This window comes from Scyliorhinus canicula, chromosome 7 (genome assembly GCF_902713615.1).
Source record: "Scyliorhinus canicula chromosome 7, sScyCan1.1, whole genome shotgun sequence".
NCBI classification, from domain to species: Eukaryota; Metazoa; Chordata; class Chondrichthyes; order Carcharhiniformes; family Scyliorhinidae; genus Scyliorhinus; species Scyliorhinus canicula.
The window spans coordinates 57,602,925-57,891,282 of record NC_052152.1 but is presented as its reverse complement, the minus strand read 5'-3'; the positions used below and the strand labels follow the sequence as shown (position 1 = coordinate 57,891,282).

Here is a 288,358-nt window from a genome sequence, read left to right as displayed (position 1 = left end):
TGCGGGAGAAGAAAGCCACGGGCCTGCCCGCCTGGTTGAGTGTAGCGGCCAGAGCTAAGTCCAACGCATCACTCTCCACTTGGAATGGGATGGACTCGTCCACAGCGTGCATCGCAGCTTTGGCAATGTGTGCTTTGATGCGATTGAAGGCTAGTCGGCCTCAGCCATCAGGGAAAAATGGTGGATTTGATCAGTGGACGGGCCTTGTCCGCGTACTTGGGGACCCACTGGGTATAGTAAGAGAAGAACCCCAGGCATCTCTTCAGGTCCTTGGGGCAGTGGGGAAGGGGGATTTCCAGGAGGGGCGCATGTGGTCAGGGTCGGGCCAAAGGACTCCGCGTTCCACGACGTAGCCCGAGGAGGGCCAGGCGGGTTGTGCGGAAGACGCATTTCTCTCTATTATAAGTTAGGTTCAGGAGTTTAGAGGTGTGGAAGGAAGCATTGGAGGTTCTTGTCATGGTCCTGCTGGTCACGGCCACAGACGGTGATGTTGTCAAGGTACGGGAACGTGGCCCACAGCCTGTACTGGTCAACCATTAGGTCCATTTCCCTTTGGAAGACAGAAACCCTGTTGGTGACGCCGAAGTGATAGAGGCGGCCATCTTCCTCGAAGGGTGTCTATTGGCGGTCCTCCGGGTGGATAGGAAGCTGGTGGTACGTAGACTTCAAGTCGACTGTAGAGAAGACTCGATACTGCGCAATCTGGTTGACCATGTCAGATATGTGGGGGAGGGGGTACGCATCGAGCTGCGTGTACTGGTTGATGATCTGGCTATAATCGATGACCATCCAGTGCTTGGCGACCACCACTTGGGCTCTCCAGGGACTGTTACTAGCCTCAAATGATCCCCTCTCGTAGGAGTCGCTGGACCTCTGACCTGATAAAGGCCCTGTCCTGAGCACTATGGCGTCTGTTTCTGGTAGCGACGGGCTTACAGTCCGGGGTGAGGTTTGCGAAGAGGGAGGGTGGGGCGACCTTAAGGGTCGCGAGGCTACAGACGGTGATGGGGGCAGGGGTCCACTGAACTTTAATGTAAGGCTCTGGAGATGGCACTGGAAGTAGATAGAGCCCCAGTAATAGGGCAGTGCAGAGATGGGGGAGGACGTAGAGCTTAAAGTTGGTGTACTTTACGCCTTGTACGCTAAGGGTTGTAACACAGTACCCCCGGATTTCTACTGCGTGGGATCCGGAAGCCAGGGAGATTTTCTGGGTGGCGGGTAGGATGGGGAGGGAGCAGTGCCTTACCGTATCTGGGTGTATGCAGCTGTCTGTGCTCTCGGAGTCGAAAAGGCAGGCCGTCTCGTGCCCTTTGACCCGTGAGGTGGTGCGGCCGGGACTGGTCGAGTGTGACGGAGGCGAGTGTCAGAAGGCAGTCGGTAGGCCGGTCGGAGGTAGCGGTGGCCAGCGTACGGTCGGGTGAGCAGGGCTCCCGGGTGGCTGCGGAGTGGTCCCAATGAGTCGCACGTGGCGGGTGAGGTGCAAGATGGCGTCCAAGATGGCGGCCCCCATGGGTCGCATGTGACGGCTGAAATTAAAGATGGCGGAGTCCACGGGTCACACATGGCGGGTGGTGCGGCAGTTGGGGGGGCCCCAACAGGCAGCAGGCAACGCTGCTGGGTCTAGAAGATTTAGGGGAAGCTCGGACCTGGCAGGCTTTTGAAAAATGGCCCTTCTTCCCACAGCCGTTACAAGTTGCGTTCCGTGCAGGGCAGCATTGCCGGGGGTGATTACTCTGGCCGCAGAAGTAGCACTTCGGGCCTCCGGCGTTGTCGGGCCACTGCGCGGTAAAGGCTTGTGTCGCACCCGGGTCGGTTGATGGCTGCGCCCACGAGGCCCACGAGGGTGCCGCGTTGTCGGAGGTGTAGGCCCCCATGTTCTGGGAGGCCACCTCCAGTGAGTCAGAGAGTTGCACTGTCTCTGGGAAGCCGAGTGCCCCCCCCCCCTTCTAATAAACGCTGACGGATATAGTTAGAATTCATGCCCGCGACATAAGCATCCCTGATCAGCAGCTCCGCGTACTGGGTAGCCGATATCACCCGACAATCGCAGTTCCGGCAGAGTTCCTGCGCATCGCAGGGCATGCAGAAATTCTGCAAGTGATTCCCCAGGGCGATGCCGACGCGTGGCGAGGAGGTGCCTGGCATATACCTGGTTAATGGATTTCATGAATTGTCCTTTTAGCAGCGTTATCGATTCCGCGTACGAGGGGGCGTCCCTGATGAGGGGGAAAACCCCTTGGGCTCACCTGTGCGTGGAGGACATGCTTCTCCTGGAGGTCTGTGAGGTCTTCATTAAAGAATGCGAGGTACGCCTCAAAGCAGCTTAGCCAGTGTTCAAAAATCTCTGTAGCGTCGGCTGCTTGTGGGTCCAGTTCCAAGTGATCATGCTTGAGTGTTAAGTTCATCTTGAGGAGTTTAGTGTATTAAATTGATACACCATCAATAACACACGACGAGTGATGAACGTGACTGAGGCTTTAATACACTAAACAGCAAACCTCCTGCCTCTTGACCCGAACTGGGTCCGGAGGCGGAGACTTGCCACTTTTATATAGAAGCCTGAGGGGAGGCTTCCTCATGCACAATACAGTACAATACATATCATGCAATAACGTGGTTTACCACACCAAGTTCAAACACCCAGGCATCTCAAGGCCACTGGTAATCTTAATTTGAATTGGAAGTTGGTCGAACAACAGTTCCAGCTCTATTTAGAAGCTAGTGATTTAAACGCTGCGTCAGATGCAAGGCGAATTGCTTTACTTCTGTCCCTAGTAGGCCAGCAAGCAATTGAAATCTTCAATTCATTTAATTTTGCTGCTGGTGAAGACAAATCGCAGTTTGATCAAGTAATCGCAAAGTTTGACAAACATTGCAAAATGCAAACTAATGAAATTTTAGAAAGATTCAAATTTCATAAAAGTTGGTGAACCTATGAATAACTTCATCACAGATCTCAAACTCTTAGCTAAAATGTGTAACTACGCAGACCTACATGATTCGTTTGTGAGAGACCAAATTATTTATGGCATACTTAATGATACTGTCAGAGAAGCTTTAATTCGACAAAATGATTTAACTATGCAAATCGCGATAGATAAATGCATCTCTGTTGAACCGACCAAAATTCAGTATTTAGAATTTTATCCTAAGGAAAAAGGCTCAAATCTCTACCACGAGGCAGAGAAAATCAAAATGGTGTCGCATGCAAAGCAGAAAACTGTGAGGAACAGTAGCTATCCTTCGCAAGCATTTTCGGGCTCAGGACATGCGCACTACGCACAGAAATGCAAGACGTCAAAGAACAGGTCTGCGCATGCGCGAACATCACTAATATATGTCATAGGTGTGGCAATGCCCACTTAAAGGGAAACTGCCCTGCTTTTGGTAAACGATGTTTGAGATGTCAGAAGTTAAATCATTATGCTTCTCAATGTCAATCATCTGCAAGTTACATTTCTCATGCACAGAAAAAAATACTACAAAGTGGGAGCTGTGGTCAACAATGAAGAAATCAACACACAAGAAGATTTCACGAAAGATGATGACATTTTGTTGTTAGAAAATACTTTCTTCATTGGTATGGTTGAATCGTCCATGAAGAATGATCTACAAACAAGCAAGAATAATCTTCAAGCAACAAAGTCAGCTAAGATCAACAAGTCAACGTTGCAGGAACTACTGCGATATTAACTACTGACTACTGTGTATATTAACGCAATTCCAATTTCTTTCAAACTTGGCACAGGTGCCTCAGCAAACCTTCTGAATTCCAAGGACTTGTTCAAGATTAAAGTGTCAAGAGATGATACCTCCAGAGTGCTCATTAAAAGATTATAATGGTAATCTAATTTTCTCACATGGTTCGTGTTACCTGAGTGTCACAAACAGGGACATTCACAAACAAATCAGATTCAAGATAGTAAATGATGCTTGTTCTTCTTTACTTGGTGCTCAAGCATGTAAAGATTTGCAGCTCACTCACAGAATTTTCTTTAATACTTGTCAGTCGACTACGCTCAAAGATGACATTCAGCAACTCTTACAGGAATATCCTGATGTATTTCAAGGTATGGGTACATTACCATTTCAGTACAAGTTCCAACTGAAAAAGGATGCCAAACCAGTAATCCATCCACCTAGACGTGTATCTGCTCCTCTCCGAGACAGATTAAAGGCTGAATTAACAAGATTGCAAGTTCAAGGTTTCATATCGAAGATTACACAATCTACTGACTGGGTTAGCTCCCTAGTTTCCGTTAAAAATCTACAGAGGGGGCAGCTCGGTGGCACAGTGGTTAGCACTGCTGCCTCACGGCGCTGAGGACCCGGGTTCGAATCCCGGCCCTGGGTCACTGTCTGTGACGAGCTTGCACATTCTCCCCGTGTCTGCGTGGGTTTCACCCCCACAACCCAAAGATGTGCAGGATAGGTAGATTCGCCATTCTAAATTGCCCCTTAATTGGAAAAAAATAATTGGGTACTCTAAATTTATAAAAAAATAAATAAATCTACAGATGAGATAAGAATCTGTATGGATCCCAAAGATTTCAATCGTAATATTAGAAGAGAACATTATCCAATACCAAAGAAGGAAGACATTACTGCAGAAATGGCAAATGCCAGGATTTTTATCAAACTTGATGCCTCACAAGGTTTTTGGTAGATGCAACTCGAGGACTCCAGCAAACTCCTCTGTACCTTTAATACGTTTGGAAGGTACTGTTTCAACAGAATACTCTTTGGAATTATATCAGCTTCGGACATTTTTCATCGTACAATGGAACAAATGACTGAGGACATTGAAGGTGTTCGTATTTATGTTGATGACATAATCGTTTGGTCAACAACACCTGAAGAGCATATGAAACATCTTCGGGAAGTGTTCAAAAGGATACACAAATATGGTCTGAAACTGAACCAGTCTAAATGCATGTTTGCGTCCTCCTCTTTGAAATTCTTAGGTGACAATATTACAGCTGATGGAATCAAGCCGGATGAAAATAAGGTGCAAGCCATCAAGACAATGCAAATTCCAAAAGGCAAGAAGGCAGTCTTATGCTTTCTAGAATTTGTCAACTTTCTTGGAAAGTTCATTTCAAATCTAGCTAACAGAACAACTGCACTGTGTCAACTTTTCAGAAAGAACACAGATTTCATCTGGACTGAAAAACATACTGAAGAATGGACAGATCTAAAACAACAATTGATACAAGCTCCGTGCTTATCGTTTTTTGATCCTACAAGGTCTACTAAAATCTCAACAGATGCTAGTCAAAATGGCATAGGTGCTATTTTACTTCAACAAGACCATTTCAATAATTGGGTTCCTCTTGCCTATAGATCTATGACTATGACTGAGTACAGGTACGCCCAAACTGAAAAGGAGTGTCTTGGGTTAGTTACTGGGGATTACCAAATTCCACAACTATGTTTATGGTCTACCCAAGTTCACAGTAGAAACTAACCATCGCCACTTGTCAACATAATTGAGAAAACATTAAATGATATGGCTCCCAGACTGCAGCGTCTGATTATGAAATTGAGAAGATATGATTTCACTCTACAGTATACTCCAGGTAAAGAGTTAGTAATTGGTGACACTTTATCTAGATCAGTCAACACTGAAATTCTTCAAGAAGAATTGATCAATGATATTGATTCTCAACTGCAATTATTCAGAGTTACTTCCAGCCTCTGATTCAAAACTGCACAAATTTGCATGGAAACACTGAAAAATGGACAGCATGTGGGCAGCGCAATAGCACAGTGGTTAGCACTGTGGTTTCACAGTGCCAGGGTCCCAGGTTCGATTCCTGGCTAGTTCACTGTCTGTGCAGGTCTGCACATTCTCCCCAAGATTGTATGGTTTCCTCCAAGTGCTCTGGTTTCCTCCCACTAGTCCCGAAAGACGTGCTGTTAGGTGATTTGGACATTCTGAATTCTCCCTCTGTGTACCCGAACAGGCACTGGAGTGCGGCGACTAAGGGCGTTTCACAGTAACTTCACTGTAATTAAGCCTACTTATGGCAATAAAGGTTATTAAAATTAGATGCCACTTTGATGAAAGTCATACATCATCTTCAACAAGGATGGCAAAAAAGGTAATTGTCTGCAATACCAAAGCATTCATCCAGAACTGACTATTATGGGTGGTATTCTGCTGAGAGAAGATCGCATTGTGATTCCACACCACATGAGGTCTGCAATGCTTTCTAGACTTCGTGAGGGTCATTTCGGCATTGTCGTGCCAGACAATCAATCTATTGACCAGGTATCAACAATGATATCTCAAACATGATATCAGCATGTTCAACATGTCAGTCACATCAAAACCATCAATGCAAAGAACCAATGCAACCACACGATATAGTTACATCACCATGGATTAAGGTTGGTGCTGATCTCTTTCACTCACTTGGCAAGGATTATCTACTCGTCATTGACTATTTTTCTAATTTTCCTGAACTAGTGAAATTGAAAGACATCACATCCAGCACTGCCATAAAAGCATGCAGAGAAATATTTGCCAGGCATGGTATCCCTCGTATCGTCATGTCTGACAATAGTCCATGTTTTTTGAGTCATGAATGGAAAGAATTCTCATTGAATTACAATTTTGAACATGTAACTTCAAGCCCTCATTTTCCACAGTCCAATGGAAAGGCAGAGAAAGGTGTCCACATTATGAAACAGCTACCTAGCAAATCAAAAGATTCACAATCTGATTTTTATCTAGCTTTACTCAGTTACAGGACATCGCTTTTAGCAACAGGATTATCTCCATCTCAGGTGTTATAAGAACAACTCTACAGTTACATATTCCTGATCCTGAACAACATCGGACTGTGAAGAAAATTCAACAACAGAAAATGAAACAAAAGCAATATTTTGATCAACATTCAAAAGAATTGTCTGCTCAATCAGAGAATGATACTGTTAGATTAAGACTTCCTGAAGGAGGTTGGTTTGACATTGCTCGCGTCATTAGGCAATTCTCTCCAAGATCTTATCTGATAAAAACATTAGATGGCAACATTCTGAGCATTCAAGGCAGTACGGTAGCATTGTGGATAGCACAATGGCTTCACAGCTCCAGGGTCCCAGGTTCGATTCCGGCTTGGGTTACTGTCTGTGCGGAGTCTCCACATCCTCCCCGTGTGTGCGTGGGTTTCATCCGGGTCCTCCGGTTTCCTCCCACAGTCCAAAGATGTGCAGGTTAGGTGGATTGGCCATGATAAATTGCCCTTAGTGTCCAAAATTGCCCTTAGTGTTGGGTGGGGTTACTGGGTTATGGGGATAGGGTGGAGGTGTTGACCTTGGGTAGGGTGCTCTTTCCAAGAGCCGGTGCAGACTCGATGGGCTGAATGGCCTCCGTCTGCACTGTAAATTCTATGAGATCAACTTCAAGTCACAGATACTATGAAGATGTTTCCAAATCTTGATTTAAATCACACAATTTTGAAACAAATTAAACACCAACTGCAGTCAAATTTGATGATCAACAAAGACATTAAAACTTCTTCATCTCCTTTGACATTAAGACGATCGGCAAGGAGAAAACCGAATCGTCTGAATTTGTGAACTTTTACATAATTCCAGTTATTGCTGTACAATATAGACACTGCATTTCACATGTAAAATTTTATTTAAATATTTGCAAGAAAATGTTAAAAAAAAGAGGGATGTAATGATCTCTGTATATCAATATACATGATCAGTGTATGTAAAACTAGTACAGTCAATTCAACACTAGATGTCTCACTATCAGGTGATATAAAATGACTTTTTCACGCTCTTTCTAGGAGAGTGAACCGACAAGATATAGAATGGCTAGAGAGAGAGAAGTTATAAGTTATTTCATTATTATATTGTATAGTTAGTTATCTTTACTGTATTTTATTTGTTTCCTAGTTGAGTATTAAGTAAAAAAAACTCACAAATATGATTTATATTACTCAATAAATGAGTTTATCTTTACAAGAAGACTACTGTTCATTTCATTAATTCTGTTGGTTCAAAAGAGTAAAATACTATATTACAGAAAGTAATATAACAATAGTCACTATCACCGAAATGCTCCTCCACTGATACCTGTCTGACTTCATTCCCTAACATTAGGTCAAGTGCCGCACCCTCTCCTGTAGGACCTTCTACGTGCTGACTCAAAAAGCTTTCCTGGATATACTTTAAGAATTCCACCCCCCAAAGCCTTTCACACTTTGCCTATCCCAATTAATATTTGGGAAGTTGAAATGCCCTACAATTATTACCCCTATTATTTTTACACTTCTCTGAGATTTGTCTATCTGCTCTTCAATCCCTCCCTGATTGAGGGCCTATAGCAGTGTTCTTCAAAATGGGGGTCGCGACCCACGAGTGGGTCACAGCAGGAAGGTGTAAAATGCACTGCCAAAAGGTCAACAAAAACGGACCCGAAGATTGCCTGACCTTGCATCTCCCACCCATAGCCATATGACTTTTACTGCGATATGTTTCCACAAATCGCAGCCAGAGGTCTCCCATATGCAAGATTTAGCAAATAATTCCTGTATATCATGTTGGGATCTCCCGCCTTTCAATTGATCCATTGTAACGAAGCTGATTCATGTTTGCCCCATTCTGAATTCGGCCCCGGGACAACGGGTATAGGTTTGGGAACTCCATCCATCCCAGTCAGGTGGGTAATGCATCTGTTCAAGTGCAGATCATAGGAAACACAGAGTCAATGATCACACAGAGACCACCGTCAGGGTTAACGTTCTGAATCGGATGCATGTTCAATGTGAATCATAGAATCTACAGTGCAGAAACAGGCCATTTCGGCCCATCGAGTCTGCATTGGCCCTTGGAAAGAGCACCCACTTAAGCCCACACGTCCACCCTATCCCTGTAACCCCACGTAAAGTTTTTGGACACTACGGGCAATTTATGATGCCAATCCACCTAACCTGGATTGTGGGAGGAAACCGGAGCACCTGGAGCAAACCCACGCACACATGGGGAACGTGAAGATTCTGCACAGACAGTGATCCAAGCTGGGAATCGAGCGTGGGACCCTGGAGCTGTGAAGCAACTGTGCTAAACACTGTGCTGCCGTGCTGCCACTGTTACCATTGTCAATTAATATTGAATTTCTGTTACTATTAACATTGTCAGTGTTAATTGAATTTCTGCTAGTTAAACTTGTTGATGTCTGTTGAATTTCTGTTACTCTTAACGTTGTCAATCAGATCTATGTTTAAAGTCATGCTGTATGTGCATAAGGAGTTTGATGTATATTTAAAATTTGGAGCTCTTCTCCACTCACTTTTTGAATTCAGTTACTCTCTCAGTGAGACTGACTTTGCGATCAATAGTGAGTCTCCTTTTCCATCAGCACAAATCCAGGCTTGTTTCCAAGAATTCCCTCATTCCCCCTTCAAACACCCAGGAGTCTGTGATCAAAGGTCTTCCACACTGATCTGCGCAGAGATTTTTATTACAAGTTATTCAGATCTCCAAATAACAACAAAAAATAGAAAATACATTTTCATTTACAATTTTTACATTTAATAATACAGAAGTGACAATAATTAGTGTGACATTTCTTGAAGTAACCATGGAGATTCTATGGTGATTGTGGCGTGGGTCATGAAAATCGGCCATTTTGTAAAAGTGGGTCGTTGGAAGAAAAGTTTGAAAAACACTGGCCAAAAGTACATTTTCAGCCATATGATTGCCTCCTCATTGTTTTAAAGTTCCACCCATTTGGCCTCGATTGAGGAGCCTGCTAAGATATCATCCCTCCCCACCGCAGTAATTGACTCCTATTGTGGCACCATCTCCTCTTTTACACTCCTCTGCCTCACCTGAAGAGTATACCCCGGAATGTTGAGCTGCCAGTCCTGCCCCTCCCTTTATTATGTTTCTCTGACAGCAATAATATCATACTCCCATGTGTTAATCAATGTCCTCAGTTCATCTGCCTTACCCGTAAGACTCCTTGCATTAACATAAATGCCAACTAGCCTTGACAAATTCCCTTGTGCATTAACATGTCTATCTTTGTTCTGCCTTCCAAACTGACTTGGTTTTTCTACTATATTTCGATGTGCGCCACTACCTGCTGTTCCTCCACTCCGTAACCCATTCCTTGCCAAATTAGTTTAAACGTCCCTCAACAGCACTAGCAAACCTCCCCGCAAGGATGTTGGTCCAGTTTCCGATTCAAGTTCAGGCCGTCCAACCAGTACAGGTTCCAGCTTGCCCAGAAACGGACCCAGTGATCCAGGAAACTAAAGCCTTCCCTCCTGCACTATCTCTTTAGCCATGCATTCATTTGCTCTATCCTTCTATTTCTATACTCACAAATCCATACCAAGGACAATTTTAGCAGAAAATGGACATTCTCTCATGCCATGTTTAGTTACACCATTAGCATCAGGAAAACGAATGTCATGGTCCAGGATGTTGGCAAGTCACTTACTGTCAATGACCAAGCATGACGATATCTTGTGGAGAAGATACTATATATGGTTTAAGGTTCTCCATCCCCTTAACAGGGGAGCTCATATTCAATTAGATTTATGGGGAGTCTGATTGCTCCCACACCATCTCATGCAGGTTATGGCATGGGTGTTTTTCTGGTTGGAAAAGTGTAACTAGTGGGGCGCCTCAGGGTTCGGTCCTCGGGCCCCAACTATTTACAATCAATGACTTGGAAGCAGGGATGGATTTGGTGGGATAGTAAGTTGCAATGAGGGAATAAGAAATTTACAAATGGATATGGATAGGCTAGGGGAGTGGGCCAAAATTTGGCAGATGATGTTTAACGTGGATGGAGAAGTGTGAGGTTATTGATTTTGGTTGGAAGAATGGAAAGGCAATTTATTATCAAAATGGAGAGAAACGTCAGAGTGCTTTGGTGCAGAGGGATCTGGGTGGCCTGACGCATGAATCGCAGAACTCTAGCATGCAGGTACAGCAGGTAATAAGGAAGGCAAATGTAATTTTGGCATTTATAGCTAAAGGAATAGAGTATAAATGTTGGGGAGTGTTGTTGCAACTGTACAAGGTATTGGTGAGACAGCACCGTGAGTATTATGTACAGTTTTGGTCCCCTTATTTGAGGAGGAGTGTAGTTGCATTGGAAGAAGTTCATAGGAGGTTCCCTAGATTGATTCCAGAGATGAGGGATTTGACTTATGAAGAGGGAATGAGCAGCTTAAACCTATACTCACTAGAGTTTAGAAAAATGAGATGAGATCTAATTGAGGTGTATAAGATGATAAAAGGTTTTGCCAAAGTAGATGTAGAGCAGATGCTTCCTCTTGTAGAGAAATCTAGAACAAGACATCATAGTTTTAGGATAAGTTTTAGCATATTTAAAGCAGAGATGAAGAGTAACTACGTCTCTCAAGGGCTCACAAATCTATGGAATTCACTACCTCAGAGTGAGGTAGATGCTGGGACATTGAGTAAATTTAAGGAGGAGATAGACAAATGTTTAATTAGTTGAAGGGTTATGGAGAAGGGGCAGGAAAATGGAGTTGAGGCCAAGGAGAGATCAACCATGCTCACATTAAATGGTGGATCGGGTTAGAGGGGCTGAATTGCCCACTTCTGCTCCCAGTTCTTATGTTCTTAAATGGCCATGTTCACATCCTTCTGTTATTCTAAAGCGATCATTAGTGAGAAAATTAATAGGTTCCCCAAAGATCTGGGGCTGGATTCTCTGATTTTGAGGTTATGTCCCCACGCCAGCGTGGCAATGGTGGCGTTTTACGACATAGAAAAATAGTGCACAACGGCCACCGATCCTCTGTTTGGCCCACGAGCCACCATGCCGGCAACGTAGAGCACCCAGCTCTAGCTGTCGATACGGCCCGGAGAATTGGCGGGTCCGTGGCTGCGCATGCGCACGGTGGCAGCCTGCAACGGCTGCGCCACGCTACATGGCGGCAGCTGCTCGCAGACCCAGCCTGTGAAATAGTCTTCCCCTTTGGCCGGCTCGCGCACCCTGGACCTCCCCCCCCCCCCCACCTCCCACAGTGCCCCCAGCCCCTGATAATGTCCCCCCTTCCCACGGATCGGCCCTCCCCCGACTGTGGCGGTGCTGGACTGAGACCGCAGGTGCCACGCTGTGTGCCCGATGGATGTGAACATACGCTTTGGGAACTCGGCCGGTGGGGGGGGGGGGGGGGGGGGGGGTGCGAAGAATCGGGGGTGGGGGGGGCCTCAGGCAATGTCCTGAGGCTGTATTTTATTGGATCCCAATAAACGATGAATATGTACATTCAAAGGCATCATCAAATTTGGCAGATTATTTATCAATAACTTGTCCTGCAATTATGTCGGCTGCTATTGGACTAATCGTATAAAGAAGCGTACTAACCTGTTCTGCCTTTGATTTTTTAATTTCAACTGTAGCCACCGAAGTTGGCCATTCCCTAAACACAAAATGGAGGAACGCAAAGCATATAGGATAAAATGGACAATGTTTGCAGCACCAGCAGGCTGCACCAAGAAGGTGTGGATTCTGTCTGCTAAGAAAGCAGACAACACCGAACGAACATTCCGCATACTAATGAGGCAATCTCCGAAATAGTTTGCATGTTAATGAAACGATTCCAGAGACAATAGACACAAATGGGGAAGTAATTGCAACATTGTAAAGGATACCAGACACCCTGGCACCAGCAGGGTTCGAAAACAAAGAGCCTAAAAGCCCGCCCAGTAGCTAAGGAACAGCCTCAGTATTGGGGGGATTCAAACATATCGAATGGGAAGAGACCCAATCGATTCCAAGCAGGTAAGGGAGTCCGCCCAAAGGGGCATGGATCCCTGGGACCTATAAAAGACAGGTCCCACACATGGTTCAGTCTTCTTGTCCAGCCCTCCTCTCTCTTTGACCAGCCCTCCTCCGTGGACCAGCACCTCGACCAGCTTTTGCCAAGAAGACCCTGAAGGAGAGAGAGAGGTTTGGACAGCAACCGCCAGCAAGTAAGTGTCTCACAACGATCGCTACCAGAGGTAGACACTCCTGACCCCTTTTAACTTATGCCAACCTGAAGTCTGCAGACCAGAGCAGAGCAAGAGGCCTTGTTCCCTGACCCGGCAGTTCCTTCGAGATAAGTATTAGTTTATTTAGCGGTAGGAATAGTTTAATCCTTTTAGCGTGTGCATGGGTAGTTATTATAATTGTATTATAATAAACTCAGTTGTTTGAACTTACTAATTGATGTATGGTTTTATTGCTTTGAACTTCACCTTGAACTTGTGGCGGTATCTTAACGATACCTGGTGACTCCAGAGCTAAGTAAAGAAACAGAGCCAAATTGAGTGTTAAGCACACTCACCCAGAACGACCAACACAACCTGTAGCAATGCTGCATCTTAAAAAATTGTTCCTCCAGAGGCTCCAATTTTATGACTGATCTGGGCCATGGGTGAATCCCAGTGAAGCCACAAGTGTAGAATTACAAACCACTTTTGATGGTTTTGAAAATGGTGGTGTAGGTTGGCTGGCTTAAATCATTCAGTGATCTCGCGTTATGAGTCAGGACTCTTGGAAAAGAAACATGGACTTGCTGTTTCATAACTGGGACGGTCGCGAAGTCCACACAGTGGACAAAATCAATTAGCATTTTTTTTCTGATGGACTTGGCAACTCCGTGTTGAGACCCGGAGTCTGTGATTGGGTTTGGTGATGGGTTACTTTCAAATGGGGCTTTGACTGAACGATTTAAAAGGGGTTTCTCGGCACGAGCTAGGCCTGAAATTTAAAATAATTATTTCACCCTTGCAGGCTGATAGTTCTGCTTGCCGAAACTGGACATCCAAGGAAGATTCAATGGAGTCTTCTGCTTAAGTAAAACCTCCAACCTTTCTGGTTTCCTTCCAGGCTCTCTGGAGCTTTTTCTTTTTGTCTGATGAGTTTTCTCAGCATTTGTAGCTTTACTAGGGAGTTAGGTTCTGTGCAGAATCCATTGATGATGTCCATTTTCCAAGGTTTTTCTGCATTTTTGTGATCAATCTTGCCTCAGACACCATGAAATAGGTTTTGTATTCCTGAGAATGTTGACAACACATCTTTATTAACAACTTATAACTATGTATATATTTACAGTAATAGGGTACAGGTATGGAGCCAACTCCAGTCTATGTCTGTCTATCTCTAGACTGTCCTTGGTTCTGGGTCATATATCTTCTTACATCGCTATGTGGGTGGTACTGTACTCAGTGCCACATTAAGCCATTATGTTCCAGACCCTATGACTATGATATCGGTGATCATACTTCATTATAATTGGGTATAAGTGTACAATTGTTAAAATTTATTCATGGGATGTGTGCATCGCTGGCTAGGCCAGCATTCATTGCACATCCCTAATTGCCCTTGAATTGAGTGGCTTGTTCGGCCATTTCAGAGGGCATTTAAGAGTTTGATCACATTGCTGTGGGTCTGGAGTCACATGTGGCATGTAAGGGCGGCAGACTTCTTTCCCGAAAGAACATTAGTGAACCAGATGGGTTTTTACTACAATTGACAATGGCTTCATGGTCATCATTGGACTTTTTAAATTCCAATGTACTCAATTAAATATACTCAATTCAATTTTGACTGTTTGCTGTGGTGGGATTCTAACGTCTGTCCCAAAGCATTACCCTGAGTCTCTGGATCACTAGTCCAGTCACAATACCAATGACGCCATTGCTTCCATATTAAGTTATATAAAATAGTCATTAAACACAGAAGGATAGATGTTAATTTTGCCCTGTTTAACAAATTGATAATACAGGATGATTGTAATCTAATTTTGAAGGGGGTTGTGATATTATATTTGCTAAATTGATCTAAAGCCATTATCCATCAATTTAAATTAGACCCAAAGCAACGTTATGGCAATAAGCTTGACCAAAGGCCACCTTCATTCATTCTATTGTGTCATTGAATTTATTTTCAAGCAAATCTGCTGGCTTATAAAGTCTTTTATAGATATGGAAGTGTTGTGCTAAATCTGTGTACATGGTAAATAGATTGGGCTTATACAGCAAATCAAAGCAATGCTGAGATAAGAGATGGAATCAACTGTGAATTACACCCTTTTTTTTAATCTTGCATGCTTCCATAGAATTGCTTCCTATAAATCTGGTTTATGCTTTGAATGTTGGGCACAGTAACATTTGCTAAGCTCTGCATATCAATCCTAAATATGTTAGTGTTCAGAACAACAGAAATGTCTAAGATGTACTGTAGTGTATGAGTCAAGCTGACATCGGTGCTTTAAGGATCTATAAATCTAAGGATGTGACTTGCACAGAGTAAGATGCAGGCTTATCTGGCTGAGTGTTCAGTCATGAATGTAACTTTATAATCAGTATGTTGCTTTTCAGGGGTAGATGCCATGACTAGTTGAACTATTTCCATTTGACTAGTTGAAGTCATTGCTTCATTAAACAGATTAAAAAAGGACTGCAAATGGAAATGGGAGTTGGCCACATCCTCTGTGAATTGTGCAAGTATGAGGGCCTCCCTGGTCCTCCGGCCTTGCCGGAACCACGCCATGCTGCCTGTCCTGCAGCCTCCGGCTGGTCCTCAGGTTCCTCCCCAGCCTGTGCTCTGGCCCCTGCTGGTCTGGCACCACCTCATCCTCCTCATCCTCGGTGGCCACATGTTCCTCATCACCAACCTTCAGCTCGTCGACCCGCTGCTGTGCGAGGTTGGTGAGGGCACAACAGACCACCACAAAGCGGGGGTTGTACTGCAGGGCACCATTGGAGGGGTTGAGGCATCGGAACCGCATCTTGAGGAGTCCGATGCACCGCTCAATGACAGCCCGGGTGGCCGCATGGGCCTCATTTTATTAGGTCTCCGCCTCAGTCTCCGGCCTCTGTATTGGTGTCATTAGCCAGATCCTCAGTGAGTACCCCTTACCACCCATCCTGAGGTGCTCCTTGAAGAGGCCAGGGAAATCCGACTGCCCCAGGATGTAGCTGTCATGGACACTCCTCGGGATGTGTGCATTATCTCCATCTGGTGGTCACACACAAGCTCTATGTTGAGGGAGTGGAAACCCTTTCTGTTAACGTAGGGCACCCCCAGATGGTCCAGTGAGTGCAGGGCAACATGCCCCCCCTCTACCTGGGGCATTCTGGCGATGGCAGAGAAACCTGCTGCCCAGGCACCTTGCTGGGCTTGGTCCATATCAAAGACGATGCAGTTTTCCGCCCGGGCATACAGGGCATCTGTGACCTGTCGGATGCACCTGTGGGCTGTGGCCTTCGAGATGCCATACAGGTCCCCACTCAAGCCTTGGAATGATCTAGAGGCGTAAAGGTTCAGGGCTGCGGTGACTGGGCGGGTGTCCGCCTCCTCCATGTGGTATCAAGTCCATGAGGATATGGCACAGGTGCCGCACCGTCTCCTTGTAGAGGCAGAGTCTTCCGCGACACTCCCTCTCCATTATCTGTTCAAATGACCAACGACGCCTGTCCATCCTGGGCCATCGCAGGACTCCCCCTCTGGATCCCTTCCTGGCCTGATGGGGAGCCAGGTCCTCAGGGTGTGGGGCGGGGTCCGGCAAATGGGCCGCCACCTAGAGCATCTGCAGACGCTGCTGCTGCCGCCGTCACCGGCTACCGCCCGGGCTTCCAGCAGCAGCACTAGGGCAAGTTCTGCCATAGCCTTCCATATCTGTAAGGAATTGGGAGGGAGTGACAGGAAACGGTGGCTCCCATCCCGGGATCCTCCAAACCCCCATTAATCCCCCCCCCCCCCCCCCCCCCCCCCGCCCCACACCCGGAACGCACTTCCTAGGCACTCCTGGCTGCAGCTGGCTCCCCTCTCCGGACCCCAGACCCTGTAAGGCGGGCACACGCTCATAACGTCACCTGGACCTGGCACTGGCCCCCTCCCCGTGGCACTCACCCACCCTCTGACCGTGAACATGTCCATCGGAGCTCGGTCCCATTCGCTTGGTATTTGGATGTTGGCTGTTGCATGTGTGGTGCTGCTTCCCGCAATGTTCAGGCACAGTGTCCAGCATCATGGTCTGATTGGAATGCAAGACAATAACTCCCACATTCCCGCCCACTCATGGGAATCCACTTGGGTTGAGTGAAGTGGCAATTCCCTATTAGAAATAGCCTTCAGCCGCATGGCCAGAGGCCTCGGCAGTCAGTCGGGGTTATGGGTGGTCGGTGTGGCAGACGGGCAAGGACAAGGGTCGTGAAATGGGTACACACGATCCAGCGGTTGGCAAGGTGGTGCCGTGAGTGGTTGCCATTTAGCGCCTCCCCTCCACTGTACCATTGCAGCCCACCCCTGCATAGGGTGCCACATCCCACCCCCCAGCCGAGGGTCCCCCACACCCTGCCGAGCACTGGGCTGGCAACTGCTCAGGCGCTTTGCCTGTGAGCAAATATGGCTCTCACCAATTTGGATCCCCACGGACGTCCTTCCGGCAGATTATATTCTTCAAAAGGAGTTTTAATCGGCGCCAGCGTGACCACTTGCTGGGGAGGCCGATCGATGGCGGGAGGCTGTTGGATACAGGGTGCCTCCCGTTAATTGTAAGAAAATAGGGCTTTCGCGGTAATAATTGGTTTCTCGCCACACTACGGTGAGATCGCGAGTTCGCCTATGGGAGCAAACTGTTCGTCGCCTGGCACAGTTCTTGTTTTTGGCCTCTCCCGCTATTCACTGGCCTTATTACGCTTGAGTGGGAGCATAACCAGGCCGGAGAATTGCACTCATAGTTTTTTTCTTGCCCAGCTTCAGGTTCATCTGGCTAGCTCTCTCTAGCGGCCTCACAATATTCTGGTCATGATTGGCAATGGCATCTTCCATTATAATTTCACGTCCTGAGACCAGCAGATCATCCGCGATCACTTCCACTCCTGAAAGATCATTGACTATCTCATGCTGTCTGTGTTGCTACTTTCCAAAGCAGTAGAAATGCCAATTCACATGTGCAACCATCTGCACCTTTCAAAAGATGTTCAGAAGATAGTCTAAAAACTTCTTCTTTCATCCAACTTCACTTGCCAGTAACCATCCTTCAATCTTAGCAATGTCAAAAAAATGTCTTGATAAGTTGCACCAAACATTATTCAATGGTTGGCTTGGGACAGTAAGATCTCCTCAATACTTCATTGAGGTCCTTTGGATCTATGCACACTCTCAACTTTCCTGGTATTTCACTGCTACCATGCTGATAATGCAACCGTAGGAGTTGTCATTTCATCAATTACTCCCATCTTTTCCAGCTCTTTTATAATAATAATCTTTATTGTCACAAGTAGGCTTACATTAACACTGCAATGATGTTACTGTGAAAAGCCCCTAGTCGCCACACTCCGGCACCTGTTCGGGTACACAGAGGGAGAATTCAGAATGTCCAATTCACCTAACAGTACGTCTTTCGGACTTGCAGGAAGAAACCGGAGCACCCGGAGGACACCCACGCAGACACTGGGAGAATGTGCAGACTCTGCACAGACAGTGACCCAAGCCGGGAATTGAACCTGGGACCCTGGCGCTGTGAAGCAATAGTGCTAACTGCTATGCTACCGTGCTGCCCACAGCTGTATTCTGTAGCTTGTCTTTTAGGCTGGACCTGAGGGCAGCTGGAACTCTCTTTGGACTATGCTGAATTGGTCTCACACTCTCATCTGCTGCAAGATGATATTCACCAGGAAGGCATCCAAGACCCGTGAAAGCATCTGTGTAATTTCTTTAGGATGTGTTCAGCAGTCAGGTATGGTGCCATGTGAAATACTGAAAATCTCTCCTGGCATATAGAGGGTTATCAGTCTAATCTTTTGAATTGTTTCAGCTAAGATGAGGAGATTTTTCTTAGTTCCTACTATGTGGAACTGCCGATCTTCTTTAGATAGATAGAGAAATACAGCACAGAACAGGCCCTTCGGCCCACGATGTTGCGCCGAACCTTTGTCCTAGGTTAATCATAGAATTTTGGACAATTTGTCATGGCCAATCCACCCAACCTGCACATCTTTGGACTGTGGGAGGAAACCGGAGTACCCGGAGGAAACCCACGCAGTCACGGGGAGGATGTGCAGACTCCACACAGACAGTGACCCAAGTCGAAATCGAACTTGGGACCCTGGAGCTGTGAAGCAATTGTGCTATCCACAATGCTACCGTGCTGCCCTTAAGAAGTTAACCTACACTCCCTTATTCTACCCTAATCCAAGTACCTATCCAATAGCCGCTTGAAGGTCCATAAATTTTCCGACTCAACTACTACCACAGGCAGTGCATTCCATGCCCCCACTACTCTCTGGGTAAAGAACCTACCTCTGACATCCCCTCTATATCTTCCACCATTTATCTTAAATTTATGTCCCCTTGTAATGGTGTGTTCCACCCGGGGAAAAAGTCTCTGACTGTCTACTCTATCTATTCCCCTGATCATCTTATAAACCTCTATCAAGTCGCCCCTCATCCTTCTCCGTTCTAATGAGAAAAGGCCTAGCACCCTCAATCTTTCCTCGTATGACCTACTCTCCATTCCAGGCAACATCCTGGTAAATCTCCTTTGCACCTTTTCCAAAGCTTCCACATCCTTCCTAAAATGAGGTGACCAGAACTGCACACAGTACTCCAAATGTGGCCTGACCAAGGTTTTGTACAGCTGCATCATCACCTCACGGCTCTTAAATTCAATCCCTCTGCTAATGAACGCTAGCACACCATAGGCCTTCTTCACAGCTCTATCCACTTGAGTGGCAACTTTCAAAGAACAATGAACATAGACCCCAAGATCTCTCTGCTCCTCCACATTGCCAAGAACCCTACCATTAACCCTGTATTCCGCATTCAGATTTGTCCTTCTAAAATGGACAACCTCACACTTGTCAGGGTTAAACTCCATCTGCCACTTCTCAGCCCAGCTCTGCATTCTATCTATGTCTCTTTGAAGCCGACAACAGCCCTCCTCACTATCCACAACTCCACCAATCTTCGTATCATCTGCAAATTTACTGACCCACCCTTCAACTCCCTCATCCAAGTCGTTAATGAAAATCACAAACAGCAGAGGACCCAGAACTGATCCCTGTGGTACGCCACTGATAACTGGGCTCCAGGCTGAATATTTGCCATCCACCACAACTCTCTGTCTTCTATCGGTTAGCCAGTTTGTTATCCAACTGGCCAAATTTCCCACTATCCCATGCCTCCTTACTTTCTGCATAAGCCTACCATGGGGAACCTTATCAAATGCCTTACTAAAATCCATGTACACTACATCCACTGCTTTACCTTCATCCACATGCTTGGTCACCTCCTCAAAGAATTCAATAAGACTTGTAAGGCAAGACCTACCCCTCACAAATCCGTGCTGACTATCCCTAATCAAGCAATGCCTTTCCAGATGCTCAGAAATCCTATCCCTCAGTACCCTTTCCATTACTTTGCCTACCACCGAAGTAAGACTAACTGGCCTGTAATTCCCAGGGTTATCCCTATTCCCTTTTTTGAACAGGGGCACGACATTCGCCACTCTCCAATCCTCTGGTACCACCCCTGTTGACAGCGAGGACGAAAAGATCATTGCCAACGGCTCTGCAATTTCATTTCTTGCTTCCCATAGAATCCTTGGATATATCCCGTCAGGCCCGGGGGACTTGTCTATCCTCAAGTTTTTCAAAACGCGCAACACATCTTCCTTCCTGACAAGTATCTCCTCAAGCTTATCAGTCTGCTTCACGCTGTCCTCTCCAACAATATGGCCCCTCTCATTTGTAAATACTGAAGAAAAATACTTGTTCAAGACCTCTCCTATCTCTTCAGACTCAATACACAATCTCCCGCTACTGTCCTTAATCGGACCTACTCTCACTCTAGTCATTCTCATATTTCTCACGTATGTGTAAAAGGCCTTGGGGTTTTCCTTGATCCTACCCGCCAAAGATTTTTCATGCCCTCTCTTAGCTCTCCTAATCCCTTTCTTCAGTTCCCTCCTGGCTATCTTGTATCCCTCCAGCGCACTGTCTGAACCTTGTTTCTTCAGCCTTACATAAGTCTCCTTCTTCCTCTTAACAAGACATTCAACCTCTCTTGTCAACCATGGTTCCCTCACTCGACCATCTCTTCCCTGCCTGACAGGGACATACATATCAAAGACACGCAGTACCTGATCCTTGAACAAGTTCCACATTTCACTTGTGTCCTTCCCTGACAGCCTATGTTCCCAACTTCTGCACTTCAATTCTTGTCTGACAGCATTGTATTTACCCTTCCCCCAATTATAAACCTTGCCCTGTTGCTCGCACCTATCCCTCTCCATTACTAAAGTGAAAGTCACAGAATTGTGGTCACTACCTCCAAAATGCTCCCCCACTAACAAATCTATCACCTGCCCTGGTTCATTACCAAGTACTAAATCCAATATGGCCTCCCCTCTGGTCGGACAATCTACATACTGTGTTAGAAAAGCTTCCTGGACACACTGCACAAACACTACCCCATCCAAACTATTTGATCTAAAGAGTTTCCACTCAATGTTTGGGAAGTTGAAGTCGCCCATGACTACTACCCTGTGACTTCTGCACCTTTCCAGAATCTGTTTCCCAATCTGTTCCTCCACATCTCTGCTGCTATTGGGGGGCCTATAGAAAACTCCCAACAAGGTGACTGCTCCTTTCCTATTTCTGACTTCAGCCCATATTACCTCAGTAGGCAGATCCCCCTCGAACTGCCTTTCTGCAGCTGTTATACTATCTCTAATTAACACTGCCACCCCCCCCCCCCCCCACCTCTTTTACCACCCTCCCTAATCTTGTTGACACATCTATAACCAGGGACCTCCAACAACCATTTCTGGCCCTCTTCTATCCAAGTTTCCGTGATGGCCACCACATCGTAGTCCCAAGTACCGATCCATGCCTTAAGTTCACCCACCTTATTCCTGATGCTTCTTGCATTAAAGTATACACACTTCAACTCATCTCCTTGCCTGCAAGTACTCTCCTTTGTCATTGTTACCTTCCCCACTGCATCACTACGTGCTTTGGCGTCCTGACTATCGTCTACCTTTGTTGCTGGACTACAGATCCGGTTCCCATTCCCCTGCCAAATTAGTTTAAACCCTCCCGAAGAGTACTAGAAAACCTCCCCCCCAGGATATTGGTGCCCCTCTGGTTCAGATGCAACCCGTCCTGCTTGTACAGGTCCCACCTTCCCCAGAATGCGCTCCAATTATCCAAATACCTGAAGCCCTCCCTCCTACACCATTCCTGCAGCCACGTGTTCAACTGCACTCTCTCCCTATTCCTAGCCTCGCTATCACGTGGCACCGGCAACAAACCAGAGATGACAACTCTGTCTGTCCTGGCCCTTAACTTCCAGCCTAACTCCCTAAACTTGTTTATTACCTCCACACCCTTTTTCCTACCTACATTCTTTCTTCCCATAGAAGCTTAGATTGTCCTCTTGATTGCGCATTGTTCTATCACATAGTCTCATCTTTACCTTCAATGGTATCATTTTCCGATTACCATCTTGAGCCACTTCATGCCGGTGTGCAAAGTTAATGATGTTACACATAACACCCATGCCCATCTGACACTTTACATTAACTTGATGCTTTCCTTTGAAAATCATCCAGTGGAATTCTCCGTCACGGGATCCTCTGGTTTGTTGGCAGCACACCCAAGCCCACGGGTTTCCCGACAGCGTAGGGTGGCCACAATGGGAAACCCCATTGGCCGGCTGTGGGAACGGAGAATCCCGCTGACTGCGGGGGTGCGCTGCGCTGGAAAACGCGGCTGGCAGACCGGAAAATACCGCTGCCTGCGGGGGTGCGCTGCGCTGGAAAACGCGGCTGGCAGACCAGAGACTCCTGCGCAGCATTCCAATAGTCACAGGCCATTTTGTACTTTGAGACAGGACCTGCTCTAGGGCGCAGTGTGATTTGTCTAAATCATCGTTCAACATCTCTCCAGCAGTCATTTTTATTGACTTGCTTCTCAACTTTCCAGCGAAACATTGACGTGCATTGTGATTCAGCTTACAGTCAGAGCACTACTTTCCCTACACTGGACAGGCTTCCTTTTCTTCTGTGTGCTGTCCTCTGTAATATTTATATCCATTGCCCTGGCCTTGATCTTTCTCCTGGTCCTTCTATAAGTAGTTCTTCCTTTTCTCCATTACTTTGTGCTTGGAAGGCGTGATGCTCTCTGTATGGAGCAAAGCTTCGCCACTTCTACTATTGATACTCTTCAGCTGACGATGAACCACTTCTAAGCATCTGCACATGTCAATAGTATTCTTGAGAGTAAGTTTCTCTTCTCCTCACAGATGTACTCTCATGGAGGGATCTATTGTTCCTAAGACCATCCTATTTCTGATGAGAGCACCCTTCAGTTGCCCAAACTCACAAGATTCACCTTGATGTCTCAGTGCATACTGATCAGCATTCTCCATTTCTTCCTGAGCTCTGGTGTTGAACATGTAGCTTTCACAAATCGCATTAGTAGAGGGTTCAAATTGGGTCTTCAAGGCTTCTGAAACTTCACAAGATTGGCTTTTCTGCTCCTCCACCGTCCCTGAAGTCACTGTTAAGCAACAGCCTTCCCTCGTCACTCACCTATACGACTAGACATCACTCTTCCCCAGCAACAGGCCTGACTCTTTCAACTGGAGAGAAGTGCAGAGCACTCATTACGCTTTCTACCTCCAAGATTACCGACTTGATGCGGACAAAGATCCAAATGGAATTTAATCCCTCAGGGTGAAGAAAATGATATCAGGCAATGAGGTTTTACTTTCTGAGACCTACTATAGAACATAGAACATAGAACAGTACAGCACAGAACAGGCCCTTCGGCCCTCAATGTTGTGCCGAGCCATGATCACCCTACTCAAACCCACGTATCCACCCTATACACATAACCCAACAACCCCCCCCTTAACCTTACTTTTATTAGGACACTACGGGCAATTTAGCATGGCCAATCCACCTAACCCGCACACTTACTAGTTGTTAGATTATTTGGGATGGTGGCAGTAGGCAGCCAATCAATCAAAGGTTGCTTCTAATCTGAACTTGGTCTACCAGTATCTTCATTGCCTTATCTGAAAGTTGATGCTCAGCTGGAACTCATCTCCATGGACACCTCACTGCAGGTCACATTGTTTCTTTCTTCCTTTGGCCACTAAATTGCATCTCCACTTTAAGTAGCTACAACACAATAAAACCAGCAGCAAAGCCGAACTTTCCACTTTTCTATTTGGCTAACAGTTATTACTTAGCAGAACTTTGCTATTTTTCAATACGCTGTCATGATTTGTGACAGATATCAAGATAAACCTCTTCCACATGCTTACCAGTTGTATTCTCAGCTAAACCCTCAAAGATTGACTGGGCAATTCAGGTGATGTTTATCTCTTGTATAGTGAGATAATGATCTCTGCTCAAACTACCCTGGCAATTCTATAGATTTTAGCAACTGAATTTCCATTTTCTTTACAAACTGCAGCATGCATTGATGCTCCATCACACTGCATTATTGCCGCACCACAAGCTCTTTCTTGTTTTAATCATTTGAAAACAGTATGGTGCTGTAAGATTCGGGGTAGGATAATTGTGGGGATTTTCAATTTAATGTTTTATTTATGGAGGGAGTGGAATACAATGATTAATAATAAAAGATGCGATGCAATTTTAATTTAGTCAGTGAGACATTATATGCATTGTTTTAGAACGATGTATTTTCATTTATGTCTCCCCAGTTATGGTTATCTAGACAATACAATACGGAAGAGGAACTGAGATACCGTCCTACCTTAATGAAACACAGCTGTTTGAGCAATTAGAGTACGGCAGGATTTCCATCAAACAGTGTAGCTCCTCTCAACACTAATTAAAGAATATCATGGGCTGAGCCAATCACAATCATGAACTTTCCACATACGACAACTACTTATCTTCTCAGGACTGCAATCTTGGCAGTTGCTCTACATATTTGAATTATGAATCCCCTAAAGGAAATACAGCTTTTCTATAATTATTCATTAGTTTTCTACGCTAAATGATTGTCTTGTACAGAGGAAGCATAACATGAATCTAGTCATTCCATCATTCTCACTAAATTACTTAAGTGGCACAATTGCCACGACCGACAAATACATTTTAAAAAAGAGTCAGTTTCCATTTCTAGCAAGCTTCATCTCAATTTTTGGTAGCACTGTATAAAAGGACCGCCTATCGCACTATGGGTGACACGGTAGCACAGTGGTTAGCATTGTTGCTTCACAGCGCCAGGGAACTGGGTTCAATTCCCGGCTTGGGTCACTGTGTGGAGTCTGCACGTTCTCCCCATGTCTGCGTGGGTTTCCTCCCGGTGCTCTGGTTTCCTCCCACAAGTCCCGAAAGACGTGCTGTTAGGTAATTTGGACATTCTGAATTCTCCCTCAGTGTACCCAAACATGCACCGGAATGTGGCAACTCGGGGATTTTCACAGTAACTTCATTGTGGTGTTAATGTAAGCCTACTTGCGACAATAATAAAGATTATCAAATGTACCATCTGTATACCATCCATGTACACCTTACAGGTGTATATGTTAATGTATCTCTCTTAAAAGTACTATGCCATCTGGGAATACCAGTCATGTAGGAACATCAGAGAGGATCCTTGCACCTCTGTGGGAGAATGTCACTCATCAGCTTGATCTAATATGCTGGGAATTCCATAGCTAAGACCATAAGACCAGAAGACCATGAGACATAGAAGCAGAATTAGGCCACTCCGCCAATCAAATCTGCTCCACCATTCAATCATGGCTGATATTGTTCTCATCTGCATTCTCCTGCCTTCTCCCCAGAACCCCTGATCCCCTTATTAATCAAGAACCTATCTATCTTCCTCCTCATCTCTGTTTTAAAGGATCGTCCCTTTAGTCTGAGATTGTGTCCTCTGCTCCTAGTGTTTCGTACAAGTGGAAACATTCTCTCCATGTACACTATCCAGGCCTCACAGTATCCTGTAAGTTTCAATAAGATCCTCCCTCATCCTTCTAAACTCCGAGTACAGAACCAGAGTCTACAACCATTCCTCATATTCCAAGCTGTTCATTCCAGGGATCATTCTTGAGAACCTCCTTTGAACGCTTTCCAAGGCCAGCATATCTTTCCTTAAATACGGGGCCCAAAACTGTTTCACCTGAGGAAGGAGCAGTGCTCCGAAAGCTAGTGTTTGAATCAAACCTGTTGGACTTTAACCTGGTGTTGTAAGACTTCTTACTGTGCCCACCCCAGTCCAAAACCGGCATCTCCACATCATGGCATCCCACTGGTGTCTTCCACCGTGAAGACTGATGCAAAGTAACTATTCGGTTTATCTGCCATTTCTTTGTTTCCTATTATCACTTCTCCAGCCACGTTTTCCAGTGGTCCAATGTCTATTATTGCCTCTCTCTTACCTTTTATATATTGAAAAACCTCTTCCTATCTTCTTTTATAGCTTGCACTCAGATTTCATCTTCTCTCCCCTTATTTCTTTTGTAGTTGTCCTCTTCTCGCTTTTAGAGGCTTCCCAATCCTCTGGCTTCTCACTATTCCTCGCCACTTTGTTTGCTTTTTCTTTTGCTTTTATGCTGTCCTTGACTTCTCTCGTTGACCATGGATGCCTTGTTCTTCCCTTAACATGTTTCCTCCTCCTTGGGATGAATTTCTGCTGTGCCTCCCGAATAACCCCCAAAACTCCTGCCATTGCTGTTCCACTGTCTTCCCTGCTAGGCTCCTTTTCCAATCAACTCTGGCCAGCTCCTCCCTCATATCTTTGTAGTTACCCTTATTTAATTGTGAAACCATTGCATCTGATTCCAGCTTCTCTCTCAAACTACAGGGTGAATTCTATCATATAAGGGTCACTTCTCCCTAATCAAGTCTGCCTCATTACACATCACCAAATCCAGAATTGCCTGTTCCCTAGTGGGCTCTGCCACAAGCTGCTGCAAAAAAACATCTCTTAAACATTCCCCAAATTCCTTTTCTTGGGATCCACTACCACTCTGATTTTCCCAGTCCACCTGCATATTGAAGTCCCCCATGATTATCGTGATATTGCCTTTTTTTTACATGCTTTCTCTACCTCCTGATTTATTTTCTGCCCCACATCCTGACTACTGCTAGGGGGCCTGTACATCACTCCCATCTGGGTCTTTTTACCTTTGTGATTCCTCAGCTCTCCCACAGAGATTCTACACCTTCTGATCGTATATCGCTCCTTGCTCTCCATTTAATTTCATTCCTTACTAAGGGGTTTGTTGTTCCTAATGATATAATGGCATTTGAAAATCTGGCATATTTTCTTAGTAGGGCCCTTATGCAGTGCAGTATAACATGTACATCAGCTTTCTACAGGCAGGCAGGAATACATACTTCATTGCTGGCATGTCTAACAGAACTTATTGGAGCACCCAGAGGCTCCTCCTTCTCATTAACTCTCACCTTCCTAGACATATGCCCAAAGTACTGTTGGTATGAGGCAGAAGGAAGAAGTGTCCGCATCCCTTGTCATCTTCCCCACCCCAAGTTAGCAATTACTATGCCAGCCATCAAACCATGTACTGTGGCTCTCTATAGTTTGTTCCCATCAGTGAGCTACCCATGAACCAATGATCTCACACATAGCTATGTGTATTTGGTTGGTGGAGGAAGTGTGTGAAGAATAAAGGATTGGATTTGTTTTATTGTCACGTGTACCGAGGTACAGTGAAAAGTATTGTTCCGCATTCAGTTCAGACAGATCATTCCATACGCAAAAACCAACATAGGACATACATAAAGACACAATGTAAATACATAGGCACAGGGTGAGCATACGGACTGCAGTACTACTCAGTAGAGAAGATGTTGAAGAGATCGGTTCAGTCCAGAAGAGGGTCATTCAGGAGCCTGGTAACAGCGGGGAAGAGGTTTTTATTGAGACTGTTTGTGCGTGTTCTCGGACTTTTGCATCTCCTGCCCAATGGAAGGAATTGTAAGAGAAAATAATCTGTGTGGGGGGGTCTTTGATTATTCTGCCCGCTTTCCCAAGGCGGTGGGAGATGTAGACAGAGTCAATGGATGGGAGGCGGGTTCACTTGATGGACTGGGCAGTGTTCACGACTCTCTGTACTTTCTTAAGGTTCTGGGCCGAGCAGTTGCCATACCAGGCTGTGATGCAGCCAGATAGGATACTTTCTATGATGCAACTGCAAAAATTGGTGAGAGTTAATGTGGACATGCTGAATTTCCTTAGTTTCCTGAGGAAGTATAGGCGCTGTTGTGCTTTTTTTGGTCATAGCATTGACGCGGGTGGACCAGGACTGATTGTTGGTGATGTGCACCAACTAGGAATTTGAAGCTGTCAACCATCTCCATCGCGGCCCCGTCGATGCAGACAGGGGTGTGTACGATACTTTGCTTCCTGAAGACAATGACCAGCTCTTTAGTTTTGCTGACATTGAGGGTGAGATTGTTGTCGTTACACCATGCCATTAGATTCTCTATCTCCCTCCTGTACTCTGACTCATCGTTGTTCGCAATCCGACCCACTGCGGTCATGCCAACAGCAAACTTGTAGATGTAGTTGGAGCCAAATTTTGCAACACGGTCGTGTGTGTATAGGGGGTATAGTAGGGGGCTACCAATGCAGCCTTGTGGGGCCCCAGTGTTGAGGACTGTCACTCTATCCATGCCCCTCACAATCTTGTAGACTTCTATCAGGTCACCCCTGAACCTCCATCGTTCCAATGAAAACAGTCCGAGTCTATTCAGCCTCTGCGCATAGCTAACACCCTCCAGACCAGACAACATCCTGGTCAACCTCCTCTGCACCCACTCCAAAGCCTCCACATCCTTCTGGTGGTGTGGTGACCAGAAATGTGCGCAATATTCCAAATGCGGCCTTACCATGGTTCTGTACAACTGTCGCATGATTTGTCAGTTTTCTTACTCGATGCCCCATCCAATGAAGGCAAGCATTCACATGCTTTCTTGACTAACTTGGCCACTTGTGTTGCCACTTTCAAAGACCTGTGGAACACCAAGCCCAGATCTCTCTGTCTTTCCATATCCCCAAGGGTTTTGCCATTTACTATATATTTCCCCTCCATGTTAGAGCAACCAAAATGCATTACCTCACATTTGTCCGGATTAAACACCATTTGCCATTTCAGTGCCCAAGTCTCCAACCTATCTATGTCATGCTGTATCCTCTGACAATCCTTAACACTATCTGCCGCTCCACCAACCTTGGTGTCATCTGCAAACTTACTAATCAGACCAGCTACATTTTCCTCCAAATCGTTTATGTATACTACAAACAACAGAGGCCCCAGCACAGATCCCTGTGGAACACCACTAGTCATGACCTTCCATTCAGAAAAACACCCTTCTACTGCTACCCTTTGCCTTCTGTGACCGAGCCAGTTCTGAATCCATCTTGCCACCTCACCTCTGATCCCATGTGACTTCATCGTTTATACCAGTCTGCCATGAGGCACTTTGTCAAAGGCTTTACTCAGAGGGTCTGACGCAGCAGAGCGGACCAACAGGCAGAGGGCGGCAGAGGGGCAATGTCCATTGCCACCAAAATGGCAGAAGAGTTGGCCCCTGAAAGCTGGAAGTCTCATCGCAAGAAGGGGAAGAAGGCCAAGTTTAAAACTGACCCATCCTGAAGTGCAATCATCAGCTTCTTGGCCTCTGCATTCTGACACTGGGAAGGGAAGCCTGAATGAGTGTTCAGTAGACATGAGCTGCAGGAGCCAATAAGATGGATGGGAGGTGCGTGTGCGTTCATGATTGAGCATGTTAACTCTAATGGAGAGACATGACACCAATGAATAATTCATCTACAAGTCAATTAAAATTCTTTCAGCCTGACAACTAAGCCAATTATGTCCATTAACTCATCACTGATGCATATGAGTGCCACTGATGATGGATCAGCTAATATCCCTATGTGCGCTGACTTCCCCATTCTTTGAGTACCACAGCCTCCCTGTACCACTCTCCAAAATGGCGAGCATATTCACTCACAAAAGCATCAAGAATGGACGCACATCTTCACAAGAGCACACCATGACCTCTATTTTGACCAGGATCAGGCTAGTTAGAACGCTAGAGCCCTGTGTTTCGCATAGCTTTCCACAAGAATAGGGGGCAATCAACTGCACTTACTTGGCTCACCAATACCCATAGCATCAAGGAGTGCAGCTTATCAACCGCAAGAGCTTCCATTCCCTAAATGTTCAGCTAGTCAGCAACCACACAAAGTGCATCCTCCTGTTGTGCACTGGATTCCTGGGGAATGTGCATGATAGCTAAATTCTTCGCCAGTTTCAGATCCTCGATGTTTATGAGGAAGCACAGTGGCTACAGGTTTGGCTCCATGGGGACAAGCAATACCCTTTGAGAGCATGTTTGATGGTGCCTGTATGGAGGCCACAGAGTACAGCTGTGACCAGGTATGACGTGGCTCTTGCTGCTACTTAAGACTTTGGTAAAGAAGATCATAAGTCTGTTGAAAATGTGGTTCCAGTGTCTGGACCGGTCTGGTGGAGCCCTGTAGTTTGGTCCACAGAGGGTGTCGCACATCATTGCTGTCTGCCACGCCCTCCATAACCTAACAGTTAAGCAGGTTGAGGAGCTGCCCGAGGAGGAGATAGAGGAACACACGTTTCCTCTGATGAAGAGGATGTTGAGACGGAGGACACAAAGGAGGTCCTGGAGGAAGAGGTGGTCAGCTAGCAGACAGTGGTGATGGCCAGAAGGGACTAACTCATTGCCAGCCAATTCATGGATTGTGATGATGAGGGTCAATGATAATGTCCCATCATCCAAAAGTCGCTTCCATGGGCACTGCTCTCCCGTCTGACTGCTGACAATGCACACCCTCACTAATAGGGCTCGTCATGGGGAGGGAGCAGTTACTCATTGTTCCAATGTTGCAGGAGGACGATGATGTCTTGCAGTAGGGACAGTGCATTGTTCCTCAAATAGCTACTGCAAATGATTGACTCCTACCTCCAAAAGGCAGTTCACGTACTCTCAGTGACCAGGGTCATATTAGAGAGATGTCGCTCGGAGGTTTCATCTCTCCTGATCTCGTCTCCTCCTTCCTTTTCTGTGCCCCTGAGGTTCTGTGTCACCAAGGAAGATGCACACTTAACATAAGGATCTAGCTGCTCGGTTACATGTGCAGAGTTCACACATTGAAAATGACTGAATTCAGTGACATTGGTCCTGAATGTGGAGATGTGCTCATGATCAAGGAGAAACTGTAAGGAGATGCCTGCAATGAGCTAGCAGCATCGCCAGAGAGCAAATGGAAGAGGCTCTGAAGTAAGAACCTAGCCCTTCTGGAGAATATGGACACAGTTGTATCAGCGCCATTACAGGAAGAAATCTTATGAGTCCATGTAGCTATAGAGAGGTTGCATTAAATTAGATTTTCTTAATTTACAGAGGTGGGTGCTTAACTTACATCGGTGGTGAGTATCTACAAGTGCTCAAGTCCAATGCCCATACGACACAACTAGACCTTTGTAACTTTTCTAGCTCTTCCGTTACATCTTAGTGCATCCCCAGGATCCACAGTGGAGGTGGAGGTACCCTGCTGTATGCTAGGCCCAGTTGTCTGTAATGACCATGGCGGACCTCCTCTGGAGGGCCTAGATCTGCAGGGCCCCAGTGTGCTTTTGGGTTGTTGCTGTGTGGTAGTGCCTCCTTGCTTGGGCAGTGAGGCTGGAACTGATTTGGTCCGAGGAAGACGGGATTCAGATGAGTGGGATACTCCCAGAGTCTCCTGGGTGGATTTCTCAGGATTATGCACCAGCTTCTCCTTCTCCCTAGAGGGGCTTGAGAGCCCCTGGCTTCCTCATTAAGATGGAGGGGTAGCTGGAGTGAACTTGAGAAGCCCCACTGTCCTCTAGCATTGGTACTCATGGATGTCTACAAGTGCCTGCACCATGGAGGGTACATTGTGCACCATGGAGGGTACTTGTGCAGCATGGAGGGTACTTGTGCACCATGGAGGGTACATTGTGCACTATGGAGGGTACATTGTGCACTATGGAGGGTACATTGTGCACCATGGAGGGTACATTGTGCACCGTGGAGGGCACATTGTGCGCCATGGAGGGCACAGTTTAGTGATAGGGACTAGGGCACATGTAGAGAAGGTAGACTCGACTCATTGCTGGGTGAAAGGCTTACCCTATGAAGAAAGAGTGATCAGGTTGGGCCTATACCCACTGGAGTTTACAAGAATGAGATGTGATCTTATTGAAACATATAAGATCCTGAGTCAGTGTTGATAGCAAGGTGTTGTTTTCACACATGCATGGAGACTAGAACTGGGACTGTTGTGTAAACTCATTTCACACTGTGGGTGCAAACCCATTTCACACTGTCTGGTGTAAAACCATCCCACACTGTCAGTGTGAACCCATCCCACACTGTTCTCACTGCTGGTGTAAACCTATTTCACACCGTCTGGTGTAAACTCATTTCACACTGTCGGTGTAAAACAATCCCACACTGTCGGTGCAAACCCATTTCACACTGTCGGTGCAAACCCATTTCACACTGTCGGTGCAAACCCATTTCACACTGTCGGTGCAAACCCATTTCACACTATCGGTGCAAACCCATTTCACACTGTCGGTGCAAACCCATTTCACACTGTCGGTGCAAACCCATTTCACACTGTCGGTGCAAATCCATTTCACACTGTCGGTGCAAACCCATTTCACACTGTTCTTGTAAACCCATTTCACACTGCCGGTGTGTAAACCCATTTCACACTGTCGGTGCAAACCCATTTCACACTGTCTGGTGTAAACCCATTTCACACTGCCGGTGTGTAAACCCATTTCACACTGCTGTTGTAAACCCATTTCACACTGACGGCGTAAACCCATTTCACACTGCCGGCGTAAACCCATTTCACACTGCAGGTGTGTAAACCCATTTCACACTTGTTGTGAACCCATTTCACACTGTCATTGTAAAACCATTTCACAGTGACCATTAAATCCATTTCACACTATCGGTGTAAATCCATTTCACACTGTCGGGGTAAACCCATTTCACACTGCCGGTGTGTAAACCCATTTCACACTTGTTGTAAACCCATTTCACACTGCCGGTGTAAATCCATTTCAAACTGTCGATGTAAAACCATTTCACAGTGACCATTAAATCCATTTCAAATTGCCGGTGTAAACCCATTTCACATTGTCGGTGTAAACCCATTTCACACTGTCGGTGTAAATCCATTTCACACTGCCCGTGTAAACCCATTTCACACTGTCGGTGTAAATCCATTTCACACTGTCGGTGTAAATCCATTTCACACTGTCGGTGTAAATCCATTTCACACTGTCGGTGTAAATCCATTTCACACTTCCGGTGTAAATCCATTTCACATATCGGTGTAAATCCATTTCACACTATCGGTGTAAATCCATTTCACACTGCCGGTGTAAACCTGTTTCACACCCATTTCACACTGCCGGTGTAAACCCATTTCAAACCCATTTCACACTGTCGATGTAAAACCATTTCACAGTGACCGTGTACACCCATTACACACTGTCCGTGTAAACCCATTTCACACCCATTTCACACTGCCCTTGTAAAACCATTTCACACTGCCCGTGTAAACCCATTTCACAGTGACCGTTAAATCCACTTCACACTGCCGGTGTAAACCCATTTCACACTATCGGTGTAAATCCATTTCACACTGTCGGTGTAAGTCCATTTCACACTTCCGGTGTAAATCTATTTCACACTGCCTGTGTAAGCCCATTTCATACCGTCGGTGTAAATCCATCTCACACTCTGGTGTAAACCCATTTCACACCCATTTCACACTGCCGGTGCAAACCCATTTCACACTGTTGGTGCAAACCCATTTCACACTGTCTGGTGTAAACCCATTTCATATTGTCGGTGTAAACCCATTTCACACTGTTGTTGTAAACCCATTTCACACTGTTGTTGTAAACCCATTTCACACTGTTGTTGTAAACCCATTTCACACTGTTGTTGTAAACCCATTTCACACCCATTTCACACTGCCGGTGCAAACCCATTTCACACTGTTGGTGCAAACCCATTTCACACTGTCTGGTGTAAACCCATTTCATATTGTCGGTGTAAACCTATTTCACACTGTCCGTGTAAACCTATTTCACACTGTCTGGTGTAAACCTATTTCACACTGTCTGGTGTAAACCTATTTCACACTGTCTGTGTAAACCCATTTCACACTGTTGTTGTAAACCCATTTCACACTGTTGTTGTAAACCCATTTCACACCCATTTCACACTGCCGGTGCAAACCCATTTCACACTGTTGGTGCAAACCCATTTCACACTGTCTGGTGTAAACCCATTTCATATTGTCGGTGTAAACCTATTTCACACTGTCTGTGTGAACCTATTTCACACTGTCTGGTGTAAACCCATTTCACACTGTCGGTGTAAACACATTTCACACTGTCCGTGTAAACCTATTTCACACAGTCGACGTAAACCTATTTCACACTGCCGGTGTGTAAACCCATTTCACACTGTTGTTGTAAACCCATTTCACACTGCAGGGGTGTAAACCCATTTCACACTGTTGTTGTAAACCCATTTCACACTGCAGGGGTGTAAACCCATTTCACACTGCAGGGGTGTAAACCCATTTCACACTTTCGATGTAAAACCATTTCACAGTGACCATTAAATCCATGTCAAACTGCCGGTGTAAACCCATTTCACACTGTCGGTGTAAATCCATTTCACACTGTCGGTGTAAATCCATTTCACACTGCCGGTGTAAATCCATTTCACACTGTCGGTGTAAATCCATTTCACACTGTCGGTGTAAATCCATTTCACACTGTCGGTGTAAATCCATTTCACACTGCCGGGGTAAACCCATTTCACACAATTGGTGTAAATCCATTTCACACTGCCGGGGTAAACCCATTTCACACTATCGGTGTAAATCCATTTCACACTGCCGGGGTAAACCCATTTCACACTGCCGGGGTAAACCCATTTCACACTGCCGGGGTAAACCCATTTCACACTGCCGGGGTAAACCCATTTCACACCCATTTCATACCGCTGGTGTAAACCCATTTCACATTGTCCCTGTAAACCCATTTCACACTGCCCGTGCAAACACATTTCACACTGTCCGTGTAAATCCATTTCACACTGTTGGCGTAAACCCATTTCACACTGTCGATGTGTAAACCAATTTCACACTGCCGGTGTGTAAACCCATTTCACACTGCCGGTGTGTAAACCCATTTCACACTGTTGTTGTAAACCCATTTCACACTGCCGGTGTGTAAACCCATTTCACACTGCCGGTGTGTAAACCCATTTCACACTGCAGGGGTGTAAACCCATTTCACACTGTTGTTGTAAACCCATTTCACACTGCCCTAGTAAACCCATTTCACACTGCCCGTGTAAACCCATTTCACACTGTCCGTGCAAAACCATTTCACACTGACCGTGCAAATCCATATCACACTATCTGGTGTAAATCCATTTCACACTGTCGGTGTAAACCCATTTCACACTTCCGGTGTAAATCTATTTCACACTGCCTGTGTAAGCCCATTTCATACCGTCGGTGTAAATCCATCTCACACTCCGGTGTAAACCCATTTCACACCCATTTCACACTGCCGATGCAAACCCATTTCACACTGTTGGTGCAAACCCATTTCACACTGTCTGGTGTAAACCCATTTCGTATGGTCGGTGTAAACCCATTTCACACTGTCGGTGTAAACACATTTCACACTGTCCGTGTAAACCTATTTCACACTGTCTGGTGTAAACCTATTTCACACTGTCGACGTAAACCCATTTCACACTGTTGTTGTAAACCCATTTCACACTGTTGTTGTAAACCCATTTCACACTGTTGTTGTAAACCCATTTCACACCCATTTCACACTGCCGGTGCAAACCCATTTCACACTGTTGGTGCAAACCCATTTCACACTGTCTGGTGTAAACCCATTTCATATTGTCGGTGTAAACCTATTTCACACTGTCCGTGTAAACCTATTTCACACTGTCTGGTGTAAACCTATTTCACACTGTCTGGTGTAAACCCATTTCACACTGTCTGTGTAAACCCATTTCACACTGTCTGTGTAAACCCATTTCACACTGTTGTTGTAAACCCATTTCACACTGTTGTTGTAAACCCATTTCACACTGTTGTTGTAAACCCATTTCACACCCATTTCACACTGCCGGTGCAAACCCATTTCACACTGTTGGTGCAAACCCATTTCACACTGTCTGGTGTAAACCCATTTCATATTGTCGGTGTAAACCTATTTCACACTGTCCGTGTAAACCTATTTCACACTGTCTGGTGTAAACCCATTTCACACTGTCCGTGTAAACCTATTTCACACAGTCGACGTAAACCCATTTCACACTGCCGGTGTGTAAACCCATTTCACACTGTTGTTGTAAACCCATTTCACACTGCAGGGGTGTAAACCCATTTCACACTTTCGATGTAAAACCATTTCACAGTGACCATTAAATCCATGTCAAACTGCCGGGGTAAATCCATTTCACACTGTCGGTGTAAATCCATTTCACATTGTCGGTGTAAATCCATTTCACACTGTCGGTGTAAATCCATTTCACACTGTCGGTGTAAACCCATTTCACACAATCGGTGTAAACCCATTTCACACTGTCGGTGTAAATCCATTTCACACTGCCGGGGTAAACCCATTTCACACAATCGGTGTAAATCCATTTCACACTGCCGGGGTAAACCCATTTCACACTATCGGTGTAAACCCATTTCACACTATCGGTGTAAATCCATTTCATACTGTCGGTGTAAATCCATTTCACATTGCCGGTGTAAACCAATTTCACACCCATTTCATACTGCTGGTGTAAACCCATTTCACACTGTCCGTGTAAATCCATTTCACACTGTTGGCGTAAACCCATTTCACACTGTCGGTGTGTAAACCAATTTCACACTGCCGGTGTGTAAACCCATTTCACACTGCCGGTGTGTAAACCCATTTCACACTGTTGTTGTAAACCCATTTCACACTGCCGGTGTGTAAACCCATTTCACACTGCCGGTGTGTAAACCCATTTCACACTGCAGGGGTGTAAACCCATTTCACACTGTTGTTGTAAACCCATTTCACACTGCCCTAGTAAACCCATTTCACACTGCCCGTGTAAACCCATTTCACACTGTCCGTGCAAAACCATTTCACACTGACCGTGCAAATCCATATCACACTATCTGGTGTAAATCCATTTCACACTGTCGGTGTAAACCCATTTCACACTGTCGGTGTAAACCCATTTCACACTGTCGGTGTAAACCCATTTCACACTGTCTGTGTAAATCCATTTCACACTGTCGGCGCAAACCCATTTCACACTGCCGGTGTCAACCCATTTCACATTGTTGGTGTATACCGACAGCAGGGTAGCATTGTGGATAGCACAATGGCTTCACAGCTCCAGGGTCCCAGGTTCAATTCCGGCTTGGGTCACTGTCTGTGCAGAGTCTGCACATCCTCCCCGTGTGTGCGTGCGTTTCCTCCGGGTGCTCCGTTTTCCTCCCACAGTCCAAAGATGTGCGGGTTAGGTGGATTGACCATGATAAATTGCCCTTAGTGTCCAAAATTGCCGTCAGTGTTGGGTGGGGCTACTGGGTTTTTGGGATAGGGTGGAGGTGTTGAACTTGGGTAGGGTGCTCTTTCCAAGAGCCGGTGCAGACTCGATGGGCCTTATGGCCTCCTTCTGCACTCTAAATATTATGATCTATGATCTATAATACCTATTTCACACTGCCGGTGTGTAAACCCATTTCACACTGCCGGTGTGTAAACCCATTTCACACTGCCGGTGTGAACCCATTTCACACTGTCGGTGTGAACCCATTTCACACTGTCGGTGTGAACCCATTTCACACTGTCGGTGTGAACCCATTTCACACTGTCGGTGTGAACCCATTTCACACTGACCGTGCAAAACCATTTCACATTGTCGGTCTAAACCCATTTCACATTGTCGATCTAAACAAAATTTCACACTGTTGGTGTAAACCCATTTGACACTGCTGGTGCAAACCCATTTCACACTGTCTGTGTAAAACCTTCCCACACTGTCTGTGTGAACCCATCCCACACTGTCTGTGTGAACCCATCCCACACTGTCTGTGTGAACCCATCCCACACTGTCTGTGTGAACCCATCCCACACTGTCTGTGTGAACCCATCCCACACTGTCTGTGTGAACCCATCCCACACTGTCTGTGTGAACCCATCCCACACTGTCTGTGTGAACCCATCCCACACTGTCTGTGTGAACCCATCCCACACTGTCTGTGTGAACCCATCCCACACTGTCTGTGTGAACCCATCCCACACTGTCTGTGTGAACCCATCCCACACTGTCTGTGTGAACCCATCCCACACTGTCTGTGTGAACCCATCCCACACTGTCTGTGTGAACCCATCCCACACTGTCTGTGTGAACCCGTCCCACACTGTCTGTGTGAACCCGTCCCACACTGTCTGTGTGAACCCATCCCACACTGTCTGTGTGAACCCATCCCACACTGTCTGTGTGAACCCATCCCACACTGTCTGTGTGAACCCATCCCACACTGTCTGTGTGAACCCATCCCACACTGTCTGTGTGAACCCATCCCACACTGTCCTCACAGCTGGTGTAAACCTATTTCACATCTTTCGGTGTAAACCCATTGCACATGTTTCGGTGTAAACCCATTGCACATGTTTCGGTGTAAACCCATTGCACACTGTCGGTGTAAACCTATTTCACACTGTCAGTGTAAACCCATTGCACATGTTTCGGTGTAAACCCATTGCACACTGTCGGTGTAAACCTATTTCACACTGTCAGTGTAAACCCATTGCACACTGTCGGTGTAAACCCATTGCACACTGTCGGTGTAAACCCATTTCACACTGTCGGTGTAAACCCATTTCACACTGTCAGTGTAAACCCATTGCACACTGTCGGTGTAAACCCATTGCACACTGTCGGTGTAAACCCATTTCACACTGTCGGTGTAAACCCATTGCACACTGTCGGTGTAAACCCATTTCACACTGTCGGTTTAAACCCATTGCACACTGTCGGTGTAAACCCATTTCACACTGTCGGTTTAAACCCATTTCACACTGTCAGTGTAAACCATTTCACACTGTCAGTGTAAACCATTTCACACTGTCTGTGTAAACCATTTCACACTGTCTGTGTAAACCATTTCACACTGTCTGTGTAAACCCATTTCACACTGTCGATGTGAACCCATTTCACATTGTTGGTGTAAACCCATTTGACACTGTTGGTGCAAACCCATTTCACATTGTCTGTGTAAAACCATCCCACACTGTCTGTGTGAAACCATCCCACACTGTCCTCACTGTCGATGTGAACCCATTTCACACTGTCCGTGTAAACCCATTTTACACTGTCGGTGCAAACCCATTTCACATTGTCGGTGTAAAACCATCCCACACTGTCTGTGTAAAACCATCCCATACTGTCCTCACTGTCGATGTGAACCAATTTCACACTGTCGGTGTAAACCCATTTCACACTGTCGGTGTAAACCCATTGCACACTGTCGGTGAAAACACATTGCACACTGTCGGTGTAAACTCATCCCACACTGTTGGTGTAAACCCATTTCACATTGTCGGTGTAAACCCATTGCACACTGCCGGTGTAAACCCATTTCACACTGTTGGTGTAAACCCATTTCACACTGTTGGTGTAAACCCATTTCACACTGCCGGTGTAAACCCATTTCACACACATTTCACACTGTTGGTGTAAACCCATTGCACAATCCCTGTGTAAACCCATTGCGCCCTGTCCGTATAAACCCATTTCACAATGTCGGTGTAAACCCATTTTACACTGCCCGTGTAAACCCATTTCACACTGTCGGTGTAAACCCATTTTACACTGCCCATGTAAACCCATCCCACACAGTTGGTGTAAACCCATTTCACACTTTCGGCATAAACCCATTTCACATTGCCGGTCTAAGCCCATTTCACACTGTCGGTGTAAATCCATTTCACATTGTCGGTGTAAATCCATTTCACACTGTCGGTGCAAACCCATTTCACACTGTCGGTGTAAACCCATTTGACACTGTTGGTGCAAACCCATTTCACACTGTCTGTGTAAACCCATCCCACACTGTTGGTGTAAACCCATTTCACACTCATTTCACACTGTCGGTGTAAACCCATTTCACACTGTCAGTGAAAACACATTTCACACTGTCGGTGTAAACCCATCCCACACTGTTGGTGTAAACCCATTTCACACTGTCGGCATAAACCCATTTCACACTGTCGGTGTGTAAACCCATTTCACACTGCCGGTGTGTAAACTCATTTCACATTGTCGGTGTAAACCCATCCCACACTGTCGGTGTAAACCCATTTCACATTGCCCATGTAACCCCATTTCACACTGTCAGTTTAAACCCATTTCACACCCATTTCACTCTGTCGGTGTAAACCCATTTCATATTGCCCATGTAAACCCATTTCACACTGCCGGTGTAACCCCATTTCACACCCATTTCACTCTGCCGGTGTAAACCCATTTCACACTGTCAGCGTGAACCCATTTCACATTGTCGGTATAAACCCATTTCACATTGTCGGTATAAACCCATTTCACACTGCCGGTGTGACCCCTTTTCACTCTGCCGGTATAAACCCATTTCACACTGCCCATGTAAACCCATTTCACACTGTCGGTGTGACCCCATTTCACACTGTTGTTGTAAACCCATTTCACACTGTCAATGTAAACCCATTTCACAGTGACCGTTAAATCTATTACAGACTGCTGGTGTAAACCCATTTCACACCGTCGGTGTAAATCCATTTCACACCCATTTCACACTGCCGGTGTAAACCCATTTCACTCTGCTGGTGTAAACCCATTTCACACCCATTTCACGCTGTCCGTGTACACCCATTACACACTTTCCAAGTAAACCCATTTCATGCTGCCCTTGTCAACCTATTTAACACCCAGTTCACACTGCCCGTGCAAACCCATTTCACACTGTCAGTTTAAACCCATTTCACACCCATTGCACACTGGCTGTGTAAATCCATTTCACACTGTCGGTGAAAACCTCTTTCACACAGTCGGTGTAAACCCATTGCACACTGTCAGTTTAAACCCATTTAACAACCCTTCCACACTGCCCGTGTAAACCCATTTCACACTGCCCGTGTAAACCCATTTCACGCTGCCCGTGTAAACTCATTTCACACTGTCCGTGCAAACCCATTTCACACTTTCTGGTGTAAATCCATTTCACACTGTCGGTGTAAACACATTTTAGACTGTCTGGTGTAAACCCATTTCACACTGTCTGGTGTAAATCCAGTTCACACTGTCGGTGTAAACCCATTTCACACTGTCGGTGTAAACCCATTTCACACTGTCGGTGCAAACCAATTTCATACTGTCTGGTGTAAACTCATTTCACACTGTCTGGTGTAAACCCATTTCACACTGTCTGGTGTAAACCCATTTCACACTGTCGGTGTGAACCCATTTCACACTGTCGGTGCAAACCCATTTCACACTGTCTTGTGTACACCCATTTCACACTGTCTGTGTAAACCCATTTCACACTGTCTGTGTACACCCATTTCACACTGTCTGTGTAAACCCATTTCACACTGTCTGTGTAAACCCATTTCACACTGTCTGTGTAAACCCATTTCACACTGTCTGTGTACACCCATTTCACACTGTCTGTGTACACCCATTTCACACTGTCTGTGTACACCCATTTCACACTGTCTGTGTACACCCATTTCACACTGTCTGTGTAAAACCCTTTCACACTGTCCATGTCCACCCATTTCACACTGTCCGTGTCCACCCATTTCACACTGTCCGTGTAAACCCATTTCACACTGTCCGTGTCCACCCATTTCACACTGTCTGTGTACACCCATTTCACACTGTCTGTGTACACCCATTTCACACTGTCCGTGTAAACCCATTTCACACTGTCCGTGTAAACCCATTTCACACTGTCCATGTCCACCCATTTCACACTGTCCGTGTAAACCCATTTCACACTGTCCGTGTAAACCCATTTCACACTGTCCATGTCCACCCATTTCAGACTGTCTGTGTAAACCCATTTCACACTGTCCGTGTCCACCCATTTCACACTGTCTGTGTAAACCCATTTCACACTGTCCGTGTAAACCCATTTCACACTGTCTGTGTAAACCCATTTCACACTGTCTGTGTACACCCATTTCACACTGTGCGTGTAAACCCATTTCACACTGTCCGTGTCCACCCATTTCACACTGTCCGTGTAAACCCATTTCACACTGTCCGTGTAAACCCATTTCACACTGTCCGTGTAAACCCATTTCACACTGTCTGTGTACACCCATTTCACACTGTCTGTGTACACCCATTTCACACTGTGCGTGTAAACCCATTTCACACTGTCCGTGTCCACCCATTTCACACTGTCCGTGTAAACCCATTTCACACTGTCCGTGTACTCCCATTTCACACTGCCGCTGTAATTTCAAGGACTTTTTAAATGACTTTTACCCATCAATATTTTCACATGGTTTTATTATCAGATCAGTAATCAACAGTATCCATTTAAGCACAAGGATGATTTGAAACACAAGAGATCTCACATGATTTTACAGTAAATATTTCTTAATTTAGTGCTAAGCCTGCTAGGACAAGTTACTTGTTACTTCTCAAAGCTACCAGCTTTCGTCATTAACATTCTGTAGATCAGTAAGAAATTTCCTATGTCTTGTCATGCTAATTAATGGTATAATGCAAAACCAAATTATTTAGTTCCACCAAGCAATTCAGACATCAGTATGAGTTTTCCACACAATTCAAGCACACTGATTTACTCATCTATCAGCACAATACAGATGTCACCAGGTTTATATTTTCTCTTACTTGTGCTACAATTGACAATATAAAAGTTTCAAATGTTACAGCTGGAAAATGTGAACACGGGACAGTCACATAGGCACTTGAGAAAAGGTAACACCACAAGAGGATAAGGCACAAAGACTAAACACACAATATCTTTGGAAAAGAGACAAAATCAGCATCACTGTAGAATGTTCAAATACACTGATTTCATCGTAGACACTGATACCCAAATTGCACTATCCATTACTGTATTTCCATATCTGTTTTAGCACTATTACACTGAACTTACAATCATGTTTACAAATATTCTTAACATTTTGGATTAGTGGTGACATGAATTTGCACTGTAATGTGACTTCTTTAATCGATTCGTTTAACAAAATAGTAACTCATCATTTTGACTTCTGCGACATCAATCTAGATCCCGATTTTTTAAAGTTACTCTATTCTTAACCTCTCAATATGCTCACTTGTCAAACTTTTAAATCATAACCATAATTAGTAAGAGGGCAAAATAAAATCTTTGCCCGAATAATGACTGATCCCGAGGGTAATCCAGATGTTTTCGATATTTAAAAGTAACTATTATGCGTTATTTTAATCAATCTTAACTATGAATCAATGCTTTAAGTATCAATTCTAAATGAGGACACAAGCAATGCCTTTTAAAATGAATTCCTCATGAAAGACACTCACGTTAGAATTTTATTAGTTCCTGTTCTCAACATCATAACCGGAACTGTGTGTCGCTCACGCTCCCACGCGATTACAATTAAAATTCTAAGAGCCAATGGCATGCACGGACAACATGTACGGTTCAGCATTGGTGCAAGCTTTTCATTGAAATCTGGCAATGCAGCAGGCACAGGTAGACTATTAAAGGACCTCTTGGTCAAACAGGGAGGCTGTACAACATGGCCACAACTTTCCTTCCTAACTACCTTGCTGGTAACATAAGGCGAGAGAGTAGAAACGGGACATGGATAGTTTTCAAAATTAAACCTCACTTGTAAATATTTCATATTATATTGGTTTCACTTCATTCATGTGTGCATCAGTGTTATTTGTTGAGACTGGTTTAATGCTAAATGTATTTGCACTCCTCATGTTATGCATATATTTATGGTTTCAGGGAATTTAAATATATTTCCTTTATGGTAGAAGAAATTGTTCACTCTTTTACTCAAATGTTCATGTTAGTGTCCGATGTTGTATTCACCACTCTGTGGGACATGGCTGAACTTACAGGCTCAGTTGACCCTCCCGTCTAAGCATTGGAAAGGACACTGTCCAAGACCACTCGCAGCAGGAATAACTGAAATGTTGGGCAGAGTTTTTCCACTCCTGTTGGCAGCAGGAGCCGAGGCAGCTAGGGGCGCCAATTTGATGTGATGGAGAAAGTCACTTTCTCACCGGTGGGAAATTAGTTTGGAATTTTGTTCTCCCGACTTTGATGGTGGGTTAAGGCAGGTCAGGGTTCCTGCTGATTGGTGCTGGGAACCACATCCTCACTCACTTGCATCTCATGAATGCTCATTAAAAGGTCAACTCTGGAATTAAGTTCCCCTGTCAAATTAAGTGCCCCGCAGATTATTAGAAAAACCTGTTTCTTGACTGTATATATGTGGTGTGCACATGGCAAGCTTTACCTTTTCAATGACATTGAGGTCCATTGATGTTGACTGTCTCCCTCTTAGGGACCATGCTTAATTCCACACATTTTGAGTGCCATTAGCACATGTTTACACCAAGGCTGGACACGAGAGGCAAGTGGAGGTTGGGGAGAGTGCCCGGGAAGGTGAGGAGTGCCCTCGGAGGGTGGGATTGGTGCAGTCCATGGTGGGGTCCTGCGGAGAGAAATCAGGGTACTGGTGATAGGAAGGAACAGTCACAGTCAGAGGGAGGGAGTGGGATGCACAGGAGTGGAAGGGTCCATGGTGAGATTCTGGTAGGGGAAGGTCTGATTGGGTGGAAAGGGACAAGGCAGGAGGTGTGGATAATGGAAGGGGGCAGGGTGTCAGCTCCAAGGGGGTGAATGGCATGTGGAGGTGGATGATGATAAGGTCCAGGATAATGGAGAGAGGTGCAAGGTTGACAGAAGGGAGAGGAATGATGGTATTTTGTGGGTCAACGTTGATGCTGTGAAATTGGACGGTGATGGGGGAGGGTGGTTTGAAAAACATCGTTTTTCCAAACTGATCTTGATCACACAGTTAAGTCAGTCATTGTGATCCCTCGAGGTGGGAGGAAGGTGTTTATGGGTGGGTGGAGTTCAGGATCAGCGGAAGTGAGCCACTAAAGGAACACCCTAATAATTGTCATGTGAGAGTACCTTTAAGAAATGGGTGTTTATCAGTGATGTCAGAGTGTGGGTGGAGCTGGGCTGTCTGTCAGCTTTTTTACTTTCGTTTTAGGCTATTTGCTGTAGTGTGTGTTTTAGTCTCATTTTCAGAGCTGGATAGCTGCAGTCACAGCCAGAAGGGGTATTAGTCTCTCTCTCTGTAATCGAAAGACTGTAAATCGATCCTTTGCGATTTAAAACTATTTACTGCTCTCAGTAGTGACTTTAACCTGACGTGCTTCTGTTAAAAAGTCTTTTTTTTAAGTCTTATGGATGTTAAAAAGACAGCTTAAGGATTACTTAGTGTTGTATTCTTTGGGGTTGTATTTGAATTAATGATTGCTAAGATGTTCACTGTTTGTTTTAAAAAGGTTAACTTGAGTTAATAGAATAAACATTGTTTTGCTTTAAAAAATACTTTTCCATTTCTGCTGTACCACACCTGTAGAGTGGAACGTGTGCTCCCCATACCACAATCTATTAAAAGTTGTGGGTCAGGTGAACTCCATGATACACTTTGGGGTTCTCTAAACCCTGGCCCATAACATAATAATGAGACAACTGGACATTAAAGATGCTCACTTGTATTCTCCTCTCTATGGTGAAGCCCGCATTGCAGCAGGATTGTTCCCGACTCATGTGTCCCATAGCATTGAGATCCCAACAAGGTGTGGAGCTGCTGTTCATTCTGTGATATTTGCCATTGGCTGCAGTCAGAGGCAGTGATGAAGGGAGGGAAGTGGTGGAGGGCAGTCAATTCAGAACTCCAAACCTCCATCGTGCCGGGTGAATGGTCATGGCTGATAAAGAATCATGAGGTTAGTCTGTCTACACTGCCAAGGCAATGGTCTATCAAGTTTTGAGGTAGGGAGACAGCAGAAAAAGTGTCCGCTTGAGGCTTCTTCCATATGGCTCTCATTATCAGGGTCAAAGAGCAATATCTCCATATGCATTCAAGTATGAATGGGAGGAACACCCATCTCTGGTCCTCTCGGATATCGTTTGGCTGGAAGGGGTGGGATGGAAATACAATGAAGGTCACGTGAAGGGCTTAGCACTGCCTCAGGCTTTGTGATAGAGGGAAACCTATAAAGGACATACTCACTAAATGTATCACTTCAATTCATCCGCACATCCACTGAGGCATCAACAATACAGGCTGCAGGCAACCCTATCTTCATAATGGTTCTCATCCAGATGAGGAGAAGGAGGGTCCATCACAGGATGGCACAGGACCAGGAAAGGAAGGTTCATTGCCTTGAACAGCAATGGGCCATGGGGCCTCAAGGTCAAGAGGCTGCGAACACGGACTATTGCAATGATGAGCACAGGTGTACTGCCAGTGATGCTGTTAACTAGAGATGAGTGAAAGGTAATGCCGGAGGCACTGTTGTATGTCCTTGAATGTGGTTGCTCACGTCTGCCTGTTTCTCCAGTATGAGTTGCGGGAGCAAGGAATCTGAAGGAGTAATGTGGGGTTCTTGGCCTGCAATGCGCAAATGTCTGTCCAGATGCCCTTTAAATATGGTACCAGGACCCATGTCTCCATGAGTTAACAGCGAGGCAACTGACTTCCTGCCCTTTCCTTCACATGATCACCGAGCTCCTCATGGATGCACAATTAATAAGCTAAAAAGCGGAAGGTTGCGCATGTTCACCTGCCACCTGGTGGGAATCACACCAACTTTGCTGTCCACCACTGCACTTAGTCTCCAGAATTGAAAATTCTGGCAGTTGTAGATGAACTCAAAGCCCTATAAGGGTTCGGTCAGCCTATAACCCGACATTACTCACACCGCCCATTCGGCCCCTAATTGTCTTACTTTGACTGACTGTTCTCATCACGTCCCTGCACCCACCACACCCAGGATGCCAGGTCCATTCCACTTCCCTCTTCTGTGCCTCTGTACCCATCCGCTGTCCTCTCCTGGATTCCTCTTTCATTCCTCCATGCCCCCAACCCCACTCTACAACCTCCCTCTCCACCCCCTCCTCCCCCACCTCACCACTGACTCACCCTTGCTGATCCTGGGCATCCACACATGCTGCCTTTCTCCTGCTCCCCTCCCTTGTGCTGCAGACAAGAAAACCACTGACCTCACGCACATCCTCACAAAACCAATTGGTGCAAGCTCTACTTTTAAACAATTGTGAACTGGGCGCCACGAGACCTTTGTGTACCATTGACTTATCGCACGGGTAGGACTTTATTAAAAACTGTTACATGCATATTACAAGTACGAACCCACCTCAGGCCAGTGCAAGGCTCGACATCCTGCAAACACACTGCTAACTTAATCTCTGCACCCCAACCTGCACCCTGCCTGATTAAGTCACCCTGCAAACCCACGTTTCTCACGCTTACGGGCTCCATAAAATTCACGGCAGTAGTGCAATCATCAGTAATGCAATCATCAAGGAAATGCTCTGTGCAGGGTATGATACATCTACCAAAAAACTGAAGTTTATCAATGTAACGTAATGAAAAATTCAACGTAAATTGTATAAAAAGATAGCAGATATATGCAAAAAGCATAGATTCCAAATACCAACAGCAAGTCCAATTCTGACTTATTATGTCCCAGTGGGTTAGAGTAAATTTCATGGAGCGTAAAAAGAAATAAAGATTCACAATGACATTTTCATTCGCAGATTTCCTCATGGGAAAGTAAATTACTGTATGAATCAGCAGAGCAGAAATATTTTTGGAGGATTAGCACAGCTGGCAGATAGTGGCTGTGAAACCGTGCACTTAGGAAGAGGTGACGGGTCTGGCTTTGAAGTATCTCCTACTTAATTCTTTCTCAGCACTCCCTTTTGATATGTAAAGAGCCCTGCAGCAGCTGCGCCGGCGAGGAATGTTGACCATCCGCAAAGTTTCAAAAATCCTGAAACTGAAGGCAAGTTTCTCTCCCAGAATGTCGTCTTGAATGGGAATGCAGGAACATCCTGAAATAAATATTTAGATCTGCATCAGGGACCTAGCCATCCGCACAGCTATTTTCAAAACACAAACACAGCCGCAACCAAATAGGAGGACGAACCTGCAGATGACTCAACACGTGAGGGACAAAGGTAGAATTATAAACGTAAGTGACAACTGGAGGTTACACGCATGAATTCCCAACATCATAGTGCAGAACATCCCAGAATTTCATCAGTCTTCATGAAAGCCAGATTGGAAAATGGGGGAGGCCAATTGTTTCAATATATTTTCAGTCTCGCTGAGAGAGCAAAATGTGTCAAACAGTCAAACTGTTATTCTTTCTGAGCAGGCTTGTCCACAGAACGGCCCAAATGCCAGATGCAGCCCACAAAGCCCCTCTCTGGAGCTCCCGGAGGCAGTTTTCACAATTGCTGTCAACCAGCTGAGGTTGGGAATTGGGAACCTGGTTGGAGCTGCTCCTCCAATCAAAGGCTGCTTCCCTCCTGCTTTTGTTACGGAAAGGCTGACAATAGAGCATACCAGCAGCAAATAGGGGATAGAAACAGTCTTTGATTGGAAGAACAGCCAACGGTGTCTTGAAGAATCGAGGGCAAGAGAAATGAAGGTAAGGCAGTACCGGTGCCCGGGGAGTCAGTAAGGCAGTACCGGTGCCCGGGGAGTCAGGTAAGGCAGTACTGGGGAGCCAGGTAAGGCAGTTCCAGAGCCCAGCGAGCCAGGTAAGGCAGTACCGGGGAGCCAGGTAAGGCAGTTCCGGAGCTCGGGGAGCCAGGTAAGGCAGTACCAGGGAGCCAGGTAAGGCAGTACCGGGGAGCCAGGTAAGGCAGTAACGGGGAGCCAGGTAAGGCAGTAACGGGGAGCCAGGTAAGGCAGTACCGGAGCCCAGGGAGCCAGGTACGGCAATACCTGGGAGCCAGGTAAGGCAGTACCGTAGCCCGGGGAGCCAGGTAAGGCAGTACCGGAGCCGGGGAGCCAGGTAGGGCAGTACCGGGGAGCCAGGTAAGGCAGACCCGGAGCCGGGGGAGCCAGGTACGACAGTACCGGAGCCCGGGGAGCCAGGTACGACAGTACCGGGGAGCCAGGTACGACAGTACTGGAGCCCGGGGAGCCAGGTACGACAGTACCGGGGAGCCAGGTACGACAGTACTGGAGCCCGGGGAGCCAGGAAAGACAGTACCAGAGCCCGGGGAGCCAGGTAAGGCAGTACCGGAGCACGGGGAGCCAGGTAAGGTAGTCCCGGGGGGCCAGGTAAGGCAGTACCAGACCCGGGGAGCCAGGTAAAGCAGTACCGGGGAGCCAGGTAAGGCAGTACCGGGGAGCCAGGTAAGGCAGTACCGGGGAGCCAGGTAAGGCAGTAACGGGGAGCCAGGTAAGGCAGTAACGGGAAGCCAGGTAAGGCAGTACCGGAGCCCAGGGAGCCAGGTACGGCAATACCTGGGAGCCAGGTAAGGCAGTACCGGAGCCCGGGGAGCCAGGTAAGGCAGTACCGGAGCCGGGGAGCCATGTAGGGCAGTACCGGGGAGCCAGGTAAGGCAGACCCGGAGCCCGGGGAGCCAGGTACGACAGTACCGGGGAACCAGGTACGACAGTACTGGAGCCCGGGGAGCCAGGAAAGACAGTACCAGAGCCCGGGGAGCCAGGTAAGGCAGTACCGGAGCACGGGGAGCCAGGAAAGACAGTACCGGGGAGCCAGGTACGACAGTACCGGAGCCCGGGGAGCCAGGTACGACAGTACCGGGGAACCAGGTACGACAGTACTGGAGCCCGGGGAGCCAGGAAAGACAGTACCGGAGCCCGGGGAGCCAGGTAAGGCAGTACCAGGGAGCCAGGTAAGGCAGTACCGGGGAGCCAGGTAAGGCAGTACCGGGGAGCCAGGTAAGGCAGTACCGGAGCCGGCGAGCCAGGTAAGGTAGTCCCGGGGGGCCAGGTAAGGCAGTACCAGACCCGGGGAGCCAGGTAAAGCAGTACCGGGGAGCCAGGTAAGGCAGTACCGGGGAGCCAGGTAAGGCAGTACCGGGGAGCCAGGTAAGGCAGTACCAGACCCGGGGAGCCAGGTAAAGCAGTACCGGGGAGCCAGGTAAGGCAGTACCGGGGAGCCAGGTAAGGCAGTACCGGAGCCCAGGGAGCCAGGTACGGCAGTACCGGGGAGCCAGGTAGGGCAGTACCGCGGAGCCAGGTAAGGCAGTACCGGAGCCCAGGGAGCCAGGTACGGCAGTACCGGGGAGCTAGGTAGGGCAGTACCGCGGAGCCAGGTAAGGCAGTACCGGAGCCCAGGGAGCCAGGTACGGCAGTACCGGGGAGCCAGGTAAGGCAGTACCGGAGCCCAGGGAGCCAGGTAAGGCAGTACCGGGGAGCCAGGTAAAGCAGTACCGGGGAGCCAGGTAAAGCAGTACCGGGGAGCCAGGTAAGGCAGTACCGGGGAGCCAGGTAAGGCAGTACCGGAGCCCAGGGAGCCAGGTAAGGCAGTACCAGACCCGGGGAGCCAGGTAAAGCAGTACCGGGGAGCCAGGTAAGGCAGTACCGGGGAGCCAGGTAAGGCAGTACTCCCGGAGCCCAGGGAGCCAGGTACGGCAGTACCGGGGAGCCAGGTAGGGCAGTACCGCGGAGCCAGGTAAGGCAGTACCGGAGCCCAGGGAGCCAGGTAAGGCAGTACCGGAGCCCAGGGAGCCAGGTAAGGCAGTACCGGAGCCCAGGGAGCCAGGTAAGGCAGTACCAGATCCGGGGCGCCAGGTAAGGCAGTTCCGGAGCCCGGGGAGCCAGGTAAGGCAGTACCGGAGCCCAGGGAGCCAGGTCAGGCAGTACCAGATCCGGGGAGCCACGTAAGGCAGTTCCGGAGCCCGGGGAGCCAGGTAAGGCAGTACCGGAGCCCAGGAAGCCAGGTCAGGCAGTACCAGACCCGGGGAGCCAGGTAAAGCAGTACCGGGGAGCCAGGTAAGGCAGTACCGGGGAGCCAGGTAAGGCAGTTCCGGAGCCCAGGGAGCCAGGTAAGGCAGTACCGGGGAGCCAGGTAAGGCAGTACTGGAGCCCGGGGAGCCAGGTACGGCAGTACCGGGGAGCCAGGTAGGGCAGTACCGAGGAGCCAGATAAGGCAGTACCGGAGCCCAGGGAGCCAGGAAAGACAGTACCGGAGCCCAGGGAGCCAGGTAAGGCAGTTCCGGAGCCCGGGGAGCCAGGTAAGGCAGTACCAGGGAGCCAGGTAAGGCAGTACCGGGGAGCCAGGTAAGGCAGTACCGGGGAGCCAGGTAAGGCAGTAACGGGGAGCCAGGTAAGGCAGTAACGGGAAGCCAGGTAAGGCAGTACCGGAGCCCAGGGAGCCAGGTACAGCAATACCTGGGAGCCAGGTAAGGCAGTACCGGAGCCCGGGGAGCCAGGTAAGGCAGTACCGGAGCCGGGGAGCCATGTAGGGCAGTACCGGGGAGCCAGGTAAGGCAGACCCGGAGCCGGGGGAGCCAGGTACGACAGTACCGGAGCCCGGGGAGCCAGGTACGACAGTACCGGGGAACCAGGTACGACAGTACTGGAGCCCGGGGAGCCAGGAAAGACAGTACCAGAGCCCGGGGAGCCAGGTAAGGCAGTACCGGAGCACGGGGAGCCAGGAAAGACAGTACCGGGGAGCCAGGTACGACAGTACCGGAGCCCGGGGAGCCAGGTACGACAGTACCGGGGAACCAGGTACGACAGTACTGGAGCCCGGGGAGCCAGGAAAGACAGTACCGGAGCCCGGGGAGCCAGGTAAGGCAGTACCGGGGAGCCAGGTAAGGCAGTACCGGGGAGCCAGGTAAGGCAGTACCGGAGCCGGCGAGCCAGGTAAGGTAGTCCCGGGGGGCCAGGTAAGGCAGTACCGGGGAGCCAGGTAAGGCAGTACCGGGGAGCCAGGTAAGGCAGTACCGGAGCCGGCGAGCCAGGTAAGGTAGTCCCGGGGGGCCAGGTAAGGCAGTACCAGACCCGGGGAGCCAGGTAAAGCAGTACCGGGGAGCCAGGTAAGGCAGTACCGGGGAGCCAGGTAAGGCAGTACCGGGGAGCCAGGTAAGGCAGTACCAGACCCGGGGAGCCAGGTAAAGCAGTACCGGGGAGCCAGGTAAGGCAGTACCGGGGAGCCAGGTAAAGCAGTACCGGAGCCCAGGGAGCCAGGTACGGCAGTACCGGGGAGCCAGGTAGGGCAGTACCGCGGAGCCAGGTAAGGCAGTACCGGAGCCCAGGGAGCCAGGTACGGCAGTACCGGGGAGCTAGGTAGGGCAGTACCGCGGAGCCAGGTAAGGCAGTACCGGAGCCCAGGGAGCCAGGTAAGGCAGTACCGGGGAGCCAGGTAAGGCAGTACCGGGGAGCTAGGTAGGGCAGTACCGCGGAGCCAGGTAAGGCAGTACCGGAGCCCAGGGAGCCAGGTAAGGCAGTACCGGGGAGCCAGGTAAGGCAGTACCGGAGCCCAGGGAGCCAGGTACGGCAGTACCGGGGAGCTAGGTAGGGCAGTACCGCGGAGCCAGGTAAGGCAGTACCGGAGCCCAGGGAGCCAGGTACGGCAGTACCGGGGAGCCAGGTAAGGCAGTACCGGAGCCCAGGGAGCCAGGTAAGGCAGTACCGGGGAGCCAGGTAAAGCAGTACCGGGGAGCCAGGTAAAGCAGTACCGGGGAGCCAGGTAAGGCAGTACCGGGGAGCCAGGTAAGGCAGTACCGGAGCCCAGGGAGCCAGGTAAGGCAGTACCAGACCCGGGGAGCCAGGTAAAGCAGTACCGGGGAGCCAGGTAAGGCAGTACCGGGGAGCCAGGTAAGGCAGTACCGGAGCCCAGGGAGCCAGGTACGGCAGTACCGGGGAGCCAGGTAGGGCAGTACCGCGGAGCCAGGTAAGGCAGTACCGGAGCCCAGGGAGCCAGGTAAGGCAGTACCGGAGCCCAGGGAGCCAGGTAAGGCAGTACCGGAGCCCAGGGAGCCAGGTAAGGCAGTACCAGATCCGGGGCGCCAGGTAAGGCAGTTCCGGAGCCCGGGGAGCCAGGTAAGGCAGTACCGGAGCCCAGGGAGCCAGGTCAGGCAGTACCAGATCCGGGGAGCCAGGTAAAGCAGTACCGGGGAGCCAGGTAAGGCAGTACCGGGGAGCCAGGTAAGGCAGTTCCGGAGCCCAGGGAGCCAGGTAAGGCAGTACCGGGGAGCCAGGTAAGGCAGTACTGGAGCCCGGGGAGCCAGGTACGGCAGTACCGGGGAGCCAGGTAGGGCAGTACCGAGGAGCCAGATAAGGCAGTACCGGAGCCCAGGGAGCCAGGAAAGACAGTACCGGAGCCCAGGGAGCCAGGTAAGGCAGTTCCGGAGCCCGGGGAGCCAGGTAAGGTAGTACCAGGGAGCCAGGTAAGGCAGTACCGGGGAGCCAGGTAAGGCAGTACCGGGGAGCCAGGTAAGGCAGTAACGGGGAGCCAGGTAAGGCAGTAACGGGAAGCCAGGTAAGGCAGTACCGGAGCCCAGGGAGCCAGGTACGGCAATACCTGGGAGCCAGGTAAGGCAGTACCGGAGCCCGGGGAGCCAGGTAAGGCAGTACCGGAGCCGGGGAGCCATGTAGGGCAGTACCGGGGAGCCAGGTAAGGCAGACCCGGAGCCGGGGGAGCCAGGTACGACAGTACCGGAGCCCGGGGAGCCAGGTACGACAGTACCGGGGAACCAGGTACGACAGTACTGGAGCCCGGGGAGCCAGGAAAGACAGTACCAGAGCCCGGGGAGCCAGGTAAGGCAGTACCGGAGCACGGGGAGCCAGGAAAGACAGTACCGGGGAGCCAGGTACGACAGTACCGGAGCCCGGGGAGCCAGGTACGACAGTACCGGGGAACCAGGTACGACAGTACTGGAGCCCGGGGAGCCAGGAAAGACAGTACCGGAGCCCGGGGAGCCAGGTAAGGCAGTACCGGGGAGCCAGGTAAGGCAGTACCGGGGAGCCAGGTAAGGCAGTACCGGAGCCGGCGAGCCAGGTAAGGTAGTCCCGGGGGGCCAGGTAAGGCAGTACCAGACCCGGGGAGCCAGGTAAAGCAGTACCGGGGAGCCAGGTAAGGCAGTACCGGGGAGCCAGGTAAGGCAGTACCGGGGAGCCAGGTAAGGCAGTACCAGACCCGGGGAGCCAGGTAAAGCAGTACCGGGGAGCCAGGTAAGGCAGTACCGGGGAGCCAGGTAAGGCAGTACCGGAGCCCAGGGAGCCAGGTACGGCAGTACCGGGGAGCCAGGTAGGGCAGTACCGCGGAGCCAGGTAAGGCAGTACCGGAGCCCAGGGAGCCAGGTAAGGCAGTACCAGACCCGGGGAGCCAGGTAAAGCAGTACCGGGGAGCCAGGTAAGGCAGTACCAGGGAGCCAGGTAAGGCAGTACCAGACCCGGGGAGCCAGGTAAAGCAGTACCGGGGAGCCAGGTAAGGCAGTACCGGGGAGCCAGGTAAGGCAGTACCGGAGCCCAGGGAGCCAGGTAAGGCAGTACCGGAGCCCAGGGAGCCAGGTAAGGCAGTAACGGAGCCCGGGGAGCCAGGTAAGGCAGTACCGGAGCCCAGGGAGCCAGGTAAGGCAGTACCAGATCCGGGGCGCCAGGTAAGGCAGTTCCGGAGCCCGGGGAGCCAGGTACGGAGCCCAGGGAGCCAGGTCAGGCAGTACCAGATCCGGGGAGCCACGTAAGGCAGTTCCGGAGCCCGGGGAGCCAGGTAAGGCAGTACCGGAGCCCAGGGAGCCAGGTCAGGCAGTACCAGATCCGGGAGCCACTTAAGGCAGTTCCGGAGCCCGGGGAGCCAGGTAAGGCAGTTCCGGGGAGCCAGGTAAGGCAGTACCGGAGCCCGGTGAGCCAGGTACGACAGTACCGGGGAACCAGGTACGACAGTACTGGAGCCCGGGGAGCCAGGAAAGACAGTACCGGAGCCCGGGGAGCCAGGTAAGGCAGTACCGGGGAGCCAGGTAAGGCAGTACCGGGGAGCCAGGTAAGGCAGTACCGGAGCCGGCGAGCCAGGTAAGGTAGTCCCGGGGGGCCAGGTAAGGCAGTACCAGACCCGGGGAGCCAGGTAAAGCAGTACCGGGGAGCCAGGTAAGGCAGTACCGGGGAGCCAGGTAAGGCAGTACCGGGGAGCCAGGTAAGGCAGTACCAGACCCGGGGAGCCAGGTAAAGCAGTACCGGGGAGCCAGGTAAGGCAGTACCGGGGAGCCAGGTAAGGCAGTACCGGAGCCCAGGGAGCCAGGTACGGCAGTACCGGGGAGCCAGGTAGGGCAGTACCGCGGAGCCAGGTAAGGCAGTACCGGAGCCCAGGGAGCCAGGTAAGGCAGTACCAGACCCGGGGAGCCAGGTAAAGCAGTACCGGGGAGCCAGGTAAGGCAGTACCAGGGAGCCAGGTAAGGCAGTACCAGACCCGGGGAGCCAGGTAAAGCAGTACCGGGGAGCCAGGTAAGGCAGTACCGGGGAGCCAGGTAAGGCAGTACCGGAGCCCAGGGAGCCAGGTAAGGCAGTACCGGAGCCCAGGGAGCCAGGTAAGGCAGTAACGGAGCCCGGGGAGCCAGGTAAGGCAGTACCGGAGCCCAGGGAGCCAGGTAAGGCAGTACCAGATCCGGGGCGCCAGGTAAGGCAGTTCCGGAGCCCGGGGAGCCAGGTAAGGCAGTACCGGAGCCCAGGGAGCCAGGTCAGGCAGTACCAGATCCGGGGAGCCACGTAAGGCAGTTCCGGAGCCCGGGGAGCCAGGTAAGGCAGTACCGGAGCCCAGGGAGCCAGGTCAGGCAGTACCAGATCCGGGAGCCACTTAAGGCAGTTCCGGAGCCCGGGGAGCCAGGTAAGGCAGTTCCGGGGAGCCAGGTAAGGCAGTACCGGAGCCCGGTGAGCCAGGTAAGTGACAGTTTTTGTGTGTGTGAGGGGAGTGCATGAGTGTATTTGTGGGGGGCGAGTGAGGGAGTGAGCAACTGAGTGTGTGAGCTGCGTGTGGGGGGGAGTGAGTGCGTGACTGAGTGTGTGTGCGTGTGTGTGTGGGGGGGTGGAATGAGTGACTGAGTGTGTGCATGGAGTGAGTGCAACTGAGTGTGTGAGTTGTGTGTGGGGCGGAGTGAGTGAGTGAGTGAGTGTGTGTGTGTGTGTGTGGGAGGGGGGGGGGGGGGCAGGAATGAATGACTGAGTCTGTGTGTGGAGTGGTGCCAGCTATAGCAGCCCCAAGAGGGAGAAAGTGAGCTCCACTAGACCTTTGAACAAGATGCAATTGATCTGACAGATACTGGGTACCGCACATATTTTTAACGCTAGTATAGGGTCAGAATCTGGTGATTCACCAGGCAAGGCAGGACTGAGTCCAGGCCAGGGGGGGAAGGATAGTTGATGTGCTGGATTCCTACAGGGTGAGGCCTCAGATGAGGACATTTATAAACCGACTTGAGAAAGCTGATGGTCATGCACACCGTGATACTTGGCGCAATGACAGGTCTGCCAGATAGCCCTTTGTAAATACCAGAGCATGGAGGAGTCTGGCTCCAACTTGGCACAGGGCATCATGCAGAGTTTGGAGCCCATTCATTCCCCATGGAAGTGGTGGCCAACTTTGTGACAATATTTGTGGCTCCCTCCATGATGCAGCATCTGGTGGCTGCTCACTGAGTTTCCATCGGAGCACTAACAAAAGTCATCCCAACATCTCAGGTTTCCATTGGAAGCTCAGACTGTGATAATGAGATCCATAATTGCTGCTGTGCAGTATCAGACTGTTGCCATCATGGCTGTGGATCTCAATGCTCAAAGGGGCTTGCAGGCTCTCGTTGCATTGCAGTGACCTGTCCTCCAGCAGGTTACTAGATTGGCAAGGTGGTGCCCTGGAGTGACAGTGGCATCTTGGAGCAACAAAAGTGTGCTTTAGAGTGGAATGGATAATGGAAAAATGGAAATCGCTTATTGTCACAAGTCGGCTTCAAATGAAGCTACTGTGAAAAGCCCCTAGTCGCCACATTCCGGCGCCTGTTCGGGGAGGCTGTTACGGGAATTGAACCATGCCACTGGAGTGCTAATAGTCTGCTCCATGAGGTGGCAAGGCTTTCATTGATCACCTGCTTTCCTGGTCTGTTTGGGTGGAAGAGCGTAAGGGGTCATCAGCTAGGTGTACATGGGGTAGCTCTCGTCTCCAAACAGCCACCTTCTGGTTCTGCTTGGAAGCATCAAGACAGCAGGAATAGTTATTGTGACTGCTGCCAGGACAATGGAATTCATCGACATGATGCTTTGTGCATGGCCACACACCAACTGCACACTGATAGAATGGTAACCCATTTAGTTCTTGTGTCTCTCCCCGTTGACATGGAGTCATGTGTGTGTAATTGATGGCTTCATGCAACATTGGGAATCGTGGTGTCCAGGCAAATCCATACGCACACTGATCCTGTAATCATCTCCCTTCACAAATAGAGCCTTTGTCACCTCTCAAACCAAATTCAGTGACAAATGCTGTCCTGGGAGATGTTTGATATGTTGCCTTGCTCCAGTCTGGAATTATCTGGTTGCATAGAAGACTGTGACCATTACGGTCACTGGTAATGCCATCCTTGCCCTATTGTTGGAATCTGAGTCACATTAAATATTGCTCTACAAGAACACTTAAGGTGAGTAGAGCCATCAATGGAGAGCGTATTTCCTCCTCCCTCTGCTCTGAGCTTCCCATCTCTGCAGCTTCTGTTCCATTTGTTCGCGATGCTGACCAACAGAAGCGTCAGTGATTGCCATTGCAAAGGCACTGTACCTGTTGGAGACTTTTGGCAGATACAGGTAACCAAATCCTTTGGTCTCTGCTGAATATATGCTCGAGTGACTAGCTCAACAAAAGATCTCTAAAGACAAATGGCAATACTTTCACAAACATTGCCACAGCGGAAGATAAAAGCACCATACCTGCAAGTTTGGATGGTTGTCTTTGAAATAGCACTGGTGGTGGTTCCTCATACCCATAGCCACATGTACTTTGGAGCCACATGGCCAAAGTTACAAGACTTTGCATCAAATCAACCAGAACTGGCTGCAGGTTTGGAAGGAGTTGTTAAGGGAAGCTTGACGAGTGGTTGCAATGCATCCTGCATACGGTGCACATTGGTGCCGGTGTGTGTCAGTGGTGGAGGGAGTAAATGGTTAAGGTGGTGGATGGAGTTCCAATCAAATCGGCTTCTTTGACCTGGATGATGTCAAGCCTCTTGAGTTGACAAGTTGGAGCTGCACTCATCCAGACAATTGGAGAGTATTCCATCACACTCCTGATTTGAGCCTTTTGGATGGTGGACAGATTTTGGAGAGTTAGGAAGTGAGTTACTTGCCACATAATTCCCAGTCCCTAACCTGCTCTTGTAGTCACAGTATTTATATAGTTGGTTCAGTTCAGTTTCTGGTCAATGGGAACCCCCAGAATGTTGATGGTGGTGGTTTCAGTGATGATAATGCTAATGAACGTCAAAGGGAGATGGTTGGATTCTCTCTTGTTGGAAATGGCCATTGCCTGCCACCTATGTAGCACGAATGTTACTTGCCTCCCAGCAACCAAGACTGAATGTTATCACAAGATAAAGGAACAGGCAATGTGCACAATTTTTAAGCGACTATTTTTGTCTTGGGTTTTAATTAAGATTACACGTAACAATAAAAAAAAACTATGTTCTAAGGCACTGCAGACTTTCCTCTGAATGAAGTACAGATTAATGGGGCGGGATTCTCCGAAATGGAGGCAGAGTGCCCGCGCCATCGTGAACGCCGTCGCGTTTCACAACGGTGCAGAACGGGCGTGGGCACTACCGATTCTGGCCCCCACAGGGGGCCAGCAAGGCGTGGAGCAGTTTACGCCACTCCAGCCTCCCTTCCCGGTGCCAACTGGGCACCGCACCAACCCACGCATACGCAGTGGTGCCACGCCAACCCGCACATGCGCAGTGGTGCCACGCCAACCCACGCATACACGGGGGACATCCTCAAGGCACCGGCTCCGTCGCAACATGGGAAATCAGGGGCCGGTCACGTAACATAATAGGGTCTGGGCTGGAGAGGCCGGCCCTGCGATCGGTGGGCCCCGATTGTGGGCCAGACGCCATCAGAGGCCGCCCCAGTGAAGGAGCTCCCCCCCCCCCCCCCCCCCCCACAGGCTGCCTCCTGACCCTGCGCGCAGAGTTCCCGCCGGCTGTGAGCAGGTGTGGACGGCGCCGGTGGGACTCTGCCGTTTCCGATCGGCCGCTCGGCCCATCAAGGCCGGAGAATCGGTGGCCCGGCCGCTGACAGCGGCCCGCGACCGGAGCCAGGCCAAACGCGCCAGCGCAAATGATGCTGATTTTCCGTTTCTCGGAGAATCGCATGCCGGCGTCGGGGCGGCGTGGCGTGGTTGCGGCAATTCTCCGGCTCGGCACTGGGCTTGGAGAATCCTACCCATGATGTCTGAGAAGTTGTAAAGAGTTGATAGAAGAAGAACTGCTAATGGTTACATATGGAAGTTTTAGTGGAATTCGGAAGTCTTCCATGTGGAAATCATAAGGTGGTATATGAAGATTGTAAAATCACCTCATTAGCACACAATCATGTGCACATGACAAAAACAATTGACTGAACACACTACATTTGCATGTAGTACTAATTATTTTAATAATGTATATTTGAAAGCAGCCAGCCGGAGGTCCCAGTTGATGAACATAAAGACTGACAGGTAAAATGTGATGTTACAATTCTCAGTTGGCCTCAAGCAGAAAGTCCATGTGACCATAGACAGCACACAAGCGACATAATAGAAATGCTCAGAAACTTACCAAAGATTCTGGTTCAGCCTGCCAGATCTCACTTTTCGAAATCTTTCCCATTTCATGCAGGATCTGAAGGGGGAAAAGAAAATGCAGAAGTATATCTTAGTAAAGTTATCTTACATTTCCTGGTAATGCGTACCTTCAGTGTAAAGTCGCCATAGTCCCAGATGACCATCGGCTGCTTTCCCCTTTGAGGGGGAGAGCTGACTGGTGGTGATTTAACCTAAGGGTCACCATACCTCTCAGGCGAGGGGCAAGGTTGAGAAGGCTGACCCTTCATGAATAACAGAGAACGGGCTGACCGCTACCAATTATCTGATATTTGCCAACTAACTGCTGATAACAAATACTATGGGATAGAAGCTTAGGACAACAAACACGCATTAACCTCTTATCTGCATCACCAGGGCAACGCTTCTACCTTCCCTGTATTTAAACTATCACAGGACAACTTTTCTATTCAGACTAACCCTTGAGCCTCACCAAGATTAAATGAGGATAGGTTTCCAAGTACTTAATGCAGCAGAAGTACCACCTCCAACCAGCACATATCAGAAAATAGTCGCAGTTCCAATCTGTGCTGTCACTGGACAATATCACAAAGGGCAAGAACTGTAAACAGGCTATATCCTCGGAACAGAAGAAAGCTGAGCTAAATATTCTAGCTATGATGTATTTTGGCTGGAGGTTGGAAAATCTGCCAGGTTAGTTTAGTAGTAGCAGTCTCACCTCTGAGTCATGAGATCATGGATTAAAGCTTCGACACAGGCTTTGAGAACATAATCTCGGCTGATGTTTCAGTGTAATACTCTAAAAGTCCTGCATTGTTGGAGATGTCTACAGATGGTATGTTAAACCAAAGGCCAATCTAACTATGCAGGTGAATGTAAAAGATTCCCTGGCACCATTAAAAGAGCATCCTGCCAAACATCTGTCCCCCATCAAATATAATCAAAACAGATCACCTGGTCCGTCCTCTCATTACTTTTGATGGCAGTAAGAAGTCTTACAACACCAGGTTAAAGTCCAACAGGTTTGTTTCAAACACTAGCTTTCGGAGCACTGTTCCTTCCTCAGGTTTAACCTGATGTTGTAAGACTTCTTACTGTGCTCACCCCAGTCCAACGCCGGCATCTCCACATCATGGCTACTTTTGATGGGAACATGCTGTTCACCAATGTGCATTTGCCTAGAGAACAACTTTAATCGCCATTCCAACGGAAAATCATGAGAATGGGAAGAGTAAAGGCAAGTTAAGTTTTGATTTGACAATGATCTTATTTTCAAGTCAAATAGCAATGTAAACCAAATTCATCTTTCAGGAACCAAAATCACCTTCAAGTTGGATTTTATGCAATGCATTTCAGTAGCTTTCTAATTAGACATCATACTGTAACATTGGAAATTCTACAATGGTTAATTAGCAGTGAATGTGTCCATGGAATAATTTTGACAGCCAGCACATCCGCAAGCTGAAGACAGTTCAATGAACTGGAAAATCTCTTTTCCTCTCAGTTCAAGCACTGACACAGAAAAAACCTGGTCCACTGGCTGCAATAACGATCAAAACTGCTAATGATAGGAGATTGATAGAAGCATGAAGGATTCAGTAATAAAATCCTTTATGTTAACATTAAACTTCATAATCAGATTTTGGGGGTGATTTTCAGCTACGTACCAGCAGGATCTCTCTCCCCCCCCCCCCCCCCCCCCCCCAACCCGTGGTGGTATTCCCCAGCGGTTCCACACTGTTCCAGAGTGGCCTGGCTCTGTGCAAACTACCAATGGGAGGACAACTGTGGACTCAAATTCCTGCTGTTACATACATGCTTATGCCATTCCTCAAGGAAGCAAGCAGAGAGAGTAAGGGAGAAGGAGGAAGTGCACTATGCAAAACAAACCAGAAACAATAATCAACACCATACAGTACATGGCTTACCAGAACCCCAGGCCGGGGAATCAGTATGAATTTGTAACCGAGATCATGAAAACCAGGGTTTGAAAAATTCACTACATCCGCGATTCTTATCTTGTGGAGACTGAAAATAGAATAGTGAAAAGAAACAGAAACGCACCCATATCGAAAAGACAAACTTCAATGGAATGGATCAGCTGGCCAGAAGATCAGGAAGGTGACCTGAATAGTGAGCTGGTTGTCTCTGATTTAAAACTCCACTGAGTTTGAGGGAGAACAAGAGGAACTTGAATCCTGTACATCCACTGAGAGAACTGAGAACAAGGTCAGGGAGATTGGTGAAACAACCACAATGGTTAACACTGTAAACAAGGGACTTCCAGTGACGGCATGTTAATTCAGGTCACATAAAAGGTGGCACCTGCCAAGGTCCCGTTATATGGAACATTTTTACATTTTTGTTTTAGAAATTCTGGGTTCTAACCCAGTGTATTGATGTTGAGTTTGAATAAGTTTGCTGAGGAATGTCAAAATCCACATCGAAGGCAGCTCTGGGAAAGGAACCCCTGGCTGGGAGCCCGACAAAGAACCCAGGGGAGAAAAGATGGCGGAGGCGGCCACACCCATCATGCTGGAGACAATGGCTGGGGTGATGGTGCAGGAGTTGGAGAAGTTTGGCAGGCAGATGGATGGCCAAATCGAGCGACAAGTGAAGGAGATCATAGAATCGTTCAAACCACCATCGAGGAGGTGTTGGGTCCGATATGGGACCAGCTGGGCAAGACTGCCAAAGCTGTAAAGAGAAAGGGGAGATGCTCAAGGGCATTGAGGAAGCCTTGTCGAGGTATGAGGATCACCTGCTTATGTCAGAGAGGAATAAGGGCCTGAAAGCCAAAGTGGAGGATCTGGAGAACAGGTCGAGGGGCATGAACCCCAGAGTGATGGGTTTGCCAGAGGGCATGGAGGGCCTGAGCACAACCAAGTATTTCTCAGGAATGTTCTTGGTTGGGGGCCTGGGATAAAGTATTCACCGTGCCGGAATTGGACAGGGCGCATCAGGTCTTGCTACAGAAGCCCCGGAGGTGATCATCGATTTCAGTTACCAGAGAAAGAAGCGGGTCCTGGAATGGGCCAGAAAGAGTTGGAACATCCATTGGGATGGGTGTTCTCTGCGCATCCACCAAGACATTGGCACCGAGTTGGCGAAGCGGCAGGCAGCCTTTAATAATAATATTAATAATCTTTATTAGTATCACAAGTAGCTGTAGGCCCTTGTTTTGGGTGTTTGTTTTTAGGGCGGGACCTGGGGAGGGGGGGAACACCTTGCTAGCACTAAGAGGTAGGCTAGTTAACGGGAGTGGTGTGGTAGAGGAGGCTGCGACTTATTGGGCCAGCTTGGTGAGGCTTGATGGGTTGAGAGTAGTCATTTTCAAAGTCAGGTTTGCGACCTGCGGGCGGGTGTCAGAAGGGTCGCGGTCTTTCCAATCGCGCGAAGAAGTGCTCAACGGCTGCGACCGGCTTTTAAAAATGCTGACTGGCTTTCAGAATGCTGGCAGCCCACACATGCGTGCCCCCTCAGTAGTGTGCAGGTCCAGAGCCCAGAGAGGCAGACCGCCTCCTTCTGACATCAGTGCGCTGACCCAGGAGCAGCTTCTTTTAAATGGATCGATGGAGTCTTCTCTCCAGAAACGGCGGCAGAGAGCAGATCACGTGCTCAGACACTGACGTCATGTGCTCTTGGCGCGAGAGAGATTCCTCCATTTTGTAGATGCCAGCCGTGCTGGTATGAGCTCCAGGGCCTCTGGTGAACAACTCATGAAGAAGCTGAAAGCAGTATAAAGATGATTTCTTGAGGTATGGGTTTATTAATTGTGCTACTGCAAATCAGGATGCAAAGTTTATGTGTGTTATATGCAGTGAAGTACTGGCAAATGCAAGATTAAAGCCCTCAAAAGTTCAAAGGCGTTTCAAGACAAAGCATGGCGAGTTCGAGGATTTGCAGAACAACCAATTGATTTTGGGGGGTGGGGGGGTGATATGAACTGTGTGTTGGACCCAAAGTTGGATCGCTCTTGGCCAAAACTATTGGTCTCAGTGGGGATGGCGAATGTATTGTCTGTTTATGGAGGAGTCAAGAGAGGCAGACCCGTGGCATTTCATGAATCCTGGAGGGGGAGGAAGGAGTTTTTGTTTTTCTCTTTGGAAAACAAAGCATATTTGAGAATTCATTATCTTGTTATGAGCCAGGCTCTTCTGCAGGGTTGAGGAAGTCTGGGTACTCAGCTGTGGTTATTTCCGACCATGCTCCATATTGGGTGGACATGGTGTTGGAGGTTGGTTGGGAGAGTAGTAGGGGGTGGTGGTTGGACATTGGGTTGTCAGCAGACCTGGGGTTCTGTGTGAGGATCTTGAGGGCCATATGGGAGCACATGGAATATAATGATAACAGGGAGGTTTCGCCCTCAATTTTGTGGGAGGCGTTGAAGATGGTAATCAAGGGAGAGATTATTACGTTTAAGGCACATGTGGAGGTAAAGGCGAGGGAGGAGCGACAGAGACTATTGGATGAGTTTCTACGGGTGGACAGTAGATATGTGAGGGACCCAGCTCCGGAGCTCTTGGCATGTAGGAAAGATTTGCCATTGCAGTTTGACCTGCTGGCCAGGCGAGGACGGTGCGGCAAATGAGGCGGGGGAAGTGGGCAGTTTACAAGTATGTGAAGAAGGCCAGTCATCTTTTGGTGTAGAAACTGAGGCAAGAGGACACAGACAGGGAGATTGTTCAGGTTAGGGATCTGGAGGTTAGGTTGGTCTCCATCCCGGAGAAGATGAATGGGGTGTTTAGCACCTTCTATGAGAAGTTAATTAGGTCAATGTGCCGGGGGACAAATGAAGGATAGCAGAGTTTTTGGGGGGTCTGGAGTTTCCTAAGTTGGGGGAGGATCTGCGGGTGAAGCTGGAGGTGCCGTTGTCCCTGAAGGAGATTCAGTCAGCATTGAAGCAGATGCAGGCAGGGAAGGCACCGTGGCCAGGTGGGTTCCCGGTGGAATTTTCTAAGACATTTTCAGATCTGTTGGGTCCATTGTTGTTGGGTATATTCAGGGACTCCTTTGTGCGGGGCACCCTTCCAGGGACACTGGGACAAGCATCCAACTCGCTCATCCTGAAGAAGGACAAGGATCCCACAGAGGGATCCCACAGGGGGGTTGCCATTTCGTTTGGCAGGGACTAATTTTCGATACCTGGAGATCCAGATGGTGGGGCATTGGCGGCAACTTTGGAGGTTGAATTATATTAGCCTAGTGGGTAGAGTTAAGGTGGATTTGCAGAGGTGGGATCGTCTTCCGAGCTCGTTGGTGGACCGAGTCCAATGGGTTACAATGAACAACTTGCTGAGATTTTTATTTCAATGTCTCTTGGTGCCTCTGCCTAAGTCATTTTCCCAAAAGATCGAGCGGCTTATTTATGATTTATTTTAGCAGGTAAGGCCTCGAGTATTCGGAGGTTGTGGGGGGGGGGGGGGGGGGGGGGGGGTGCCTTCAGAGGGAGAGACAGGCAGGGACTTAGCTTTGCCAAATTTGCTGTATTATTATTGGGCCGCTAACATGGAGAAAGTGCTGGGTGTGATGCGGGGACCCAGGAGCTCTTTGGGTTCAGATGGAGTCAAAGTCGTGTAGGGGGGCAGGTTTGGGGGCACTACTTCCATTGGCGCCGGCAAAGTACTGTGGCGGTGGACGCGGACGTGTTTGGGTGTGTCCAGGTGCAGAGTTTTGTTGAAAGTTTTCTTTTGGCTTTTCTGGTGTTGCAGCCATCTTCCTTTCTGGAGGGGATTCTCTCCTGTTTGGGGTCGGAGGAAGGCAGTACATTCTGGTCTTTTATTTTTCTGTGTTTCTCTTGTTTTCTTTTAAAGATATTTGGTTGCGTTTGGTAATTTCGTATAAAATATTAAAAACTTAATATAAACATTTGGGGGCAGATGTAGTGTAAAGGGCTTATGTTAAACATGCAAATAGTCTACATCAATGGTTATGTAAATCACATGACAACAGAGAGGTGGTTCTGTATGAAGCCTCGTGCTCAGCCTTGTCCTGTACACAGTTATCAGGATGCATTTCATTGAACAATGTTTATCACCAGCCTCCATCAATCCTCACACAACTTAAGCTAAGACCTACAACGATGATAACAGAAGTTCTGTTTCCACATACTGTTAGCAGTTCTTAACCACGTATCTCAAATAGCATATTGATGTGTCAAAGTATTTGGAAAAATTCTCTAAAACATGCCAAATCTCCTATTGCTATCTCTGCCTCATTTAAAATGCAAGGCAAATCTGTCAACACTGGATAACTGTTCATAACTGGATACATAGGGCGCAATCGAACGCCCATGCCGCACCCAAAAAGCAGCTCGCCGTGGCGCAATGTGGCTGATAGAAACCAGCAGACTCCGCTCCCGGAATCTACCTGGCATGCAAGGTCCAACGCAATCTTGCGAAACATTGCAATGTGAATCCTGCAGATTGTGGGCAGGAACACTTTTTAGCAAATCTCCATGTGAGAAACAGCTTGCAAATCTCCATATAAGAGAGAGACAGCTAGCCTCACTCTAATATGCAGTTTCCCAAGGCACCCGAGGCGTTGGGATCTATCCCCTTCGCCTAGGAGTCCTCGGGTGAGTGCCATTCAGTACTGGTCTCCATAAACTGGAACCAGATGGAACGGCACTCCCAGGGGATTGGAGGACCGCAGGTAGGGTGGTACCTTGGCACTGCCACCTGGGTGCCAGCCTGGTACTGCCAAGCTGTCATTTTTCACATGGTGGCGATCGGGCTTGGGGTGCCCTGTGTGGGTGTTGGGGATTGCAGAGGGCCCCCGGGTCCCCTCATAGCGAGTTGGAGCTTGGTGGTGTCAGGGGTCAAGAGATTGGGACGCGATTTTTAAATGGTGAGTGGAGCTCCTCAGTGCACAAAACGGGGCTATGTACGGCCTTGGCTGCGCGTTCCCCGCTGAGGCCCCCTATCTAACCCAAGTGATGTTTGACAGCTTTGTGTTTGTTGGTGCTGTGAGCCGTGGGAAACACGTAGCTAAATGCACTCACTATGAGACTTTGTTCCCATTTAGTTAAATCGTACACATAATATTGCAGTGGTTACCTTACAGTTTTCAATCGCTATACAAAGTGGCAAAAAGGATTATTCCTGATTGATGACAGTCGTCCAAGAGTGCAGATTATTTTCCTCAGTATAACCAGAGGACCAAGAGAAGATACATTTTCAGTATTTAAAACAATTAAGGGGATAAACCAAATAGACTGCAAAAGACCTTTAAGTGCAGTGCACTGATTGGGGAAACAATCTAAAATTGAGGAGACCACTGCCAAAATGAGAATTTTCACCTCAGTGGGTTTTTTAATTGATTTCTGAAATGAATTATCTCCCAGTGCATTGAGCGTTGAATGAGCAATTACACTAAAAAAGAGAAACCCGAGAGGTTGCATGAGTATGAAGTATTAGGATACGTGGTGAAGCGCTCTGGCACCCCCCGCGATTCTCCCACCCCCTCCAAAATGGCATGTCGCGTTTTGCGACACGCCGCTCGGAGAATCGCAGGTCGCCGTTTTTCACGGCGACCCGCAATTCTCCGGCCCACATGGGCCGAGCGGCCTGCCGTTCCTGACCTGTTCACGCTGGCGGCAACCACATCTGGTCGCTGCCAGCGTGAACATCGCGCGAAAGGTGAGTTTGGGGCCTGTGGGGGGCAGAGAGGGGATTGCGCACCACAGCCGTGCTCGGGAGGGGACTGGCCCGCGATCGGTGCCCACCGATTGTCGGGCCAGCGTCTCCAAGAGACGCACTCTTTCCCCTCCGCAGCCCCGCAAGATCAAGCCGCCACGTCTTGCGGGGCAGCGGAGGGGAAGACGGCAACCACACATGCGCGGGTTGGAGCCGGCTAACCTGCGCATGCGCGGCTGCCGTCATTAGGCGCTGCCGGCCGCGTCATTCTCGGCGCGCTGCCTTGACGCCAACGTCAAGGCCCGGCAGCCGAGTTTGACGAAACGCCGCTCCTAGCCCCCCGTGGGGGCAGTGTGGAGAATAGGGGGTGAGGAGCAGCCTCTGACGCCGTCGTGAAACACTCCGGGTTTCACGATGGTGTCGGCCGTTGCGGAGAATTCCGCCCACAGGGCAATTTTTATCATTGTCAATCCACCTAACCTGCACGTCTTTGGACATTGGGAGGAAACAGGAGCACCCAGAAAAAAAACACTCAGACATGGGGAGAAAGTGCAAACTCCAGTGTTCCAGTGTTTTACAGTGTAGATGACGGTCAGGCGATTGTACCTGAATAGAGCCCCCTCCATTGCTACCTGTTTCATGGTAAGATGACAGACAATGACAGGCTGTTTGCCTGGAATTAGTGTCCATTTTGGAGATCAAACAGTGACTGAAGATAAGATCCAACAGCTTATTCATTAAAGGAATTCAGATAGTGCAAGTCAGAGTCATGGAACAGTGTTGTTTTGGGTTGGTCAACAATGTCCCCAATTGAAACCCATTGTGTTTTGGAGCAGGTAACGCTTGGGCCATTAACCCCAGATGGGAGATTCAGAGGCACAAACAAAGCTGCCTTTGTCCTTGGAGACACATCTCTGGTGGCCAGAACTCGTCTTCTGAAATGTGCAACTCCAGGAAGGAACATTAGTGCCTGATTAAGGATAATGAGACTCTGCTGGTTGGCCTGAAGGTTAGATATTTCTCAGGTATGAGTCATGGCAAGTCAGGGTAAAGCCTTGTCCATTTTAAAAATTATAACTTTACAGAGTAGTCCAGTTGACATTGCTGCATGTTAGGACAGCATGATGGTGCAGTGGGTTAGCCCTGCTGCCTCACGGCACCGAGGTCCAGGGTTCGATCCCGGCTCTGGGTCACTGTCCGTGCGGAGTTTGCATATTCTCCCCGTGTCTGCGTGGGTTTCGCCCCCACAACCCAAAGATGTGCAGGGTAGGTGGATTGGCCACGCTAAATTGCCCCTCAATTGGAAAAAATGAATTGGGTACTCGAAAAAACTTTTTAAAATAAAAAAAAAACATTGCTGCGTGTTTATATTTTCCTTCTCGTCTCAACCAGGACAGTTAACTAATGTATCCCATATTTAATGAACTGCAGAACTTTACTACAACCAATGTATTACAGGCTTAGAATTTCCTGCATAATTTCCTTCCCTTTTCTTGAATTGGGGGGTTAGGATTTCTCGCAAGCCCTTTGGTTCAATTCCTGTTTCCAATTTACAGTTATTCTTCTGTTACCCTTTCCCTAACCAGTTTCAGTTTTCTAACATGCCAATCATCTGGGCCTGGCAGCTCTGCTTTTTTAGTCCCATTAAATCTTTAACTATCATTTCCTTTTGAAAAAGTAGCTCCTGAGGAGTTATTCCATATACTGCACAGATGCATACGTGAGGTACAGGCAACTAAAAACAGATGAAGCACTTGAGGAATACAAGGAAAGTAGAAAAGAGCTCAAGCAGGGAGTTAGGAGGGCAAAAAGGAGTCACAAAATGCTCTTGGCAGACAAGAGTAAGGAGAATCCTAAGGCATTTTATACATATATTAGGAACAAGAGGGTAGCTAAAGAAAGAGTTGGTCCACTCAAAGATAAAGGAGGGAAATTATGTGTAGAACCAAAGGAAGTAGGTGAGATCCTTAATGAGTACTTTGCATCGGAATTCACAAAGGAAAGGAACACATTGATTGGTGGTGTCTCAGAGGGATGTGTAAACATCGTTATTACGAGGGAGGAAGTGTTTGGTGTGTTAAAAAGCATTTAGGTAAACAAATTCCCAGGGCAAGATGGCATCTATCCCAGATTAGTTAAGGAGACAAGAGATCAAACCACTGGGCCATTAACAGAAATCTTGGGCCAGGATTCTCCAAGCCGAAATCGCTTTCGGCGCGATGCGAAGAATGGGTGTCAGACACACGATCGGGTCCGACGCCGGGACACGAACCTCCGGCGACCACTGAATCGGCACCAGTCGCGCATGCGTGGTCGACGCGGTGCCAGTCGGGGGCTGTTTAAAGAGGCCCCCGCGGTGATTCTCCGCGGTCGACTGGCCGAGCTCCTGCTGGCGTGGTTCACGTGTGGTTCCACCCGGCGGGAGCTCGGCGTCGCGGCTGCGGTGGCCGTCCTGGTGGGGGGGGCGCGGGGATCAGTCTCCGGAGGGGGGCCTCTACGCCGGCCAATCCCGCGATCAGGCCTTCTTCCGCGCCGGCCCGCTGTGTAGGTCCGCCATGTTGCATGGGGCCAGCGCCGGCAGTTCAGGACCGCACATCGGCAGCTGGAGTTGCGTGGCCGCCTGTGGGCCATGGAATCACTGGGCCAAGAGGCCCATTGACGTCGGCGTGAAACATTCTAGTATTTAGGCCCGCGTCAACACTTAGCCACCGTTTTGAAGAGTCCCGGCCAGGATCTATGCACATTTGGAAGTGAATGGTCTTATAAGTGGCAGACTCTGCACAGACAGTGAACCAAGCCAGGAATCGAACCTGGGACCCTGGAGCTGTGAAGCAACTGTGCTAACCGCTGTGCTATCACACCACCCTCAGGGGTCAGGGGTGAACTAGCTGGATGGATTCTGAACTGGTTTGGCCAGAGAAGACGGGGGTAGCAGTGGAAGGATGTTTTTCCGAATGGAGATCTGTAATTAGTGGTGTTCTGCAGGGATCTGAACTGGGACCTCTGCTCTTTGTAATATATACAAATGACTTGGAAGAAAATGTAGCGGGTCTAAGTAGCAAGTTTGCGGATGATACGAAGATTTCAGGAGTTGCGGATAGTGATGAATATTGTCAGAGAATACCACAGGATATAGATAGGCTGCAAAATTGGGCAAAGAAATGGCAGATGGAATTTAAACATAGAATATAGAACATAGAACAGTACAGCACGCAACAGGCCCTTCGGCCCCCGATGTTGTGCCAAGCTTTGTCCGAAACCAAGATCAAGCTATCCCACTCCCTGTCAGTCTGGTGTGTTCCATGTGCCTATCCAATAACCACTTGAAAGTTCCTAAAGTGTCCAACTCCACTGTCACAGCAGGCAGCCCATTCCACACTCTAACCACTCTCTGAGTAAAGAACCTACCTCAGACATCCCTCCTATATCTCCCACCCCGAACCTTATAGTTATGCCCCCTTGTAACAGCTTCATCCACCCGAGGAAATAGTCTCTGAACGTCCAATCTATCTATCCCCCTCATCATCTTATAAACCTCTATTAAGTTGCCTCTCATCCTCCTTCGCTCCAATGAGAAAAGCCTAGATCCCTCAACCTTTCTGATAAGACCTACCCTCCAATGCAGGCAGCATCCTGATAAATCCCCTTTGCACCCTTTCCAAGGCTTCCACATCTTTCCTATGAGGTGACCAGAATTGCACACAATATTCCAAATGTGGTCTCACCAGGGTCATGTACAGTTGCAGCATAACCCCACAGCTCTTAAGCTCAAGCCCCCTGTTAATAAACGCTAACATACTATAGGCCTTCTTCACGGCTCTATCCACTTGAGTGGCAACCTTCAGAGGTCTGTGGACATGAACCCCAAGATCTCTCTGTTCCTCCACATTCCTCAGAACCCTGCCATTGACCCTGTAATCCGCATTCAAATTTGTCCTACCAAAATGAATCACCTCGCACTTATCAGGGTTAAACTCCATCTGCCATTTTTTGGACACCATCTGCCATTTTAACCCGGCAAATGCGAGGTGATGCATTTTGGTCGATCCAATTCAGATGCGAGCTATAAAATAAATGGCAGAACCATCAGGAGCATAGAGAGACAGAGATCTGGCATGCAGGTCCACAGATCCTTAAAAGTGGCAGCACAGGTGGAAATGGTGGTAAAGAAAGGATATGGCATGCTTGCCTTCATAGGATGGGGCATCGAGTACAAAATCCCGAAAATTATGTTACAGTTATATAGAACGTTGGTTCGACCACATTTGGGATACTGTGTCCAATTCTGGTCACCACACTACCAGAAGGACGTGGAGGCTTTGGAGAGAGTACCAGGATGTTGCCTCCTATGAGGGTATTAGCTATATGGAGAGATTGAATAAACTGGGATTGTTCTCCCTAGAGAGACGGAGGCTGAGGGGAAACCTGATAGAAGTTTATAAAATTATTTGGGGTATAGATAGGGTGAACAGTTGGAGGCTTTTTCCCAGGGCAGAATTGAAAATTGCAAGGGGGCACAAGTTCAAGGTGAGGGGGGTCAGGTTCAGTGGAGATTTAGAATTTAGAACAGTACAGCACAGCACAGATGTGCGGGGGAAGGTTTTTACAGAGGGTGGTGGTGGCCTGGAATGCACTGCCAAGTGAGGTGGTTGAGGAAGATACATTAGTGACTTATCTGGATAGGCACATGGACAGACGGGGTATAGAAGGATAGAGGTGGTTGGTCTAGATAGGACACGTGATCGGCACAGGCTTGGAGGTCGAAGGGCCTGTTCCTGTGCTGTATTGTTCTTTGTTCTTGCACTCTCAAGGTTCTACTTTCACTATCCACTAAAAACGGAGGGAAATTAAAAAAAAAACATCTCCTTTAATTCTCTCTCTCAAGTATAAGATGGTCTCAATCCTTTGGCCACTACTTAGTTGCTTAGGAAACCTCTTCTAATTTGCTGTTAACTGGCTATACTTTTATGGTTTTTGTCACTGGTTCATCTCCGGTTTTCATTTATCTTTGCCTCCTTGTACTCCCCTTTTACTTGCTTTCTATGTTTCTCAAATATAATTGCATAGTATTCCCTGATAATGATTGTATATCTCATTTTTGCTCCAGCCTTTAAATTCATTCTGAGCCATTGAAATGCTCCTTTATTCCAAATTGAAATGTATTTAACCTGCAATGGTAAAAAGCTACTCCTGAAGTAAAATACTATTAAATATGATGATTTATGCATTCGCAAAAGGTGGCATTAAAGTGATATCCAAATAAAAGGGAAGGTAGGAGGGAAGGAAATAAAAGGAGTAAAAGGAAGAAAGAACTTGCTTTTGGATAGAGCCTTTGAGATTTTCATGTCACCCTGAAATATTTCAATGAAGTACTCTTGAAATGTCAGACTGGATTTTACAGGGCGCGGAGGCGGGGAGGCTACTGCTCTGTCATAAACAGTATCCAATTTTTTAAAATGTCATCCCGCAGGAATAACTCACCACCAGCAGTTTATGAGAGCAGAGAGAGTGGGACATCTGCCCTTCAGAGGCAAAAGTCACATCCCTGAGAGCTGCCAATTAATTGGACTGGCCGGTAACTCTAGCAGTCCCAGCAGCTCCAGATCTCAGTACTGGGTACTGCAAGCAGGTCCATAGAGAATACTGTTAATACTGTTGCCGCCATGGCAGGCGGCTTTTTGATTGGTGAGGGATTGGATACCTTGGGAACAGGGGAACTGGGGTAAGGGGGATGTGGTTTGGGGTTTGGAGGCCAGGCGGGGAAGAACACTCGGCCCGTCAGGGCCCGGAGAATCGTCTGGGGGAAGGCCGCTTTCAATGCACCCGACCGGTACGGCGGGAATCCCGCGGGCGCCTGAGAATCGGTGGGGGAGAATCGGTAAGCCAGCGTCGGGATGGTGGGGCGCGATTCTCGTGTCTTCCCGGCCCTGCACGGGGTCGAAGAATCCCGGCCCACCCGTCCGTTTGCAGTATTATGGGAAACTTAATGTTGGGTTTCTGAGATACAGTCATCACACTGATCTTACACATGTGCTGCAGTCCCAATTGCAAGTGTCAAACCCAGCCCATAATCACTGTTGTCATGGGGCCTAGCTGCACACGGCAAAGCCCCGCAAATAAAAAAAACAAGGGGCGCGATTCTCCGCTCCCCAGGCCGGGTGGGAGAATCGCAGGAGGGCCGCTCTGGCACCCCCCGCGATTCTCTGCCCCCCCCCCCCCCCCCCCTAAAATGGCATGTCGGGTCGCCGTTTTTCAAGGCGACCCGCGATTCTCCGGCCCGAATGGGCCGAGCAGCCTGACGTTTCTGACCTGTTCACGCCAGCGGCAACCACACCTGATCGCTGCCAGCGTGAACATCGCACAAAAGGTAAGTTTGGGGCCAGTGGGGGGGGGCGGAGAAGGGATCGAGCACCACGGCCGTGCTCGGGAGGGGACTGGCCCGCGATCGGTGCCCACCGATCGTTGGGCCGGCGTCTCTAAGAGACGCACTCGTTCCCCTCCGTTGCCCCGCAAGATCAAGCTGCCACGTCTTGCGGGGCAGCGGAGGGGAAGACGGCAACCATGCATGCGTGGGTTGGCGCTGGTTTTAATGATGTTGGTTGAAGGATAGATTTTGGCCAAGTCAACATGAAAACCACTTTTATTTCCATCTGAGAAGACAGAGAGGGTCTCTGTTTAATCTAGGTTGGCACTTCACTTCAGCATTCCCACTGTACTCCTCTGAATGTCAGTCTAGATTATATGCTTGTCTCTGGAATCCACATCCTTCTGACTAGAGGCGATTGCTACCATGGAGCCAAGGATTAGACATGAATGTTCATCAAGCTACCAATAAAGTTGTAGATTTCCCTTCCCATGGGCTCAATGTGTCATCTGCCAATCGAGTCTCATAAATAAAATACTTGAAAACCAGCAGCAGGTGAGAGTCCAGTATTAAAGATGTACTTACGTTGCAAGCAGCATGCTTTAGGCAAACACATAATCCGGAATTCTCTGGCTGTTGCAATTCACTTTTCCTGTCGGCAGTGCACCCCTACCCGCGAGTTTCCTGACAGCGTGGGGTGGTTACAATAATAAATCCCATTAACAAGTGGCGGGAAGGCAGAATAGCACCGCCAGCGAATGGTGCGCCACCAAGAAGCACGTGGCTGGGGAACCGAAGAATCCAGCCTATCATCTCAGTAATGAAGTACGAGGAATGTTTCCACTTATGCAAAGACTATATTTATTTCACTGTATGATTCAGTCGCACTTACTTCCCAACACCAGGATATTTTCTTAATCAACCGGAATTTTGTTGAGCAGCGCAGTAAAAAATATTACAGTAAAGGATTCCCTTTGCCCTACCTCTCTGGCTGCTCTCTCCCCGGCCTGCACAGCACCGTCCATATATCCACTCCACTCGGTGGCTGTCTCAGTGCCAGCAAAGTAGATCTTCTCAAATGGCTGCCTTATGATTCTTCAAAGACAAAATATATTCATCAACAACATGTTGTTTATGATATGGAACACTGCTATAATGAGTCAATAGGAATGTGTATGTGCACATGTGCAACTAGCCAGCATCAACCAGTACACCTATAGGTGTAATTATAAAAAGTGGTGCCAATTTTTGTGTGTGTTTTTCTCATTCTGTGCTCCTCCAGGGAAGAATGGAAATCATTCATTTTGTTGGCACCCACTGGCAGCATCAACATGATGAGATACTTAAAGCTGAGAAAGGCCATTTGAGCTATCTTGATTCATGTATCCAGAAGAACTGTACGCTCTTCCCATTGAAGTATCAACTTTTTTCTTTAAATTATTCCAGGGGTTTCACTTCCACAATTCTACCACAGAGGTATCACAGGTAAAATTCTAGATGAACCGATGAAGGTTTTAAACCACCTGCGGCAAACTTATCTGGCATTCACTGGCCACCCTCCATTCTCCGGCCTCCCCAGTGAGGCCGCAACTGGGCGTCATTCAGCACTGGTCCACACAAATGTGGACCTGGCGGAACAGCACCCGGGGGTCTGGGTCCCAGGAGACCCCTGGGTAGTCAGGGTCAGTGCAGGGTGACCCGCTGGCACTCCCCCTGGAGCGCGGGCATCTTGGCACGACCATCCTGGCACTGCCAAGCCGACAGAACATTGCCTGGGTGCCAGGGTGGCACTGCCAAGGACTTGGGGGTGAGGGAGCCATGCCCATAAAAAAAGAGTGGAGGGAGAGTTTGAAGAATGGAGTGCACATAAATTGGAGCCTCTGTGAGGTTGGGGGGTGAAGGGTGGGGTCCTGGAAGGGAGGGGATGCTGTAAGAGGGCTTGAAGTGGGATGACCCCCAGGGACCGCGCCACAGCTGTCCTCACTTGGGGGATGTGGGGGACACATCCATGTGTTAAAGGTGACATTGCCCATGGGTGTGGGGGACCCACAAACTCACTTAGAGATCGGGGCACCTTTCAAAATGGCAGCCCAATCTCGGAGTTCAGCTCCCCAGTGCTAAAAGAAATTCTAAGGGTGTTATTCTCCAGCCTCTTTACACTCTCGCTCAAGTGAAACAAGGCCAGTGAATCGCAGGAGAGACATCACACCCTCTGTTTCTCTCCACAGATGCTACCTGACCTGAATACTTCCTGTATTTCATTTCAAATTCCCAGCATCTGCAGTATTTTGCCTTTCCAATTATGCTAACCTGTTTATTGATGTTTTTAAATTTATTTACGAGATGTGGGCATCCTTAGTTGTCTGGGAATTAGGCAAGGCCTGGCTGGCAGGCCTCAGCAAGCGAGTGCTGGTTGGGCACTTGGGTTTAAGAGGTGGGGGAAGGGGAAAACCTTGTTTTCGGGAAAGGGTGCCTCTGATCGGCACAGGGCACCCGCAAGGGTGAGCCCCCCCCCCCTCCCCTCCCCTCCCCTCCCCTCCCCTCCCCTCCCCTCCCCTCCCCCCTCCCCTCCCCTCCCACCGCCTGCATAACCACAGCTTGCCTGACGCCAGCTCATCCAGTAAAAACTGCCCGATTACCCACCTGGCATATGCAGCGAGTAAAAAGCCACAGGGATGAGAAACAGTCATTAAGTGACCATTAACTGCCCATTTAAGGGTTTCAATAAGTCCATAGGTGGGTGGGGTACCCAATGCCTCCATTGCCCCATAAAATGGGAAACAGTTTGGGGTGGCTACATGCTGCAATTTATCCATCACAAGGGAGTGTAAAATTCTGCCCCAGGTTTCTTTTAACCTCATCCTTATCTATTTCAACTCCACTTGCAAAGCATTGCATCACCAATTTACCTTCAAGGACCATCATATCAGGTATAATACCAAAATACAGCTTAAAGTCCCACCCATCTACTTTGGCCCAGTAATAAACCTTTGTTCCAACCTTTTCACTGCCTGTAATGAAGGTGTGCAGCTGAGCAGTGCAATCAATGCATTAGACATGCACTATTGCCTTGATAAAATTGATGTAACTGGGCACAAGGTTCCAAAGAGCACCTCACTATCAACAGAAACAAGAGTACTGCAGGACAATATACAGCTTTTTAACCCAATCTATGGATGTTACAGCAAGCGTTCCTTTGACCAGTATGGAGAAGCAGGATTTCACTTTGCAGAATGGCAATAAAGCTGAACAAATGTTCTGTACAAGAATGCTGATTAAATTAGCAATTTTCTGCTCTACAAGGTCCAATCTGAATTCATGCACACTTCAGTGACTGTTTAACTGATGGAGCTAATAAAATTAGTGTACATACTTGCCATACTGAGTCAGAATTCCCGGAGGGAAGTACGCAGTGTAACATCCACCTGAATACTGCTCTTCACACCAGTTCTTCTCTTCATAATGAACGGGCTGGACAAAAAAACACAAAAAGCTTACAATTCTGTGGCATATTGTATCTTTTTGGTTTGAATACATCATTTAGAAATCTGAAATTCTTGACAGTGGATACAGATCTTTGAAGGCAAGCTTTGCTGCAGTCAGTCTGCAGAAAGACTCTACAGGGAACATCATTGGACAGCACGGTAGCATTGTGGATAGCACAATGGCTTCACAGCTCCAGGGTCCCAGGTTCGATTCCGGCTTGGGTCACTGTCTGTGCGGAGTCTGCACATCCTCCCCGTGTGTGCGTGGGTTTCCTCCGGGTGCTCTGGTTTCCTCCCAGAGTCCAAAGATGTGCAGGTTAGGTGGATTGGCCATGATAAATTGCCCTTAGTGTCCAAAATTGCCCTTAGTGTTGGGTGGGGTTACTGGGTTATTGGGATAGGGTGGAGGTGTTGAACTTGGGTAGGGTGCTCTTTCCAAGAGCCGGTGCAGACTCGATGGGCCGAATGGCCGCCTTCTGCACTGCAAATTCTATGATCATCTGGCAAGTTGTGTTTGCAACAACAGTGACCCAGGGATTCTGAGCTCAAAGATGACTAGTGTTCTGTACTTGGACAGCATTATGAGGAAATGCCAGCCAGCAATGATATGTATGGAAAAGTACAGGGAGACTCAACTGCCACTAAATCTGTACAATCATATAGCAGAGCATCTCCAAAAGTGATGAGCTTACAGCAATGGAGATGGTCATCACTCATGGAGGTATATGGGACTGTTCTGGGAACAGCTAGTGGTTGCTGTAAACCATTAAGCACTGTATTTGGCTGATCAGCTGTCCACCTTTGCTGCTCTCTCAATTAGTAGAGCACAGAGGATGGATACAAGGCTTAAGCAAGTTCACAAAGTACAAGGGCTGGGCAAAATATGCTGAACAAATATCCCATGTGCACTCAATTGCCTTATACTACAAATAAGCTATTTCATTTTCAATGAGCTGGATGTTGTTCTCAGCAGCAAACGAACAAAGCGAGCTGTTGATTATACTTGCCCACAGACTTTCTATGGGATTTTGCCCTGCAACGTACTGTGGCCAAGGAACCAAAACTGAGCCAGCATTATTTATGGGACATGTGAAACCTTTTTGTAAAGGCAAAGCCACGTATTCCTTGACAAAGCAGGTTGAAGAATCATGGGCTGGATTCTCCGATTTTCAGGCTATGCCCTGACGTTGGCGTGGGAATGGTGGGGTTTTACGACCGGACATTTGGGGCAAAGCGGCCATTGATCCTCCGTTTGGCCCCCAGCCCCCAGGATGGACCTGCCCTCAGATCTGCGCTCCCCCCCCCCCCCCCCCCCCCCCCCCCCCCCGGACTGTGGTGGCGCTGGACTGAGTCCGCAGCTGTCACGCTGAGTACCCAACAAATAATAGCAGGAGATATCCACGCTGTCGGGAGCGGAGCATCGGGGGAGGGCCTCAGGCAACTGCCCCTTATTTCAGGGTGAACTATGATTCTCCGGCTGATCGCCGAACGCGATTTTGGCGTCGTCAACCGGAAAATCTCGCCCCATATATCCCCGGAGCATTAGGCTGGACCAATCCAATTGGATTACCAATCCAGTGAAATTACCACTACCTCATCATCTCCCCATCTCCCCTTTTACAAAAAGCCAATTTTCACTGCCAGAAAAGTTGTTTGATAATTAAGACTTATAAGACTTAATTAAGACTTAAAAATTCACTTACATTGGAAAGTGCAAGTCCTTTTTCTGGCAAGTTTAGTGGGACTTAATTACAAGTTCTTCGCATCGTTCCATGTAACGGGCAGCACGGTAGCACCACTGGATAGTGCTGTGGCTTCACAGCGCCAGGGTCCCAGGTTCAAATCCCTGCTGGGTCACTGTCTGTGCGAAGTCGGCACATTCTCCCCATGTCTGCGTGGGTTTCCTCCGGGTGCTCCGGTTTCTTCCCACAGTCCAAAGACGTGCAGGTTAGGTGGATTGGCCATGCTAAATTGCCCTTAGTGACCAAAACGTTAGGAGGGGTTATTGGGTTACGGGGGTCGGAGCAGACTCGATGGGCTGAATGGCCTCCTTCTGCACTCTATGTTCTATTTATTGGCCAAGCCTCTCGTCTTTATTGCACAGGTTTTGGAGGAGCAGGGTAATTCAGGCATCGATTTCCGATTTCACAGTTTAACTGTGCCATTAGTGTTATTTCTACGGCAAAATCTGACCCAACATATCTTATGGTTTGAATTTTCCAATGCCATTTGATATGCCTAATCACATGAAACATTGCCTTTGCACCCCAAGTATCTTCAGTGAGTGTGCTCTGATCTACTGCTGGGTCTCTTGCTTGGGTATTTGAGATGTGCATCTGCATTGTCAATCACATTTACAACATGTAGTCCACAGGGACACTATTACAAGGCTTGCGGTTACTGTGAGTAGCCTCACTAACTGATGCCACGATGCACTGATACAGATTCTCCATCCTTGTCCTCATTAACCTATCTGCAACCTTTGACAGGATTGACTACACCATCCTTCTCCAATAACTCTCCACTGCCGTCCAACTGGGGACTGCTCTCACCTGCTTCCACTCATATCTATCTAATCAGAGCCAGAGAATCACGTGTGATGACTTCTCTTCCCGCTCCCAACCCATCACCTCTGGTATCCTCCAAAAATCTATCCTTGGCCCCCACCTATATCCCACCTACACTCTGTTCCTCGGCAACAACATCTAAAAGCACAGCATTAGTTTAACAGGTACGCTGACGACACCCAACCGTACCTCCCACCACCTTTGTTCATTCCTCCACTGTTGCTAAATTATCTACCATCCGGGACCAGATGAACAAAAGGTTCCTCCAATTAACTATCGAGAAGACTAAAGCCATTGTTTTCGGACCCCACTCCAAACTCTCTTCCCATCTCCATGACAACAGTCCAAGATTAAACCATTCTGTTCGTATTCTTGGTGTCATATTTGTCTCCAGGATAGAATTTGGACCTCATATTCCAGCATTGCCACTAAGACTGACTTTTCCACCTCCATAACATCACCAAACTTCACTCCTGTCTCCGAACTTCAGCTGCTGCTGAAACGTCATGGGCGGGATTCCCTGTTGGCTGACGCCGAAATTGGGAAACGCATTTGGGCGGTGAATTCTTTTTGACGCCAAAATCGTGGTGAGCAAATTGAAATGTTCCATCGTCTCGACAGCAGCGTCAAAGCGTTCCACTCCCCACGTACAGTAAACGTCAATGCATATCATCAGCAGATCCACCCCACCACCCCCCACAATCCAACCCCCACCCTACCACCGCCGGTATTCTTCGGGGCCTCCAAGATTCTCCGCCTCCACTGGAGCGAATTCCCGACGGCGCAGTTCACTTGTGCTTTTAAAAATCTTGAAACTGGCACCATAGCTGATGAGGAAGAAAGAGGAGGTAGGACACAGAGAGGCTTAGCCATGGGCTGCTGGGCCGGACACTGGCCGGGCTGGCTGGGGGGGGGGGGGGACAGGCCATGGGGCCGGAGTAACCCCCCATGGAACTGGGGCGGTCTCCAGGTATGGACTGCCATTGCCACAGCCAGCAAAGCAACCATCTTGCTGCGCATCCCACTTGCCACCCACCTTGGTCCCTGGTTCTGCAGGGTGACAACAGCCGTATAGATGCCCCCACACCACCACCCGCACAACTCAGGCCCCAATCTCCACCCACCAACCTGGTACTCCAACTCCATCCACCACCCTCTCAATGACCCTCCACCCCACCACCCCCCGCAATCCAACCCCCACCCTACCACCGCCCGCACCTCACCCTCTCCCATAACACCCCTAACCGCCACCACAATGGCATATGGGTCCCCTCCATGTCACTGTCATCATCGCTACCTGGCACACAGGGGGGCTTCGGGCTGTGGCACTGGCTGTGGTTGGGGATGGAGGCCACTAGAAGGACTCACCCCATTACCAGCAGCTCCTGCAAGGCACACGACAAGACGCATGATTATACTGCACGCCGGAGGTGGGTGGGGTATGATGTGGGGGTGGTGCGAGTGTGGGGATGAGGGTGGAGTGGGGTGTAAACAGACGTATCATGGGGAATCACAACTCAGCAGGGTCTCACTTCCTCGCCCGAGGCCAAACTCCACTCGGGCAAATTCCCTTTCCTCGGGCCCACCAACCACGTCTAGGGCCCGCTGCCCTGCTGCGGTGATGGGCTGCAGGCCCCCTCACCCCCTCACCCTCTACATACCCTTTGACCCCGTCCCACCCTACCTCGGTGCCCTCAGGATCCTCGATGCACTTGCCCTTCTCTCTATCTGAGAGTGGGACTTCTTCCACAGGCTCAACATCAGGCTGGGACCCAGCTGGGTCCTGGGATCCAGCAGACCTCCGACTGCTATCTCGCCTGGGGCTTCCTGCCTCCACCAGAAGTGCATCATCAGCAGTGTGGTGCTCACCAGATTGTGCCCCAGGAGCCTGACCACTAACATTTCCCACCGAGCTGTGTGTATCTGCATTGGTGGAAGGTGGAGATGACAGCTGTGCCATGATTATTATGGTGGCATCCTCGGAGCTCTCCTCTGAGGAGGTCTCCTGGGAGGCTGGAGAGAGTGCCACCCGGGATGGGCCGACACTGCCGGTTGGAGGACCAGCTGGAGAATGGACTTGTGGTCATTGAGAGAGATGGGTCAATCAGTAAGACAATAGCAACTCGGAGTGACAGGTCTCCGGGGTGGAGCACCGGTGGTTCCTCATCTCTGCGGCACCCGCCAGCCTCCGCGTGGGTGACCGTTCTGTCCTTGGCAACCCCAATCACTTCCAAGGCACGCTCCTCGAAGGACGGGAGGATTCTTAGATCTGGCACACCACTGCCAGGCTGGGAGATCGGGGAGATTATGGGAGAGCTTTTCCTGAGGAGACAGCGAGGCATCGTTAGCCACACGCATGGTTCACAGTGGTGGGAGGGTAATTGAGATTTGGGGGTGCATGCTCCCATGGGGGCGGACAGGTCTCGGTAAGTGGGGGGGGGGGGGGGTTACAGGGGTGAGCATTGGGTCTACTCACTCGTGCTGCCTGGTGTAGAATTCTCTCCACTTGCCTGGATGAGTGCAGCTCCAACAACACTTAGGAGGCTCAAAGCATCGAGGACAAAGCAGCCCGCTTTATTGCTTCTCCTTCCACAAACATTCAATCCCTCTACCACTGATGAGCAGTGGCAGCCGTGTGTACCATCTACAAGATCCACTGCAGTAACTCGCTAATGTTCCTTAGGCCAGGACCTTCCAAACCCATGACCACTACCATCTAGAAGGACAAGAGCAGCAGATACCTGGGAACCCCACCACCAGGCTTGGAAATTTATCACCATTCCTTCACTTTCACTGGGTCAAGATCTTGGAACTCCCTCCCTAACAGCACAGTAGGTGTACCTACACCTCAAGGACTGCAGCAGGTCAGGAAGTCAATTCACCATAACCTTCTGAAGTGCAACTAGGGATGGGCAATAAATGCTGACCTAACTCGCGACGGCCACATCCCAAAAATGAATTTTTAAAGAATTGACCTGTAAGGGAAAAGCAGAGGGTCTTTCCTTCAAAGGCCAAACAGAAATCATGATGGTAGGCCATGGAAAAGCAATCCAGGGCCTAACCCAAGTTCCAGCCATTCGCCCACAAGAAGTACAAAGGAAGTACACCAGAAGAGCAACCTCCCTGAATATTGGTGGAACTAACTTGAAAAATAACTACTGCTGCATCTGCTGTGACTGGGGACCACTGCCCTGCTGAATGTAGGTGACTGCTTTGGAGCAAGGGCTGGGATTGTACAAGTTGGGAGTTGGGAGGGCTGGAAAAATGGCAACAGAAGGCACCAGGGGGGAATCCCAACATTGCAAAATATTCCCAAAGTTTGGAAGGACAGTGACTCAGAGGTAGGAAGCCAATTGGTCCAATTAACAGGCCAACTGAAGATCATTTAACGTGTCTGCTGGCATTTTACTGGTGTTGGGATGGCCTTTCCCTTTTGGCTTTTACATGGCCTGCGTAGGTACACACCAGCCCAATTGGCCATTCCTCCAAACCCCCACCCCTCCATGGCTACCCATCTGACCGCCGGGACTGTCTGACCCTGGTACGGTAAAGAAAGTTCCTACCTAGCTGCGAGGTGCCTCAAGGTGAACTATGGGCATCTCTTTACCTTTGCAGCCTCAGCAGCAGCCTCAGCAGCAGCCTCAGCCATCAGTGGCATCTGTCACGGCCTCAGGTCTGCCTGCCTTCTGCTTGGGCCAGCAGCTTCGAAATTCTGCACAACGTCATGACATGGCCACCACTAGCAAGATTGTGGCTGCGGTCTAGCTGGCCTCCTGCGCGGGCTCAGAACCTGCATGGGGACCCAACATCGGGCCTTACATTCTGGCAGCAAAACCCCAGTCGAGGCTTCAATTGCTTTCTTCAAATATAATGCAAGGAAATGAGAATTACTCAGTCAAGGGATCCTAATTATTTGATCAGAATGCTACACTGCAGGACGGGTCCAGCTAGCTGCCTGTTTATGCTCGATCTGCTGCTTGGAACAGCTGAACATTAAGTATGTATATCCTACAGGATGCTCAGCTGCTTCCTTCTGCATTAAGATGGGTGAAAGGACACTGTTTTGATTTGAAAGGCACCTGGTACGGCCTGGTTTTAATATTTTTTTTGTGTTTATTTTGGTTCTGCCACGACTGGCCTTTAACCAGCAGAAAGTTGTTTTCAACATTGCTAATCTGCATGAGGAGGTATTGATATCAGAACATTCTTCAGAATACTGGAACAAAGAGGTGGTCGTTTGCGTCTATTTTCCTGGAAACAAATTATACAGGGGGCGGGATTCTCTCAGCCCGGGGCCGGGCCGGAGAATCCCCATGACCGGCGTGAACCGCGCCACGCCGCCCCGACATGCGATTCTCCTCAGAGCGGAGAATTGGCGCCATTGGCATAAGCGTGATTGGCGCGCCGCCGGTCGGGGGCCACTCTACGCGGCCAACCCGCCGGTTCTCGGCTCGGCATGGGCCAAGCAGCATCAGTAAAAACGCGAGTCCCGCCGACGCCGTCCACACCTGCTCTCAGCCAGCGGGAACTCGGTGTGTAAGGGGACGGCCTACAGTGGGGGGGGGGGGGGGGGCCTCCGATGTGGCCTGACCCGCAATCGGGGCCCACCGGTCGGCGAGTCGGCCTCTCTGGCTGGGGGCCTCGTCTCTTCGGTGCAGGCACCTGTAGTCCTGCGCCATGTTGCATCGGGGCCGGCGCGGCGAAGGAAGGCACTGCGCATGCGCACATTGGCGCCAGTTCCATTGCACATGTGTGTGTTGGCGCCGGTGCCACTGCGCATGTGTGAATCCCACCGCGCCCAGTTCACGCCGGGATCAGCAGCTGGAGCGGCTTGAACCACTCCAGTGCCGTGCTGGCCCCCTGTAGGGGCCAGAATTGCTGATCCTGAGGCCGTGTTGACGTCGTCGAGAAATGCAACGGCGTTTCTGACAGCGTCAACACTTAGCCTCAGGATCACAGAATCCCGCTGAGGATCTTAGGGCCTATGAGACTTCCTTCCCTTGAACGTGATGTGTGGTTTGGGGAAATTTATTACACTAAATATGATTGAATATGATAAAATAAAAAAGATTAAACCCTATAACTACACAAGAGAAGAAATAGCTTACATGCAATGCCTCCTCAGACCCAAGTGCCTTGGCATATATTTCACAGATCTTTTGCTTCCTGCACAAGAAAAAATAATCCAGGTCACTTGTAAAGTAGGCAGTAGCAAATAAAATAGATGCTGTATATAATGCATAATTTCATGGGTTTAGGCTACTCCATGGTATGGCTTCAATCCACAGGCATTTTTACTTCAGTTACAAATTTTTTTGCAGACTTGTAAATAATGTCTTTGTTAAATCACTAAATTACAAAACTGGTGATTTATATGCAATGATTTTATAATGAATGCCATTGCATCAGTAGATCCAAACTCTCATCACCAAGCAGATCAAGTAAGCAGAGATTAATGTACTGATTAATGATGAGTGAAACGGCGATATGTCTGAATATCAATGGAGCAACATAGCAGGAGGACATTTCTATAAGCCTCAGGCCTAGTAGTTCAGCATAATTTAGCACATGTGGTTTATGTTCACCATGGGTGCTTTTTACCAAAATAATTTGTGATTTATGATTACTAGCAAATACAATAACATGCATTCAAACAGCACTTGTACTGTAGGGATCTCCTTAAGACGCTTCACAGACATTTACACAGACAAAATCTGACACGAAACCAAAGAAGTAGATTTTAGGATAGGTGACTAAAGGTTTGGTTAAAGGGGAGGTTTTAAGGTAGGTCTTAAAGGAGGAAAGAGAAGGAACAAGTGCTGAGAGGAAATACTAGTGTTTGGGCCCAAGGTGGTTCCAGACTAATTATAAAACATGGCATTAACCATGTATAATTTCTAAAGAAGTTCACTCACCTAGCTTCCTTTGTGAGGTTTGTCAGCTTCCGTGCTTTTCGAGAAAGGATAAATCTGAAAGAAAAAGAGTTGCCTTAGACAGAATGGCACCAGAGTCCGGAATCCAGAAAACCCACTCCTGAACTTGACACCCACCATTTTCACGAGGGGCTTGGAGGGGTGCGGAAAAGGGGGAACAAGGGCTGGAGGTATTTTACACATCTGCAGTTCACAAAGGCACTTTTAAAGATGCAGCTACCTTCAAACAGAAGGAGTTTTAGTCACTCAGGTATATGAAACATGACTTCTGGATTTTAGTCAAGTCGTGGAAAAGGTCTAAACCTACTGGAGGTTCTTAGGCAAGGTTAGGTATCCATTTGCAGAGGTAACATATCCCTTTGGGAAAATTGAGGTTCCCTTTGAAATTGCTATTTTCTTTTATTCTTTCAAGGGATGCAAAGATTACTGGCTGGACAAACATCTATTGCCCATCCATCATTGCCCTTGAGAAGGTAGTGGTGAAGTGCCTTTTTGAACAGCTGCATTCCATGTGGTTGAGAGTAGACATCAAAGTGCGTAAAGATGGAAGCTGTCAAGCTGTCAAGTCATTTAAATATACTGTCCATTAAATTTTGGAGAAGAAAATAAGCCAGCCTGCAGTTGTAAAACAAAAGTGCTTTCAATTTCAATAGATGTTTGCTGATATAAGCCTGAGGGTTATCATTATAAGATTAGTGCTGCTTGACTGCTTCCACAACCTATCATTATTGCTGTGGGGCTTTTAAGTTCACAATTTGATTGACAGCTCAAGAGGTCCTAGACAGATTAACTGTCTCTGAAGTGAGGCAATGACTACAACTGTTTATTTTATAAGGGATTAAGTACTTGCAGGAAAGGTATGTTTTAAATAAGGTTTTAAGTATTTGAAGTGATTTAAATGCAATGGATGGGCTTAAATCAATGTTTTTCTAATATAGTGAAGCCTATAATAGATATTTAGAACTTTATTTAATCACAGCAGAGCTCCAGGGGTCTACCCATGGTGGATAGTGGGTGTGTTGGCATGGAGGGTGTAAAGGCAAAGGGTGTTGGTTAGGCCCATGAGTTGGCACTGAGTTGCATCAGGGCTATAAAGAACTATGGAAATGAGTGGGTCAAAGGTTGGCACAAGGCTGGCATGGAGGGCAATGTGAGACAATGGGGTAGATGTGGGTATGAAGTGGCATGAGTTGACATGAATGGGGTATGTGGAGTCTGTGGGAGATGAGGGGCAAATGTTTGCTGGCTGTTTTTGGTTTTACTGCTTTATTTTACAATTGGGACAAAGATTCAGAGCACCAGGACTGTCCTTTTAAACAGCCCGCTTTGGCACCCAGCAGCCCTCGTGGCTGTTGCTGAGCACTTTCTGAGTGGCAGGCCTGACTTGAGTTAGCAACTGCCCCAACAAAACTAAAATCCAAATATTCGGGGCAGTTTCCCAAGAATCAGCTTTTGAAGACTCTGGAGAGGCTCCAGACGGAGTTTGGACTAGTATCCATGGGGAAGGCGGTGGGGCAGTTGTGGAGGGCCAGAGGGGCAATGCATGAGTATGGGGAGAAGGTGAGTAGGATGCTGACCCATCAGTTGAGGAAGCAGGCAACAGCGAGAAAGATTGGTAAGGTGAAGGACAAGAGGGTTAAGGCTTCCAGATCCCTGATTTTAATGAAAGATAAGGACCCGGAGTGATACAACAAAAACGTACTGGGCACGATCCAATGGCCATGCAGTGCCGGAAAAGCAGCTTCCCACAGTGCAGCATTGCTGATAAAAGCAGCAGGACCCAGTCCAGGGATCTACCCGGCTCACAATGCCTCGCAAGATCCAATGAGATCTCATGTGACTTTGCAATGAGAATCTCGCCATTGTGGGCGGATTCATATTTTGGCAAATCTGCACATTAGAGCGAGACAGTCAGTCTTAAACTAATGTGCAGATTCCCGAGGTACCTAAGGCTTTGGGATTCATCTCCTTCGACTCGGAAACTTGGGCGCGTGCTGGTCAGCACTGGCCCCCATAAACGGGGACGGTTTGGAACGGCACTTATGGGGGTCTCCCGGGGCATTGGAGGCCCCAGATACATGGACACTGGCATTGCTGATGCCACTTGGGCATCCTGACTGTGCCACCTGAATGCCAGCCAGGCACTGCCATGGTGCCCAGGTTGCATTGCCAGTTGTATTGGCACTGCCAGGGTGGCACTGCCAAGGTGTAAAGTTGACGTTTTTTGCACGTGCGCAATTGGGCTGGGAGTGCCTTGTGTGGGTGCGGCAGGGGGAATTGCCGATCTTCCCAAAGTGTGTTCAGGCTGGGGCTGGAGCAGGGATCTTTTCTGGGGCCTCCCCACTTGCTATCCACTGTACAAAGTGGGGCTATGTGCGGCCTTCCCCATTGAGGCCCCTTATGCAATGCGAGTCGCGTTGAATAGCCATATGTTACTCGGCACTGCGAGTACTGTGAAACACGCGGCTAAATGCGCTCGCTAAGGGACTTTGGGCGCGATTCTCTAGAAAAAATTTCGAAGTGTGGTAGTGAGCGGGAACTGACGCGAGCTTCCCAGCACTCGGTCTGGCAACACCCCTTAACAAGGCCCCACGGGCTTCTCGCCGCAAATGAAGGCTCGTCAGCCGATTCACTGGCACCGCGCTCGCCAACCCTCCGGATAACAACATCAAGCAGCTCTTAAGCTGCACTTTCTCAGCCAACCCCAGCTCGCAATAGCGCCCGGGAGACCGTCCCCAAGATTCAGGGATGTAGATCTGGGGAGGCTGCTAGACTCAGTGGAGTCCAGGAGAAATGTCTTGTTCCTCTGAGGGTCCCAGAGGGTCAGCCAGTGCTGCCTGGGACAAGGTGCCGGAGGCTGTGAGTGAAGGGAGTGTGACCAGGACTGGTCATTGCAGGAAAACAACGGTCTACACCGGGCAGCACGAGTGTGCAGATCGACCCTCACACCCCCCCCCCCCCCCCTCCCACCCCCGGAGACTGTTCCGCCCCCACCCGAGCATCCGCCGCCAATTCCCTACGCACCTCCCAACCCTCCCTTCACCCCCTCTCCCTTCAACCCCTCACCCAGCCTTCACAAACCCCCTTCCCACCACTGTGAACCACGTATGTGCTGAATAATGCCCTCTCTGTATCTCCTCAGGAGAAGCTCTCCCACAATCGTTGGGAGAGGGCCCAGACTGGCAGTGGGGCGACGGATATAAAATCCTCACCACATTCGAGAAGCAAGCCCTGGAGGTGACTGGTGTGGCAGAGGGCAGGGCGGGCACCCACGCGGGGGCTGGCGGATGCCGCGGATGTGAAGAACCACCAGGCTCCACCCGGAGGACCTGTCAAATGTGAGTTGTTATTGCCTTACTGACTGACCCATCCCTCCCACTGACCACACATCCAATCTCCAGCAGGTCCTCCAGCTGACGGTACCGGCCCACCCCGGGTGGCCCCCCCTCCAGCCTCCGATGAGACCACCTCTGAGGGGAGCTCTGAGGATGCCACCATAATAGTCACGGCACAGCTGTCATTCCTATCCTCAACCAGCGCAGATACACACACCTCGGTGGGAAATGTTAGTGGTCAGGCTTCTGGGGCACAATCTGAACACCACACAGCTGCTGATGCACATCAGGCGGAGACAGGAACCCCCAGCTGGTTCCCAGGCTGATACTGAGCCTGCGGAAGTGGTCATCCTGGAGCTGATGGAGACTTTAGGGTGCAGCTGGGACATTCAGAGGGAGATGTCAATGTCATGCCAGCAGATCCATAGCCGCTTGGAGGAGTCCCAGAATCTACAGGCACTGGAGATGTTGCCCGCAATGCAGTGCACTGAAGCCAACACTGCTGGGTTGGTGACCGCAGTGGACAGCCTGGTGCATGATGTCGGCACCATGAGTGAAGGTGTTCAAGGTGTCCTGCAGCCGGTGACAGCCATGGCTGAGGGTCTCAGCAGAATGTCCAACTCGCTGGTGGATGTCACCCAGTACCAGGCTCACCTTGATGAGGTGCTGTGACACGTTACCCGCTCTCAGATGGGAAGGCCAAGGCACTGCGGAGCTTGTCCTCGTCGCAGGTGGGCATTGCCGAGGTGCTGAGAGCATGTCTCAATCACTGAGGAGCATTGTTTAGGGCATCGACACGATGGTGCGGACCATGGTGAACCGTCAGGGCTGGGAGAGCCAGGTGACACAGGGGCAGCCAGGGCTCGAACCAGCTGCCCCTATCTTCCAAGGTAAACCCAGGGCCCGATGGGCACCGAGCGGGAGGAGGAGCACTGGATGACAACCTGGACCTATCCCATGAAGTGGTGTTGCTGGTCACCAGCTCCCTGAGTTCCACCCCTCTGATGAGGCCGCGTATCACAGCCAGCACACAGGACAGGGCGGCACAGCTGTTTCTTCTACAATGCAGACCAACCTCCGAACCCTTGGCCCATCTCTCTTGGCACCTCCTCTCCCGAATGCACTCACCCACCCTCTGGCCGTGGACATGTCCCCAGAGCTGTGTTCCATCCCCTGGGTGTTGGATGTTGGCTGCTGCGTGCTTGGTCTTGCCTCCCGCAAAGTTCAGGCACTGTGTGTGGGCATCATGGTGTGATTGGGAGCTGCACATGCTACATTGCCCACCCACCCACAGGTATCCACTTGGGTTGTGTGAAGAGCTCACTTAACTATGATTGCCAATTCCCTCTTAGTAATAGCTTTCAGCCGCACGGCCAGAGGCGTCGGCAGTCGGTGGGGGTTTGGGTGGTCGGTGGGGCAGATGGACAGGGACAAGGGATGCCCTAGAATGGGTGCACATTATCCAGTGGTTGGCATGCCAGTGCCGCACGTGATTTCCCCCCCCGGTTGCCACCCAGCGCCTTCACACACGCCCATGGCAACCCACCCCTGTGGAGGGTCCCCCACCCCAAGCCAAGTATCCCCCACCCCCAGCCGAGTCCTGGGGTGGCAAGCCCAGCACCCCCGGGCTCTTTTCCTGTTAGCTGGTTGCATCGCAAATTGTTTGGCACCTGGCGCGGTTCTCGTTTTCTGCCTTTCCCTCTATTCACTGGCCTCGCTTCGCTCGAGTGAGAGTGAAACGAGGCCGGAGAATCACGTCCTACGTTCCCATTTGGTTGACTAGAGCCCACTATAACAAAGCTGTTGAGTCAGCAAAAACACATTGATAAGCGCTTGTTTTAATGACTTTCTATCGATCAAATAGACATCAAATGAATCCATGTTCTTAGACATCGCATGCTGTCTCATCTCAAGTAAAAACTATTCTTACTTACATTCTGTACATAAAGTATGTAATTTATATTAATACTTTGTATATTTATTTATTAATTCTAAGGCTATAAGCAACTTTAACACATTCTTTGTTTTAAAAGTAAAATATTGTCATTCCAAATAACAAGAGAGAAGTAACAGCAATCTTTAAATAACCTGCCCAAAACAGTCACCGATAGGGGTCTGATTTAATACTAATTAAATTAAGTTTTGAAATGACGAGCTCAAGGTACCAAACATAGGGGCATGGCGGCATATTTCCCCATTCTCAACAAATATTATTTTGACTTAGCAAGAAGGAACAGAAACAAACTTTAATGAGAGGGATGGTCCCACAATTAATTGATGCCTCAGAGGGCCAGTCAGGGGAAAGTGGGAAATGGCATCAATTGGAAACCTGGTCATGCCCACCTCGACAATCACAGATTGATCACTCACCCCTTAATCCAATTACCAATTAGCTTTAGGGCAGCACGGTAGCATAGTGGTTAGCACAATTGCTTCACTGTTCCAGTGTCCCAAGTTCGATTCCCGGCTTAGGTCACTGTCTGTGCGGAGTCTGCACATTCTCCCCTTGTGTGCGGGTGCTCCGGTTTCCTCCCACAGTCCAAAGATGTGCAGGCTAGGTGGATTGGCCATGATAAATTGCCCTTCGTGTTGGGTGGGGTTACTGGGTTATGGAGATAGGGTGGAGGTGTTGCCTTGGGTAGGGTGGTCTTTCCAAGAGCCAGTGCAGACTCGATGGACCGAATGGCCTCCTCCTGCACTGTAAATTCTATGATTTTGGCCAATTGGAATTCAATAACATCATTGATCGCGCTGTGGGTTGTGGCTTGGGATGAATGAATAAGCAGAAGCTTTCACTGAGCAGGTTGCACAGCAAGTGACTGCTGTGCAGAAGGAAGCAGAAATTACAGAGAGAGATTGAGTGTCAACCTGCGTCCCCGGCTGAACCAGAAAGCAAGAGCTGTAGTAGGTTAGTCAAGTCCCACCCTGTTTTTAATAGCTATCTGCAACTTATTAAAGATTTCCTGAGTTACTTTGCCAAACTGTCTCCTGTTGCCTAAATGGTTAAGGTCTCAAATTAATATGATTTAAATTTAAGTTCAAATAACCCCTTGAAACCCAGCCGGAAGGTGTGTCCAATTTACAGCTAAAAGAAGAAATCGCCATGAGTCCTTACACAGCCGTGTGACAGAAAGCAGTCAACAGAGTTAGGCTGGAAGCTGTGTGATAGCAGTTAGATATCTGCCAGGAACCAGAGTAAAGAATTTAGGCATTCAAAGTCATGAGGTGTTAAAGAAATGTTATGGATCACCTAGCTAAAAAAGCTCATTGAAAGAGCTTCATAAAAATATTATACTCCAACAAATAGCTTCTTGAATATGGAAGAGAATTAAAGTGAATTCCGGATGGCTGTAGCATACCATTGGGATGGTTTCTGATCCTGCAAGCTTCTTGTAATGTACAAGGGAATTCTTGGGGTTGAGAGGTAAAACTTAAAATTCAGAGCAGAATTCTCCCATGTCCCTGCCGATAGTTGCAATAGTGGGCGATGTGGGGGAGGGGGGTTTAGAATTTGATGGAGTCCAAAAATCGATTTCATGCCAGCATGAATTTCCCATGGAATCTTCCTCTGGTGCCTGCCGTGGCAGATCAGGAAACCCACTGGAAGCCAAAGTGAAACTGATTTGCATTCTGCTAATGTGGTGCAGATGAAGGCCCAACCAGATTCTTCACCCCATGGCAGATTCCCTATGACGCCAGCAGGTAAACGTGTTCGTCCAGAACACATTTGGAACCACGTAGCAGGCAGAGGTCGAGAAATGTCTGGGGCTGCCTCCAGAATTTGGGATGCAGGCCGTCAGCAATCCTGAACTCTGTAACAGCACAACAGTGGGTGGGCGAGCATCTACAGATGGAAGATATGGAGCGATTTCCAGCCATTCTCCGCAGCGGGAACCACTCCACGTCCATGCTACGGGACTTAGTCCCAGATGGGAGAATTCCGACCTGAATTCAGATCATGGGCGAAAATCTCCGCGGACCGACGTGACGCCCATTTCCGGCGGGAAAAAGCGGTGTGCATGACTCCGGCGTCCGGGCCTTCTTTTAAGCTGGCAATCTCCGTTCCCGGAAGGGCCAGCAGCGGACTGACGCGATAGGCGTCAGTTTCTCCAGCTGCGGAAGTGGCGATTCCCGGCGTTTGTGTGGTGGGGAGAGAGAGAGACCAGTGGGGTGGGGGGAGAAGAGCGACCCGGCATGGGGGTGGGTGGGGGTGGGGGTGGGGGGGGGGGGAAGAGCGACCCGGCATGGGGGTGGGGGGGGGTGGGGGTGGGGGTGGGGGGGGGGAGAAGAGCGACCCGGCATGGGGGGGGGGGGGAGAAGAGCGACCCGGCATGGGGGTGGGTGGGGGTGGGGGTGGGGGGAGGGGGGAGAAGAGCGACCCGGCATGGGGGGGAGGGGAGAAGAGCGACCCAGCATGGGGGTGGGTGGGGGTGGGGGTGGGGGGGGGGGGAGGAGAAGAGCGACCCGGCATTGGGGGGGGGGGAGAAGACCGACCCGGCATTGGGGGGGGGGGGGGGGAGAAGAGCGACCCGGCATGGGGGGGGGGGGGGTTGGGGGCAGCGGCGTGCAGAGAGGGGGGGCGACGGATGCCCGGGGCCAACGCACCGTCGCCCCCCCCCCCTCTGTACGCCGCTACCCCCTACCCCAACCACCCCCCCTCACCACCCCTACCTCCCTCCAACGCCCCTACCCCCCTCCCCACCACCCCTACCCCCCTCCAACGCCGCCCCCCCACCCCCCTCCAACATCGCCCCCCCCTACCCCCCTCCAACGCCACCCCCCCATCTCTCGCAACGCCGCAACCCCCCCCTCTCAACGCCGCAACCCCCCCCCTCTCAACGCCGGGTCCCCCCCCCCCTCAACGCCAGTACCCACACCCCGTCCCCCTCCCTCTGAAGGCCGGTACCCACACCCCCCCTCCCTCTGAAGGCCGGTACCCACACCCCCCCCCTCCTTCCTCCTCCCCCCTTCCTTCCTCCTCCCCCCCTTCCTTCCACATTAGTTGGAGGGGGGTAGGGGTGGTGAAGGGGAGGTTGGGGTAGGGGCAGCGGCAGGGGCAGAGAGGGGGGGCGACGGATGCCCAGGGCCAACGCACCGTCGCCCCCCCTCTGCACGCCGCTGCCCCTACCCCAACCCCCTCCCCTCACCACCCCTACCCACTTCACCACCCCTACCCCACTCCAACGCCGCACCACCCCCCCACTAACGGAGGAAGGAAGGGGGGAGGAAAAAGGAAGGGGGGGAGGAGGAGAGAGGGGGGGTGTGTGGGTACCGGCATTGAAGGGGGGGGGACCCGGCGATGAGGGGGGGTTGCGGCGTTGAGGGTGGGGGGTTGCGGCATTGCGAGAGATGGGGGGGCGGCGTTGAAGGGGGGATGGGGGGGCGGCGTTGGAGGGGGGTAGGGGTGGTGGGGAGGGGGTAGGGGTGGTGGGGAGGGGGGTAGGGGTGGTGGGGAGGGGGGTAGGGGTGGTGGGGAGGGGGGTAGGGGCGTTGGAGGGAGGTAGGGGTGGTGAGGGGGGGGTGGTTGGGGTAGGGGGCAGCGGCGTACAGAGGGGGGGCGACGGTGCGTTGGCCCCGGGCATCCGTCGCCCTCCCTCTCTGCACGCCGCTGCCCCCAAACCCCCCCCCCCCGATGCTGCAACCCACCCCCCCCATGCCGCAACCCCCCCCGATGCCGCAAACCCCCCCCCGATGCCGCAACCCCCCCCATGCCGCAACCCCCCCCATGCCGCAACCTCCCCCGATCCCCGATGCCGCAACCCACCCCCCCGATGCCGCAACCCACCCCCCCCCCCCCCCGATGCCGCAACCCACCCACCCCCGACACTGAACGGCGTCAACCATCATCAATGGTTGACGACATTTTAAAGCAACTCTGATTTTCGCCGACGTGACCCGTGGCCACGTCGGCGGGACTTCGGCCCATCCGGGCCGGAGATTTGTGGACACTAAAAAAAAAATGAAATCCCGCCGGCGCCAGCTGTTTTCAGAGGCTGCCGGCGGGATTTGCACAACGCCAGTTTTTGGCCGGTGGGAGATTTAAAAACCCTGCGGGAGCGGAAATAACGCCGCTGCCCGCCGATTCTCCGACCCTGCGTGGGGTCGGAGAATCCCGCCCCATAACGTTTTGTCAACTGTCGTGTTAATTTAGTAATTCTTGTGTTCTTCAAGTTTTTTTTAGATACAATTCTCATGGGAGTGTCCCTTTAAGAAATTTTTTGTCTTATCACATGGCCTCAGTAATGTCACTGTGTGGGTGGTGCTGGGCTGTGGCTCTGAGTTTTACTTTTGTTTTTGGTTGGGCTTGTTTTGGTGGCTCGAATTTTTTGCTTTAGTTTTCACATTTGGCTGCTGTATTCAGACAGACAAGTATCTTGGAGTGTCTCTCTACCTAGAGTTTAAAAGCTGTTTCCAGACTGCCTGATAGCTTGAAAATAAATAACTGCTTTCTGGAAGGAATTCAAACCTTCTGTTTCGAAAAGGAAATAGGGCTATCCATATCAGGTCTCGAGTGCTGTGTGCTGGACCACACCTTTGAAAAAGGGGTTTTGTTCTTTCGGTGGCGTGGGCGAGCAGGGCGGCCGCAGTAAGAGGAGCTCCCACCAGTGGCCGAGATTTGCGGTGATTTCGGGGATTTCCCTGAGTCATCACTCACCCCCCCCCCGACTATCGTCGGCCTTTGGGGACGTCACGGGCAGCTAGCGGGGCCAGTTTAAAAACCGGAGAAGAACCCTGCATGGGTGTCGGGCGACAGAGGCTGAGGTGCTGGGCCCAGCGCAGCCTGAAGGTCGGAGCAGCGGGGGCAGAGCTACAAGGAGGCCAAGCTGGCAGGCCGCACTACTTACGGTGGAGAAGATGACCGAGGTGATGGCGGTGGAGCTGAAAAAGCAGTTTGCGAGGCACATGGAGGCCTTGAGGAAGGAGACGTGGTCGCATTGAAGTCATTGGTGGAGGAGGCAATCACCCCGGTGAGGGTGGCAGTGGCAAAGGCATCGGCCGAGATGAGAGAGCAGGGCGAGAAGATGAAGGAAGTGGAGGAGGCCATGTCACGACACAGCAACCAGGTCACCTCGATGGGGGATGAGCTGCGGAGGGTGGTGGAGGTCAACAGAGGACTCCGAGCAAAGCTTGAAGGCTTGGAGACCCGCTCAAAGCAATACAATTTGAGAATTGTGGGCTTGCCCGAAGGGTCAGAGGGCCCAAGGCCAACAGAGTAATTTGCTAAGAAGTTGGCGGAGCTGATGGGGGAGGGTGAGAATCCCTCCCGGTACGAACTAGACCGAGCTCATCGGTCATTAAGGCCGAAGCCCAAAGTGAACGAGCCGCCAAGAGCAGTAATTATCTGCTTTCATAAGTTCTGCAAGAAGAAGGTAAGGGTATTAAGCTGGGCGAAGCAGAAGTGTGAGGTGCTGTGTGATGGTACTGCGGTGCGGATGTACCAGGTGACGGTGGAGTTGGCAAAAAGACGAGCGGCGTTTGGGCATTGTACAAGAAGGGGGTGCGATTTGGTATGGTGTACCCGGTGAAGTTGAGGGTAATGTATAATGCCAAAGACTTTTATTTTGAGACAGCGGAGGCGGCTGAGGCGTTCGTGAGGGCAGAAGGCTTGGGTCAGACGTGAGGAGCGGAACTGGAAGAAAGACTGTGGACTGTGATTGAGCAGCTGGAAAATGTATAAATGCAACAACTTTCTTTTTACTGATGTGTACTGTAATTTACTTCTCTTTGCATTGTTACAGAGTTCAAGTTAATGGTGGGTTGATTGGTGTTCTGTGTTGCGACGGTTAAATGTTATGTTAGTGAATTGTATGGGTTGGATTGTTGGATTTGTTTATTTTAGTTTTTTCTTTCTCTGGGACTGGGTGGAAGGGGACGATATATCTTGGTGGTGGGAGCCACCCTCGCTAGCTAACTAAAGTCAGCTGGTGAACGGAAGTGAGGTGTGAGGAGGGCTACGGACATTGGAGGCTGGATAGCAGGCTTCAATGGGCCTACGAGGCGAGCGAGAGGTGGGGAAGGGATGGATGTTGGGAGATGTTGTTTCAGGGGGAAAGGTAGGGGGGTTCTTGAGAGGGGGGGAAGGGGTTTGATGTTAACAATGGACAGGGGTGGGTCAGGCTTATGGGGCAGGGCCTGGTGTTACGATGATGGTGGATAAGAAAGGTGGGGGAGGGGGGGGTGAGAGATCCCCAGTTAGGATAGTCACGTGGAACGTGAGAGGGCTAGGAGGTCCGGTCAAGAGGTCAAGGGTGCTTGTGCATCTTAAAAGTTTGAAATCCGATGTGGCAATGCTGCAGGAGACTCACTTGAGGGTGAAGGATCAGGTGAGACTTTAAAAGGGCTGGGTCAGTCAGGTGTTTCACTCTGGATTTGACGGGAGGGGTAGCGGTGTTGATCAGCAAAAGGATACACATCCAGATGGAGAAGGTGGTGGCAGATCAGGGGGGGTAGATATGTGATTGTGACAGGGGCGCTGGAGGAGAGATTAGTGGCCCTGTTAAGTGTATACGGTCCCAATTGGGACGATGTGGGATTCGCGAAGAAGGTGTTTGGGGCCATCCCCGACTTGGACACACACGAACTGATTGTGGGGGGGACTGGAACTTGGTGCAGGAGCCAAGGTTGGACAGATCACGGCCGCGTTTGCTGGTCCCATCGGGGGGGGGGGGGGGGGGGGGGGGGGGGGGGGGGGGGGGGGCGAAGGCGCTGGCTGGGCTAATGGTGGAAATGGGAGGGGTGGACCCTTGGAGGTTCCTGCACCCAAGGAAGCATAAGGTATACTCGCGGATCGACGTTTTTGTGGTGGGAAAGGCTTTGCTGGCTGGAGTCAAGGGGTCGGAATACTCTGCAATTGCTGTGTCAGATCACGCTCCGCATTGGGTGGATATGGTGCTGGAGAAGGGGGTAGCGCAGAGGCTGGGATGGAAACTGGATGTGGGGCTTTTGGGGAACCAAGTGTTCTGTGAGAAAATTGAAAAGGTAATTAAGGAATATGTAGGTTTCAACTGTACGGGTGAGGTGTCGAAGGCAGTTGTCTGAGAGGCTCTAAAGGTGGTGGTGAGGCGTGAGGTAATTTCATTTAAGGCCAGGGTGGACAAAGAGGAGAGGTTGGAGCGTTAGAGGGTAATAGATGAGATGTTGGAGGTCGATAGGAGTTATGCAGAAGATGGGGACCCAGCGAAGCTGGAAAAGAGAAAGGAACTACAGGCGAGTTTGACCGACTGTCCGCCAGGAAGGCGGTGCGCCAACTGAGACGAGCAAGGGGTGCAGTTTATGAACATGGAGATAAGGTGTATATCAGCAGACCAGCTCCGGAGGAAGGCAGCGGCAAGGGAAATTCTTCAGGTGAGGAATAGGGCAGGGAAGTTAGTGGTGGCACCGTAGCTGATTAACAAGGTTTTTGAGGAGTTTTATGAGAGGTTGTACAGGTCAGAGCCACCCGGGGAGACCGTGAGATGCAGGAATTTCTGGATGGATTGGAGTACCCGAGGCGAGGGGAGGGGGACAGGGCTACATTATAAGGATCAATAGTGGAGCAGGAGATAAAGGATGCGATTGGGAGGATGCAGTCGGGGAAGGTGGCAGGGCCAGATGGGTTTCCGGTGGAATATTATAAAAAATTCAAGGATAAGTTGGCACCCCTGATGGTGGGGATGTTTGAAGAGGCGATAGGGAAGGGGGTGCTGCCACAAACTTGGGGGCAGACATCAATTTCCCTGTTGCTAAAAAAAGATAAGGATCCGATGGAGTGTGGGTCGTATAGGCCCATATCACTTCTGAATGTGGACGCAAAAGTATTGGCGAAGGTACTGGTGGGTAGGCTGGAGAAGTGCCTCCCAAAGGTGATAGGTGAGGGTCAGACGGGGTTCGTGAAAGGGAGGCAGCTGATTTCGAACATTAGGAGGGTTTTGAACGTTGTTATGGCACCGGCGGAAGGGGAGGAAACAGAGGTGGTTGTGGCACTGGACGCCGAGAAGGCGTTTGACCGGGTAAATTGGGGTACCTGGTGGCAGTTCTGGAGCGGTTTGGGATTGGACAAGATTTGTGAACTGGGTAAAGCTACTATATAAGGAGCCGAAGGTAAGTGTCCGCACGAACAATATCAGTTTGAGATACATTTCTCTCCACCGTGGGACGAGGCAGGGGTGTCCTATGTCCCCCCTGCTGTTTGCATTTGCAATTGAGCCATTGCATTAAGAAGTTCGGGAGCATGGAAAGGAATAGTGAGGGGGGGGGGGGGGGGGGGGGGGGGGGGGGGGATAGAGCGTAGGATGTCCTTATATGCTGACGACTTGCTGCTGTATGTGTCGGAACTGAGTGCGTCGATAGGAGGAAAATTGGAGCTACTGCGAGTATTTGGGTCTTTCTCGGGGTACAAGCTGAACCCGGACAAGAGCAAGTATTTTGTGGTGTCTCGGCCAGGGGTGGGGGCGGGATGAGGGGGGGGCTGCCATTCCGTAGAGCAGGGACTCACTTTAGGTATCTGGGGGTGCAGGTTGCCCAGGATTGGGGGAGGCTTCGCAGGTACAACATCACTAGTTTGGTGGGGAGAGTGAAAGCAGATTTGGCAAGGTGGGATGATCTCCCTCTGTCACTGGCGGGTCGAGTACAGGTGGTTAAAATGAATGTGTTTCCGTGATTTCTGTTTATTTTTCAATGCCTACCGATTTTCCTCCCAAAGGCTTTTTTCAGGGAGATTGAGGGAAGAATTACCACGTTCATATGGGGAGGAAAGGTGGCCAGAGTTAGAAAGGTACTGCTACAGAGGGGAAGGCAGGCAGGGGGTTTGGGTCTCCCGAACCTGATGTACCACTACTGGGCGCCGAATGTGGAGAAGGTGCGGAGCTGGGTCAGAGGGGTTGATTCCCAGTGGGTCAGAATGGAGGAGAGTTTGTGCAGGAGGTCGGGACTGAAAGCACTAGCAACAGCGCCGCTCCCGATAGCTCCGGGGAAATACTCAGGGAGTCTGTTAATAATAGCTACATTGAAAATCTGGAGGCTGTTTGGGGGCAGGGTCAAGGAAATGCCGATTCGGGGGAACCACAGATTTGAGCCAGGGAAGTGGGATGGAAGTTTTCGGAAATGGGAAGAGAAGGGGATTAAGATGCTAAAAGATTTGTTTCTTAGGGGTCGGTTTGCAGGATTGAGGGAGCTGGAAGCGAAGTATAGGCTGGAGCAGGGAGAAATGTTTAGATACATGCAGGTTCGAGATTTTGGCAGGTAGGAGATACAGAGATTCCCGGAGGAACCGGCCTCCAAATTGTTGGAGGAGGTGCTGACGGCAAGTGGACTGAAGAAGGGGGTACTGTCAGCGGTGTACGGAGCTATTTTGGACGAGGATAAGACACCACTGGAAGGGATCAAAGCAAAGTGGGAGGAAGAGTTGGGAGAGGATATGGAGGAGGGGTTCTGGTGTGAGGTGCTCAGGAGAGTAAATGCCTCCACCTCATGTGCGAGGTTGGGGCTGATACAGAAAGGTGGTGTACAGGGCACACCTCACGAGGGCGAGGATGAGACGATTCTTTGCAGGAGTGGAAGATGTATGTGAGCGTTGCCGGGGGGGTGGGGGTTGCTAATCACGTTCATATGTTTTGGTCTGTCCAAAGCTAGAGGATTACTGGAAGGAGGTGTTTAGGGTAATTTCCAAGGTGGTGCACGTGAAACTGGACCCGGGTCCCCTGGAGGCCATATTCGGTGTGTCGGACCAGCCAGGGTTGGAAACGGCTGCGGAGGCAGATATCGTAGCCTTCACCTCGTTGATCGCCCGAAGGCGGATCCTGATGGGATGGAGAGGAGCCTCTCCACTCTGTGCTCTGGCGTGGCAGGGGGGACCTGTTCGAATACTTGACCCTTGAGAAGGTTAAGTTTGAACTGAGGGGAAGCTCGGAGGGGTTCTACAAGTCATGAACTGGATAACATTGAACATTAGTTGGGGGGGGGGGGGGGGTTGGAGGGAGGGGGCTGTGTCTATTAAGGATGACTATGAGTTATCCTTGATTCCTTTTTGTCATTTGTTTGTGTGAACATGCGGGCTAATGTTTGGGGGTTGGTGGGAGGATGGGATCGTTATTATTATGGGGATTGACATATCTTGCTGATTGTTATTTATTGTTGGTGGGTGTAAATTCAGGAGAAAATGTGAAAAAGGAAATTAAAAATATTTTTTAAAAATAAAAGGGTGTTTCTGGAATATGGGATCTTGTTATTAAATTGGAACAGCTTAAGGGGGGAATTTATTAAGGGATATACATAGAATACTGTAGCTGTGTGGGGTATTTATGTTGGTTGCTGATAAAAAATGCTTACTGTGTGTGTTTATAAAAATGTTAACTAAATTCGTAGAATAAACTTTGTTTTTCATTAAGAGTGCTTTAGGCCTTTGTTGAATAATACCTGAAAGGCAGGCCCTTGTTCTCAGCGTAACCAAAATAAATAAACAGTTGTAGGTCAGGTGAACTCCATGATATACTTTGGAGTTTTCTAAACCCTGGCCCATAATAAAGTGGGGGCTCGTGGGATAAAAGTCTATCTTTCGTAATTGGGTTAGCTTAGTGAACTTAAAGACAGTGAGGGGTGAGCATATTTGTGTTTGCTTTTCAGGTGGTGTATTCCAGTTTAAGTAGGGAGTGTGTTGTGGACAATGGCTCTTTCAGCGGCTCAGAAGTTTTTGGGGGTGGAGAAGGTCACACGCAGTACCTGACAAACACAGACTAAAAAAAGGCTTTTAGATTTGGAAAAAACTTTGCAGTTAACATTGCCTGATAAAATATGAAAGGAAGAGGTAATTGCTGTGGTAGCGTAGCATTTAAAATTGCCTGAGATACATTCAGAATCATTGGAAATGGCAAGAATTCAATTACAGATCAAGCAGCTTGAACATGAAAAAGAATTAACGCAGCTTCAATACGAAATGAGAGAAAAAGAAAGAGAAATGGAGGTACAGATCAGGGAAAAAGAAAAAGAGAGAGAGGAAAAAGAAAAGGAGAGAGAAGAAAGGGAAAAAGAGAGACTTTGAACTTCAGAAAATGGCATGAAATGTGACAGTCAGTTAAAATTTGCAGAGGTAAAGAGAAACGTACAGTTTGAGGACAGTGAGAAAGAGCGTCATAGTTGAAGGCTTGGTGGGGATCTATTAAATATGTCCAAGCATTGCCAAGGTTTGATGAGAAGGAGGTAGAAGCCTTTTTCATTTCATTTGAGAAGGTAGCTAAACAAATGAAATGGCCACACAACATCTGGGTATTACTGATACAAACAAAGTTGGTAGGGTAGAGCTAGTGAAGTGTTTGCATCACTATCAGTGGAGGTATCTGGGACGTATGAGGTGGTGAAAAAGTCCATCTTAGGTGCCCATTAACTAGTGCCTGCAGCCTACAGACAAAGGATTAGAAATTTAAGGAAAGAACCTGGTCAAACATACATGGAGTTTGAACGGATCAGAGTAATTTTGATAGGTGGATAAGGGCTTTGAAAATAGACCAAATTTATGAAGCTCTTAATAATTTTGGAGGAGTTAAAAAATTCAATTCCTGATGCAGTGAGAACTCATGTGGAACAGTAAAAGTTAAAACTGCGAGATTAGCAGCAGAAATGTCAAATAAGTATGAATTAATTCATAAATCAAAGTTTGGTTTCCAACATCAGTTTCAGCCTGTGAGGGATAGAAACTGGGGAAAAGAAAAATACTCAAGTGGTAAAGGTAAAGGGGATCTGATGGGAGATAATAAGGAGAGTGTACCTCAGATTTAAAAATAAATCCAGGAGGGTGGAAGAGAAATGAAAAGTTTCAGATGTACTCCATGATATACTTTGGAGATTTCTAAACCCTGACCCATAACACAATAAAGTATGTTTTTGTTGAAAAAGGTGAAATCTTGCAGCATAGTTTTGTCTGTTAATCACAGGGTGTTTGAATTTCTTCTTTAAATGTTAACGGACCCTAACAGCATCTAGCAAAATCTTGCAAAAATGGAATGAAATCAAAAAGTAAATTATTGCCAAGCCAAGCAGAAGTAATCATTGTCCTTTCATGCAGTAGATTGTAACAAAGACTGAAAGTGTTGGAAATGTATGTGCCAATCTGTATCTGGAAAGAGGAAGGACAGAATACAATGCTTCAGATGTGTACTCTTCATCCGAGTCTATATGAAATCTTCCTATTTCTTCCTGATTACCGGTCTTCTAGAGGTTATTATTGACAACTACAGTGCCTAAGCCAATATAGTACTCACCCTGTGATTGCAGGGACAGAGCCATCTGGTTTGCAATCATCCAGAGTCAGTTCAATAGGAGACTCCTCATCTTGAATGATCATGCTACCACAGCAATCTGATTAAAAAGAGAAATACATCACATCTCCTTCTGACAGCAGTTTTGAACTGACTGACAACATGCTTAATATCTGTTGTTTAAAATTTGAGGTTGCAGGACACATAAGCAACAATTATACTAAATTGCGATATGTGTTCTATCAGAATTTAATAAATTAAGATATAATATAAAATGAAACATCCAACAAAACTACTTGATAGCGGTTAGCATTGCTGCCTCACAGCACTGGGGACCCGGGTTAAAATCTGACCTTGGGTGACTGTTCGCAATTTGCACGTTCTCCCAGTGTCTGTGTGGGTTTCCTCCCACAATCCAAAGATGTGCAAGTTAGGTGGATTGGCCACGCTAAATTTCCCCTTAGTTTCCAACGGTTAGGTGGGGTTCTGGGGTTATGGGGATAGGGAGTGGAAGTGGTCCTGGGTGGAGTATTCTTTCGGGGGTTGGTGCAAACCCGATGGGCCGAATGGCCTTCTTCTGGACTGTAGGGATTCTATGATTCTTTGTAATATTATCCCTAGGCGGGTATGTCAGAATCCAAGGTTAATTCTGCCCATTTTTATTTCCCCCCAGAAAAGAAAACTCACCGTTCTTCTTCCAAAAGCTCTCTCTGTAGTATATCATGCATTTGATTACACATCCCATGGGAATACGCTGGATGAGTTGGTTTCGCAGAATTGGCAAGGGTGGTTCATAATGAATCTTTGCGCTGAGTGCTGGTGGAATGGCGCTGATAACATATTTACCCTAAACGAGAACAAAAAAGTGTAACTTTCTTCTCACCGTTCCTCTTTTATTAACTCCCCTCATCCTCTCCACCCTGCCCTCAAAGATCTTACACATTCGAATAAACAGGGTTTTCAACTAATAGACAACTTTGTGCAGATTGAACATCAGAGATTCCTCTCCTTTGTGAGGTTGAATTTTGGGATAAGAGCAGAAGAGGAGCTGGAAATTTACCAACTTTACACTTTACTGACCAAGTAGTGATAAATTCTGGAGGTGTTCAGAGTTGGGGGAGGGTAGGTATGGCATTGGCCAACAGATGATTCTTCAGCCTTTCCTCTCGGCATTTTATTTTCAATCTGGAAGTGTGCAAAAGCACTCTCAGGAATCAAGTTAGGCACAATGTCTGAAAGGTAAGGTATTGATAAAATTCTGAATTGAACCTCGGTTCCACCATGACAAAAATGCATTGGCTCCTGGAAACTGTCGTCCTAAATTTGCCAGAATTCTAAAATTAGTGTTATGGTGAATACATTCACCACATTCACCCCCTGTTAAAAAAATCAAGTCCAGAGGGGGTGACGTGGGGTCATTACATATTCAGTTTATCTGGAGGCTGGATCGTTCTCTTCAACCTCCGCAGCTCTGGCGGTGCGGCGGGCACAGTTGTCGCAGGTGGTGACTCCAGGGGCGTTGTGTCTGGAGCTTGAGCCTCAGTCTGGGGTGTCGGAGACGGCTCAGGTGCGGGGGTAGGGAGGGGGTTGATTGGTGGCGGCAGTGTCGGCGTGGGACAATACAGGAGATCCAGGGGAGCATAGTGGGTGGTGGTGGGCGGGGGGGGGGGGGGGGGGGGATGTGGGGGGGGGGGGCGCGTTGGCGGGGGAACCAGCTGGCACCAGGTCCCTTAGGGAGACCGTATCTTGCCGTGAATCCTGGTGCGCGATGTAAGCGTACTGGGGGTTAGTGTGGAGCAGCTGGACACTCTCGACCAGGGGGTCGGTCTTATGGCTCCTCATGTGCCTCCGGAGAAGGACTGGTCCCGGAGTTTTCAGCCAAGTTGGAAGCTAGACCCCAGAGATAGACTTCCTGGAGAAGATAAACAAGCGATCGTGAGGGGTCTCGTTCGTGGCTGTGCAGAGGAGCGATCTGATGGAGTGGAGGGTGTCAGGGAGGAGCTCCTGCCAGCGGGAGATCAGGAGACTTCTAGACCTAAGGGCCAGAAGAACGGCCTTCCTTACTGTCGTGTTCTCCCTCTCCACCTGCCCGTTTCCCTGCAGGTTATAGCTCGTAGTCCCACTCGAGCATTTGCTGAGCAGATACTGACGTAGCTCATGGCTCATGAACGATGTGCCCCATTTGCTGTGGACGTAGGCAGGGAAACCGAACAGTGTGAAGATGCTGTGCAGCGCCTTTATTACGGTGGCTGAGGTCATGTCGGGGCAGTGGACGGCGAAGGGGAAGAGGGAGTACTCATCGATGACGGTGAGAAAGTATATATTCCGGTTGGTGGAGGGGAAGGGTCCTTTGAAGTCAATGCTTAGGCGCTCAAAGGGCCAGGAGGCCTTTACCAGGTGGGCCTTGTCTGGCTGGTAGAAGTGCGGTTTGCACTCCGCGCAGACTTGGCAGTCACTGGTCATGGCCTTGACCTCCTCGGTGGAGAAGGGCAGATTGCGGGCCTTAATAAAGTGGGTAAGCCGGGTGACCGCCGGGTGGCAGAGGTCATTGTGGATAGCCCGAAGTTGGTCATCTTGCGTGCTGGCGCATGTGCCGTGGGATAGGGCATCTGGGGGCTCGTTGAGCTTCCCAGGACGATACTTGATATCGTAATTGTAGGTGGAGAGTTTGATCCTCCACCTCAAGATTTTATCATTTTTTATTTTGCCCCGTTGTGTGTTGTCAAACATGAAGGCTACCAATCGTTGGTCGGTGACGAGGATGAACCTCCTACCAGCTAGGTAGTGCCTCCAGTGCCGCACAGCTTCCACTATGGCTTGTGCTTCCTTCTCGACCGAGGGGTGTTGAATTTCGGAAGCGTGGAGGGTTCTAGAGAAGGATGTTACTAGCCTGCCCGCCTGGTTGAGTGTGGCGGTCAGTGGGACGTCTGACGCGTCGCTCTCTACTTGAAAAGGGGCAAACTCATCCACCGCGTGCATTGCGGCCTTGGTGATGTCGGCCTTGATGATGCTGAAGGCCGCGCGGGCCTCATCTATCAGGGGAAAAGTGGTTGTTTGAATAAGTGGGCGGGCAATGGAACATGTCAATGATGCACCTTTGCATGTTGGCTCCACAAATGACCCTCTTCTCCGAGAATTTAGCAGAGATTTCGTGGCATTGGAAAAGGCAAATGTGACTCACTCTCCTGCATTTACGCTGACAGACAATCCCCAAGAATTTTTGAGCCCCTATATGCTACCCCAATTTTCTGGTGTGCTTTAAGGAAATTACATTACCAGTTGTTGGTGTCCATTTTCCTCACCTCAAATGTCGAATGATCCAATGTTTCCACAATGACTGTACTTTGTGTTTGATCAATCCGGATTACAGGTTTTTTCAGCTTCACGCAGTCTCCAAGATTGTTCATCAATCGTTCACAGATCTGACCAGAACCACCCACAAATTTTCGCTCCTGCAAATGTAAAATATATATTAATGGACTACTTGAAAACTATGGATCACTAAAATAGGCAATAACCATGGCTCTATGAATGAGATACTTAAGACATCAAAAAGCATAGATAAAGGCAGGGGAGTCCTAAGCATTCAACAGCCAATGCAGCATAGCATTGAAGTGTAGTTAATGATGTAATGTAGTAAACATGGCAGTTAATTTGCACAAAGCAACGTATTGCAAGCAGTGAAGTGATAACAACCAGAGAGTCTGTATTAGGGACAACGGAGAGAGGTAAATATTGGAGAACTTCCCTGCACTTTGAAGTAGTGCAGTGCAATATTTCATATCCTCTTGAGAAATCAAATGGGGCTCAGTTTAATGCCCCATTTGCAAGACAGCATTTCCGATAAAGCAGCACTCCCTCGGTGATGTACTGGAATGTTAACTTCCTGACTGAGGTAGTGAGACAATTACACTGGGTGTTGGCTGAAGATCAGGACCATTTTAGTTCACTAACCCAGCAGAATCCACCCATGGGACAGGTCTGAAAGCGAATCGAAGGGCTGCCCATTTCCCTTTCAAAACCTTGGGATTAGGCCAAGCTTCATATTTTGGGTTCAATGTTCTGGTCCAAGTTATACTGTTTCAGAAGTGGAGATGGGAGTTGAGGCGAGTGTGTGGAACTGGCCCTGGATAAGGTGGACAAGGTAAAAAATCATTTATTCTGTTTGGTTTGGTTTATTGTCACGTGTACCGAGGTACAGTGAAAAGTATTGTTCTGCATGCAGCTCAAACAAATCATTCCGTACATGAAAAGAAAATACATAGGGCAAGCATAAAACACATAATGTAAATACATAGGCACAGGTATCGGGTGAAGCATACAGGATTCTCCACTGATTCACTATTCTTTTCTTCAGGGTCCCACCTCACATTTAATAATTCTCTTTTTACTGATATATTTCTGGAGTATTTTACTGTTTTTAATTTATATTTTTGAGATAGTTTACTAATGCTCCCTCTTTGGTTTTCTTATCAATCTCTTAATGTTTTCCTTTATTTTCCAATATTTTCATCCTTTTTTTTGTACCTACATAGGCTCTGTTCTTCATCTTTTGCCAGTTTGCAAATTTCCTTCTCTTCCACAATTAGCGTCCAAGTGAAACAACAGACTTCTATTTTTAACCTTTGATCTCTAACCTTCCAACTCTGTTTGAACCTATTTTCTTTCCATAAACCCAAATCTGCCTGGACAATACTTATCCTCCTTAGTCAAAATTGCTATTTCTCCTCTCTTCTTGCCTATCAGGTCCCTTCTAAAAGCACTATAACACATTATGTTATTTTCTTGTGCAATGCAGAGTCTAAACCAATGAACAGGCCCGGGTAAATTTCTACACTTCTGCACATCCACTGTCCTAGCGTGCAGGACCAACTTGGTGTCAAGTGTCAGCTGTGGTTCAGCTGGTAACACACTTGTTTCTGAGTCAGAGATTCTGGGTTGTTGTCCATGCCAGGATTTGAGCAGAAAAATCTGTGCTAACAATCTTGTGCAATATTGAAGGGAGCTTTTCACTATTGGAAAAGCCATCTTTTGGATGGCATCCGAAAGTCAGATGGACAGCAAAGATCCCATAAAGCCATTCTGAGGAAGAGCAGGTAAGTTATTCCTTGGTGTCCTGGCAACTATTTACACCTCAACATCAAAAAAAAACAGGTCATCAGGACATTAGCGTTTGTGGGAGCTACTGTGCACAAATTTGCTGCTGCCTTTCCACATTGCAATAGTGACTACGGATACAATTTAATGTCCACGTCGCGCTTAAACAAGAGCGTGACAAGGCCGTTAAAGCGCAGAAGAAACCAAAACGAGAACTGCACCAGGCGACAATCTCTTTGCAATCTAACCGGCCCGCCCCCATTGGCAAAATCAGGACCCCGCTGTAGCGTGAACCAATAATAACCACTTAAGCCCAATCCCCATACAAGGAGCAACCCTCTATTAAGGGCCTCGCATGATTTAACAGTCTCCCCAGCAAGTTGTCACGCAGGCATCGATTAGTACTACTTTTTAAAACTTGACGCTGGTGGAAGGGCTGTTGCTGGGACCAAGGAGATGAGTAGCCATCTTTGTTCCTGGGCAATGAGCCTGGGAGCACTGGGGTTGCTGTAGCGGTGCTCGGAGGGGGGTTGGGTAGCCTTGTGGGGCCAGCCTCAGTCAGGGAGAGCCGCCATCGGTGAGGGGGTGAGAGGGTGGGGGGGGTGTTGGTTGACCATGGCCTCAGCTGAGGCGGGGGCTGGCTGGGGGGGAAGAGAGGTGTCTCAGCAGCTGTGGTTCTGCCATGCCAACCCCTGGACTATATGGTCCCATTCTGGGGGCAGCCCCAGCTCCAGCCGCCTTCCCCACCGACCACCCACAACTCCCACTAATCAGAGACCTCTGGCCGCGCGGCTGATTGCTATTGCTAATTAGGAATTGGCAATCGTAGTTAAGTGAGCACTTCACAGCTCCTAAGTGTATCCCAAGGGCGTATTTCTCCGCAAGGCCCGACGCCATCGGAGGCCGATCCTGGCCCCCTATTCTCTAGGAGGGCCGTGCCGTGAATCTCGGCCGCGGGGGCCTTGTCGCTGGCGTCAAGGTCCGGCGCGCCGTGAATGACGCGGTCGGCACGCCTAATGATGTCAGCTGCGCATGCGCAGGTTGGAGGGCTCAAACCCGCGCATGTGCGGTTGCCCTCCGCTGCCCGGCAAGACGGGGCGGCTTGATCTTGCGGGGCAGCAGATGGGAAGAGTGCGTCCTGTTGAGATGCCGGCCCGATGATCGGTGGGCACCGATCGCAGGCCAGTCCCCGAGCACGGTCATGGTGCTCACTCCTCTCTCCGCCCCCCACAAGCCACAAAACAGCTGCTGGCGCCATGTTCATGCTGGCAGCAAATAGGTGTTGTTGCCGGCGGCATGAACCGGTCGGGAACGGCCGGCCGCTCGGCTCATCCAGGTCGGAGAATCGCGGGTCGCCGTGAAAAACGGCGGCCCGCGATTCTTCGAGCGGTGTGTCGCAAAACGCGACATGCCATTTTGGAGGGGGGTGGGAGAATCGCGGGGGGTTGCAGAGCGGCCCTCCCGCGATTCTCCCACCCGGCGTGGGAGCGCAGAATCGCGCCCTAAGTGTATGGGCGTGCCATGTAGCATGTGTGATTTATTGCCTAGCATCCCAATCAGACCATGATGCCTAGACATTGTATTTGAACACTGTGGGAGGCACCACGGATACAGAGGCCAACATCTGAACACCCAGGGGCTGAGTTCCAGCACCAGGGATATTTTGGCGACCAGAGGGTGTGTGCACCGGGGAGGAGACCAGTGTCCAGTGCAGGTAACATTATGCTAGTGTTTAGGTACAGGCTGTGGGGTCTGGTGAGCATGGGCCCCCGCAGCAGCCAGGGGTGCGTAGGTAAGGCATGTTGAAAGGCAGGGAATGTGTGGGGAGGGGAGGGAGAAATGGGAGAAACGAGGGTCCCGGGGTGGAAATCACAGCTGGTTGTCAGCCTCACATCCTCACCAATTCCTTACAGATATTACACAGAATGGACGGTACCTTGAACCCCACAGAGGCTGCCCTCATGGTGCTGCTGTTTGGCCAGGTGACCAGACGCCGGAGAAGGCAGCGGCGACAGAGAATTGAATCAGCGGCCCATGTGCAGGGTCCTTCCCCACACCCTAAGGACCCGATCGCCCATCAGGCCAGGAGGGACCCAGAGGGGATGGCTGACGACGGCTCAAGGTATAAAAGTGTTGTCGGTCTTTTGAACAGATGACGGACAGCGTGTGCTGCAGAAGGCTCCGCCTCAACAAGGGGATGGTGCGGCACCTGTGCCATGTCCTTGTGGATTTGGTACCATGTGGAAGAGGAGGATATCTGCTGCCGGTGGCCATTGAGGTCACCACAGCCCTGAACCTCTACACCTCAGGATCATTCCAGAGTTCAAGTGGGTTATTGCACAGCATCTCACAAGCTACAACCCGCAAGTGCATCTGTGAAGTCACAAATGCTCAGAAAATGAAAATGAAAATGAAAATCGCTTATTGTCACGAGTAGGCTTCAATGAAGTTACTGTGAAAAGCCCCTAGTCACCACATTCCGGCGCCTGTCCGGGGAGGCTGGTATGGGAATCGAACTGTGCTGCTGGCCTGCTTGGTCTGCTTTATAGGCCAGTGATTTAGCCGAGTGAGCTAAACCAGCCCCTGTTTGTCCGAGCTGCAGGATACCCTGCCATCAGAGAATGCCCCAGGCCCAGGGGCTAATAGATGACACACCCATGTCACCGGGGCATCTGTGAGTGCCCGACACCAACAGGAAGGGATTCCCCTCCCTGAACATCCAGCTCGTATGGGGCAACCACAAGAAGAACATGCACATGTGTGCACGCTTTCCAGGGAGTATGCATGACAGCTACATCCTGGGGCAGTCGGAAATCCCTGGCCTTTTCGGGGGACCATCCCAGGATGGTAAAGGCATTCAGGACTTCCATGTCTGGGGAGCTGAGGCATGGGATTGATACTTGACCCACATTGCAGAAGAAAGCTCTGCAAGTGTCATATTGATCAAGGTCAACATTTTTGAAATGCTATAGGCGTGTCCCCAATCCCCCGATGGTGCCGTCCCACCCGCCCAACCCCTCCACCCCCCAACAATGCACCCTCCCCCCCTCTTCCCACTGTGTACTCTCAGTACAGAAATTGAACAAAAGGTTTAAAGCACGATGCTTCAAAGGGACAATGGTCCACTGATGATTTAAGAAAGGTTTGGGGAAAAAACTACCAGTATGACATTGGAAAGCACAAAGCTGAAAGTGGGCATAGCAGGTCTTTTCAGTCAAAATTGGGAATAAAAAATAGACCAGTGGAACTCTTGTCCTGGGGGAACGTCTTTTCAATGGCTCCCCGTACACCAAAAACCCGTATCTGGCACAGCAGACTCGACCACAGAAGCCTCGCCTCTCCCAGCATGTGAGATAGCATGGTCACCCCCAATGTAAGACACGCTATCTCGAAAGGAGGAAAACCAGTTACAGCCACAAGCAGTCAGGTGGCAGTCTCACTACAGTGAAAAAAGAAAACAAAACTCTGAAGGGATCCTTAGATTCCGAATTGGTAACTGAACCGGAGACTTTAGAATCTTTGGAATTATCAGAGTCCGATGATGATTCCGAAGCAGAATTCTTGAGGCTAATGCTTGTGTCCTTGCCAATGCTTTTATTTAAGAGAACAAAGTTTGATACTCTGGCCACCACCCAAGGCACCTAGACCGGGACGTGGAGAGATAAGCAACAACTTTGAGATCTTTTGATAAGATCACAACAGGTTCAAGAATGTGTGGTATCACATTGGGGGCACTATGTGAATGTGCAGATGAATTACTTGTGAAGTGACCAATAGGCAGGCTTGCCATTATGCACTGAAGAGCAGGCCCCATGCATGCACACGACTTGACAAACAGCATGGTTAGAAATGGTCAATGGGGGCAACAGAGTGAAACAATATCATTAAGTGATCAAGGTACTGACACATAGTCCATAGAGAAACTGACTTTAAAATAATTGGGATAGAATCAAACGCACTGTTACCTGTCAAAATGAGCACAATTGAAGTGACAAGATAAATTATTTGGATAAGAACAAGTAATGGTCTGGCAGCAAGTGAACCCTGGTGAGGAATATCCACAAGATGGATACAGGCAATTTGGAGAGCTGGAGAATATTTTAAGTCCATGCATGATGTTATTTTGAATGATATTTGAGTGAGATGATTTGTAAAAGGGGAGAGTCAAAGAGAAGGGGGATCAATCCAATTATTCAGAGATCACATTCAAATTACAATAGATTATGGAATAAACTGGAATCGAAAACAAAAATAAAGTGAATTTTCTCTCTGCACAGATCACCCCACTCAAGGGCGAGGGAAAGAAAGTGACCAAGAATAATAGTAAGACAAGGGATGGAAGGGTACAATCTCACCCTGTGAATGTTGGAACTGTATTAAACGTTACACACAAGTTGAAATTACATTTATTTTAGTTTAGTTAACACATAATCTATGGGGGCGATTCTCTGATATGGCGGCCAAGTGTTCGCACCGTCGTGAACGCCATCGCGTTTGACGACGGTGCGAACAGGATCCGGGCACAACCCTATGGGGACCAACACGGCGCTGGAGTGGTTCACGCTGCTCCAGCCTCCGTCCGCAGTGCCAAGTGGGCGCCATGCCAACCCGCGCATGCGTAGTTGGGCCGCGCCATCCTGCGCATGCGTGGGAAATTTCTTACACGCGCCGGCCCAGACCCAACATGGGGTCAGTGTTCAGGGGCCGGCCGCGGCGGAAAGTAGGCTGGCGTGGGGGGGGAAAGAGGCCGATCGCGGGCCAGATCCCGTCGGAGGCCCCCCCCGGTGAAGGAGCCCCCCCCACTACAGGCCGCCACCCCGAGCGCACCTCGGAGAATCGCGCGCCAGCGTCGGGGCGTCGTGACGCGGTTGCTCCGATTCTCCGGCCCGGGGCTCGGAGAATCGCCCCCTATGTATGGCAACTCAATATGATTTTATAGTCAATTTCTAATCAAAAGCTCATTCCATGATCAGGTCTTAGCATCACACTCAAAACTTGGGCGAAATTCTCCAACCCCCAGCAGGGTCGGAGAATCGCCTGGGGCCGCCGAAAATCCTGCTCCCGCCGTGGCAGAGATTCTCCGCCACCTGGGAAGTGGCGGTGCACTCCGATCGGCGAGGCCCCTGCGGTGATTCTCCGGCCCGGATGGCCCAAAGTCCCGCCGCTGGGAGGCCTCTCCCGCCGCCGAGGTTTGAACCACCTCTGTAACGGCGGGATCAGCGGCGCGAGCGGGCCCCAGGGTCCTCGGGGGGGGGGGGGGGGGGCGATCAAACCCCGGGGGGTGCCCCCACGGTGGCCTGGCCCGCGATCGGGGCCCCCCCGCTCAGACTCCGGGCCAGTGCCCTGGCTGCACTCTTTCTCCTTCCGCGGCTGCCACGGCCTCCGCCATGGCGGAAGCGGAAGAGAAACCCGCATCGCGCATGCGCCAGTGGTGACGTCAGCGGCAGCTGGCATGCGCCGACCGGCGAAAGCCTTTCGGCCAGCCCCGCTGCCGGGGGCGCCGGTTTTTTGCACCAGTCTTCTGGTGCCAACCGCTCCGGCGCGGGGCTGGCCCCCAAAGGTGGGGAGAATTCCCCACCTTTGGGGAGGCCCGACCCCCGAGTGGTTGGCGCCACTCCCCTACGCCGGGACCCTCCGTCACGCCGGGTAGCGGAAAATCCAGCCCCTGACAAGGGAGAAAGAACATACGGCCTTAAGACAGTGATGTGAGACGTCAAGGTTGAACAATTGCTGAGACAAACTATCAATCTAAAGCCGTACTGTGGCCTTACAAAATTGAATGCTCTCGTTATATTCTCACCAAGAAAGGTGGGACACGTGTCCTGATTGGATCAAAATGTTGTCCTGTATTCCAGATAGTTACAAAGAAATCACTAATTTGGCAAAACACATCAAAAGCAAGTGGAAAAATTAAAACAATCAGAGTTGAGCATTCTTTGGAGCTGGACTACGGAATGGTTGGGATCCTTTGGAGTTTCAGTGGTGCAAGGGCTGCTTATTTTCTTTGTAGTTAATTTTGCTATCTATCTTGTATTTCCGACAACCAAATGTATCTGTAAAAGGATGTCAAGAAACCCTGAAATAGCAAACCCTTTACAGGGCATGGGAGGCTCTTTTATTGATTCCTTATTACTGAAATTATTTATTAATCTATTAATTGATTTATTTTATTATGTTTAAAATAATAAAAAGGGAGATGTTGGGTTCAACAATTATAAAGGGGGTCCTTTTAAGAGAATTAGTTAAAATATACTGGAAAATAAAAGAATTCTTGAAAATTATTGAATTTGTAGAAATATGATCAAGTTATAAAAATTGGGTAAACTTTTGAATCCTGACCATGACTGTCCAGAGATACTGACATACGTTGCAAAAGATGTATTGTAGAGAAGCGACATGAGGGTACATTCAACAAATTTGCAACAATCTCGTAACTGAGACTAGAAGTGATGTAGGGAGTTTTACCATGGGACAGGAGCCTTGTTGAAATGACTTTAATTTTGTAGATCTGGAGTTACTTTTATCTTGAAGTCTTTTGCTTTCACGCTTCAGTATCTCAAAGACTTTTCAATGTACTCTCAAAAGTTTTCGATTTAATTTTGTGCTAATGTACCAAGTGAATTATTGAAAATAAGCGTGCTTGGACACCTCACACTGGACTGAATACTGTATCCTGAGTAAGAGATAAGAGGATCCTTCAGGGAGGGAAGGAATACAAGATACTACGGATTCAGAGCCATTAAGAGAGATTTGTAATCAGTAGATCATTTGGAAATTATAAAGAGAAAAACAAATCTTTTTCATCAATCCTTGCAAATACAGACAGATGCAGCTTTGAAAACCTGTTGGCACAGAATCAATTGCCATTCTGTTAACAGACTGCTGAGACACATATGCAAACTAGCACCGTTTTCTTAAAGGAGCATGTCTATTGAAACTAGACCCTGTTACTTTTCAGTTTGCTTCAGAAAGGCACTTTAATGAATTTTTAAGAGAATGTTCCATTGGACATTCTCAATTAAGTTATGCACCATAATATAAAAATATCTAATGAGAATTCAGAGGCAATCATCCACAATTGATGCATTTAACAATTACGAGAAGAGAGTCACTTAATCCATGCAAGTCAACTCTCCCAACTCTACACAAACAATACAAATGTAAAAAATATCAAATATCTCCATTGTTATTTATTATAAATCTTATTACAGGATGTACTGGAACAAGTAAATCAAGAACAGAACACTTGGGAGATGCTTGCTCACCTGTCCACCATTGGTTGTTGAAAATATCCGTGATGTTCCACCACATTGCCGGACATACCAGAGGAACCAGAGAGCTGAGATTTCATGTGGTTCAGAGGTGACATTTACATTTATAAAGATCGTAGCAAAACCCTTGGCAATCCTACAGGTTGAAAATTAAAATGTCTAGAAAACCTCTTCAAATGTTCACTGCAGCGGACTTGTGGTGCAATTATTCAATTATGCAGATTAAGTAAACTAAATTAATATTCAAAAGATACCAACAAAATCTGAAATGCAACAACAGCAAAGCCTGTAAATGAATGTGAGAAGTTCAACATTCAGGGGTAAACTACAATAGTCCATGGAATCAAAATTCTGATTAACAAAGTCCATATACAGATCATGGGCGGAATTTTCCGGTTGTTCACGCCAGGGGGATATTCCGGTCCCACCGATGGCATACGGGTTTCCTGGTGACGAGGGGTGCCGTCAAGGGGAAATCCTGTTGACAATGGTGGGACTGGAAAATCCTGCTGACGGGCCGCTCCGCTGCTGAAAAGCATATGGTGGGTTGGTCGGCAAATCCCACCTAGTGTGTTCATACAACATTGGTGTATTACAAAAGTACTAATCTGCTTAACATCTGTGCATAAACAGTATAAGCAGAGGCGCACAAATACATTAAGTGTACACATTTGAACTCGGCATTAGGGAGTTACTACTGTTTAATGGGTCATTAAAGTACAACAATAAACACATGCCCTGATATCAAGTGCTATAGACAAGTAGGAATCTTGTTGACCTCCTCAGTACAAGTACAGCACCAGATTATGCATGTAAATGAGCTCAATGGCAAAATTCTCTGAGACCCTGGATTACTGGCTGCACAAAACTATCTGTAATCTCACTGCCATACTGAATCTTAATCTGAGCCCGGGTCCTAGCCATCACCAAGACTTCTCAGTTCCACCTCTGCAGCTCTGCCCATTCCGGCCTTAACTCAATCTTTCTGTCACTGAAATCCTGAATCATCAGTTTGTCATCTCCAAACTAAATGATTGTGTTTTTAAAGTTTATTGTATAAAAATGGTGTAGTAGTTATTTGGTGTACTGATAATTATTTTTCTTATCGCATCTCCCATCCACCCAGCTCTACCACCTGTATCCAGTCCCACACTTAGTCCAGCTGTGTCCTGTTTTCACCCCTATTTTCATTGGCCCATTACACTGAATCCATGCAGCACTTTGAAAACCCTTACCCTCATGTTTAAATCTGCCTGTGACCTTGTCCCATCCTATCAGTGAAATATCTTCCAGCCCAATGTATCATCCCAAATGGTACATTCCTTCAAGTTGATTTGCTGTGCATTTACACCCAACCGCCAACTCCTCACCACTCCCATTCTTATCTGTACCTTTGGTAACAGAGCTTAAGTGCATGTATACAGGCTGACTACCTTTTCTTGTCGTCAGTAATCCATTACAAAAATCTATAAGATAGGAACTCTGTTCTTGCAGCACATGAGAATCAATCATTTTGAATGCCGCACATCTTAAAAAGAACTGATGTTAGGGCCACAGCTCTTTTTCAATTAATCGTTAAATTAATTTGATCCTCATCACATAAATGGACAGGAAGTCCACAAAAAGTACAGGAATTCCATGTAAAATTACCAAAAATGTCAGTAATTCTCAGGAGAACCAGGACTGTTTGAGTGAAGAAGATAGTTTTACCTTTTGAGCACTGTGCCGGGAGTCAGCATTAGATTATCGTGGAGTGGAGCAGGATGATACAATTCATTTGTTGTGTTCAATTCCCAATTGGACTCATGCCAAGCAGCCGGATTCGGTGTCTCAGCGCAGTGGGAGAAAAGTCAAACTTGGAAACGCTAACTAGGGCAATAATTCATTTATCTCCCAATTACTAGCCAAAGGTAATGTTGGCAGAAGTAAAAGTATCTGGCCATCCACCCACACTATCTGGAATGGGGCAAGGGCCCAGCTGGACTGAAGAATGTGTCTAATGAGCTTGAACAAACTACCAATAACAGCATAATTTAAAAAAACTTACTTGGTCCAGCAAATCTTGTCAATCAGCTGTTGCATAGTTATTTTATCCCATTCTTCAGCATGGGGTGCTTTCCATGGTGCATCAACTGGTATCTGGGAAGGCATGCTTCATTATATTTTAAAGAAATATTCTTATTAATTAGTTATAAAACTTGTATTGAAATGCATTTCTACCAGGAAGACCTTTTCACTTTAAAGGTAAAACTTTATATTCTAGGCTCAGAGTAATAGTTGTGTTTTGTATAAGACTTTGTCCACATGCATTGTGCTGACTCCATTCTCATTCTCTTCATCTCACTTTCTGATCCATTTGCCAGCTCTGCTCTGCCCTATCCCATTTTTATCTATGTTGTAGATCCATTTTTATCCACCACTTCACACAGCCCCCTGCTACTCCTTAATCCATGTGCTAGCTTCATTCTCTCTGACGCAACCCACTCTCTGAATTGCAACACTTGCATTCTCATTTCTTCATACTGTTGAATCAATGTAAATCCATTAATTCCGAGACAGTCTTTGATCTGTATCCCAAGTCTACTCTTTCCCATCACATTCATCCTCCAATCCACGTTCCAACTTTACTACTGATCGTTTTCCTTGCTGGATCCAGGTTTCAGGTTCATTACCTCCTTTTCCTACTGTTTGATCCATGCAGAGGCGGGCTTACAATGAAACAATACATGCCTAGGCACAGAGCTCCGGCCAATAGGGGGTCCCCATGCTGGACCGTGTTTGTGGGTAGTCCTTAGGCACCAATCAGAGCCTGATAGCTCTGCATTTGCTGATCAGACTCTGATTGGTCGAGTCCCCTTAAAGCGTGAAAACATTGATCCTAAGTCTGTGATGTCACTGGGAGGGAGAGAGGCAACTGTCAAGGCGAAGATATGCTGTGTTCTTGTGAAAAAAGCAGCAGGTTTCTCGCTCTTGACCCAGGGCTGAGGAGGGCAGCCCACAACCAGGCAACCAGAAGCGAGGTGGGGTTGTTGAGCGAGGTGAGGTGCGAGGTGTCGGTTGTCAAGGGGAGCAGCAGGGCGGTTCGATCTCCAGGCTCGGGCTGAGGAGGGCTGGGTAGTCAAGGCCATAGCCAGGCAGCCAGCAGTGAGGTGAGGTTGTCAAGCCAGCCAGGTGAGAGCATAGAACATAGAAGATAGAACATACAGTACAGAAGGAGACCATTCGGCCCATCGAGTCTGCACTGACCCACTTAAGCCCTCACTTCCGCCCTATCCCCGTAACCCAATAACCCCTCCTAAACGCTTTGGCCACTAAAGGCAATTTATCATGGCCAATCCACCTAACCTGCACGTCTTTGACTGTGGGAGGAAACCGGAGCACCCGGAGGAAATCCACGCAGACACGGGGAGATTGTGCAGACTCCGCACAGACAGTGCCCCAGCGGGGAATCGAGCCTGGGCTCCTTGCGCTGTGAAGCCACAGTGCTATCCACTTGTGCTACCGTGCTGCCCAATATCAGGACTGTCAGGCAGGCAAAGGTGTCGGTTGTTGAGGGGAGCAGCGAGGTGATGCGACTCCCAGGCCAGGGCTGAGGAGGGCTGGGCAGTGGAGGCCAGGCAGCCTGAGCCAGCAGTGAGATGAGGTCATCAAGGGGAACAGGGGTAACACAACCACCAGGGGAGTGAGGAGGGCAAAAACCTGCTCTTGCAGAAAATTCATACTCATTGAAATCAAGTGAGATCAGTTAATATAAAGCGACACGATCAATGTGGCAGTCAAAACGCAGAAAAATGAAGACGAGACAAGAGGACAAAGCGAGGCAAAAAGATGGTTTGTCAGTTTACTTAAAAAAGTTAGAAGTTTTGAACAGTGCAAAAACTGTACATTCACACTCATCCACCAAAAGTATGGATGAATTACCTAATGACTTAGAATTGCTGATTTCTGGAGAAACCATATCGCCTGAAAAAGTTGTGCAAGAAGTGGAATCTGAAATGGCAATGGAACTACAAGATATTTTTTCTGTTAAAGTGAGGGAAGTAACCTATCCTGAAGACTTGCCGAAAGGCCAAACTCGGTTCCACTGTGTATGCAGAATAATTTGCACTAAATAAACATGGGTAATATGGAAAATTTGAGAAAAGAGTTTGAGGTTGGAGGCTGAAAGCAGGTTAGAAGCCTTCATAAGTCCCATTTTCTTAGGGTGAAGGGAACTGCGAAGACAGAAATGAGAAATTGGTTGTTTTATTTCGGAAACCTCTGAGGCAGTCAACTGTAATGTTGGCAAATTATTTCCTGGCCCGAGTAAAGGTAAACAATCATTTGTCGATGGGTATTCTAACTGGAGAAATGCTGGAAGAGATATTGCTGATCATGAAGCCTCCAAAGCTAATGTTAAATCTATGGGGGCGATTCTCCGATATTGAGGCCAAGTGTTCGCGCCGTCGCGTTTCATGACGGCGCGAACAGGACCTGGGCAGGGCCTATTCTGGCCCCCACAAGGTTCATGCCGCTTCAGCCACCTTCGCCGTGCCAACCCGCACATGCGCAGTTGGGCCAGCTCAATCCTGCGCATGCGCAGTTGGGCCGCGCCATCCTGCGTATGCTCGGGGAACTTTTTACGCGCGTCGGCCCCGACCCAACATGGGGTTGGTGTTCAGGGGCCGGCCACGGCAGAAAGTAGGCCCAGTGTGGGTGGTGGGGGTGGGGATGGGGGGGGCGGCCCGCCGACCGGTGGGCCCCGATCGCGGGCCAGACCCCTTTGTGGGCCCCCCCCATGAAGGAGCCCCCCTCTCCCCCCCACAGGCCACCCCCCATGCCTTCACGATGAGTACCCGCCGGCAGCGACCAGGTGTGGACGGCGTCGCTGGCCGCTCAGCCGATTCGGGCCGGAGAATTGCTGCTCGCCGTTTGCGGCGATTCTCCGAGCGGCGTGGCCCGATTCTCGCAGCGCTGGTTTCGGGTGGTGGGAGAATTGCGTGCGGGGGTCGGGGCGGCATGGCGCGATTCAAACGGCACCCCGGCGATTCTCCCACCTGGCGTGGGGGGGTGAATACTGCCCAGTGTACGTGTTCATCCAAAGAGGTACATTTTCTGGAAGAATTGATTCTGCAGTATTTGCTCAATTTGAAAAGGGATGTTCTTCTTGGAGGAAAAGTGTTGAGATGTTTGTTGCCATAATTAAACTGTTGTGTTCTTTGGGACTGCCTCTAAGAGGACATGATGGGTCATCATTGTCGACTTGAGGAGATAATTTTTTAGCCTGCCTTGAATATCTCTGAATTTGGTGAGTTTTGCAAAGATCATTTGAAAAGTTAGCAATTCTTTAAAGAAATATTTTTATTAGCTGTTCAAAATGTTTTACATAATTTACATTCCACATATTTAACTAAAGCTTAACAATCCCACCCTCAAACTGAAAACAATTCACCAACTAACTAACAACCCTCCCTTTAGCTGCTGACAGAGGCTAATTCTTTCAAGTGAGCTATGAACAGCTGCCATCACTTGTGAACCCCTCCCCCCTAATTCTGTCTGAAGCTAAATTTAACCTTCTCTAGGGTTAGTAACTCCATTACGTCTCCCAGCCACACTGAGGCACAGGGTGGAGCAACTGACCTCCAACCCAATAGGATTCGTCTCCTTGCCACTAGCGAGACAAAAGCTAAGACATCTGTCCCTGCCCTTATCTGGAGCTCTGGCAAGTCCAACACCCCAAATATAGCCCCCAGGGGATTGGGTTCTAGGTCCAACTGTAACACTGTCGAGATGGTGCTGAAGAAGGTGCACAAGAACTTCCTCAGTTTTAGACACAACCAAAACATGTGCACATGATTGGCCGGGCCCCTCCCACACCTTTCACAAATGTCCTCAATCCCTTTGGACAGGTGACTCATTCTCGACCTTGTCAAACGTGTTCTATGAACTACCTTCAATTGTTTTAATGCCAACATCGCGCAAGAGGTCGATGTTTTACCCTCCATAAAATTTTCCACCACAACCCTTCCTCCAACGTCTCCCCCAATTCCTCCTCCCATTTGGCCTTCACCCCATCCAGGGAGTCTGATCCTGCTTCCATAATTTTCACATAAATAACCAAGGTAACTTCTCCCTCTATCCCCAACACCATCAACACCTCTTCCAGCAAAGAAGAAGGAGGTAACATTAGGAATGTAGGGAAGGTCTTCTTTACAAAAGCTCGTCTCTGCATATATCTAAAGGCCTCCCTCCTCGGGAGCTCGTGTTTCTCCCTCAATTCTTCAAATGTTGCAAAACGTCCTTCCACGAAAAAGTCTTTCAACGTGATCACACCTTTCTCCTCCCAGTCTTGGAACCTAGCATCTATTTTTGCCGGTTCAAACAGGTGGATTTCTCGGACTGGCATCAGTTTTGACCCTGTCCATAACATAAAATGTTTGTAAAACTGCTTTCATATTTGTGGTGCTAACACCACAACCGAAGGGTGGCACAGTAGCACAGTGGTTGGCGCATTTGCTTCATAGCTCCAGGGTCCCAGCTTCGATTCCCAGCTTGGGTCACTGTCTGTGTGGAGTCTGCACGTTCTCCCCATGGGTTTCCTCCGGGTGCTCCGGTTTCCTCCCACAGTCCAAATATGTGCAGGTGAGGTGGATTGGCCATGCTAAATTGCCCTTAGTGTCAAAAAAAGGTGGGGTCACTGGATTATGAAATGAAAATGAAAATCGCTTATTGTCACGAGTAGGCTTCGATGAAGTTACTGTGAAAAGCCCCTAGTCGCCACATTCCGGCGCCTGTCCAGGGATAGGGCGGAGGTGTGGGCTTATGTAGGGTGCTCTTTCCAACCACCGGTGCAGACTCGATTGGCTGAATGGCCTCCTTCTGCACTGTAAATTCTATGATCAGTGAATCGGGCTCTTAGGAGTATTTCTGCAGTGCCAATGGAACTGGCGCTATAGCCAGCACCCATAGCCCCGACCCTTAACTTGCAACTTCCTCCATCCGCACCCACACCATATCTGGTTCCCTACCCCAGTACCGAACCTTCTCAGTGTTCACAGTAATAATGGATTTGATAACGTACCTGCCCCCTTGATCTACTATTCCTTGCTCTATCTCGAACCTAACCATTTTGCTAACCAATATTGCCACCCCTCGGGCACTGCTATTAACAGTGGGGGGATCTTATAGAAACTTTTAAAATTATGAAGGGAATAGATAGGATAGATGCGGGCAGGTTGTTTCCACTGACGGGTGACAGCAGAACTAGGGGGCATAGCCTCAAAATAAGGGGAAGTAGATTTAGAACTGAGTTTAGGAGGAACTTCTTCACCCAAAGGGTTGTGAATCTATGGAATTCCTTGCCCAGTGAAGCAGTTGAGGCTCCTTCATTACATGTTTTTAAGGTAAAGATAGATAGTTTTTTGAAGAATAAAGGGATTAAGGGTTATGGTGTTCGGGCCGGAAAGTGGAGCTGAGTCCACAAAAGATCAGCCATGATCTAATTGAATGGCGGTGCAGGCTCGAGGGGCCAGATGGCCTACTCCTGCTCCTAGTTCTTATGTTCTTAACACCCGAGTGGAACACCTGACTAACCCATCCCTTTTGGAGCTGCTTTCCTTTCCCCTTAAATGAGTCTCCTGCAGCAGCACCACATTGGCTTTCAAACTCTTCAGATGTGAGCGGATTCTTGTCACCGTCCTCCCAGTTGCCTTACGTTCCATGTCACCAACCAGACCGGGGGGCTCTTTCAACCCCTCCCAGCCTGTTCAACCATCACCCTTCTGAAGGGCATGTCTGTCCCCCTGCCAATATTTCCAATTCCTCACCTCATTTTTATAACCTTTGGCCTCAACCGTTGGGTGGGCCTGACCTTGATCCATTACCTCCCTCAGCCAGCTTTGCCCCATCCCATAAATCCCCCAGATGTTTACTCTTGAAACTACTTTCCTCATCCTTCACCATTCATTCATACCTCCTAGGTCTGTTTTAGCAGGTTTGAACCGCCGCAGCCATTCCCCACACCATGCTCCCGGTCAGCTCCAGATTACTAGCGAGGTGACTCCCATAAAGCCTTCTTCATTAACATCTCAAACGTAAGGGACTTCATTTGCCCTTCTCTGCCACTTTTTTAAAAATATTTTTTTCCCTTCTTAAATATTCCCTACCCCCAATTCTTTCCTAAACATTTATGTATAATCCGAATATAATATAAACAACCAAATATGTTAACACTAAACATCAAAACCTTATGTAAGGGGGTAACTTTAAAATAACATTCCATCACCTCCAAACCAATCCAATCTCATCATAAAGACCCAAAGTAAGATTTAGTCCAATCCCAGGCCTTCAGCCCTTCAAAGAACACCTCTGCCTTCCCTGCTAAATCAAAAAAAAAGGTCCTCGGAGTTGTATATCACTCGTAACCTCGACAGGTAGACCATTCCGAATCATATACCCTCTTATAGAGTGCTGCTTTTGCCTTGTTGAAAGCAATATATATTTTCTCGCCAGCTCCATTGTCCATCTTGTCGGATGCGAATGGCGTTGCCTTCCTATCTTAACTCGCGTTTCAACTTCATCCATTGCAATACTTGTTCCTCAGCCTAATAATACCTGCTGATCAAATGATCATTAACCTTGGTGATTGGTTCACCTGTGGTTTCAGGCAAAATGATCGATGGGCCCTGTCAAGCTCAAAAGTGTTAACCTCCCCTTTTTTAAAACATCGTTTTTCCTGTCTTTTTTGTAAATTTATAATGCCCAATTATTTTATTTCCAATTAAGCGGCAATTTGTTGTGGCCAATCCACCTAACCTGCACATTTTTGGATTGTGGGGGCAAAACCCACGCAGACATGGGGAGAATGTGCAAACTCCACATAGACAGTGACCCAGGGCCGGATAGAACCCGGGTCCTCAGCGCCCTAGGCAACAGTGCTAACTGCTGCGCCACCGTACTGCCCCAACCTCCTCTTCTTCACCCAACAGCTTCATAAACATTCTGCCAAAGTATTCTGTTGGTCTCTGGCCTTCTAGTCCCTCCGTTAGCTCCATAATACGAAGATTATTCCGTCTCAACCGGTTCTCCAAGTCTTTCATCTTTGTCTTCGGGTCTTTAATGATGGTATGAACTCTTGCTCCCTTTATTTCTAGCACTTCGAGGTGGTTGCTATGTCCTGACAGTGCTATTTACATCCCTTTCATCACTTCCCCATGTTCCGCACTGTTGATGATACCTTGCTCAAAGCCTGCTTTATTAGGGTTAACACGTCCTCCAATTACTGTTTTAGAGTTTTCATCATCTCTTTACCTTGTCCTTCAAAGTACTTGGTGAATAGTTTTTCAAATTCAGCAGCCATGACTTCAAAGAGGATATTCACTGTGACAAGTGTAGAAGCACCACCCGACTATTTTATTTCCCCCAATTTGCTTGTACAATCCGGCGGCATTACACCCGTCATTGTACTTATTTCTGGGTTTTGACCTTTATTTGGGATTACTGTGGTGAGCGCAGCAGCAGCATTTGTGGGGCTCCTTTTTACTACTGCGAAAAGCACAGCAGCAATAACAGCAGCATCATCCGATGACTTTACTCCCACCAATTTGGCTGCACTATCTGACGGCTTTATCACCTCCACCCTGCCTTCTTCAGGGCTCAGGCTTTCATTCGCCGCCGTCAGCAGAGAATCCCTTAGGGCTGGCTTTTTATCAGACAGCATCCGCTGGGATCGATGTATCCTCAACAGTAAAATGTACTGGGATCAATTTCTGGCTAAAGAAAATTTTTAATGGGGAAAAAAGGGCAAGAATCGAGGACATTAACGGAAACCACCAAACTTGCAGCCACCTCTTTACATATCGCCAACCGCAAAAAGTTATCAATATGTGGCTCAAGAAAGACCAATTAACACACAGAACCTACGATGACTTCATACCACCCTCTGTTACTTGTGCCCAAAGGAGAAAGCAACATATATATTTTTACATGTAGGCTTCATCGCTGGGATAATTCCCAGATTAACAGCACAACTGTATATGAATACCTTTAAAATTACTCTTTACCTCCTTTCCCATGTTATCCATGGTTCTCCATAGGTTTATGTAATCCAAATAGACAAATGGATTCCATGCAGGTGGAAAAGAAGACCTACTAGTAGAGGATTTTCCCTGAAAAAAACAAATAAATCAAAAATAGAGTTAGTTTTCCTTAAAAGCGTCTTCTGAGGAGCTACATTTCCATGTAATCTAAACAATTACAGTATAACTGATGCTTAAAGTTAAATACAATGCTAATAATCATGAGGAAAGGGACATCTTGAAGCTTTTCGACATGCACTCATCAGGGCATTTGGTAAGAATACCCTGTATATCATACAATCCCATCTATGGGCCCACGGTCATCACTTTTGGCCCTGAAAAGTACCAGGCTACCTCAGATTATCCTGGAAGGGCAAGGCATCTCTTAAATTTGAGCAACAGGTGAAATAAATAATCCTCAGTGTGCTAGGAATTACGCTGACAACCAATTTTAGACCATCAGTCAGGCTCGCCATGTGGCGCATTTTCATGTACTGGAAGCTACATATATTAATACACAAGGCCCTGTTCTTTGCAGACAGGAAGAACATGTATACACACTACGCTTATTTTAGCTAAACAAAATATTTGCTAATTCACAAAAGCCATTCGCTAATTCATTCCCCAGGACAAGGGGTAATTTAGTGTGGCCAATCCACCTACCCTGCACATCTTTGGGTTGTGGGGGTGAAACCCACGCAGACACGGGGAGAATGTGCAAACTCCACACGGACAGTGACCCAGGGCCGGGATACGAAGAGAGGGCGGTACTTAACCTAATTTTAGGGAATGACATTGGTCGAAGAGTCAGAGCATTTCGGTGGTAATGGCCATAACTTTAAGCTATTTATGGACAAAGATTGACTGGAAATAAAGGTTCTGAATTGGGCAGAAGGCCGATTTTAATAGGATAAGACAGGACCGGATTTGGCCAAAAGTGAACTGGGAGCAGCTACTTGTAGGAAAATCCACATCAGAGTCATTCAAAAAAGAAATAGAGAAAGTACAGGACCAACGTGTTCCCATCAAGGTAAAGGTGGGACTGATAAGTCCAGAAAAGCCTGGATGTCGAGGAATATGCGAGATTGAATAAGGAAAGAAACGGATGTTTATGGCAGATACAGTGGGCTGGAAACAGTGGATGCCTTAGTGGAGTATGGAAAGTGCAGGGGGGGTATTTAAAAAATAAATCAGGAAAATGAAGAGGGGGCATGAAAAAAACACTGACAGGGAAAATAAAGGAAAATCCCACGGTATTCTAGAAGCATTTAAGGGCAAGAGTGTAACCAGGGAAAAAGTAGGGCCTATTTGGGACCAAAGTGGCAATCTGTGTGTTGCACTGAAAGACCTAGGTCAGGTAATTGAGTGTTGTGCATCTGTGTTCATTGTGGAGAAGGAAGATGTAGGTATGGAAAGTAGGGAGGGGGACTGTGATATAAATGAACAGATTAGCATTGAGAGAGAGGAGATGCTTGCGGTTATAACGAGTTTAAATCCCCAGGCCCAGATGAGATGTATCCTAGGCTGCTGTGTGAGACAAGGGAGGAGATTGCTAATTTCCAAAATTCACTCTCGCCACAGGAGAGGTGCCAGAGGACTTAAGGACAGCTAATATGGTATCATTATTCAAGGAGGGAAATAGGGTAGAACCAAGTAATTACAGGTCAGTGAATCTAACATCAGTGGTAGGGAAATTATTTGAAAAAATTTAGAGGAACAGAATTAATCTCCACTCGGAAAGGCAAGGCTTAATGAAGGTTAGTCACTATGGCTTTGTCAAGGGGAGATCATAATAAATAAATTTGTTTCATGTTTTCGAGGAGCTGACTAGATATGTAGATGGGGGCAGTGCAGTTCATGTAGTCTACACAGACTTCAGGAAGGCTTTTGACAAGGTCCCACAAGGGAGACTGATCAAAAAAGGGTAAGATCCCATGGGATCCAGGGCAATTTGGCAATTTGAATCCAAAATTAGCTTAGTGGCAGGAGGCAGAGGATGTTGAAGGATGTTGGTTGGCACTGGCCCTGGCACTGGGGGGAAGGGGAGGTTTGAGATGGGATTCCATGTCCATGGGTGGGGGCATGGGGTCGGGGATGGGTCCTTTTTAAAATTTTAGACTGCCCTGATTTGTCAGGAGCCGGGTGTGCTGGCGGGACAGGCTCTGTTGTGGGTCCCGCCTCTTCACTTTTTAGGCAGGCTGCGATCCACTACCAACGGCAACATTTTGAAAACAAAGTCGGGTAATTCCGCCCATGGTTCCACAGTCCTACATCTAACAACAATGGAAGATAAATGCTTACACAGCAGTCCACAAACTAAATTCCTTTCAGGAATTGCATTGGTGGTTTGGGGCCATATTGCAGAATTCAGATATTTCCTGCGAAATAAGATCCAATGGCCTCAGCACTGTGTGAGTAAAGTAATCATAATGGCAGTGCAGTGGGGCAGGGATTTGTCTGAACTAAACTTGCTGCTATGTCCAATATTATATCAGTGCTACCATACAGCAGTGTTTTTCAAACATTTTTGCCCGGGACCCATTTTTACCAACTGGTCATACTTCGGGGACACACTGGCCAAACTTTGCCACCCACACCTGCTGAGCTCTGCCACCCACACTGGCCATCCTTTGAAACCCACGGCGGCTGACACACAGGATGACCAGTAAGCACACAGAACAGAGCAGCCAATCACCAGACAGGACACGACCACTATAAAGCCAGAGGGCACTAGGTCTCCCGCTGTCTCTGGATCCAGCCACTGAGACAGTCAGAGGTCGTGAGCTAGCCAGTGTAAACACCAAGTCTGGTCAGGCTAGTACTAGGTCTCTAGTCAAGTCAGCATAGTGTCAATCCACAGTTGAACATGTATGTTAGTTAAGACGTTAAATAAAATTGTGTTGCACCTTATCCAGTGTTAGAGGTCGGTCTCTCGCTACACTGCATCAAGTACAGTCCACGTCGACCCAGCCTGCCCAACACATCATGGTACCACGGAGTGATACTGAAATTTGACGGACCTACCTCGAGTGAATCAGCGTTGACCAGCAAGCAGCCATCCGGTGACATGGAAAATGTCCATCCTCCTCCGCAGCTCCGCATCGCCGGCAACCTCGGTGCCAATTGGAAGATCTTCAAACAAAAGTTCCTCCTATACATCGAAGCCACCGACCTCGAGGCCGCATCGGATGCCAGGAAGATCGCACTATTCCTCTCCACAGCTGGGGACCACACCATCCACATCTATAACTCCCTTACATTCGCTGAAGGCGAAGACAAGACGAAATTTAAAACAGTCCTGCTGAAGTTCGACAGCCACTGCGACATTGAGGTGAATGAGAGCTTTGAACGGTACATCTTCCAGCAGAGGCTTCAGGGTAAGGATGAACTTTTTCAGTCCTTTTTGACCCATCTCCGCATCCTCGCGCAGTCATGTAACTATGACTCGACAGCTGATTCTATGATCAGGGATCAGATCGTTTCCGGGCTCCACTCCAATTCCCTTAGCCAGCAGCTCCTGAAAGTCAAGCACCTCACCCTCGCTATCGAGACGTGCGTTGTCCACGAACATGCTAACAATCGGTACTCCCACATAAGGGCAGCAGAAAATGCAAAGCTAGCCTCCCATGAGGCGGAACGGGTGCAGGCTATCGAACAAATGCAGGGCCTAAGCATCGACGAGAGTGGCCATTTCGCGCGCTCTTCCTGGGCCCCTGCGCATGCGCACCACGACTGAGGGGGCGGCGAGACCGATGATCAGACTGCGCAGGTGTGTACGCGTTTGACCGCACCGCGCATGCGCGATGGTGCACGGAACGCTCTGACGTTGGCGTCGTGACGTGTCTGAATTGTGGCTCCGCCCATTTAAAGCAGCAATGTCCGGCTAAAGCACGACGGTGTCTACAGTGTGGCAAGCTTGGCCACTACGCAGCCCTTTGCAGATCTGCTCCACTGCCCAGCAGCCAGCGATCCCAGCCACGGCGCAGAAGTGTTCGTTCATTACAGCAAGGCATGCCAGATTCCGATCCCGACAGCCCAACAGATCCTGATGCTGAGTGCCTCAAATCCCCATACCGGGTGGACATCATCACAAAGCATGCGCTGCCTTTCTCCAAGATAGCGAAGCACTTCTCCATCCTCAGCGTGCATCTTAACGATGAGTGGTGTGCTGCCCTCACAGTTAACAAGGTTCGCATCCGGTCAAACTGGACACCGGCACATCGGCGAACTCATCTCGAAATCGATCTCGACACCATCCGCGTCAATCCAAGTATTCTTCCACCGATCTACCAGCAATCCTGCCGGCCCCTGCGACCACCGCATTGGCAGCGGTCCCGCCTATCCAAGTGCAGGCGGCCCCTGATCCCACCCATGCGGCGATCAACGAGAATTCGGCGCCCTCCACACAAAGACTGAATTTATAGACTGAACTTTTGTACATTTTGTTACCTCATCGATTTGACCTCTTTAAATATTGTTTTATCGTTTCATCTGCCCTATATCTGCACTAGCGACACCTTCCTATGTATATAATTTCATTTTGACACATTCTGTATATAGTCAGGCACATATACACATCCATACGCACAAGCACCTTAATATTTATTATCTAGAAGAAACAAAACAAAAAAGGGGGAGATGTCATAATATACATCTATGTATATAATGGAGTGCAGACAGGCAGTGATTGACACACAGGGTGACCAGTAAGCACAAAGAACAGAGAAGCCAATCACTAGACAGGACACGACCACTATAAAGCCAGAGGGCACTAGGTTTCCCGCTCTCTCTAGACCCAGCCACTGAGACAGTCAGAGTTCGTGAGCTAGCCAGTGCAAACACCATGTGGTAGCTAGTATGTCTGGTCAGGCTAGTACTAGGTCTCAAGTCATGTCAGTATAGTGTCAACCCACAGTTGAACATGTATGTTAGTTAAGATGTTAAATAAAATTGTGTTGCATCTTATCCAATGTTAGAGGTCTGTCTCTCGCTACACTGCATCAAGTGCAGTCCACGTCGACCCAGCCTGCCTAACACATCATCCGCCGCGCCAGCATTTTTAAAAGCCAGTTGCGACCATTGGGCATTCCTCCTGTGATTGGGAACGACCCTTCCGAAACATGCCTGCAACCCACCCGCGTGTCGCGACCCTGAGTTTGAAAACCCCTGTCATTGAGGGAGAAACAGCTAATGCACACAATGCGCAATTATGGCAGTAGTTGGGTTAGAAATTTTCTAAGGGGGAGGTGATCTCTACTTTCTTTGGAGACACCAGCCCTCCCCCAACAGTAACCCTGGGTGCGATTCTCCGCAAATGCGGAGAGTCGTGAAGGGTGCCGTGAAACTGGCCGTGTTTCACGGCAGCCTCCTCGCCCCCTCCCGGGACCCGATTCTGCTCCTCGGTCGGGGCTAGCAGCGGGGCGCCGTGAACCTCGGCATCGCAGGCTTAGCGAACTTCGCTAAGCCCGCACGCCAAGGGTAACGGCGGCTGACGCGCACGATGATGTCAGCCGCGCATTCGCGGATTGGACAGCTCCAACCCGCGCATGCACGGATGACGTCATCACGCATATGCGTGAAACCCGTGCATGCGCGGGCCGTTATGCCCCTCAGCCGCCCCGCGGACTGATCCAGCGGGGCGGCGGAGGAACAAAGAGTGCGCGGGGTTCGGACCCGCTGTCCGCGATCGGTGCGGCCGTGCCAATCGGTGCCGTGGTTCTTGAGAACGGCACTTTGCGGCCGTTTTCACGAACGGTGAGAGCAGGTGTGTTGGAGTTCGTGAAAACGGCCTTAAAGGCCTGGGATATCGGCCCATCGGATAGGGGCCCGCCGTAAAAAAAACGGCGTAAAAAACTGTTCGTGTTGTGGGGCGGCCGTGGGGGGGGGGGGGGGGGGGGGGGGGGGGGGGGGGGGGAATAGCGGGAGCTGGTCGGGAAAAATGTCGGGAAGGCCCTCCCGCTATTCTCCGACCCGTCGTGGGGGGCGGAGAATGGCGCCCCTTACCTTTGATGCTTCTTTTGGTGAAGTTTGGAATATTTTGAAATGTATCCAAAATCAAAAATAATTTATCCTAAATGGCTATACATTAGTCAAGCCCCTGTGGCATTGCACCGTTGATTTTGGGTAGATTCTGGTGAAGTGTTGGAGCTTTCTGATGCCAATCGCTCAGAGCTCGAGCCGTTTTGTTGTTTAAGTTTCATTTGAGTTTAGATGCCCAATAGTAATTGTCTACCTGCCTAATTGCGGGGTACGTAACAGCTAATGTTGGTATCCAGTTAAGTCATGGGGACACACAAAGTAAAGGGCTGGTTTAGCACACTGGGCTAAATCGCTGGCTTTTAAAGCAGACCAAGGCAGGCCAGCAGCCCGGTTCAATTCCCCTACCAGCCTCCCCGAACAGGCGCTGGAATGTGGCGACTAGGGGATTTTCACAGTAACTTCATTGAACCCTACTTGTGACAATAAGTGATTTCCCTTTCATTTCATTATTGTACAATCCTGAAATTGTTGCTATAATTGAGAGATTTGAACTACAAGGTGTCATATTCACAATCTTCTGGATTCAACAACACAGCCGGGGAGATCCTTGTGGGATTCTAGTTTGACAGGAGCGTGACAAGACAGACTTAGAATCAGGTCTGAAGTGGGTTGCTGACAATATGAATACTCAGACTATAACTCCCAGGACATAGGTTTGAATCTGACACAGTCAAATCAAAATATTCAACAATTGTGGTACAGGTTGCCAGCTGGTGCAGTGAACACTGATTTGCAGAATTCCTTCAAGCAGGATTCTGGGCATAAGGCACTCCATACAAGAAATCTAGGTGCTGTAAAAATGAATCAGCATGAAAGCCGTCTCCTGGGGCTAGTGTGGATCGTAGAGGTACTATCCAGATTCCTTTGTCGAATTGGTCTGGCATTTTCTCTGTTTCCCTGCCTCTCCCAGGAGATTCCATAGCTCCGGATGGGGAGGGGATGCCATCATCTTTTCATGTTTGTATATAAACATTGCAATTAAGTAATGTCAAAAGGAACAGAAGGGGGCAGCAGAGAATTAGCTTTGCTGGGGGATGAAAAATAACAAATTGCAATAAATTAATATATTTGTTTGGTAATGGAGCGCAAAGCTACAGCTTATATTTTGATTTGGAAAACCTAGCAGCCAAAGTTAATTACATTCTGTCTATACTCGTGGCCTCATTATTCAAGTCTGTAACGTTGTCAAATATTTTTCGCATTGAACACTGCCCTTGATTTGAAACCGCAATAAAGATGTACTCAACGGCTTTCTTCTGATGAAGGCATAAATGGCAGGAAGTTTTTAAGATAAACAGTGGAACCCTTTTGTTGCCACACTCAATTTACAGCCAATCTTGTACTAAAGACAGTACTGCGCAGGCCCATTAAATACAGAGGCAACAAAAAATAATTTGGTAAAATGGAAGTGCAGTAGAAGTATAAATAGTAAAATGAAAGCATATGGGGGGGAACACTTCGGCCCCGATTTCCATCTCCATATTTTGGGGGCTTAGAATAAATAACATGCATCAGAGTGCGGATCTTCCCGCCCTGTTTCTGCTGTCATTTCCACTGGGGCCTAGTGAGGGGCATGCAGGTCTTGCTAAAATATTTTTATTATATCGATGTCAAAAGGATCCTATTTTAGGTTCTGGAGCATGGAGCACATATTCAATGAAGTGTTACTGGGCATAGAATGGGTGAACCTAAATGAACGGCTGAAGTATTTTAATGGTTTTTTGCAGCTTCAGGAGAAACATCAATGGTCTGGTGCCAAGGTAATTGCTGCCTGGCATGCACATGCAATTTGTTACAAAGTACACGCAGAGGTTTGATGATAATCTGAACAACTGTTGGGAGATGCCGGAAGGGTTGTAATTTTCCATGGGGTGGGTAGCTCTTGGGGGAGGGAAGTGGACTGACAAGATTTGAGGACGCCTTTTTACTGAAGCTACCAGGGAAGACATCTACACACATAAAGCTGTTTTTAATAAGGGTGGAATTGTTACAAATTTGCAAGCAAATGCCGATTGAGTTGCAATTGGTAAAGTAAGGCCGTGGTGTTTTTTAAAACAACTATAAATACCAACCACAGCACTATCTACAAATATAACTGGTATTGCAAGTAAATGTTGACACTTCAATCACACATTTTCACGTTGATGTCCCAGGTCTGGCACTCTTGGGACGGGGACTGTGCTGGATTTTGAATTTTCCATGACCTACCTTTAGATTGGAGAAGAAGACACGTGTTTTCATGTTGTCACATAGTGCAGGACTTAGATATGATCGGGAATGCTTTATTCATAAAGCAGGATTGCTGGAGGTTCATTGTGCTTTAGTCAAATAAAAGGCAATTATTCATTTTCTGGGTTGTGGACGTCGCTGGCTTTGCCAGTGTTTATTACCTTTCCCTAATTGCCCTTGAGTAGATAATGGTGAGCTGGCTTCTTGAACCTCCGTAGACTCTGTGTGTAGGTAAACCCACAGTGCTGTTAGGGAGGGAGTTCCAGGATTTTGACCCAGTGACATTGAAGCAATGATGATAAGTTTCCTGGTCAAGGTGGTGTGTAGTTTGGAGAGGACCTTGCAGCTGCAGATAGATCCCAGTTTTCACTGAAAGGAGTTGGTGGACCCACTTCCATCACTCTGTCTCTAACCATGACTTCCCCGAGGCAGCAGACCCTACCAAAGAGAATCCCAAATTCTAAGCCCAACAGCATTGTGTCGGAGAATAGGGATTGCCCTGGAGCAGCCAGATCTTAAAAGTGCCACAATGTACTTGGGTTCCATGTGTCGAAAACTCTCATGGATTCAGTCCTCTGGGATCAGCCCAAGAATGGCCTCTTCATTCCCCCACTTACTCTGCTCTGCGTGTGGCTCCCAGATCCCCCAAGAGAAAATGTCCGGTTTTCACACAACTGGATTTTGAATAATGTACCTGTATTACAAAAGTTCTTTCAATGCATTTTGAAATCTAATGTTGCAATCCAAATCAACAATATTAATATAGCAATATTCATTAAAATGCACACAACTACACTGACCAGCAGTCAAAACAATTGACCTGAATAGGGGTTAACGGCATCCATTAACAAAGCACAACTGCGAGTAAGTCAGGACAAAGTTATATTGTTTAAAACTTGCTTACCGTTAGAAGTGTGGAGACTCTAAGCTGCAGGGACCACGCGTGGCGAAGTGAAATGGGCTACGGGAATGGGGATTCAGAAGCCTGCCCGATTCTATGCAAGCTACTACTCGAATGAAACAAATTATAGACCAGGAAAAGAAAAATGATTTTGCATTGTGGATTAGGAGACCTCTTGTGTCATTCATATAAAAAACATTTAAAAAATGGAAGGCATGAAGGCTGAAGAAAGTATGGACCCTGGGAGCCGGTATCTGAAATGGCAGGCAAAGGTGGCACCATGGATGTATTTGATGAAAACTGTGCGATTTGGAACTCGTATGAAGAAAGATTCAACATTACCTCATAGCTAAATCAAATATTGGGAGGACTGAAAGGTTGCAACATTTCCCCATTCGATAGAGCATAAAGATTTTTTACGACTGCAAAACCTAGTCCATCCAGAAAATCTGGGAGCTAAAACGTAGAATAAATTGAGAAGGTTCCAGAAGGGCATTTGAAATGAAATGAAATGAAAATCGCTTATTGTCACGAGTAGGCTTCAATGAAGTTACTGTGAAAAGCCCCTAGTCGCCACATTCCGGCGCCTGTTCGGGGAGGCTGGTACGGGAATGAACCGTGCTGCTGGCCTGCCTTGGTCTGCTTTAAAAGCCAGCGATTTAGCCCAGTGTGCTAAACCATTTCTCACCAAGTCCACTTATAATTGCAGAAAGGTTTTGGTTCCACCGCCATAGTCAGGAAGAAGGAGAAAGCATCTTACAATTCATGGCATCCTTAAAGAAGGTTCGCAAAATACAGAGAGCTTGGTGAAACACCAGATGACAGTGATAGGCTGGTATGTGAACTCAGCGTAGTGTAGCCAGCGAAGTTGAGGGTGACCTACGATTCCAGAGACTTTTATTTTGAGATGGTAGCAGAAGTGGGGAAATGGGGCAGAAGTGAGGAATGAGACTGAGGACTGATCTTGGACCGAGGGGAGGGCAGTTGCAAGAGTGTATATAGTTCTATTTTTACTTCATGCTGTTATATGGGTTAATGGGGTACAGTTGTTGTTTTGGATAAGGTAAGAGGTGTGGGGGGATTCTGTCCTTTGTTTTTTGTAGCGACGCTTTTTCTGAGGTCTGTATGTTTTGCACTGGATATATTTGTTTCAGGGAGGTATATGAGGTATATATTTTCTTGTTGTTTTTCCTGGGACCGGGCCGGGGGAGGGGGGGGGGTGGTGGTGCGGGAGGAGGGCCTGGGCAGGGGCCCCGCACTAGCAAGTTTAAGTCAGCTAGAGAATGGAGATGTGGTGGGGGGAGCGGCTGCGGACATTGCAACCTGGTGAGCAGGTTTCAATAGGCCTAGGAGGTGTCAAAAGGGGTGGGAGAGGGGATCGATACTGGGTGAGGTGTTTTCACGAGGATGTGGGTAGGGGGATTATGGGAGGGTGGAGGGGTTCGATGGAATCATTGAGAGGGCCGGGTCAGGTCCAGTGGGCAGGGCCCCGAGTTATGATGGTGGTGGATAGGAGAGGGGGGGAGTGGAGAAATACCCCCAGTTAGGCTAGTTATGTGAAATGTGAGAGGGTTGGGAGGGCCAGTGAAGAGGTCAAGCATCTTTGCATACTTAAAAAGTTTAAAGGCCGATGTGGCTATGTTACAGGGTACTCAGACTAGACTTTTTTTAGGAGACTAGATTTTTTTGTAGGCAGCACGGTAGCACAAGTGGCTAGCACTGTGCCTTCACAGCGCCAGGGTCCCAGGTTCGATTCCCCGCTGGGACACTGTCTGTGTGGAGTCTGCACGTTCTCCCCGTGACTGCGCGGGTTTCCTCCGGGTGCTCCGGTTTCCTCCCACAGTCCAAAGACGTGCAGGTTAGGTGGATTGGCCATGTTAAATTGCCCTTAGTGTCCAAAAAGGTTAGGAGGGGTTATTGGGCTATGGGGATAGGGTGGAAGTGAGGGCTTAAGTGGGTCGGTGCCGACTCGATGGGCTGAATGGCCTCCTTCTGAACTGTATGTTCTATGAATTCATTTGAGGGTGAAAGATCAGGCTCAGGAAGGGCTGGGTAAGCCAAGTGTTTAATTCAGGGCGTGGTTGGTAGTGGTGTTGGTCAGTAAGAGTGAGGTTCCAGATGGAGAAGGTGGTGGCGATCCAGTGGAGTAGATATGCGATAGTAATAGGGGCACTGAAGGGGAGGTTGGTGGCGTTGGTGAGCGTGTATGGCCCTAACTGGGATGATGCAGGGTTTGTGAGGAAAGTATGTGGGGTCATTCCGGACTTGGACTCATATAAGGTGATAATGAGTGGGGAGTGGAACTTTGTGCAGGAGCCAAGGTTTGACTGGTCGCAGCCACGCTCACTCACCCAGTCAGGAGTGGGAGAAGACTCTGACTTGGCTTATGGAGGAAATGGGAGGAGTGGACCCGTGGAAGTTCTTGTACCCGAGGGAGTGGGAGTATTTGTTTTTCTCCTCGATCCACAAGGTTTATTCAAGGATAGATTTATTTGTGGTAGGGAAGGCGCTGTTGGCTGGGGTTAAGGGATAAGAGTGCTCGGCAATAGCAATTTCGGATCAAGCGCTGCATTAGGTGGACATGGTCTTGGAGAAGGGGACAGTGCAGAGACCGGAATAGAAAATGGACGGGGGGTGGGTGTTGCTGGGGGACCAAAGGTTTTGTAAAGATCGGGAGGGTAATTGAGGAGTGCGTTAGTTTTAACTGCACGGGGTAGGTATCGCAGGAGATGTTATGGGAGGCTCTGAAGGCGGTGGTGAAGGGAGAGGTGATATTGTTTAAGGCTAAGGTAGATAAAGATGGGAAACTGGAGAGGCAAAGGTTGATAGTTGAGATGTTGGAGGTGGACAGGAGGTACGCGGGGATGCAGATCCAGCACTTTTAGATAGAAGGAGGTAGCTACAAGCTTGTTTTAATTGGTTTTCCACAGGGAAGGCGGTGCGTCAATTGAGGCGGGCGAGGGGAGCAGTTTATGAGTGTGGGAAGAAGGCGAGGCACATGCTGACAGGTGCGAGGGAAATTGTCCAACTGCGGGATAGGACGGGAAAATTGGTGGTGGCCCCGGATCAGTTCAAGTATTATCAGTTTGAGGAGTTCTATGAAAATTTGTATAGGTCAGAGCTTCCGGGGGAGGACTGGGGGATGTGGGATTTCCTGCATGGTCTGGAGTACCCAAGGTTGGGGGAGGAAGATAGGGCTACATTGGAGGGGTCGGTAGGGGAACAGGAGATAAAGGAGGCAATTGGGAGGATGCAGTCGGGGAAGGTGGCAGGACCAGTTGGGTCCCCAGTGGAGTATTATAAGAAATTTAAGGACATGTTGGCGCCACTAATGGTGGGGATGTTTCAGGAGGCGATAGCGAACGGGGTGCTGTCACAGACTTTGGGGCAGGCCTCAATTTCCTTGTTGGGAAGAAGGATGAGGACCCGAAGACTGCGAGTCATACAGGCCTATGGAGCCAGGGCCCTAGAAGCCATTTTCGGAGTGTCGTACTGGCCCGGGCTGCAGGCGGGCGCGTGGGCAAATGTTTTAGCCTTCGCCTTGCTGATTGCCCGGAGGCAAGTCCTGCTGGGGTGGAAGTCAGCTTCTCTGCCCTGTGCCTTGACTTGGCGGGGGTGAGGGCCCTGCTAGAATTTTGGACACTTGAGAAGGTGGGCCGGGATTCTCCGAGCCCGCGCCGAGTTGGGGGTCACGCCGGAAATTTCCGCCATGCTGCTCCGACGCCCGGATGCGATTCTCCGGTGACCGGCAAATCAGCGGCAGTCGACGGGGTGCCGGTCGGGGGCCGTTGCGGCGATTCTCCATGGTCGACCGGCCGAGTTCCCGCCGAGTTCCGCCGATGTGGTTCCAACCTGGTACCACCCAGCGGGAGTTCGGACCCGCGACCGCGGTGGCCATCCTGATGGGGGAGCGGGGGGATCAGACTCTGTGGGGAGCCTGCACGATGGCCAGGCCCGCGATCGTGGGCTACCGATCGGCGGGCACGTGCGATCTGGAGGGGGCCTACCTCCTTCCGTGCATGCCCGCTGTGTGGCTCCGTAATGTTGCATGGCACCGGCGCCAAAATGGCCACAACTCGCATGCACCTGCGTGGAAACGGCCACCACTCACAAGCGCGGACCCATGCCTACAGTGCAGGGCCGCGTATCAGCGCTGGAGCAGCGCGCAGTACTCTGGCACTGTGCTGGCCCCTGTGGCCCACTGTTGACGCCGGCATGCAAGGTGTGGCTTGATGTTTGAGCTGAGGGGGAGGATGGAAGGGTTCTACAATTCATGGGGATTGTTCATCATGCACTTTCAAGAATTGGATGCCATCGAACTTAGGGGGGTGAGGGGAGGGTGTGCCGCTATTGGGGGGGTTGAGTACATTGTTTATGGGATGACCGTTAATTTTGGAATGTATGGGTGGTGTTTGGGTTGGTATATTCAAGGGGATGCTGTTAGGGGGATTTGTACTGTATTTGTTATTCTTGGTTGTGTTTTGGTGTGTCTTTGATGAAAATATGGAAAATTAGGAGAATAAAAAAAAAAATTTTTTTTTTTAAAACAATCGTTAGAAGCACCATGTCCTCAAATTATGATGTAACTGTCACTTTGTCATCTTATGCTTGTGTGATGGCTGTCTGTCCTGGCTTGGGCCTGGGGAAGAGTTTAAATTGCATTGTACGAGTTAGACAACTTCTCCTTAGCACTGGGGTTCTCAGGATATTGTTTTCTTCTTCTATCATCTTGGTTTGAAGCTATGGGTATGATGTGGGTCTGTGATGTTATCTGTATCCTGTTTTGGTGCTGATGGGTCATGTATCCGGAACTTGTTGGGGATTTTATCCCCGATTCATCCGGTCTTATTTGTTCCCAAATATGTATTGACTACTGATTTGTGCGGCGTCTGTTGTAGATTGATACCCGTGGCTACCTTTCTTCCTTTGTTTCCTTTAATGTGATATTTGCAAGAATTGAAAATTCTAACCAAAATACATTTTTTGAAAAAGTCAGCAATCTGGTGAATGGAACTCTCTGGTAAGTCGTGTTTGTTTTCCATCACGGGAGGTGGGAGTCACTGGCTAGGTCAGCATTTATTGCCCATCCCTAACTACCCTTGAGAAGTTGAATAGTCTCAAACTGCAATTTAGATTTAACCTTTTGAATTTAACTGTAGAAACTGTTACACAAACTGCAAGTTTTGAAAGTTCACCTATATTTGCTTTTCTGCAGGGAACAGCAGCGGGCGATCGCCTGAATAGGGATTAATTACTGTGAGTCGAAAGCTCTTGTATCTTGGGTGCGGTTGGGCGGGTATAAAAGTAAACAGCGGCTGGGTAGTGTGTCAGAAAGAACCTGTTAGCAGAATCTAAACTGTGGCTTAGTTGGTTGTGCACTTGCCTCTGAGAAACAAGATTCTGGGATCCAATCATACTCCAGAGTTTGAGCAGTGTGACTCACTTTCTGAGATACTATATTTCGATTGAACCGAGACCTCATCTACCTGGGGGAGTGGATGTAAAAAGATCCAATCACACTACTTCAAGGCCGAGCAGAGGATTTGCCCCACTTGCATACCACAACCTCACAAATACAATAAAAAGACTGTCTCAGCCTCCAGCACACCAAGACCCAGGAGCCTGGCCCGATTCTGTAAGCCCTGTTGGTCACCCTGGCCCAGACACGTTGAAATAAATTATCTGCACTTCAAGGGTGTTTAATCACGGAGGTACCCTCACCTATTCCCTGTAGCCTTAATTGCTTCTATTGATCCTGGGCTGGCAGCTCTGAAAGGGCAGCTGCTGCCCTCGATTGGATGGTAGTCCTTGCAGCAGCCTCTTAATGGTCTGCCGCTAGTGGTCCTGCCATTCACTATCATAGGCGCAGGAACCACATCTTGTCCTAGGGCTAAATTGTCCACCACCCGTCGCCGGAAGGGGAGTTCCCGACATGGCAGAGAATCGCGCGTCGAGCAAAAGACATGATCGCCGCCCTTCCAATATTCCTGTTCCGCAGCGAGCTACGCACCCCATTGCTGGCAGGAGGATGCAAATGTGTCATTTACATCCAATCAACAGACTGTACAACATATTTTCCATGCCTCTGTGATGCTCAAGCTGTGAGCGTGGATTGGTGCAAGTATTTTGAAGCATAACCCTGATGTGTTAGGGCCTCGCGGTGGAATAAGGGGGTATTTATTTAATGTAGATATCCTCAATGTCCATCACAGGATCACAGGGCCCCCTCCCTCCCACAAGGCAAATTCTGCCCACCCCAACTTCCAGCCCCCATCGGAGCCACATATCAGATACCCCCCATATCAGACATCCCCCCCATATCTGACACCCCTCTAATATCAGGCACCTCTCCCAATATCAGATACCAACCATTTCAGACACCCCAAATTTCATACACCCCTGAATCAGGGACCCACAATGTTTATGAACATCTATAAGTGCTTTCACTCATTCTTTTTCTCAGCAGAAAGTACTTAACTGTTTTTTATGTGGTGACGAGCTGCCAATTACAGTTAGATGGCCATAAACATTGTGGTTAGCTTCACAGCAGGGTACTTGAGAGGTATTCAAGTCTAAAGGGAAATTAAAACAAAAGCAATCCAGCCACCAGGCTGCCTGGAAGCTATTACTCTGTCAATTACAGCCTTCCAAAAGCAATTTATCTTTGAAATTAAGTAGACGCTATGCAGATCAAAGGATCTGGGGGGTTTCAAGACAGGTGATGTGGTTTTGGCTTTCTATAAAGTAACACCTGCTGTTTTCTAGACCTCTGTCTGAGGCAGTAGGTGTAAGGGACAGGTATGTGAAAAAAACAATGATTTTTCACTATTTCTGCCTGGACTGCCCTTTAGCTTCCAGGCATGGTGACAAATGGGGGACGGGATTCTCTGATATTGGTGGCAGAGTCTCTGATATTGGGGGGGGGGCTCTGATATGGGGGTCTCTGATATGGGGTAGTTTCTGATAATGGAGTCTCTGATAGGGGAGAAATCTGATGTGAAGGGGGTCACTGACATGAAGGCGTCTCTGAAAGGGAGGTCTCTGATATGGGGGCTCTGATTGGGAGGTCGAGACACCCTCATGCATGTGTGCTGTGCGGAGGGGGGGGGGGGGGTCAACCAGCAATTTGCATGGGTTGAAGGGGTGGGGAAAGAGGATTTCCCATTTGTCAACAGGGAGAGAGGGAAGGGGATGAATTTCCATTGTGGCCGCGGGGGAGGGATCCTGCCGCCGGACCTCGGTATCGGGGATTCCCGGGAGCTCCCCACCATACATACATTTGCATTGCAAGGGAAAGGGAATCGCTCCTGGTCTGTGCCACTCCCAGCACCAGCGCTGACCAGGAGCAATTCTACTCCGGCGGGAAAAAAATGGTCTCCTAAACGGGGAATCCAATTCCTCGTGCCACACCTATGATATGCTGGTAAAATCAGGATCTTTGACTCAGGAGGCAATCGTTATTTTTGAATTAGGTCGTGGGGCAGGTCTAGTCAGTGGTCAGGAACAAATGGACCTTCAGCCTTTGTCTTGATCAAACATGTTCTTGCTGCGTGGCGGGGTTGAAAGCAAAGTCTGCAGGGTGTATTAGCAAACTCTATGGCATCGTGGTACAGGGGGCCATTTAATTGTGGGGGGGGGGTAGTGAAACGGAATGTGGTAGTGATTGGTGTCAGTATTGTTGGAGGAATAGATATCATTCTCTCCTGCTATGATCTGAAATTCTGAAATTGCATTGCCTACTCAATGCCAGGGCATTTGGAAAAATACTTGGGAGTGGAACCACCTAGCTGTGTTCCTTATAGATGTCAATGGCTAAATTGAAATTAGGTTCTACTGAGGGACAATGGTCCACAAATTGGCATATGGTCAAACAGATCAAATAGTAGAATGCGTGGCTGAAAGAGTGGCGTGGAAGACAGTGGTTTTGGCTCAGTGCTGAGGAAAATAGGAGCTAGTCTGTTGGGGCAGACTTTACTTCAACCAGTCTGGGGTCTGGTGAATTAAAACCATTGGGATTTAAAGAAGGTTTTAAACCAAAGGTGAAGGGAAATTTATAAAACTAAAGAGAAATGCCAAGGTCACAGAACAACATAGCAATTTGGAAAAGGTGAGCAGAGTGTGATAGGAAGAGACCAAAGTTAAATAAATGGGAAATGTTAACATTAAAAGGTGCATTATATGAATGCACAAAGCATTCATAAGAATCTAGATACATCGATGACATGGATAGAGATAAATGGGTTTGACCTAATAGCCTTTTCAGAGATGTGAAGTGGGAGTAGCCCTGATAATAAAGAATGCTATAAAGACAACTGTGAGAAAAGGTCTTGGTTTGAATGATCAGAAACAAGAATCAGTAATAATGGAGATAAGGGGGATTTTCTGCTCCCGTTTTCAGGGTCTGGGAATGGCAGGCGCAGTAGAAAATTGAGTGGGAGTCCCAAAATGACTCTCATGCTAACAGGATTTCCCCAATCGATTGTCAGTGGCCCCACCAATGATATAACATGAATCCTGACCCTAGATCCACAGCAGTGTGGTTGACTCTTAACTCAAGGGCAATCAGGGATGGACAATAAATGTTGGGCCAGCCAGCGATGCCCGCATTCCATGAACAAATAAAAAATTGTTGGGATTCCCATTTGCATCGACTTAATATCGTTATTAGTGCTTTGCATCTGTAGTTCCCCCCATGTTAAATTGTAATCCACGGTTGGGGGGTACATAAGTGAGTACAGACACCAGAGGTAGAGGGCTATGCCCAGGCACAGTCCCCTGACACTGCCCAGGAAGTGGCAGGAACCAATGTGTGGGGGAAGGGGGGATGGTGTTTGTATGTGGGGGGGGGGGGGGGGGGGGGGGGGGGGGGGCATGATGTGCGTGTTGTAGGGTGTTTCAATTCTTATTCATTTTCATCGCAGCGCCCTTTAAAAATGGTGTTTAAAAACTTAAGTTCACCTGCCCATCAGCATTTTGCGTAGAACCCGCCCCTTTCATTTTTTTTTGGCAATGTGTTTAAAAATGCGACAGGAAAACCCAGCAGAGCAGCCGGTGAGCTAGCCTTCACTTTTCCTGCCCGAGATGGCATTCTGCCAAAAAAATCTCACCCAAAGAATAACATGGGCTAAACCCATTGGGAAAAGTTTACAACCCCCTTCACAATTATACTGTTTGCCAGACCATTGAACATCAGCCTGTAACAAAGGCAATGCAATAAATGTGGGTAATTTTAATCTTCATACAAATTGGACAAATCAAATTAGACAAAACAATTTGAAGAACATATTCAAAACAGTTTCCTGCAACAACACATTGTGAAACCAATTAGTGAAGGGGTTTTTTTTTGATCTTATCATCCATGAAATAGGATTGTTTAGTGAGGAAACCTCTGAGGAAGACTATTAACAATGATAACATAGAACATACAGAGCAGAAGGAGGCCATTCGGCCCATCAAGTCTGCACCGACCCACTTAAGCCCTCACTTCCACCCTATCCCCATAACCCAATAACCACTCCAAACCTTTTTTTGGTCACTCGGGGCAATTTATCATGGCCAATCCACCTAACCTGCACGTCTTTGGACTGTGGGAGGAAACTGGAGCACCCGGAGAAACCTACGCAGACACGGGGAGAACGTGCAGACTCCGCACAGACAGTGACTCAGCAGGGAATCGAACCTGGGACCTTGGCGCTGTGAAGCCACGGTGCTAACCACTTGTGCTACCCTGCTGCCCTAATGTGAGTATAACATTTTTATTACATTCGCGAGTGACATATGCAAGTCCAAAACTAGAGCAATTAGCCACAAAAGGCGACTCTGTAGCAGCAGTAGTTCCAACAGTTCAGACAAAAGTGGTGGGTGGTTCGGTCCTGATCCTTGCTGTGCAACCGCCTGTTGTGATTGGCGATCATGCCGGTATCCCACAAGTGGACCAGGAGTATGCAAGGTGAGTAAATTGTGATGTCAGTCAGGCAGCATCTAATGCCGATTTGATGCACAATCCACCATTTTGAGCCATGCCACATCTGTTAAAGCAGGGGTGGGCAAACTTTTCCGTGCAAGGGCCACATTCAGAAATTCACAATTTTAAAGGGCCGCATAGTATATTAAGTAAAATAATTACTTCACCCGGTTATGATTCTGGGCGCCTCATATAGAACACAGAACATAGAACAGTACAGCACAGAACAGGCCCTTCGGCCCTCGATGTTGTGCTGAGCAATGATCACCCTACTCAAGTCAATGTATCCACCCTATACCAATAAGTAACCCAACAGCCCCCCCCCCCCCCCATTAACCTTTTAAAAAAAAATTTTTTTTTTTTAAATTTAAAAAAAAAAATTTTTTTTTTTTTTTAAATTACTTGGTGGGCCGCATAAAGACCTTTGGCGGGCCGCATGCGGCCCGCGGGCCGTAGTTTGCCCACCCCTGTGTTAAAGCCTTCTCAAACAGGCACAGCTAAACATGCGTTCAGTTGCATGAGCAACACCCCATTGACCAGTATATCTAAAGGATCACCAGTCAACTTTCAGCTGAGCAGCCTTTGACTAAAAGCTTGCTGCTGCAGGTTAATGAAATAATGAAATGAAATGAAAATCGCTTATTGTCACAAGTAGGCTTCAAATGAAGTTACTGTGAAAAGCCCCTAGTCGCCACATTCCGGCGCCTGTTCGGGGAGGCTGTCACGGGAATCGAACCGTGCTGCTGGCCTGCTTTCAAAGACAGCGATTTAGCCCTGTGCTAAACAGCCCCTGTTTATATGTTGTTGTAAATAATATGTTGTAAATAAATATGTTGTTGGACGAGTTAACTGGAGTTCTTTCAGTCAGGAGGGAGCTGGACTTTCAGAAGGACTGTGTGGCGTGAAAGGCCTCTGAGCACCCAGTTTTGGGGAGCTACGGGAGGCGTTCCCCTTAGAGTGCAGGATCAGAGGGAGAGGGGGCAGAGACAGCAGGGAAGAGAAGCTGTTCACAGAGGCAAAAGGAGGAGGGTTCTTAGCAGAAGGCTTTACACACCTTGGGTCTTCCGAGAACACCTCTCCTAACTGAACTTTAACCAGGAGCAGTGCATTTAGTAATGGCGCCTCACCAAGGCGATGACCACAGATTTGTGTCACCTCCTCAAACTGGACCTGCAGCCTCAGTGCAGTGCAAGGATGGCAGCAGTTGCCAAGGAGATATTGCCAACATATCTCAGGACACCATCTATCGATGCATCCAGGAGGTCAGTGTCTGAGGAGGAGACTTTGTTGTCTTCTCTCCAAGCAAAGAGAAGCATTAGGAGTGTGGGCATGTTTCCCCATTGTGCATGTTAGGGCAGTGGTCTCAGGATAAGGGGTCAGCTATTCAGGACTAAGATGAGGATAAATGTCTTCATTTAGTAATGGCACCCATAAATGAATTTTTAAAATGCTTTCTTTAAATTCATTTATGGGTGCCCTGATTAGGCCAGCATTTATTGCCCATCCCTAGTTGCCCTTCAGACGGTGGTGGTGAGTTGCCTTCTTGAACTGCTGTAGTTCCTGAGGTGTATGCCTGAGGTGTTAGGGAGCTCCAGGATTTTGCCCCAGCAACAGTGAAGGAAAGGCAATATATCTCTAAGTCAGGGTGGTGAGTGACTTGAAGGGAAACCTCCAGTTGGTGGGGTTCCCAGGTATCTGCTGCTCTTGTCCTTCTAGATGGTAGTGGTCAGGGGTTTGGAAGGTGCTGTCTGAGGAACCTTGGTGAGTTACTGCAGTGCATCTTATAGATGGTACACATGGCTGCCACTGTTCGTCGGTAGTGGAGGGTTTGAATGTTTGTGGAAGGAGGAGCAATCAAGTGGGCTGCTTTGTCCTGGATGGTGTCAAGCTTCTTGAGTGTTGTTGGAGCTGTACTCATCCAGGCAAGTGGAGAGTATTCCATTGCACTCTTGTCTTGTGCCCTGTAAATGGTGGACAGGCTTTCGGAGGCCAGGAGGTGAGTTATATGCCATAGGATTCCTAGCCTTTGACCTGCCCTGGTAGCCACAGTATTAATATGGCTAGTCCAGTTCAGTTTCTGATCAATGGTAACCCCCAGGATGTAAATTGTGGAGGTTTCATTGATGGTAATTCCACTGAATATCAATGGTTAGATCCTCTCTTGCAGATGGTCATTGCCTGGCATTTGTGTGGCACGAATATAACTTGCCACTTGTCAGCCCAAGCCTGGATATTGTTCAGGTCTTGCTACATTTGGACATGGACTGTTTCATTATCTGAGGAGTCAAGAATGATGATGAACATTGGGCAGTCATCCACAAACATCCCCACTTCTGACCGTACAATGGAAGGAATGTCATTGATGAAGCTGCTGAAGATGGTTGGGCCTAGAATCCTCGATCATAGAGGGTTGACAATGTTCAGTCCTTCAGCATATACAAGGCTGGGTTGTCATTGATCATATATAGGGCTGGGATAGACATGTTTTTGGACTGTGAGGAAATCAGGTGGGATATTGGATAATCGTACTGCATGGTACAACAGGCTCAAGAGGCTATATGGACTATTCCTTCACATTATGTCTTTAAGGAGGGCTGTAAATGACAATCATTTTGTGGAGCTGGCAGCTCCCGTCTTCCTTTCATTTCCAAGCTGGTGTTCAAATTTCTATGGGCCTACCAAACAGCCTCATTGCACAAGGCTCAGTGGCGCGACAAGGCCATTAAATCTCACGAGAGGTCTCTTGCCAGATTTGCGATGGAACGTTGCGATCAGGACCTCTCCCTCACTGGGCAGGATCCAGATTCACATATTTAAGGAAGCAGTCAGGCTCACTTAAATATGTCTGCACCTGAGTCTCTACTGCCAGCTTGGCATCTAAGGTGCCAGGGTTCAGGACTGGGTGCACCCTGCTCTTATGAGGTGTGGTGGGAGAGGGGAGGGGAGGGGGGGGGGGGGTGTGGGGAGTGCGCGAGGACCTCCTAACAGGTATGATGGGGGATTCAAGGGGGGGGGGGGGTCCAAAGATCGGGGAGATTGGGTGACATTTTGAAATGAAGGTACGTGCAGCCTCAGTGGGATGTTGAGGCCAAAAAAAGAGACCTGTTGAAACACCCTGCGAAACACACCCCGTACAGGACTGTTTTTTCCTGTTAAATCACACCCAAAGTCATTAAGAGGAACTGGCTGGCTGTACCACATTGTTTGCGAATAACACTGCACAGCTCCCTTGCTGACTACAGGGGCTACTGGCAATGTTAGAAACAAGAAAGGAAACAGTGTGCACTTGCTTAGTCAGAAGGTACATCAGGCAGATAAGATGGGTACACCAGTTACTCAGTGCAGGCCGGTCAGGTGCAAAAAATGGATAAACAATGTTTTGTGCTGTGATGTTTTAAATAGAATCATTGAGGTGGAACTGTGTTATAACCTGCCTGCTTACCACTGGCTGGGGACTAATGGCAATCCCACAATCCTTTGGGAGTATGAGCTTCCCCAATGAGGGGGCGGAGAAATCATTAGCAGATTCTCTGCACAAATAAAGCTGGCCAGTTGCCTTGCGTATCCAGCTGCGCCGGACACCAAAACGTTTGATGAACTTGTGAACTTAGTGGGGCAACATTTTAACCCAACCCCGTCCACGATAGTCCAGCGTTACCGGTTTAATACCGCTGAGAGGACCCCAGGCGAATCCTTTGCCGATTTTCTATCTCGGTTACGAAGGATTACAGAGTACTGTGACTATGGTGAGACCTTGTCAGAAATGTTACGTGACCGTTTGGTTTGTGGTATTAACAATGCGGCCACCCAGAGAAAGTTGTTCTGTGAACCAACATTGACTTTTCAGCAGGCCATTCAAATAGTATTGTCCCAAGAGAGCGCAGAACGGGAGTGCAGGAGCTACAGGGAATGGGGGTGCATGACTTGGGGCAACCCCTTCCATCCAAAAGCGTCCCCCGCACCCCTGCGGTACCTTGGTCGAGACGACGTCCGGATTGACGCCAGCGGCCGTTGGACATTCCTCCCCGAAGCAAGCCTTCTCCAGAACCAATAGATGTCAGACTTGTGGGCGCCGACACCGTCGCGGACGCTGGTCCTGGGGGCACCAGAGGCGCCGTCGTTCCGACAGAAACTGGGACCAGCCCAGGGGCTGTACCTTCCATTTGGATGAACCTGCGGCGACTACTCCCGAGGACGTGGAGACGGAGGACGACTGCCTGCAGCTGCATTGTGTTGCAGCTCCCCGTGTGGCCCCCATTAAGGTGACAGTATGGGTCAATGGTCACCCGCTTGAGATGGAGTTGGACACTGGCGCAGCAGTCTCCGTGATCGCCCAGAGGACATTCGACCGCGCATCAAGCAGGGTATACAGACCCTTACATTAACCGACACACAGGCCAGGTTGGCCACCTGTACGGGGGAACCATTGGACATTGCAGGAACTACGATGACCCCTGTTGCTTATGGACGCCAGGAGGGGCGTTTCCCACTTATCGTGGTGCGCGGCCACAGGCCTAGCCTGTTGGGTCGGGACTGGTTGCGCCATTTGTGGTTGCAGTGGCAGCACATCCTCCAAACAGTTTCTGGAGGGTTGACTGAGGTGCTAGGACGATACCCAGATGTATTCCAGCCAGGTTTGGGGAAAATAAAAGGGGCTGTAGCCCGTATCCAAGTGGAACCAGGAGCCACGCCGCGCTATTTTCGGGCACGTCCAGTGCCTTACCCTTTGCTCGAGAAGGTAGAAGGGGAGCTCATCCGTTTGGAGACTTTGGGTATTATCAGGCCCGTCCGTTTCGCTGACTGGGCAGCACCAATTGTACCTGTAATGAAGCCAGACGCCACAGTTCGCTTGTGCGGCGACTATAAACTTATAGTGAATACGGCTTCCCGACTCAACTGATATCCAATGCCCCGCATAGAGGATCTCTACGTGAAGCTTGCAGGCGGACTCTCATTTATGAAATTAGATATGAGTCACGCCTACCTACAGTTGGAGCTGGACCCTGCCTCCCAGCCATATGTAACGATTAATACACACCGGGGCCTGTATGAATATACACGATTGCCCTTTGGGGCATCCTCTGCCTGCGCTATTTTTCAACGCATCATGGAGGGCATTTTGAAAGGTTTACCACGTGTCGCTGTCTACTTAGACAACATTTTGATCACAGGGACGTCAGAGCAGGAACATTTGGAAAATTTGGAGGCTGTCCTTAGACGCTTTTCGGAGGCCGGAGTCCGTTTACGTCGCAAAAAGTGCGTCTTTCAGGCGAAGGAAGTAGTCTCCCCAAGTTATCGGGTGGACCGCGAAGGTTTGCACCCCGTCGCAGAGAAAGTGCGCGTAATTCAACAGGCCCCCGCCCCGACCGACACTTTGCATCTTCGTCATTTTCTCGGCCTCGTAAACTATTACGGGAACTTCCTCCCCAATCTGGCAACTACGCTGGCCCCGTTGCACCTTCTGCTAAAGAAGAATCACACCTGGGTTTGGGGTCAGCCACAAGAAACTGCTTTCCAGCAGGTAAAACAATAATTGTTGTCGCCTGGGTTACTAACCCACTATGATCCTGGAAAGCCTTTGCTCATCACATCCCATATGGTATTGGGGCCGTCCTGTCCCACAAGATGGAGAACGGGACTGAGTGGCCGATTGCTTTCGCCTCCCGCACATTGATTGCAGCGGAAAATAAATATGCGCAGATCGAGAAGGAGGGCTGGCAGTGGTCTTTGCAGTGAAACGCTTCCACCAGTACGTGTATGGCCGCCACTTCACTATTGTGACTGATCATAAGCCTCTGCTGGGACTTTTCAGAGAGGATAAGCCAACACCGCCCATTGCTTCCGCACAGATCCAGTGCTGCGCTTTGTTGCTCGCTGCCTACGAATATTCTCTGGAGCACAAACCAGCAACCCAGATAACGAATGCCGACGCACTGAGCCGATTACCTTTATCGACTGGCCCCATGTCGACTCCCACGACTGGTGAGGTGGTTGCAACCCTAAATTTTATGGACACCTCACCTGTCACGGCATCACAGATCCGTGAGTGGACCCAGACGGAGCCAGTCCTCTCAAAGGTTCTGCACATAGTCCTGTATGGTGGGGAGCATAGACAGCTCCCAGGCGAGTTGCGGGCATTTTCCTCCAAGCTGTCAGAATTTAGCGTGGAAGACGGTATCCTCTTGTGGGGGATGCGTGTGATTGTCCCGGAAAAAGGACAGGAGCTGATACTACAGGACTAGCACAATGGGCATCCGGGTGTGACCAAAATGAAAATGTTGGCCCGGAGTTATGTCTGGTGGCCAGGCCTCGACACCGACATTGAGAAGGTGGCCCAAAACTGCTCCATTTGCCAGGAGCATCAGAAGCTTCCGCCGGTCGCGCCCCTGCATCACTGGATTGGCCAGGGCGGCCGTGGGCGCGCTTGCATGCGGATTTTGCCGGCCCTTTTCAAGGATCCATGTTCCTTCTATTAATCGACGCCCAGTCTAAATGGTTAGAGGTGCATAAGATGGTAGGCACAACATCCTCCGCAACAATCGAAGATGCGTTTGTCTTTCAGTATGCATGGCCTCCCATGGGGGGGGGGGGGGGTGATGTTATACCTGCCTGCTTACCACTGGCTGGGGCTAATGGCAATCCCATAATCCTTAGGGAGTATGAGCTTCCCCAATGAGGGAGGCGGAGAAATCATTAGCAGATTCCCTGCATAAATAAAGCTGGTCAGTTTGGAACCGGCTAGAGGACAGTGAGCAGCAAGGAAGTTGCTGTTGCTGTGTGTGTATATATGTTATTGTAAATAAATGTTATTTCTTTCTATCCTTCAACTCGTGCTGGATTCTTCGTTGCCGTCACAAAAAACTGTGTCTCTTTACACCAGAGAGTTTTGCTGAATTGTTTTCTGCTGTGAACTTTTCCCTGTTGCCTTTTGCTTTTAATGCAAACTCCAGCAAGTTGTTGATTGCAACAGAGCAAGTTTTGTGGAAAACAAAAGTAGAATTTATGATACCTCGCAGCCAATCTGAAGCCTTGATTCTACTTTTAGCAGATATCATACAAATGCAATAAAAGTTTACAAGGGACCTAGTTCAGATGGGATGCCAAATTGCGCTTTATCAGTAACCATATAAAGTAATTCTGGTCGAAGAATCTACTTTTAGCAGATGTCATACAAATGAAATAAAAGTGTGCAAGGAACCTAGTTCAGATGGGATGCCATAAAAATTCTGGTTGAAGGATCAAAAATAAAGTTATAATTATTGCTAAAAACATGATGGGGGAGATTAAAGAAACCTTTTATTCCACCCAAGAATTATTAGAATGCTTTGCTAGAAGAGGTTATTATGGTAAAGCTAGAACAGAATTTAAAATTGAATTAAATTGACAAAACAAAAAATAACTTAAGAGCAATATGATTCACGTGATGAAGGAGCAGTGCTTCAAAAGCTTGTGATTTCAAATAAACCTGTTGGATTTTAACCAGGTGTTGTGAGACTTCTTACTGTGCCCACCTCAGTCCAATGCCGGCATCGCCACAACATGATTAACATGAATAATTCCAGTTAAAGAGCTAGTACCAACACAGCTGCAATAGACCAAATGGCCTCTTTCTATGATCCCACCAGTGAAATAACCTTTGAACTCTATCAGGGGCAGCACGGTGGCACAGTGGTTAGCACTGCTGCCTCGCAGAGCCAGGGACCCGGGTTCAATTCTGAACTCCGGCCACTGTCTGTGTGGAGTCGGCACTTTCTGCCCATGTCTGCGTGGGTGCTCCAGTTTCTTCCCACCGTCCAAAGATGTGCGGGTAAGGCCATGCTAAATTGCGCCTAAGTGTCCTCCGGTTAAGTGGGGTTATGGGAATCGGCTATGGGGGTAGGGTGGGAGATTGGACTTTAGTGCAGACTCAATGGGCCTGATTCTCCCCCAAAAATTCTAAGTTCATTAGTGGCAGGTTTTTCAGGGAGTTTCCCGCCGGCTCTGCCAGTGAGTTCCCCATCGCTATTCAATGACACTTAGTTACTTTGGGTCCTGGGGAATTTTGCACCGTCTTAGGCCACACTTTAGCACTGGGGAGCTGAACTCAGAGATCGAACCGCCATTTTGAAAGGGCGCCCCAATCTCTAAGTGAGCTTGTGGGTCCCCCACACCACCAACCCAAGGACAATGTCACCCTCCACACACATGGGAACTCCCCCACACCCCCCAAGTGAGGACACCCCGCTATGGGGTCCTTGGGAGTCCCCTCTATTCAGGCCCTCCCCAAGCTCCCTTACAGGACTCCCACCCCTCGGCCCCCAACTTCCCAGAGGCCCCTGCCTTGCACTCGTCCATACTTCAACCACCCCCCCCCCCCCCGCCCCCCCCCGTCCACTTTAATTTATGGGCATTGCCCCCTGGCCCTTGGCAGCGCCAGGGTGGCAATGCCAAGGTGCCAGCTGGGCAGTGCCAATGTTCCATGGGGAGGGACAGGGAGACCCTGCACTGACCCATACCACCCTGGGGTGGCCCAGGCGACCCCCCGGGTGCTGTTCTACCTGATCCACATTTGTTTAGACCATCACTGATCGGAGCCCGGCTGCAGCCTCCCTGGGGAGGCCGGTGGACCCCACGCAGTTAGGTCGTAAGTAGGTTTACAACCTACGTCCACAAGAGTCATTCAGTAATGCCCATTTGGGGCAGGGTTCCGACTCCGTCGTCTCGTAGGGCATCGGAGAATCTCGTGTAAAATTCACTTTACATAAGCGCCAGGCAATGACCATCTTCAACAAGAGAGAATCTAACAATCTTCCCTCGACATTCAGTAGCATTACCGTCACTGAATCCCTCTTTATAAGCATCCTGGGGTTTATCATTGATCAGAAACTGCCATACAAATGCTGTGTCTACAAAAGAAGGTCAGAGGCTTGGAATCCTGCGTTTAAGTACCTCACTCCTGACTTCCAAAGTCTTTCCATGATATGCAATGCACAAATCAGGAGTATGATGGAATACTCCCCACTTGCCTGGATGTCTGCAGCTTCGACAATGTTCAAAAACTCCACACCATCCAGGACTATGTAGTCCACTTGACTGGTACCCTATCTACCAACTTAAACATTGACTCCCTCCACCACCGATCCCTTTGAGAAGATGGTGGTGAATTGCCTTCTTGAACTGCTGCTGTCTGTGTGGTGCATGTGTATTTAGATGCACTGCAGCAATTCACCGAGGTTATTTTGACAGCACCTTCCTAGCGCATGATCTTTACATTCTAGAGGGTTAAGGGCAGCGAACGCATGGGCATACCACAACTTGCAGGTTCCCCTCCAAGCCGCATCATGTTGACTTGGCAATTTCTAGCCGTTCTTTCACTGTCACTGAATCCAAATCCTGTAGCTCCCCTCCAGACAGCACTGTGGGTGTACCTACACCACACAGACTGAAACAGTTTAAGGAGGTGACTCACGACCACCTTCTCAAAGGTAATTAGGGATGAGCACAGTAAGATGTCTTGCAACATCAGGTTAAAGTCCAACAGGTTTGTTTCAAACACTAGCTTTCGGAGCAGTGCTCCTTCCTCAGGTGAATGAAGAGCTGAATGAAGGTACCTCTTCATTCACCTGAGGAAGGAGCAGTGCTCCGAAAGCTAGTGTTTGAATCAAACCTGTTGGACTTTAACCTGGTGTTGTCAGACTTCTTACTGTGCTCACCCCAGTCCAATGCCGGCATCTCCACATCATGGCAATTAGGGATGGGCAACAACTTGTGGCCTTACTTGCGGTGTCCACATCCCAAGAGACAATAACAACAAAATATGTATGTCTGAGTTTATTTCCTTTTTTTTAATTTCAGGTACAAATCAAATTTTCATGAACCACTGACAAAAAAAACTCAAAACTAATTTGTTCTAAAATTGGATTATGTACCTCATTATCACTATTCAGGATCAACAAAAGAGGTGGAATAAAATCCATTTCATTTTCTTCTGTGAGCCTCCGTGTATCACATGTTAGAGCACCTTAAGAGGCATCTAGACAGGTATATGAACGGGCGGCAACAGAGGGAAGTAGACCTTGGAAAATAGGAGTCAGGTTTAGATAAAGGATCTGGATCGGCGCAGGCTGGGAGGGCCGAAGGGCCTGTAATTTTCTTTGTTCTTTGATACTATTTTACCATGCAGCTTAATTAGGGGAGGCGAGATAAGCTTCAATTAGCCAGTTTAGTGAGTTGATAACACCATAGTTTCTGATTGTTTTTCATTTACTGACACAGGAAACACCACGTTCGTCCTCTCACTTTATTTACTTCAAATCTATTTTTTCAGACTTCTCACACTGACCTGGTATGCAACATAATACTGAGGTAAGATTTGTTTATTCAAAATACCCTATTAGTGATCAAATCCTGTGGTGCAAATACTGATGATCCTGGCATTCCCACTAATATTGGTCAGTTCCTCCAGCCTTAGTTTAAGATCATTCTTGGGCTGCTGCAAACTGCTGCCTAACAGTAATAGTCAATTAATCATGCCTTTCAGCCACTGTCACATTCCTCCATCACCATCCCTGGGTATGTCCTGTCCCACCAGCAGGGCACATCCATTAGACGTGGCAACGCAGTGATACATAGTCAGGACGTAGTGAGCACGATTCTCCAGAAAGATTTCCACGTGTGGTAGCGAGCGGGACCTGCCGCGAGCTCCCCGACGCTCGGCCAGCGACGCAATACAACGTTAATTGGTCCACTGAACAAGGCCCCACGGGCTTCACACCGCAAATGAAGACTTGGCGGCCAATTTGGACCGCACTCGCCAGCTACCAACTAACAAGGTGGAGAAGCACTTAAACAGCAGTTGAACAGCCAACCCCACTCAGCTCGCAGCCATGGCGTCAGATGAGTGGCCCCTAAATGCAATTGAGGCCAGGAGGCACCTCTTGTTCCCCCAAGGGGAGGGTGAGTCACAGAGGAGCCAGTGCCACCTGGGATAAAGTGGCAGTGGCCGTCAGCTCGTGAAACATGACCAGGAGGACTGGCCTCCAGTACCGCCAGAAGGTCAACGACCTACACTGGGCCGCATGGGTGAGTTGACAACCCCCCCCCCCCCCCGCCCGAAACCTTCCCATTCCCATGCGACCAGCCCACCCTATCCACCCTTCACCCTCCTCCCTTCACTCACCTACAACCAATATGCACGTGTAGCTAACAATGCCCCCGGGCCCAGACTGGTGGAAGGGTGCCGGACATAATTGTACGACTTTCGAGGAACGGCCCTGGTGGTTACGGGGGTGGCCAAGTACAGAGCAGTCACCAATGCAGAGGTCTGCGCACACACAGAGGTGAGGATCCACCCAGAAGATCTGTCAAACGTGAGTTGTTAATGTTATACCGACTGACCCATCCCTCCCGCAGGTCTGCCAGCCAACGGTGTCGGCCCATCCGGGTGGCCCCCCCTCTCCTGCCTCCCATGACCGCCTCGGAGAACTAAGAGGATCCACAATTGATGCATCACCGATGTCATTCCCATTCTCCACCAGTGCTGAGACACGCACCTCGGTGGGCAATGTTAACAGCCAGTTTTCAGGGGCATAATCTGGGGAGCACCACTCAGTCACTGGTGTACATCAGGTGGAGGCAGGAACCCCCCAGGAGAGACAGTAGTCAGAGGGTTGCTGGATCCCAGGACTCACTGGTTCCAGCCTGATGCTGAGTCGGGGGAACAGGGTTACCCGGAACTGATGGAGACGTTAGGGAGCAGCCGGGATATTCAGAGGGAGATGTCAGCGACACTCGAGCATGTCCATAGCCGACTGGAGGAGTCCCAGAGGCTATGGGGCAGGAGCTGTCGCCGGCAATGCGCGGCACCAAAGCCAACACTGCTAGGGTGGCGACCGCAGTTGAGAGCCTGGTGCACGACGTCGGCACCATTAGTGGAGGTGTCTAAGTCATGGCGCAGTCGTTGACGGCCTGGTTGAGAGTCTCGGCAGAATGGTAAGGTAAGAATCTTTCCTTCTTACTGGCATATATCTTTGCTGAGATCCATGAATTACCTCCTTAAATGTCTGCCACTGTTTGGTTACTGTTATTCCTACTAATCTATCCGCCCAGTCCACTATAGCTAACTCTATCCTCATTTTATTGAAATCGGACCCGGCGAATCCCGCACCGTTTTTCATTGGAATCGATTTTGTTTCAAGTGACGCCAGTGCCAGCCTTGTGGACGGCACGGTAACACAGTGGGTAGCACTGTTGCTTCACAGCTCCAGGGTGCCAGGTTCGATTCCTGGCTTGGGGTCACTGTCTGTGTGGAGTCTGCACATTCTCCCTGTGTCTCCGTGGGTTTCCACCTGGTGCTCCAGTTTCCTCCCACATGTTCCGAAAGATGTGCTGTTAGGTCATTTGGACGTTCTGAATTCTCCCTCTGTGTACCCGAACAGGCGCCGGAATGTGGCGACTAGGGGCTTTTCACAGTAACTTCATTGCAGTGTTAATGTAAGCCTACTTGTGACAATAAAGATTATTGATTAAAACGGGGAATCCATGAGGCAGTGTGGACCATCAGCATGAACAATATTGGATTCAACCACAATTTGTAACCTCATGCGCTAGCATATTTCTCTAATATTACCATAACTTGTGGTTCAGGAGTGAAGAAGAGGATGCTAGGCATAAGACCAGATGCACCTGAAAATGAGGTGCCAACATGATGAAGATACAATACTGAACCAGGAGCATGCTAAACTTCAGATATTAGCGAGGTCATTAGCGAGGCTGTATCTTGAATATTGCCTGTAGTTTTGGCCTCCTTTTTAAGGAAAGATATAAATGTGCTTGAGGTGGTTCAGAAGAGATTTACTAAAATGATATCTGAAATGAGCAGGCTGTCTTATGAAGAAGGTTAGAGTGACAGGGATTGTTTCCATTGGAGTTTAGAAGTGGTTTGATTGAAGTATAAAAAATCCTGATTGGTCGTGACAAAGTGGACGTGGAAAGGATGTTATCCCTTGTGAGTCAGTCCAAAATTAGGGCACATTGTTTTAAAATTAGGGTCAATCCTAGAGTACAGAAATGAGGAGAATTTCTTTCTCTCAGATGATTGTGAGACTTTGGAACTGTCTGCCTTAGAAGGCGCTGAAGGTAGGGTCACTAAATATTTTTAAGACGGAGGTAGATAGATTCTTGTTGGGCAAAGAAATCAATGGTTATCGGGGGTAGATGGGAATGTGGAACTCAACACAAGCAGATCAGTCATGATCTTATTGAATGATGTAGCAGGCTCGAGGGGCCCATTTGGCCTATTCTGCTCCTAATTTGTATGTCTGGGCGTGAACAATAGAAGCAGCATTTTTACTGACAGAGCGAAGCAATCTGACAACCAAACAGAATCAAATCAAAGCTCTGCAGTTCTACCACATTCAATTGTAAACAGTGGCAGACAATTAAACTAACAAGAGGAGGGTGCTCCAAGAACATTCCCATCCTCAATGATGATGGAGCCCAGCATGTGAGTACAAAAGTCAACTTTGTAGTGTTTGCAAACATCTTTAGTGTCACAAGGCTATGCCACTTCATTTTTGAAAATATCTGGCAGGCTTCTCCGTTCCTGAGCCAAGTGTTGACGCCAGGGCACGAGTCATGGACTTCCACGACAGCAAAACTGGCGGCACACAAAGACTGATTCAGTGACTGTGGAGGGGCTAGCACTGGCGCCACATGAAACACAATCAATTCGAATGAATAATGGTGCGGGATTTGTAGGGTCTGTGATTGACACTCAGGAGGCTGATAAGCTGCTGTCCCATACACACTTCACTCCCCACAGACACTCAACCCAGCCAACAAGATGGCATTGGTTGCGCTGGAGCACGGCCATCCCGCTGATGTGTCGGCTGGGGCCAGAGGGCACCTAGGGGGGTGGTCTGGGGGATACCCATGCGACCTGTGGCCCTAGGTTCACAGAGGGCAATCAGCGGCATACGCAGCAATGGTGTTCCGTGCCCCTCCACCCCGACCTCACAACCCACCTCCTGGATACCCACACTACAGCCCTGCAAAAGCTCCCCGGCCATGATTTTTCAATGTTCAACTGATCGGAATTTTTTTTATTTAAACGGAGTCAGAGTAAGCTGCTTAAAAATGCAAGCCCACATTCGAAGATGAAGATGAGGAACAAACATATCACCCTCAGGGAAGTGTGAAGAAAGAGACATTTCCTATAATCCAGACACCCATTGGAACTCGGAACTCATTAAGGGAGAGATATAATGCAAATTAGTAGGTTTTGGAACAATGGCTGCCACAGACAGGCACTCCCTAAATCTCTTGAAATACACAATGGGTGCAGTATTTCACAGCATTGCTGCCCAGCCACTAGAGAGAGCTTGCAAATGATACAGGCAGTGTGAAGAAAGTTTTCAGTAGAGGAAACAAGCTGAAGGCTGCTCTCTCTCCCCCTCTCCCTTTTGGAACAAGGTGGTCACCCAGCACGAGAAGCAAACTCTACCAGAAATATTTCAACCGACTGAGATCTTGCAATAATTGCAACATCTTCCATATCTGATCTCATCGAAGAAACCAGCTAACCTAAATCGGTCGCAGCATTTAAAATCTACGTCTCAAGGTCAATCAAAGGACACTTAACTGTATATTCTTTAAACTATTTTTCAAAATTGGACTCTAATTCTTGTTATTTCTGATACGTGTGCGTGCCGAAGATTGCATGAGGCCCAAATGCCTGCCATTGCCCAATATGATTGGCTCCTTATTGCTCACGGCTTAAATAATTAAACACATTCTGATTTGGAAAAGGCAAATCCTCGTGGAAAAGAAACTTAAACCTTTGTTGTAACCAACTGTGGCGATTAAATAGAAGGGCAGACAGTTCAACCCTTCTCATTTAGTTGCAACATCAGCTAGAAATACCAAGTGAATAATCCATTTTAGCCTCTTGCTGGGGCTCCATGCATCACAAAAGCAAGTATGTTGCCAATTTAATTTGCTCCACTTGATGATGATAAAGAGCTGAGTGTACTGGATACAGGAAATGCTTATGGGCCCTGACACCAGCCTGGTTGTAGTGTAGAACATTTGTACTCCAAAACTAGCCATGTCTCTAGTCAAATTATACCTGCACAGCAGAACACTAGCATCGACTGACAAAATGCAAAATTGTCCAGGTATATCCTGTTCACAAAAAATGCAGAACAAATCCTATGAAGCCAATTTCTACACGGACAATCTACCCTCAACTAGCCAAAAAGTGACAAAGGTTTTATTGATAGTGCTTTCAAGCAGCACTTAAGCAATAATCTGCTCACCAAAGCTCAGTTTGGATTCTGCCAGGACACTTCAGCTGCAAACCTCATTGCAGCCTTTGCTCAAAGACGGACAAAACTGCTAAATTCCAGAGGTGCCTAACCACTTACGTCAAGGAACAATTACATTTATATTCAATAGTACTACCGCGGATTAATCCCCCAGCAGCATACTGGGGTCAATTGACCAGAACCTTAACTGGACTAGTCAAATAAGTACTGTGGACACAAGAACGGGTCAGAGGCTCAGCATTCTGCATAGATTAACTTACCTCCTGACTTCCCAAAGCCTTTCCACCATCGACAAGGCACAAGTCAAAAGTATGATGGAATGCTCTCCCCACTTGCCTGGAAGTGTGCAAATGAAAGAACACACTAGAAACTCAACACCATCCATAACAAAGCAGTGCACCTTATTTGCATCCCATTTACCACCGCAATGGCACACTGCAGTGTGTAATGTCGAAAGATACACTGCCTCAACATTATCAAGGTTCCTTAGCTGGCTCTGTTCAATTCCACAAACTCTACCTCCTGGCAAAACAAGGACACCAGATGCATCTGAACACCACCCACCTGCCATCTCCCCCCCAAGCCACAAATTATCCCGAATTGAAAACCCATCATTGTTCCTTTCTCATCACAGGGTCAAATCCCGGTACTCCCTTCCTAACACAGATTGTAGGTGTACTTATACTAAATGGACTTCCATGGTTCAAGAAAATGACTCATCGCCACTTTCTCAAGAACAAATGGAGGTAGACAAAAGTTGCTAGCCTTGGCTATGAAAAATGAAAAAAGAGAAACAGCATTCTCAGATAGACTAGTTCAAATCAGTCCCAAACGTACAATTATTGTATGATGCCATAATAATGCAGTCCAAACATTTGCACAGCCTCCCACTGTTTTCTGGAAGTCACCCCAGCGCCTCCAATGTCCAAATTCTTCCCTCCTGTACTACTGTCCTAAAATTCCAGTTGGATCACATCTCGGTATATGCACTAAAATGTGCTGCCATGGGCTTCCCTATCCTTCATATTCCCGGACATGCTAATCTAACAAAAATCTATCTTTTTTTTAAATAAATTTAGATTACCCAATTATTTTTTCCAATTAAGGGGCAATTTTAGCGTGGCCAATCTACCTACTCTGCACATTTTTGGGTTGTGGGGGCGAAACCCACGCAGACACGGGGAGAATGTACAAACTCCACATGGACAGTGACCCAGAGCCGGGATCGAACCTGGGACCTCAGCGCCGTGAGGCAGCTGTGCTAACCACTAGGCCACCGTGCTGCCCACAAAAATCTATTTTTTTTTTTAAAAATCTATATTAAGAACTCGAATTGTCCTAACATTCATATTTTGTGGGAAGACTTTCAATTTCAGGCTACCATTTGTGTCGAAAAAATGCCTCTATACAGGAACCACTAATATTTGTGCAAGTTCTAATTCTGTTCTTCCAGCCTTGTTTCTAAGCCCAGTTCAGTCTTATCATGGCACCCTGCCCGAGTCCTACACACCTGCCATTGAGAACTCACCTAGTCAATGGATACTGGGGTTTCATAAAGTGAGGTGACTTAATGTGTGGTAGACTTTGTGCAGCAAAATTATGTCAGCATAATTGCTTGAGGTCAAATGAAAATGGAGGGGAAAATATGAACAAGTAAAATAAGAATGAACATAAGATAGAATTGAGATTATAAAGTACTCTGCCTTGGATTATCAGTTTGTGTGTTTGTGGTGTCAGACCTGTGGGATGAAAATTAATTTCCCTCATTGTATTGAGTTCCAAATCAATTCCACCACTGTAATATTGAACCAGTCTAAGAATGGGCCCGCAGCACTCCCGCTCAAACTAGCAGTAACCTCAGAAATATTTCACTCAGGACATCAAGCTATTTTTAGGAATGAATCAGACTCCATATAACAAAAAGAGGCACTGGAGAAAGTAGCTAGAGAACAAGAACTTATGCCAAGATGTTTCCATATAATGAGAAAATCCTTTAGGACTGTCAGCGAACTTCCCGCAACTCCTCTTTTTCCCTCCATTCTGGCAAACACACAAGATGCGCTCATAATGGCGTCTAGGTCTGCTAAAAGTACAAAATAAAACTGTGCTTTGGCAGAGGTTAAAGTAAAGGTCAGCAGCACAGCAGGATTCCTTCTCTGCCACATTTTTGACAACACATCCAAGCATTTTTGTACCCCTGTGTCTAACATGCTGTGCTGTGTTACAGGTTGGTGGTCTGATTCGAACAATTATCAGGGGCTGGTACAGAATAGAAGATAAACTGGTCCTTTCTCACACAGAAGAAAACGGGGAGTTTGGTCAAGCAAGTTGCAAAGAGAAATACAGAAAAACATCACGAGAGAGAGGTCACCCCAGTCTGCTGTCTAAGGATATGGGGTAAGCCATTTGGGACTGAGGAGAAATTTCTTCATCCCGACAGTTGTGAGCCTGTAGAATTCGCTACCACAAAAAGCAATTGAGGTCAAAACATTGTGGTTGGAATTCTCCGGCCTTTGGAATTCTCTTTCCCGCTGGAAGTGCACCCCTGCCCATAGGTTTCCTGGCAGTGTGGGGTGACTTCAATGGGAAATCCGTTAACAAATGGCGGGAAGAGAGAATTTTGTTACCAATGAATAGTGCGCTGCCAAGGAATGCGGGGGGGGGGGGGGGGGGGGGGGGGGGGAAATCCCATCCTCTTTGTTTTCAAGGAAGAGTTAGATATAGCTCTTGGGGCTAAAGGAATCAAAGGAAATGGGGGGGAAAGCAGGAAATGGTGACTGAGGGCGTGGTCGAATGGCTTCACCGCGCCTGACTCAGTGATGAGGACATTAACTCTCGTGAAAGGCCCCTCACGAGATTTGTGGCGCTCAGAATGCCTCATGAATCCAGATTAACATATTTAAGTGAGCTATTAGGCTCTTTAAATATGTTGGTACCTGATGCTCCAGAGATCAAGGATCTAACGGCTGCACCTGGGGGACTGCACCAAGGCACTGTTTAGCACTGGTCCACGCAAAAGTGGATCAGACATAACGGCACCCTGGGGGAGGTCTCTCAGCCCACGGGGGGCCCCCGGGTGGTCGGGCTCTTGGCAATGCGGATCCCTGGCACTCTGCTGGCACCCAAGGCACCGCCACCAGGGCATCCTGCCAGGGATTAGGTCTTGGATGCCCTGCCCTTAGGAAATGAGGTGTGGTGAGGGAGGGTGCTCGAGGACCTCTAGGAGGTAAGTTGGGGCAATGGGGGCTTACGCAGGCCACGGTGGGGGATTGGGGGGGGGAGGGGTTGGTGGTGGGTGATGGAGGAACAGGACACATGGCCTGGGTGACCCCCCACGGGACTCGGGCGGTGTCCAGGCATGGAACGCAATTGCCGCAGCCTGCAAGGCAGCCATTTTGCTGCTCTCTCCACTGACCACCCACCTTGGCACCTGGTTCTGCAGAGTGATACCAGCCGTATGGGCGCCCCCCCCTCACCACACCCCTACCCCTCCGCCATCCCGCCCCCCACCCCACCTGGTTGTCGGCCGTTGACGGGGCACCAGGTGGTCTACTCAAGGGCAACACCCATTTTAGCCTCCATGGGGCGGCCAGGTGGGGGCCGTGGAGCGTACCACTGGCATAGACAGTGACAGCTGACAGTACCCCTGGCACCAGGGCCAGAGGCCCCTATGAGGCTGGGGGGGGGGGGGGGGGGGGAGAGATGCGGGGACAGAGCCTGCAGTAACAACCAGGGCTACCATGTAGCCCATTGCACCTGGTTGGGCACGGGGGTGCACACCATGCTAACAATTCGGCATTTCACCTCCTGCAGACAATGGATATTAGAATTCAACCAGCAATTATGACCTTCCTGCTAGTCTCCACAGTCTTGGGGGATGCCCTGTGCACAGGACTTGATGGCTGAGTTATAAGGAGAGGCTGGATAGGCTGGGACTTTTTCCCTGGAGCGTAGGGGGCTTAGGGGTGTTATAGAGGTCTATAAAATAATGAGGAGCATCGATAAGGTAGATAGTCAACATCTTTTCCCAAAGGTAGAGGAGTCTAGAACTAGAGGGCATGGGTTTAAGGTGAGTGGGGAGAGATACAAAAGAGACCAGAGGGAAAGTTTCTTCACACACAGGGTGGTGAGCATCTGGAACGGGCTGCCAGGGGCAGCGCGAGAGGCGGGTACAATTTTGTACTTTTAAAAGCAGTTAGACAGATGCATGAGCAGCATGGGTATAGACAGATATGGGCTAAATGCGGGCAAGAGGGACTAACTTAGTGAGAGAAACTGGGCGGCATGGACCAGCTGGGCCGAAGGGCCTGTTTCCATGTTGTAAACATCTGTGACTCAGTGAACAAGCTGGCACTGCTCAATGAGGAGGAAGCTGCAGCAGTGGAGCCGTCCAGGATGGAGAGCCGGTCATCCCAAACGCCGATGAGGTGTAGAAGGTGCAAATGAGGCATTGCATGAGGCCTCATGTGCACCAGCAGCGCCTGGCATTCTTAGCCATGGCCCGCTGCGACTCAGAAGATGGGCCATGCTTAGAAGCGCCACTGCAATTTCCAGGTGGCTCTCACACATGGCTGCCTCTGAAGTGGCAACCCTGTCCTGGGCCTCGGCCAACACCTGCACAGAATGCCCCAGGCCTTGGATATGCTGACTCATAGCCGCAACCCTCGCCCCAATGCCTCCACTGCAGATGCCACTCGTGCGGTGTTGGCCTGGGTGGCATGCATGATCAGCAGCACCTCCTGCTCCTGCACGCTGTTGGACTCTTCCAAACGCATCTGCAGGTGCTGGATGCTTGCTAACAACTCCTCGTGTAGTCCCTGCCTCTGCAACTGTATCTCCACTATCAATGGGACTGACTCTTACAGAAGCCCCTAACCTGTCTGGACGGCAGCTAGTCCCTGGGGTCGGCCTGCCCTCCAATCGTCCGTCTCTTCGGGAGTTCCTGCCTCCACCTGATATACCGGATCAGCTGTGTGGTGCGCACCAGAAAGTGTCCAGGAACCTCTTCACTAAAGTGCCCAACCGAGAGAGTGTCTCGGGGATGATGGAGGGTGTTGGAAGCAGCTGTGACAGGAAATCCGTGTCGCCCTCAGACTTGAGCTCCGGGGTGACCCGAGTCTCGGGTCGAGAGCTGCCATCCAGGCTGTTCTCCTCATCATTACTCAGCTCAAAAGGGGGCTCCGGCTGTGGCACTGGCTCGCGGCAGGTGACACCGGATGGGCCCGCCCCATCCCTAGCAGGTCCTGCAAGACACAAGACCAGATGGGCAGCACGGTAGCACAGTGGTTAGCATAATTGCCTCACAGCTCCAAGGTCCCAGGTTTGATTCCTGGCTTGGGTCACTGTCTGTGTGGAGTCTGCATGTTCTCCCCGTGTCTGCGTGGGTTTCCTCCGGATGCTCCGGTTTCCTCCCACAGTCCAAAGATGTGCAGGTTAGGTGGACTGGCTATGCTAAATTGCCTTAGTGTCCAAAACGTGGGGTTACTTGGTGACGGGGATAGGTTGGAAGTGTGGGGGCAGGGTGGAGGTGTGGGCTTAGGTAGAGTGCTCTTTCCAAGGGCCGATGCAGACTCTATGGGCCGAATGGCCTCCTTCTGCACTGTAAATTCTACGATTCTATGCATGATTAGACTGCAGGTCATGGTTATACTCCAGGTCAGGGGGTGATGGGGTGAGGATGGTGTGGGGGTGAGGGTAATGCTGAGGGTGAGGGCGGTGTGGGGGTGAGGGTGGAAGTGGAGGTGGTATTGGGGGCAGGGGGTTGACACACGGGGAACCTCAACTCAGCAGGATCTTACTTCCTTGCCCATGGCTGGCCTCCACCCCAGCAACCCCCCTTTCCTCCAGGCCGCCGAACATGTCCCGGGCCCTCTGCTCTGCCACCGTGAGGGGCTACAGGTCCCGCAGTTCCCCCCCCCCAACCCCTCCCCCCCCCCCCCCCCCCCCCCCCCCCCAAATTTCTCCCGCTCCTGCCAATTATGGGCGGCCTTCTTCTAGATGGAAACAGAAAATGACAGTGTTAGACAGTCTGACACATGCAGCCCAGGGGATGGGTAGTTGGTGGCCTCAGTCGCCATGGCATCCAGCCATGCCGGCCAGTGTGGGTGCCGACCTGTGGTGCAGGGTGGGGGTTCGGCCGCCCTCTGTGTGGGGGCGGGGGTTGGGTTACCGGTGTGTGGAACGCAGGTTAGTGCCAGGGACACAGTATTGCCCACTCGCCCTGGCCACCCTGAGGAGGTTGTGTCGTTTTTCCGGCACTGCTGGCCCGTCCGGACAGTGTTGCTCACGGCGCTGACCGCCTCTGCCACTGCGCCCAGGCACCGCATCAAGGAGGGTCTCCAGCTCGGCATCAGTGAATCTTGATGCCGCTCTTCCCGCTACCATCTTGTTGGCTGGGATGGCGTGTGTGGGGAGTGAAGTGTGTACATGCAGCTGCAGTTTGTCAGCCTCCTGAATGTCAATCGCAAAACCGGCAAATCCCGCACCATTTTTCATTGGAATTGACTATGTTCCACGTGGTGCCGGTGCTCGCTCCTTAACAGTAGCTGAATCGGTGCCAGTTCAGCTGTCGTGGAACTCCACGAATCCTGCTAGTCTCAAGAACGGAGAATTCCACCGTCTATGTTTTCTATTTTTCCAGATGATGAGGAATATGTCTCCCATATCTGCACCCCATCCAAGCAGGGAATGAAACTGTAAAAGAGAGTGCAGGATTGATACATTTGCCTGGCCTCACCCAAACCCGGGGTTAGGACATTCATGGCAGGCTGGTATTGGAGTTCACATTTAATCCCCCAGCAAACAGACTCCCACCTGTAATGGCAGGAGTAAAATTGCTCTTATTTTTCAGTGATTTGTGTTTTTTTAATGGGATTTGTTTGCATTCTAAACAGAAGTGTTCAAAATTAGTATTGATATTTTCTTTTATTGCCACTCTTTATTGATATAACATTTAATTTCCACAGGTATAATTTGATCTGATTCTAAAGGAGTGTTTGATGTGCTGAAGACTTTACATTATTCCACCATTTCCCTTCCACTCCAGTTTTCAAACAGATGTGAAAATTATATTTACAAAATCACAATGCTGCAATAATGAGTCAGTGTCATTATTTGCGTTTTGTGTGCACAGCAGTTTCTGAATGGACTACTTCATATAATGTCTCAGTTTAGTGAGAGGTGAGACTCTGGCTTTGATAGCTGAATGTTTAATTTCTCAAAAATATGACCACAATCTCTCCTGATCTTTGTTTGTCATTCAGCTGTTCCCAGGGATGCATTTGATTAGCGTGATAGAGATGATTTAATTGTTTGTATAACTGCATTGGGCAGAAAATTTTGACTCAAAACATTCCGCTATCAACAAAAGCAGCTTTACGTTTTTTGGCAAACAAATCGCCGATGTTTCATAAAAGAGGCCTTGTTTCATGAAAAAAAATCTCTCCTGTCAGCAACATAGTATGGAGCTGGTTAAAGCACCAAATCATTGCTAAATTCCTGATCGCACAGTGTTGAAATTTGACAGCCTAAAGGAAGGGGGAAAAAAATCAGAGGTTGGGTACCCGAGACTGCTGTCATAAACAGCCTGGTAAAGGTTCGGGTTGCCTACGGAGCGGCGCACAGCACAGGATGACGCAAGAAAAGAGAAAAATACATCTCAAAAGACAGTTAATTCCCACCTTAATAATTGAGCCATACTTCAATCACTGATAGAAGGTGCTGAATAATAATAATAGTTCATTGTCACAAGTAGGCTTCAATGAAGTTACTGTGAAAGTCTCGAGTCACCACAGTCCGGCGTCTGTTCGGGGAGGCCGGTACGGGAACCCGCGCTGCTGGCATTGTTCTGCATTGCTAGCCAGCTATTTAGCCCACTGTGCTAAACCAGACCCTAGAATAAACTTAAACATGGATGCTTAAAGGGGAACATAACAAGCGGCGGTGGTGGTGTAGTGGTATTGTCACTGGACTAGTAAACCAGAGACCCAGGTTCAAATCCCGCCACTGCAGATGGTGAAATTTGAATTCAATAAAAATCTGGAATTAAAAGATCATCATGAAACCATTGCCGATTGTCGTGAAAACCCTTCTAGCTCACTAATGTCCTTTAGGGAAGGGAATATGCCGTCCTGCATCCTCCCACTGAGGCGATCAAAGTACCACCATGAGCGCCAAGCCAGTTTTTCCCTCGCTGCTCCATTCTCTGTCCCATCAGGAATCCCGTTCGGAAGGGCATTGAATAGAGAATCGCAGACCTTAGCACAATTTCCTTCTGCAGGGGGTATGTAAGACACAATATTAATTTATACTCTGAATGCAGCAAATTATGTAAATATTGGTCAGAACAGTGGGAGGACGTCTCCTCTGCTGTTATTCAAAAACAGTGCCACAGGAATGATTTATATCAGCCTAAACAGACAGATGGAACCTTCATTTAACATCTCATGTGAAAGAGATGCAGCATGTTCCCCTGTCTCTGAGAAGGCAGACGCTTGACATCTCATCTGGTCTTGCAATGTAGTACTCCTGCACTACTGCACCGGATTGTCAGTCTAGATTAGCATGAAAGAATATTCATCAATAAAGGATTAAAGAAATCTCAAAATTGTTAACCTTGCTAGATAACATCCCTGCGGCAAGTGAGAGTCACCGTTTTAAGCTAAGCTTCCTGGGATCAAAGCCATCTGTGTTATAGTGCCTTTGCTATGCGAATGTCTCCTGTGGTGACATGAAATCTGTTGACTGACTATTGATGCTTCTATCCATCCTGGGTTCCAATTGTTCTGTTGGGGAAAATTATGACACCTCCATGTATCTTTGCAGGACAAGGAATTTTATCATTTTCCTTATCGGTATCGATGTCACTGCATTTATATAGGACGTTGGATTAAGCCAGTGCATTGTGTTTCTTATGTCAGTAAACATCACAGCTTGCCTTTTTTCTGTATAAAGATCCCCACCTCCAAAACTTTGGTAGACTGAGCTGCAGGAAAAATATTAGAATATTTTTCTCTCTGTGTTGTTAAAAGCTATGTCCCCTTGCAAGTAAATCCGATGTGAATAAAGATTGCCCGTAATTAAGTCTAAACCCTTGTTTTAGAGGATATATTCGACATTAGGTGCTCATATCCCAGGAACGGTATTTAGAGTGCATTGCTTACAATTTGCATGTTCCTAAATTGATAAACATCAGAATGTATGAACATAGCAGGACGGTAGCATAGTGGTTAGCACTATGGCTTCACAGTGCCAGGGTACCAGGTTTGGTTCCCGCTTGGGTCACTGTGCGGAGTCTGCAGGTTCTCCCAGTGTCTGCGTGGGTTTCCTCCGGGTGCTCCGGTTTCATCCCACAGTCCAAAGAAGTGCAGGTTAGGTAGATTGGCCATGCCAAATTGCCCTTAGGTTAAATGGGGTTGCAGGGTTACGGGGATAGGGTGGAGATGTAGGGTTAAGTTGGGTGCTCTTTCCAAGAGCCGATGCGGGCTCGATGGGCTGAATGGCCTCCTTCTGCACTGTAAATTCTATGATAGCTATGAAATAGGAGAAGGAAGGCATTTGTCCCCTCGAGCCTGCTCTACCATTCAATAAGATTATGGATGATCAGTTTGTGTTTCAAGTTCTACATTCCCATTTACCCCCGATAACTGTTGATTCCCTTGCTTCACAAGAATCTATCTACCTCTGCCTTAAATGATCCCGCCTTCATCGCCTTTTGATGCAGAGAGGTCCAAAGTTACAGGACCCTCAGAGAACAAATTTCTCCACATTGCAGTCCTGAAAGGATGATCCCTAATTTTACAACAGTGCCCCATAGTTCTGGGCTTTCCCACAAGGGGAAACATTCTTTCCACTCCCACCCTATCAAGACCATTAAGGATCTTATACACCTCAATCAAGTGACTCCTCACTTTTTGAAACTCCGGTGGAAAGAAGCCCAGTCTGACCAACCTTTCCTCATAGGTTGTATGCCCCAATCTAGTGAACCACCAATCTAGTGAACCACCTCCAACATTTTAGCATCTTTCCTTAAACAAGGAGACCTAAACTGCACACGGTATTCGAGATACCATCTTGCCAATATCCTGTATAACTCAAGCAAAACGTTCTACTTTTTATTCTTGCTGCCAAAGTGAACAACTTCACATTTTCCCACATGATATGCCATCTGCCATATTTTTGCCCACTCACACAACCTATCTATATCTGTCTGTAACCTTGTTATGTCTGTAATGATATCATGGTTGTGTTGTAATTCACCAACTGACCACTAGGAGTCTCATTAATATATAAATGAATGTTAGACTCAGGTAACCCCTCAGACTGGCTGGAGGAAGCTGAAGAGAGGTTGCTTGTGCTTGATCTTACTGTTACTCATCTGTTGTTTTATATATAATGATGTAGAGATGCTGGCGTTGGACTGGGGTGAGCACAGTAAGAAGTCTTACAACACCAGGTTAAAGTCCAACAGGTTTGTTTCAAACACTAGCTTTCGGAGCACTGCTCCTTCCTCAGGTGAATGAAGAGGTATGTTCCAGAAACATATATATAGACAAATTCAAAGATGCCAGACAATGCTTAGAATGCGAGCATTTGCAGGTAATCAAGTCTTTACAGATCCAGAGATAGGGGTAATCCCAGGTTAAAGAGGTGTGAATTGTCTCAAGCCAGGACAGCTGGTAGGAATTCGCAAGCCCAGGCCAGATGGTGGGGGATCAATGTAATGCGACATGAATCCCAGGTCCCAGTTGAGGCCGCACTCATGTGTGTGGAACTTGGCTATAAGTTTCTGCTCGCCCTGAAGGCCGCCTTGGAGAACGCTTACCCGGAGATCAGAGGCTGAATGCCCTTGACTGCTGAAGTGTTCCCCGACTGGAAGGGAACATGCCTGCCTGGTGATTGTCGCGCAATGTCCGTTCATGCGTTGTCGCAGCGTCTGCATGGTCTGGTACATTGCGTGGTACATTGGCGAGACCATGCAGACGCTGCGACAACGAATGAACGGACATCGAACTTACCTGCATATAACACACATGGGCTTTGCACCCTCATTTGCATTGGTACAATTGACAAAACCATACCTCAATAAATCATCTTTATACTGCTTTGTTCCCGAGATAAGTTTCTCCTTTGTAGGCTGTTAAGCAGAGGCCATAGGACTCTATACAATGCTAACACGAGCACTGCTCTGTCCAGCTCTAGACTCTCCTTTGCAGCACTCTCCAGCAGATTCACTTGTGAGATGGTGACCAGTAGGTACACTGCCTATTTGTGTCCCTAGTCGTCTCTTACTTGTAAGAAAATAATTCATCTTCACAGTCCTCTTGCCTTGATTGCCAACAGCTAGAAAATGGAAGAAGTTCTCCTCCGTGATTTGGTGAAAAAAGTACATACATAGAGGGCGCTTGACGACAAGTGTACGTGTAGGGCATGTGACGTGCTCACTGCTGCTGCTTCTGGCCAGAAGACTGCACACAGCTTAATTTTCTTCTTATTTAAAAGGAGGCAGTGGCTGCCAACCTCAATAAAAACTCCGGTAGCATTCGTTGGGTGCTTCTCCCGTGATTGGGACCAGCGCGGGAATGGTCTGCAATCCGCCTGTGACCCACACTTGAGAAACCCTGGTCTAACTGTATCTGCAGCAATAAAAAACTGTATGATGAAAAGCACTAAGTGCCACTCGCAACCTGGCTGCAAAAATCCACATATATTTTAAACTCAATTATAAACTGGTTCATAGAATTCTTAGTAAAAACTAGAAATAAAATTTTAAAAATATATTGTTTCAATAAATATATCAAGATAGACCCAAAATATATGAGTGAACAGGGCATATAAAAAAAAATTATTTATTCTACTCTCCCTCGAACTATGATGTCCTATTTTTTAGCTCAGAGTAAATTAGATAACATACGCTTTTAAGATGGCAGGCGCGCACCATACTACACCAAAATCCAAATAATATAATTAAAATAGGCATTGGCCACATCTTTCAACTGTTGTTTGATCCAGGATTGTTGAAGTTCAGAAGAAGCCAGTATTTTAAGTTTATTTTGCATCTGTAACAATGTGCGATATGTGGCATCTCGTGCATATTAGAAGGTCTTATGGCAAGTTTGGTAAGTCTGATGATCCACTGTTTCATCTGGATAGAAGCATTATTTGCAGGAAAACTGATCAACTCAAACATTTTCTTACCTTCCTGTAGTACAGTACAGACTCAACTTCATTCACTTTGTAGGTCTGCAGGCCTAATTCCTTTGACAGGCGTAGGATTCGGTTTTGAGTTGGACCCACGTAAGCGCCACCGACGTCCACATATTTTACATTGTTATTCTGGCAAAAGAAAAGTAATGCCATTAAAGCTCTGCCGGGGATACAATTAACACTGTCATATGCATTGCACTGGTGTGTAGGCTGTAATAATATGTAAGCATTTCAGGCAGTTTGAGCGATGCTTATACGTAATTACAATTACCATGTAAGAACCTGCAAGTGGATGAAGTGAACACATTAGCAGCCCCTAACCTGGTTATAACTAAACTTACTACTTCGGCTTTGGAAGGATATGAAGAATTAGGGTGTTTGGGACTGTAAGGGTTAACTTGGGACTGGGGAAACAGTACGCCCACATTATCATGTAGAGAGTCACGTGGGAGTAGTAGAGTGTAGTGGTGAGTCTGATAGAATTTGGCATGAAAATAGCACTGAGTCAGGATTGTATTTTATATAAATAATTATGTGTTATAATAAACAGTTATTGTTCGACCTTATAAGCTTAACATACAACCTTACAAACTGTTGGCAGCAGGTGAAGGACCCCAGAATTCTTATGAATGAAGAAGTAAAGAAACTGCAGTCTGGCCTGAGAGAAATACACCAAAATTGAAGACCTCAAATACACAGCGAGAGATTACAAGCATGGAGGCTGAAGAGCAGAAGATAGATCTACTGTGCAGCAAAAAAGGACTCAACCCACGCATACGGAGGTCTGTTGCAAGACCCATTGAGAAGCAGAATCAAAGGACCTAGCTGAATCATAAAAGGGTGAATAAACTCCAAAGAAAGGTTGAAATAAGCTTTTAAATTCAGTGCAATAATCAGGCAGCACTGGAGGACTCGTTGTTTTAATGAGCGCAGCTTGAAGAACCCTACAGCTCAAATCCAGATATGGCACCATAATATTTGACGACCGTGCATGAACAAAATGGAAAATGCTAAGGAGAAGTCAGAGCAAAAAAAATTCAACTTTAATTTGATTCTCCAAGCTTAGGAAAGCACTAGCTGGCCAAATCTGTAGAACCACTGAAGTTTAAAACAGCTCCATAACTGCAATGTGAGCCTGCAAAATCTTCACAAGGGTGAGAGGAAAAAAAGAACAAATACTGCAGTGCCATTAAAAAAAATAAAGCTGTACTCCCCTGGCTGATCCACACCAAGAACACCAACAATGCTTCTTGGGAGAAATTAAGAATCCCAGATTTGCATTTGGAATGCTGACATATCTGTAAATCAGTAAGAAGTCTTACAACACCAGGTTAAAGTCCAACAGGTTTGTTTCAAACACCAGCTTTCGGAGCACTGCTCCTTCCTCAATATTTCTATTCAACGAGCCAATATTTCTATGTTTCCCACACCCGCCTCAAAACAGCAGAAAATGTCAAAAGATCCACTGTAATCATCTACATTGGTCTCCCAAGAGGTCCACCAGTGCTGATGATCTTGACTTGGACTTAAGTTCAAAATTGTCCTCACTCTTTGCAGACAGCAGAAAATACACTTCTAGGTCAGACCATCTAAACCACCAGATGAGCACCAAAATATGTAAAACAGAAGATAGATAAGAAGGAGCAGCAGCAGAAGGTTGAGCCTGAATTTCAAAGTCAAATAGTTGTTATCACAGAAACAGGAAAAACTACAGCAATAAAGCTATAATGCTCTCACACAACATGTGAAGTCAATCCTGGGGCAGGAGAGAAGCAACGCACCAAGACAAAACTCAGGGAGGCACTGGGGGCAGCACGTTGGTGCAATGGGTAACACTGCTGTCTAACGGCATTGAGGTCCCAGGTTCGATCCCGGCTCTGGGTCACGTGTGGAGTTTGCACATTCTCCCCGTGTCTGCATGGGTTTCGCCCACAACCCAAACATGTGCAGGGTAAGTGGATTGGCCACGCTAAATTGTCCCTTAATTGGATAGAATGAATTGGATACACTAAATTAATTTTAATTTTTTTTTAAACTCAGGGAGGCACAAGTGCAAATGCAGAAACAGTGGGCGGGATTTTCCCGCACTTGGCAGGATGGCGCGACGCCGGCTCCAAGAGCGACGCGAACCACTCCGGCGTCGGGCCGCATGGAAGTTGCGGAATCCTCCGCACTTCTGGGATCTAGGCCGGCGGCGGAGGGGTTAGCGGCGAAGGGGCGCCACGGGCCAGCCCGAGTTGGTGCATGCGCAGGACTGCCAGCATGTTCTGGCACATGCGCAGAACCGCCGGCATGTTTCCTGCGCATGCTCAGGGTGTTTCTTCTCCGCGCCGGCTATGGCGGAGCCTTACAAAGACCGCTGCGGAGGGAAAGAGTGCCCCCACGGCACAGGCCCGTCCGCAGATCAGTGGGCCTTGATTGCGAGTCAGGCCACCGTGGGTCCCCCCCCCCCCCCCACCCAGCCACCCCCCCAGCCATCCTCCAACCCAGGTCCCACCTGGATGGACCATGTCTATTTCACGCCGGTGGGACTGGCCAAAAATGGGTGGCCACTCGGGCCCATTGGGGCCCGGAGAATTGCCGGGGGGGGGGGGGGGGGGGGGGGGGGGGGCTGCTAATGGCGCCCGACCGGCGTGGCGCAATCCCCGCCCCGCCCGGAAACCGGCACCTGTGAATTTGGCAGCCAGCATTGGAGCAGCGAAGCAGGATTCACGCCCCCCCCTGGTGATTCTCCGGCTCGGCGGGGGTTCGGAGAATCCCGCCCAGTGTGTCGCATTAAGCTGAAGGGTGAGGAACACGTAAAACATAAAGGAGGTAAACATTCAACTTCCAGGAAGAACATGGTTGACCCCACGAAAAAAAGAAAACCTGAGTCGACTCAACGGATGAACAGCGCGAACGGGGAGAGGGATAGCCTATGATAAAGTTCCAGGCGAGCGACAACACGGAAGCAATGACTGTAAGAAAAAACTCCAATTTATTTCACCTATTATATTACACCTCCTCCTGCCCCCCGAAGGGTCTCCTGTGCCAGGCCAACACCTGGCATGGGGTATTTATGCCCCAGAGGCCCCTGGCTTAAGGGGGTGGTTCCGCCCCCTCATTTAGAATTTAGAATTTAGATTTAGAACAGTACAGCACAGAACAGACCCTTCAGCCCTCGATGTTGTGCCGAGCAATGATCACCCTACTTAAACCCACGTAACCCGTATACCCGTAACCCAACAATCCCCCCCATTAACCTTACACTACGGGCAATTTAGCATGGCCAATCCACCTAACCCGCACATCTTTGGACTGTGGGAGGAAACCGGAGCACCCGGAGGAAACCCACGCACACACAGGGAGAACATGCAGACTCCACACAGACAGTGACCCAGCCGGGAATCGAACCTGGGACCCTGGAGCTGTGAAGCATTGATGCTAACCACCATGCTACCGTGAGGCCCCTTATCTAGAGAGATCATACTCAGGTGAGGCCGCAGGGTCTCTGAGGTTACAGACCCGGTGACCTCCGGTCGTGTTATAACAGTAACCAAACAAGGAAGACAGATTGTTGACAAAGAAAAATCCATCACTAAGGAGCGCAAGAAGAAAACCACATATTGACACCCATATAATTGAAACTCCCAGTACTACAACTCCAACTCTAAACCAACAAAGTCAGCACAAAGCAGTTGAGACTGCCACTCCTCCAAACCTAAAAAGAATGAGATCCAGAAAAGTAATAAAGCCTCCAGGCGAACTGAACCTGTAAAATTAAAGGCTATGGGGGGGAGAGAGAAGGGTTATGTTTGGGTAAAGACTTAGTATGAGGGTGTTCAGGACTGTGAAGGTTAATGCGGGACTGGGGAAATAGTACTGCCCACATTATGATGTGGTAGCGTAGTGGTAGACGATGACATGAAGATAGCACTCAGTCAGGACTGTGTGTATTCTATATATTTTATATCTATGTGGCTATGTGTTAATTACTTTCTTTTAATGCAGAGTACCCAATTCTTTTTTTCCAAGTAAGCGGCAATTCAGCATAGCCAATCCACTTACCCTACACATCCTTTTGGGTTGTGGGGGTGACAAAAGAGCTGAATGCCAGAGGTGAGGTGAGAGTGATTTCCCTTGACATGTAGGTAGCAATTGACCGAGTATGGCATCAAGGAGCCTGAGCTAAACTGCAGTCAATCGGAATCATGGAGAAAACTCTCCGTTGGTTGCAGTCATACATCACACAGAGGAAGATGGTTGTGTTGGTTAGAGAGCAATCATCCCAGCTCCAGGACATCACTGAGGAGTTCCTCAGGATAGTGTCCTGGGCCCAACCATCTTCAGCTGCTTCATCAATGACCTCCCTTCCATTATCATAAGGTCAGAAGTGGGGATGTTTGCAGATGGCTGCACACTGTTCAGCACCATTCGCAACTCCTCAGATAATGAAGCAGTCCATTTCGAAATGCAGCAAGGCCTGGAACATATCCAGGCTTGGGCTGGCAAATGCCAAGTTACCTTTGTGCCACAAAAGTGCCAGACAATGACCATCTCCTACAAGAGAAGATCTAACCATTGTCCTTGACATTCAATGACATTACCATTACTGAACCATCCACAATCAACATCCTGGGGGTTACCATTGATCAGAAATTGAACTGGACTAGCCGTATTAATACTGTGGCTACCAGGGCAGGTCAAAGGCTAGGAATCCTAGGTCAGTAATTCACCTCCTGACCCCCCCCAAAGCCTGTCCTCCATCTACAAGACACAAGACAGGAGTGTAATGGAACACTCTCCACTCGCCTGGATGAGTGCAGCTCCAACAACACTCAAGAAGCTCAACATCATCCAGGACAAAGCAACCCACTTGATTGCTCCCCCTTCCACAAACATTCAAACCCTCCACCACTGATGAAGTGGCAGCACGAGATGCACTGCAGTTAGTCACCAAGGTTCCTTAGAAGCACCTTCCAAACCCACAACCACTGCCATCTAGAAAGACAAGAGTAGCGGACATAGAACATAGAACGATACAGCGCAGTACAGGCCCTTTGGCCCTCGATGTTGCACCGACATGGAAAAAAAACTAAAGGCCATCGAACCTACACTATGCCCTTATCATCCATATGCTTATTCAATAAACTTTTAAATGCCCTCAATGTTGGCGAGTTCACTACTGTTGCAGGTAGGGCATTCCACGGCCTCACCACTCTTTGCGTAAAAAAAACCACCTCTGACCTCTGTCCTATATCTATAACCCCTCAATTTAAGGCTATGTCCCCTCGTGCTAGCCACCTCCATCCGCGGGAGAAGGCTCTCGCTGTCCACCCTATCTAACCCTCTGATCATTTTGTATGCCTCTATTAAGTCACCTCTTAACCTTCTTCTCTCTAACGAAAACAACCTCAAGTCCATCAGCCTTTCCTCATAAGATTTTCCCTCCATACCAGGCAACATCCTGGTAAATCTCCTCTGCACCCGTTCCAAAGCTTCCACGTCCTTCCTATAATGAGGCGACCAGAACTGTACGCAATACTCCAAATGCGGCCGTACTAGAGTTTTGTACAACTGCAACATGACCTCATGGCTCCGGAACTCAATCCCTCTACCAATAAAGGCCAACACACCATAGGACACCTGGGAACTCCACCACCTGGAGGTTCCCCACCAAGTCACTCACCATCCTGACTTGGGAATATATCGCTGTTCCTTCGCTGTCGCTGGAGCAACATCCTGGAACTCCCTCCCTAACAGCACAGTGGGTGTACATACACCTCAAGGATTGCAGCAGTTCAAGAAGGCAACTTACCACCACCTTCTGAAGGGCAACTAGGGATGGGCAATAAATGCTGGCCTCACCAGCGACGCACAAAAATCAATTTTTAAAAATGTTTGCAGCATGAAACACTTCTTCTTTACAGTAATAGAAATATCAATCCAAACAAAAGGCCAACTTTCTAGAAATTAAGGTAATAAACATTTGTGCATTTTTGTCCAATTGTTTCTCGATGCCTTTTAAACTTCAAATATTTACAAGTGATCATTGCTCATTGTCAGCAGAAGGTTCTCCTGCAACAGTAATTAATTGAGAGGAATTTTCAGTTGCTTTTTCATGCTGTATGTTGGGTGGAGAGAATGTAAAGAAAACGATGGACCAAGGGAAGGGGTGCATTGCGTAGATAAGAAATGAAACATAGAAAGGAGAGAGAAGTGCAGAAAGTTATCTGAGGAGTTTATGTTTGCTTTCCAGGATGATCCTGGAGTAGTTTATGGTTTTAGCAGAGTAGAGTGAGACCCAGTAATACTTAATAAAGTCCAGCCAGAATTAATGGTGAATGACTTGAAGCGGCTCTGCACCAGACACATTCATGACCCTTAGATTTGAAAATGCTCAGATGGGAGCTATACCAGAAGGAGTAGGATGGATGAAGTGGAGATTTTGCTCAAAACATGGGTACTAGAAGGTGGAATTGAGAAATTGGGGCCGGGATTCTCCCCTGCCCGGCGGGGCGGGGTTCCCGGCGTTGTGAAGTGGCGAGAACCACTCCGGCGTCGGACCTCCCCAACAGTGCGGAATTCTTGGCAGCTTTAGGGGCTAGGCCCATGCCGGAGTGGTTTCCGCTCCGCCAGCCAGTGCGAACGGCCTTTGGCGCCCCGCCAGCCGGGGCCGAAAGGCATTCGCCGGCCTGCAGAAGTCCGCGCATGCGCCGGAGTTTCAGCTGACATCATCCCGGCGCATGCGCGGGGGAGGGGTCTCTTCCGCCTCCGCCATGGTGGAGACCGTGGTGGAGACGGAAGAAAAAGAGTGCCCCCACAGGCCCGCCCGTCGATCGGTGGGCCCCATCGCGGGCCAGGCCACTGTGGGGGCACCCCCCGGGGCCAGACCACCCGGTGCGCCCCCCCCCCGGTGCCACCCCCCCCCCCCCGGTGCCCCCCCCCCCCGGTGCCCCCCCCCCCGGTGCCCCCCCCCCCCCCCCCTGGTGCCCCCCCCCCCCCCTCCCCCCGTCAATCCCACCGGCACCAGACGTGCTTTGATTCCCGATGGCAGGAAAGGCTTGTCAGCGGCAGGACTTCGGCCCATCGCGGGCCAGAGAATCGCCGCGGGGGGCCCGCCGACCGGCGCGGCGCGATTCCCGCCCCCGCTGATTCCCAGGTGGCGGAGAATTCAGGCCACGGCAGGGGCGGGACTGACGCCGGGCGTTGGGGGGGTCGGAGAATTCCGCCCTGGTTGAGCAGATCAAGAGTTGAAACCCTGAAATAGGTGGGTTAGGATTGGATGGGAAGTTAAAATGTGGGAAGTTTCAAACCTGAACCCAACTTGCCTGGAACCGGCCACTTCTGACTTTGACAGAGATCGGCAAGGAGAGAGTTGGGGGTTGGAGAGAAAGTGGCCCATTACTCCTCAACAGGCAGATCCCTAATTTAACCATTTAACAAGGCTGCATGCATGCATCGGGTTTCCTCCCACAGTCCAAAGATGTTCAGGTTACGTAGAGTTACAGGGTTATGGTGGGGGAGTGGGCCTATGTAGGGTACTCTTTCAGAGAGTCAATGCAGACTTGATGGGCTGAATGGCTTCCTTCTGCACTGTAGAGATTCTGTGTCTCGTTTCAACTTTAACGTTGGGCAACAGGTCGCAATAGAACTGGAAAGGATGTTCAGTAATGTATTGAATAAGGAACTAAAGGGCAGATAAACAATAGGAAATAAAGGTCAAGCAAAAGTTAATTATTAAGGTGATTAGTCTCTGGAGTGGTTCAATGTTCTGGAGGTTTGATTTTTAGTTTTAGTTTAGAACGATCTGGCTGCAGAACAAGGAACATTTCTTTACAGCAAAATTCAATTGAAATTTTGTTTGCTGGCTAAAAGAGGATTTTTTTAAAAAATTAAACATTTTATTGAGGTATTTTTGGTATAGTAACAAAATAAACAATATACATGAAACCATAAACACAGTGCAAAAGCCATTTACCTCTCGTATAGGTCCCACCCTTATTAACCCCCTACTCTAATCTAAACTACTCGCCCCCCCATCTGCCTCTCGTATAGGTCCCACCCTTATTGACCCCCTACTCTAATCTAAACTGCTCCCCCCCTCCCCGTCTGCTGATGAATAATTTTCTGCAAAGAAGTTGACGAACAGTTGCCATCTCTGGGTAAACCCTAACAGTGACCCTCTCAAGGCGAACTTGATTTTCTCCAAACAGAGAAAGCTAGCCATGTCCGATAGCAAGGTCTCCAACTTTGGGGGCTTTGAGTCCCTCCATGCTAATAGTATCTGTCTCCGGGCTACCAGGAATAAAAGAGGATTTCTAACAAAGAACAAAGAAAAGTACAGCACAGGAACAGGCCCTTCGGCCCTCCAAGCCCGTGCCGACCATGCTGCCCGACTAAACTACAATCTTCTACATTTCCTGGGTCCGTATCCCTCTATTCCCATCCTATTCATGTATTTGTCAAGATGCCCCTTAAATGTCACTATCGTCCCTGCTACAACCACTTCCTCCAGCAGCGAGTTCCAGGCACCCACTTTCCTCTGTGTAAAAAACTTGCCTCGTACATCTCCTCTAAACCTTGCCCCTCGCACCTTAAACCCCTCTACCCTGGGGAAAAGCCTCTGACTATCCACTCTGTCTATGCCCTTCATAATTTTGTAGACCTCTATCAGGTCACCCCTCAACCTCCGTTGTTCCAGTGAGAACAAACCGAGTTTATTCAACCACTCCTCATAGCTAATGCCCTCCATAGCAGGCAACATCCTGGTAAATCTCTTCTGCACCCTCTCTAAAGCCTCCACATCCTTCTGGTACTGTGGTGACCAGAATTGAACACTATACTCCAAGTGTGGCCTAACTAAGGTTCTATACAGCTGCAACATGACTTGCCAGTTCTTATACTCAATGCCCCAGCCAATGAAGGCAAGCATGCCGTATGCCTTCTTGACTGCCTTCTCCACCTGTGTTGCCCCTTTCAGTGACCTGTGGACCTGTACACCTAGATCTCGCTGACTTTCAATGCTCTTGGGGGGTTCTACCATTCACTGTATATTTCCTACCTGTATTAGACTTTCCAAAATGCATTACCTCACATTTGTCCGGATTGAACTCCATCTGCCATCTCTCCGCCCAAGTCTCCAAACAATCTAAATCCTGCTGTATCCTCTGACAGTCCTCATCGCTATCCGCAATTCCACCAACCTTTGTGTCGTCTGCAAACTTACCAATCACACCAGTTACATTTTCCTCCAAATCACAGTGCAAAGGCCCCAGCACTGATCCCTGCGGAACACCACTACTCACAGCCCTCCAATTAGAAAAGGACCCTTCCATTGCTACTCTCTGCCTTCTATGACCTAGCCAGTTCTGTATCCATCTTGTCAGCTCACCTCTGATCCCGTGTGACTTCATCTTTTGTACCAGTTTACCATGAGGGACCTTGTCAAAGGCCTTACTGAAGTCCATATAGACAACATCCACTGCCCTAGCTGCATCAATCATCTTTGTGACTCTTCGAAAAACTCTATCAAGTTAGTGAGACACGACCTCCCCTTCACAAAACCATGCTGCCTCTCACTAATACGTCCATTTGCTTCCAAATGGCAGTAGATCCTGTCTCAAAGAATTCTCTCCAGTGATTTCCCTACCACTGACGTAAGGCTCACCGGCCTGTAGTTCCCTGGATTATCCTTGCAAAAATTTAGACTGTCCAGTTATTATTTTCCAACTCAGGAGCAAGTTAGTGTGGGATATCCACCTGCCCTGCACTTCTTTGGGTTGTGGGGGTGAAACCCACGCAGACATGGGGAAAGTGTGCAAACTCCACACAGACGGTGACCCGGGAATTTAACCTGGGTCCTCAGCACCATAGGCAGCAATGCTAACCACTGTGCCACCGTGCTAACGGTGAGTTGAACTTCTAGGGATAGCCAAGCTGAGCAGAGTGTGAAAGAGAAATGCAAAATTCCAGAGTTCAAGAACATTAGATTCTGGAACGTTCTGGTCCGAGGCAGCTACACTCAAGCTGTTAGCAACACCGGTGTTGAAGCAGGACCTGACAACTGTGGGACAGTTGGAGATTTGAAGGGACATCTTTCCTGCAGGTAAGTAGAAGGCTCAAGACATCTCAGTCCTTATATGAATCTTTGAAATAAGACTCTGCACTCCAGATCAACAAAAGTCTGACTTTTGAAGAATTTTCAAAACTACTAAGGATATGCAGTTTAGGTATTAAGGTGATTGAAGTTTTCAATTATTTATTTCTGGCAGAAAAATAAACTTCAGAACCCAAGCTAAGATTCCTGCCACTTACTTGCTCCCAGACTTACTTTTAACTTACTAAATGGTGGCAACTCTGAGATAACAACACATGTAGAGTGTTTATTTTGCAATGGTTCATACTCACTCTGATTGTAAATGTCCTGCCTCCAACTCTGTCACGGGCCTCCAGCACCACTACCTTTTGCCCAGATTCTGTTAGCAGTTTGGCTGCCGACAGACCTAAGGGATGAAAAACAAAGTGGAAACTTTCAAACAGTAACCATAGTGATTCCGTAAGTTATTCTGAAATTGGGGAAAAGAACAGAGTTATTAAGACATGTAAAAATATGTCAGGAGGTCTTCACTTCCACCTTCGCCGGTCAAGGTGGCAATGCTGAACCTGACAGAACTCAAGTACAGCTAATAAGTGCAGTAGTGGTCCAGCTCAGATACTCGCTCAATTAATACCATTAGTGCTGAATCAATAGATTTTTGCTAGCCAAGCATATTAAGGAATATAGAAGCAAAGCTGGTGGAGGAAATCAGGTTATAGCTCAGCCTTGAATGGCAGGGTATAACTGAGTGGCTGATAGACACATCTTCCACAAAGTGAGTGGACTGGAAATTCACCCCCACAGCACCTAAACAAATTGTTTCTCGTGGCCAACTGCTTTGTCATTGCTCCTTTATTAAGAAGTCCTGGCAAGCTGAATCACCGTACACCTAGGTGATACATAGATGATACAAGAAAACAAAACATAACTTTTAAACCTTTGGTTCATTCTTTCAGCATCTCAGAAACACAATCGTTTTTTTTATTTTAAACAAAAAATGTATAAATGCATCCAAATTTCAAAAGGTTAAACTGTTTTCATATGATGTGACCCAATGTGAACTAAGCTTCCATATGCAATTTTTTCTTATCTCCATATTCCACACATAATGCTCCTTTTATTACTCGAAGAGCTATTCAAGAACCAAACAAAAATTCAACACATCTAGAAAGCACTGCTAATGATGTAGAGCTGCACAAAATCCGAATACATTACCATGTGAAACCATCTTTATTGGAAAAAAAAAAGCAGTATATAATAAGCCAAAATTGCAATTGGCAAAGTTTTAATAACTGGGGACTGGATGGTGCGTTGAAGTTGATTTTGGATTAGGAGTTCAAATCCAGTTCAACCAACAATGAGAATTACAACTTTTGTACACAGCACCTTCAACACAGCACATCATCCCAATACAATCCCACTAGAGTGTAATGAGACAAAAATGACCACTGAGACAGAATAATGAAATATTATTTTGCAGGGTGACTAAGAGACTAACCTAGGAGGTGTTTTTTATTTGGGAGGGGAGGGAAATAGAATGGAAGAGTGTTTCGGAAGTGAATTCAACAACATGGGACTTAGTGAGCTGAAGGCATAGCCACCAATGTTGGGGCAAAGCAGGGAGTTGGATAAACAGGGATTTGGATGATAACAGGGTTAGTGAACGGATACAGCGGTAGGGTGAGACAAAGTCATGAAGAGATTTTATAATAATAATAATCTTTATTAGTGTCACAAGTAGGCTTACATTAGCACTGCAATGAAGTTACTGTGAAAATCCCTAGTTGTCAAACTCCGGCGCCTGTTCGGCTACACAGAGGAAGAATTCAGAATGTCCAATTCACCTAACAGCACGTCTTTCAGGACTTGTGGGAGGAAAGCGGAGAACCCAGAGGAAACCCATGCAGACACGGGGAGAACGTGCAGATTCCTCACAGACAGTGACCCAAGCCAGGAATCGAACCTGGGACTCTGGTGCTGTGATGTTACACTGCTAACCACTGTGCTACAGTGCCGCCCATATTTAATCACAAGGATGAGATATTGAAAATTTAAAATTTGTCAGAAGGTGAGAACTAATTTAGATAAAGAGCAGGGTGCTAGCGGTCAAGAGCAAAATACTGTGAATGTTCAAAATCTGATGAAAGGCCATAGACATGGAAAGTTAACTGCTTCCTTCTCAACAGAAGCTGTCAGACCTGATGAATATTTCCATCATTTTCTGTTTTTATTACACTAGCAACACAGTTACAGCCAGTGAGGATGCTATTTGTAACTTTTATTAGAGGCTTTTCAGCGCTGTGACAGATGTGAAACCAGGTTGGAGAGCTTCTGATATGTTTTGGAAAGATGGGCATTAATTTGGGAGGAAAGGGAGTAGGAGAATATTTACAATGATGTAGTCAGTGGAAAGTGAGGGGTGTTTATTTGAGAACGGAAATGATGTCATGGAGGAGGACAGTACCAAGAGCAGGCGAACATTTAAAATGATAACTAGCAAGGGGAAGTGGAGTGGGCATCAGCTGAGTGGGAATTAAGGTCAAGGAGCAGGAGTTGGGCTCTGTGGATAAGATTAACTTGAAACGGTCACCAGAAAAGATGAGAAACTGGAGTGAGATATGGGTTTGGAGTCAGGGAGATTTGGCTTGGCGCAAAACGGGATGAGGGGGAGCAAATAAAAGCTGAATGAGACGAGGAATCATACTATTCAAAAACGCCATGTGTTCCTGGGATTTGTTGGGGAGGGGTGAAGGGAAGGGGTTTGAGGAAATGACTGTTAAAGGAGTATAGATGGCAGGATAATGCTAAAGTAGTCTTGGCAGGGGCAGGTCCAGAAACGTGGCAGGTCATTTAAATGCCCATTAATTTCAGCAGGACTGGAGGCTCCTGCCAACTGGAAAGAACGGAATATTCTGGCCTTAATGTTGTTCAGCCAGATCTGGTATTGCATGGCAAAACCAGCTGTGCCCCAGCTCGGCCCATATGTGACAGCCATTGTGCTGGAGCGAAACAGAATGATCAGGACAGGAACAAAAACACGTATTGATGGGAATTAGGATATAAAATATTGAGGTGAGCGATTATTATTATAAATATTATAAATTATTGGTTAAGCAGAAAACAACTTCAAAATAGAAGCTGGGTGTGTGAAAGTACAGCTGTTAAGTGACTTATTTATTTTAGGGTTTGAAGTATGAGGAAACAGGATCACTTAGGGCCATCTGTATACGGGGAGAGAGAAGGAAACAGTCAAAGATGGTCTTGTCACTGATGAAGACCACTGAAATTTAGATGTGCCTTGGTTGAAGAGGTAGCAATGAAAATGGCTGAGAGAGTTTACATGGAGATAGAGATTTCAGTAGAACAGGAGGGCAAGAGATGGTGGAGAGACAACGGCAGACTGTACGACGGGATAACTGAAAATAGAATGACCAGCCTGAACGTACCTTGCCTATTTTGGTGAGGAGGTTAAGTGGCACAGTGGTTAGCACTGCTGCCTCACAGGGCCAGGGACCCGGGTTGAATTCCAGCCTCAGGTGACTGTATGGAGTTTGCATGTTCTCCTTGTGTCTGCGTGGGGTTTCACCGGCTGCTCCAGTTGGTCCGGTTTCCTCCCACAGTCCAAAGATGTGCAAGTTAGGTGGATCGGCCAAGCTAAATTGCCGCTTAGTATCCAAAGGTTAGGTGGGTTACGGGGATGGGGCAGGGAAGTAACCCAAGATAGGGTGTATATGGGAGGGTCGGTGCAGAATTGATGGGCCAAATGGCCCATTCTGCATTGTAGGAATTCTATGATCTGCCAATAATATGTGGAATGATGCATGTTTGATTTGATTTTGATTTGATTTATTATTGTCACATAGGTTAGTATACAGTGAAAATGTTGTTTCTTGCATGCTGTACAAACAATGCATACTGTACACAGGGAAGTAAGGAGAGACTGCAGAATATAAGCTTACAGTTATAGCAAGGTGTAGAGAAAAGATCAACTTAATACGAGGTAGGTCCCTTCAAAAGTCTGATGGCAGTAGGGAAGAAGCTGTCTTGAGTCAGTTGGTATGTGACCTCAAACTTTGGTATCTTTTTCCTGACGGAAGAAGGTGGAACAGAGTATGTCCGGGGTGCGTGGGGTCCTTAATTATGCTGGCTGCCTTTCTGAGGCAGCGGGAATTATAGATAGAGTCAATGGATGGGAGGCTGGTTTGCGTGATGGACTGGTCTACATTCACAACGTTTTGTAGTTTCCTGCGGTCTTGGGCAGAGCAGGCTCCATACCAAGCTGTGATACAACCAGAAATAATGCTTTCTATGGTGCATCTGTAGAAGGTGGTGAGGGTCATAGCTGACATGCTAAATTTCCTTAGTCTTCTGAGAAAGTAGAGTCGTTGGTGGGCTTTCTTAACTATAGTGTCGGCATGGGGGGGACCAGGACAGGCTGTTGGTGATCTGAACACCTAAAAACTTGAAGCTCTCGACCCTTTCTACTTCGTTCCCATTGATGTAGACAGGGGCATGTTCTCCACAATGTTTCCTGAAGTCGATGACAATCTCCTTCATTTTGTTGACATTGAGGAAGATATTATTGTCGTCGATATTTATTCTGTATCACATTCCTGTACTCTGTCTCGTCATTGTTTGAAATCCGAACCATTACGGTGGTGTCATCAGCAAATCTGAAAATCGGGTTTGAGGGGAATTTGACCACACAGTCAGAGGTGTATAAGAAGTATAATAGGGGGCTGAGGTCACAGCCTTGTGGGGCACCGATGTTGAGGACAATCGTGGAGGAGGTGTTGTTGCCTACCTTTACTGATTGTGGCCTGTGGGTTAGAAAGTTCAGGATCCAGTCGCAGAGGGAGGAGCCGAGGCCAAGGAGTTTGGAGATGAGTTTCGTAGGAATGATGGTGTTGAAGGCTGAGCTGTAGTCGATAAATAGGAGTCTGACATAGGTATCTTTGTTATCTAAGTGTTCCAGTGTTGAGTGAAGGGCCATGGAGATGGCGTCTGCTGTGGACCTGTTGCAGTGATAGGCGAACTGTAGTGGATGAAGGCAATCCGGGAGGCTGGAGTTGAATTGTGCCATGGCTAACCTTTCGAAGCACTTCATGATGATGGATGTCAGAGCCACTGGACGATAGTCATTAAGGCACGCTGCTTGACGTTTTTCAACAACAGCTTTTACTACTTCCATCCATAAAACATAAATAGTACTTTTATATAGCTTTCTGCTTTCCATTATCAACGTCAACCCCACCCTCATCACTTTAATGTCTCTGACACAGACACCTCCGAAAAACTGAGAATGCTTGTTTCTTCTCAAAATACCTGCCACTTTCTGCTGCTGGATAACAGATGACCTTCTTTCAAAAATCACAATGAAAGGCAGCATTATTGTTGCATTTCCTTCCCTCCCAGTAGCAATAATAATCTTTCTTGTCACAAGTAGGCTTACATTAACACTGCAATGAAGTTACTGTTAAAAGCCCCTAGTTGCCACGTTCCGCCACCTGTTTGGGTACACAGGGAGAATTCAGAATGTTGAAATTACCTAACAGCACGTCTTTCAGGACTTGTGGGAGGAAACCGGAGCGCCCGGAAGAAACCCACGCGGACACAGGGAGAACGTGCGGAATCCACACAACCAGTGACCCAAGCCGGGAATCGAACCTGGAGTCGTGAAGCCATAGTGCTAACCACTATGCTACCGTGCTACCCAGTAGTAATGCTATTAAGACAGGAATACCATTAAAAATCTTCCCTGCGTTGCAAATGAGAGCACTGAAGAAAACCGCTGCCACTTAGTTATCCATACATTATCACTAACCTCGCAACTACGGGATAATCTAGCCCTCTGCTGTTATCCAAACGTAGCTCAAACTTCACTGCATTTTTATATATATTCTCATTATTGGAGAATACACCAAAAAAAACAATATTTTCTACTAATCAAGAAAATCTAATCATTTTGAAATTAAATATTCATCACAGAATATGAGCTCTCCATGCCAAATCCAATTTCATTCATCTTAACTTAAAATTGAAGAATATTCCATTCAGTTGTGTGCTAACCTTCTCCGAGATGGATTATTTATAATCAAACTACAAAGGTTAGCTTTTCATCACAAACTAGATTTAGAGCACCCAATCAAGGCGTTTCAGTGCTCCAGATCTATGTAACCCTGGGCAAACTACTGCAGTAACAATTGATTTGTACTGTCACTATTATTCAATGATCAATGGCACAATGCAAACAATTATAGTTAATTGGTTTAGGACGAGAAAACAAACGTTTGTCATTCTCTAAACAAAATACAGTAAATATACAACATCTCCTGTAGTGCTTTCTCTTAAATTGCAATTGCTTCAGCAAATGTTTCGAGTTATTTCCACAGCAAGCATTTGCGATCCATATTGATCAATTGTTGATAGCGAGATTTGAATGAAGGATAGTGAATTAAAAAAGGGCTATCGCTAACCTATTTTAACATAATTATTAACTAACAGCATTCTCTCCACCCACCCCCCCCCCCCTCCCACCCCCCAACCCCGCTATTTAAACTCCTTTTGTTATACACAAAGATCATTGTGCTTTCCCCTCATAAATACTTGGAGGAAGAAACTGAAGGGATATAAGGAAAGAGCCGAGGAATTGGATTGATTGAATTGCTCTTTAAAAGGTACCGTGCAAATCTGATAGGTTCAATGTCTTCCTTCTGTGAGGTATTGTTCTCTTCTATCAGGACTGCTTTTCCAAACGTAACTTGATAAAAGCATAGTTCAGGTTATTGGTTTGCTTTTTTGAATTCAATTTGGTGCAAGACTTTTTGCAGCAACCTGCATCTGACTTTTGAATGTGTTTTTAAAATTATTTTTATTCACCATATTTTCATCCTTTTCACCATACAAAGAAAGAAACCAACATAACAACCCCAACAATATAAAACCTAAAACATAGATTTGTAAATCAAAAATGGAAAACAACCCCTCCCCTCCCCCCCCCCCCCCCCCCCTCCCCCTCGCATTCAACAGCAACCAACTCCCAAAAATGCATAATAAACAAACACCAAGAATTGTAGAACCACATTATTCACCCTGGGGTAACATGGGCTGCAACTGGATGCAGTTGTACTGGAAAGCAGACACCAAACTTAGACATTGGTTCAATACGATTTATTGAACGTCTGTAACAGTGCACACAGCTTGCTGTGGGTTGTCACTCTACTACTCTAAGTGTGCTATCTAGAACTAACTAGACCAGGCTAGCTCTGAGCCACGTGTGGAAGGTGCTAACTGATATATATACCCTGACTGTCACTACAGTTGTCACCAGTGGAAAGAGGCGGAGTGCTAATGCCTCGTGTGTTTTATAGTGGGAAACCCCCCTCTAGTGTTCTGTCTGGTGATTGGTTGTGTTCTGTCCTGTGTGTTGATTGGCTGTACTGGGTGTCTGTCACTGCCTGTCTGTATCTCATTATGTGCATGAGTGCATATCATGACACCCTCCTTAACCACTCTCAACTCAAACTTCACCTTCTCCAAAGTCAAAATCTCCAGCAGGTCCCCCCGCCGTGCTGAGGCACAGAGTGGAGAAGCTGACCTCCACCCCAACAAGACCCACCTACAAGTAAACAGCGAGGGAAAAGCTAAAATGTCTGCCCCCGCACTCGCCTGCAACTCGGACTGGTCCAACACCCCAAAAATGGCTTCATGGGGACCAGGCCACATCCATATGTAAAACCCCCGAGATGGTGCTAAATATCTCCTGCCAATCCCTTTTCAGCTTCAGAGAGGACCAAAACATATGCACATGGTTTGCATGACCCCTCCCACATTGTTCACAGACATCTTCCACCCCTCAAACAACCGACTCATGCGCCCTCTACACGACCTTCAATTGTATCAGCCCCAACCTCGTACAGGAAGTTGAGGCGTTCATCCTTCGCAGCACCTCGCACCACAGCTCCTCTTCCACCACTCCCCCTTCCCCCCCAGCTCTTTTTCCCATTTCACCCATGGTGGCACGGTAGCACTGTGGGTAGAACTGTTGCTTCACAGGGCCAGGGACCCGGGTTTGATTCCCGGCTTCGGTCACTGTGCGGAGTCTGCACGTTCTCCCCGTGTCTGCATGGGTTTCCTCCGGCGCTCTGGTTTACTCCCACAAGTCCCGAAAGACGTGCTTGTTAGGTAAATTGGACATTCTGAATTCTCCCTATGTGTACCCAAACAGGCGCCATAGTATGGTGACTAGGGGATTTTCACAGTAACTTCATTGCAGTATTAATGTAAGCCTACTTCTGACACTAAAAAAATTAATATTCTTATTATTAACCCCCTCCATGGATCCCAAGGCTGAATTCTCCGCTCCCCGATGCCGAAATAGTGTTCGGCGACGGGGCGGAGAATCCGTTTTGACGGCGATATCGGGGGTGGCAGCGGTTTTCGGATTCTCCGCCCCTGAAAGGCGGCGCACTCGAGTACACCGTGCCACGTATCCATGGCCTCAGGCATGGTTCATCCCCGCAATGGTCCATCCCCGGTCGGCTGAGTTTCCGACGGCGTGAGACACGTGTGGTCTCACCCATCGTGAATTTAGCGTGGAGGCTGCGGACTCAGTCCAGCGCCGTCACAGTCGGGGGAGGGCCGATCCGCGGGCGGGGGGGGGCTTCATTCAGGGCTGGGTGCACTGTGGGTGGGTCGTTCGGGGCATGCGAGTGTCCAAAGGGGGATACTATTTTTGCGGTCCAGGTCCGCAGGCTGAGTCTGCAATGAAGCATGTGTGTGCCCACTGCAGGCCCCCGCCATGAGCGTGCGTGGCCACGCACCCAGAAATGCTGTTGGCCGTATCAGCAGTTACAGCTTAGAGCTCTCCGCTGCTTCCCTGCTAGCCTCCAGTAAATGAGGAATCGGTAGCCATTTTGCGCCAGTTTTCCTGGCGTAAAACACCACTGTTTTCACGCCAGCATGGGACTTTAGTCTCTCAAATGGAGAATCTAGCCCCCTGCCTCCCTCCAGGATCTTCCCATAAATCGCAGATACAACCCCCTTCTCCACACCCCTGCCGACAGTACCACCTCCCCAGTGACGAGGGGTCGGCGTTATCTGGAAGGTCGGGGGGACCTTGCTTGCAAAATCTTGAACCTGCAGGTACCTAAACCCTTTCCCTGCGCCAACGCGTACTTCTCTCCCAGCTCCTCCAAGCTCGCAAATTGTCCCCCAAGAAACAGATCCTTCATTTCCTTAATGCCCTCCCCCACCCCGCCCCGCCATCCCATCTCCGAAACCTCGCATCCACCCTCCTCGGCTTGAACATATAATTCCCTCTAAACGGCATCCCCCCTGACCCAGCCCCTAGCTCAAAGTGCTGCCTAAACTGTCTCCAGATCTTGAAAAAAGTCACCATCACCAGACTCCGTGAATACTTACCCGGTGCCATCGGGAGCGGCGCCGTTGCCAGTGCCCACAATCACAACTCCCTACACGAATCCTCCTCCATCTTAACCCGTAGGATCTTCCCCCACTCCCTTAACCCAGCCCCAAACCTTCTCCACATTTGCTGCGTAGTAATAGCACAGTATGTTTGGGAGGTCTAGACCCCCAACCCCGCCGATGCAAAACTACCCTCCTAATCCTGACCTCCCCCCCCCCCCCCCCCCCCCCCAACCCAATAAACCAATTTGCCCACTTCCTTGAAGAATTATTTCACTAGGAAGACCGGCAGGCATTGGAATAGGTACAAAAATCGCGGTAACATATTCATTTTAATTCCCTGCACCTGACCCGCCAACGACTGAGGGAAATTTCCCACCTTGCTAAACCGGCCTTCACCCTCCCCACCAAACTATTAAAATTATACCTTTGGAGCCCACCCCAATCCCGCACCACCTGCACCCGCAAGTACCAAAAGTGGATTGCTGCCAGACAAAATTGTAGCACCCCCCACCCCCGCCCCTTCTCCCGGGCTGGGAGACCATAAAATACTCGCTCTTGCCTAGGTTCAATTTACACCCCGAGAACGTTCCAAATCTTTGGAGCAGCCCCATTATATTCCCCAACGACGAGCTCGGCTCTGAGATGTACAGTGACAGGTCATCAGCGAATAAGGATGTCCTATGCTCCACCCCCCTCCCCCACTATCCCCTTCCACAGCCCCAAGCTCCTTAGCGCGATGGCCAAAGGCTCTATAGCCAGTGCAAACAACAGGGGGGACATAGGACACCCTGCCTCGTACCCCGATGCAGAGCAACGTACCCCAAATTCATATTATTAGTGCAAATGCTCGCCATCAGCTCCTTGTACAACAGCCATTCCCTCACCGCAAAACTCGGCCCAATTCCAAATCTTTCCAATAGCGCCATCAAATAACCCCACTCTACCCAATCAAACGCCTTCTCTGCATCCAGTGCCACTAACTCCTCCATCTCCTTTCCCTCTGCCAGAGAAATTGTCACATTTAACAACCTTCTCACATACAAAACCAACTGCCTTCATGAACCCGGTCTGATCTTCTCCTATCACCTTCGGGAGACACCCCTCTAACCTTGCTGCCAGCACCTTTGACATTCAGTAGAGATATGGGCTTATATGACCCACACTCTACCGGGTCTTTATCCTTCTTTAACTGCAGGGCGCCCCAACATCTGTGGCAAGACCTCCCTACCTCAAACATTCCCGCCATCCCCCTTACCTCAAACATTCCTGCCATCAGCAACGCCAACTTGCCCTTGTACTTCTTATAATATTCCACTGGGAACCCATCTGATCCCACTGCCTTCCCTGACAGCAACCTCCCGGCTGCGTCCTTTACCCTCTGCTCCCCCACCAGCCCCTCCAGCTCTGCCCTGTCCCCTTCCCCCAACTTCGGGCACGCCAACCTGTCAAGGAACTCCCTCATCACTTGCTCCTCTCCCAGTGGCTCCGACCTCATGGTATCACAGTGGTTAGTACTGCTGCTTCACAGCGCCTGGGACCTGGGTTCAATTCCCAGCTTAGGTCACTGTCTGTGCAGATTCTGCACGTTCTCCCCGTGTCTGCGTGGGTTTCCTCCAGGTGCTCCAGTTTCCTCCCTCAAGTCCCAAAAGATGTGCTGATTGGGTAAATTGGACATTCTGAATTCTCCCTCAGTGTACCCGAACAGGCACCAGAGTGTGGCGACCAGAGGATTTTCACAGTAACTTCATTGCAGTGTTAATGTAAGCCTATTTGCGACTCTAATAAAGACTTATATTATTATTATTATTACCTATACAACTTCCCTAGACCTCTTCAAAAATGTTTTTGATCTGCCCCAGGGTCACCACCAGCTTTGCCATCTGATTCCGCACCTGGACTATCACCCTTGCCGTCACCCCCCTCCAGAGCTGGCCACCCAACATACACCCCTTCTTCTCCCCATGTTCATAGACCGCACCCTCACCCATCTCAACTGGCGCACCGCTTTCCCTGTGGACAACCGGTCAAACCCTGCATCATCCCAGTTGGGGCCATATATGCTCACCAGTGCCACCAACCTTCCCTCTAACTCCCCTGTCACAATCACGTACACACCCCTCTGGTCCGCCTTCACCTTCTCCATCTGAAACCTCACCCTCTTACCCTCTTGCCCAACAATACCCACCCCCCCCCGCTCTGCCATTGAACCCCGAATGGAAAACCTGACTCACCCAACTCTTCCTAAGCCTCACCTGATCTTTTACCCTCAGATGGGTGTCTTGCAGCATTACCACATTGACCGTTAGACTCTTTAAATATGTAGAGACCCTCAACCTCTTCCGCGGCCCCCGTATCCCCTTCACGTTCCACGTTACTATCCTCACCGGGGGTCTCTCACCACTGCACACCCCCCCCCCCCCCCCCCTCTGCCATCATCATAACCCCGAGTCCTGGCCACTGGGCCTGACCCACCCCATCTCCTTGTTGCCATTGAACCTCTCCCTCCCAGAATCCCCCCATCCACTTCCTCTTGAACACACCTCTCCCAATATCTATCCCATCCCCCACCGTTGACATCTCTCAGGCCCATCGAAACCTGTTCGACCAGGTTCCAATGATTGCGGCTCCTCCCCCCACCACGCTCACGTTCACTAACCGACCTTAGCTTGCTAGTGTGGAGACCTCTGCCCAGGCCCACCCTCCTTCCAATCCCCTCCCCATGACCTAGTCACGGAAAACAAAGACAAATAAACAAAACCTGTGCAGAAACCGCGCCCCAAAGTTCAATATACCCACTGGAACCCATAGCAGAGGGTAGACTGTCCTTCCCCATCAACCAACCCAAAAACCAAACCCCAATAATAATAATCGCTTATTGTCACAAGTAGGCTTCAATGAAGTTACTGTGAAAAACTGAAACCCAAACACGAAACCCCCTCTCACCTGATAGCCACAGCCCAGCTCCATCCTAAAATATCATCACTGAAGCCGTGCTACAACTCAAGTGGTCAAACAAAACATTTCTTAAAGGGACATTCACATGACAGTATTGACAAACAAAAAGCTTTGGACAGGAGGAGGATATACTCATTGCTCATTTCACACAGCTGTATTTTCTCATTAATGTGCAACAACAGTTTTCGCAACATTCTTGATTCTGTCCAAATTGCAGAGTGAACATATATTGGGCACACCTTGCCCAAGGTCTCTGATGCGAAGAGATTAGATCCCAACGCCTTGAGTAGATCATAGGAGAGCATATTAGAGTCAGACTAGCTGTCTCGCTGTAATATGCAAATTTGCAAAATCGTGAAATCGCCCACAATGCACGGGATTCAGATCGTGGCATCTTGAAAAATGCATCGGAACACGCGAGGCGTAATGAGTCGGGTAGATCCTGGAAGAGGGATCTCCCGGCATCTACCGGCTGTGTCGTGCCGTCTTTCCGGCACAACGCGGCTGAGAGATTGCGCCCTGAGTAATTTTGTTACGCCTTGGTGAGTTTCCCCCGGTCTAGCCCACACATAGAAATCTTTACAGCAGTGGGGAGCGGAACTTACTGGTAACTCCGCCTCCTCAGAGATCAGGGCATCGTTTTCAAAGTGTGCACCCATCTTTGCGTGAGTGCCCCCCACTCCCCACTCACAGACAATGTCACCCACGCAGACATGGGCATTACCCACCCCCCTCCCAAAAGTAAGCACTCTGTACTCTCTGGGCAAAATTGCACAATCTTTGGAGATTTCCTGAGGCCAGGACCAAAAAGGTGGAGCTCCACCCAACTGGTAATGCCTGGCCACTCCCCTGTACAATCTTACCAGAGACACCCAATAAATAGCTGTCTCCATTCAGAGATGGGGAGAGCAGGCGATTAAGGAAATGAAGGATCTGTTCCATGGAGGGCGATTTGCGAGTTTGAAGGAGTTGGACGAGAAGTTTGGTCTGGCTTGGGGTGAAAGTTTCAGGTAAATGCAGGTTCTGGACTTTGCGAGGAAGGTCTTTCCAACCTTCCAGATAGCGCCTGCCTCCTCGTTGTTGGAAGGAGGCGGTGCTATCGGGGGGGGGGGGGGGGGGGGGGGGGGGCGGGAGGGTTGGGGGAGAGCATTTGGAGAGGGGGTTTGTTTTACGGGAGGGTTTTGGAGGAGGAAGGGGTGTTCTGTGGGGGGGGGGGTAAAGCAAAGTGCGAGGAAGAGTTGGGAGTGGTGCTGGAGGAGGGTCTGTGGTGTGAGGTGTTGTGGAGGATAAATGCCTCAACTTCACGTACGAAACCGACGTGATGGCTGCTGAGGGAGAGGGGGGGTACAGAAGGTGTCCAATATCGTCATAGTTTACTGACAGTTGTGCCCCTGGCCAGGGGGCTTCTGCCAGGGAGTAGTGGAGGGTGGCCAGGAGGTGTGCTGTGCGGTTGGGGTGGACGGGCAGGGAATACCGTTGCCACAGCCGGCAAGGCAGCCATACAGTTGCACACGATGCTAACAGCCCACATTGAACTTCGTGCCATGGGTTGTATCGGTGTCCCCCCAGGGCACCCTCCTGGGAGCCTTCTGGCTCAGCCGACCCATCAGCTGTATGGGCACACTCCAGTGCAACCAGTGCCATCCTGTAGGCTGGGATGAGTGTGTGTAGTGATTACATATCTAATTAATTATGCAGCATGGTCAAGTTTAATGAAGATGATTAGTTGAATGTGGTTTTCACAAGGGAAACAATGATGCATCAGTTGGCTGCAGACTGAAGAATGATGATATGACAAACTGCAATAAATAACAAGGTTTTATGTATTTGCAGGATGGTACACAGCAGTTATTAGATCAGTTTAGACCCATGGACAGATAGTAAACCTTGGTGCCTATTGCTGTTTCCATGGTTACCAATTACTATGCAACAGGCTGTGGATGGGTAAAATTGCAATGGAAGCTCGCCTTTGCTGTTAGAGATCACAAAATATGCCATCATTTTCAGAGTAACTAGCGGGATACTTTAGTTTAAAATTTCACAAACAACAATGACAAATCTGAAATTAGCGCAGCCTCCAATTTAGTCCAGACATCTTGCTCAAATGGAGAGATTGAAAAGCAGTTTCAATAATCCAGCAACCAAATGTCTAAGGGAAGTTGAATCTTTCAATTATATTTTGCAGGTACCAAGAGCGTGCTTCCTATCCAGAGTATAAAATAGATCCTGACTACAGGTTGAAAATTGAACAATCAGCAATCCTCTCGGTTTAGTCCTAGATTCATGCACATTGTCCACAAAATTGAAAGCAAAGGAGGGCTAATTTTTCTCAGCTTTGCCCCGGGTCTATCTAATTCCACCAATCATCAAAGGGAAAAAAGTGGCACAGACCTGCTTCATTTGGTTCCCTCAAAGGGGCACACAAACATGGGGGTGGGAACGGTGTGTGCCCACCTTCCTGCCTCAATTCACTGTAAATAGGTTCACTAGACGCCCAGCAAAACATCTTATTTTGGTCACAAAGCATTAAAAAAAAGACCAGGAAACCATACATAAGCCTTTCAGATAAGAGAGGAACCCTGTAGAGAACATGTTGCAAATGACAGCAAGAGCAGCCCAAGGACCACCCAGAATTGGCCTGTGGACCTCAATTTAATAGTTCAATTGAACTGGCAACAGATGTCACAACCCCACAGCGCTTGATGGAACCATCAATTCTACGTACACGTGCTTGTAGGATTAGAATAGCGGTTTTAATATACATACAACAGAGCCAGCCTGTTAGCCGTTGAACTTTCGGTGAACTGGCTGGCTGACTCTGTGGCACGGATCTTTATACAGCAGCTCCAGGGGGAGGAGTTCTGGGCAGAGCCAAGGGGGGAGCCCAATACAAACTCTCGAGTACTCCCAGAGCTACTCCCCTGGTGGTCAGGGGAGTAACTGCACTTAAAATATTGGTACATATATATATACTGGGAACAGAGTGACATTGGTAGCTTATAATACCATGTTAATCTCATTCACCACATTCACCCCCTGTGAAAAAAATCAAGTCCGGCGGGGGTGGTGGCTCACAGAGTTAGCCTGTCCGGTGGACGAATTGTTCGTTGCGATCTGCGGAGCACCGGGGTTGCAGCCTCTTGCGGTGGCTGGGTGGGTGTTGAGAGCAGGGGTACGATGGCAGACTCCGGGGCGGGTCTCGTCCAAACTTCATACACCTCTGGCTCGACCGGAGACTGGGGGCGCTGGGGGCAGGCTGGTGCTGGCGCGTGGAACTGGTGGGGCGAGCTTGCGGAATCGGGGGCGTGAGGGTGCGGCAGCATAGGGAACGGGGTAAGGGGTTCCTCAGTGGGAGTAGAGAGGGGGCTGGATCCAGTAGGTGCCAGGTCCCGAAGGGATACTGTGTCCTGGCGACCATCCGGGAACTCCACGAATGCGTACTGGGGGTTGGAATGGAGGAGGCGCACCTTTTCAACAAGGGTGTTGGTTTTGTGCGCCCTGGCGTGCTTCCTCAGGAGAACCGGGCCTGGTGTCCTCAGCCACGCCAGAAGTGAGACCCCCGTGGTAGTGCCCCTAGAAAAAACGAAGAGCCGCTCGTGAGGGGTTTGATTGATCGCTGTACAGAGGAGTGATCTAATTGCGTGGAGCGCGTCTGGGAGGACTTCTTGCCATTGGGAGACTTGGAGTTTTCTAGACCGGAGGGTCAGTAGGACGGTCTTCCAGACCGTCGCATTCTCCCTCTCCACCTGCCCGTTCCCCCTGGGGTTGTAGCTGGTAGTCCTGCTCGAGGCGATGCCCTTGTTGATCAGGTACTGGCGCAGCTCGTCGCTCATAAAGGACGAACCCCGGTCGCTGTGCACGTAGCTGGGGAAACCGAACAGGGTGAAGACACTATGCAGGGCCCTAATGAACGTGTGGGAGGTCATGTCGGGGCACGGAATGGCAAAAGGGAATCGGGAGAACTCATCTATGATGTTGAGGAAATAAATGTTCTTGTTAGTGGAGGGGAGTGGCCCTTTGAAATCGATCGCAAGGCGTTCAAAGGGCCTAGAAGCTTTGACCAGGTGGGCCCTGTCTGGTCTATAGAAGTGCGGTTTGCACTCCGCACAGATCGGGCAGTCCCTGGTGACCGCTTTTACCTCCTCGTTGGAGAAAGGCAGGTTTCGGGCTCTGATGTAGTGGGCGAGCCGGGTGACCCCTGGATGGCAGAGGTCATAGTGGATGGCTTTCAGACGGCTGAACTGCGCGCTGGCTCATGTTCCGCGGGATAGGGCATCCGAGGGCCCGTTGACCTTCCACGGTCGATATTTAATATCGTAACTATAGGTGGAGAGTTCGATCCTCCACAGAAGCATTTTATCGTTTTTATTTTGCCCCTTTGCGAGTTGTCAAACATAAAGGCAACCGATCGTTGGTCGGTGATGAGGGTGAACCTCCTACCTGCGAGGTAGTGCCTCCAGTGACGAACAGCCTCCACAATGGCTTGTGCTTCCTTCTCTACAGAGGAGTGTTGGAGTTCTGAAGCGGATAGGGTACGGGAGAAAAATGCAACGGGCCTCCCTGCCTGATTTAAAGTGGCTGCTGGAGCTACCTCTGAGGCGTCGCTCTCAACCTGAAAGGGAGTGGATTCATCCACCGCCCGCATGGCTGCTTTGGCGATGTCCTCCTTGATGCAGCTGAAGGCCTGGCGCGCATCAGCTGACAGGGGAAATCGTGTGGCCTTAAATAATGGGCGGGCTTTGTCCGCACATTGAGGGACCCACTGGGCGTAGTATGAAAAAAACCCAAGCACCGTTTGAGGGCCTTGGGGCAATGAGGGAGGGGGAGTTCTAAGAGGGGGCGCATGCGGTCCAGGTCTGGGCCCAGGACTCCGTTCTCCACGACGTAGCCGAGGATGGCCAGTCTGTTTGTGCGGAAATCGCATTTCTCCTTGTTATATGTAAGGTTTAATTTCTGTGCTGTCTGGATAAAACGGTGGAGGTTGGCGTCGTGGTCCTGCTGGTCATAGCCGCAGATGGTAACATTGTCCAGATACGGAAACGTGGCTCGCAGCCCGTACTGGTCTACCATTCGGCCCATTGCTCGTTGGAACACCGAAACCCCATTAGTGACGCCGAAGGGAAGCCGGAGGAAATGGAAGAGGCGGCCATCGGCCTCGAATGCCGTGTAGTGGCGGTCCTCCGGGCGGATTGGGAGCTGGTGGTATGCAGACTTCAGATCCACCGTGGAAAATAGCCGATATTGGCCGATTTGGTTAACCATGTCTGCAATTCTGGGGAGGGGATGCGCGTCTAGGAGCGTAAAGCGATTTATGGTCTGGCTATAGTCGACGACCATGGAAAAATTTTCCCCAGTCTTGACGACCACCACCTGAGCTCTCCAGGGACTATTACTGGCCTCTATGATCCTCTCACTGAGCAGCCGTCGGACATCCGACCAGATAAAGACCCTATCCTGTAGGCTGTATCGCCTGCTGCGAGTAGCTACTGGTTTGCAATCTGGAGTGAGATTGGCGAAGAGGGCGGGGGAGGGGGGGGGGGATGCGCAGTGTGGCTAGGCTGCAGATAGTGAGCGGGGGCAGGGGCCCGCCGAAGCTGAGGGTGAGGCTCTTGAGGTTGCACTGGAAATCCAGGCCTAATAAGAGAGGTGCGCAGAGGTCGGGCAGGACATAAAGTTTAAATTTTGAATAACTAGCGCCTCGAATTGTGAGCGTAGCGACGGTGCGTACTTGGATTTGGACTGAGTGGGAGCCCGAAGCGAGGGTGATAGTTTGGCTCACAGGAAAAATAGGAAGCGAACAGCGTCTTACCAGCTCTGGGCGTATGAAGCTCTCGGTGCTCCCGGAGTCAAAGAGGCATGGCGTGCTGTACCCGTTGATCTGGAACTCCGCCATCGAACTTCGTAGGTGCTTGGGGCGGGATTGATCTAGGGTGACCGCGTTGAGTTGCGGGCCGCGTGATGAGTGCCCGGGAAAGTCGTAGTCTAACGAGTGGGCGTCCGGTCGAGTAGATGCCGGTACGTTCTGGCGAGCTTGATGCAGGATCGCTGCGCTGAGTTGCGGGCCGCGTGATGAGTGCCCGGGGAAGTCGTAGTCTTCAGATAAGCTATCTGAGCATGGAGATGCAGATGGGGCCCGTGGATCGCACGTGGTGAGCGACGAGGAAGATGGCATCTAAGATGGCGGCCCCCATGAGTCGCACGTGGCCGGCCGCATGGTGGGGGTTTGCCAAGATGGCGGCCCCCATGGATCGCACGTGGCGGGAGGGGGCAGAGTCGGGGCGTAGGCCGCAGCGTTCCAGGCCCCGCGGGCCCGCTGGTGTTGGGAGCGATTTGTTCTCTCTACTGGGGAGTTAGAAACTAGGGCCCTTTTCGCGAGGCACACTCTGGCATAGTGGCCTTTCTTCCCGCAGCTGCTGCAGGTCGCGGATCGGGCTGGGCAGTGCTGCCGCGGGTGCTGGCTTTGTCCACAGAAATGGCAGGCTGGAGCAGCCGAGTAGCTGGCTGGGGCAGCAGCGTAGCTGGCTTTGGCAGCGCGGTAGCTGGGGGGCCATGCGGCACAGGCCTGGGGGGATTGTTGGTCGGGGGCCCATGATGAGGTCGCAGGGTCTGCGGGAAACGAGGTGAGGCTGCGGAAGGAGACTTCCATAGTGGTAGCAGCCTCCACAGTAGTATCGAAGTCCTGGGCCCCCTTTTCTAGCAGTCTTTGGCGCACATCGTTCGATCTAAGGCCCGCTACGAAAACGTCCGGCACAGCAAGCTCCCTATGTTCAGCCGCGGTAACGGCTTGATAATTAGTCATTTTAAAGATTGTTCAGTTCCCGTACAAATTCGGCTAGTGTTTCTGTAGGCCGCTGACGGCGAGTCGTAAACACGTGGCGTGCATAAACCTCGTTAATGGGCCTAACGTACATTTTGTCCAAAATCGCCAGCGCTGCGGTGTAAGAACCGGCTGGATTTAGCTGTGTGGAGATTCTGTGGCTTACCCTCGCGTGCAGTAGGCTGAGTTTTTGTTCCTCCGTTGTTCCAGCGGTGCTGGCTTCTGCCAGGTAGGCCTTAAAACATCTCAGCCAGTGGGAAAAAATTTATTTAGCCTCTGCATCCTGCGGGTTGAGTTCTAGACGTCCGGGCTTGAGGGCTGCTTCCATGATTTACTTCGACTGTTTCGTAAGTATATTAAATTGATGGAACCATCAATTCTACGGACACGTGCTTGTAGGATTAGAATAGCGGTTTTAATCTACTTACAACAGAGCCAGCCTGATAGCCGTTGAACTTTCAGTGAACTGGCTGACTCTGTGGCACGGATCTTTATACAGCAGCTCCAGGGGGAGGAGTTCTGGGCGGAGCCAAGGAGGGAGCCCAGTACAAACTCTTGAGTACTCCCAGAGCTACTCCCCCTGGTGGTCAGGTAGTGCAACTGCACTTACAATATTGGTACATATATATACTGGGAACAGAGTGACATTGGTAACTTATAATACCGTGTGAATCTCATTCACCACAGCGCTCATTCACTGTTTTGTGACCTCCAATTTAGGCCAGCTACCTCGCCGACAATCAGCCTAAATCCTTTGGGCAAGAGGAAGATTTGTGGGTGGGGGGTGGTGCAGGCTGGGAGTTGGTGAGTACAGGCTATCAGCAACCATCAGTAAGGGGTGTAACCACAGTAAAATGTAACAGGTGGATGGTGAGATGTAACTGAGGAGGGTTCTGGGAGATGTCGGCTCACTCACCACAACTGGGAAGGGCATTGTGGAGGGCCCAGTGCCCAAATAGCCAAAGACTGGACAGGGTTCCATATGTGGAACCTGGTGAGTCTGATAGAGGAAGTTAAAAGGGACCTTCAGAGGCGAGACTCGTTCCCACTCACCCTGGCAGGGAGAGTGCAGACGATCAAAATTAATATCCCTCACAATCTTCATTCCAAAGGCCTTTGGTCCGGTCCATCCCTCACAATCTTCATTCCAAAGGCCTTTGGTCCGGTCCATCCCTCACAATCTTCATTCCAAAGGCCTTTGGTTCGGTCCATCCCTCACAACCTTCATTCCAAAGGCTGTTGGTCCGGTCCATCCCTCACAATCTTCATTCCAAAGGCCTTTGGTCCGGTCCATCCCTCACAATCTTCATTCCAAAGGCCTTTGGTTCGGTCCTCGCGAACCTCCAGTTCTCCAACTGGGCACCCACCATGGAAAGGGTACGGGGATGGGTCAAGGAACTGAGAGCAGAATTAGTCAGAATGGAGGAGAGTTCCTGGACAGGGACATCCCTCCATGACCACACTCTCATCCCCCCAACCAAATACTCTAAAAGCCCAGTGGTAGGTGCCACACTTTGAACGTGGAACCACATGCTACATCACTTGGTCTGATCGAGATGTCCACCATGGCCCCCCCATCTGCACAAACCACAAACTTACTCCCCGCGACAGTGGATGCCTCCTCCAAAGATGGAGACAGGACGAGGGGACACTGATGGTTAGAGACATGCACATAAGAGGGCAGAGTAGCGACACTGGGGGAGCTTACGGAAAGGTTCTAGCTCCCGAAAGTGAACAAACTCAGATATAATCATATCTAAAACTTCCTCTGCAAGGAAACAATGACATTCCCCCAGATACTGAGCCAAACACTACTGGATGGGTTACTGACTGCAGATGGACACGGGGAGGGGAACTCTGCGGACACGTACGGCCGCCTGCTAGAGGAGGTATGCTCACCCCTGGATGAGACAAAAAGGAAGTGGGGGGGGGGGGTTGAACTAGGCGCAGAGATTGGGGTAGGACTCAGGATCAAAGCACTGTACAGGGCTAACTTCAACTCCACGTGCACAGGGCTGAGCCTAACGCAGCTAAAGGTGATGCACAGGGTGCACTTGACCAGGACGAGAATGAGAGATTTCTTCCCGGAGGTGGAGGACAAGTGTGAACAGTGCCAGGGAGGCCCTGCCAACCACACCTACATGTTCTGGGTTTGCCCAGTCTTGTCGGGTACTGGACCTCCTTCTTCGAGGTCATGTCCAAGGTTGTAGGGATGAGCATGTAGGTGTAGCCGAGCCTCATAGTGGTAGTTTGGGGGTTATCAGAACAGCTAGAGCTTTTCTTGGGGAGAGGGGAGAATGCCCTGGCCTTTGCCTCCCTGGTTTTTTAGTTTAGAGAAAATACATTAGGCCATCAAAGGATCAGAGGAAGGCTTCCACAAAACGTGAAAGCTGTTACAAGACCTGTTTGTAACCAGCAAAGGGTGGGGGTTGCTTAAAAGCATCAAGAGAAAATGCAGGGCAAGTAGGAAAGAGGCGAACCGCAAGGGACAAAGGGTAACCAGAGCAAGAGTACACCCAGAGGATGCGCCCAACCCCCGACACCCCCACCCCCAACGTGGCTCAGGACCATGACACAACTAAGGCTGGGTGACAGGCTGCATAGCGACTCCCACACAGGAACCCCCCCCCCCCCACAGTAGCTGAGTGGAGGCCGCCTCCCAGGGGAACACAGCCAGCTACTGACCCCCCCCCCCCCCCCCCCCCCATGACCAAGTGGACTCACTCTAGGCCATGGCCTGGCCCAGCCAGCATTCAACAGCAGCTTTTCTTTTTCCGTAAGCCACTTCTTTCGGTCTCTGTCTTGATCACCTTGTGACCTTAACTTTTGAACCTTATATGACAGGCCCCACGGGTAAAGGTGATACACCTTGGGGGGGGGGGATTCTTCTATTGCCAATGACAAAATCGCGTTTGGCGATCAGCCGGAGAATCCCCGTTTACGACCGAATCAGGGGCGGCGCCGCTTTCACAATACTCCACCCCCTCCAAAGCATCATCCGCGTGACATATCTATGGCCTCAGGATGCTCCGCCCCTGACCACCAATTCCCGATAGCACCACTCGCGTGTGGTCTCATCCGTCAGGAACTTGGCGTGCCGGTTGCTGACTCAGTCCAGCGCCCCACAGTCGGGGGAGGGCCAATCTATGGGCAGGAGGGACTCTGTCATTGGCTGGGACACTGTGGGGGGGGGGGGGGGTGGTCCGCGGAGCGCGATCCGGCCAAAGGGGGGGCACTATTTTGCAGGCCAGGTCGGCAAGCGACCGGCGCCATGTTGCACAGCGCGGCTGCTGCAGGCCACTGCCCTGCGCCTGCACAGCCACGGACCTGGAAATTCTCCGGGCAATATCGGCAGCTAGAACCGGGTTCTCTATGTTGCCTTGCTGCTAGCCGCCAGCCAAATGGAGGATCGGTGGCCATTTTACGCCATTTTTACGGGTGCGGTACGTTTCAGCGCCGCCGTTTCAGCGCCAGGACATTTCAGCGCCAGAAAAAAAAAATTCTCCAATGTTGTCATATAGTTATGACAGAATTGTTTTTGGCACTAAGCAATTTACAAATCTGTAAGTTCATAAAATGAAATAAAACTCAAGTGTTAACAAAATGTTTTTATTGTAAAAGATCCACTTATAAAGATCCAAAAACAGCACATTAAAACAATTTACAAATCTGTAAGTTCATAAAATCAATCATTAAAAAGAAAGTTCATTGGACATTCATTGGAAAAAACGCATTTAGTTTGTTAAATTGTGCCCTATTGAACGAAGGTAGTCAATTTCATTCCTGCTGCCATATTCGGAAACAATTTTCCGAATATACCATACTCAAGTGACCATACTCAAGAATGATTTCTGAATGAATGAGCGCTGAAACGTCCTGGAGCTGAAATATTTGGCGCTGAAATATTTGGCGCTGAAACGTCCTGGCGCTGAAACGTCCTGGCGCTGAAACGTCGGCGCTGAAACGTCGGCGCTGAAACGTCGGCGCTGAAACGTCGGCGCTGAAACGTCGGCGCTGAACTGTCCCATTCCCCATTTTTACTGTCGTAAAACACCACCGTTCCCACGCCGGCTTGGGGACATAGCCTCAAAATCAGAGAATCCAGCCCCATATGTATAATAGTTAAAACTACAAAATTCTTGCAAATACATGTTTTTATCTTTTAAAAAATGAATCACCATCAGCTGTTAGAAGGGGGAGGGAGCAGGTCGTTAATATTATTGTTGGAGGTAGGTAATTTCTGTTGGGCTGGTGGGAGTTATAATTTTGGTTGGGTTTTTTTTGTTGTTTTTTTTATATATATATATATATATATATTATTATTATGACACTGTAGGTCATGCCTAACGAATTTAGTGGTATTTTTTGAGGACATTACCAGTGCGGTAGACAACGGGGAGCCATCTGGATTTCCAGAAAGCTTTTGACAAGGTGCCACATAAAAGGTTGCTGCATAAGATAAAGATGCATGGCGTTAAGGGTAACGTAGTAGCATGGATAGAGGATTGGTTAATTAACAGAAAGCAGGGAAGCATGGTGGCGCAGTGGTTAGCATTGCTCCCTCACGGCGCCAAGGTCCCAGGTTCGATCCCGGCTCTTGGTCACTGTCCGTGTGGAATTTGCACATTCTCCCCGTGTTTGCATGGGTTTCGTCCTCACAACACAAAAGATGTGCAGGGTGGGTGGATTGGCCACGCTAAATTGCCCCTTAATTGGAAAAAAATTAATTGGGTACTCTAATTTTTTTTTTAAATTAATAGAAAGCAAAGAGTGGGGATTAATGGGTGTTTCTCTGGTTGGCAATCAGTAGCTAGTGGTGTCCCTCAGGGATCAGTGTTGGGTCCACAATTGTTCACAATTTACATAGATGATTTGGAGTTGGGGACCAAGTGCAACGTGTCCAGGTTTGCAGAAGACACGAAGATGAGTGGTAAAGCAAAAAGTGCAGAGGATACTAGGATGTGGCATATCTGTATTTCCAGAAAGCCTTTGACAAGGTGACACACAAAAGGTGGCTGCATAAGATAAAGATGCATGGCATTAAAGGTAAATTAGTAGCATGGATAGAGGATTGGTTAATTAACAGAAAGCGGGTCAGCACAGTGGCACAGTGGTTAGCATTGCTCCCTCATGGCGCCGAGGTCCCAGGTTGACAGATGGAATACAATGTTGACAAATGTGAGGTCATCCATTTTGGTAGGAATAACAGCAAAAGGGATTATTATTTAAATGATAAAATATTAAAACATACTGCTGTGCAGAGGGACCTGGGTGTGCTAGTGCGTGAGTCACAACAAGTTGGTTTACAGGTGCAACAGGTGATTAAGAAGGCAATTGGAGTTTTGTCCTTCATTGCTAGAGGGATGGAGTTTAAGACTAGGGAGGTTATGCTACAACTGTATAAAGTGTTAGTGAGGCCACACCTGGAGTATTGTGTTCAGTTTTGGTCTCCTTTCCTGAGAAAGGACGTACTGGCGCTGGAGGGTATGCAGAGGAGATTCACTAGGTTAATCCCAGAGTTGAGGGGGTTGGATTATGAGGAGAGGTTGAGTAGACTGGGACTGTACTCGTTGGAATTTAGAAGGATGCGGGGGATCTTGTAGAAACAGATAAAATTATGAAGGGAATAGATAGGATTGATGTGGGCAGGTTGTTTCCACTGGTGGGTGAAAGCAGAACTAGGGGGCATAGCCTCAAAATAACGGGATGTAGATTTAGGACTGAGTTTAGGAGGAACTTCCTCACCCAAAGGATTGTGAATCTCTGGAATTCCATACCCAGTGAAGCAGTTGAGGCTCCATCATTAACTGTTTTCAAGATAAAGATAGATAGTTTTTGGAAGAATAAAGGAATAAAGTGTTATGGTGTTCGGGCAGAAAGTGGAGCTGAGTCCACAAAAGATCAGCCATGATCTCATTAAATGGCGGAGCAGGCTCGATGGGCCAGATGTTTTGTAAGTAAATTCTCACAAGTATTCACTGTTGAAAATTACTGCTGGAGAGGTAACATTGTACCTGGGCAGCTCCTGCTGCGATGTCAGGGGCCAAATTATATTTAAAAATTATACTTGTAAGGGCGCTGAAATTCAGCTTGCCCGGGGCGCCAGCAACCCTAGGGCCGTTTCTGTGAAGGGGCATTAAGGCGATACAAAGGTAAATGCAGATAATGCAGGGAGGCAGGATGAGGGGGTGAATGCCAATTGTAATGGCTGTGGGCTCCACAGGAAGGTAGCGGACATGGACATTCACCTGCATGGGATAAAGTGAAGGGTATCTGTGGGATGGTCAGATGCTACATCTGCAGGATCATTAGTTATGGGGGTGGGATAAGGTATTGGACTGGACATGGAATATTACACACACCATCGTTACTTGCAATGATCCCGAGCCTCAAACTGGAGATTTCAGGATGCTGCATGAGAGTTGGGTCATCAGAAATGGACAGAGATGCAGCTCATCATAGGATCATTACGGTCCAGAAGACTATGCATCCCATTGGCTCCCCAAATGAGTACTATGACTTAGTGCCATTCTCCTGTCTTTCTCCCGTACCCCTGAACTTTGTTTCCATACAAATAATCATCTAATCCCCTTTTGAATGCCTCGATTGAACTTGCCTCCACCACACTTCCAGGCCGTGCATTCCAGACTCAACCACTCGTGTGAAAAATATTTTTCTCACATCACTTTTGCTTCTTTTGGATATCACTTTAAATCTGTGGCCTCTCATTCTTGATCCTTTAACAAGCACAAACAATTTCTCCCTATTTACTCTGCCCTACCCCCTCATGAATTTGAACACCTCTATGAAATCTCCAGTTAGCCGCCTTCTCTCCAAGGAGAGCAGTCCTAACCTCTCTAATTCTTGTAAATCTCTTCTGCACTCTCTCCAGTGCGTTCACGTCCTTCCCAAAGTGTGATATCCAGACTTGTGCATAATACTCCTGCTGAGGTCTTATGTAAATTCGGCATAATCTCCTTGCTCTTGTCTAGGATAGGATACTGTATGCTTTATTAACTGCTCGTTCCATCTGTCCTATCACCTTCAACTTCATTGCACATGGAGGGAAGATGGGGTTGAGAGCATTAAGGTTGCATGCATATTTCTCATGCTGCTGGTTTTACAAATAATCCACTGGATTGTGTGTCATTTGGTTTACTCACTGCTTGTCCACAAGGGTTCTGGGGCAGCACCAGTGATTCAAGGCAGATAGAAGGATAAGGCTCACAAGAGGCATATTGTTAGCTGTGCTTGCTGATGTCCTCAATACCTAATCCCAGCTGCAGGTGGATGGCTGCATGAGGTATTTTTGGGCAGCACCCCACCCCACAACCCGCTGCTCCCAGGCATCATCTGAGCTCACCGTGTGGATGGGCCAGGAACCCACACTGTCATCTCCACCTACAGACTAGATTTATTCTAGTGGGATTATCACCTTGCCACTGAGACCCACTGGAGTGAGGGGAGTGTGAGCCGCCGAGGGTTCACTTACCCTGGGGGCATGGATGAGGTCATTCATACGTTTCCAGCACCGCAGGGCAGACATAAGAGTCATTCAAAAATTCAGTCATTCAGAAAAGAAACAGACCCTTCAGCCCACCATGTCTATACCGCCCATCAAATACCAATTTATACCAATCCCATTTACCAATAATTGGTCCATTGTCTACTACACCGTGGTTATTTAAATGCTCGTCCAAGAGCATTTTAAATGTTGGGAGAGTGCCTGCCGCTGCCACCCCCTCAGGCAGCGGGTCCCATATTTCCACCACACTCTGGGTGGAAAAATGTTTCCTCACGTCCCTTCAGAACCATTTATTCCTCACCTTAAACCTATGCCCTCTGGCCTATAACACAGGGAAAAGATTCTTACAATCTACCCTGCCTAAGCCTCTCATAATTTTGTGCACCTTTATCAGATCTCCTCTCAGCCTATCCAGTCTCTCCTCATAGCTAAAACGTTCCATGCCAGGCAACATCCTGGTGAATCTCCTCTGCACCCCCTCCAGTGCAATCACGTCCTTCCGATGATGTGGCACAACCAGAACTGCACACAGTACTCCAGCCGTGGCCTCACCAATGTTTATAAAGTGATACCAAGACCACCCTATTCCTAAATTCTATGCCCCGGTTAATGAAGGCAGGCATTCTGTATGTCTTCTTCATCAACCTGTCTATCTGTGCTGCCACCTTCAGGGATCCATGGACTTGTACACCAAGGTCCCTTTGTTCCTCAATACACAATAAATGGTAGGTCCCTATGAAGTATATCCTATCCTTATTGCACCTAAGGGTATCACCTCACATTTATCAAGATTAAATTAAATCTGCCATTGCTCTGCCCGATTTACCAGCTGATCAATATCAGTCTGTAGCCTGAGACTATCCTCCTCACTGTCAATAACACCACCGATTTTCAAGTCATCTGCAAACTCTTACTAATGATATCTTCTACAATCACATCCCAAGTCATTAATGTATATAATAAACAGCAAGGGTCCCAGCAGCAATCCCTGGGCTACACCACTGGTCACAGGCTTCCAACCACAAAGGCAACCATCACCCTATTAACAAGCCAATTTTGGATCCAGTTTACCAAGTTGCTTTGGATCCCATGGGCTCTAATTTTTTGGACAGCATTCCATGTGGGACCTTGTCAAAGGTCTTACTGAAGTCCATGTAAACCACATCAATGTGCTACCCTCATCAATATATTTAGTTACCTTTTCAAAAAACTCAAATTAGTTACACAGGATCCCCCACCAACAAATCCATTCTGACTATCCCAGATCAATACCTGCCTTTCCAAGTGTTGATTAAGTGTCAATTCATTGTTTCCAATAATCTCCCTACCACTGGCGTTAAACTTGCTGACCTGTAATTATCTGGCGTGTGCCTGCTGACCTTCTTGAATAAAGGTACCACATTAGCTATCCTCCACTCATCTGGCACTTCACCTGTGACCAGGGAAGACTGGAGGCCTTGGGCACTGACCAGGCTGGAGATTTCCTCCCAAACAGGGTTGATCTGGTGGCTCGGCAACCTCCTTCCACCCTCAGGGTGATTAATACATCGTCAAGATATACTGCCACCTTAGGCAGCCCTCCTGGACTCTACCATATTGAGCAACTTATCGAGGGATGCTTCACTGAATCTGGGGACTGGAGCTCCCAGGGGTCGGCGGGCCCTTTCCTCCTTCAATGGGGCGTAAGTTAATGTCCAGGCACCTTTTAAATATGGCGCCCAGTTGTGACTGTGAGGGCAGAATTCAGCCACCCTCGCTGCTCAAAACTCCGGGAAACCCCTTGCTGCATGACTAATTAGGCCAGCATCATGCTATTTGGCGCAAATTGTCACCGGCTTCCACAGCAGGAAATGCTCCCAGTCCCGCCCCGCCATAGGAGCTTGGCACGGAATGGAAATTCCACCCAAACTCACAATAGACCTAGTCATGCTGATTCTCAAAACTCTGTTGCTCTGTGCGGTAACAATTGCATGATGAGGTATTTTAAAACAATGAGGTAACATTCAGGTTCGGAATGTCCTCGAGCATTACCCAGCAGACAAATCACCAACAAGCGCACCCTTAAATTTGACTAATCAAAACAGTCCACTCAGGGAAGAGTTGCTCAATATTATTTTAATAATTGATTTTCATCAGTCCCTTTACACATGATTCAATTTCAGGCGGGTGGCGGCTGATTTTGTTTATACATTATTGATTACAGGATGGAACAGTCAAAATGGATGTGCCCAATGTTCTGAACTCTAACCAACATTCCTTTCAACAGGGTCAGTGACACACTGACAGAGAAATCTTTGAAATAAAAACTAAGGCCTAACATTCAAATCCTGTTCTTTTCTCTTGCCATTTCGTAAAACTATCAGTCACAGCAAATTACATTAGGAGCTGGGTAATCACTAAAAACCAACAGATTTGTTATTGCAGTTACTATTCTAGTCAAAGAAAATGTCATTAGCATCACAAAATTGACAAATGAATCCTGACAGCAGTCACCCTCACATCATTATTTATTAATACTTCACCTAAACTCTTGCTCGTCAGTCTGGGTTGGATTTTAGCTGCTTTCTAACTTTGAATGAGAAAATAATGCAGAGTACAAATCCTAACATGAATCAACCGTGTGAATTAGATACATATGGTCGGCCACGCTCTCATCATGGTCTTGAATGGGTTTGCTTTACATTAGAATTTCAGTGCTGAGAGGCACCTACCACTCGTGTGTAGTGTTGCACGTTTTACTTGAGTGTATTACGCGTTTATTGGAGTGTATTAACACGCCTCCGTTTAAAGGCCGTGTGCTTAACACTACTACAGCTCTGTGTATGTAATTCTGCTCGGAGTCGCCAGGTGCCGTATTTAGACACCTCACAAGTATATCAAGGTCAGGTTCAAAGTAATAAATCTGTACACCGATTAGTAAGTTCAAACGATTGATATTTATTATAACCAATATAATAAATACGCATGCATACGCTAAAGACTAATACTTATTTCTACTATTAAACGACTAAATACTTATCTAAGTAGGAACCAGCAAGGTCAGGGGACAAGGCCTTTGTTCCTTTCTGGACTGCACCTTCTGTTCACTAATAGTCGGCTAGAGTATAAGCAATGCCTGGGTCACGTAGCGAGCGTTGTTTTGGCACTTACTGAACGATGGCTGGTGCTCAACGGCTGGTGATGGAACTGGAGTCAGGATGCGATGTATCAGCAAAGCGATGAAGACAGCAGAGAGTCGGAGCCAAACAACAGAGCCGGAGCGAAACAGAACGGACCATGTGCGGGGTCTACTTTTATAGGTCCCCCCCAAAGTCCGTGCCTCTTCGGGGCGGTCTCTACCTGCTGTATATCGATTGGGTCTTCTCCCAATCGATATTTTCCAAACCCCCCAATCTGAGGGTCTCTTCTCGATGGGTGGGGCGGTCTCTAGGGTTCTTTGTGATGGATACTTCTGGTGCCGTTTCGTCTGGGCGTCCACTCAAAGTATCCATTCAAACCCAAATGTTTCTATTGTGTGGGCCCAGATCTGGATCACCTCATTACTATGCAAATCGTTGTTGCCATTTACACCTTAAGCTGAGATCCTGCACCTGGCCATAAACTGGTTTTTGTATGTGCAGAATGCTAATTAGCCTTCTGCAAACTGCTTGTCCTTACTAAGACTGTTTTCTCCCTGCAGCCTTAGCAGTTCTCCATTTTGGTAGCCCAGTGTCCATATTAGGTGGCTACAGTAGCTTTCATCAAGGTTTATCCTTGGTTTGAGAAAATGAGGAGAATTTTCCTTTGGATCTGGATTCTAGCGGGAAAGCGCTCCGATACACTTCCTGACTTGGAAATATAGCTGCCGTTTGTTCACTGACACCGATTCAAAATCCTGGAACTCCCTTCTTTGTAGCACTTTGGGTGTTCCAGCATCAGATCGACTGCAGCACTTCAAGGCAGCAGCTCACCACCACCCTTTCATTAGACAATTAGGGATGGACAACAAATACTGGCCTTGCCAGTAAGGCCAACATCCCATGAAATAATAAAATTGCAGCCAAAAGGTGAAAGCAAGAGGCCACTGTGTTTTCTGACCACCCACCTAAAACGGGTGTGAAGTCGGCGCAGACGGACTGCCAACAACCCAAAATAAAACACCCCATTGCCAAACATTCGCTGCCCCAAAAGTGGCGGTCACGGACCACAGTGATTGAATGGTGGAGTTGAAAGCAAAGGTAGCGATGCTGCGAGTGGCTTGTAAGGAGCTGAAAATAAAAGTGGACGACCAGGAGAATTGGTCCAGGCGCCAACACCTATGGATTGTAGGCCTGCTGGAGGGGGTGGAGGGAACGAGTGTCACAGCCTACGTCACAAAGATGTTGGCGAAGCTGGTGCATGAGGGGATCTGTGAGAAGGCCCCGGAGGTAGACCAAGGGCCACGTTGATCATTACAGGAGAGGCCAATATGAGGGGAGACACAGAGGGCGGTGGTAGTGCGAATGCATCGATTCCAGGTGAAGGGGCAGATCTTGAGGTGGCGAGGACAACGAGAGACTATATTTGGGAGGGCCAGCAGATTCCGATATACCCAGACATTGGTGCTGCCCTGACCAAGCAGTGGGCTGGCTTTCATCGGGCCAAGGCAGTACTTTTTCAAAATAAGGTCCGGTTTGACGTGTTGTACCCGGCCAAACTTTGAGTAACTTTTATGGGGAAGAAATATTATTTTTTAAGAAAAATTTAGAGTACCCAATTTTTTTTCGTTCCCAATTAATGGAAATTTAGTATGGCCAATTCACCTACCCTGCACATCTTTTTTGGGTTGTGGGAGTGAGATCCATGCAGACATGGGGAGAATGTTCAAACTCCATATGACAGTGACCCAGTGCTGGGATCGAACCCGGTTCCTCGGTGCTGTGCGACAGCAGTGCTAACCATTGCGCCAGCGTGCCTCCCCTAAAAATATTATTTTACATTGCCTGTAGAGGCACTGGGTTTTGTTGAAGAGCATGATTTGGAAGAGGGGTGATTGGGAGAATGTTCTTGATGTCTTGGTTTCTGAGATGTTTGTATAATGTTTACCAATGTTTTATTCTGTTTTCACATGTTGGCCTTGTTGGTATTTTACAATGGTTTAGTGGGGATGGGTCAGAGTCCTGGGTGTCTCTCTCCTGTTGGTTGGGGGAGGGTCTATGTGAGGGGCTGGGTCCCCTTCAAAGTTTAGAGGAGGGTAGGTATTGTACATCGAAGCCTCAGACCTCGAGGGTGCGTCTGATGCAAGAAAGATCGCGCTTCTCCTCTCAACAGCGGGTGATCAAGCCATTCAACTCTTCAACTCTTTTCACTTCACCGAAGGCCAGCACAAGACAAAGTTTCAGACCATCCTGGACAAGTTTGACAGTCACTGTGAAGTGGACACCAATGAAATCTTCGAGAGCTACATATTCAAACAGCGCCTACAAGGTAAAGATGAATCTTTCAACTCCTTCTCAACTAACCTCTGCCTGCTAGCGCTGTCCTGCACCTTTGGTGATATTGCTGACTCCATGATCAGGGACCAAATCATTTTTGGAGTTCACTCTGATCCTGAGAGAAGCTAATGAAAATCAAGAATATGACCCTGCCAGTCGCGATTGAAACATGTACAGTGCTTGAGCACGCCAAAAATCGTTATGCCCAGTACAAATCGGCTGAAAATGAGAAACTTGCCTCCCACGAGGCAGAGAGTGTGCAGACCAGCTCCCTGATGCAGCGCTTCAGCATTGATGAAAGCGGCCATTTCCCGTATTTTTCTCGGGGCCCCACGCATGCACGATGCGAATGGGATAACGAAGCGGCCGACACCAGCACTGCGCATGTGCGACGACGCGCAGAGTGTCAGGACACCGACGTCATGACGTGCCAAACTGCGGCAACGGCCACTTAAAGAAACACTGCCCTGCAAGAGGCAGGCGATGTTTAAACTGCGGGAAGCCTGGACACAATGCAGCCTTGTGCAGGTCTGCACCACCATCAGAGAGCCGAATTCATAGAAAACTGTGCTAACTATGCTACTGGTTCAATAAATCAGATTAAACTAACTTCAAGCTCTGGAGTATCTTTTGGTTAAAGCTGCATCCAGTTGCAGCCTGTGTTATCCCAGAGTACATAACACGACAGGGACTATTGCTATCCCACAATCCTTAGTGAATATGAGCTCCCCCAATGAGGGGAGGGGGCGGAGAAATCATTAGCAGAGTCACCTGCATAAATAGAGCTGGCCAGTGTGGAACCAGCTCGAGAGAAGAGAGCAGTGGTGAAGTACTGCTGCTGTATATATGTAATTGTAAATAAAGTTATTTCTTTCAATTCTACAAACTCGTGCTGGATTCTTCGTGGCCTTCGCAAAAATATGGTAATTGTATTATCAGAAATAAGCATACACAGGTGAAAGTCTTTGTACTTTGAAGACCAGGGGCTGTCACCCCCTCTCATTTTTGTTTTGATATAAACCAAAAATCAATAAATTAAAGAGCATAAACAAAAAAAAATCCTCAAGGGAGGAGGGCTTCCTCATGAGTCTGCTCCTGGGCCTGGTCAAGGTGGCCATCAACAGGTGATCGAGGGGTCGTCCAACCTGACTGTCTGCCCTCTACTGCGGCTATGTTCGCCAGCCAAGTGGCCTTGGAGAGGGAGCACGTGGTGTTCACCAGCACACTTCAGACCTCCTGTGACCAGTGGGTACCACGGGGGACTGGGGTGCATCATCACCCTCAAGAATGACATTTTGGTTTAGTTAGTTCAATTTCTTTGACATTTTGTTTTATTTACAGTGCCTCACCAGGCGCTGTCACCCCATCTTGCTTTTGTTTAAGTCACTGGTTTTTAGTTTCATTCCAAGAGAGTAAAAGAAAGACACATCACCCTGGAATTATATTTTGTCTTAGTCAGTTAAGTTTCTTTTGATGTTTTGTTTTAGTTACAGTGCCCCACTGGGGCTGTCACCCCCTCATTTTTGTTTAATGTAATGGGCCTTTGTTTCAAGAGTATAAAGAAAGATGTCTGGGGCACTGGGTATTGGTTAGAGAGGAAGCACATTTGTGTAATATTGCATTCTGTAAATTAATCAAGTTTTAAATAAAAAGACTGATGTAACGATTTCCTATGCACCATCTATTTTCAGAATGAATTCTCACATGATACCGCTTACCCTCTCACCCTTTCAGACTCTTCTGCATTGTGCAAGTGGCTGCATTGGCCACTATCCTCCTAATTATAACATCCGCAACATTTTCCACTTCATATGTAGGGTCATCAACCAGCAGTTTCCCTCTCCCCAAAGATCCTGCTAGCCTACTGAGTATTTCTAACATTTCTGTTTGCATTTCAAATTTCCAGCATTGGCTACATAACTACTGCACAAAAGCCTCTAACACCACTTAAAGTGTTCCACCCACGAAGAAATTACAGAAAAATGTAAAAAAGAAATTGACTTTCCGGTGTGGAGATAGTGGAGATGAAGGGTTCATAAATCAATAAACACAAGAAACTAAAAACATGATTACAACACAATGGACTTTAGCCAGATTGTAAAGAATAACTTTGGCCAACACGGTGACCGATCCCCAATGCCGGGTTAGTGTTCTATTAAAAGAGGTTGTTTAATCATTGCTGAACCTTGATTTTGTAGTTTCTTCAAAAATACCAATAAAGATAGCAAAATGTTTCACTGTTGATTAAAATAAATCCGAGCAGTATGCCTTTAATTGATATGTATATATTAATGTTTGTCGACAACTATATCCGAGTTACAAAATACGGAACATTTATGTTCTGCCTCGCCCCAGAAATGTCCTTGGAAAGACCTCAGAAACTTACCTTTCTCACATTTCTACCAGCAGTTCCCTATAATGAACGTGGGTTCGGCTACTCAATGCCTAGTACCAATGGGTCAAGTATGTACAGGTACCTCACAATCAATTCCCAGTTATAGGTCTAATAACATCATGCCAATTAGCAAAACAGGTGTCACCTGGGCCATGCTGGAAAAATCCCCAACAGAAATATCAGCAGAAACAGAACAGCAACCGAGCACATCACCGCATTTACTGGAGGTCACTGGTGTTTCTCATCACCCGCTTCAGTCATCGTCCATTTTCTATATTCCTCAGAACTTTGTTTAGGATTGTTAGCTCTCACTTCGTTATATGTCTTTGGGATAATGCTGATGTCCCTGCTGAAAGAGCTAAACTGCCAGCTTTATCCCAAGGACTGTTGAAGGGTGTCTGACAGCCTCATTTCCTTCCCTCACTAGACTGGGGTTTAGGAACATTATATTAGGCAGGGAGGGGCATTTGACATATAATGCCGCCAAGGGAAGTACAAAGAAAGGGGGAGAAAAGACCACGCACCACAGGCAGAACATGATTGCAACAGGTATTGTTTTTGAATTTTCGTAAAAAAGATGCACTGCCATTGTGCAACGTGGAGAATTTTAACCCCCAAAATCATTCGGGTTAGAAACATGAATCGCAAGCCCAACCAGACTCTAACCCTCATTTCCGGTTTTAACAGAAGTTGAAAAGGTTTGGTGAACCAGGTGACTAACCTGCTCCAAGGGAAGTGAGTTGGCACTTTAGATAGCACAATGAGGCTGCAGGCCCCAGTTGTATTCTCCTTTTGAAATTTAACTCTGTCCAGCCAGGATTTAACAAGCCTTGGGAAATCCGTTGTCTAAACTGAAGCAATGTATTGCTGGATCAAGAAGCAAGAAAAAAATGCCTTACCACCCACCTGGACAACCAATCCCCTGCCTCATCGTGAAATCAGACACCATCCCAAGACCTCCAATCTCCCCACATGACATTTGATTGCCCCCTGCCACCCCCTCCTCCCCAGGCCCCACCCACACAGGGAGTCGGGGGTGAGTTACTTGCCAAAGCATATTCAGCTTCTGATATGACAACATACACGTGACTGGTGATGCCCAAGCTGTTGCTGGTTAGGAATCACCAATGATAGTGCCATTGAATGTCTAGAGTAGGGTGGTAGGTATTCTCAAAGGAACGTAAGACTTAGGAGAGGAGTAGGCTAATTGGTCCTTCGAGCCTGCTGCATTCAATGAGATCTGGTCTGATCTGACTGTGGTCTCAATTCTACTTTCCTGTCTGCCTCCCATAATCCTCGACTCCCCTGTCCATCAAAAAACCTAACTCTGCCTTGAATACATTCAATGATCCAGTCTTCAAACCTCTCTGAGGAAGAGAAATCCACAGACCAACAACCCTCAAGGGACTTTTTTTCCCTCATCTCTGCCCAGTTATATGGCTTGCCAAAACATTCATCCCAACATGGTTCAGGGAACGCCCATCCAATTTAACTCAGTACTGGTGCCAGTGCCCATGAATCAAAGCTCACTTCTCCAACACCAGACTTTGAGCAACACACTTATCTCCCTAATCTTGTTTACTCTACGCCAATTTGTTTGTGGTTGAGGTGGTAATCCAGAGATTACCTTTGAGGTCCTGCTTTTCTAAAATTTAGCCCCTAGCTGCTCACAATCCCAAAGCAGAAACTCTTTCCTAGGGCGCGATTCTCCAGCCTCGTTGTGCTCTCGCTCAAGCGTAACGAGGCTGGTGAATAGCGGGAGAGGCGAAAAACAAGATCCGCACCAGGCACCAAACCAGCCCACTCACGTAGGCAAAATCGGGATTCCGCCGTAGTGTGGCGAGAAACCAATTGTCACCACTTAAGCCCCATTTCCATATAATTAACGAGAGCCACCTGTCATCCAATGGCCTCTCGTCATTCATTGGCCTCCCCAGCAAGTGCTCACGCTAGCAGTGATTAGGACTCCTTTTGGAAAATGTGAACCTGGAGGAAGGGCTCATGCTGTGCAGCACCTCATTCCCATCTGAGAGTGGGACATGTCCCAAAGAACCTCATCAAGGTCAGCCTGGTACTGGGTGACATCTCCCAGAGAATCGGACATTCTGGCGAGTCACTCGGCCATGGCCGTCACCGTCTGCACGATGCCTTGGACAGCTTCACCCATGGTGCCGACGTCATGCACCAGGCTCTCCACTGCAGTGGCCACCCTAGCAGTGTTAGCCTCAGTGCCACTCACAGCCGACGCCATCTCCTGTGCCCGTAGCCTCTGGGGCTCCTCCAATCGGCTCTGGATCTTCTGGAGTGATGCTGGAATCTCCCTCTGAATGTCCAGGTTGGTCCCTATCATCTCAATCAGCTCTGGGTACCTCTGTACCACAGGCTCAGCATCAGGCTGGGACCCAGCTGGGTCCTGGGATGCAGCAGATCTTCGATTGCTGTCTCACTTGGGGGTTCCTGCCTCCTCCTGATGTGCATCATCAGCAGTATTGTGCTCACAGATTATGCCCCAGAAGCCTGACCACTAACATTTCCCACCGAGCTGTGTGCATCTGCACTGGTGGATGGTGGGGATGACAGCTGTGCTCAATAACAGTTCCATCCTCGAAGCTCTCCTCCAAGGTGTTCTCCTCGAGAGAGAGGTTGCCGCCTGGGATGGGCCGGCGCCGTCAGTTTGAGGACCTGATGGAGAATGGACATGTGGTCATTGGGAGGGATGGGTCAGTGAGTAAGGCAATCAGTACTCACATTTGACAGGTCTCCCGGGTGAGCCTGGTGGTTCCTTACTTATGCGGCTTCCGCCAGGCTCCACATGGCTGACTGATCTGTCTTTGGCCACCCCAGTCACCTCCAGAGCACATCCTCAAAGGTGGTGAGGATTCTTACGTGCCGCACGCCTCCGCCAGTCTGAGCAATCTCCTGACGATTATAATATAATAATAATAATAATCACTTATTGCCACAAGTAGGCTTCAATGAAGTTACTATGGAAAGACCCTAGTCGCCACATTCCGGCGCCTGTAAGCTTTTATTGAGGAGACACAAAGGGGGCATCGTTAGCCACACGCGTGGTCCATAGTGTTGGGAGAGTGGTTGTAAAAGGATGGGTTGGAGGTTGGACGAAGGGCTAGGGATCGCATAGTATGTTGGGAGGTGGTGCTCCCTTTGGGGTTGTGGGGGGCGTTGCTGTCTACTCACTCATACTGCCACAGTGTAGGTCATTGACCTTCTTCCTGCACTGAAGGCCAGTCCTCCTGGTCATACTCCCCGTGCTGACAGCTGCTGCCACCTCACCCCAGGCAGCACTTGCTGACTTGTGGCTCACCCTCTGGGATTCTCGGGGGAACAGGACAGCCCTCCTGGCCTCTACTGCGCCTAGCAGCCTTCCCAGCTCAGCATCTCCAAATCTTGGGGCAGGTGTCCTGGGCGCCATTGTTGTGAGTTGGCTGAGCAAGTGCAGCTTAAGTGCTGCTTGACATTGTTAGTGGGCGGCTGGTGAGCGAGGTACCGGTGAATCAGCTGGCGAGCGTTCATTTGTGGCGCAAATTAACGTTGAATTTCGTTGCCAGCCTCGCTGAGCCGAGAGCCGGAAAGCTTGCGCCAATCCCGCTCACTACCACACATAGAAACGTTTCCGGAGAATTGCGTCCCCAGTCTTTTCTACGTTGTTGGCACCTATACAGACCACGACAACTGGATCCTACCCTTCCCACCGACTGTTCCTCTCCAACCCCAAGAAGGTGTCCCAAACTCGGGCACCAGCAATAAACACAACCACCTAGATTCACACTCTCGATTGCAGAGAACTGTGTCAATCCTCCTGACTATACTTTCCCCTACTACCACAATGTTCCTATTATCTCCAGCCCCTCGCCCCAATTGAATGGGCTTCCAGTACCACGGTACCATGGTCAATTTGCTTATCCACTCTGCAGCCACCGCTTTCACCCCCACAGGATGCAAGATACTTGAACAAATGCAAGGGCAGAGGCTCTTCTATTTCTACAATCTCTATCCCCTTACCTGTCTGACTCTCAGTCTCACACCCCTGTCCCTGACCACTGAGAAAAATCAGAAGGTTATAACCTAAGGGATCACCACTTCCTGAAATAAAGTGCACAGGTAACTTTCTCCCTCCCTGATGCATTGCAGTATCTGCAGCTCGGCCTCCAATAACTCTGAACCGAAGCCCCTCTTCATGCTGGCACTTACTACAGACCTGTTTGCCCTGGATCACAGTGGTATCCAAGAATACCCACATCCTGCAATCACAACACATCACCTGCCCTGCTAGCTTTATGTTTTAATTAATTATTTTCTTAATTAATAAACCCTATTCATCCCAGTGAGTTCCATTAATCCTTACTAATACTAATACAGCCTTACAATTGCTGCTGGATTACCCAGGTTTTGAAAGAAAATTAAAATACTCACCAACCACTTAACTGTTTCCCTCCTCCCCCAGTGCACCCTTCCTTCCCAAATTCCCAAGTTCACAATCTGTGATAAGATGCACTCAGTGACGAGCTGCTGTCTTTGTGCTGACTCACTTTGTGTACTGAGCAAGACGACCACCATATATCCTAGCTGAAATTCTACAGAAAGAGTCAGCACTGCTAGCTAGATATAGTAGGCCCAACCAGCTCTCTGGAAGACTAACTGTGCCTACCTCTCCTGAAGGGAGATTGTTTATCCCTGACCAAGGCTGAAAGAAGCTTAACTTTCACAGCAAATTGCAGTTAAAATCTCAATGCAAATTTAATCATGTCTTCATGCTGGTTTACTCCACTGGACAATGCCTGGAACTTGTGAGGTGCAGACATTATTTGCAACTCCAGGGCCCAAATTTGTATGCTTGTCTTTTGGGCAGCACGGTAGCATGGTGGTTAGCATAAATGCTTCACAGCTCCAGGGTCCCAGGTTCGATTCCCGGCTGGGTCACTGTCTGTGCGGAGTCTGCACGTCCTCCCAGTGTGTGCATGGGTTTCCTCCGGTTGCTCCGGTTTCCTCCCACAGTCCAAAGATGTCCGGGTTAGGTGGATTGGCCATGCTAAATTGCCCGTAGTGTCCTAAAAAGTAAGGTTGGGGGGGGTTGTTGGGTTACGGGTATAGGGTGGATCCGTGGGTGATCATTTGCTCGGCACAACATCGAGGGCCGAAGGGCCTGTTCTGTGCTGTACTGTTCTATGTTCTATGTCTATGTCTGAATTCTTCGGCCGGTGTCTGGACCTTCTGAAATTTTGCTTGATTACCTTTAGAATTAGGGACCACTGATGATACCTGACAACATAGTGACTACACTTCCAAAATACTAAGTGCTTTGGCATGTCTTTACATCATGAAATATGCTTCGATAACTGCAAGCTCTTCATTACTATTTACAGAGACTGGCCATTTGAATCTGTAACTTCATTTATGGGAGCATAAAGTGGAAGATAAAAAAGTGGCTTGCTCTACCTTATTTGAACCTCCTACAAGATCCCCTTTCTGTTTGATGATCCAAGGAATGTTTTGCATTAAATAAGGTAAAACTCCAGAATATCTATCCACCAGTTCAAGAATGATTGTCTCTCACCAAGAGAATTAAAGAATAGTTTTTGTCTCCCATTGGAAATGAGGGGCAAGATCCTTCGGCCGCACCCTTCCAGGACCATAAATCCTGCCCGAGGTCAGTGGACCTTTACATGGTTCATGTTCCGTCCGTCGCGATCTTGAGGCAGGCCTGGCTGAAGAATCCAGCCCGTGGTCTGGATTTTCTCATTGATCATAGAATCCCTACAGTGCAAAAGGAGACCATTTGGCCCATCGAGTCTGCACTGACCCTCTGAAAGAGCATCCTACCTGGGCCCATGCCCCGACACGATTCGTAACCCAATAAGCCTACCTAACCTTTTTAGACACTAAAAGGCAATTTAGCATGGCCAATCCACCTAACCTGTATATCTTTCAACTATGGAAGTAAACTGAAGCACCCAGAGGAAACCCACACAGACACATGAGAGGCAGTGTGTGTGAGAGGGCACGTGCATGCGTGTATGTATGTGAAAAAGGTGTGTGCGCATGTGTACACAAGCAGGCACATGTGCACGTGAGTAGGCATGTGTGTATATGTATGTGAATCGGCACGTATGTAAATGCATGTGTGTGTATGCAAGAGAAAGCGTGTGTGTGTGAGGGTGTGTGTGTGAATGAAAGAGGGAATGTGTGTGTGAGAGACAGGGCGGGTGTGTGACTGAGTGAGCGAGGGGGCACGTGTATGTGTGTGTGAGGGCAGGTATGCGTGTGGGAGTGCGGGTATGTGTGTGTGTTGTGCGTGTGAGAGAGGGGGTGTGTGAGTGAGGGCATGTGTGTGTGTCTGTGTGTGGGCATGTGCGTGTGTGTGTGTGTGAGGGCATGTGTATGTGTGTGGAGGGGGTGTATGTTAGAGAGGGTGTGTGTTCTGTGTGTGTGAGGGTATGTGTGTGTGTGTGTTGTGTGTGTGAGAGAGAGGGTGTGCATGTGTGTGTGCGCGTGTGTGTGAGAGGGGGTGAATGTGTGTGTGAGAGAGGGAGTGTGCGTGTGTGTGTGTGTGTGTGTGAGAGAGGGGGTGAATGTGTGTGTGTGTGAGAAATGAAATGAAATGAAAAATGAAATGAGAAAATGAAAAAATGAAAATCGCTTATTGTCACGAGTAGACTTCAATGAAGTTACTGTGAAAAGCCCCTAGTCGCCACATTCCAGCGCCTGTCTGGTACGGGAATCGAACCGTGTTGCTGGTCTGCTTTAAAAGCCAGCGATTTAGCCGAGTGAGCTAAACCACAGGGTGTGTGTGTGTGTGTGTGTGTGAGAGAGAGGGTGAGTGCGTGTGTGAGAGAGGGTGTTTGTGAAAGTGAAGGTGATTGTGTATATGTGTGTGAAAGAGGGTGTGCGTGTGTGTGAAAGAGGGTGTGAGTGAGTGTGAGAGAGGGTGTGTGTGAGAGAGAGGGTGTGTGAGAGAGAGGGTGAGTGCGTGTGTGAGAGAGGGTGTTTGTGAGAGGGTGATGTGTGTATATGTGTGTGAAAGAGGGTGTGAGTGAGTGTGAGAGAGGGTGTGTGTGTGTGAGAGAGGGTGTGTGTGTGAGAGAGGGTGTGTGTGTGAGAGAGAAAGGGTGTGTGAGAGAGAAAGGGTGTGTGAGAGAGAAAGGGTGTGTGAGAGAGAGGGTGTGTGTGTGTGAGAGGGTGTGTGAGAGAGAGGGTGGTGTGTGAGAGAGGGTGTGTGTGTGAGAGGGTGTGTGTGTGAGAGGGTGTGTGAGAGAGAGGGTGTGTGTGTGAGAGAGGGTGTGTGTGTGTGAGGGTGTGTGTGTGTGAGAGAGGGTGTGTGTGTGAGAGGGTGTGTGTGTGTGAGAGAGGGTGTGTGTGAGAGAGGGTGTGTGTGAGAGGGTGTGTGAGAGAGAGGGTGTGTGAGAGAGAGGGTGTGTGTGTGAGAGAGGGTGTGTGTGTGTGAGAGAGAAAGGGTGTGTGAGAGAGAAAGGGTGTGTGAGAGAGAGTGTGTGTGTGAGAGAGGGTGTGTGTGTGAGAGGGTGTGTGTGTGTGTGAGAGAGGGTGTGTGTGAGAGAGGGTGTGTGTGTGAGAGGGTGTGTGTGTGTGTGTGAGAGAGGGTGTGTGTGAGAGAGGGTGTGTGTGTGAGAGAGAGGGTGTGTGTGTGAGAGAGGGTGTGTGTGTGAGAGTGTGTGTGTGAGAGAGGGTGTGTGTGAGAGAGGGTGTGTGTGTGAGAGGGTGTGTGTGTGAGAGGGTGTGTGTGAGAGAGGGTGTGTGTGTGAGAGAGAGGGTGTGTGTGAGAGAGAGGGTGTGTGTGTGAGAGTGTGTGTGTGAGAGAGGGTGTGTGTGTGAGAGAGGGTGTGTGTGTGAGAGAGGGTGTGTGTGAGAGAGAGGGTGTGTGTGTGAGAGAGGGTGTGTGTGAGAGAGGGTGTGTGTGTGAGAGAGGGTGTGTGTGTGAGAGAGGGTGTGTGTGTGAGAGAGGGTGTGTGTGAGAGAGGGTGTGTGTGAGAGAGGGTGTGTGCGTGAGAGGGTGTGTGAGAGAGAGGGTGTGTGTGTGAGAGAGGGTGTGTGTGTGAGAGAGGGTGTGTGTGTGTGAGAGGGTGTGTGAGAGAGAGGGTGTGTGTGTGTGAGAGGGTGTGTGTGTGAGAGAGGGTGTGTGTGTGAGAGAGGGTGTGTGTGTGAGAGAGGGTGTGTGTGTGAGAGAGGGTGTGTGTGAGAGAGGGTGTGTGTGTGAGAGGGTGTGTGAGAGAGAGGGTGTGTGTGTGAGAGAGGGTGTGTGTGTGAGAGGGTGTGTGGTGAGAGGGTGTGTGAGAGAGAGGGTGTGTGTGTGAGAGAGGGTGTGTGAGAGAGAGGGTGTGTGTGTGAGAGAGGGTGTGTGTGAGTGGGTGTGTGTGTGAGAGGGTGTGTGTGTGAGAGGGGTGTGTGAGAGAGAGGGTGTGTGTGTGAGAGAGGGTGTGTGTGTGAGAGAGAAAGGGTGTGTGAGAGAGAGGGTGTGTGTGTGTGAGAGGGTGGTGTGAGAGAGAGGGTGTGTGTGTGAGAGAGGGGTGTGTGTGTGAGAGAGAAGGGTGTGTGAGAGAGAGGGTGTGTGTGTGAGAGAGGGTGTGTGAGAGAGAGGGTATGTGTGTGAGAGAGGGTGTGTGTGTGTGAGAGAGAGGGGTGTGTGTGAGAGAGAGGGTGTGTGTGTGTGAGAGAGAGGGTGTGTGTGTGTGAGAGAGAGGGTGTGTGTGTGTGAGAGAGAGAGGGTGTGTGTGTGAGAGAGGGTGTGTGTGAGAGAGAGGGTGTGTGTGAGAGGGTGTGTGTGTGAGAGAGGGTGTGTGTGTGTGAGAGGGTGTGTGTGTGTGAGAGAGGGTGTGTGTGTGAGAGGGTGTGTGTGTGTGTGAGAGAGGGTGTGTGTGTGAGAGGGTGTGTGTGTGAGAGAGGGTGTGTGTGAGAGAGGGTGTGTGTGAGAGGGTGTGTGAGAGAGAGGGTGTGTGTGTGAGAGGGTGTGTGTGTGTGAGAGAGGGTGTGTGTGAGAGTGTGTGTGTGAGAGAGGGTGTGTGTGTGAGAGGGTGTGTGTGGTGTGAGACAGGGTGTGTGTGAGAGAGGTGTGTGTGTGAGAGGGTGTGTGTGTGTGTGTGTGTGAGAGAGGGTGTGTGTGAGAGAGGGTGTGTGTGTGAGAGAGAGGGTGTGTGTGTGAGAGAGGGTGTGTGTGTGAGAGTGTGTGTGTGAGAGAGGGGTGTGTGTGTGTGAGAGGGTGTGTGTGAGAGGGTGTGTGTGTGTGAGAGAGGTGTGTGTGAGAGAGGGTGTGTGTGAGAGGGTGTGTGAGAGAGAGGGTGTGTGTGTGAGAGGGTGTGTGTGTGTGAGAGAGGGTGTGTGTGAGAGTGTGTGTGTGAGAGAGGGTGTGTGTGTGAGAGGGTGTGTGTGTGTGAGAGAGGGTGTGTGTGAGAGAGGGTGTGTGTGTGAGAGGGTGTGTGTGTGTGTGTGAGGAGAGGGTGTGTGTGAGAGAGGGTGTGTGTGTGAGAGAGAGGGTGTGTGTGTGAGAGAGGGTGTGTGTGTGAGAGTGTGTGTGAGAGAGGGTGTGTGTGTGTGAGAGGGTGTGTGTGAGAGAGGGTGTGTGTGTGAGAGGGGTGTGTGTGTGAGAGGGTGTGTGTGAGAGGGTGTGTGTGTGAGAGAGAGGGTGTGTGTGAGAGAGAGAGGGTGTGTGTGTGAGAGTGTGTGTGTGAGAGAGGGTGTGTGTGTGAGAGAGGGTGTGTGTGAGAGAGGGTGTGTGTGAGAGAGGGTGTGTGTGTGAGAGAGGGTGTGTGTGTGAGAGAGGGTGTGTGTGTGAGAGAGGGTGTGTGTGTGAGAGAGGTGTGTGTGTGTGAGAGGGTGTGTGTGTGAGAGAGGGTGTGTGTGTGAGAGAGGGTGTGTGTGAGAGAGGGTGTGTGGCGTGAGGAGGGTGTGTGAGGAGAGAGGGTGTGTGTGTGAGAGAGGGTGTGTGTGTGAGAGAGGGTGTGTGTGTGTGAGAGGGGTGTGTGAGAGAGAGGGTGTGTGTGTGGGAGAGGGTGTGTGTGTGAGAGAGGGTGTGTGTGTGAGAGAGGGTGTGTGTGTGAGAGAGGGTGTGTGTGAGAGAGGGTGTGTGTGTGAGAGAGGGGTGTGTGAGAGAGGGTGTGTGTGTGAGAGAGGGTGTGTGTGTGAGAGGGTGTGTGTGTGAGAGGGTGTGTGAGAGAGAGGGTGTGTGTGTGAGAGAGGGTGTGTGAGAGAGAGGGTGTGTGTGTGAGAGAGGGTGTGTGTGTGAGTGGGTGTGTGTGTGAGAGGGTGTGAGTGTGAGAGGGTGTGTGAGAGAGAGGGTGTGTGTGTGAGAGAGGGTGTGTGAGAGAGAGGGTGTGTGTGTGAGAGAGGGTGTGTGTGTGTGAGAGAGAAAGGGTGTGTGAGAGAGGGTGTGTGTGTGTGAGAGGGTGTGTGAGAGAGAGGGTGTGTGTGTGAGAGAGGGTGTGTGTGTGTGAGAGAGAAAGGGTGTGTGAGAGAGAGGGTGTGTGTGTGAGAGAGGGTGTGTGAGAGAGAGGGTGTGTGTGTGAGAGAGAGGGGTGTGTGTGGTGAGAGAGAGAGGGTGTGTGTGTGAGAGAGGGTGTGTGTGAGAGAGAGGGTGTGTGTGAGAGGGTGGTGTGTGAGAGAGGGTGTGTGTGTGAGAGGGGTGTGTGTGTGAGAGAGGGTGTGTGTGTGAGAGGGTGTGTGTGTGTGTGAGAGAGGGTGTGGTGTGAGAGGTGTGTGTGTGTGAGAGAGGGTGTGTGTGAGAGAGGGGTGTGTGTGAGAGGGTGTGTGAGAGAGAGGGTGTGTGTGTGAGAGGGTGTGTGTGTGTGAGAGAGGGTGTGTGTGAGAGTGTGTGTGTGAGAGAGGGTGTGTGTGTGAGAGGGTGTGTGTGTGTGAGAGAGGGTGTGTGGTGAGAGAGGGTGTGTGTGGAGAGGGTGTGTGTGTGTGTGAGAGAGGGTGTGTGAGAGAGGGTGTGTGTGTGAGAGAGAGGGTGTGTGTGTGAGAGAGGGTGTGTGTGTGAGAGTGTGTGTGTGAGAGAGGGTGTGTGTGTGTGAGAGGGTGTGTGTGAGAGAGGGTGTGTGTGTGAGAGGGGTGTGTGTGTGAGAGGGTGTGTGTGTGAGAGGGTGTGTGTGAGAGAGGGTGTGTGTGTGAGAGAGAGGGGTGTGTGTGAGAGAGAGGGGTGTGTGTGTGAGAGTGTGTGTGTGAGAGAGGGTGTGTGTGTGAGAGAGGGTGTGGTGAGAGAGGGTGTGTGTGAGAGAGGGTGTGTGTGTGAGAGAGGGTGTGTGTGTGAGAGAGGGTGTGTGTGTGAGAGAGGGTGTGTGTGTGTGAGAGGGTGTGTGTGTGTGAGAGGGTGTGTGTGTGTGAGAGAGGGTGTGTGTGTGTGAGAGAGGGTGTGTGTGAGAGAGGGTGTGTGCGTGAGAGGGTGTGTGAGAGAGAGGGTGGTGTGTGAGAGAGGGTGTGTGTGTGAGAGAGGGTGTGTGTGTGTGGAGGGTGTGTGAGAGAGAGGGTGTGTGTGTGTGAGAGGGTGTGTGTGTGAGAGAGGGTGTGTGTGTGAGAGAGGGTGTGTGTGTGAGAGAGGGTGTGTGTGTGAGAGAGGGTGTGTGCGTGAGAGGGTGTGTGAGAGAGAGGGTGTGTGTGTGAGAGAGGGTGTGTGTGTGAGAGAGGGTGTGTGTGTGTGAGAGGGTGTGTGAGAGAGAGGGTGTGTGTGTGTAAGAGGGTGTGTGTGTGAGAGAGGGTGTGTGTGTGAGAGAGGGTGTGTGTGAGAGAGGGTGTGTGTGTGAGAGAGGGGTGTGTGTGTGAGAGAGGGTGTGTGTGTGAGAGAGGGTGTGTGTGTGAGAGAGGGTGTGTGAGAGAGAGGGTGTGTGTGGTGTAAGAGGGTGTGTGTGTGTGAGAGGGTGTGTGTGTGTGAGAGGGTGTGTGAGAGAGAGGGTGTGTGTGTGTAAGAGGGTGTGGTGTGTGAGAGGGTGTGTGTGTGTGAGAGGGTGTGTGTGTGTGAGAGGGTGTGTGAGAGAGAGGGTGTGTGTGTGTAAGAGGGTGTGTGTGTGAGAGAGGGTGTGTGTGTGTGAGAGGGTGTGTGAGAGAGAGGGTGTGTGTGTGTAAGAGGGGTGTGTGTGAGAGAGGGTGTGTGTGTGAGAGAGGGTGTGTGTGAGAGAGGGTGTGTGTGAGAGAGGGTGTGTGTGAGAGGGTGTGTGTGAGAGAGGGGGTGTGTGTGTGAGAGAGGGTGTGTGTGTAAGAGGGTGTGTGTGTGAGAGAGGGTGTGTGTGTGAGAGGGTGTGTGTGTGAGAGAGGGTGTGTGTGAGAGGGTGTGTGTGTGAGAGAGGGTGTGTGTGAGAGGGTGTGTGTGAGAGAGGGGGTGTGTGTGAGAGAGGGTGGGCGGGATTCTCCGCCCCCCCACGACAGGTCGGAGAATAGCGGGAGGGCCTTCCCGACATTTTTCCCGACCTCCCGCTATCCCCCCCCCCCCCCCCACCCCCCCCACGGCTGCCCCACGACACGAATCGCTGTCGCTGCTCGCCGTTTTTTTACGGCGAGCAGCGATTCTTCCCTATCCGATGGGCTGATTTCCCAGGTCTTTACGGCCGTTTTCACGAATTTAAACACACCTGCTATCACAGTCCGTGAAAACGGCCGCAAAGTGCCGTTCTGCACAACCATGCCACCGATTGGCACGGCCTCACCATGGCATGGGCCCGCGATCGGTGGGCACCGATCGCGGGCAGCGGGTCCGATTCCCGCACACTCTTTGTCCCTCCGCCGCCCCGCAGGATCAGTCCGCGGGGCAGCTGAGGGGCATGGCGGCCCGTGCATGCGCGGCTGACGTCATCGTGCACGTCAGCCACCGTGAGTCTTGGCGGCCGGGCTTAGCGAACGTTCGCTAAGCCCGCGCTGCCGTTCTTCCCGGGGCCGCGATGCTAGCCCCAACCGGGGGAGGGGCGGGGGGGGGGTGAATCGGGTCCCGGGAGGGGGCGTGGAGGCTGCCGTGAAACACGGCCGGTTTCACGGCAGCCTTTACGACTCTCCGCATTTGCAGAGAATCGCGCCCGGTGTGTGTGTGAGAGAGGGTGTGTGTGTGAGAGAGGGTGTGTGTGTGTGTGAGAGAGGGTGTGTGTGTGTGTGAGAGAGGGTGTGTGTGTGTGTGAGAGAGGGTGTGTGTGTGTGTGTGTGTGTGAGAGTGTGTGTGTGAGAGAGTGTGTGTGTGAGAGAGGGTGTGTGTGTGTGTGAGAGGGTGTGTGTGTGTGTGTGTGAGAGAGGGTGTGTGTGTGTGAGAGAGGGTGTGTGTGTGTGTGAGAGAGGGTGTGTGTGTGTGTGAGAGAGGGTGTGTGTGTGTGTGAGAGAGGGTGTGTGTGTGTGTGAGAGAGAGAGAGAGAGAGAGGAGAGAGAGAGAGAGAGTGAGAGTGTGTTGTGGTGAATGTGATTCACACTATATATAGTTGCCTATATCATTCCATGTATATATTTCGTTATCTACCTGTTGTAAGATCAATGCTGTATATAGTTGCCAATATAACTCCGTGTATATATGTTCACTCTCCACCATTGTAAGTGCAGTTGCACTATCCGACCACCAGGGGGAGTCGCTCTGGGAGTACGTGAGAGCTTGTACTGGGCTCCTCCCTTGGCTCCACCCAGGACTCCTCCCCCTGGGACCGATGTATAAAGATCGGCCTTAGAGCCAGCCTGCCAGTTCATGGAGTTCAACGACGAATAGGCTGGCTCTGTTGTAAATGTATTAAAGCGTCTGTTCAGATTCAACTACACGTGTTCGCTGAATTGATGGTTCCATCAATTTAATACACTTAAGAAGCTGCCGAAGTAAAGCATGGAATCCGCTCTAAAACCAGGACGTCTAGAACTCGATCCGCAGGATGCAGAGGCGAAAGAAACCTTCTGCCACTGGCTGAAATGTTTTAAGGCCTACCTGGCCGAAATCTGCACCGCTGAAACTACGGAGGAACAAAAGCTCAGCCTACTGCACGCGAGGGTAAGCCACAGAATTTCTACACAACTAAATCCAGCCGGTTCCTACACTACTGCGCTGGGGATTTTGGACAAAATGTATATTAGGCCCATGAACGAGGTCTTTGCCCGCCATGTGTTCACGACTCGCCGACAACGGTCTACTGAAACTTTAGCTGAATTTGCACGCGAGTTGAACAATCTATCAAATGACTGCAATTACCAGGCCGTAACCGCGGCCGAACATAGGGAGCTTGCTGTGCGGGATGATTTTGTAGCGGGCCTTCGATCTAGCTATGTACGCCAGAGACTATTAGAAAATGGGGTACAGGGCTTAGAGACTACCGTAGAGGCAGCTATGACAATGGAAGTTTCCTTCCGCAGCCTCAACTAGTTTCCCGCGGACCCCGCTAACCCCGCATGGGCCCCAGACCTGAGGATCCCCCAAGCCTGTGCCGCAAGGCCCCCCAGCTATCGCGCTGCCACAGCCAGTCGCCCTACTGTCCCACTCAACTACTCAAGCTATCCAGCTGCTCCAACTAATTACTCAGCTCCCCCAGCCAGCTACTCAGCTCGCCAAACCAGTTATTCAACTGCTCCAACCTGCCACTATTCAGCTCCCCAAACCAGTTATTCAACTGCTCCAGCCTGCCACTATTCAGCTCCCCAAACCAGTTATTCAACTGCCCCAGCCTGCCACTTCTGTGGACAAAGCCAGCACCGGCGGCAGCACTGCTCAGCCCGATCCGTGACCTGCAGCAGCTGCGGGAAGAAAGGCCACTATGCTAGAGTGTGCCTCGGCAGAAGGGCCCCAGCCCTCAACATCCCAAAAGTCAAAAACATCGCCCCCAGCACCAGCAGGCCCACGGGGCCCGAAACGCTGCGGCCTACGCTCAGGCTCCGTCCCCTCCCGCCATGTATGATCCATGGGGGCCACCATCTTGGCAAACTTCCACCATGCGGACGGCCACGTGCGATTCATGGGGGCCGCCATCTTGGACGCCATCTTCATCACCACCCTCCACGTGCGATCCACGGTTCCTAGCTGCATCCCCAGACTCAAACAGCTCATCGGAGGAGTACGACCTCCCCGGGCAGTCACCACATGGCCCGCAACTCAGCGCAGTGTTCCTGCATCAAGCTTGCCAGAATGCAGCGGCATCTACTCGACAGGACGCCTGATCGGAAGAATTTGACTCCCCCGGGCACCCACCACGCGGCCCGCAACTCAACGCGGTCACCCTCGACCAATCTCGCCCCAAGCATCTGAGAAATTCGATGACGGAGGTCCAGATCAACGGGTACAACACGTCGTGCCTCTTCGACTCTGGCAGCACAGAGAGCTTCATACACCCAGAGCTGGTAAGACGCTGTTCCCTCCCTATTTATCCCGTCAACCAAACTATCGCCCTCGCTTCGGGCTCCCATTCCATCCAAATCCAAGGCCGCACTACAGCAACGCTAACGATTCGAGGCGCTAGCTATTCCAAATTTAAACTGTATGTCTTGCCCGACCTCTGCGTGCCACTCCTCTTAGGCTTGGATTTCCAATGTAATCTCAAGAGTCTCACCCTCAGCTTCGGCGGGCCCCTGCCCCCACTCACTATCTGCAGCCTCGCCACACTGCGCATCGCCCCCCCTCCTCCTCTCGCCAACCTCACCCCGGATTGCAAACCGGTAGCCACCCGCAGCAGGCGGTACAGCCTGCAGGATAGGGTATTTATCAGAACGGAGGTCCGAAGGCTGCTCAGTGAGGAGATCATAGAGGCCAGTGACAGTCCCTGGAGAGCTCAGGTGGTGGTCGTCAAGACCGGGGGAAAATTCCGCATGGTCGTCGATTATAGCCGGACCATCAATCGCTTTACGCTCCTAGACGTGTATCCCCTCCCCAGAATTGCAGACATGGTTAATCAGATCGCCCAATATCGGGTATTTTCCATGGTGGATCTGAAGTTTGCATACCACCAGCTCCCAATCCGCCCGGAGGACCGCCACTGCATGGCGTTCGAGGCCGATGGCCGCCTCTTCCATTTCCTCCGGGTTCCCTTCGGCGTCACTAACGGGGTTTCGGTGTTCCAACGAGCAATGGACCGAATGGTAGACCAGTACGGGTTGCGGGCCACGTTTCCATATCTGGACAATGTTACCATCTGCGGCCATGACCAGCAGGATCACGACGCCAACCTCCACCGTTTTCTCCAAAAGCCCAAAAAGTAAACCTTACATATAACAAGGAGAAATGCGTGTTCCGCACAAACAGACTGGCCATCCTCGGCTACGTCGTGGAGAACGGAGTGCTGGGCCCAGACCCGGACCGCATGCTCCCCCTCCCCCATGGCCCCAAGGCCCTCAAACGGTGCTTGGGGCTCTTTTCGTACTACGCCCAGTGGGTCCCCCAATATGCGGACAAAATCCCGCCCACTCTTCAAGGCCACACTATTTCCCCTGTCTGCTGAGACACGCCAGGCCTTCAGCTGCATCAGGGACGACATTGCCAAAGCAGCACCAAAGATGAATCCACTCCCTTTCAGGTTGAGAGCGACGCCTCAGAGGTAGCGCTAGCAGCCACTTTAAACCAAGCAGGGCGGCCCGTTGCATTTTTGTCCCGTACCCTATCCACTTCAGAACTCCGACACTCCTTAGTCAAGAAGGAAGCACAAGCCATCGTGGAGGCTATCCGACACTGGAGGCACTATCTCGCAGGTAGGAGGTTCACCCTCATTACCGAGCAAGGGTCGGCCGCCTTCATGTTCGACAACTCGCAAAGGGGCAAAATTAAAAATGACAAAATTCTTCGGTGGAGGATTGAACTCTCCACCTACAATTACGATATCAAATATCGACCGGGGAAGCTCAACGAGCCCTCGGATGTCCTATCCCGCGGGAAATGCGCCAGCGTGCAGATCAGCCGCCTAAAAGCCATCCACGATGACCTCTGCCACCCAGGGGTCACCCGGCTCGCCCACTACATCAGAGCCCGAAACCTGCCTTTCTCCAACGAGGAGGTAAAAGCGGTCACCAGGGACTGCCCGATCTGTGCGGAGTGCAAACCGCACTTCTATAGACCAGACAGGGCCCACCTGGTCAAGGCTTCTAGGCCCTTTGAACGCCTTGCGATCGATTTCAAATGGCCACTCCCCTCCACTAACAAAAACATTTACTTTCTTAACATTATTGACGAGTTCTCCCGATTCCCCTTCGCCATCCCATGCCCCGATATGACCTCCCACACAGTCATTAGGGCCCTGCATAGCATCTTCACCCTGTTCGGTTTCCCCAGCTACGTGCACAGCGACCGGGGTGCGTCCTTTATGAGTGACGAGCTGCGTCAGTACCTGCTCGACAAGGGCATCGCGTCGAGCAGGACTACCAGCTACAACCCCAGGGGGAACGGACAGGTGGAGAGGGAGAACGCGACGGTCTGGAAGACCGTCCTACTGACCCTCAGGTCCAGGAAGCTCCAAGTTTCCCAATGGCAGGAAGTCCTCCCTGGCGCGCTCCACGCAATTAGATCCTTCCTGTGTACAGCTACCAACCAAACCCCCCACGAGCGGCTTTCATTTTTTCCAGGGGCACTACCACAGGGGTCTCACTTCCGGCGTGGCTGAGGACGCCAGGCCCGGTTCTCCTAAGGAAGCACGTCAGGGCGCACAAAACCGACCCCATTGTTGAAAAGGTGCGCCTGCTTCATTCCAACCCACAGTACGCATTTGTTGAGTTCCCAGACGGTCGCCAGGACACAGTATCCCTCCGGGACCTGGCACCCGCTGGATCCAGCCCCCCATCTACCCCCACCGAGGAACTCCTTTCCCCGTTCCCCATGCGGCCGCCCCCTTGCGCCCCGATTCTGCGAGCTCACCCCACCAGTCCCGAGCTCCAGCACCAGCCTGCCCCCCGCGCCCCCAGTCTCCATTCGACCAGGAAGTGTATGAGGCTCGGACAAGACTCGCCCCGGAGCCGGCAACCGTACCCCAGACCTCGGCGCCTGCCCAGCCACCGCAAGAGGCTGCAACCCCGGTGCTCCGCAGATCAAAATGGACAATTCATCCACCGGACAGACTGACTCTTTGAGCCATCACCCCTGCCGGACTTGATTTTTTTTAACAGGGGGTGAATGTGGTGAATGTGATTCACACTATATATAGTTGCCAATATCACTCCATGTATATATGTTCGTTATCTACCCACTGTAAGTGCAGTTGCACTATCCGACCACCAGGGGGAGTCGCTCTGGTAGTACGCGAGAATTTGTACTGGGCTCCTCCCTTGGCTCCGCCTAGGACTCCTCCCCCTGGGACTGATGTATAAAGACCAGTGCCTTAGAGCCAGCCTGCCAGTTCACCTGAAGTTCAACGACGAATAGGTTGGCTCTGTTGTAAGTGTATTAAAGCCTCTGTTCAGATCCAACTACACGTGTTCGCTGAATTGATGGTTCCATCATGTGTGAGAGTGAGTGTGTGTGTGTGTGTGCGTGTGTGTGTGTGAGAGAGAGGGTGTGTGTATGAGAGAGGGTGTGTGTGTGAGTGTGTGAGAGAGAGTGTGTTTGTGTGTGAAAGAGAGGGTGAGTGTGTGTGTGAGGGAGGGTGTGTGTGCGTGTGAGAGTGTGTGTGTGAGAGAGAGGGTGAGTGTGTGAGAGAGAGGGTGAGTGTGTGAGAGAGAGAGTGTGAGTGAGAGAGGGTGAGTGTGTGTTTGTGAGAGAGCGTGAGTGTGTGTTAGAGAGAGGGTGTGTGTGTGTGAGAGAGGGTGTGTGTGTGACAGAGAGAGGGTGTGTGTGTGTGAGAGAGGGTGTGTGTATGTGAGAGGGTGGGTGTGCGTGACAGAGAGAGGGCATGCGTGTGTGTGTGTGAGAGAGGGTGTGTGTGTGTGAGAGGGTGGGTGTGTGTGACAGAGAGGGTGTGTGTGTGTGTGTGAGAGAGGGTGTGTGTGTCTGTGAGAGGGTATGCCTATGTGAGAGGGTGGGTGTGTGTGACAGAGAGAGGGTGTGTGTGTGTGTGTGAGAGAGGGTGCGTGTGTGTGAGAGGGTGCGTGTGTGAGAGGGTGCGTGTGTGTGAGGTTGCGTGTGTGTGTGAGAGAGAGAGAGAGAGTGAGAGTGAGAGTGAGAGTGGGTGTGTGACAGAGAGAGGGTGTGTGTGTGACAGAGAGAGGGTGTGTGTGTGACAGAGAGAGTGCGTGTGTGTGAGGGTGCGTGTGTGTGTGTGTGTGTGTGCGTGTGAGAGAGAGTGTGTGTGTGTGTGTGAGAGGGTGTGTGTGGACAGAGAGTGCGTGTGTGTGAGAGGGTGCGTGTGTGTGTGCGTGAGTGTGAGAGAGTGCGTGTGTGTGTGTGAGAGAGGGTGTGTGTGTGACAGAGAGAGAGTGCGTGTGTGTGAGAGGGTGCGTTTGTGTGTGTGTGTGTGTGAGAGAGAGAGAGAGAGAGAGAGAGAGAGAGAGAGAGAGAGAGAGAGAGAGAGAGAGAGAGAGAGAGAGAGAGAGAGAGAGAGAGAGAGAGAGGAGAGAGAGAGAGAGAGAGAGAGAGAGAGAGAGAGAGAGAGAGAGAGAGAGAGAGAGAGAGACTTCCAGTGGTGGCCATGGAGGAGAAGGTTGCACATTTGTTAGCTCCCGCCTGTGACAGACCTTTGGACCTTTTTTCCCCGTTTTTCCGGATTTTATGGGATAAATCGGCGAAGAGTGAGACAGTGAGGAGAAATCCCCCTCCAGTGTACGGAGAATTGGTCCAGAAGTAGCCGTGTGAGAAGACAAAGTCCTATGAGAAAGACGCGAGCAGAGCTTGTAACGTGGGAAAGCATGGCGGAGACAGCACAGTGGTTGACGGAGCAGCTAGTGAAGTTTTTCAAAGATTGCTTCGTCAAGCTGAAGAAGGACACACTGGACCCCATTAAGGCTTCGATTGATCAAGTTGTGCAAAATCAAGAGACCCACGGAAGAGTGATCCAAGAGGTGGAGAAAAAGGTGTCTGAGCACGAGGAATACCTAACCGTGCTGGAGACCAAGATGGAGATGATGGATGACTGCCAGAGAAGGTTGCAGCAGAAGCTGGAGGACCTGGAGAACAGGTCCAGGAGGCAGAATCTTAGAATTGTCGGTCTTCCTGAAGGCAGTGAGGGATCGGATACGAGGGTTTATGTGACGCACATGCTGGAGAAGTTGATGGGGTCTGAGGTGTTCGCTCGGCCCCTGGAAGTGGTTAGAGCGCACAGAGCTCTTGCGAAGAAGCCCCGAGTGAACGGGCCGCCGAGGTCGATGGTGATACGCTTTCACCGATTCCTGGACAAGGAACACGTTCTGCGGTGGGCCAAGAAGGATCGGAGCAGCAAATGGGAGAATTGTGAGCTGCTCATTTACCAGGACCCGGGCGCGGATTTGGCCAAGAGGCGAGCTGGGTTTAATCAGGCAAAGAAGTTCGGGATGTTGTACCCAGCCCGTCTGTGGGTCACACATGAGGAACGGGACATCTACTTCGAAACACCAGACGAAGTATGGACTTTTATTGAAGAAAAGAGGCTGGAGGCGAACTAAAATACACTGTAGCCTTGGAGAGTACTGTGGTGATGATTAGTTGTGCTATGCTGTATAAGTATAAGTAGTGTTATGTGTAATAAGGGGCTGTTTGGAAGGCTAAAGGTAACTTTGGCTTGCAGGGGCTGATTAGAGGGGGGGTGGTCTTTGGGGCTGGTTCTGTTTTTGGGTGGATATTTTTTGCTAAAGTGGCTGTTTCTCCACTGTTTTTTCTGTTGTTTGTTTACTGGGGAATGTGATGTTCTTAATATGTTTGTTCAAGTGGAGGGGAGAGGGGAGAGAACAATGGGGAGACAGACTGCTTGGTGCCAGGGGTGGGAGCATGGGTCAGCTGACTCACCGAAGCACAGTGGGGGGCAAGTATGTGATAAGGTGGAGCTTTGGAGCTCGACTTTGGGGGTTGGGTTTCTAGTGTTGCTGCTGGGGGGTGGGGGGGGGGGGGGGGGTAGCTGCTTTGCTGACAGGGAAAGAGCTGTTACTGGGGGACAAATGGGAGGTCAGGAATAGTGAATGCCCGAGGGGGGTGCTCGAGGAGATGGAGGGCATGAGCCAGAGGCTGGCCTAAAAGGGGTGATAGCTAGTCGTCGGGAGGGGGGGGGGGGGGGGGGCGACCAGGCTGATTACACAGAACGTTAGAGGGTTGAATTGGCCGGTCAAGAGGGCTCGCATGTTTGCGCATTTGAGGGGCCTGAAGGCGGACGTGGCAATGCTACATGAGACACACCTAAAGGTTACTGACCAGACGTGATTGAGAAAGGAGTAGGTTAGCCAAGTATTCCCCTCAGGACTGGACTCAAAAACCAGGGGGGTAGCGATCTTAATCAACAAACGAGTGGCATTTGAGGCAGGAAGAATCGTGTCAGACAAGGGGGGGCAGGTACATAATTGCGAGTGGGAAGCTGGAGGGGGAGCGGGTGGTACTCGTGAACATATATGCTCCGAAATGGGACGATGTAGAATTTATGAGGAGGGTGTTAGTTAAGATCCCAGACTTAGAGTCACGTAACCTGATTATGGGAGGGGACTTTAACACAGTCATTGATCCGGAATTGGACCGGTCAAAATCCAGAACAGGGAGGAGGCCAGCTGCGGCAAAGGAATTGAAGGGGTTTATGGAACCGATGGGGGGGGGGGGGTTAGACCCATGGAGGTTTACACGGCCAGGGGCGAAGGAGTTTTCTTTTTTTTCTCCACATGTCCATAAGGTGTACTCTCGCATTCACTTTTTTGTTCTGAGCAGGGCTCCAATACCGGGGGTGGTGGATACTGAGTACTCGGCAATTGCAGTGTCGTATCATGCCCCGCACTGGGTGGATCTATGGGTTAGTGTGGAGAGAGGGCAACACCCACTGTGGAGACTGGATGTGGGGTTGCTAGCGGACAAAGCAATTTGTGGGCGGGTTAACAAGTCCATCCAGAACTACCTGGAAACAAATGATACAGGAAGCTCTGAAGGCAGTGGTCAGAGGGGAATTAATCTCGATACGGGCCCACAGAGAAAAGATGGAACAGGCTGAGAGGGATAGATTAGTGGAGGAGATACTCCAGGTGGACAGGAGATACTTAGAACATAGAACATAGAACACTACAGCGCAGTACGGGCCCTTCGGCCCTCGATGTTGCGCCGACCTGTGAAACCATCTGAAGCCTATCTGACCTACACTATTCCATTTTCATCCATATGTCTATCCAGTGACCACTTAAATGCCCTTAAAGTTGGCGAGTCTACTACTGTTGCAGACAAGGCGTTCCACACCCCTACTACTCTTTGAGTAAAGAAACTGCCTCTGACATCTGTCCTATATCTCTCACCCCTCAATTTAAAGCTATGTCCCCTCATGTTGGTCATCACCATCCGAGGAAAAAGACTCTCACTGTCCACCCTATCTAACCCTCTGACTATCTTATATGTCTCTATTAAGTCACCTCTCAGCCTTCTCCTCTCTAACGAAAACAACCTCAATTCCCTGAGCCTTTCCTCGTAAGACCTTCCCTCCATACCAGGCAACATCCTAGTAAATCTCCTCTGAACCCTTTCCAAAGCTTCCACATCCTTCCTATAATGTGGTGACCAGAACTGCACGCAGTACTCCAGGTGTGGCCGCACCAGAGTTATGTACAGCTGCAGCATGACCTTGTGGTTCCGAAACTCAATCCCCCTGCTTATAAAGGCTAGCACACCATATGCCTTCTTAACAGCCCTATTAACCTGGGTGGCAACTTTCAGGGATTTATGTACCTGGATGCCGAGATCTCTCTGTTCACCTACACTACCAAGAATCTTGCCATTAGCCCAGTACTCTGCATTCCTGTTACTCCTTCCAAAGTGAACCACCTCACACTTTTCCGCATTAAACTCCATCTGCCACCTCTCAGCCCAGCTCTGCAGCTTATCTATGTCCCTCTGTATCCTATAACATCCTTCAGCACTATCCACAACTCCACCGACCTTCGTGTCATCTGCAAATTTACTAACCCATCCTTCTACACCCTCTTCCAGGTCATTTATAAAAATTACAAACAGCAGTGGCCCCAAAACAGATCCTTGCGGTACACCACTAGTAACTGAACTCCAGGATGAACATTTGCCATCAACCACCACCCTCTGTCTTCTTTCAGCTAGCCAATTACTGATCCAAACCGCTAAATCACCTTCAATTCCATACTTCCTTATTTTCTGCAATAGCCTACCGTGGGGAACCTTATCAAACGCCTTACTGAAATCCATATACACCACATCAACAGCTTTACCCTGATCCACCTGTTTGGTCACCTTCTCAAAAAACTCAATAAGGTTTGTGAGACATGACCTACCCTTCACAAAACCGTGTTGAGTATCGCTAATCAACTTGTTCTTTTCAAGATGATTATAAACCCTATCTCTTATAACCTTTTCCAACATTTTACCCACAACCGAAGTAAGGCTCACAGGTCTATAATTACCAGGGTTGTCTCTACTCCCCTTCTTGAACAAGGGGACAACATTTGCTATCCTCCAGTCTTCCGGCACTATTCCTGTCGACAAAGACGACATAAAGATCAAGGACAAAGGCTCAGCAATCTCCTCCCTGGCTTCCCAGAGAATCCTAGGATAAATCCCATCTGGCCCAGGGGACTTGTCTATTTTGACATTTTCTAAAATTGCTAACACCTCCTCCTTTTGAACCTCAATTCCATCTAGCCTGGTCGACTGAACCTGAGTGTTCTCCTCGACAACATTGTCTTTCTCCAGTGTAAACACTGACGAAAAATATCCATTTAATGCTTCCCCTATCTCCTCTGATTCCACACACAACTTTCCACTACTATCCTTGATTGGCCCTAATCTTACTCGAGTCATTCTTTTGTTCCTGATATACCTATAGAAAGCCTTAGGGTTTTCCTTGATCCTATCCGCCAACGACTTTTCGTGTCCTCTCCTCGCTCTTCTTAACTCTCCCTTTAGGTCCTTCCTGGCTAACTTGTAACTCTCAATTGCCCTAACTGAGCCTTCATGTCTCATCCTAACATAAGCCTTCTTCTTCCTCTTGACAAGTGCTTCAACTTCCTTAGTAAACCACAGCTCCCTTGCTCGACAACTTCCTCCCTGCCTGACAGGTACATACTTATCAAGGACACGCAGTAGCTGTTCCTTGAAAAAGCTCCACATTTCGATTGTATCCATCCCCTGCAGTTTCCTTCCCCATCCTATACCTCCTAAATCTTGCCGAATAGCATCATAATTGCCTTTCCCCCAGCTATAATTCTTGCCTTGCGGTATATACCTATCCCTGCCCATTGCTAAAGTAACATAACCGAGTTGTGATCACTATCACCAAAGTGCTCACCTACATCTAAATCTAACACCTGGCCGGGTTCATTACCCAGTACCAAATCCAATGTGGCCTCGCCCCTTGTTGGCCTGTCTACATACTGTGTCAGAAAACCCTCCTGCACACACTGCACAAAAACTGACCCATCTATAGTACTCGAACTATAGTATTTCCAGTCAATATTTGGAAAGTTAAAGTCCCCATAACAACTACCCTGTTACTCTCGCTCCTGTCAAGAATCATCTTTGCAATCCTTTCCTCTACATCTCTGGGACTATTCGGAGGTCTATAGACAACTCCCAACAGGGTGACCTCTCCTCTACTGTTCCTAACCTCGGCCCATACTGCCTCAGTAGACGAGTCCTCAAGCGTCCTTTCTACCGCCGTAATACTTTCCTTGATTAACAATGCCACACCCCCCCTCTTTTACCATCTTCTCTGTTCTTACAGAAACATCTAAATCCTGGAACCTGCAACAACCATTCCTGTCCCTGCTCTACCCATGTCTCCTGAAATCGCCACAACATCGAGATCCCAGGTACCAACCCATGCTGCAAGCTCACCCACCTTATTCCGGATGCTCCTGGCGTTGAAGTAGACACACTTCAAACCAGCGTCCTGCTTGCCGGTGCCCTCTTTCGAACTTTTAACCCTATCCCTGACCTCACTACTCTCAACATCCTGTACACTGGGTCTACAATTTAGGTTCCCATCCCCCTGCTGAATTAGTTTAAACCCCCCCGAAGAGCACTAGCAAATCTCCCTCCCAGGATATTGGTACCCCTCTGGTTCAGGTGAAGACCATCCTGTTTGTAGAGGTCCCACCTACCCCAGAATGAGCCCCAATTATCCAGGAAACCAAAACCCTCCCTCCTGCACCAACCCTGTAGCCACGTGTTCAACTCCTCTCTCTCCTTATTTCTTACTTCGCTAGCACGTGGCACGGGTAACAACCCAGAGATAACAACTCTGTTTGTTCTAGCTCTCAGCTTCCACCCTAGCTCCCTGAATTTCTGTCTCAAATCCCCATCTCTCTTCCTACCTATGTCGTTGGTACCTATGTGGACCACGACTTGGGGCTGCTCCCCCTCCCCCTTAAGGATCCCAAAAACACGATCAGAGACATCACGAACCCTGGCACCTGGGAGGCAACACACCAACCGTGAGTCTCTTTCGTTCCCACAGAACCTCCTGTCTGTTCCTCTAACTATGGAGTCCCCAATGACAAGTGCTCTGTTCCTCTTCTCCCTTCCCTTCTGAGCAACAGGGACAGACTCTGTGCCAGAGACCTGCGCCCTATTGCTTACCCCTGGTAAGTCGTCCCCCGCAACAGTATCCAAAACGGTATACTTGTTATAGAGGGGAACGACCACAGGGGATCCCTGCACTGTCTGCCGGTTCCCTCTGCCTCCCCTGACGGTAACCCATCTACTTTCTTCTTTTACCTGAGGTGTGACTACCTCCCTATAACTCCTCTCAATAACCTCCTCCGCCTCCCGAATGATCCGAAGTTCATCCAGCTCCAGCTCCAGGTCCCTAATGCGGCTCTCGAGGAGCTGGAGTTGGGTGCACTTCCCGCAGATGTAGTCAGAAGGGACACGAGAGGTGACCCTTTCCTCCCACATTCTGCAGGAGGAACATTCAACTGCCCTAGCCTCCATTCCCACTGAACTAACTTCCCAACTACTGAAAAATAAAAAATAAAAAACTTGTTAGTTTAGCAATCCAACGGACAGAGCTTTTTTTTTGGTTAGAGGAGGAGGATGGGTGGGAGACACTACGTAAGTAGTGTTTCGGGTAAAGCTGTCACTCGAGAACAGCCCCTTCACAAACCACCTTCAACTTACGCTGACCGCACTGCACGTATGCAAATCTCCCCGGAACAGCCAATCAGAAGCTCTGCTCTGCTGCCCTCTGCTGGATGCTCACCTTCCGTCGAACTCCTCGGGTCACTGATGCAGGTGCACCTTCAACTTACGCTGACCGCACTGCACGTATGCAAATCTCCCCGGAACAGCCAATCAGAAGCTCTGCTCTGCTGCCCTCTGCTGGATGCTCACCTTCCGTCGAACTCCTCGGGTCACTGATGCAGGTGCACCTTCAACTTACGCTGACCGCACTGCACGTATGCAAATCTCCCCGGAACAGCCAATCAGAAGCTCTGCTCTGCTGCCCTCTGCTGGCCCCGGACGCGCGGCTACTGAGGGAGCGGCGTAGGTTACAGGCGGAGTTTGGGTATTGACCACAGGGAAAGCTGTGAAACAATTGAGGAAGGCAAGGAGAGCGATTTATGAAATGGGGAAAAGGCAAGCAGAATGTTAGCGTACCAGCACAGGAAAAGGGAGGCAGCCAGGGAGATAGGTAAAGAGTAGAGGCAGGAGTACTATCCTGGACCCAGTGGGGGTGAATGAGGTGTTTAAGGACTTTTACAGTAAACTATATGAGCCGGAACCCCCGGCTGGGGTAGAGGGGATGAGGCAGTTTTTGGATCAGTTGAGGTTTCCAATGGTAGATGAGGATCTGGTGGAAGGGTACATAAGCCCCCAATTGAGATTGAGAAAATAATCGAGGAGTTGAGGGCATGCAGTCGGGCAAGGCTCTGGGGCCTGATGGCTATCCGGTGGAATTCTATAAGAAGTTTTCAGAGATATTGAACCCACTGCTGGTGAGGACATTTAATGAAGCACAAGAGAGAAGGGAGTCCTCCCCCAACAATGTCGCAGGCCTCGATTTCATTGATCCTGAAACGGGAGAAGGATCCGGAGCAATGCGGATCATACAGGCCAATTTCGCTACTGAATGTGGACGCCAAACTGCTGGCTAAGATACCGGCCACAAGGATAGAGGATTGTGTCCCGGGGGGTGATAGGGGAAGACCAGACAGGATTTGTAAAGGGCAAGCAACTCAAGGTCAATGTTCGAAAGCTTTTGAATGTTATTATGATACCCTCAGAAGGAGAGATGGAGGTGGTGGTAGCGACGGATGCGGAGAAGGCTTTTGATCGGGTGAGTGGAATTACCAGTGGGAAGTGCTGGGAAGGCTCGGGTTTGGTGAGGGCTTTATTGACTGGGTGCGGTTGCTCTATCAGGCACCAGTAGCGAGCGTGCGTACAAACCGGCTGAGGTCGGGGTATTTTAAACTACACCGAGGGACGAGGCAAGGGTGCCCCCTCTCCCCGTTACTGTTTGCTCTGGCCATAGAGCCATTGGCCATGCGTTAAGAACCTCTAGGAACTGGAAAGGGCTGGTTCGGGGGTGGGTGAAGCACCGGGTCTCGCTTTATGCAGATGACCTGCTCTTGTATATTTCAGACCCATTGGAGGGGATGGGGAAAGTAATGCAAATCCTGGAGGAATTTGGCAATTTTTCGGGGTATAAGTTGAACATGGGGAAAAGCGAGATGTTTGCGATCCAGGCAAGAGGACAGGAGAAGAGACTGGGGGAGCTGCCGCTTAGAATGGTAGGAAAAAGCTTTCGGTATCTGGGAATCCAGGTGGCCCGGGAATGGGAGGCAGTGCACAAGTTAAACCTATCCCGGCTGGGAGAGCAAATGGAAGGGGACTTTAAGAGATGGGACATGCTCCCGATATCACTGGCGGGAAGGGTACAGACTGTGAAAATGATGGTCCTCCCCAGACTTCTGTTTGTCTTTCAGTGTCTCCCCATCTTCATCCCAAAGGCCTTTTTCAAGCGGGCGAATAAGGTTATTTCAGGCTTTGTGTGGGCGGGTAAAACCACACGAGTGAAGAAAGTGTTGCTGGAGCGATTCGGGGGGGAAGGTGGGTTGGCACTGCCGAACATCTGCAATTACTACTGGGCGGCTAATTGAGCCATTAGGCGGGCGAGGGGTCGGTGTCGGATGAAGCCGGCGACATGCAAAGACACTGGGAGCACTGATAACGGCACCTCTTCCATATATAGTGTTCAGTTCTGGTTGCCACACTACCAGAAGGATGTGGAGGCTTTAGAGAGGGTGCAGGAGAGATTTACCAGGATGTTGCCTGGTATGGAGGGCATTAGCTATGAGGAGCGGTTGAATAAACTCGGTTTATTCTCACTGGAACGATAGAGGTTGAGGGGCGACCTGATAGAGGTCTACAAAATTATGAGGGGCATAGACAGAGTGGATAGTCAGAGGTTTTTTACCAGTGTAGAGGGGTCAATTACTAGGGGGTTTAAGGTGCGAGGGGCGAGGTTTAGAGGAGATGTACGAGGCAAGTTGTTTTCCACAGAGGACAGCGGGTGCCTGGAACCCGCTGCCGGAGGAGGTGGTGGAAGCAGGGACGATAGTGACATTTAAGGGGCATCTTGACAAATACATGAATAGGGTGGGAATAGAGGGATTCAAACCCAGGAAGTGTAGAAGATTTTAGTTTAGACGGGCAGCATAGTAGGCACAGGCTTGGAGAGCCGAAGGGCCTGTTCCTGTGCTGTACTTTTCTTTGTTCTTTGAGACTTCCTGAGAAACCAGGTTCCGGCCTTTCCGCTGCTGCCGCCACGGAGGATACAGGGTAGAGTAGTCTCCAGTACCTGGGTGGGACAGGGGAAGGTTTCAGATATTTACCAGGAGCTTTCGGAGGTGGAGGAAACTCCGGTGGAGGAGCTTAAGGGCAAGTGGGAGGACGAGCTAGGAGGAGAGATAAAGGTGGACCTATGGGCGGACGCCCTAAGCTGGGTTAATACCTCCACATGTGCCAGGCTTAGCCTGATACAATTTAAAGTAGTCCACCGGGCACACATGACAGTGGTTCAGATGAGCAAGTTTTTTGGGGTTGAGGAGAGGTGTACGAGTTGCGCAGGAAGCCCAGCAAATCGTGTCCACAAGTTTTGGGCATGCCTGAAGCTTTGGGGGTTTTGGCAGGGTTTTGCTAAGGCAATGTCCACGGTACTAAAAGCACGGATGGTGCCGAGTCTGGAGGTAGCGATCTTTGGAGTGTCGGAAGAGCTGGGAGTTCAGGTGGCGAAAGAGCCTGACGTCTTGTCCTTTGCCTCCCTGGTAACCTGGAGACGATTCTTGTTAATGTGAGGGACTCGAAGCCCCGAATTTAGAGACCTGGGTTAGTGACATGGCTGGGTTTCTCAGTCTCGAGAAAATAAAGTTTGCCTTAAGAGGGTCAATGGTCGGGTCCACCCGGAGGTGGCAGCCGTTCGTCGACTTTCTCGGGGAAAATTAAAATGTCGGCAGAAGCATATTGAATATTGGATTGTTGTTTTATGATTGGGATGTGTGAAGATTCGGTTGGGGGTGGTAATGTTTATTATGCCATGCCTGTGTCATTGTTATTATTATTATAAAAATTTTCAAATACCTTAATAAAAATATTTTTGAAAAGAGAGTGTGTGTGTGAGAGAGAGAGAGAGAGAGAGAGGGTGTGTGTGGGTGTGAGACATTCCAGCAGCAGTCTTTCACATTTGAACTAAATGAGCAGCAACACTCGCATTAAAAATGACAAAAAGATAAGATCCAAATACGCTTTTTAACAAGAGAACTTTTTAATTATAGTAAACATACACCAATACGAAAAAGAAAAGACTTCCATAAATATTTTTCGTAAGTTTTACCTGTTGCATAAAAACAGTCATGCTTTTGTGGTTTGGAGTATCAACACAATAAGTGTTTCTTAAGTGTTCCTTCAGTGCTCTCAGGAGGTCAAAAGTTTGGCTGGAAAAGTTTGGGAAACACTGGGTTAAGGGATAGAAAACAAGACAGTTGTGGTGAATGGCTGTTTTTCTTTTTGACTGCAGGCAATACATAGTGTAGCTTCCTACGTTCAGTAACAGGACCCCTCCTGTTTCACATATAGATTAATGACTTAGACTTTGGCACAATTTTGAAATTTGCAGATGACATTAAACTTGGAAGTGCAGTAAAGAGCGCGGCAGAGTGGAGTAAGCCAAGAGGAGATCTGATAAATGTGTCAACAATCTTGACGGGTTTATAGAGTTAATAAGGAGAAAGCACAGATTTCATATGATTGGCAAAAAAAACCCAGAAAGAACATAAGTGAAAACCATTTTACGGGTGAATGGTTTGGATTTGGAATGCACTGCCTGATGGGGTGGTGGGTACAGAGTCAATATGGGTATTCAAAAGGGAATTGCATTAACATTTAAAAGGAAAACAAAACTGCAGGAATATGTAGAAAGAGGGAGGAAGTCTGCACTTGCCTTCGGAAAAAACTAGTATTGACTTTCTGGGCTGAATGGCCTCATTCTGAGGTGTCGTATTCCACGATTCTATGTACCAGCCACTTGGTGTGATGAGATTGTATGCAACTAGACTTTGAGGCGGATGTTCTAATGTGATCTGTGTGTATCATTTGAATTTATCTATTTTTGTTCATGACCTCTTTCAAGCTTTCATATTCAGCATACATTAACGGGCCATTGATTTTTTTTTGTTTACTTTCCTCTTCCAAAAGTATTTCCTGAGTTCTTGTAACTCTGTAGTTTGAAACAGCTAAAAATATATCAAAAACTTGTACAAGCGAACAACTCCAAAAACGCAGCCATATACAAACAGAGGGCTCAATCTTCCAGCCACTCTTCGCCGGAAAAGCAGCTGGCTGCGTGTGATAGTAACCACTGCTGTATATATTAGGGTATGTATGGTAAAGCCCTGTACTACAGGTGCGGGGGTAGTCCCTGCCTGCTGGCTCCGCCCATAGGCGGAGTATAAATATGTGTGCTCCCCGTACAGCAGCCATTTCGCCAGCTGCTGTAGGAGGCCACACATCTTAGTGTAATAAAGCCTCAGTTGTATTCAACTCCCGTCTTTGAGCAATTGATCATGCATCACAGCGGCTCAGTGTGGCCGCTGATAGTCAGGTCGAGATTCAACGCAATCTCGCGGGATGTTGCAAAGGGAATCCTGCCCACAGTGGGCCGGGTCAGTTTTTGGCAAATCAGCATATTAGAGCAAGTAATGTGTAATGTGCAGATTCCCGAGGTGCCCGAGGCTTTGGGCTTCCATCCCTGAATTCAATCCGTTTGCCTCGGGAACCTCGGGCTCGCGACATTTGGTACTCGTCCCCACAAACGGGGACCAGTCGGAACGGCACTTGTGGAGATCTCCAAGGGATCGGAGGCCCCCAGCTGCATGGTCTTTGGGAAGGGTGGTTCCCTGGCACTGCTGGTGCCACCTGGGTACCCTGGCATTGCCACCTGGGTGCTGGACTGGCAGTGCCAATGTGCCCAGGTGGTACTGCCAGCTGGCATGGCACTGCCCAGGTGGCACTGGCAAGGGCCAAGCTCGCATTTGTTTGCATGTGCATGATTGGGCTGGGTTTGCCCATGGGGTGGGGGTGGGGGCCCTCATGTTGTTTTTGGGCTGGGGAAAGTTCAGGTTTTTTTTGTGGGCCTCACCTTGGAGATTGGGACACCATTTAAAAATGGCGCCCCGGTCTCTCGCTACAACAGGGTGTTCCAGCTAGCGGAGTTCCCCATTGTAAAAATACGGGGCTATGTGCGGCCTCGGCTGCGCGTTCAACATTTAGGCCCCTTATTCAAAGCAAGTCATGTTGATTCGCCCAAAAAATGTTGAAGTTCATTTTGTGGCAGGTTGTTCCGGGAATTTCCCGCTGACTCTGCCGGCGAGTTCCCCGCTATTATTCAATGACACTTAGGGCAAGATTCTCTAGCTGTGCTCACCCGACAACCGGGGATTCTGCCTGAGGTCAACGCACTTTTCCCTTGCCCGCGTCTTGCCAGTAGCGATCTCGCAGCAGGCGGGGTGAAAGAATCCAGCCCATAGTCACTTTTTTGGAGGGTTTCTCACTGGTTTAGCCCAGACTTTTGGCACGATTCTCCAGAAACATTTCTAAGTGTGGAAGCGAACGGAAACTGTTTGGAACGAGGCCGGCAATGCTATTCAACGTTAACTGGTCCACTTAACGAGGCCCCATGGGCTTCTCACTGCAACGGAAGGCTCGCCAGCTGATTGGCCAGGACCACGTTCACCAGCCTCCTGCTAACAAAATTGAGCAGCACTTGCTCCGCCAACCCCAGCCAGCTCACAGCAATGGCACCCAGGAGACCAACCTCAAGATTCAGGATGCAGATCTGGGGAGGCCCCTGGATGCAGTGTTCCCCAGAGGGTCCAGGAGGGTCAGCCAATACTGCCTGGGAAGAGATGGCGACGGCTGTGAGCACCGGGGGTGTGACCAGCGAGACTGGCCTCCAGTGCAGGAAAAAAGGTCAACAACCTACACCGGGCAGCATGAGTGAGCAGACACCACGCCCCCACCCCCCCCCCCCCCCCACCTTGCCCACACCAAGCCCTTTCCTCCCCCACAAGAGCATCCACCATCAACTCCCCATGTGACCCCAACCCTCCTTCCCCTTTAATATGCTGAACCCTTCCTTCACGTAGCCCCCTCCCACCACTGTGAAACAGGCATGAGGCTAATGACGTCCTCTCTGTGTCCTCAGGAAAAGCTCGCCCACAATCGCGGGAGAGGGCCCAGACTGGCGGAGGCGTGCGTCGCATAAGAATCCTCACCACCTTAGAGGAGCGTGCCCTGGATGTGACTGGTGTGGCCGAAGACAGAGCAGTCACCAACACGGAGGCTCGCGGACGCCTCAGAGGTAATGAACCTCTGGCCCCAGCCAAACGACCTGTCCAACGTGAGCTGTTATTGCCTTACCTACTGACCCATCCCTCCCACAGACCACATGTCCATTCTCCTGCAGGTCCACCAGCCAACAGTGCCGGCCCATCCTGGGTAGCCTCCTCTCCTTTCTCCCATGAGACCACCTCAGAGAAGAGCTCTTTAGATGCAGCACGGTGGCACAGTGGTTAGCACTGCTGCCTCACAGCACCAGAGGCCCGGGTTCGATTGTGTGGAGTTAGCATGTTCTACCCGTGTCTGCGTGGGTTTCCTCCTGGTGCTCCCGTTTCCTCCGGTGGATTGGCTATGCTAAATTGCACCTTAGTGGGATTTGAGGGATAGGGCGTGGGATTTGGCTTGCGTAGGGTGCTCCTTCAGAGGGTCAGTGCAGACTCGATGAGTCGAAAGGCCTTCTTCTGCACCGTGGGGATTCGATGATAATATGTCACAGCACAGCTGTTATTGTCACAGCACAGCTGTCACCCCCACCCTCAGTTTGGGTTCCTCGAAGGCCATTCAGCTCCTGACCTCATTACAGCCTTGGTTCAGACATGATCAACAGAGCTGAACTCCAGGGGGGAGGTGACATCAAGGCAGCATTTGACTGAGTGCAGGAAAGAACCCTAGCTGGAATCAATGGGAATAAGAGGCTGAGCTCTCCACTGGTTGGCGACATACCGAACAGAAAGGAATATAGTTGTCATTGTTGGAGGTCAATCATTCCAGTCCCAGACATCATCGTAGAGGTTCCTCAGGACAGCATCACAGGTTCAACCTTCTTTAACTGCTTCGTCAGTGACCTTCCCTCCATCATAAAGGACAGAAGTGGGGATGTTCTAGACTATTTGCAACTCCTCAGATACTGAAGCAGTCCATGTCCAAATTCAGCAAAACATGAACAATATACAGATTTGGGCTGACAAGGGGCAAGAAACATTCACACCATATAAGTGCCAGGCAATTACCATCACCGGCAAAAGATGATCCAACTATGAACCATTGACATTCGTTGCCATCACTGAATCCCCGATTATCAATATCCTGGGGGTTACCATTGATCAGAAACTGAACTGGACTAGCCATATAAATACTGTGGCTACAAGAACAGGTCAGAGGCTAGGAATCCTGTGGTAAGTAATTCACCTCCTGACTCCCCAAAGCCTATCCATCATCTAAAAGGCACCGGTCAGGAATGCGATGGAATGCTCCCCACTTGCCTGGATGAGTGCAGATCCAACAACACACAAGAGATTCAACACCATCCAGGACAAAGCAGTCTGCTTTCCATCTGTTCGGTATGTCTCCATCCACCACCTTCAACATTCATTCCCTCCACTACTGTTGCACAGTGACATAGAACATAGAACAGTACAGCACAGAACAGGCCCTTCGGCCCTCAATGTTGTGCCGAGCCATGATCACCCTACTCAAACCCACGTATCCACCCTATACCCGTAACCCAAAACCCCCCCCTTAACCTTACTTTTATTAGGACACTACGGGCAATTTAGCATGGCCAATCCACCTAACCTGCACGTCTTTGGACTGTGGGAGGAAACCGGAGCACCCGGAGGAAACCCACGCACACAGGGGGAGGACGTGCAGACTCCACACAGACAGTGACCCAGCTGGGAATCGAACCTGGGACCCTGGAGCTGTGAAGCATTTATGCTAACCACCATGCTACCCTGCTGCCCCAGTGTGCATCATCTACAAGACGCACTACTGCGGCAACTCCTGATGATCTTTCAACAGTAACTTCCAAAACTGCGACCTGTACCGCCTGGAAGGACAAGGGCAATTGGGGAGAGGCAATAAATGCCTGACCTAACCAGTGATTTCCACTTACTGGGAAAGAATAAAAAAATGTGGAATTTGAATAGTGATTTGAATAGTGTGGATGCACTTAAAGGGAGGTTAGATAAGCAAATGAGGGAGAAGGGAATAGGATATTTTCCATGTGCAGTTAGGTGAGGAATGACAGGATAAGAGGATGCAGACAATGGAATTTTAAATGAGTTTTAGTTTGTGTTTGGGAGAAGTTTAAAGGAGTCAAGTTCAGGTACAATGGAGTCATCAATGGGTGTTTCTGCAGTAGTGCTGATGATACAGAGGCAACAGCTAGCTTGATTCAATTTTATCACTTTTAACAATTTACTTGTATTTTGTTCAACGTTAATCATTAATTCATTATAGTGTACCTATCCAGGAGGTCTGAGCTTTCATTTGCAAAGGGCAGTGGATCACGGAAGGTAAAGTCCTTCAAAAGGCACCAAAATAGAAATTTCCTGACAATACGTCATCTAGAAATAAGCCTTCAACAAGTGATACTTCATGTGCTTATGTTTTTTCCTCCTTCCCATACCAGTAAAATAAAATATGGGTGTACCTACAGCTTAAATTACTTTTTAAAAAACCATGCTTCATCACACTTGTGGTATAATTACATTTTATCGCCCATCACAGATTGGACTTTGCAGGTTTTCTGGACTTATTTTAAGTGATTGATCAAATTCTAGGTTTGTATCGGAACCATTCAGAAAAGAAGGCCCTCCATTCGATTTATGGCCACTGCTGGATTAGCTGTCGCTGGCATTATCTACTGAAATGGAGGATTTAAACATTTAACAATTAACTTCCCCGTGAACCTTGCAGAACACGAGCTGCCTCGTTGGGGGGGGGGGGGGGGGGGGGGGGGGGGGGAAGAGAGAGATCTCGTTGGGGGGGGGGGGGGGGGGGGGGGAGAGATCTCTAAACAATGTCTAGTTGGATGATATATAAAACCAGCCAGTTAGACACCGGCAAGGCAGACCCAGTTGGGATCTACCGTGTGATGCATAAAATAGTGATTGTAAATAAACCTAGTAGTCACAATATTGTTAAAAACAAAAAAAAACTTGCACAGTTCTTAACATCACAAACTATAGACTTTAAGGGCCTTCTGAATCCCAAGATAAATTAACTGCTTGGAAACCACACCCTTTGAGACATTCCTGGGGATGTGATAAGACACAATATTTTTTATGTGACACTGAAAGATTGTTAAGACTAATTATCTTGTCCTTCATCTCTCTTCTCCCTCCCCAACCCCCAAAGAACAGCAATCAAAAAGGGTGCTAATTCTGAAAATGACACAGAAACAGAAAATAGGAGCAGGAGTAGATCATTCGGCCATTTGAGTCTGCTCCGTCATTTGGTGTGATCACGGATGATCCTCTATCTCAACACCATACTCCCGCACACTCCACGTACCCAGTGACACCTTTAGACTTTAAAAGTCTATCATTTTCTTCTTAAATATATTCAGTGACTTTGCCGCCACAGCTTTCTGTGGTAGAGAATTCCACAGGTTCATCACCCTCAGAGTGAAGACGTTTTTCCTCATCTCAGTCCTAAATGGCCTACCCTGTGTGACTGATGCATAACAACATCCAAACTGAAAAATTAAATGACATCAATGTAACCCAATTACTGGGAAGTTTAAACTATATGAACAATTATACATCACCGGAAAATGATATTGTATAATATACTGAAATTTCTCAAAACATAACCTTATACACACGGACCCTGAAATTGTTTGGAGACAACTTTTCTATATCTGGTTACTGGTGTGGCCACAGCCCATCCAGAGCAGTGGAGTTTGCCTGATTTGTTCTAGCATAGAAGCAGGCCATTTGGCTCATCATGTCCATGCTAGCTCTGTAGAAGAGCAACTCCACTATCTCACCCTTTCCCTGTAGCCCTTCAAATTTTCTCTGTTCAACTCCTTTTTGAAAGCCACAATTGAATCTTCTTCCACCACACATTCCAAATATATTCCAGATCACAACATACGAATTTTTCCTCATGTCACCATTTGGTAGGGCAGTACGGTGGAGCAGTGGGTTAGCCCTGTTGCATCACGGCACCGAGGTCCCAGGTTCGATCCCGGCTCTGGGTCACTGTCCGTGTGGAGTTTGCACTCGCTCCCCGTGATTACGCTGGTTTTGCCCCCACAACCCAAAAGATGTGCAGGCTAGGTGTGCTGGCCACGCTAAATTGCCCCTTAATTGGAAAATAATTAATTGGGTACTCTCAATTTATTTTTTTAAAACTTTTTTTAAATGTCACCATTTGGTTCATCTGAAATTCACCTTACCTTAAATATGCCCTCTAGTTCTCCAATCCATCCACATTCCCGTACCAGCCGCCCCGAACAGGCGCCGGAATGTGGCGACTAGGGGCTTTTCACAGTAACTTCATTTGAAGCCTACTTGTGACAATAAGCGATTTTCATTTCATTTCATTTTCATAACTGAGGTTTCTCCTCCTTGAAACCATTATCGTAAAACATCTCTGCACCCTTTCTGAAGTCTTTGGATCCAACCTCAAGTGCAATGCCCAGAATTGGACACAATACTCAAGTTGAGGCTGAATCAGCGTTTTATAAAGTATTATCATGACTTTCTGAACATATTTCAAAAAAAGCTCTTTCTCCTTCATGCCCTCACACTATTACAATCCCAGGACAGGATTCTCCGTTTGAGAGTTTGAGGGCGGGATTCCCCGTCCGTGCGATGCCGGAATTGCGAATCACAATCGGGTGGAGAATCGCGTGTCAGCCGAAAATCGAAGTCGGCGCTGGGCGCCCAAAGGAATGCCGTGCTCCCGCGCCTCGATAGCGACGTGAATGCGGTCCATGCAGCTCGCCGGCGTAGGTATGCAAAACGTACAGCACAGCGTTAGCTTACCATTAAAGGCCCAGACCTGTAGTTTCTGCCCTCCCGCGATGCTCCGCCATGGCCCACCAGATGTTGGCACATGCCAGTGCACCCAACTTAAGCATTGCCCCACTGCAGGCACAGCAGGGGAGTCGTGGAGCGTGACTCAACTGGTGGACGCATGCACGGTGGCCTTCGGAACCCACCCTGGCACACTGCCACTCGCAGGGCAGATGTTCCACCAGTGACAACATCAGCCTGCCCACCCACTAGGACCACCAGCTGTCACCAAGCCCTGCCTGCCAACTGCACCACTGCCACCATCCATCCTGCCCCCGACAAATAGGCACAACTGGTGCGGATGGTTGGAAGGTGGCCCAACCCCAGGGCTACCGGCCGTCCAGACAATTCTTGTGCTTCTGAAAAGGCTGGTCCATCGATGTTGGAGATGCAGGCGCAGAGCCGCGGAATACTGGAGGAGATGTCAGCAATCATCCAGCGCCTGTAGGTGCAGTTGGAAGAGTACAAACGCCAGCAGGGCAGGAAGCAGTGCCAACCCATGCGTGCCACCCAGGCCAACAAAAGTTGAACAACTTCCTTAGACCAGGCTGGGGGAGTCACCACGTCTGTGCCCCTGACATCACTCCCGCCCCTCCCCCTTAGAGACCAATCAAAACCAATCTGCCAGCAGTCCCCTTACATCCCACACCTGTATTGTCTGCTTTGGCCTGGTGCCTTCCACACATAGGCCACCAGCTACAGAACCCCCCCCCCAGTACACTCTGTCCAAGTGTCTCACAAAATGTCCATTATCTGTTTCCCAGAAGATGGCCCCAAACCATTGGGAGTGAGGGGGATCGCCAGTCCTGTCAGCCGCTGAGCAGAGGGCGATGGAGCTAGCTGGAGAGGTGGGAGTGAGGACTTTGTCCCAGGTGGAGGTCAGCATAGATCAACCAAATGAGCCCCTAATACATAATGTCCCCAGAGCAAGTGAGTCACCCCGCTTCCCCACTCCGTTTCCCCACATCTCACCTTGTTTCTTGTCTTTTGTCTTACAGGATCACCATCTGAGAAATGTGGCCCATCTGACCTACCCTGCCTCCAGCCGCAGGCCCAGTACACCCCATAGAACGACACTGATTTCTAGCCACTCAACTCACCTGCACCCTACACCATCCCAGAGCCTATCAACTTGGTGGGTCATGTTCGTGAAGAGAATCCTGGGACACTTTCTGGTGCAACACATCAAGTGGAGGTAGTAACCCCCAAGGGAGTGGACAGTCAGAGGGCTGCCTGATCCCAGGAATTAGCTGTAGTCCAGACAGGTATCACACTTCTTGAAAGAATTGTTTTTTTCTCCACACTTCTGGAAAGAATGATCCCATCACTGGTGGAGATGCAGCTACAGAACCTGCATCTACAGGAGGGGGTGTCAGTAACCTTCCAGCGCCTGTTGGTGGAGTTGGAGTAGCCCAGCCACCTTTAGCTGCAGGAGATGGTGCCAGCAATACGTGATAGCCAGGTGGCGCCTGAGGTGGAAGCCTTGGATGAGCCATGAGTCGAGACGTCCAAGGCTTGGGTCATACTGTGTGGTCGATGGATGAGGCTCAGGACAGGGGAGCCCAGTCACAGACAGCCATGTACCAGGCCCACTCTCGTTTTGACCAGGGTCTTGATGCCCTCAGCCAGACGCTGTCTAATCTGGGTGAGTCACAGAGGAGAGTGGCCCACAGAGAGATTGCTGCGCACTCCAAAGCTTGGCCCAGTCACAAAAGGTCTTGGCTGAGGGTGTCGAGAGCATTGGCCAAATGCTGGCTGATGTAGGCAAGTCACAATGGGCCATGCCCCACTCTCAGAGGGCACTGAGACCCTGGTCAAGACAAGAGCGGGCCTCTAGGACTGGCAGAGTGGCTGTGGAGCCCCTGGACCTCATTCCGGCCTCACCTCCATCACAGGGACTAGCTAGGGGCCATCAAACACCCCAAGGGAGGAGGAGGTGATGAGGCCTGTGCCAGTGTCTCCCGGAGGGGAGGTGCTGGAACACCTCAGCGCTTCTGAATCCACCCCACCTGACACTGGCACATCTCATGGGCAGTGGGCAGAACAGGGTGGCACCTCATCACCTGTGATCCCCAGAAGGTGGCCAGGCCAATCCAGGGTCTAAGCCCTCCAGAGGACGGCTGCCACAGGTACCTCCGGTTACAGGGCAAGAAACGCAGCAGGCCGCCTCCCCGAGTGGTATGCTGTTTGGAAAAACATGTATGAGGAGCAATAGGCCACATAAGTCAAAGAAGTTAAACACAGTTAAGTTGACACGGGTGCAGCACATAGGTTAGAGTTAGGGGTCAGGGCACAGTAACGTATATAGTCACTATTAAACACCATTTCACCAACATTCCGACCTGCCTCAATCCTCCTTCCGAAGGGTGGGAGGAATTTGATGGGCTGGGTGTTTCGGGGTGCCGGGTGGTGGTGGTGGGGGCTGTACCTGTAGTCTCTACCTGTACTCACCCTCAGAGGTGGCAGGGAACGGGGCCAGACGTGTGAGGGTGCCATGTGGGACAGCTTACCCAGTGTGACCCATCACTGTTCACCATCTACATAATCGCCCCCCGCAACCACCCCCTCCTCCAGCTTAGCCACACCACTGCCTCCCCGACGATATATGGGCCCGCGAGATTGAATGGACCCCGGCATGCAGGAATGGCCAGGGTACACAGTGGAATTTGATCCCGAAGGTTTGTCAGAGTTTGTCAAACGATGAAGAAAGCCAGAGCTCATCTCACAGTGACTCGTCATGATCACCGGTTCCATGGACAAGACCCAATGAGACTGCCAACCCAGAGCCAACACATTGTAGTAATGCTGGTAGGAACCTCGGAGGGGGCTGGGCGAGATGGAGTGAAGGGAGGAGGGACAGGGAGGATGTGATTGGCGATGGGGGTATGGAGAGTTGGGATAGGGAGGCCGAGCTGTCAGTGGCCAGGCCTCCTAGTCGGTGAACCGGGAAGTGATTAGGTTCTCCCGTATACAGTGACCCTGGAGCACATGTTGGGCAGCCTCCTGTACCTGCTCTGGTCCTGGTCCTCCTGGCCATCCCCCACATCTTCCTCGTCAGATGAAGCCTGGAGTACTTCCTCCTCCAGCGTATTCGCCCTTTGCTGCGTGATGTTGTACAGGATGCAGCAGGCCACCATGATGTGCAAGACCCTCCTGGGGCTATATTGGAGAACCCACCAGAACGATCCAGGCACCTGAACCTCATCTTGAGGATGCTGAGGCACCGCTCCTGGTTGCTACATGGGAAATTTTATAATGGTTCTCTGCGTTAGTCCGGGGAGTCTGGACTGGCGCTTTTAGCCAAGATCTCGGGGGATAACCCTTGTCGCTCAGGAGCTAACTCTTCACCTGAGAAAGCGCCTCGCAGGTGAAGGGAATCAAGTGCGCCAAGATATACGGGATGTGGGTGTTGCCTGGGTACCGGGTGTTTACATGCATGATGTGCAGCTGGTGGTCACACACCAACTATACAGTCAGGGAGTAGAAGCCCTTCCTATTGCTGAAGGGAACCCCTCCCCCACGAGCCAGTGCCTGGGGGGCGGGGGGAGGGGGGGGGGGGATGTGTCCTGTGTGTCACCCCCTGGACTTGGGGAATGCCAGTGATGGCGGCTAATCCTGCTGCCTGGGCATCCCACTGTGCTTGGTCCCGAGCACAGTTTTGTTTTATAAATTTTGAGTATCCTTTCATTTTTTCCAATTAAGGGGCAATGTGGCATGGCCAATCCACCTACCCTGCACATCTTTGGGTTGTGGGGGCGAAACCCACGCAAACACGGGGAGAATGTGCAAACTCCACACGGACAGTGACCCAGAGCCGGGATCGAACCTGGGACCTCGGCGCCGTGAGGCAGCAGGGCTAACCACTTGAGCCACCCATGGTCCCAACCACAGTTAATGTAGTTTGGTGCCTGGGCATATAGGGCGTCCGTAGTGGCACGGATGCACCGGTATGGAAATGTCTGTGAGATCCCAGGTCCTTCAGAGCGACCATCACCTTGACGGTCACCAGGAGTGGGTATCCTCCCCCATACCCTCATGGTTCTAAGTGTACCATCACCTGGCACAGATGTTGCACGTTTTCTCTGGTTAGCTGGAGTTTTCGGTGACACACTCGGTGCGGCAGGTCCTTGAAGGACAGACACTAATGGTATACACGTGGCCTGATGGGGCGCCTCCTTCACACCTCCTCCTCGGCCTGTTGGACTCTCCTGCTCACCGGTTGGTCCCTGCTCTTCTGGGGTAGGTTCTTGTTGTGCAGGGTCCCCCCCGAACAGCGCCTGGACCTGCAGTCTCCAAACTCACCCCCATTCCTCAGCCATTCCCCCGATGCTTTGCCTACCACACTGCAACCCTGTCCCATCAGTGAGTTCCCAAGAGCCTGGTCCGGAAGGGTGGATAGTGGCACTGATTAGGCCTCTGCCCTAAGAGGGACAGTGTGCCAGGGAGGGTGCCAAAGGCCATGGTGCATGTATCCTTTGTTTGGGGTGAGCTCTGCTATTCTACTGCATCAGTGGCATCTGGTGTGCCACTGATTGAGCTTGGCCATACCTGTGGTGATATGCCTGTAGATAATATTACATGTACTCAGCATTGTGACCTCCCACCAGCATGTGGCCATGTACTCAGCAGTGAGACCTCCCACCAGCAGGTGGCATCAGACATCATTCAGGTGACAACCGGCTACCAACACAAGGTTGTAAGGCGTACATGAGGACAGTCGCACTAAGAGTATTTCTAGGAGAGTCTATTGTAACTCTGTGATAACTTGGTCTGTATAAGATTCTGATCATTACCTGACCACATGTACATTAATAAATCATTGTTCTGGCTAAGTCACCAGCAGTTCTGTAGAATCATTGCAAGACAAGATCACGGAACACACAACGCCCATCCCATTGATGGGCCTGGTGGGCTCCTAAATGACCAGAGTATTTATAGGACACAGAGAGCAGTCAGCAGAGTGAGCAGCCAGGAGCCTATAACTTGTACACAATGGTTACTTTTAAAACAAATACTGTAGCAATGGCAGTCTGAGCCAGGCCACCCCGATCCCGAGTGGGGCACCCCAAATCCACACCACTGTCACCAGGTTGATCGCGGCTACTCCCCGCCCCCCCCCCCCCCCCCCCCCCCCCCCCCCCCCCCCGGCCCAGGCAGCCACCTCCCAGCAAGCTCTACAATTTCTAACAATTTATAGCAACTTTAAAAACTTTTCTTAGCTTCCCACTTCCCCACAGCAGCCATGGCGCCTGGTCCCTGTCGTAAACCGGCCCGCATGATTTCCGCCTGACAGGGGCGAAGCATCGTGAAGGCCCAGAGAATACCGAATCAAACCAGGTAACTATATATTAACACATGCAAATGCTGGTTTTGCATGCTCACAGCGATGACAGGCACAGATCACGTCAGCGTCGCCGGTAAAGCTCCCAGAATTGTGTGCGGACCTCAGGCGGGATATTCCGATAATGGGGCTAAGTGTTGATGTCATCTTAAACGCCAGAGCGTTTTACGACGGCGTGACCTGGCTCCTAGGAGCATCGGTCCTGCGCCGCACAGGAGGCCAGCATGGCACTGGAGTGCTTCACGCAGCTCCAGCTGCTGATACGGGAGCCAGCACTGGTCAGCGCATGCGCACCATGGCCGGCGCAAGTCCACGCATGCGCGTGGGTTGGCTTCCCAGCGCACACCCCCAGGCAACATGGCAGAGCCCTACAGGGCCCCACGCAGAGGAAGATAGCCTCTCTGGATTAGCCCGCCCGCTGATCGGTAGGCACCGATCGCGGGCCTGGCCCCTGGAGTCGGATCTCCCCTCCTCCATGATGAGCCATCAATTGCACGAGAGACGAGTTGCTATACAAAAGTTAGGCTTTAATAAGCTAGAACTTAGCCCTGCGGTTGTCTACATTAAAATGGACGACCGCCAGGCGTTCCGACTATTTATACCTCAGTCTGGAGGCGTGGTTAACTCAGCCTCTCGACCAATCGGAGAGCTGTCACATGACTGGTCTCAACTAATCGGTCGAGAGGCACATGACCGATCAGGGCCAATGGTATGCCGGTGTTCTGCACCAAAGGCAGACAACTATGCAAATCATATCACCACACTCCACACCAGGACGGGTCTCACAGCATGAACGGTGAGGTCCCGCTGGGTAGGACCACATGCGAACGACGCCGGCGGGATTCGGCCGAACTTGTCGGCCACTCGGCCTGTCGGGCGCGGAGAATTGCCGGGAGCTGCATTGAGCAGCCCCTGACCGGCGCAGCGGTGACCGAGTCGGCGCCATTGGCAACGATTCTCCGGTGACCGGAGGGTGGCCAGATGCTGGTGAGAGGTCACACTGCTGAGTACATGTAATATTAACATTACATTCTGTAGTCTCTCCTTCCTTCCCGATGTACGGGATGCGTTGTCTGTATAGCATGCAAAAAACACTTCTCACTGTATACTAATACATGTGACAATAATAAATCAAATCAAATCAAAAGCTTCTTAAAGCAGCACTTTCCACAGTCAACCAGAGAACAAGCTAGACAGGATCGGGCAATGTGCACTGAGATAGGATTAATTAATGACGTTGTAGTTTTTTAAACAAAAAATTTTTATTCAAATTTTCAACAAGTTTTAACCAACAAAATCAGAAGAGAAAGAGAAATAACAGTAACCCCCCCCCCCCCAATGCAGAAACAATAAATTAACAAAAATAATTAACATGAAAACAAATACACATACCCAATAAAGAGAAAAAAAACCTGTCTATTGCCCTGCCCCCCCCCCCCCCCCCCCCCCCCCCCCGCCGGCCCGGTTGCTGCGGAAGTCTAGAAACTGTTGCCACCACCGGGAGAACCCTTGCACCGACCCCCTTGGGGCAAACTTGACCCTCTCCAGTTTGATAAACCCAGCCATATCGTTGACCCAGGATTCCCCACTCGGGGGCCTCGCATCCTTCCACTGCAAAAGAATCCTGCGCCGGGCTACCATGGTTGCAAAGGCCAGAATACCGGCCTCTTTCGCCTCCTGCACTCCCGGCTCCGCTGCTACCCCAAATATTGAGAGCCTCCAGTCCGACTCAACCCTGGAACCAACCAGCCTTGACAGCGTCTCCGCGACCCCCCTCCAAAAGTCCTCCAGCGCAGGGCACGCCCAAAACATGTGGGTGTGGTTTGCTGCACTCCCTGAACACCTGTCCTCTCTCCCAAAGAACCGGTTAAGTTCTTCCACCGAGACCTCCTCCCCCTCCTGCATCACTTGGTAGTTGCCAAAACCCTTCTATCACCAACCCATGTCCCCGAGAGCACCCTGTCCTGAACCCCTCTTGATGGCAACAGTGGAAACTCCACCACCTGCCAGCTGAGAAATGTCCTTACCTGCATGTATCTGAAGGTGTTCCCTGAGGGAAGGCCCAGCCTTCCCTCCAACTCCTCTAGGGTCGCAAACTTCCCATCAGGAAAAAGGTCCCCCATCTGACTGATACCTGCCCTGTGCCAGCTCAGAAACCCTCCGTCCATCCTCCCTGGTACAAACCGGTGGTTCCCCCGTATCGGGGACCAGACTGAAGCCTTCACCTCCCCCACTATGCCGCCTCCACTGCCCCAAAATTTTGAGGGTAGCCATCACTACCGGACTCGTAGTATACCTTGTTGGGGGGGGAACGGCAACGGCGCCGTCACCAACGCCTCCAGGCTCGTGCCCACACAGGACGCCGCCTCCAGCCTCTTCCATGCCACCCCCTCCCCCTCCATCACCCACCTACGTATCATCGCCACGTTGGCGGCACAGTAGTACCCACATAGGTTGGGCAACGCCAACCACCCACATCCCTACCCCGCTCCAGGAACACCCTCCTCACCCTCGGGGTCTTCTGCACCCACACATACCCCATAATACTCCTATTGACCCGCCTGAAGAAAGCCTTAAGAATCATGATAGGGAGGCACTGGAAGAGGAACAAAAACCTCGGGAGCACTGTCATTTTGACCGACTGGACCCTGCCCGCTAGGGACAGTGGCAAAACATCCCACCTCCTAAACTCCTCCTCCATCTGCTCCACCAGCTTCGTAAAGTTGAGCCTGTGCAGGGCCCCCCCAGCTCCTGGCTATCTGGACCCCCAGGTACCTAAAGCTCCTCTCCACCCTTTTCAGCGGGAGCTCCCCAATCCCTCTCTCCTGGTCCCCCGGATGTACTACGAACAGCTCACTCTTCCCCACGTTGAGCTTATACCCGGAGGAGTCCCCGAACTCCCTAAGAATCCTCATCACCTCCGTCATCCCCCCACCGGGTCCGCCACGTACAACAATAGATCATCCGCGTATAACGACAGCCGATGCTCCTCCCTACCCCCCCCCCCCCCCCCCCATCCCCCCGCACTAGCCCCCTCCAGTTCCTCGACTCCCTCAGCGCCATGGCCAGGGGTTCGGTCACCAGAGCAAACAGCAGGGGAGGCAGGGGGCACCCCTGCCTTGTCCCCCGGTACTGTCGAAAATTCTCCGACCTCCTCCCATTCGTAACCACACTCGCCACTGGGGCATCATACAGCAGCCTCACCCACCTAACAAATCCCTCTCCAAACCCGAACCTTTTCAACACCTCCCAGAGGTATCCCCATTCCACCCTATCAAAGGCCTTCTCCACATCCATCGCCACCACTATCTCCGCCTCCCCATCCACCACTGGCATCATTATGACATTGAGAAGCCTCCGTACATTAACGTTCAACTGCCTCCCCTTCACAAAACCCGTTTGATCCTCGTGTATGACCTGCAGCACCACATCCTCCACCCTCCTGGCCAAGACCTTTGCTGGCAGTTTCGCATCCACATTCAGGAGCGAAATCGGTCTATATGACGCGCACTAAAGGGGGTCCTTCTCCCGCTTCAGAATCAATTAAATCAACGCCCTAGACATCGTCGGGTGCAAAGCCCCCCTTTTCCTCGCCTCATTAAAGGTTCTTACTAGCAGCGGGCCCAGCAGGTCTGAAAACTTCTTATAGAATTCAACCGGGAACCCATCTGGCCCCGGTGTCTTCCCTGTCTGCATGCTCCCCATCACGTGAACCAGCTCCTACAACCCAACTGGTGCCCCCAACCCCCCACCTGCTCCTCCTCCACTCTCGGAAACCTTAACTTGCCCAGAAAGCGATCCATCCCTCCCTCCTCCACTGGGGGCACTGACCTGTATAGTTCCTCATAAAAAGTCCTAAACACCCCGTTGATGCCTCTCGCACTTCGTACCAGACTCCCTCCTCCATCCCTAACTCCACCTATCTCCCTAGCTGCCTCCCGCTTCCGGAGCTGGTGGGCCAGCATCCGACTCGCCTTTTCCCATATTCGTATACCGCCCCCTGCGCCCTCCTCCACTGCACCTCCGCCTTCCTGGTGGTCAATAGATCGAACTCCGCTTGGAGGCTACGACGCTTCCTCAACAGCCCTTTCTCCAGGACCTCCGCTTACCTCCTGTCCACCCTCACCATCTCTTCCACCAGTCTCTCCCTCTCTCTCCTCTCCCCCCTCTCCCTATGTGCCCTGATGGAGATCAGCTCCCCCCTAACCACCGCCTTCAGCGCCTCCCTGCCCACCCCCACCTGCACCTCCCAGTTAATATCTAGGTACCCCTCTATACACCTCCGGACCCGCCCGCACGCCTCCTCGTCTGTCAGCAGCCCCACCTCTAACCGTCACATCGGCCGTTGGTCCCTCCCCTCCCCCAACTCAAGATTTACCCAATGCGGGGCGTGGTCTGAAATGGCTATCGCCGAATATTCCACACCTTCCACCCTCGGGATCAACGCCCTGCTCAAAACAAAAAAGTCAATCCAGGAGTACGCCTTGTGGGCATGGGAGAAGAACGAGAATTCCCTAACCCCCGGCCTCATAAATCTCCAAGGATCCACCCCTCCCATCTGGTCCATGAACCCCCTCAGCACTTTGGCCGCAGCCGACCTCCTACCCGTACTGGACCTAGAGCGATCCAGTGCTGGGTCCAGCACTGTGTTAAAATCCCCTCCCATTATTAAACCCCCTGTCTCAAGGTCAGGAATCTGGCCCAACATATGCCGCATGAAGCCCGCATCGTCCCAATTTGGGGCGTACACATTGACCAACACCACCCGCTCCCCCTGGAGCCTACCGCTTACCATCACATATCTGCCACAGCTATCCACCACCACACTCAACGCCACAAACGACACTCTCTTCCCCACCAAAATCGCCACCCCCCGGTTCTTCACATCTAAACCCGAATGGAACACTTGCCCAACCCACCACTTTCTTAACGTTACCTGATCCACCACCCTAAGGTGCATCTCCTGGAGCATGGCCACATCCGCCCTCAGCCCCTTCAGATGCGCGACCACCCGGGCCCGTTTGACCGGTCCATTCAGTCCCCTTACATTCCACGTGACCAGCCGAATCGGGGGGGGGGGGGGGGGCTATCTCCCCCCCCCCCCCGCCGCCGATCAGCCATAGCTCTTCCTAGGCCAGCCACGTGCCCGCGTCCCCCACATGGCCCGTTCCCCACAGTGGCAAATCCTCATCCTGACCCCTCCTAAAAGCCTCAGTTCCCCTTCGGCCCTTCCAGCAGCAACCCGGTAATCCCCCACTCCCCTCTCCTCCCCCCCTAGCTAGGGCCCCCCCCCCCCCCACCTAGCTGTGTTGCCCCTCTCATTGTACTCCCATAAGTCAGCTGACTCCTGCTGCGCCCAGCCGCTCCCGCCACCCCAACGGACCCCCCCCCCCCCCCCCTCTCCCCAGTATAACACTGCTCATCCCCTCCCTGCCCACCAGCAGGCACAGTCCCCTCCCGTTCCGGCCCCAGCGCGGGAAAAAACCCGCGCGTCCAACTTTAGCCCCGCCCCTCAGCCCAGAGCACGGGAAAAAAGCCTGCGCCACCCGCTCGGCTGGCCCTGCCCCCTCTGGTGCAGCTCCCTTTTCAGGCCCAAACTCCCCAGCCCTGACCCAGGCCGCCCTATCCTCCCCCAAGGCCCCGTCCACCTTCACCGACCTTCAACCCCTCCCAGCCCTTCCCCGAGCCCGTCCGACAGGCCTACAAAACATACCACAAACTCCCCAAGAAACAAAGGAACAAGGAAGGAAAACCCAAAACACTATACAACAATCCCCGACCCCCCACAACCCTCAGTCTGAGTCCAGCTTTTCAGCCTGAACAAAGGCCCAGGCCTCCTCCGGGGAGTCAAAGAATGATGACGGTCTTTATAGGTGACCCAAAGGCGCGCCGGCTGTAACATGCCAAACTTCACCCCTCTCCTGTGCAGCACTGCTTTCGACCGGTTATAACCGGCCCTTTTCCTTGCCACCTCCGCGCTCCTGTCCTGGTAGATTCGGACCTCCGCATTCTCCCAACTGCTGCTCCGTTCCTGCTTGGTCCACCTGAGCACACATTCTCGATCAGCGAACCGGTGAAAACGCACCAGCACCGCCCTTGGAGGCTCGCTGGGCTTGGGCTTCCTCACCAGCACTCGGTGGGCCCCCTCCAGCTCCAAGGGCCCTTGGAAGGACCCCGCTCCCATCAGCGAGTTCAGCATGGTGACCACATAGGCCCCGAGGCCCGATCCCTCCAACCCCTCCGGGAGGCCCAGGATCCGCAGATTTGTCCGCCGCGAGCGGTTCTCCATTTCCTCGAGCCTTGCCTGCCATTTCTTGTGGAGCGCCTCGTGCACCTCCACCTTCACCGCCAGACCTAATATTTCATCCTCGTTCTCCGAGGCCTTTTGCCGGATCTCACGAATCTCCGCCCCTTGGGCCATCTGGGTCGCCAGGAGCTTGTTGAATGAGGCCTTTAGTGGTTCCAGCAGCTCAGCCTTAAGCTGCCTAAAGCAGCGGTGGAGCAGCTCCTGCTGCTCCTGCGCCCACGCCGCCGGTTCCCCGCCCGCCGCCATCTTGGTCTTCCTCCCTCGCACCATTCTCTGCTCCAGTGCCGATTTTTTTACCACCCCGCTCCTGGCCAGTCCATCCACCAGCAGGGAAGTGTTGCTGTTACCTTTCCACACTGGGAAGTCAGTCAAGCACCGTTACGGGCCGTAAAAAGAACCCAAAAGTCCGATGATAGCGGGAGCCGCCGAACGTGCAGCTTAGCTCCGCATAGCCGCAACCGGAAGTCTCAATGACATCATAGTTAAGGTGTCCCAGGCAACAGTGATCATAATATGATTGAATTTCACATTCAGCTTGAGGGAGAGAAAGGTGGATCCAAGACGAATGCTTCTACTTAAATAAGGGCAATTATAAGGACATGAAGACAGAGGTGGCTAAAGTGAACAGGGAAATTAGGTTAAGGATCAGTCAATAGAGATGCAGTGGCAAGCATTTAAGGAGAAATTTAAGAATACTCGAAATAGATACATTCTATTGAGAAAGAAAGAAAGACTCTAAGCGAAAGACGCAGCATCCATGGCTATCTAGGGCTGGATTCTTCTGCTCCGCCCACTGCAAGATCGCCACTGGTGGGATGCAGACCACATAAATGTCCATTGACCTCGGATGGGAATTTCCGGACACCGGGTGGGCGCTGTCGGAGAATCCTGCCTCTCGGGAAGTTTAAAATAGTATCAAACTAAAAGAAAGTATATCATAGTTAGGGATCCTCTCAGAAGGAGCGATCACAATATGGTGGAATTTAAAATACAGATGGAGGGTGAGAAAGTAAAATCAAATACTACTGTTTTGTGTTTAAACAAAGGAGATTACAAGGGAATGAGAGAAGAACTAACTAAGGTAGACTGGGAGCAAAGACTTTATGGTGGAACAGTTGAGGAACAGTGGAGAACCTTCCAAGCGATTTTTCACAGTGCTCAGCAAAGGTTTATACCAACAAAAAGGAAGGATGGTAGAAAGAGGGAAAATCAACCGTGGATATCTAAGGAAATAAGGGAGAGTATCAAATTGAAGGAAAAAGCATATAAAGTGGCAAAGATTGCTGGAGACTAGAGGACTGGGAAATCTTTAGTGGGCAACAGAAAGCTACTAAAAAAGCTATAAAGAAGAGTAAGATAGAGTATGAGAGTAAACTTGCTCAGAATATAAAAACAGACAGTAAAAGTTTTTACAAATATATAAAACAAAAAAGAGTGGCTAAGGTAAATATTGGTCCTTTAGAGGATGAGAAGGGAGTTTTAATAATGGGAAATGAGGAAATGGCTGAGGAACTGAACAGGTTTTTTGGGTCGGTCTTCACAGTGGAAGACACAAATAACATGCCAGCGACTGATAGAAATGAGGCTATGACAGGTGAGGACCTTGAGAGGATTGTTATCACTAAGGAGGTAGTGATGGGCAAGCTAATGGGGCTAAAGGTAGACAAGTCTCCTGGCCCTGATGGAATGCATCCCAGAGTGCTAAAAGAGATGGCTAGGGAAATTGCAGATGCACTAGTGATAATTTACCAAAATTCACTAGACTCTGGGGTGGTCCCGGTGGATTGGAAATTAGCAAACGTGACACCACTGTTTAAAAAAGGAGGTAGGCAGAAAGCAGGAAATTATAGGCCAGTGAGCTTAACTTCGGTAGTAGGGAAGATGCTGGAATCTATCATCAAGGAAGAAATAGCGAGGCATCTAGATAGAAATTGTCCCATTGGGCAGACGCAGCATGGGTTCATAAAGGGCAGGTCATGCCTAACTAATTTAGTGGAATTTTTTGAGGACATTACCAGTGCAGTAGATAACGGGGAGCCAATGGATGTGGTATATCTGAATTTCCAGAAAGCCTTTGACAAGGTGCCATACAAAAGGTTGCTGCATAAGATAAAGATGCATGGCATTAAGGGTAAAGTAGTAGCATGGATAGCGGATTGGATAATTAATAGAAAGCAAAGAGTGGGGATTAATGGGTGTTTCTCTGGTTGGCAATCAGTAGCTAGTGGTGTCCCTCAGGGATCCATGTTGGGCCCACAATTGTTCACAATTTACATAGATGATTTGTAGTTGGGGACCAAGGGCAATGTGTCCAAGTTTGCAGATGACACTAAGATGAGTGGTAAAGCGAAAAGTGCAGAGGATACCGGAAGTCTGCAGAGGGATTTGGATAGGTTAAGTGAATGGGCTAGGGTCTGACAGATGGAATACAATGTTGACAAATGTGAGGTTATCCATTTTGGTAAGAATAACAGCAAACGGGATTATTATTTAAACGATAAAATATTAAAGCATGCCGCTGTGCAGAGAGGCTTGGGTGTTCTAGTGCATGAGTCACAGAAAGTTGGTTTACAGGTACAACAGGTGATTAAGGCGGCAAATGGAATGTTGTCCTTCATTGCTAGAGGGATGGAGTTTAAGACTAGGGAGGTTATGTTGCAATTGTATAAGGTGTTAGTGAGGCCACACCTGGAGTATTGTGTTCAGTTTTGGTTTCCTTACCCGAGAAAGGACATACTGGCACTGGAGGGTGTGCAGAGGAGATTCACTAGGTTAATCCCAGAGCTGAAGGGGATGGATTATGAGGAGAGGTTGAGTAGACTGGGACTGTACTCATTGGAATTTAGAAGGATGAGGGAGATCTTATAGAAACATATAAAATTATGAAGGGAATAGATAGGATAGATGCGGGCAGGTTGTTTCCACTGGCGGGTGAAAGGGTTGTAATTCTATGGAATTCTTTGCCCAGTGAAGCAGTTGAGGTTCCTTCATTAAATGTTTTTAAGGTAAAGATAGATAGTTTTTTGAAGAATAAAGGGATTAAGGGTTATGGTGTTCGGGCCGGAATGTGGAGCTGAGTCCACAAAAGATCAGCCAAGATCTCATTGAATGGCGGAGCAGGCTCGAGGGGCCAGATGGCCTACTCCTGCTCCTAGTTCTTATGTTCATGCTTTGTGGAATTAATACTTTATTTTGCAGACTTTATTCTGCAGACTATCATAAGTTTTGCTTTATTCTGGACATGGCAGTGGCAGAAATTCTACTGTTAACAAGCTCTATCGTATCCTCAAAGAACTGGCAAGACCTTTCCTTTACCCCATGTTGACTTCTCAAAGGCTCATGTCATAGCAATTTAAAATGTTCCATTATCTTCTCATTCAGAATTCCTTTTACTCACAATATATTAGCTCACAAGCCTGTATTTTGCCAGATTGTTTCTAAAAACAATCCCTAAAAGGGATTGGACAAAACGTGGCTAATTTCACAAGGCATTTCTTTACGTTAACTTATATAAAGTTTTGTGTTTGGCCTTCCTTTTACTTTCTTCAACCAATAATCGCCTTGCATAAAAATTCTATTTTATTTTCGAATTCCAGGCACAGAAAACTCACTTCTTTAAAAATTACTTTATCAGAGTTACAAAAGTGTTCAGAGTGTGGACAGGGGCAAACCCCTTATCCAGCTCCTTGCCTGCTCCAAACACCAATTCAAATTGAATCCAATTCATTGTACCCACAAGAGAGACATACCAGATCCAGCCATTACACCTGACCTCACGCTCATCTGAGGACGAAGTTCCTTCATTATCACAGGAAATCAGTAATTTGGTGTCTTTGTTATCTTTACTTTCATATCTTTACTTACTTTCATACCTTGACTTTAGTATCTACTGGATATCAAGTCACCTCTGGGAATTTAAATGGCCCCATATTTTTTTAAGCTTGCTGCTGTGAAAATATACTTATCAAAATGTTTGATGTTTTCCACTATCCTAAGCTCATTTCTATTTTAGTTCTTCACTAATTTATTTGCCTGCTTTCCTTGTTTGCTATCTATCTTGGTTCATTGTCCCAGAGGTATAAAACTGGAGGAAGCACAACCTCCTTTTTTCCCTCATTTCCCATATTATTCTCAATGTTGCTCTCCTATTTCATGTTTAATTTCTCAGGATTTGACCTAAAGGAACTCACTGCTGGGCAAACTGCTTGTGTTTAAAATGAATATTCTTCCTGGAACACTGAACTGTTTTTAGATGCGTCTGGTTCATGGCCCACGCATTCTTGAAGAACTCAACTGGCAGGTTACCAAAATCCAAGGAGGGAAAATGACCATGAATGGTTTTAAATGACATCCAGCAGGAGCAGCAACTTGTCAAATTGTCAGCTCCATTATTTCCTGGTACAAATCTGCGTATCATGATAGTGACTGGTGAAATAATATTCAGATTTGTGCAATTGGGAGCCAGGTTAAAATTTAACAGTAGTTGGCCCGGTTTCTCAGCATTTGGAAAACTCTGCAGCAAGGTGGACATTGGAGCAGGCTCAGACAGGCGGGTGCTTTTTATAGCAATGCTTCTAGCCCAGGTGGAGCCGGAGTGCTTACACCAACACCCAATGAATGAAGCCGAGAGAGCCGGAGGTGGGTTATGGACAAACTGGTTTGGGAGCATGAGTTCACACGTCTCTGTAGCCTTCTAAGTCAGTGTTTTTCAAACTTTTTTCCAGGGACCCATTTTTACCAACCGGCCAACCTTCGGAACCCAACCCTGCTGACCTTCACAACCCATGCCGGCTGACCTCCACGACCCACGCCGGCTGACCTTCACGACCCACGCCGGCTGACCTTCACGACCCACGCCGGCTGACCTTCACGACCCACGCCGGCTGACCTTCACGACCCACGCCGGCTGACCTTCACGACCCACGCCGGCTGACCTTCACGACCCACGCCGGCTGACCTTCACGACCCACGCCGGCCGACCTTCACAACCTACGCCGGCTGACCTTCACAACCCACGCCAGCTGACCTTCACGGCCCAGTTTGGCCGACCTTCACGACCCAGTTTGGCCGACCGTCGCGACCCACGCCGGCTGATCTTCGCGACCCATGCTGGCAGACCTGTGCGACCCTCCATTTTCTCAAACCTTGTTTGTTGCTGACAAAAATAGTGGAAATGGCTTTGGGTCCCTTTGGCCCCCCGAACTTGAAAAAAAAAGGCTGCGAACATGTAAAACAAAATGTGGCCCCGCTGCGCATGCGTGCCCGATCATCGGTGCGCATGCACATTTGCGCATGTGCACTGTTGGTCGGGCACGCATGTGCAGTGCGGCCAAATTTTTAAAATCTGTTCTTGGCCATTTTGAAGGCCACTCGGAGCCGGCATTATTAAAAGCTTGCTGCTGTTGTGCGCGAATTGACACGATCGGGAGCACGTCAACAGATGGCTCTGCGACCCAACCGCGGATCGTGCCCCCAAGTTTGACAATGCCTGCTCTAAGTTAATCACGTTCAGATATGGAGCCATCTCTCTTTTGAAATCTCCTCTGGAATCTGCCTCCACCACTCTCCCAGGCAACGCATTCCAAACCCCAACAACTCTCTGAGTAAATAAGTTTCTCCTCATCACACTCCTCAGTCTCTTGCTGACCATCTTGAAATTGTGACCCCTCTGGTGACTGACATACGAACTAGTGGAAACAGAATCTCCCAGTTTGCCTTTTCTCCCCTTTGCTTCCCCCTACCCCTCCTCCTACATCTACAGCTGTCACAGTTTACCCTCTTATGTTAGTTTCTCTGCAGTTTGGCCTTTCACACCTTTTGTTCTCTCTGGGGACTGCCATTCACACTCTTTCCCCTTGCTTTCTGTGGCTATTAGCACCTCAGTTCCCTGCGTTTGTGCAGCTCTGACTCACCTTTCATTCTCACTCCACAGTATAAACATATCCCCCTTTCTCTGTTTTACAGCTTTGACAAAGAGTCATCTGGACTCAAAACGTTAGCCCTTTTCTCTCCCGACATATGCTACCAGACCAGCTGAGATTTTCCAGCATTTTCTCTTTGGTTTCAGATTCCAGCATCTGCAGTAATTTGCTTTTATTAACCTGGGTAACTAGTGATGCAAGTCCTTTAGAAGCATGGGAAATTTGCAACTTAAATTGCATTTTCATATGGTTCCAGGTGCAGGGCAATTGCTCAAAGAATTTTTGCACTTTCCAAAAACTATGATATGATCCTTACCTGGAGATTTCCTGAGGGCATCTTAGGAATATCACCCAATTTACACTGATCTGGAGCTCAGAGGTTATGGTTTATGATTACAAAAGCAAAATACCATGGTTGCTGCAAATCTCACATAAAACAGAAAATGCTGCAAATACTCAGCAGGTCTGGCAGCATCTGTGGCGAGAGAGACAATAGAAAGGTCCGCTGCCTGAAATCTGTTTCTCTATGCACAGGTGCTGCCAGATCTGCTGAGTATTTCCAGTATTTCATGTTTTTATTATCTTTGTCACTGAAGCAGACAGAGGCAATGTTTCCATCCTTGTTTGTTAGTCTGTTGTCTGAAAACAATATACATCAAAAACTGATGGACAATTTCCACAAAAGTTGGTATGTAGATAGGTATTGCCCAAGAAAGTACTGATTAGCTTTGGCAAAGATGCAGACCCGGATCCTCTAATTTCTTTTAATAATAATTTTTATTGTCACAAGTAGGCTTATATTAACACTGCAATGAAGTTAATGTGAAAAGCCCCTAGTCGCCACATTCCGGCGCTTGTACAGATACACGAGGAAGAATTCAGAATGTCCAAATTACCTAACAGTCCATCTTTTGGGACTTGTGGGAGGAAACTGGAGCACCCGGGGGGACACGGGGAGAACGTGCAGACTCCACACAGACAATGACCAAAGCCGGGAATCGAACCTGGGACCCTGGCGCTGTGAAACAACAGTGCTAACCACTGTACTAACAGATCAGTCAACTTAGGGGGATAGGGCAATTTTATTTTTTCAAGAACGCTGTCCATTAGTTTTATTCAAAATGTTGATGATATTTTTGGAATGTGGTGTATTGTCTCAGCTGCTGTGGTGACATTTGTCACAGCTGTCAAAAATATGACCATAGTTTTCAGAGCAGACCGTTGGATATTAATTGGTCTAAATTGGACTTGTAAGTTAACTTGTAAGTTATTCCAAAATAGCATAATTTCCAGGGGTCACATCACTCCAGCGGAACTCTTAGACTCCATCATGGACAGAACTAAACTTCACATTCAATCCCCTCCACATTAATCTTCCAATAATGACAACACATAATTAAGTTTGCTGTGATCCACTAAAACTAAGAGAAAATCTGCCTTCATTCGGCAGCCATTGCCTTTTAAAGAGCCTCTAACTGATTTGAAACGCTCGTTGTAAGGATTGAAATAACTTTTGAGGACCAACTCAATGGTGATTCATATCCCTTACTGTTTAAGGGAACAGAAGGTGGAATTGCATCAACTGAAGATTTGTTTGGGTGACATTTCCGATGTCAGAAAGCCAAGTATTTGGGTCACCCCAATTGAAATGTATGAATACATTCATGAGGCAGTTACACACCTTCAAGGGTACTTTAGACTTGTGTAATTCTGATATCAGAAGCTAAATCACATCTTCTTGCTGATCATCTTTAGGAGCAAACCGATCATCTTTAGGAGCAAACCCATGACTGAAGAGGTTACACTGCTAGATTTTGTTTTCGACAACCTGTTGATTGTGGAAGTTCTCTCGAACTCGAAGGTGAAACCTACTACTGGATTTTAAAAATGCAATTCTGCATTCAGCCCTTACGTCCCCGGCCCCTCCCCCACTGAATACCACCACAACACGGGATATCAATTCGATGCAAATTAACAAGGTTAAAAACCAGTTGAATGTTATTAAAATCGATACTGGCATTGCGTTTTAGGGCCAGCCAAATACGATAAAAGCTCAGAAATAGCCCAGCATATTGTTGCAGAACTCAAAAGGCCCGAATTATAAAGCCTAGAACTAATAAAAACACAAAGCCAATTTAAAATGTTACACCCCCCCCCCCCCCCCCAGTGTTAAGGATGGGTTAAAACCCAACATCAATAATTTCTCACAATGAATATCTGTATAAGATGTTGTTGCCGGAGTGACTCTGTTGATCGCTATTTTGAAGAGAGAAGTGTATATAGAGGGGGAGAAAAACACTGTTCGTCGTGACCCGGCTGGGGAGATGAAAAACAAAACCTGAGGAAATGTGCAAGCTATCTTCATGCCGCAGGAAGACATTGCGTCTATCAACAGACCATCGGCTCCCGGCCAAATTTCATATTTGACCGGCCAAGGAATTTGAATAGCAGCTGGATCAACGCTGATCTTAATCTCAACCTTCATAATAAACCCTCTATATTGTAAATTCAATATTGGCAAGCCATGAAAATTGGAGCGAGTACATCTGCGGATTACACTTCCTGCCACATCTATTTTTCACTTCATTTCACTGGGGTCGTTTGCAGTTTTTTAAAAATCTACCCAATAGCTTTTACAGCAAAGTGAATTGAGTCTGACCTGAGATGCCCCCGCCGATGATGATCACATCACATTTTTCGCTTGTCATGTTGTCGCTGCAGCTGAAGCTCCGTCCTTGGTGTCAACACTCAACCGAGTGGCAGCGGCGGCAGCAGCCGCGCTCAGTTATAAGCCTCTGAGAGGTCCCACGCATGCAGCTCCGCCTCTGGGACGGTCACTGCAGCCTCAGCGTGGAGCTCCGCCTCTGGGACGGTGATTGCGGCCTCAGCGTGGAGCTCCGCCTCTGGGACGGTGATTGCGGTCTCAACGTTCAGCTCCGCCTGAGGATCGGCGCTCTGACCGGAGCGTGCAGCTCCGCCTCTGACCGTTCGTGTTGTTATTGCTAATCTTCGCCCCAACACAGAGCTAATTTATCTTCTTGCAGTTTTAGTCCGACTCATCCTTCTGGACTTGGGTTTTCTTTGGTTTCTTTCCGTGCACATCTTGACAAAGGTTTCTGCACATATTTGCACGTAATTTGTAGATGCGTTATGGGCATTCGTCAGATGATCGAAGTATGTCAACCCAAGATGGTTTTATGCGGAATTCTGGGACACTAACTCATCACATACTTGTTTTTTGTTCAGTAAGAAGTCTTACAACACCAGGTTAAAGTCCAACAGGTTTGTTTCAAACACGAGCTTTCGGAGCACGGCTCCTTCTTCAGGTGAATGGAAAGGCTTGTTCCAGAAATGTTTATATAGACACAGTCAGAGATGCCCCGGAATGCGAGCACCTGCAGGCAATCAAATCATCAAAGATGCAGAGAGAGAGGTAACTCCAGGTTAAAGAGGTGTGAATTGTCCCAAGCCAGTTCAGTCGGTAGGCCTCTGCAAGTCCAGGCTTGTTGGTGGGGGCCGAATGTAATGCGACATGAATCCCAGATCCCGGTTGAGTCCGCATTCATGCGTGCGGAACTTAGCTATAAGTTTTTGCTCAGCAATTTTGCGTTGTCGCGTCTCCTGAAGGCCTCCTTGTAGAATGCTGACCCGGAGATCAGAGGCTGAATGTCCTTGACTGCTGAAGTGTTCCCCAACTGGAAGGGAACAGTCCTGCCTGTTGATAGTCGCACGATGCCCGTTTATTCGTTGTCGCAGTGTCTGCATGGTCTCGCCAATGTACCACGCTTCGGGACATCCTTTCCTGCAGCGTATGAGGTAGACTACATTGGTCGAGTCGCACGAGTATGCGCCGCGTACCTGGTGGGTGGTGTTTCCACGTGTAATGGTGGTGTCCATGTCGATGATCTGGCATGTCTTGCAGAGATTACCCTGGCAGGGTTTTGTGGTGTTGTGGTTGCTGTTCTGAAGGCTGGGTAATTTGCTGCAAACAATGGTTTGTTTGAGGTTGCGCGGTTGTTTGAAGGCCAGTAGTGGGGGTGTGGGGATGACCTTGGCAAGATGTCCATCCTCGCTGATGATGTGTTGGAGGCTGCGAAGAAGATGTCGTAGTTTCTCCGCCCCAGGAAAGTACTGGACGACGAAGGGTACTCTGTCAGTGGTGTCCCGTGTTTGTCTTCTGAGGAGGTCGGTGCGGTTTTTTGCTGTGGCGCGGTGGAACTGTCGATCAATGAGTCGAGCGCCATATCCCGTTCGTACGAGGGCATCTTTCAGCATCTGTAGGTGTCTGTTGCGCTCCTCCTTGTCTGAGCAGATCCTGTGTATACGGAGGGCTTGTCCATAGGGGATGGCTTCTTTAATGTGTTTCGGGTGAAAGCTGGAGAAGTGGAGCATCGTGAGATTATCTGTGGGCTTGCGGTAAAGCGAGGTGCTGAGGTGACCGTCCTTGATGGAGACGAGTGTGTCCAAGAATGGAACTGAATTTGGAGAATAGTCCATGGTGAGTTTGATGGTGGGATGGAACTTATTGATGTCATCGTGTAGTCGTTTCAGTGATGTCTCGCCGTGGGTCCAAAGGAAAAAAATGTCATCGATGTATCTGGTGTATAGCATCGGTTGAAAGTCCTGTGTGGTGAGGAAGTCCTGTTCAAACTTGTGCATGAAGATGTTGGCATATTGAGGTGCAAATTTGGTCCCCATGGCTGTTCCGTGCGTCTGGATGAAGAATTTGTTGTCGAAGGTGAAGACGTTGTGGTCTAGAATGAAACGGATGAGTTGCAGAATTGCGTCTGGAGATTGGCAGTTGTCGGTGTTGAGGACTGAGGCTGTTGCAGCAATGCCGTCGTCATGGGGGATGCTGGTGTAGAGTGCCGAGACATCCATTGTGACGAGGAATGTTCCTGGTTCAACTGGTCCATGGGTGCTGAGTTTCTGTAGGAAGTCCGTCGTGTCGCGACAGAAGCTGGGTGTACCTTGTACGATGGGTTTCAAGATGCCCTCGATGTGGCCAGAGAGGTTCTCACACAGGGTCCCATTGCCTGAAACGATAGGACGGCCTGGTGTGTTGGCCTTGTGTATTTTCGGGAGGCAGTAGAGATCTCCAATGCGGGGATTACGTGGGATGAGAGCACGTAGGGTGTTCTGAAGGTCTGGATCTAAGGTCTTGATCAGTCTGCTGAGTTGGCGGATGTGTTCCTTGGTTGGATCTGCGGGTAACTGCCTGTAGTGTTCCTGGTTGTCGAGTTGTCGGTATACTTCTTTGCAGTAGTCTGTTCTGTTCAGTATGACGGTGGCCCCTCCTTTGTCTGCTGGTTTGATGACGATGTTGCGGTTGGTCTTGAGAGTGCGGATGGCGTTGCGTTGTGCTTGGGTGACGTTTGAGGCTGCCTTGTGATTGCGAGTGATGAATCTGGCATTGACACGACTTCTGACGGCTTGAGCATACATGTCGAGTCTAGGGCAGCGGCCTTCCGGAGGGGTCCAATTTGACTCTTTCCTTTTCGGTTGCTGCACTGCAGATCTCGCGGTCTGCTGTTCCGGTTCATTGGTCGTGTCCCTGGGTTCGCTGTCGGCCTCTTGGGGTCTGTGGAAGAATTCCCGGAGCCTCATTCGCCTGATGAATTCCTCCGTATCTGCCGCGAGACTGATGGGGTCCATTTTGGTGGTGGTGCAGAAATTGAGCCCTCTGCTGAGGACTTCGATTTCGTCTGGTTGAAGGGTGTAGTCTGACAAGTTGACAATGGATTTCCCTGTATTGTTTTCGACTGTTGTACCGGGAGAAGCTTGATTGCTGCTGGTGGTGATGCCAAGTTTCTCAAGCTTCCTGTTCTTGGTGTGTGGACAACAGGCAGGACTGTTCCCTTCCAGTTGGGGAACACTTCAGCAGTCAAGGACATTCAGCCTCTGATCTCCGGGTCAGCATTCTACAAGGAGGCCTTCAGGAGACGCGACAACGCAAAATTGCTGAGCAAAAACTTATAGCTAAGTTCCGCACGCATGAATGCGGACTCAACCGGGATCTGGGATTCATGTCGCATTACATTCGGCCCCCCCCCAACAAGCCTGGACTTGCAGAGGCCTACCGACTGAACTGGCTTGGGACAATTCACACCTCTTTAACCTGGAGTTACCTCTCTCTCTGCATCTTTGATGATTTGATTGCCTGCAGGTGCTCGCATTCCGGGGCATCTCTGACTGTGTCTATATAAACATTTCTGGAACAAGCCTTTCCATTCACCTGAAGAAGGAGCCGTGCTCCGAAAGCTCGTGTTTGAAACAAACCTGTTGGACTTTAACCTGGTGTTGTAAGACTTCTTACTGTGCTCACCCCAGTCCAACGCCGGCATCTCCACATCATTGTTTTTTGTTAGCATCCCACTCCCACCTGACAAGGGAGAAAACCCATATGGCCCAAACCAGTGACGCAAGACGTCAAAGTTGAACAGTTAAAAACCCATCTAGTTCACTCATGTTTTTTAGGGAAGTAAATCTGCCCTCCCTACATTGTCTGGCTTACATGTGACTCCAGACTCACAGCAATGCGGTTGACTCTTAACTGGGCAATTAGGGATGGGCAATAAATGCTGCCACAGCCTGTAACGACCACATCTCATAAACTAATTTTTAAAAAACTCACGGAAACATAACTTAGAGATAACATCCCAGACACCACCATTACCCTCCCTGGGTATCTCCTGTCCAACTGGCAGGACAGACCCAGCAGGTATGACGCCAAGTGGTATATAGTTGGAAAGGAGTTCCCCTGGCGGTCCTCAACATCGACTACGGGCCCCATGGTCTCATAACTTTAGGTCAAACATGGGCAAGGAAACCTCCTGCTGATTACCATGTACTGTTGACGGTCAGCTGATGAACCTGTACTTATCAATGTTAAACACCATTTGGAGGAAGCACAAAGTGGGGCCAGGTGCACATAAATGAAATGAAAATCACTTATTGTCACAAGTAGGCTTCAATGAAGTTACTGTGAAAAGCCCCTAGTCGCCACATTCCGGCGCCGGTTCGGGGAGGCTGGTACGGGAATGGAACCGTGCTGCTGGCCTGCCTTGGTCTGCTTTCAAAGCCAGCGATTTAGCCCAGTGTGCTAAACCACCCCCTGAACTCTGGATGAACTCTGGGTGGGAGACTGTAATGTCCATCAGCAAGAATGGCTCGTTAGCTCCACTACTGACCGAGCGGGTTGAGTCCTAAAGGAAATTACTGCTCGACTGGGTCTGCGAATTTGGTGAGGGAACCAACAAGAGGGAAAAACACACTAGACTTCATCCTCACCAACCTGCCTGCCGCAGAAGCATCTGTCCGTGACAGTATCAGTGGGAGTGACCACCGCAGTCTTTGTGGAGACAAAGTTCAATTTCATATTAAGGATAGTGTAAGAGTCCTTCCAGTATTTTCCCTTTTTTCCCCTTTCTTTTATTTATTTTTTAAAATAATTTTTATCCAAGTTTTCACAAATTTTTACCAACAAGAACAGAAAGAAATAAGAACAGTAACCAACCCCCATACACAAATAATAAGTTAACAGAAATAATTAACATGAAAGCAAATATACACGCCCAATAAAGAAAAACAAACGAACCCTCTACCTTGACAGCGTCTCCGCGATGCCCCTCCAAATGCCCTCCAGTGCAGGGCATGCCCAGAACATGTGGGTGTGGTTTGCTGGGCTCCCTGAACACCTGACACACCTGTCCTCCCAAAAAACCGGCTCAGCCTTCTCCCAGTAACGTGCGGCCTATGCAGCACCTTAAAATGAATTAAGCTGAGCCTTGCACAAGAGGAGGAATTCACCCTCCCCAGGGCATCCGCCCCCGTCCCCTCGTTGATCTCTCCTAACTCCTCCTCCCACTTACCTTTCAGCTCTTCCACCGAGGCCCCCTCCCCCTCCTGCATCACTTGATAGGTTGCCGAAATCCTCCCCTCTCCAACCCACTTCCCCGAGAGCACCCTGTCCTGAACCCCTCTTGATGGCAACAGAGGGAACTCCTCCACCTGCCGCCTGAGAAACGTCCTTACCTGCATGTATCTGAAGGTGTTCCCTGGGTGGGAGGCCAAACCTCCCCTCCAGCTCCCCCAGGGTCGCAAACTTCTCATCTACAAATAGGTCCCCCAACCGCCTAATACCTGCCCTGTGCCAGCTCAGAAACCCTCCGTTCATTCTCCCTGGGACAAACCGGTGGTTCCCCCGTATCGGGGACCACACTGAAGCACTCACCTCCCCCCTATGCCGCCTCCATTGCTTCCAAAATTTGAGGGTAGCCGCCACCACCGGGCTCGTAGTATACCTCGTTGGGGGAAGCGGTAGCGGCGCCGTCACCAGCGCCTCCAGACTCGTGCCCACACAGGATGCCATCTCCAACCTCTTCCATGCTGCCCCCTCCATTAGGCACCTACGTATCATCGCCACATTGGTGGCCCAGTAGTACCCACAGAGGTTAGGCAGTGCAAATCCCCCCCCCCCCTCCCCCCCCCACCCCCCCCCCTCCCCCCCCCACCCCCCCCCCCCCCCCCCCCCATCCCTGTCCCGCTCCAGGAACACCCTCCTCACCCTCGGGGTCTTCTGCGCCCACACAAACCACATAACGCTCCTATTGACCCTCCTGAAAAAAGCCTTCGGAATCAGGATAGGGAGGCACTGGAACAAGAACAAAATCCTCGGGAGCACCGTCATTTTGACTGACTGGACCCCGCCCGCTAGGGAGAGTGGCAGCACATCCCACCTCTTAAACTCCTCCTCCATCTGCTCCACCAGCCTCGTAAAGTTAAGCCTATGTAAGGCCCCCCAGCTCCTAGCTACCTGTACCCCCAGGTATCTAAAACTCCTCTCTGCCCTCTTCAGCGGCAGCTCACCAATCCCCCTTTCCTGGTCCCCTGGGTGCACTACGAACAGCTCACTCTTCCCCACATTGAGCTTATACCCGGAAAAATCCCCGAACTCCCTAAGGATCCTCATCACCTCCGGCATTCCCCCCACTGGGTCCACCACGTACAACAGTAGGTCATCCATGTATAATGACAGCCGATGCTCCCCCCCCCCCCCCCCCCCCGCACTAGCCCCCTTCAGTTCCTTGACTCCCTCAGCGCCATGGCCAGGGGTTCAATCACCAGCGCAAAGAGCAGAGAAGACAGGGGGCACCCCTGCCTCGTCCCCCGGTACAGTCGTAAATACTCTAACCTCCTTCCGTTCGTAGCCACACTCGTCACCGGGGCCTCATATAGCAGCCTCACCCACTTAACGAACCCCTCTCCAAACCCAAACCTTTTGAACACCACCCATAGGTATCCCCATTCCACCCTATCAAACGCCTTCTCCACATCCATCGCCGCCACTATCTCCGCCTCCCCTTCCACTGCCGGCATCATTATAACATTTAAGAGCCTCCGTACATTAGCATTCAACTGCCTCCCTTTCACAAAACCCGTTTGATCCTGTATGACCTGTGGCACGGTGACCTCAATCCTCATGGCCAATATCTTTGCCAGCAACTTTGCATCTACATTTAGGAGTGAAATCGGCCTAAATGACCCACACTGTAGGGGATCCTTATCCCGCTTCAGGGTCAGGGAGATCAGCGCCCTACACATCGTCGGAGGCAGAGCCCCCCCTTCCCTTGCCTTGTTGAAGGTCCTAACTAGCAGCAGGCCCAGCCGGTCTGAATACTTCTTGTAGAATTCAACCGGGAACCCGTCTGGCCCCGGTGCCTTCCCCGTCTGCATGTTCCCTATCACTTTGGCCAGCTCCTCCAGTCCAACTGGTGCACCCAACCCCCCCCCCCCCCCCCCCCCACCTGCTCCTCCTCCACTCTCAGAAACCTCAATTTGTCCAGGAAGTGATCCATCCCTCCCTCCTCCACTGGGTGCTCTGACCGGTACAGTTCCTTGTAGAAGCTCCTAAAGACCCCATTGATGCCCGCCGCGCTTCGTACCACGCTCCCTCTTCCCTCCCTAACTCCCCCGATCTCCCTAGCTGCCTCCCGCTTCCGAAGCTGATGCGCCAGCATCTGACTCGCTCTTTTCTCCATATTCATATACCACCCCCTACGCCCTCCTCCACTGCGCCTCCGCTTTCCTGGTGGTCAATAAATCAAACTCAGCCTGGAGGCTACGTCGCTTCCTCAGCAATCCCTCCTCCGGGGCCTCCGCATACCTCCTATCTACCCTCACCATCTCCCCCACCAACCTCTCCCTCTCTCTCCTCTCCCCCCTCTCCTTGTGTGCCCTAATGGAGAACAGCTCTACTCTAACCACCCTTAGAGTGCCTCCCAAACCACCCCAACTTGCACCTCCCCATTATCATTAGTCTCCAGGTACCTCTCTATACACCTCCGGGCCCGCCCGCTCGCCTCCTCGTCAGCCAGCAACCCCACCTCTAGATGCCACGTCGGACGTTGGTCCCTCTCCTCCCCCAACTCAAGGTCCACCCAATGCGGAGCGTGATCTGAAATGGCTATCACCGAGTATTCCATGTCCTCCACCCTTGGAATCAGCGCCCTGCCCAAGGCAAAAAAGTCAATCCGGGAGTACGCCTTGTGGACAAGGGAGAAGAACGAGAATTCCCGAACCCCCGGCCTCATAAATCTCCAGGAATCCACCCCTCCCATTTGGTCCATGAACCCCCTCAGCACTTTGGCCACCGCCGGCCTCTTACCGTCCTGGACCTCGAGCGATCCAGTGCTGGGTCCAGCACTGTGTTAAAATCCCCTCCCATTATTAGACCCCCTGTCTCAAGATCTGGAATCCGCCCCAACATATGCCGCATGAAGCCCGCATCGTCCCAATTCAGGGCGTACACATTGACCAGCACCACCCGCTCCCCCTGAAGCTTGCCACTTACCATCACATACCTGCCGCCACAGTCCGCCACCACGCTCAACGCCACGAATGATACTCTCTTCCCCACCAAAATCGCCAGCCCCCGATTCTTCACATCTAACCCCGAATGGAACACTTGCCCAACCCACCCCTTTCTCAACCTTACCTGATCCACCACCCTAAGGTGCGTCTCCTGGAGAATGGCCACATCCGCCCTCAGCCAGACTCCTAAATGACCCTCTTATTGACTGACCTCATTAACACTACACCCTGTATGCTTCAACCGATGCCAATGCTTATGTAGTTACTTTGTATATCTTGTGTTGCCCTATTATGTATTCTCATGTATTTTCTTGAATTTTGTTTAATTCCCTTTTCTTCCCATGTACTGAATGATCTGTTGAGCTGCTTGCAGAAAAATACTTTTCACTGTACCTCGGTACACGTGACAATAAACAAATCCAATCCAATCCAATCCAATTGTACTCTCGTGAGTCAGCTGACTCCTGCTGACCCCGGCCACTCCCGCCGCACAAACGACCCCCCCCCCCCCCCCCCCCCCCCCCAGTGCAATGGTTAATTAATAGAAAGCAAAGAGTGGGGATTAATGGGTTTTCTCTGGTTGGCAATCAGTAGCTAGTGGTGTCCCTCAGGGATCTGTGTTGGGCCCACAATTGTTCACAATTTACATAGATGATTTGGAGTTGGGGACCAAGGGCAATGTGTCCAAGTTTGCAGATGACACTAAGATGAGTGGTAAAGCGAAAAGTGCAGAGGATACTGGAAGTCTGCAGAGGGATTTGGATAGGTTAAGTGAATGGGCTAGGGTCTGGCAGATGGAATACAATGTTGACAAATGTGAGGTTATCCATTTTGGTAGGAATAACAGCAAACGGGATTATTATTGAAACAATAAAATATTAAAGCATGCCGCTGTGCAGAGAGACCTGGGTGTCCCAGTGCATGAGTCACAGACAGTTGGTTTACAGGTGCAACAGGTGATTAAGAAGGCGAATGGAATTTTGTCCTTCATTGCTAGAGGGATGGAGTTTAAGACTAGGGAGGTTATGTTGCAATTGTATAAGGTGTTAGTGAGGCCACAGCTGGAGTATTGTGTTCAGTTTTGGTCTCCTTACTTGAGAAAGGACATACTGGCACTGGAGGGTGTGCAGAGGAGATTCACTAGATTAATCCCAGAGCTGAAGGGGTTGGATTATGAGGAGAGGTTGAGTAGACTGGGACTGTACTTGTTGGAATTTAGAAGGATGAGGGGGGATCTTATAGAAACATTTAAAATTATGAAGGGAATAGATAGGATAGATGCGGGCAGGTTGTTTCCACTGGCGGGTGAAAGCAGAACTAGGGGACATGGCCTCAAAATAAGGGGAAGTAGATTTAGGACTGAGTTTCGGAGGAACTTCTTCACCCAAAGGGTTGTAAATCTATGGAATTCCTTGCCCAGTGAAGCAGTTGAGGCTCCTTCATTGCATGTTTTTAAGGTAAAGATAGATAGTTTTTTGAAGAATAAAGGATTAAGGGTTATGGTGTTCGGGCCGGAAAGTGGAGCTGAGTCCACAAAAGATCAGCCATGATCTCATTGAATGGCGGAGCAGGCTCGAGGGGCCAGATGGCCTACTCCTGCTCCTAGTTCTTATGTTTTTATGTTATGTTCTTATGTAACACTGCCCCTCCCCTCCCTTCCCACGAACAGGCTCATCTCCTTCATCTTCCGGTTTCAGTGCAGGAAAAAGACCGCGCTTCAAACTTCAGCCCCGCCCCCTTCAGCCCTTAGCGTGGAAAAAAGCCCGCGCTTCCCACTCGGCCGTCCCCGCCTCCTCTGGCGCAGCTCCCTTTTCAGGCCCAATCTCACTAGCCCCATCCCAGGCCACCCTCCCCCCCCATGAGGCCCCATCAACCCCTACCGACCATCAACCCCCTAGGGTAAACGCCTACCCCCCCTTCACGTGCCCATCTGGCGGGCCTGAACAACGCACCATCAACCCCCCAAAGAACAAAGGAACAAAGAAAGAACCCCCCCTCAAAGCACAACACAACCATCCCCGACCATCCCCCATTTTGCGGCCTGAACGAAGGCCCAGACCTCCTCCGGGGACTCAAAATAGTGATGACGGTCTTTGTGGGTGACCCATAGGTGCGCCGGCTGTAGCATGCCAAACGCCACCCCTCTCCTGTGCAGCACTGCTTTCGCCCTCTTCCTCGCCACCTCCGCACTCCAATCCTGGTAGATTCGGACCTCCGCATTCTCCCATCTGCTGCTCCGCTCCTTCTTGGCCCACCTAAGCACACACTCTCGATCAGCGAACCGGTGGAACCACATCAGCACCGCCCTTGGCGGCTCGTTGGGCTTGGACTTCCTCGGCAGCACTCGGTGGGCCTCCTCCAGCTCCAAGGGCCCTTGGAAGGACCCCGCTCCCATCAGCGAATTCAACATGGTGACCACAAAGGCCCGCATGTCCGATCCCTCGAGCCCCTCCGGGAGGCCCAGGATCCGCAGATTCTTCCGCCTCGACCGGTTCTCCATCTCCTCGAACCTCGCCTGCCACTTCTTGTGGAGCGCCTTGTGTGCCTCCACCTTCACCGCCAGGCCTAGGATCTCACCTTCGTTCTCCGCGACCTTTTGCCGGACCTCACGGATCGCTGCCCCTTGGGCCGTCTGGGTCTCCAGGAGCTTGTCAAATGAGGCCTTTAGCGGTTCCAGCAGCTCTGCCTTAAGCTCCCTAAAGCAGCGTTGGAGCAGCTCCTGCTGCTCCTGCGCCCACTGCGTCCACGCTGCCTGGTCCCCGCCCGCTGCCATCTTGGTCTTCCTCCCTCGCACCTTTCTCTGCTCCAATGCCGCTTTTTTAATCGCCCCGCTGCTGGTCCAATCCATACACCAGCAAGGAAATGTTGCTGTTCCCTTTCCACACCGGGAAAAGTCAAACAAGCGCCGTAGCGGGCCCTAAAAAGAGCCCAAAAGTCCTATGCTAGCGGGAGCTGCCGAACGTGCGATGTAGCTCCACATCGCCGCAACCGGAAGTCCCTTTCTTTTATTTTTGCCATTACATTACATTACATTGCCATTACATAATAAACAGTAATTTTGTTTCAACTCACACACCTGGTGACTGTAATTATTGGGCAGCCAAGGGATTTTTTATAAGAATTATTAGTTAATTCACTTGTGTTGTGACAAGTGGGGCTGGATTTAACTGTGCACCTGTCCAGCATGTCATAACAATACCCTCCATTGTGCTGTGTGGCACTGCCACCATGCTAAATGAGATAGATTCAGTACAGATCTAGCAACTCAAGACTGGGTATGCATGAGGTGCTGAGGGCCATCAGCAGCAACAGAATTGTATTCAGCCACAATCTGGAAGTGCATGGCCCGACATATCTCCCACTTTACCATTATCACCAAGCCAGGGATCAACTCTGGTTCAATGAAGAGTGCAGGAGAGCATGCCAGGATCAGCACCCACCTACTGAAAGATGAGGTATCAACCTGATGAAGCTAAAACACAGGACAATTTGTATGCCTAACAGCATAAGCAGCAAATGATAGGCAGATCTAAGCGATTACACAGTTCTGCAGTCCTCCCGCTTTGTAGGGAGAGGCTTCATAGATATGATGGGGGAGCCAAGCGCATCAGTGCAAAAGACAAGGCTGAAGCATTCACAATAACCTTCAGCCAGAAGTGCTGAGTGGATGATCCATCTTGGTCGCCTCCAGAGGTCCCCAGCATCACAGATGCCAGTCTTCTGCCAATTTGATTTGCCCCACATGATACCAAGAAATCGCTGAAGGTATTGAATACTGTAAAGGCTATGTACTGTGACAATATTCCGGCATTACAGCTGAAGACTTGTGCTCCAGCACTTGCTGTACCACTAGCCAAGCTGTTCCAGTACTGCTACAACAGTGGTGTCTACCGGGCAATGTGGAAAATAGCCCAGGTGTGTCCTGTACACAAAAAGCAAGACAAATCCATCCCAGCCAATTACAGCCCTATCAGCAAAGTGATGGAAGGAGTCATCAACGGTGCTATCAAGTGGCATTTACTTAGCAATAATCTGCTCCCTGATGTTCAGCTTGGGTTCTGCCAGGGTCACTCAGCTCCTGACCTCATTAAAGACTTGGTTCAATTATGGACAAAAGAGCTGAACTCCAGATGTCAGGTGAAAGCGACTGCCCTTGACATCAAGGCAACATTTGACTGAGTATGGCATCAAGGGGCCCTAGCTAAACTGGAGTCAATGGTTATCGAGCAAAAACCCTCTGCTAGTTGGAGTCATACCTAACACAAAGGAAGATGGTTGTGGTTGTTGGAGTCAGTCATCTCAGTCCCGGGGCATCACTGCAGGAATTCCTCAGGGTAGTGTTCCAGACCCAACCATCTTCAGCTGCTTCATCAATGACCTTCCTTCCAATGTAAGGTCAGATGTTGGGGTGTTCGCTGATGATTGTACAATGTTCAGCACCATTCGCAACACTTCAAAAACGTGCAAATGCAGGAAGATCTGGACAATATCCAGGCTTGGGCTGACAAGTGGCAAGTCACATTCACACCACACAAGTGCCAGCCAATGACCACCTCCAATAAGAGAGAGTCAAACCATCTCGCCTTGACATTCAATGGAATTACTATTACTGAATCCCCCACTATTAACTTCCTGGGGTTACCATTGACCGGTAACTGAACTGGACTAGCCATACAAATACTGTGGCTACAGGAGCAAGTCAGAGCCTAAAAATCCTGAGGTGAATAATTCACCTCCTGACCTCCAAAGCCTGGCCATCATATAGAAGGCACAGGTCAAGACTGTCATGGAATACTCCCCACTTGCCTGGAGGAGTGCAGCTCCAACAACCAGTTTGACACCATCCAGGAGAAAGCAACCGCTTGATTGACACACGTTCCACAAACATTCACTCTCTCCACCATCAATGCATAGTAACTGAAATGTGTACCATCTACAAGATACACTGCAG

The 288,358-nt window shown here is 49.2% G+C and overlaps 1 protein-coding gene across 1 annotated transcript; it reads right to left on the bottom strand.

The window, feature by feature from the left end:
* Positions 1-47,569: 47,569 nt before the first annotated feature.
* Positions 47,570-275,341, bottom strand: mao (monoamine oxidase). Its single transcript, XM_038802087.1, has 15 exons — positions 275,195-275,341; positions 183,066-183,160; positions 172,668-172,805; positions 126,020-126,124; positions 118,027-118,118; positions 115,974-116,115; positions 106,914-107,063; positions 104,299-104,458; positions 103,615-103,711; positions 86,031-86,084; positions 85,224-85,281; positions 77,437-77,534; positions 75,047-75,158; positions 60,058-60,120; positions 47,570-48,330 (listed from the first exon to the last, which is right to left on the bottom strand). Exons 1-15 carry the CDS (start codon positions 275,241-275,243, stop codon positions 48,175-48,177), a joined length of 1,569 nt encoding a protein of 522 aa, XP_038658015.1. The 5' UTR covers positions 275,244-275,341; the 3' UTR covers positions 47,570-48,174.
* Positions 275,342-288,358: the final 13,017 nt, after the last annotated feature.

Excerpts from the sequence above, each read along its gene's own strand:
- mao (XM_038802087.1), bottom strand. The coding sequence starts at position 275,243 with ATGACAAGCGAAAAATGTGATGTGATCATCATCGGCGGGGGCATCTCA. Across the intron at positions 103,712-104,298 it reads GAGCTTTTGGAAGAAGAACG|ATTGCTGTGGTAGCATGATC; the intron begins GTGAGTTTTCTT and ends CTTTTTAATCAG. Across the intron at positions 77,535-85,223 it reads GGTCTGAGGAGGCATTGCAT|CCCGTTCATTATGAAGAGAA; the intron begins GTAAGCTATTTC and ends TTTTTTGTCCAG.